The sequence below is a fragment of the Aquarana catesbeiana genome, linkage group LG03 (genome assembly GCF_042186555.1).
Source record: "Aquarana catesbeiana isolate 2022-GZ linkage group LG03, ASM4218655v1, whole genome shotgun sequence".
Lineage (NCBI taxonomy): Eukaryota > Metazoa > Chordata > Amphibia > Anura > Ranidae > Aquarana > Aquarana catesbeiana.
Window position 1 is genome coordinate 341,808,917 of NC_133326.1, and position 288,358 is coordinate 342,097,274.

At 44.1% G+C, this 288,358-nt stretch overlaps 1 protein-coding gene across 1 annotated transcript; it reads right to left on the bottom strand.

The window, feature by feature from the left end:
- Window positions 1-64,951: 64,951 nt before the first annotated feature.
- ARHGEF37 (Rho guanine nucleotide exchange factor 37) lies at window positions 64,952-243,223 on the bottom strand. Its single transcript, XM_073620564.1, has 15 exons — window positions 243,086-243,223; window positions 177,550-177,807; window positions 170,825-171,043; window positions 166,696-167,023; window positions 160,260-160,383; window positions 155,394-155,541; window positions 152,224-152,432; window positions 149,402-149,532; window positions 141,970-142,074; window positions 133,634-133,744; window positions 122,131-122,460; window positions 116,596-116,724; window positions 112,461-112,656; window positions 90,198-90,379; window positions 64,952-65,653 (listed from the first exon to the last, which is right to left on the bottom strand). Exons 1-15 carry the CDS (start codon window positions 243,133-243,135, stop codon window positions 65,426-65,428), a joined length of 2,748 nt encoding a protein of 915 aa, XP_073476665.1. The 5' UTR covers window positions 243,136-243,223; the 3' UTR covers window positions 64,952-65,425.
- Window positions 243,224-288,358: the final 45,135 nt, after the last annotated feature.

The following is a 288,358-nucleotide window of genomic DNA, read 5'->3' on the forward strand; positions in this document are numbered from 1 at the left end:
AGAGAACATGTTCTAAATTTTTCCAACAGAACCAATTCCTATCTGGAAAACCACTCATCTGTATGCTGTTCCGACGTACCAAAAACAACGCATGCTCTGAAGCAAGTACGAGACAGAAGCTATCGGCTACTGGCTATTGAACTTCCGTTTTCTAGTCCCGTCATACGTGTTGTACGTCACTGCGTTCTGGACAGTCGGAATTTGGTGTGACCGTGTGTATGCAAGACACATGGTCACACCAATGCTTGAGTGGAACTCCATAGGAAAAACCTTCAGAGTTTATTCCGACGGGAAAACCAGTCATGTGTACAGGGCATTATCAGTGGTGTACCCCAAGATTGAGTGCTGGGACCCTTACTTTTTAATATTTTTATAAATGATATAGGGTCTGTGATTAAAAGTACCATTTCAGTCTTTGCAGATGACACCAAGCTATGCAGTGGAATAACGTCCTTACAGCATGTCTCCAACTTACAAGCCAACCTCAATGCACTGTTTCATTGGGCAACTATGTGGCAAATGAGGTTTAATGTTGATAAATGTAAAATAATGAACTTGGGGGCTAAGAATATGCATGCATCATACACACTAGGGGTAGTACAACTGGGGGGATCCCACCAGATCTAGGGGTTTTGGTAGATCATAAGCTGGTAGGTTAATTGGCTTCTGTCCAAAATTGGCCCTAGTATATGAATGTGAGTTGGGGGCCTTGGATTGTGGGATCCTTGAGGGTAGGGACTAATGTGAGTGTGCAATGTATGTTTGGAGTGCTGCGTAAATTGGCGGTGTTATATGGGTACCTTAAATAAATAATATATAATAGAGGAGCATCTTAATGAGACACAATGTACAGGGATAGGGACAATTGTAGACACACACCCACACTCACTCAGGTTGAACTGGATGGACTGGTGTCTTTATTTTACTTACTAACTATGTAACTATATAAGCTTAATAGCATGCAATGCCAAGCTGCGGTTTCCAAAGCGAGCAAAGTCCTTTCTTGCAATAAGAGAAGTATGGACTCGAGAGAGAGAGAGAGATATCATTATACCCCTGCACAAAGCATTAGTAAGACCTCATCTGGAATATGCAGTTCAGTTTTGGGCACCAGTTTAAGCACTGATCGCTGTTTAAATGTTACTGGTCCCAAAATAGTGTCAAAAGTGTCTGATCTGTCTGCCGCAATGTCGCAGTCATGATAAAAATCGCAGATCGCCACCATTACTAATAAAAAAAAAAAATTAATAATAAAAATGCTATAAATCTATCCCCTATTTTGTAGACGCTATAACTTTTGCGCAAACCAGTCAATATGCGCTTATTGCGATTTTTTTTTTTTTTAACAAAAATATGTAGAAGAATACATATTGGACTAAACTGAGGAAGAAATGTATTTTTTTAGATATTTTTTGGGGATATTTATAGCAAAAAGTAAAAAAAATTGCTTTTTTTTCAAAATTGTCGCTCTTTTTTTGTTTATAGGTGATCAAATACCACCAAAAGAAAGCTCTATTTGTGGGGAAAAAAAGGACGTTAATTTTCTTTGGGTGCAATGTTGCATGACCATGCAATTGTCAGTTAAAGCGACGCAGTGCCGTATCACAAAAAATGTTCTGGTCAGGAAGGGGGTAAATCCTTCCGGAGCTGAAGTGGTTAAGGTCATCAAAGAGGACAAGGGGGCACTCTTTACGTCTAGTGGAAAAGAGATTTAATCTTCAAATATGGAAAGGTTTCTTCACAGTAAAAGCTGTGAAAATAAATAGACTCCCTCCAGAGGTGGTTCTGGCCACCTCAGTAAATTGCTTTTAAAAAGGCCTGGTATCTTCCCTAGGTATACATAATATGACTGGATACTAACATTTATAGGTAAAGTTGATCCAGGGAATATATGATTGCCACTTGGGGGATCAGGAAGGAATTTTTTCCCCTGCTGTAGCAATTGGATCATGTTTTGCTGGGGTTTTTGCGCCTTCCTCTGGATCAACTGTGGGTATAGGATTGTGTATATGGGATTGTATGTTTTTTTTTTTTTTTTGGGTTGAACTTGATGGACTTGTGTCCTTTTTTTAAACCTGACTAACTAGGTAACTATGTACAACTCATGATACATTAGTGTGATGGTCATTGGGAAGAATTACCCCCTTACAGATAAGCTATAGAGATAATTGGTGTCAGTAAGAACCAATCTAAAGGCCCGTACACACGATCTGACTTTTTGACAACAAAATGCAAATTAGCTGTTTTGGAGCAACATCCGACCGTGTGTACACTCCATCGGACAAACTCTTTTTGTTTCCATCGGACTTTTGTTGGCTGTGCGAAAGCACAAACTTTCCGGCAACAAAAGTCCGATGGAGCAAAGTCCGATCGTGTGTACACAAAACCATCGGACTTTTGTGCAAACTACAGTACGCAGCCGTGAGAATGTTTCCAGCACGATCCCATCGCGCTGGTTCTCGGCGACAGGGTATTGTACATCTCATGCTGGCTGCAATAGGAAAAACGCATTTTCCTATTGCGGCGAGCGTGAGAGGGAATTTCCCTCTGAGGGCATACCAGGCCCTTAGGTCTGGTATGGATTTTAAGGGGAACCCCCTACCCTGAAAAAACAGCGTGGGGGTCCCCCATAATCCATACCAGACCCTTATCCGAGCACGCAACCCGGCCGGTCAGGAAAGGGGGTGGGGGCGAGCGAGCGGGCCCCCCCTCCCGGACTATACTAGGCCGCATGCCCGCAACATGGGGTGGGTGTTTTGGGGGAGGGGGGCGCCCTGGGAGAAGACGCCGGAGAGAGCAGAGAAGAACCGGACACCGAGAGAAGACGCCGGAGAGAGCGGAGAAGAACCAGACACTGGGAGAAGAGGCCGGAGAGACCCCCGAAGTCGGAAGAAGACCCCCGAAGTCGGAAGAAGACCCCTGGAGCTGCCTAATAAATTACTTTAAAAACCTGTGTAGTGTGTTTTTTTTATTGACACTTTTTTCCCTAGGTGAATGGGTAGGGGTACGATGTACCCCATACTCATTCACATAGGGTGGGGGGCTTGTTAAAGGGGGCTCCCGGATTCCGATAAGCCCCCGCCCGCAGACCCCGACAACCAACGGCCAGGGTTGTCGGGAAGAGGCCCTTGTCCTCATCAACATGGGGACAAGGAGCTTTGGGGGAGGGGGGCCGCAGGGCCCCCCTCCCCCAAAGCACCCACCCCCCATGTTGAGGGCATGCGGCGTGGTACGGTTCAGGAGGGGGGGCGCTCGCTCATCCCCACCCCCTTTCCCGACCGGCCGGGCTGCGTGCTCGGATAAGGGTCTGGTATGGATTCTGGGGGGACCCCCACGCTGTTTTTTCGGCGTAGGGGTTCCCCTTAAAATCCATACCAGACCTAAGGGCCTGGTATGCCCCTGGAGGGGAACCCATGCCGGTTTTTTATTCAAAATTTGGCGTGGAGTTCCCCCTCAAGATTCATACCAAACACAGTGCCTGGCATTGGCGGGGATACAAGTCGGATCCCCGCACCAGTGTGAACCCGGCTCGCAAGGTGTCAATCTGGCCGATACAAGCAGCGAGATTGACACAACATGAGACAACAATACAGAAGTTGACCAAAGGGTGGTGGCAAAGAGCTGAAAAACCACGTGATTTGATGAAAGTTGGCTGAAAAAGTTCTGCCGTGTGTATGCAATACAAACTTATGGCCAACACCCTTTGTACAAAAATCCACAGGAAAGTTTGTACAAGTCCTATCGTGTGTATGAGGCTTAAGAGAAAGAAATTGCTCATTGCTCAAGGAACCCCTAGCAACCACTGGAGGAACCCTGATTGGGAAACCCAGCTCTAGAGCCTACACCTGTAAACACATTATTAACAACCCCCGTGTTTATATCCTGTTAGGTTCACTTTAGCAATCATAAGGCTTTTTATGTACAGTTTAAAAGAAAAAAATATGTATTATGGGTACTTGTATATTGCTGTCAATTTATGCAGAGCTTTACACATATATATTGTACATTACCATCAGTCCCTTACCCTCAAGGAGTTCACAGTCTGAGGTCCCTAACTTACTGTAGCACGGCCCCCTAGGGGACTGCTTGGATTTACCTGCTCATCTGCTTCGCCTTGACCTTGTGAACCTTCCAACCCACTTGACACGCTGGGTTCAGGCATCATTGCAATACCTTTAAGTAATAAGATTCAATGCGTTTATATTCTATTAACATTAACTGGAATACTTCAGTTACGGTCTGGTTGTGCAAAGAGGTAATTGTTCAACTGAGTTTGGGTTAGCAGCACAAGCTCAGTCGAATGACTACTCAAGAAATGTCAGTTGAGACAGAAGGCAACAACAGAATATTATATATACCTATGTACAGTAGAATACCACTTGGACATAACCTGAAAGGATAAACAAGTTAAGCAGCAATACTGACAGTACTTCTACAAAGAGAAACCCAGGCCAGCCTGTTTAACCTCTGATTCTAATGAAAGATACAGCTAAACATGGATGGTGTAACGGCCCTTTAAGTAGCAATGACAGCATGTCCCCGTTGCAGATCTGATGGTCTTCCCTGGCAGTCGGAGCTCATTAATTGTATCCAATAGGGTGAAGTAACAGAGTGGTAGTCTATCTTGTGATGACTGTAGCTAAAGAGAATTATGTATAGTGTTCAAATAAAGATGCACATTGAAGTGATCCCAAAGTAAAGCTGTCTGTGCACAGTGTCCCAATGAAACAAATGGCCCTCTCACCAACAACCAGGTCGATTCAGTGCCTTCCAGCTAGCGACTCCCGAATGGACGTTCTGGATGCAGATCCGCTTGTGGTGATCCCCCGTTACAGAGCACAAAGCGTGGTTAGCTGCACTGTAGAGACAGTGCTGATCAGAAGTCCGATAAACAGGCATCGTTGGATCCCTTCTCGGTCAGGTAGAAATGTTGTGGGCCACGTGGTAGGCCGCGATCTCACTCTCCCTGCGTGGAGAGGTCCTTCACACACGAGGCCCCGTGGAAAGAGAGCGCGAGGCGGGTCTTTGGTTTCTTTTATAGTCCTTCCCAGCAATCTCCCTGGTGGTAGCAAAGAACCCTGGGATATGTAGTCCGAATGCATAGTCATGCAGGGGAACAGCAGTCTGTTGGAACTACCAATCCCACAATCCCTTTGTTTGGGCTCACAAATATGATGTCAGTTTGATAACGCTGGGCACTAGAAGGATAATATGATATAAGATAGGGAAGGGAATAGCTGTTCGTAACAATTATAGTCCATATTGCTACTTCCTCCCCCCACTTGAAAGTCTTTGTTCCCCCGAAGACAGAGCATAACCTGTAGGATCACTTCACTGTATATAAAAAACGAATGGTTAATGATATGACAAACTAGAAGTTGCAACAGCCAATAACTCCAAAGCGGGATCTTCTAACAAAAACTTATGTACATTATCAGGCAGGCTCATATCAAGTTTATGACAGGCCAGTAACAAGTTAGTGGCCCACCCAGTAGTGTCAGGGGGTGGATCAAGGTAATCCTTTACTAAAGGTTCAATAAAGAAGGCAAGTGCTTGACTAGGGTGCTGAGCGGTAGAAATAAGTTCATTAGAATTTTCCCCAAGGGTATCATACGTTAGTCTTTTTGTGGGGCATATTCTTTGTCTCAATCTGGAGTAGATATTTTCCAGCAGTTCTGAGTCAGGTTCTGATTAACAGTTTGGTTCAAACTAGTTCATTTTCCAGTTCAAGCTCTGGTGTATGTTCCGGTTCAATCTCTGGTGCATGTTCTGGTTCAAGCTCTGTTGCATGTTCTGGTTCAAACTCCGGCTCGAGAACAGTTTCTCTCTCTGTTTCGTTGATGAAGGGACTGGAGGTCTCTGGCACATCAGTTACTTCAATAGGTTCCATCTTGACGTTCTCGTTTCCTCTCATCGGGTGGAAATCAACACTTCAACATCTGGTGGTAGAGGACGTTTCCCCTGAGTGGCAGGATTGTCTTCAAGAGGCGAAATCCATAACCAATGAAGAGCTAGTTCCTCCTCATCACTCTCTTCTTCAGGTAGCATGGGTTGGGAGGCTTTCCCGGCCCTAGGCCTCAGCGTAGGGGAATGGTAAGTCTCTAGACAAGGCGATGAAGGTACTCATACAGCCTCAGATATAGGTAACAGATGATTTCGGTGCCAGGTCTTCAGGGGACCAGTCTTTCCCTCAGGCTGAATTTGGTACACAGGGATCCCGGATAAATCGCTTACAGACACTGTAGGGTTGAGAGCGCCACCTATCAGACAGTTTATGCTTTCCAGGCATTCCTAAATTGCGTAGAAGCACTCGATCTTTGAGATCAAAGTTTTTCTTGATCCTCTGTTCTCTGGGGGTGGAGGCTTCCTTGGCTTTACAGTATCTCACAAAAGTAAGTACACCCCTCACATTTTTGTAAATATTTTATTATCTTTTAATGTGACAACACTGAAGAAATTACACTTTGCTACAATGTAGTAGTGAGTGTACAGCTTGTTTAACAGTGTAAATTTGCTGTCCCCTCAAAATAACTCAACACACAGCCATTTATGTCTAAACTGCTGGCAACAAAAGTGAGTACACCCCTAAGTGAAAATGTCCAAATTGGGCCCAATTCGCCATTTTCCCTCCCCGGTGTCATGTGACTCATTAGTATTACAAGGTCTCAGGTGTGAATAGGGAGCAGGTGTGTTAAATTTGGTGTTATCCCTCTCACTCTCTCATACTGGTCACTGAAAGTTCAACATGGCACCTCAAGGCAAAGAACTCTCTGAGGATCTGAAAAAAAGAATTGTTGTTCTACATAAAGATGGCATAGGGCTAGGCTATAAGAAGATTGTCAAGACCCTGAAACTGAGCTGCAGAATGGTGGCCATACAAGACCATACAGTGGTTTAACAGGATAGGTTCTACTAAGAACAGGCCTCGCCATGGTCAACCAAAGAAGTTGAGTGCACGTGCTCAGCGTCATATCCAGAGGTTGTCTTTGGGAAATAGACATATGAGTGCTGCCAGCATTGCTGCAGAGGTTGAAGGGGTAGGGGGTCAGCCTGTCAGTGCTCAGTACATAAGCTGCACACTGCATCAAATTGGTCTGCACGGCCGTCATCCCAGAAGGAAGCCTCTTCTAAAGATGATGCACAAGAAAGCCTGCAAACAGTTTGCTGAAGACAAGCAGACTAAGGACATGGATTACTGGAACCATGCCCTGTGGTCTGATGAGACCAAGATAAACGTATTTGTTTCAGATGGTGTCAAGCGTGTGTGGCGGCCAGCAGGTGAGGAGTACAAAGACAAGTGTGTCTTGCCTACAGTCAAGCATGGTGGTGGGAGTGTCATGGTCTGGGGCTGCATGAGTGCTGCCAGCACTGGGGAGCCACAGTTTATTGAGGGAACCATGAATGCCAACATGTACTGTGACATACTGAAGCAGAGCATGATCCCCTCCCTTCAGAGACTGGGCCACAGGGCAGTATTCCAACATGATAACGACTCCAAACACACCTGCAAGACGACCACTGCCTTGCTAAAGAAGCTGAGGGTAAAGGTGATGGACTTACCAAGCATGTCTCCAGACCTAAACCATATTGAGCATCAGTGGGGCATCCTCAAATGGAAGGTGGAGGAGCACAAGGTCTCTAACATCCACAAACTCCGGGATGTCATCATGGAGGAGTGGATGAGGACTCCAATAGCAACCTGTGAAGCTCTGGTGAACTCCATGCCCAAGAGGGTTAAGGCAGTGCTGGAAAATAATTGGTGGCCACACAAAATATTGACACTTTTGGCTCAATTGGGACATTTTCACTTAGGGTTGTACTCACTTTAGTTCCCAGCCGTTTAGACATTAATGGCTGTGTGTTGAGTTATTTTGAGGGGACAGAAAATTGACACTGTTATACAAGCTGTACACTCACTACTTTACATTGTAGCAATGGGAGTTATTTACTAAAGGAAAATCCACTTTGCACTGCAAGTGCACTTGGAAGTAAAGTCGCTGTAGATCCAAGGGGGACATGCAAGGAAAATAAGAAACAGCATTTTAGCTTGCACATGATTGGATGATAAAATCAGCTTCAACTCATTTCAGATCTACCCCTTAGATTTAGAGCAACTGCACTTCCAAGTGCGCTTTCAGTGCACTTTCAAGTGCACTTGCAGTGCAAAGTGGATTTGCCTTTTGTAAATAACCCCAAAGTCTAATTTCTTCAGTGTTGTCACATGAAAAGGTATAATAAAATATTTACAAAAATGGGAGGGATGTACTCACTTTTGTGAGATACTGTATCATAGGCCATCTTCAGGTTCTTCTGAAGCCTGTCGACATACCCCCGGTAGGAGGCCTGAGAGGTGTGATCTAACGATGTTCCAAAAGCTAGGTCAACTGGTAAATGAGCCTCTCTTCCGAACATTAATCTGTAGGGGGAGTACCCAGTAGAGTCATTGGAGCTGCTATTATAAGCATGAACTACCGCAGCTATATGGTCTCCTCAATGCTGTTTCTTCTCCGAGGGAAGGGTTCCCAACATATTCAGCAGGGTACGGTTGAAACATTCAGGTTGCGGATCCCCTTATAGGGTGGTAAGGAGTGGTTCTGGACTTTTTTATACTCAAGAGCTCACACAATCTTCTAATTAACTTGCTCTTAAAGTCCCGACCTTGGTCTGAGTGTAGTCGTTGGGGCAGTCCGTAGTGAATAAAGAACTTTTCCACCAGAGTTTTTGCTACAGTACTGGCTTGCTGATCCCTAGTGGGGAAAGCTTGAGCATAGCGGGTGAAATGATCTGTCACAACCAGGACATTACTTTGTCCACTCAAGTCAGGCTCCAGACACAAGAAATTAATGCACACCAACTCCATTGACCCTTGACTCTGGAGATGGCCCAATACACTGACTGCAGCTAACTGACTCGCCTGCCTACTCTATCTAACTCAAATGAAATGACACTGTCTCTCTCTATCTATCTCTCTCTCAGCAGGCCGGAACACACTACACAAGGCTGACTTCCAGGCAGCCTTATATAGTGTGGGGCGTGTACTAAATCCCCTGAGGCATAATTGGCCAAAGCCACCCTGCCTGTGGCCAAGTATGGCTCTCCGTTCTTACTGCGCTGTGATTGGCCAAAGCATGTGGGTCATAGTGCATGCTTGGCCAATCATCAGCCAGCAATGCACTGCGATGCTGCAGTGAATTATGGGCCATGACGCGCCACTCGAATTTGGCACGAACGGCCCATAATGTTCGCAATTCGATGAACGGTGGAACAGCCGATGAACGTAAGTTCGACTCGAAGCTCATCCCTAATGGCCAATAGAATCGGTCCCTGACTAACTTGAAGGAGCCTAAATGACCATGATCATCATGAAGGGCGGTCAATACCTTTAGCTGGTGTTTCTCAGGGAGGGAACATCCTCTGGCTCTTCAGAAGGGGCTCGCTGGTATATGACTCAATCCTCTAATTGCATTCATTCCCATTCTCTATGGACTACTTTTGCTCCCTCAATGGAACTATTCAACAGCATCTGAGGGTCTTGAATGGATAGGGACTTCGTCAGAAAATTTCCCAATGGATCTTCCAGATGGTCCCGCCTCATATCTTCTCTTGTCAGTTTAGGCAATTATTGGCTGCGCACTTGTGTCAAATCACAATAATATTTGGGCACTCCAGCAGGAGTGACTCCTACAGCTTCAGCTCCTAACGCTCTTCTGTGCTTATGCCGACTCCTTGACGTACAGCCAATACTCCTTCCAGAGTTAAGTGGACCCAACTCATCTGGCCAACATTTGTGGTATGGAGTCTTTGGGAAAGGGCATCAGCGTCCTGATTTCCCACTCCTGGTCGGTACTTCAGACTGAACCAAAACTCAGACAGAGTAGCCAACCATCAATGTCCAGTGGCATCCAGCTTGGCAATGGTTAAAAGGTAAGTCAAAGGGTTATTATCTGTCTTCACCACAAAAGTGGCCCCGTACAGATAATCACTAGGGATGAGCCGGAAACCCCCTGGTTTGGTTCGCACCAGAACCTGTGAACGGACCGAAAATTTGCACGAACGTTAGAACCCCATTGACGTCTATGGGACTCGAATGTTCAAAATCAAAAGTGCTAATTTTAAAGGCTAATTTGCATGGTATTGTCCTAAAAAGGGTTTGGGGACCCGGGTCCTGCCCCAGGGGACATGTATCAATGCAAAAAAAAGTTTTAAAAACAGACGTTTTTTCGGGAGCAGTGATTTTAATGATGCTTAAAGTAAAAAAAAAAAAAGTGAAATATTCCTTTAAATATCATACCTGGGGGGTGTCTATAGTATGCCTGTAAAGTGGCGTGTGTTTCCCGTGCTTAGAACAGTCCCTGCACAAAATGTCATTTTTAAAGGAAAAAAGTAATTTAAAACTGCTTGCGGCTTTAATGTAATGTCGGGTCCTGGCAATATGGATGAAAATCAGTGAGACAAACGGCATGGGTACCCCCAAGTCCATTACCAGGCCCTTTGGGTCTTGTATGGATATTAAGGGGAACCCCGCACCCAAATTAAAAAAGGAAAGGTGTGGGGCCCCCAGGCCCTATATACTCTGAACAGCAGTATACAGGCGGTGCAAACAAGACAGGGACTGTAGGTTTGTTGTTAAGTAGAATCTGTTTGTAATTTTGAACTGCTACATTTTTAACGTGTTTAGCTCCAGCCAAAAAATCTATTTTAACCTTTTCGGAAAACCTAGGGAAGGGTTATCACCCCTGTGACATTTGTTTTGCTGTCTGTGCTCCTCTTCAGAAGATTTCACCTCACTTTTTGTCCCAATGACAAATGCTTTATGAAAATTAGTTTTTTTTGTGAAACAAGGATTGGTGATAAAGCATCAGTGGAAAGGAGAAAAGTTTTTCCCATATTAACTCTTACAGGAGAGAATTTCCCTTCCTAGGGGTAGATTTCATCTCACTTCCTGTTGTCTCCTTCCGTTTGCAAGTAGGAGTCGTTTGTAAGTTGGATGTTTGAAAGTAGGGGCCTGCCCTATATGCTTAGCAGAAATTTGGGCCTTAGGTGTTGTTGTGGCCACAACACTATAAGCCCTCACAGGGCCCTGCTGAAATATTAGATCAAGAATTGTAATTACATGCCCCTGTCGAACAGGGGCAGAAAAATTGGGTCTTTGGTGGTGGTGGTGCTGGTGCCACAACACTGTAAGTCCTCACAGATACTTCTGGTGGGCGCAGAAACAGGCCCTGCTGTGAAATATTAGATCAAGAATTGTAATTACATGCCCCTGTTGAACAGGGGCTGAAAAATTGGGCCTTAGGCACTGGTGCTGTTGCCACAACACTGCAACCCCTCACAGATACTCTAGTTGGAGCGCAGGAACTAACCCTGCTGCAAAGAATTGCATGAAAAATGGTAATTACATGCCCCTGTTAAACAGAGGCTGAAAAATTGGGCCTTAGGCACTGGTGGCGGGACTGGCGGCGCCCAGAACCAAAAATGTTCTTACAAGCTATCATCATGATCATTGAGGAGGAAGAGGATAATTACTCAGTATAACAGGATAGTCACTCAGCATCAGCATAGGCAGTCTTTGAAGGGATCTGACATTTCAAAAAAATTTATTCGGTTACATCAGCATCAGGTGCTTGGTAGCTGGTGGTGATCCAAGACTGATTAATTTTTTGAAGGTCAGTCGATCGACCGAGTTGGTGGACAGACGCACCCTGTGATCGGTTACAAAGCCTCCAGCAGCACTGAATGTGCGTTCCGAAAGAACGCTGGATGCAGGACAGGCCAGTAGCTCAATTGCATACTGTGCAAGCTCTGGCCAGTGATCCATCCTCAAGACCCAGTACTTCAGAGGATTTTCGGTGGGAAAGTTGTCCAAGTCAGATCTTGCCCCTAGGTATTCCTGCACCATGTAAAACAGATGCACGCGATGGTTGCTGGAACCAATCATACCTTGGGGCTGCGGACTAAAAAATTGCCTGAATGCATCGGTCAGACGGCCACCTTCTCCACCGTTCCTTCTTTGACTGACTGAAGCCTCAGCAACACGTTGTCCAGAAACAGGAGTTTGTAACCTCCCAGTCTCTGGGACCGCGTTGCACAGACCTTTCTGCAAGGCCTCCCGAAGATGTTTCATCCTCTGCTCCCTCTGCGAAGGCAAGATAAGGTCCGCAACCTTACCCTTGTAACGTGGATCAAGGAGGGTTGCCAGCCAGTATTGTTCCTTCTCCTTGATACCACTAATACGAGGATCCTTCCGCAAGCTTTGCAGGATCAGGGAGGCCATGCAGCGTAGGTTTGGTGAGGCATTCGGTCCGGAGTCCTCTGGGTCACTAAGGACGACATGATTCGCAGCCACCTCCTCCCAGCTACGTACAAGTCCATGTGTTTCTTGGGACTGTAAATGATCCCTTAAAGACTGCTGCTGATGCTGAGTGCCAGGCTCCACCTCCATACTGACACAATCCTCCTCCTCCTCGTCCTCTTTCTGTGTGATCGGCGGGCACGCAGGAACACTGTCTGGATAAAGGGGGCCTTGAGAGCTAAGGAAGTCCTCCTCTTCCTGCCTCTGTTCTGCCTCAAGTGCCCTGTCCATTATTCCACGCAGCGTGTGCTCCAAGAGGTGAACAAGGGAGACAGTGTCACTGATGCATGCACTGTCACTGCTCACCATCCTCGTGGCCTCCTCGATTGGTGACAGGACAGTGCATGCATCCCTGATCATGGCCCACTGGCGTGGGGAAAAAAAAACAAGCTCCCCTGACCCTGTCCTGGTGCCATAGTCGCACAGGTACTCATTGATGGCCCTCTGCTGTGTGTGCAGCTGCTGCAGCATGGCCAATGTTGAGTTCCACCTGGTGGGCATGTCACAGATTAGGTGGTTCTTGGGCAGGTTAAATTCCTTTTGGAGGTCTGCCAGCCGAGCACTGGCATTATATGACTGGCGGAAATGCACACAGACTTTCCTGGCCTGCCTCAGGACATCCTGTAAGCCCAGGTACCTGCCCAAGAACTGCTGCACCACCAAGTTAAGGATGTGAGCCAAACAGGGCACATGGGTCAGTTGTCCCTGTCAGAGGGCGGAGAGGAGGTTGGTGCCATTGTCGCAAACCACCATTCCTGCCTTAAGTTGGTGTGGCATCAAGCACCTCCGAACCTGCCCCTGCAGAGCTGAGAGAACCTCTGCCATAGTGTGGTTCCTGTCCCCCAAGCACACCAGCTCAAGCACCACATGGCATCTTTTGGCCTGCATACTTGCGTAGCCCCTTGAACGGCTACAGAGCACCGCTGGTTCCGAGGACAAAGCACAGGAAGAGGCCATGGAGGAAGAAGAGGAGGAGGGGGTGGAGGAGAGAGGTGTGTCAGAATCATTAGTAGTGGCATTTTGGAGGTGTGGTGGCGGAACAACCTCAAACACTACTGCACCTTGTTCTGCATCCTTCCCAGCTGCCAGCAGAGTCACCCAATGTGCCGTGAAACGTAGGTAACGTCCCTGTCCATGCCTGCTGGACCATGAGTCAGCGGTAATATGCACCTTACCGCTGACCGCCCTGTCCAGCGAGGCATGGACATTGCCTTCCACATGCCGGTAGAGAGCCGGAATCGCCTTCCGTGAGAAAAAGTGGCGTTTGGGTACCTGCCACTGAGGAACCGCACATTCCACAAACTCATGGAAGGGGGCAGAGTCTACCAACTGAAAAGGCAGCAGTTGAAGTGCTAGCAATTTTGCCAAACTAGCATTCAACCGCTGGGCATGTGGATGGCTGGGAGCGAACTTCTTTCGGCGGTGCAGCAGCTGGGGCAGAGAAATTTGCCTGGTACAATCTGACGTCGGTGTACCAAAAGCAGATTGCCCACAAGTACTTGGCTGTGACACACCTAATTCTACACCTTCATTCCTCTCAGTGCAGGTCTCAGAGAGGACTGAAGGTATAGTGGGGTTGGAGATCTCAGCTGATGAGGAGCAAGGAGAGGTGCTCTTTGTTCTTTGGTGTGGGTCTTTCAGATACGCTTGCCAATGAACTGCATGACAGGTCAACATATGTCTGGTCAAGCATGTGGTTCACAAGCGGGAGATGTTTTGGCCACGTGAGATACACTTGAGACATATGTTGCAAATAGCAGCTGTGCGATCTGATGCACTCGTCTCAAAAAAGGCCCACACCAAAGAACTTTTTGAATAACGCGCAGATACTGCAGCGCCTTGCACATGTGGAGGTTTGGGGTGTGATGCAGTCAATGTGCTGCCCTTAGGCTGGCCCCTGGAGGGCATCCTGCCTCCTTGGTGATGTGCCTCCTCCTCCTCCTCCTCTCTCCTATCAGGCACCCACGTTGAGTCAGTGACCTCATCATCCCCTCCATCCTCATCACTGGAGCAAACCTGGCAGTATGCTGCAGCAGGGGGAGCATGACTGCCAGATTGCTGTCCTTCTTGGGTACCCCCTCTGTCCGTGCTCACGTTACTGCCTTCATCTAGCTCAGTATCATCATCAGAGCCTGCTAAACGCTGGGCATCCTCCTGGAGCATGTACTCAACACTGTGGTCAAACAGTTCGAGGGACTCCTCAGGAGGACATGGTGGGGCTAGGGAAGGAGTCACTGATGCCATTGAGCCGAGGGAAGAGGCCGCGTTGGCAGCTGCTTTGCCAGACAAAGTACCCTGAGCATGGATGAGAGAGAATGAGGAGGATGAGAACGGCTTGGTCATCCACTCGACCAAGTCTTCCGCATGTTGCGGCTCAACAAGGCCAGCTGCCGAAAAAAAGGCCAAGCGTGTCCCACGGCCACGTGCTGATGAGAATGCACCGTCTCCACGACCAGCACTGTTGCCTCTAAACACAGAGCCTGCTTGTCCTCTTTTATTGGCTTGTGACTGTCTGCCTCTCCTTGTTGGCCTTCCAGACATACTAATGGCCTGCAGTGAGATGTAGCTGCACTAAGCTGGGATATATATATATATATATATATATATATATATATATATATATATATATATATATATATATATATATATATATACACACTGATACTGCAGCTAGCAAAATCAACTGCCTGCCTGTAGTATGAGAACACCACCAATCCACCAATCTTCTACAGGTAGCTTTAGATGAACACTGTGCAGAGGTTGCACTACACTAACTTGTAGATTTAGCTGAACACTGTGCAGAGGACACACTACACCAACATTAAAATAATGTAGCTGCCTGCGGTAGTGATAGGATCAGGAAAACACCACCAACCTTCTACAGGTAGCTTTAGCTGAACACTGTGCAGAGGTCGCACTAGATTAACGTGTAAATAATGTAGCTGCCTGCGGTAGTGATAGGATCAGGAAAACACCACCAACCTTCTACAGGTAGCTTTAGCTGAACGCTAACTTGTAGCTTTAGCTGAACACTGTGCAGAGGTCGCACTACACTAACTTGTAGCTTTAGCTAAACACTGTGAGGAGGACGCACTATACTAACTTGTAGCTTTAGCTGAACACTGTGAGGAGGACGCACTACATTAACTTGTAGCTTTAGCTGAACACTGTGCACTACACTAACTTGTAGCTTTAGATGAACACTGTTCAGAGGACGCACTACATTAACTTGTAGCTTTAGCTGAACACTGTTCAGAGGACGCACCGCACTAACTTGTAGCTTTAGCTGAACACTGTGCAGAAGTCACACTAAACTAACTTGTAGCTTTAGCTGAACACTGTGAGGAGGATGCACTACACTAACTGTAAATAGTCTACCTGCCTGACTGTGGTACTACTAGGATCAGAAGAACACCAGCAATTTTCTTCAGGTAGCTGTAAACACTGTAACAACACAAGGCTGCCTGTCAGTAGGAAGATAACAGGAACGGACCTAGCTACACTGAATACAGTGTGTAAATATATATATATATATATATATATATATATATATATATATACACATATATATACACAACACCTGGGATGCATATATATACATAATACACTGTAAGTGCAGCTAACTCAATGACTGTCCTGTCTAATCTATCTAACTTAAATCAAATGACACTGTCTCTCTGTCTCTGTCTCTCAACGCCGGAACACACACTACACAGGGCCGCCGTGCAGGCGGCCTTATATAGTGTGGGGCATGTACTAAACCCCCTGAGCCATAATTGGCCAAAGCCACCCTGGCTTTGGCCAATTAACCACTTGCTTACAGGGCACTTAAACCCCCCTCCTATCCAGACCAATTTTCAGCTTTTAGCGCTGACGCACTTTGAATGACAATTGCGTGGTCATACAACACTGTACCCAAATGAAATTTTTATAATTTTTTCACCACAAATAGAGTTTTCTTTTGGTGGTAGTTGATCACCTCTGCAGTTTTTACTTTTTGTTAAAAAGATGTAAAAAACTGAATTTAAAAAAAAAAAAATTTTTATTTTTTTATATTTTGATATAAAAAATTTAAAAGGGGTAATTTTTCTCCTTCATTGATGTACGCTGATGAGGCGGCAGTGATGGGTACTGATAGGTGGCAGTGATGGGCATTTATGGGTGGCAGTGATGGGCACTGATGGGTGGTAGTGATGGGCAGCACTGCCAGGTGGCACTGATTGGCACTACAGGTGGGCATTGATAAGTGGCACTTGTGGGCATTTATAGGTGGCACTTGTTGGCATTGATAGGTGGCACTGTGGGCACTGTTAGGTGGCACTGTGGGCACTGTTAGGTAGCACTGTGGGCACTGTTAGGTAGCACTATTATGGTGGCACTGATGAGGCAGATGTGCCTCTTCCACTTGGGGACCGATGTCCCTCACATCTGAGCCGGTGATCGGCTTTTTTTTCTACTCACGCTGTCAGCGTGAGTAGAAAAAAAAAACGATTACCGATCTTTTGTTTACATCATGTGATCAGCTGTCATTGGCTGACAGCTGATCACATGGTAAAGGACCGGGACCGGCCCCTTACATGGATCAGTGATCAGCCGAGTCTCAGTGACTCAGTGATCACAGCGCGCTCGGCGCGCGCCCTTCAGGGCGCACGCAGGGAGCGTGCACAGGGGAGGCTGTCATATGACGGCCTCTCAGGAATTCAGTCCACGCTGTGGCCGTCATTCGGCCATAGCGCGGATGTGTAGCGGATGTGTGCTTGGCCAGTCATCAGCCAGCAATGCACTGCGATGCCGCAGTGAATTATGGGCCGTGACGCGCCACACGAATTTGGCGCGAACGGCCCATATCGTTCGCAATTCAGCGAACAGACAATGTTCGAGTCGAACATGGGTTCGACTCGAACACGAAGCTCATCCCTAATAGTCACATAGCTTATCTACCACTGCCCACTTGAAGGCCAAGAATTCCAACTTGTGTACAGGATAGTTCTTCTCAGACGGGGTGAGGCTGCAACTCACATAAGCTACCGGACGGAGTCTTCCCTCTGACTCTTGATATAGCACTCCCCCAAGGCCATCTCTGCTGGCATCCACATGCAACTCATAAGGCTTGGTGCTTCCACAAGACTCCCTTTCAGTCGTTCAAAAGCCTTTTCACACTTCACCGTTCATGGATGGATTCCTGCGGCCTCACTTCTGGGTTATCTGCAGATCCCTTTCCATGTGTTTCTGTAAGAGTTTGTTCAACAGTCTAGCAATCTGTGAGAAGCTCTTCACGAATCTCCTATAATAGGAGCAGAACCCCAGAAACAACCTCAATTCAGTGATAGTGCTCGGACGAGGCCAAGTAGTAACAGCCTTCAACTTCCGAGGGTCAGTAGCTATCCCCTCAGCTGAAACTACATGCCCAGGATATGTAACCCGTGGTCTGGTAGAACTGGCATTTTTCTAGCGACAGCTTCAGTTCCTCTGTGTGTAACCATTGTAAAACTTTCTCCAACCGAGCTTCATGTTCCTCCAACGTTCTTCCAAACATGGTGATATCATCAAGGTAAACTCGCACTTCCACCAAATTCATTTCTCTCACAGTATTCTCCATCAGTCTCTGGAAAGTGGCGGGGGCCCCAGCTAATCCTTGTGGCATTCGGTCGAATTTGAAAAATCTTAGAGGGCTGATGAAGGTTGTTTTTTTCTCAGTCATCCAGATGCATGGGTATCTGGCAGTATCCGCTCTTTAGATCCAGCACACTGAACCACTTGGCCCCGGATAGACATTGCAGGGCCTCTTCTATGCAGTGGGTTGTGTACTGGTTTGGGATAGTCCTTCGGTTCAAGGTTTGGTAGTCAATACACATTCGGAGGGACTCATTCTTCTTCCTCACTACCACATTCGGGGATGCATAAGGGCTCCTGGATTCCTTAATGACCCCAGACTTCTTCAGCTCAGCCAGCTGTTTTCTAAGGTCCTCCAGGTCACACAAAGGGATTCACCTGGCCTTTTCATGAAAAGGCTTGGCTTAAGTTAGCCGAATTTGATGTAGGGCACTCCTGGCGTAGCCCACATGAAAGTCATCTTTGGAGAACATCTTCTCCCATCGGGCTAATTGGGCTTTAATCTTCTTATTCCATCCCGATGGTAGATTTGAGCAGTGGACAGTGGTCTCTCTTCCATCTCCCTTCTGAGCAAGATCATTCCCCGTCACTGGGGTGGCAGCACTCACTTTCCCAATCACCATCTGAGGCCTCAGACTAATCGGGTGACCTGTGACGTTCCTCACACTGACAGGGATTCGCCCCCGTTCCTCAGTAAGGCTTTAGTGGGTATGATCTCTGGGACCAGTTCTATTGCAACATCCTCTTCTGTTGAATCAGCTTCCACCACCACTTAAGGACTCAGCTGGTCCCATGATAGCTTGACAGTGGCCTTCAAGCAGGCCCTCTCGCCCGGCCTCACCAGAGCTCCTGATGGTGGAGATGGGCTTTGCTGCGTGTTAGTACCAGGTTGCGGTCCTCAGGATAGCCCCACAAGGAGGTGAGCAAGCCAGGGTCCAGTAGCAGATATAGAAAGTAGGGATCATGCAGAAGCGTAGTCGAGAAACAAGCCAAAAGTCGGTAACGAATAGTTGCAGGTTGGGATTCAGCAGAAGTGTAGTCAAGCAACAAGTCAAATGTTGGTAAGGAATGGTAGCGAAGATACAGTCGGCAGCAGGAGAGACAGGAGCAAGATATTGGCTGGTGAATATATATATATATAATATATTGTATTGACAATATTCTGGCGACCAAGAAGTGCAGAGACATGGCTTAAATCAGGAGGTTCATGGGAGGAGCAAAGAGTTCATTGTTCAGGAACTGTCCAGCATTCCAGGTGGCTCAGCAAGCAGAGGGGGTTATTTACGAAAGGCAAATCCACTTTGCACTACAAGTGCAAACTACAAGTGCAAAGTGCACTTGAAATTGCACTGAAAGTGCACTTCGATGTGCAGTCGCTGTAAATCTGAGGGGTAGATCTGAAATGAGGGGAAGCTCTGCTGATTTTATCATCCAATCGTGTGCAAGCTAAAATGCTGTTTTTTATTTTTCTTGCATGTCCCCCTCGGATCTACAGCGACTGCACTTCCAAGTGCACTTTGCACTTGTAGTTTGCACTTGTAGTGCAAAGTGGATTTGCCTTTCGTGAATAACCCCCAAAGTCACCGCCAGACACAGCAGAGGTCCTAGGTTCAAGCCCAGGTCCTAACTAGGGATGGGTGAACGGTTCAGCCCGAGCATAAGTTCGGGCCGAACTTTGGTTGTTCGGATGTTCTGCAAACACTGAACGATATGCGGTGTTCGGGGCAAATTCGAAAGCCGCCGGAACACCGTTAAAGTCTATGGGACATTAACATGAAAAATCAAAAGTGTTCATTTTAAAGGCTTATATGCAAGTTATTGTCATAAAAAGTGTTTGGGGACCTGGGTCCTGCCCCAGGGGATATGTATCAATGATTTTTTTTTTTTTTAAACGGCCGTTTTTTTGGGAGCAGTAATTTTTTTAATTCTTAAAGCAAAACAATAAAAATGAAATATTCCTTTAAATATTGTGCCTGTGGGGTGTCTATAGTATGCCTGCAAAGTGGCACATTTTTCCACTGTTTAGAACAGTACCACACCAAATGACATTTCTAAAGGGAAAAATTGTCATGTAAAACTGATCACGGCTGTAATGAATTGTCGGGTCTCGGCAATATAGATAAAACTCATTGAAAAAAAGAGCATAGGATCCCCCCCCCCAATCCATTACCAGGCCCTTTGTGTCTGGTATGAATATTAAGGGAAACCCCGAACCAAAATTTAAAAAAAAATTGCGTGGGGGTCCCCCTAAAATGCATACCAGGCCTTTCAGGTCTGATATGGAAATTAAGGGGAACCCTGTGCCAAAATTTTTTAAAAAATGGCATAGGGACCCCCCTCAAAATTCATACCAGACCCTTATCTGAGCACGCAGCCTGGCAGGCCGCAGGAAAAGAGGGGGGGCAAGAGAGCGCCCCCCCTCCTGAACCATACCAGGCCACATGCCCTCAACATGGGGAGGGTGCTTTGGGGTAGCCCCCCAAAGCACCTTGTCCCCATGTTGATGGGGACAAGGACCTCATCCCCACAACCCTTGCCCGGTGGTTGTGGGGGGGTATGCGGGCGGGGGGCTTATCGGAATCTGGAAGCCCCCTTTAACAAGGGGACCCCCAGATCCCAGCCTCCCCCCTGTGTGAAATGGTAACGGGGTACAAATGTACCCCTACCATTTCACAAAAAAAGTGTCAAAATGTTAAAAACGACAAGAAACAGCTTGGGGACAAGTCCTTTATTAAACAATAAAAAAAAAAATAAAATGCCCCACGATGTCCATTCATCTTCTTCTATCTCTCTGCGATGGACCGAAAAAAAAAAAAAGCAGAGACCGATCCGCCTCAATGGGAGTGTCAGGAAATGTTCCATCCGCTGGTAATATCTGTTATTCGGCATGCAGTACTGAGGTCCACCAGCAGGTGTCTCCTGGCAGTTTGGAACTGTCAGGAGAGCTTTTCCCTGTTCATGTTATGTCATCTTTGGGCCGCAGTACTGGCGTCCACCAGCGGATGGATCCTGGCAGTATGGAGCAGGTATTCCCCTCTGCAGACAGGTGTCACCTGATGTTAATTAGCAGAGTTGCAGTATAAATACCTGGCAATTGCATCCTGTTACCCTGAGCCTGAAGCCTGAAGCCTGAAGCCTGAAGCCTGAAGCCTGAAGCCTGAAGCCTGAAGCCTGAAGCCTGAAGCCTGAAGCCTGAAGCCTGAAGCCTGATTCCTGATTCCTGTTGATCCTGTTTCCTGTCCGTTACCTGAACTCTGAACCCTGGACTCTGGACTCTGAGCCTTGCACCTGACCCGTCCATCCTGTGATCCATCCATCCTCTCTTGTGCTGTTTATCTCCCTTCCCAGCTACTGATTCCGTATTTATGACCCCGGCCTGGCTTGACTACGATTCTGGTACTCCCTCTTGCTACATATGCTGGTTGGTTTTATATCGCTGATTGTTTGGTTGTTCACTTGTATTTGTGGTGTGTTCACATATGCATTTTCCTTAAATAAACTTGCTTTCACCTATTTATGTCTGGTTCACTCTGTCGCAGTCACACAGTTCTGGTCACATCTGGTTTATGACAGAATACCAGGGCCATCCCTGACCAGAAGTGGCTGCACAGGGGAACCATTTTGATTCAGTTGGTTGCAAACATGAATGCCGATGAGGTTATTTATTTTTCTCTGCTGGCATCTGAAAGTGGTGATTATTGCCGCCAGGCTTTGAAAGGATGGTCTAGTGACCAGTTGTTTGCCACTATACGTTTGGCTCACTCGCTGGTGGATCAGGGTTATATATTGTTTGGGGAGGTGCAGCCTTTGATCAAGATCTGTACTGAGCTGGCCCTGCCCTGTATTCCAGAGGGCCGTGATGATTTCACTCCTCCTTTTGATTTGAATCAGGTTGTATCCCTAGTGTGGCTTTTTGAAGATGATCCAGCCGATTTTTGTGAGCACTATTCAGCCTGTTCCCCACAGGTGATTGCTGAGTGCATTGTGTCTGCTCAGTTTTTTGTTAGACAGGGAGAGTTAAAAGTACAGTTTGTACAACTACAACCTATACTTTCAGCATGGTCTGACATGATGCAAGCAGCTCCAGCCAAACAAACCACCTCTGCCACCAAACACCAGCCTACCCAAATGCATGTTTCCCCATCACCCATGTCAACCGCAGTTGCAGCTCAGTATACGCTGCTGCCAACCAAATACTCATATCCAGTCTCTGCTCCCTGTACCTATCCTGCATTCAACCCACCTGCCTCTTCCCTGCTGCCTGCAAACCCACAGGAACTTCCTCCAGCTACTGTTACCTCTTCTCTGCCATATCCCAATCCTCCTCTCCAGTCTGCTGCACCCCTCACCTACAGAGCTTCAGTGGCTAAGCCAAAGAAAAAACGAAAGTTTTTTCCAACCAAGACGATCCTGCCAGTAACTCAACCTGCCTCCGCACCAGCTAATCCAACCCAGTCTGACATCCCAGTGCGTGCCTTCCAGCCTGATGTCTCTGTGCCTGCCTTCCAGCCTGATGTCTCTGTGCCTGCCTTCCAGCCTGATGTCTCTGTGCCTGCCTTCCAGCCTGATGTCTCTGTGCCTGCCTTCCAGTCTGATGTACCTGCCTTCCAGCCTGACGTGCCTACCTTCCAGTCAGATGTGTCTGCCTTCCAGCCTGATGTCTCGGTGCCTGCCTCCCAGCCTGACGTCTCGGTGCCTGCCTCCCAGCCTGACGTCTCGGTGCCTGCCTCCCAGCCTGACGTCTCGGTGCCTGCCTCCCAGCCTGACGTCTCGGTGCCTGCCTCCCAGCCTGACGTCTCGGTGCCTGCCTCCCAGCCTGACGTCTCGGTGCCTGCCTCCCAGCCTGACGTCTCGGTGCCTGCCTCCCAGCCCGACGTCTCGGTGCCAGTGTTCCAGCCGGAAGTGCCAGTGCCTGCTCTCCAGCTTGATGAGCCTGCTCTCCAGCCTGATGTGCCTGCTCTCCAACCTGAAGTGCCCACGCCTGCTGCCGAGCCTGAAGTGCCCACGCCTGCTGCCGAGCCTGAAGTGCCCACGCCTGCTGCCGAGCCTGAAGTGCCCACGCCTGCTGCCGAGCCTGAAGTGCCCACACCTGCTGCCCAGCCTGATGTGCCACCGTCTGCTGCCCAGCCTGTTGTACCAATGCCTGTGCCCGCTGTCCAGTTTGAGGTCCCAGTGCCTGCTGCTCAGCCTGACATCCCAGTGTCCATGTTCCAGTCTGACGCTCCAGTGACTACTGCCCAGTCTGATGCACCCGTTGTTCAGCCTGTTGTGCCACCACCTGTTGTTCTGCCTGATGTGCCAGCGCCTGCTGCACAGTCTGAAGGTCCAGTACCTGCTGCCTGGTCTGATGTCTCGGTACCCGCTATCCAGTCTGATGAGCCTGCTGCCCAGCTCAAGGACCCGGAGCCCGCTGTCTGGCCTGATGTGCCCGCTGTCTGCCCTGAGGTGCCTGATGCCCAGCCTGAAGTGCCTGTGGCCCAGCCTGACATAGCCCCATCTGTTGTTCTGCTTGATGCCATAGACTATGGACAATTACAACCAGTTGGAGCGTCCGGAGGCCGCTCCTTTGAGGGGGGGGTACTGTCAGGAAATGTTCCATCCGCTGGTAATATCTGTTATTCGGCATGCAGTACTGAGGTCCACCAGCAGGTGTCTCCTGGCAGCTGTCAGGAGAGCTTTTCCCTGTTCATGTTATGTCATCTTTGGGCCGCAGTACTGGCGTCCACCAGCGGATGGATCCTGGCAGTATGGAGCAGGTATTCCCCTCTGCAGACAGGTGTCACCTGATGTTAATTAGCAGAGTTGCAGTATAAATACCTGGCAATTGCACACTTATGTTGCCCTGGTATTGTCCTTGAGCCCTGATCTGCATCCTGTTACCCTGATCCTGTAGTCTGAACCTGAAGCCTGATTCCTGGAACCTGTTGATCCTGTTTCCTGTCCGTTACCTGAACCCTGGACTCTGGACTCTGAGCCTTGTACCTGACCCGTCCATCCTGTGATCCATCCATCCTCTCTTGTCCTGTTTATCTCCCTTCCCAGCTACTGATTCCGTGTTTATGACCCCGGCCTGGCTTGACTACGATTCTGGTAGTCTCCCTCTTGCTACATATGCTGGTTGGTTTTATATCACTGATTGTTTGGTTGTTCACTTGTATTTGTGGTGTGTTCACATATGCATTTTCCTTAAATAAACTTACTTTCACCTATTTATGTCTGGTTCACTCTGTCGCAGTCACACAGTTCTGGTCACATCTCGTTTATGACAGGGAGGCTCCTGCCGTGTGACAGTTCTTATATAACTTAGGTCTTTCCTTTGGTACAGTAAGGGGAGAGGCAACAGATGACTTGCGCCCCCTTTTCTTCTTGGACCTCTCTTTGATCTTGAAGCTCAGTCTTCCTTCAGGACTCTCAACTAGCTCCTTCACTGAGGTCCCCTGAAGTTTCCTGCCGGTTTTGGGAAGAGTAATTTCTGCTCTCAGAACATCCGTGAGTAATTGAGGGTTGATGCTGGCCTTGGGACACTCGGCTCGAAAGTGCTCAACCTCCCCACATCTGTAACATCTCTTCTCTCGCCCTTGGGGAAACTTTGGCTCCCCTTGGCAGGTTCCTTGTTCTTGGACCTTTGCTTGGGTCTCCATCACCCGCATCAAATCGTGATACACTTGGGTTTGAGCTTGAGCTACCTGAGCCATTAATTCAGTTGGCCCAAGTTCACTCACTGGCTTGTTAGTGTCAGGAATGGCCAACCCTGCCGGTTCACACTCAGTCCCACTGTCCTCATCTGAGAAACTCATCTCCGCATGAACAGCTCGGGCCACCACTTTCTCTCTATTTCCAGTAATAGAACCCACTTCCCTGGTCCTTTGGATTTTCTTTTCCAATAGAGCCTCTTCTTCTCGTACCTCTCTTATCAATTCAGGGTAGGTAGGCAAAACTTTGGTTCTCTTTAGTAATAGCTTTAATACAATCGGGGGGTTTGGCCTAACTCCTTGCAGAACCTGGTCTAGACGAGCTTGGTCAGCATCGTTGGGATCAATACCCCTCTCGAGGATGATTTGGTTCAGCATTCTGTCTACTCGAGATTTGTACTCAGACAGGCTCCTCTCTCTCTGCTGGTGGGTGTGATTGAATTTGTACTTCAAGTCTGCAATAGTCTCCACTTTTCTAAATACAGCATACAGGGCGTCTATGTAGTCCATAACAACACAAGTTTTCTTTCCCATCTTCAGATTACGGATCACATCAGCCGCTGGACCACGGAGACTCTCACTGAGCCATTGTCGTTTCACAGTCTCTGGAACACTCCATTCTTCCATGGCCTGTAAAGCTTGTCTCATCCAGGTTTCAAACTCATCTTCCCTTGCAGGGGTTGGAAACTGCCCAAGTCTCCGATAGCTCTGGTTGGCATTTCCAGTGCCATTCTTCACCAAACTGTCAACTAGCCAGCTCATATCAGCAGACTTTCCCCCCACTTTGATTGGGATCACACTAGCAGTCACTCCTTTGGCTAGACATACCTCTTCCCTCTGGAAGCACATAGGTATCTCTTCTTGCCACTCCAGTAGTATCCAGACTTGATCCAAGTCATACTCAACTTCCGTGTCTACAATGTAAGCACGGTGTTCTGGGGCCAGAACTCTCACCCACCTCCTAATCTCTCTCTGTGTGTTCACTTCCCGAGATATCTAGAACAAGGCTTCTCTCCATTTGAGCTCTCTGATTTCTGCCCCAAGCAACCGCGGCTTCCGAGGCAGCCTCCCACGCGGATTGTGGCACTTGTCTAGGTTGGCTAGGGCCCGCTGCAGATAGCATCCCGGACAAGCCCCCAAATGTAGAACAGCCCCCTCGGGCACTGCTTGAATTTACCTGCTCATCTGCATCGCCATGACCCTGTGAACCTTCCAACCCACCTGACACTCTGGGTTCAGACATCATTGCAATACCTTTAAGTAATAAGACAACACTCAATGCGTTTATATTCTATTAACGTTTACTGGAATACTTCAGTTAAGGTCTGATTGTGCAAAGAGGTAATGGTTCAGCTGAGTTTGGGATAGCAGCACAAGCTCAGTCAAATAACTACTCAAGAAATGTCAGTTAAGACAGAAGGCAACAACAGAATATTATATACACCTATGTACAGTAGAATATCACTTGGACATACAGCAGGTGACCGCGATATTGTGTCAATTTCGCCGCTGTTATCGGCGAGGTTTGACACCTGCGAGCCCCGTCGTGGGAGCCATCGCCGAGCTAGCTCACTCATCGGGAAAGGAAAACTGTGTTTTTTTCCTTTCGCGGTGAGCAACATGTCCCGAGGCATGATGGGACTGTGACATCATAAGGGGCGGGGTCACCGGGTGACATCACCCGGTGACAACGCCCCATCCCTATTTAAGTCGTTGCGCACCTTGCACATGGCTTTACAGCGGGAGAGAGCGTCGTGTCAACATTGAAAGATGAGAAGAGGGAACAAGATGACGGAGAAGACCGGGCCACCGCTAGCAAAAGAGCAGCAAAAGAGCAGAAGATAGCGGAGGAGCCCGGCAGAAGAACCGGAGAGCGGGAGAAGAACCGGACACCAGGAGAAGAGGCCGGAGAGCAGGAGAAGAGGCCGGAGAGAGCGGAGAAGTCGGAAGAAAACCCCCGAAGTCAGAAGAAGACCCTCAGAGCTGCCTAATAAATTACTTTAAAAACCTGTGTAGTGTGTTTTTTATTGACACTTTTTCCCCCAGGTGAATGGGCAGGGGTACGATGTACCCCAAACTCATTCACATAGGGTGGGGGGCCGGGATCTGGGGGCCCCCTTATTAAAGGGGGCTCCCGGATTCCGATAAGCCCTCCGCCCGCAGATCCCGACAACCAACGGCCAGGGTTGTCAGGAAGAGGCCCTTGTCCTCATCAACATGGGGACAAGGTGCTTTGGGGTGGGGGGGCCGCAGGGTAGTCCCCATCAGTCCCCATTGCAGATCTGATGGTCTTCACCGGCAGTCGGAGCTCATTAATTGTATCCAATAGGGTGTAGTAACAGAATGGTAGTCTTGTGATGACTGTAGCTAAAGAGAATTATGTACAGTGTTCAAATGGCGCAGTGAAGTGTTCCCAAGGTAAAGCTGTCTGTGCACAGTGTCCCAATGAAACAAAGGAAAGGTTTGCAAAGATGGATATTGGCCCTCTCACCAACGACCAGGCCTATTTAGTGCCTTCCAGCTAGCGACTCCCGAATGGACGTTCTGGATACAGATCCGCTTGTGATGATCCCCAGAACACAAAGCGTGGGTAGCTACACTGTAGAGACAGTGCTGATCAGAAGTCCGATAAGCAACAGGCAGCGCTGGATCCCTTCTCAGTCAGGTAGGAATGCTGTGGGCCGCGTGATAGGCTGCGTCCTCACTCTCCCTGCGTGGAGAGGTCCTTCACACACAATGCTCCAGAGGAAGAGAGTGCGAGGCGGGTCTCTGGTTTCTTTTATAGTTCTTCCCAGCAATCTCCCTGGTAGCAAAGATTCCTGGGATATGTAGTCCAGATGCATAGTCATGTAGGGGAACAGCCATCTGTCGGAACTACCAATTCCACAGTCCCTTTGGTTGGGCTCACAAATATGATGTCAGTTTGATAATGCTGGGCGCTAGAGGGATAATATGGTATAAGATAGGACAGGGAATAGCTGTTTGTGGCAATTATAGTCTATATCACTACATCACATTCATACATATACATCCTGGGCCCAATTTGGACAGGAGCCATTTAACCTACCAGCATGTCTTTGGAGTGTGGGAGGAAACCGGAGTACCCAGAGGAAACCCACACAGGCACAGGGAGAACATGTAAACTCCAGACGGGTAGTGTCATGGTTAGGATTTTAACCAGTGACCCTAGTGCTGCTAGGCGGAAGTGCTAACCACTTAGCCACTGTGCTAAATACCAGTTACATTGAAATATGTGTATGCAAACGAACTTAGTTGTAATAGTTTGTTACACCTAGTACTGTTTCAGATAATGCAATTTTAAAGTGACTTTCTTGGCAGATTAAAATTTTCCTTCTTGCACAATCAGCCTGTTAAGGCTTAATTCTTTTTATATATTAGTCTATATGAATATAATGGGCAGATGATGTATAATTTCTTAAAGCCTAACTCCAACCAACAAGTTTTTGTCTGTGACCACATTGGATAGCTTTTCCTTGACTCTGTGACACCTGTACAAAGAAAATGGCAGGTACACTTGTCCTCAGGACTGGTAGATATGCAAATCTCCCCAATAGGGGAGGAAATGTGGAAGGATTATTTTATTAGGTTTAATTTCCTTCAAGTTCCTCATTAAAACATTTCCTTGAACCACAGGCACAGTAGAAAGCAAAAGGTAAAATCAGGTTTTGACAGCTGTAACAAGAAGAGGTGCTTCCATTTGATGATATGGACTTTACTGCTTTCTGGTGACAAATTAAGTTTTTTTGGATCTCCCCTTGCGTTCTGTCCCGGTGACAACAGTCACCAGGACAGATAATGTGAATTTCCCCACAGAGGTGATGATAGCCAACATGTTTGTTTTCAACATAGCAGGACAATTAGTTTTTTGTCCTTACCAGTCATAAGACACATACCAATGCTCTAGCATCCTAGGTTAGTATACAGTATGACAACATAGGGTAGCAAAAGTCACGCTTTGATGTTATCCATTTTTGTTTGTCAGGAGCCTTTACACAAGTCTTGGCTCCATTAACAAATAAATAATATTTAGAAGTCCCTAATTCTCTGCCATCATTCCAGTTCCCAGCCACTCTCATTGGTCAGGAGCAGCTGCACCCACAGTACCAATAATATTTCCACTACAAAGTCCACTATCGTCACTCTAAAGGTATTCAGAGACATTTGATTGTCTTTGAAACAGCACTAGTGATTTCGTCATATTAGTCTGACAAACAGTGGGGTAATTTGCTGCAAGAACTGACTTCAGAGCAGACATAAACTTACTGCTACGTACATAACCCATGGCTGGCTCACACTTTAAGAGCTAAACTGTGTATGCCTATAGGATGTAACAACAGCTTCTGATCGTATATATACACAGGTGCATCTCATAAAATTTGAATATCGTCAAAAAGTTAATTTATTTCAGTAATTCAATTCAAAAAGTGAAACTCATATATTTTATATAAATATGTTACATACAGAGTGACAGATTTCAAGCACTCATTTCTTTTCATTTCAATAACTATGGCTTATAGCTAGTGAAAAACCCAAAATTGAGTATTCTATATAAATAGTATATATTATATAAGGATTTTTAAAACAGAAATGTTGACTTACTGAAAAGTATGTCCATGTACAGGATAGAATACACTCAATGCTTGGTTGGGGCTCCTTTTGCATAAATTACTGCATCAATAAGGTGTGGCATGGAGATCAGCTGTGGCACTGACTGCTGAGGTGTTATGGAAGCCCAGGTTGCTTTGATAGCGGCCTTCAGCTCATCTGCATTGTTGGGTCTGGTGTCTCATTTACCCTTTTGACCATACCCCACAGATCCTCTATGGGGTTTAGGTTAGGCGAGTTTACTGGCCAATAAAGCACAGTGATACCATCACCATAGAGAATCATTGGGGTATTGTCAAGAGGAAGATGAGACACCAGACCCAACAATGCAGATGAGCTGAAGGCCGCTATCAAAGCAACCTGGGCTTCTATAACACTTCAGCAGTGCCACAGGCTGATCGTCTCCATGCCACGCCACCATGATGCAGTAATTCATGCAAAAGGAGCCCCTACCAAGTATTGAGTGCATACTATACTGTACATTGACATACTTTTCAGTAAGCCGTTTCTGTATTCAAAATCCTTTTTATTGGTCTTATGTAATCTTCTTATTTTCTGAGACACTGAATTTTGGGTTTTCACTAGCTGTAAGCCATAATCATCAAAATTAAAAGAAAGAAATGCTTGAAAATTATATTTTTTTTTTTTTCTTTTTTTATGCATACGTACCAGTAAAATCCATTTCTTGGAGTACATCACAGAACACAGAGCAGGTTATAATCTTATCTATCTGGGTTATGCACCACCTATAGGTGAATGATCACTGGCAGATCAATCAAACAGGAAGTCCTTCCCTATATAATCCCTCCTATACAGGAAGTACTTCAATTTTGTAGCAAACAATAAATTCCCCCAAAAAAGGGAGGGACCTCTGTGTCCTGTGATGTACTCCAATAAATGGATTGTACAGGTAAGTATGTAGAAAAAATCTAATTTTCTTTACCGTACATCACAGGACAAAGGCAGTATCCTTTGTGGTTCTGACAACTGGTTCGTCCAATAGTCCAGTGCAAGGTGCACTGGCCAAAAGTTTCAAGATATTGGTGGGCAGCATTCTCTCCTGTGGAGAGCAAGTCCACTGAACTGTAGCCACCTTCAAACCAACTGGAGAGATTGGCATCAGTGGTCATTCTATTCCAAACCTCTGAAAGGAAGAATTTCCCCTTCTCCAGATTCCAAACCATCAACCAACAATTTGAGCTCTGCAATTACTGGTGGCCCGTCCATTAGGGGCACCCGGGCGCTGCCCAATCTATCACACCACCCCCCTATATGCTTAATGGATAGATTCATGCATAGTATGAATCTATCCATGGCCGCTGCAGCCACCCCCGATTCAGGCATCTGACCCCTTTTAGGAAGCCGGGTGCCTGAATTACAGTCGCGGGTGTTTTTTTTTAAGCACCTGATTAAAGCCATAGGTTCTAATAGGCTTCAAAATAGGGTGGTTCGTGACGCAGAGCATTGCGCCATAAGTCCATCCAGGTGTGTTAGAAAAGTGACTATTCATTTGCTTTTCTAACACTGAAGTGCCTCTCCGCCAATCGGGAAGTGCGGGTCTGATACCGTCACATGATTGGCTGAAAGGACAGGCGCTCCTATTGGACGCCTAGCAGGAGGAAAATGGTGGAAGCATGGAGCACACAGGAGCTGCCGCCTGACCCGCTGCCCATCCCACAGCTCGCCGCAGTCACCCGTTGCCTGACCCGCCACCAAGATGGGGTTGCTGGGATCACAGCGGCTGCATGTGAAGGGCACAGTGGCTGCATGTGAAGGGCACAGTGGCTGCATGTGATGGGCACAGTGGCTGCATTTGATGGGCACAGTGGCTGCATTTGACGGGCACAGTGGCTGCATTTGATGGGCACAGTGGCTGCATTTGACGGGCACAGTGGCTGCATTTGACGGGCACAGTGGCTGCAATTGATGGGCACAGTGGCTGCATTTGATGGGCACAGTGGCTGCATTTGATGGGCACAGTGGCTGCAATTGATGGCTCAGTGGCTGCCATTGATGGGCACAGTGGCTGCATTTGAACGACACAGTGGCTGCATTTGATGGGCACAGTGGCTGCAATTGATGGCACAGTGGCTGCATTTGATGTGTACATTGGCTGCATTTAATGGGCACAGTGAGGCTGCAATTGATGGGGTTTTTTTCAGAATTTTTCAGTTTGTTTGCGCCCCCCCCAACAAATTTTGAGCACCAGCCGCCACTGTCTGCAATACCCCGGGAACAAAGCCCTCTGGCAATCCAATGCTTGGATCTGCATCTTCCAGGCAGACAGAATGATCCTCTACACAAGACCTAGACCTAGTAGGACTGTACGTAGGGAACGTGCTTTGACCTGGATACAACTTCCTCCTGCAGAAATGTATCGAAGGAAAATCTGGAACCGACTGCTTCCTGAGCAAAGGTTATTGAGGTATACTGAGATTGACACCCCTGCGTCTTCAGCAAGTCCATCACCGGGGCTAGGAAGCTGTGGCCAGCCCGAAGGGCAGAGTCACAAAATGAAAAAGAGCGACTTTCTACTGCAATTGCAGAAACTTTTGCTGAGCTTGGAAAAAAGCGGCACATATATACGTTATTAATGACTATCGACCCCGAAATCTACCTCATGCAGAGAGGCCATCACTGAACAGACCAAGCCTATCTGTAACAGAAGGATGCCCAGCGGCTTGAGATCTAAGATAGACCTCATGTCCCCATTTGGTTTTGGAATCGCTACCGGTTGAGTGCTTTACAATAGTGAGCCCATAACTTCTGCTCCCAGAGTCAATGCAAGGCAAAAGACTGACAATTCTGGGGCAGACCCAGAAGGTCCCAAGAGGCATATTTAACCTATCAGGTTTCTGCTGGCTGAAGACAGAATGAACCACCTCAGAGACTGCCTAAGATCCTCTGGCCCAAGATACTCTCAAAACACAGCAGCCTCAGATGCCTCCCTCACTCAGGAAAAGGGGTCTCAGGGGAAAAGCTTAGAGCACCTGCTAATTCCAGGCAGTCTCCCATCCCAGTACTAACCAGGCTTGATCCTGCTTAGGCTCCGATCAACAGGATCAGGCATGTTCAGTCCACCTGGCGAAAAACAAATGCGTCAGGAAACACTGCAATGCCAAACACCACAGTAGTTCAGATGCACCTGACACCACTGGTCCAATAGGGAGATGTGGACACCACCAGATCACTGAACCTGAGAGCAGTGCACCTGCCTCCCCCAGCTGTCTCTTCCTTCTGGAGCCATTTAACTGGTATAACAGGTAAATAATATAGCAACTTTATTAGCCAAAACCTAATACTCAGTCCCCCAAGGATGCAGGCCTAAAACAATGTTGGTCTAATGCTATGCAACCACAAAGGTGGGTAAGTACGCAGGTACCCAGGTATGCTGTTATGTAGGTACCTGGGTATGAAAACATGCAGGTATATAAGTATTCTTGCTTTCTGTTCATGCATTTATGTATGCAGTTCAAGGCAAATAAGCACATATTTATGCAGTTTAATGCAAATAAGCACATATGTATGCAATTCAAGGAAATATGAACATATGTATGCAGTTCAAGGCAAATATGCACATATGTATGCAGCCCAATGCAAATAAACACATATGTATACAGTTCAATGCAAATGAACATGTATGCATGTAGTTCAAATGAAAATATGTGTTAATGCCAGCATGCGTTTATGCAATATGCGTTTATGGAAGTATGCGTTTATGCAAATATGCATTTATGCAAGCATGGAAACATGTGTTTATGCAAGTATGCAAACATGAGTTTATAGAAACATGTGTTTATGCAAGTAAGCAAGCATGGGTTTATGCAAATATGCGTTTAAGCAAGCATGAGTTTATGCCAGCTTGCAAGTATGTGTTTATGCAAGTATGCAAGCATGCATTATGCAAGTTTGGAAGCATATATACTATACTATGCTGCACCTGCCCAACTGCACCTGGCTCCATACTAGTTTTGCAGGATTAGCCAAGCACATATGCTTCATATGCTCCAGTGTGTAATGAATCTGTATAAAATATATGAGTTTCACTTTTTGAATTGAATTACTGAAATAAAGTGTTTGTTACCCTAAAAAAAAAAAAAAAAGATCCTGTTCCCTTAACCACGTAAGGACCGGAAGGATTTGCCCCCTTAATGACCAGGCCATTTTTTGTGATACGACACTGCATTGCTTTAACTGACAATTTGTGCGGTCGTGCGACGTTGTACTCAAACAAAATGTATGTTCTTTTTTTTCCCACAAATAGAGCTTTCTTTTGGGGGTATTTGATCACCTCTGCGGTTTTAATTTTTTGCGTTGTAAACAAAAAAAACAGCGACAATTTAAAAAAAAAAAAAAAAGATTTTTTGCTTTTTTTGCTATAATAAATATCCAAAAAAAATGTAAAAAGACAATCTTCTTCCTCAGTTTAGGCCAATATGTATTCTGCTACATATTTTTCGTAAAACAAAAACGCAATAAGCTTATGATTGGCTTGCGCAAAAGTTATAGCATCTACAAACTATGGGATAGATTTATGGCATTTTTAATATTCCTTTTTTTTTTTTACTAGTAATGGCGGTGATCAGTGAATTTTAGCGGGACTGCGACATTGTGGCGGACAGATCAGCCACTTTATTGGGACCATTGACATTTATACAGCAATCCGAGATAAAAATAGCCAATGATTACTGTATAAATGTCACTGGCAGGGAAGGGGTTAACATTAGGGGGTGATCAAGGAGTTAAGTGTGTTCCCTGGGGGGTATGGGGGCTGGGCTGATTGGAGGAGGAGAGAGATCGCTGTTCCTAATCACTAGGAACAGAAAATCTGTCTCTCCTCCCCTGACAGAAAGGGGATCTGTTTGTTTACACTGACAGATTCCCGTTCTGCCTGTCCCTGGAGCGATCACGGGTGGCGAGCGGACATCGAGTCCCCCGGACCAGGTGATTGGCTCCCCCGCTCGCAAATGGGCACACGTGTGCGCCCACAAATCGATGTGTACGCGCCCGACGTACAATAATGGCGATTCACGCAGGGGAGCCAACTTGCCGCAGTACTTTATCATGGCTGCTGAGCCCTGACACCATGGTCAGTTTACGTGCCTTCGCCATCCGCAGCCCTGCTCTCTGCTCTTCTGTGTCTCGGTGTCCTCCTCATCCCTTCTTGCTGGTATCATAAGTTAGTTTTGTTACTACAATCCCCTCTGTTATAATAAATGCTGTGCCTCACTGTATGTTTTGTAAAAAATCCGCCAGTAAATACCTTATTTTATAGTGCCGCTATGCGCTCACGTGACCGGCCGTCTCTCTCCTCCTCTCCTCTTCTCCTCCTAGCTGACGTCAGCAGGGGTTTCCTGGCACCGCCCACTTTGATGTCAGACGGAGAGAAAAGAGAGATGGCCGGTCGCATGAGCACCAAGCTGCGCTACATAATAAGGTATTTATCAGCAGATTTTTTACAAAACACATGCAGTGGGGCACAGCATTTATTATGACAGAGAGTATTGTAGCAACAACACTAATTGGCTTAACAACCACTTTAACTTTTTGATGATATTCTAAGCTTATGAGATGCACCTGTATGTATGTATGTATGTATGTATGTATGTATGTATGTCATGGCCCTATTTATTCCTAATGGTAAGCATACTTTGCTGGACCACAGTGGAGGCTGCTATTCATAAGAATAAATGGGGCCGCAAAGCACATGCACACTGAGAGGAGGGCACCGTGTGGACGATTTTGCTGGAAAAGCTGTGCGGCTCTAAGCAGGGCCACAAGAGAAGATTGCTTAATTGAGAAAAAAAATTGTAGGCATTTGTCCAGGTGGGCAGGACATAGTGAGGTGAGGCAACTGAAAGGACAATTGATCATGACGCTCACGGGGTGGAGTGAAATGCATTAGGTATAGAGACTTCTGGTGACACCTTTTCTTGGATTTTGGAATGCAAACCGCGGATTGCATGACGTTTTATATGCTTGTCATGAAAGACTAACATGTGAGTTTAAATGATATCACGCAACGTATGCTCTATTTCTCATCCTATGAGTATATCTAACTATAGGGGACATGTGGAAGAGGATAAAGACACATCTATGAAAGATATATTTCACCAGTACAGTTGTCTTTACATGGATAGCTGGTGGGTGAGGGCACAGGAGGAAGGGGAGCACAGCACTTTCATCACCTTTGCCACATATTTCTGCACGGATGGCACGTTAAAGGACGAATCACAGCACTACATAAACTCTTATGCCCTGTACACATGATAGGATTTTCCAACAACAAAAAAGTGGATTTATTTGCGAAGGATATTGGCTCAAACTTGTCTTGCATACACACGGTCACACAAATGTTGTTGGAAATTCCAAACGCCAAGAACACCGTGACATACAACACGTACGATGAGCCGAGAAAAATGAAGTTCGATAGCCAGTGCGGCTCTTCTGCTTGATTCCGAGCATGCGTGGACTTTTGTGCGTCGGACTTATGTACACATGCTCAGAATTTCCGACAACAAGATTTGTTGTCGGAAAATTTGAGAACCTGCTCTCAAACATTTGTTGGTGGAAATTCCGACAACAAATGTTCTATGGAGCATACACACGGTCGGACTTTCCGACAACAAGCTCACATCCAACATTTGTTGTCGGAAAATCCCATTGTGTGTACAGGGCTTAACTGTTATGCTTTGTCATTTGTTATAGCAGATATTGTTGATTATATGGTAGATATTGTAGACTATTTTTTAATGATTCTATATAATTTACCGAGCACAGACAGCGCAGGAACTTTCTATACTAATTCTTAAAGGAGTATACACCTTTTTCTTGCAGCAGCCAAAACTTAATTTACTTGAAATTCATTTGAGCACACCACAGCACGTGAAACTCATAATATTACAAGCTTTGTTTTGGACAGACTGAGTTTGAGGAAATGGTGTAACATCTATACTGATATGTTGCTCACTAAATTTGTGATACGTGAAGAGGTTGAGAGGAGAGCTGGGGAGTGGAGAGATATATATCTGGGTGTCATCGGGGTAAAGGTGGTACTGGAAGCCATGAGAGGTTATCATCTGGCCCAGGGAAGAGGTGTAGAGATAGAATAGCAGGACAGAGCCTTGGAGTACCCCAACAGAAAGAGGAAGAGGAGAAAATGAGAGTGAGTTCTAATGTAACACTAATGCCCCGTACACACGATCAGACATTGATCGGACATTCCGACAACAAAATCCATGGATTTTTTCTGATGAATGTTGGCTCAAACTTGTCTTGCATACACACGGTCACACAAAGTTGTCGGAAAATCCGATCATTCTGAACGTGGTGACGTAAAACACGTTCATTGGGACTATAAACGGGGCAATAGCCAATAGCTTTCGTCTCTTAATTTATTCTAAGCATGCATGGCACTTTGTGCGTCGGATTTGTGTACACACGATCGGAATTTCCGACAACGAATTTTGTTGTCAGAAAATTTTATAGCAAGCTCTCAAACTTTGTGTGTCGGAAATTCCTATGGAAAATGTGTGATGGAGCCTACACACGGTCGGAATGGAGAAGCTTGGAGACAAACAGGAGCAAAGATATGGGTCTTAAGTTGTTCAAACAGATTCCAGTGAGGGTTTTTAAACACTTCCCGCCTGCCATATAGCAGAATGACGGCCGGAAAGTGGTTGCATTATCATGACTGGGCATCATATTACGTCCAGCAGAATAAGCAGCTAGCGCGTGCCCGCGGGGGGCGTGGCGTTCGGTGGTGTGGTGTGGTGTGGTGTGGTGTGTCAGTCTGACACACTGCATCTCAGATCCCTGTAAAGAGCCTATGACATACGCTTTTTACTATGTGATCGGCTGTGTACAATCACAGCTGATCACATGGAAGCCAGGAAGTGCTGTTTATCGGCTTTTCCTCTACTCGCGCTGACAAGGCACGAATAGAGGAGTGTGATCGACTGCTCTCCTGACAGGGGGGTCTGCACTGAGAATCAGTGCATTGATTATCAGTACAGACGCATCAAGCGTGCCCACTAGAGCCCACCAGGGATGCCCACTAGAGCCCACCAGTGATGCCCACTAGAGCCCATAAGGGATGCCCACTAGAGCCCAGCAGGGATGCGAATCAGTGCACATTAAAAATGCCAATCTGTGCCCTTCAGTGATTGCCTGTCAGCGCCTCCTAATAAGTGCTGCCTATCAGTGCCACCCATCAGCACCTATCAATGTCGCCTGTCAGTGCCCATCAGTGCCGCCTATAAGTGCCCACCAGTGCCGCCTATCACCACTAAAAGAAAGCTCTATTTGTAGGAAAAAAATTATAACAATTTTGTTTGAGTACAGTGTTGCATGACCGCACAATTGTCATTCAAAATGCGACAGTGCTAAAAGCTGAAAATTAACGGCCAGAAGGGGGTGAAAGTGCCCTGTATCGAAGTGGTTTACTATGGAAGTAACCGGTACATGTTTGAGAGGGGAGGGAAAGGTGCTAGTGGAGAGGGAGAGATTGAAATGTGGGTTAGAGAATGAAGGATAGAACAGAAAGGGGGCTATAGTAGTTGTGGACAGGGTTCAGGGGTAGGGTTGCCACCTTTCCGGGATTCACCCGGACAGTTCTGGTTTGGAATCATGCGTCTGGGTTTCAGACTGCCTGAAACCTGGACACATTATTCAGATTGGACTACGGCTTCCCAGCAGGGTTGCTGACTGCAGTTGTCTAAGCTGAGAGTGTCTGTTACACTCTTTCACACTGCCCAAAGCCAGCACTAACACCCCCCCCAAATACACACACAGATGGGAGAGGAGAGAGGGCTCGATCTGCACCCCTTCCTCTCACCCCTACCCCTCTGTGTCTGCCCACACTTCAATCCCCAGCGCTGTGTCTCAGAAAAGGAAAGTGTAAATTTGAAGTCCAGCAGCCTCAGATACATCTGGATGAGATGTGCTGACTGCCAAGGGGTGAGTGAGCTCCCCATCCATCCCTGTCTGTGACTGGAGTCTCCCCCCCATCTCTCTCCTGCCTCTGAGTGAGTACACTAAGGTTAATCAGGGTTCTCAAAGCACCCCTTACTTCAGAGTTCCCCTTTACACCAGAGGCCACAGTGTTCCCCTTTACATCAGAGTTCTCTCTGTACATCAGAGTTCTCATTGTTCCCTCTTAAATTAGGGTTCCCAGAGCATCCCTTATGTTAGAGTCCCCAGAGTTCTCCCTTACATCACAGTCCCCCCTTACAGTGAATGGGAACTCTGCGAGTTCAGATGTAAAAGGGGAACTCTGTAGACTCTGATGTAAAGGGGGACTTTTGTTATTAACTTCATATGATTAGAAATGTTATTTAATAGCAAAATATATGTATAGTTTATACAACAAAAAAAAATTGCTGTGCGCCGCTAAAGTGTTCGGGTTTGACTTGAAGAAAAGGTGGCAACCCTTCTCTCGGGGGACAGGTGGTGAGGTGGGCCTCAGAAAGGAGTTTGGCAACTTCTTCAGTGGTAACAGGGTCTAAGGAGGAAAGTATTGAATTTGGTGTTGGATCTTGTATGTTGGTTGAAGGAGAAAGCAGGGCACTGGAGATCTCAATACAAATTGTATTGATCTTGTTCTGGAAATGATTGGCAATCTTCTGGTAAGTTAGTGGGTGGAGGGTGAAGTAGGGAATTAGGAGTTTAGTGTTTTGATAAGAGTAGTGTAGTATGTTTGCTTATCAGCATGGAGGAAGGATTTATATTTGAAAAGAGCAGATTTGTATAGGGTAAAGTTTTGAAGGGATTTAGTTTTACGCCACACTCACTCAAGAGCGCAACTGTGTCTCTTAAGACCACTGGTGTCATCCGTTTGCCAGGGTTCTAGCAAGCGAGGCCTGGTTCTTCATGTAGAGAGAGGAGCAAGTGTGTCCAGGGAGGATGAGAGTAAGTGACAGAAGTTGGCAGGTGTGGACAGGGGTGCGATTTTGTCATAAAGGCAGTCAGTAGCAGAATAAAGAAAGGTAGGGTTGAGGTGGCAAAGGTCTCTACAGGTTGGAGGCTGGTTGGAGGCTGGTTGGAGGCATATGATGTTGTGAACAGGGAGAGTGTGAAACTGATTAGGCTGTGATCGAAAAGGGGTGTTAGAGAGGTTGCAGGAAGTGCAGAGGTGGGAGAATACAAGGTTGAGAGTGTTGCATTGGAGTGAGTGGCAGTTTGTGTCTATTGCATTAGTTTAAAAGAGGAGGTTAGGTTGAATAGTTGAAAGGTAGCTGAGGTGACAACATTGATTGAAATGTTAAAGTCACTGAGGATGTTGGTGGATACTTCAGAGGAGTCATCGAGAAAATGTGGCACTGGTCCAGGAGGCCAATAAATTACTGCAATCCTCAAAAAAATTGAGAGAAAAAGATGAATTGTTTGTGCTTCAAAAAGAGCAGAGGAACAAAGAGGGAGGTGTTGGAAGAACATAGAAGGTGCTTTGTGGGAAAAGAGAAGTCCAACTACACCTCCTTTTAATCCACTGGGTCTGAGTGAGTCAAGTGGAGGCCACCATAGCAGAGGGCATCAGGAGAGGCAGAGTCAGATCCCTGGTGTCATGTTTCAGTAACAGCAAGTAGGTTGAGGGAGTTAAAGAGGAAAAGGAACATTATGTGAGCTCAGAAGGAGCAGAATGTGATAAGTGCAGTAATATTGACAGGGAAGAAGTGAGGATGATATGTAAAAGCTGTGAGGTGGAGAAGAGGGGTAAAAAATTGAGAGTTTGAGGACAGAGAGTATTTTTGCAAAAAGGGTAATTATGATGATTATCTTTTATTTACTCATGTAAAACCTTTATCCCCCTCTCCACCAAAAAAAACAAAAAAAACAAAAAAAAAAACTGTTGCTATAATTGTTTGTGTAACTGCAGTATAAGCTGGAGTTTTGCTTTAATTTGTTAGTGTATTTAAATCTACTGGTCCACTAGTCCATCTAACACTTCCCTCCCCCCAGACTGACAATGCTGCTGCCTGCTGTGCCCCTTGTGCTCATTAATCCAGAGTGGAGGGGAAAAGCCTTAAAAAAAAAAAAAAAAATCAAATGCAGCCACCACACCTAATGACTGGTAATCTGTAATATACATGTATTACATTTTTGGTTTGGGGTTTAATACTGCTTAGATTGTAGCAGAAAAGTTTCAGGTCTTTATAAAGCAGTTAAACAATGCTTCTAGCCACAATTGAAAAGCTGTTTATTTATTAATTGTTTGCTGCAGATAAGCAGCTATTGAACAGCTTGAAAAAGGCAACTGTCAATGCGATAATTGTTCCATTACATTTAAAGCCTTGCACGCAATCATGAAAATCGTACATATACCAATTCTACCACAACTGCTTCACTGGAAGTCACAATTATAGAGTAAAGAAAGCTTTTGTGCATAAACATGACACCACACCAAAATATCCGCACTGTACTAACCAATGCTGCAGGCACCACCTGCATAACCTACTGACATATCTCATTAATAATAATAAGACAATAATCCACACAGGCAGGTTCAATAAACTTGCAGAAATGCAGCAACATTTTACAACATACCCAGTGGAAAAGCCAACCAGCTGGGCACATGCACATATCAGTAGTATGATAGGAGTAGATTCCAGCTGGAATTACAGCATCTGTTGAGAGGGGCCTGAATGCAGCCTGGCTGCCTGGTCTCCAATTGGGGGAATGTCTAGAAGAGATGAGGCCCCACACTTACCCCCCCTCATTTAACCTTTCCCTAGTGCTAATATTGTCCTTCACAGACGAGGTACCTGTCGCTACTCTATCCACTCGCCAAAGCATGCCAATCCCAGGAGCCAAGGCCTTAAAAAGGCTCTGCCTGACCCAAGATGGCTGCTTGAATCATGTGGGGCGGCAGCATCCAATAGCTTCCCCATTGATCCATGAAACCATAAAGGAACCTTGTTCTCTCTGACTTCCTCTCCAGCAACAGGTCCACTGCAGAAGAGCACCACCTGCCATGGAGAAAGTAGACTGCACCTGTCTACATGTGTATTGGTGATTCTTTTCCCTTTAACCCTTCCTGCCAACCACCTCCCAGCCTCTTAAGGGTTCTAAAAGCTGGGAGACAGAGGCAGGCATTCGGGTCATGTGACAGCTGTGATTGGCTGTCACATGATTGGAAAGCTCCAGATTGCTAGTATGCATTGGGAGCTTTCCAGGAACCCACCGGCTACCATGCTGGGAGCACGCTCTCAGCACAGTAAGTGGTTTACACAGGGCTACATACTGTATATGTGTGAAGACCCACACAACGGAAGGCTGTTTATATGTGTGCGGCCGGCATGAATAGGTTAAAGTATAACAAAGTATAACAAACAGTAAATAAAAAATAATACCTCTGCGCTGCCTGTATGTAGAACAAATCCACAGTATATGAACTAATGTGTATAATAAAGAAACTCAAACTATATATATTAGCCAAGTGTGGTTGCTGCAAACACTGTTTGTGTTCCCACCAGTAATGAAATAATAAATATGAATAAGTGTTTGCGCATACCAGAAAAATAAACTAATACTTTAAAACAAATAACCTCAAATGATCTGTGATGAAAATATATCCAATCATCAAATGAAATCAATTTACAGTGCATTAGAATAGTTCAATAAAAGTAAAGTGCACGTGTGCTAAAAAGTGCATAATAGTCCATATCAAATTATAAATAAGGTGTCTAGTTTTCTTTCTTCAGTGCAGGAAGCTTCAGTGTGACAGCATATAAACAAATGGTGTACTTCCACCCGATCGTGACACCTCAGTGCTCTCAGTATTCTCACCTCAATCAATAATCAAATACACATTTGATTACATAAAGAAATCCTTCTCCGTCCTTTTCAGTTGGTTTGGATATCCTCTGGTGTTGGTCCCTTTAACCACTTGAGCCCCGGACCATTATGCTGCCTAAGGACCAGAGGTCTTTTTCCAATTTGGCACTGCGTCGCTTTAACTGCTAATTGCGCGGTTATGCAATGCTGTACCCAAACGAAATTTGCGTCCTTTTCTTCCCACAAATAGAGCTTTCTTTTGATGGTATTTGATCACTTCTGCAGTTTTTATTTTTTGCGCTATAAACGGAAAAAGACCGAAAATTTTGAAAAAAAATGATATTTTCTACTTTTTGTTATAAAAAAAATCCAATAAACTCAATTTTAGTCATACATTTAGGCCAAAATGTATTCGGCCACATGTCTTTGGTAAAAAAAATGTCAATAAGCGTATATTTATTGGTTTGCGCAAAAGTTATAGCGTCTACAAACTAGGGTACATTTTCTGGAATTTACACAGCTTTTAGTTTATGACTGCCTATGTCATTTCTTGAGGTGCTAAAATGGCAGGGCAGTACAAAACCCCCCCAAATGACCCCATTTTGGAAAGTAGACACCCCAAGGAAATTGCTGATAGGCATGTTGAACCCATTGAATATTTATTTTTTTTGTCCCAAGTGATTGAATAATGACAAAAAAAAAAAAAAAAAAAATATTTACAAAAAGTTGTCACTAAATGATATATTGCTCACACAGGCCATGGGCCTATGTGGAATTGCACCCCAAAATATATTCAGCTACTTCTCCTGAGTACGGGGATACCACATGTGTGGGACTTTTTGGGAGCCTAGCCGCGTATGGGACCCCGAAAACCAATCACCGCCTTCAGGATTTCTAAGGGTGTAACTTTTTGATTTCACTCTTCACTGCCTATCACAGTTTCGGAGGCCATGGAATGCCCAGGTGGCACAACCCCCCCCCAAATGACCCCATTTTGGAAAGTAGACACCCCAAGCTATTTGCTGAGAGGCATATTGAGTCCATGGAATATTTTATATTTTGACACAAGTTGCGGGAAAGTGACACTTTTTTTTTTTTTTTTTTTTTTTTTTGCACAAAGTTGTCACTAAATGATATATTGCTCACACAGGCCATGGGCCTATGTGGAATTGCACCCCAAAATACATTTAGCTGCTTCTCCTGAGTATGGGGATACCACATGTGTGGGACTTTTTGGGAGCCTAGCCGCGTACGGGGCCCCGAAAACCAATCACCGCCTTCAGCGTTTTTAAGGGCGTGAATTTTTGATTTTACTCTTCACTGCCTAACACCGTTTCGGAGGCCATGGAATGCCCAGGTGGCACAAACCCCCCCCAAATGACCCCATTTTGGAAAGTAGACACCCCAAGCTATTTGCTGAGAGGCATGGTGAGTATTTTGAAGCTCTCATTTGTTTTTGAAAATGAAGAAAGACAAGAAAAAACTTTTTTTTTTTTTCTTTTTTCAAATTTCAAAACTTTGTGACAAAAAGTGAGGTCTGCAAAATACTCACTATACCTCTCAGCAAATAGCTTGGGGTGTCTACTTTCCAAAATGGGGTCATTTGGGGGGGTTTTGTGCCACCTGGGCATTCCATGGCCTCCGAAACTGTGATAGGCAGTGAAGAGTGAAATCAAAAATTCACGCCCCTTAGAAAGCCTGAAGGCGGTGCTTGGTTTTCGGGGTCCCGTACACGGCTAGGCTCCCAAAAAGTCTCACACATGTGGTATCCCCGTACTCAGGAGAAGCAGCAGAATGTATTTTGGGGTGTAATTTCACATATTCCCATGGCATGTTTGAGCAATATATCATTTAGTGACAACTTTGTGCAAAAAAAAAAAAAAAAAAAAAAAAATTTGTCTCTTTCCCGCAACTTGTGTCGCAATATAAAATATTCCATGGACTCGACATGCCTCTCAGCAAATAGCTTGGGGTGTCTACTTTCCAAAATGGGGTCATTTGGGGGGGTTTTGAACTGTCCTGGCATTTTATGCACAACATTTAGAAGCTTATGTCACACATCACCCACTCTTCTAACCACTTGAAGACAAAGCCCTTTCTGACACTTATTTTTTACATGAAAAAGTTTTTTTTTTTTTTGCAAGAAAATTACTTTGAACCCCCAAACATTATATATTTTTTTAAAGCAAATGCCCTACAGATTAAAATGGTGGGTGTTTCATTTTTTTTTTTCACACAGTATTTGCGCAGCGATTTTTCAAACGCATTTTTTGGGGAAAAAACACACTTTTTTAAATTTTAATGCACTAAAACACACTATATTGCCCAAATGTTTGATGAAATAAAAAAGATGATCTTAGACCGAGTACATGGATACCAAACATGACATGCTTTACAATTGCGCACAAACGTGCAGTGGCAACAAAATAAATACATTTTTAAAAGCCTTTAAAAGCCTTTACAGGTTACCACTTTAGATCTACAGAGGAGGTCTACTGCAAAAATTACTGCCCTCGATCTGACCTTCGCGGCGATACCTCACATGCATGGTGCAATTGCTGTTTACGTTTGACGACAGACCGCCGCTTGCGTTCGCCTTAGCGCAAGAGCAGGGGGCGACAGGGGTGCTTTTTTTTTTTTTTTTTTTTTTCTTTATTATTTTTTTGCTTTTTTATCTTATTTTTAAACTGTTCCTTTCATTTTTTTTTTTTTTAAATCATTTTTATTGTTATCTCGGGGAATGTAAATATCCCCTATGATAGCAATAGGTAGTGACAGGTACTCTTTTTTGAAAAAATTGGGGTCTATTAGACCCTAGATCTCTCCTCTGCCCTCAAAGCATCTGACCACACCAAGATCGGTGTGATAAAATGCTTCCCCAATTTCCCAATGGCGCTATTTACATCCGGCGAAATCTAAGTCATAAAATGCTCGTAGCTTCCGGTTTCTTAGGCCATAGAGATGTTTGGAGCCACTCTTGTCTCTGATCAGCTCTATGGTCAGCTGGCTGAATCACCGGCTGCATTCTCAGGTTCCCTGTTGAGACAGGAGAGCCAGAGAAAAACACGGAAGACGGTGGGGGGGGGGGGGGGCATTCCCTCCCACGGCTTGTAAAGGCAGTCTAGAGGCTAATTAGCCGCTAGGATTGCTTTTACATGAAAGCCGACCGCTGGCTGAAAAGAATGATACCAAGATGATACCTAAACCTGCAGGCATCATTCTGGTATAACCACTCAAAGTTGTGAATGGCGTACCTGAAGACAAAAAAATGGTTAACAATAAAGCACAGTAAACAATAAAGTATAAATAATTACATACCTGAAAAACAAACATGATAAAACATAATAACAATAACAATAACAATAAAACACTGCAGAATAGAATACAGTAAAAAAAGAGCAGAACAATAGAGAGAGAGAATAGAGAGAGAGAACAATAAAACGACAACTATTTTTTTTTATTTTATATATATATTTTTTTTTTTTACACTTTTTTTGTAACTAACTTTTATAACTGTAACCGGTTCCAGGTTCGGGTCTCTCAAAATGCGATGGCATCTTGGGAGACCCTGTGAAAGTGTGCCTAGTCTGTGCAATGCTGTACCCTACGCTAATACTCAACTAGTGAATGGTAGCGTTCAAAACATTCACCAATGTAAAGACCAGGATTGTCAGGACAGGAGGGACAATAATAGCGGGTGTCACGCCTATATCCGCGTTTGCTGCAGACACAACATCTTTTTGGGGGGGGGTTCGTTGGGTAGGGGTACTCGGGAGCACATAAAAATGCCTCTCATGCAGCCGACTGCATTTCGTTGGGGGATGTGAATGGGGGAAGTACGGGCGCTGCAGAAGTGGTGGGTTCCCAATTAGGATTGGCGAATGCAGCAGGAAGGGCACTATGGGCACGACGGGCCTGTGTTTGTCTTTTTGGTGGCAGCGGGACACTACTTGTGCTTGTCACCTCACCAGCTTGAACTGCACTTATGGGACTCGCCACGTCACCAAGTGTTACTGCAGTGCTGGTTTGACTACGACCGGGGTGTACTAGGCCGCTGGTGCTTGCCAGTTCAATAAAAAGCTTCCAAAAAAACTGTTAGCGATCGCAGGGATCAGGCCTGACTCTGCGAACGCTGCAGTTATGCGTTTAGTGTTTTGTAAGTGACAGTGATCGATCGATACTGCACTTGGGTGGGCTGGACTGGGCCGGGCGGAGGGGCAAAACGCAGGTGCTAGCAGGTATCTGGGTTGATCCCGCTAACACTGCGTTTTTGGGAACCCTAAACTGCTGGGGACGCTAGTATAGATCTGATCTGATCGGATCAGATATTGATCCGTTCAGATACTATACCACTAAAGGAGGCGTATGCTGCGTGCGTGGGTGTTAGCGGTACTGGCGCTAACCTGACGCTGCCTGGGGCCGGTGCTTGCTAGTTCACCAAAATGCTACCAAAAAAACTGTTAGCGATCGCAGGGATCAGGCCTGACTCTGCGAACGCTGCAGTTATGCGTTTAGTGCCTTGTAAGTGTCAGTGATCGATCGATACTGCACTTGGGTGGGCTGGGCTGGGCCGGGCGGAGGGGCACAACGCAGGTGCTAGCAGGTATCTGGGCTGATCCCGCTAACACTGCGTTTTTGGGAACCCTAAACTGCTGGGGACGCTAGTATAGATCTGATCGGATCAGATATTGATCCGATCAGATACTATACCACTAAGGGAGGTGTACGGTGCGTGCGTGGGTGTTAGCGGTACTGGCGCTAACCTGACGCTGCCTGGTGCTTGCTTGCCAGTTCACCAAAATGCTACCAAAAAAACTGTTAGCGATCGCAGGGATCAGGCCTGACTCTGCGAACGCTGCAGTTATGCGTTTAGTGTTTTGTAAGTGACAGTGATCGATCGATACTGCACTTGGGTGGGCTGGGCGGAGGGGCAAAACGCAGGTGCTAGCGGGTATCTGGGCTGATCCCGCTAACACTGTGTTTTTGGGAACCCTAAACTGCTGGGGACGCTAGTATAGATCTGATCAGATCAGATATTGATCCGATCAGATACTATACCACTAAGGGAGGCGCATGCTGCGTGCGTGGGTGTTAGCGGTACTGGCGCTAATCTGACGCTGCCTGGGGCGACGCATATCACCGCCGGGCGATCAGGGGGCTAAACCTTTATTAGGTAATAAACGGCGGGTGCCCTGACACTATAAAAAATAAACGAACTAACCTGCGTCACCCGTAACGGTTATACGGTGATCAGTGGTGAAAGGGTTAACTAGGGGGCAATCAAGGGGTTAAAACATTTATTAGGTAGTATATGGGGGTCCCTGTCACTATAAAACGCTGACGGCGAACCTAAATATTTACCTCACTAACTAGCGTCACCAGCGACACTAATACAGCGATCAGAAAAATGATCGCTTAGCAACACTGGTGACAGGGGGTGATCAAGGGGTTAAAACTTTATTAGGGGGGGTTAGGGGGGTACCCTAGACCTAAAGGGGGGTAATACTCACTGTTCCAACACTGTAACTGTCACAAACTGACACTATGCAGTAATCAGAAAAAAAAAAAAAAAAAAAAAAAAAAACCTGCTGGTGTCAGTTTGTGACAGGGGGGGGGGGTGATTGGGGGGGGGATCGGGGGGCGATCGGGGGGGGGATCGGGGTGTTTTGTGTGCCTGGCATGTTCTACTGTGTGTGTAGTGTGTTGTGCACTTACATTGATGTCTTCTCCCCTCGGCGCTGGAACGGAAAATACCGAGCCGAGGGGAGATGACATCATTTCCTTTGCTGCTGTTTAGCATACAGCAGCAAAGGAGTGTTCCCATTGGCCGGCGGCGATCGCGAGGGGGGGGCCACGAACGGATGGCCTCCCCCTCATCTCGGATCGCCGGGGAACAGAACGGGACCGCTTCGGGCACCGGGGGGGGGTCCGATCGGACCCCCCACCCGCGAGAGGCAAATCACGTACATGTACGTGATTTTGCCTGCCCGTGCCGCCTTGCCGACGTAAATCGGCGTTAGGCGGTCCTTAAGTGGTTAAGACTCCCTCACATGCCCTCATCCATATGTTAGGGTAAAAACAAAGTGACCTCCCATAGTGTAATATTGTCAATAAAAAATGTTTGAGTAAAGGAGTAACTCTTACATCAGAAAAGCAGTAAAAACACCTTTGGTATCATATACTCAGCATAAAAAGATCTCCAACACATCACTTCCAGTCTGGGATGCCCTACACGTTGCGTCATGACACGTAACTTCATCAGGGGAATTGATTTCATTTGATTGGATATATTTTCATCATGGATCATTTGAGGTTATTTGTTTTACAGTATTTGTTTATTTTTTCTGGTATGCGCAACACTTATTAATATTTATTAGGTTAAAGTATAACTGAAGGCAAAACCTTTTTTTTTTTTGGTTTTTAGTTTTGGATAGCGTGGCGAGGGATTACAATGCGTATCAGGTTTTTATTGACATCTGCATCTCTGTTAGGAAGATTCACCATATCAATTTGGCCTGTTTACTTTCGCCGACAGTGTAAGAAGATCTAAAATTTTGGATTGTCACCAGAACAGGATTAGAGGAGAAATCTTCTAATGGGGATACTAGTTCAGCGATTTAACTTTGAAGGGATTTTCTCTCACTTCCTGGTTTGGGTATGGGACAGGAAGTGAAGGGAAATCTTCCCAATGGGACACAGATGACAAAAAAAAAAAACACAACCACGTTTTTTAACCCTCCCTTACTCTATTCAAAATGCTTTTAATTCTGCTGCAAACAAAATCTCTGTATATTTACCCGTAACAACCAACCTCATTAATTCGCAGTGAAAAATGACAGCTGGAGAATATAATTTTAAAATACTTTTGGGCTATTCAGGCAGTCTTTAAGTGAGACTTTTCGATCAATGAAGTTGTGAATTGTCAGTATGCGTGAACATAACTCGCTTTGGGCATCTCCCATAATGAGTATTTTACAGTGCGCCTCTGCTGGAAAAAGAAACATGTTTGCCAATAACCCAGAACATCCAAGCAGCGCTTGTTCAGAAAAGCTCCAGCAGGAAGCACTGCTTCATAGTAATTAGCAATCTGGACTTGATTAGGAAGCAGCTTGTAGGAAATCACTGCCTGTTATTTCAACAGCTGCTTCAAAAATATTTTGACATCTAAATTTCACTAGGATCAGTGCTTGAAGCTAAATATAAGAGATGAAGCTGTTTATAAAATACTTGAATATGTTTCATATTGTACAGAGCAGTACTCTTCTGGTCCTTGAAACAAAATGTGAGGTTCAATCACTTCAACACTCGGCTGCATTCACACCTGAGCATTTCAAAGTTGCGTGGTTTTACCGCTTTTTTTAACCGCGATTTTGCCGCATTTTTATCCCGATTTTGTTCAGGTCACCAATGTAAAAGGCTGAAAAGACGCCTGTAATCTGCCCCAAAGAAGATTTTTTTTTTAAAAAATGCTCAGATGTGAACAGGTGCCATTGAAATGAATGGGATTTTGCTTGCTGGGCGTTTTTCAGGCGTTTTATGAGCAGTTTATGAGCTGAAAACGCTCAGGTGTGAATACAGCCTAACACCAACAACAAATGCGTCACTTAAAACGTTTGTGTCATTGGTTTAATAGGCCACAAGTAGCCATTCCGGAGTGATTTTGCAGAAACTCATTGAGCAATTTTGCTTAGGCAAAATTTGCTTAAAAAATCTCTTTACTCTTTTTTTATATACAGGGTTTGTGTGCATTTTGGGGTTACTAAGGGTAACTTTCGTGGTTATGTATTTGTAATTTTTTTCCTTTTGTGCATTCAACCATTATTTATTTTTGTTTTGTTTGTTTATTTTACATTTTTTAATGGTGGCATCTTTCTGTGCAATAAATGTAAAGAAATGAGGGTAATGAGTGGCCATGAATAGTTAGTAGGAGATTTCAAAACCCTCAGTAGGGCTCACCGTTCAGTGATCCAGTGCCTGTCTTCTTCCTGTTCCATTCAACCCACTTCCTGTGAGCCTAGTATGTCAAGGACAAGCCCCCTGGAGACATGGCATGAAGCCACTTTGAACGCACAGGAACTTTGCACATGCCTGTCACTAGAAGAAGAGGAGGACCCCGGACTTCACATAACTGGCCCAAAGACTCTTAAATAAAAGCTATGTATGCCGATAAAAAAAAAAATAAGGGGGCGAAGGGTTAGGGGATAGAAATGGTGGAGAGCGAGAAACCTGGAGTTGGGATTTCATTTCACCTTCTATTAAACCAACACAGTTGTCCCAACGGTTTCTAAAATTTTGGGGAAGTTAAAACTTTATTTCATTCATTAAAATTTAGGATTAAATAATAAGTCCCCACTCTGTGCTTCCCTAAACTAAAATATTAACTAAAGCCACTAATAATATAGTGCAAGCGTAAATATAAATATAATACAACCCCCAAACAGCTGCTGTATTCAAACACCCTTAAGGCTGATTTCACACTATGTGAGGCGTGGGGCACAACAGGGGGTCCAGTGTGTCCCCGTTCACCAATTTAGGTCCGAATTAGGTCTGAATTTTTGCCTTAATTTGGACTTGAAATGAGCCAAAGATGCACACGACCCTTCTGCTATGCACTCCGCAGCCGCCCTGGAGATGTGTGAACCGGCTCCATTAACCCTGGGTTCACACTAGTGCGATGCGGGAAGCATCGCGATTACAGCGTAGGAGTAGGAATTGAGGAAAATGTTAATACCAGACACTGTTTATGTGTGACTGGTAAACATCTTTGTGCTCGGCAGACACAACGCCTCTTTGTGAACTTACTAACAACCCACATTAGCGTACTCTGAGCTGCTCATTGTTGTTGTATAAGCCACAGAAATCTTTGCTTGCAGTAAGAATATAGCTTATCTAAATAAAAGTCTACAGTAGCAATGATTATTACACTGTTATACACAGTTACAGGTAAACAATGAATCTATGTTTGATACAACTCGGATAATAGGAGACAGAACAGTCTAGTTTGGTATGCAAGAACAGTTTATTGCAAGTTTTACTACAACTGGCAAGTAGTTGCTACAGCTTATGTTTCTATATACAAACCTCCCTCAGTATTAAAGTTTTTCTTTTGTTGGATATATTTCTCTAGCAAAAAAGTCAATAATACTATTTCTTATAATTTGACTGCTTAATAAAAATAAAGTATCCCACATGCATCGTACATACAGGGCAAAATTCATCTATAGAAGACAGGCCCTCTAATATGCTGACACCCCCCTTTATGTAGTACAGTATCACATGGATACTTTAAAAATGTGAATCCAAGGGCCCCCTCTCTAAAAACACCAGACTGGGGCTAATGGGTACCATTCTCTTCTGAGCCTCCAGTGAACCATGGAAGGACCAATAGGTCAATAGAGGAGCATAGTTAAACTGTTCCCAGTGGATGGAAATAAACTGTTAGCCCCTGCTCTGTAAATCAATTGTTATTGGTACCACTATCTCTGCAATAAGATCTGGGTATGGGACTGTGTGTTTTCAACTACTGATAAGGTAGGTACAGAAATGTAGGATTTCATTTAGGGTTAAGGGTTGGGTTGGTTTGGGTCAAATGTTAGGTTGGGCATAGGATCAATTCTCAATCTGAGGTTAACCAAAAGTTTTGCTGCATTAGTCATCGTAGTGCACTGTCCCCCACAGACAAACTGCTCTAAAGTCCAGCACCAGTCTTCTTCTGGGTTGAATGATGCCCAGCTTCGATGAATCCGCTTCCAGTGAACCAAAGGCATCAAGGACACATTCACTGGAATGTATCATCAGGCTGCCCTGGGCCCATAGAATGCTGCAGAGAATGTTGCACTGTTCTCTGCAGGATTAAAGCGGAGTTCCACCCATTTAAAAGTCAGCAGCTACAAAAAAGTGTAGCTGCTGACTTTTAATAATCAGACACTGACCTGTCCCATGGTCCATGACCAGTGTAGGAACTAATGTCCCCAACTTCCACTACCCACTCTTTATTTACTACTCCCCTTTCCCTTTCTTATCTATAATAATTAGATAACGCACACAGGAGTTGTTTTGGAGTAAAACCGGCCATAGCAGCCTCCTTTATTATAAAATATAAAACCAACTTTTAAATAACTTTAAATAACTCTTTTAATGAACATTTTGTACAACTATGTATAACTTTTAACTGACAGTTCTTACACCTCCCAATCTTTGGTCTTCTGATGGCACTCTTAACTTCATCTCCTCTATTTTAACAACTTCACCAAACACCATACACTGCGGTACATAATTTTTACCATACCAGGCCACCAGCCGTATTTAAAAAAAACAGCTCGGTGACAACACCCTTCCCGCAGTGTAACATCTGTCTTCCAGCCTCGCCTTCCGCTGTAAGAACAGAACACACCAGAGGGGCCCAGAATACTGAAAGCCCCCCACCATTTACCATCACCTCTTTGCATTTTTACCACCATCAGAGACCAAAGATGCCGCCGATAAATTGCTGCTATGACGACCACGATCCATTCACCTGTAATAAAGAAAAACAGAAACAGCAAACCAGAAAATACCCACAACAAACCAAAAAAGGGAGGGTGGGTGGGCAACTTCCCCTTTGTCTGTCTCCTCACACTGCTCCTGCTTAAACCCCGCCTATTCCTTTTATATCTCCCCACCCCTAAAGTTAACTTCAATCCCCTCCCTCTTACTTCCTTTCCATTTTAACCCTCCGTTGTCTCCTGTTCCACCTTGTCATGCCCAGCCCTCCATTACCATTCCATATTTCCATTACCATTCCGGGCTTCCCTTGACCAGTGTAGGAACTAATGTCCCCAACTTCCACTACCCACTCTTTATTTACTACTCCCCTTTCCCTTTCTTATCTATAATAATTAGATAACGCACACAGGAGTTGTTTTGGAGTAAAACCGGCCATAGCAGCCTCCTTTATTATAAAATATAAAACCAACTTTTAAATAACTTTAAATAACTCTTTTAATGAACATTTTGTACAACTATGTATAACTTTTAACTGACAGTTCTTACACCTCCCAATCTTTGGTCTTCTGATGGCACTCTTAACTTCATCTCCTCCATTTTAACAACTTCACCAAACACCATACACTGCGGTACATAATTTCTACCATACCAGGCCACCAGCCGTATTTAAAAAAAACAGCTCGGTGACAACACCCTTCCCGCAGTGTAACATCTGTCTTCCAGCCTCGCCTTCCGCTGTAAGAACAGAACACACCAGAGGGGCCCAGAATACTGAAAGCCCCCCACCATTTACCATCACCTCTTTGCATTTTTACCACCATCAGAGACCAAAGATGCCGCCACAGCCCGCAAGGATGACCCCTTAGCCTTAAGGGCACCTCCACACCCGCAATGCCCTCTCAATGCCATCTTGAAGCCCGAGAGCCCAAAGATCAATGCCTACTGTGGTAAGGTGCACCCCATCTCCCCTTAGATACATCCCCACATTAACCTCCAACTCCGTGTGCCTCACCACCAATCCCCCATTATTAACCACAAACTTTCCAATTGCCTTGTTTACTTTAATTCTCGCTTTGTTGATCCTAGGTACCGATCTAGTCATGCGCCATGACGTCCTTGCCACTATGTCAGACCAAACTATGATCATGCCCGGGAAGGCCACCCGAAGTGCCAAAAAATCGCACTTGACGGCCGACACCAGTTCCCTGGTAGATCGGACCCCCAGATCATTCCCTCCTGCATGTATCACTAAAACATCCGGGGGTCTATCGAGTCGAGTGTATCGTTCAAATTCCTGAACCACTCTACCCCACCCCATGCCTGGAAAGCCCAACCAGCGAATACATGCCTCCCTCCTGGAAATCCCCAGTTGCCTGCCTTCTGGTCTGACGTCCCCCCTTTTTGCACCCCAGAAAACATAGGAGTGCCCCAAGATCCAAACGAGGCGTGGTTGACCCCCATCTGCAAAGACATAACACAACAAAAGACAAATTGAAACATGTGAACTTCCCCTACCTCTGTCCTCAAATGCATGTAATCATAAAATATCTATGTATATTTTTTTTTTTATATCGCATCTGATGACAATTGAGGGCGCACATAAGACTGGAACCTCCTGGATTCCCACCTCCCAATCCTCTTGATTGCTGCCTCATCCAACCCACACCTGGCAGCTTCAGTAGCCGCCCCGATACGGAAGGAGTGTGAGGCGAATTGCCTACTATCCAACCCTGCAGCCCCAATGCATTTTCTAAACACTGCAATGAATTGAAACCTAGATAAGAAAGTTCTATCTTCATGCACAAACAACGGCCCTTCCCCGACCGGGCGAATTAGCAGAAATTCCTCAACTACTTGAACCGGGCAAATTCCCGACCCAGGTAACCTGAACAGTTGCACTTTTACCCCTTTTCCGGCTTGGTCTGTTTTTGACCTGCCCAGTTTCAGCAACACCCTATCCCGTTTTACTTCCACATCCTGCATCTTCAAACCCCCTGCTACTTGTTTTGCTGGACTCACTAACTCACCAACCCGAAACGCTCCAAAAAACGCGATAGAAAAAACCGCCTTGAACAAAATCACTTCATAACCCGACTTACATACCCCACCTAACTTATTACACAATACCTGCAATAATGAAAAAGATACCGGCCTCCTCGAATCCTTCTTCGCATGGCTCTTCCTATAACCTTTTAAGGCCTGTTTTACCCAGAAATCCTTGGTAAAATCAGTCAGGCCCTGTAACTTGAATAAAAAGGCCAACCCCGCCAATTTCCGCTCAATTGCGGACACTGAACCACCCCCTTCCATGTGTCGTGACACAAAATACACTACCAACAACCTCAAGTCCTGTTCTCCCAGCCCGGCGTCCGCCAGCCGTGTAAACGTGGCCCATTCCGACCATACTTTTCTATATGCCGCCCATGTCGACCCACTCACCGATTTCCTGATCCATCCTGCGGCGATTCCAATACCGTCTCCCAAAGCCACCCCGGACAAGGAATCCCCTCTGTTTCCGCGGCGGGCGCCAGCTCCCTGAATCTGTCCCACTGGAACCGAGACAATGAATCAGCCAAAGTATTATCTACGCCCGGGATATGCACAGCATATAGAAAAACATTAATTTGTAAGCACCTCAAAACCAGGTGACGCAACAATCGTATTACCGGCGGGGATGATGCCGATAGCCGATTGATGACCTGAACTACCCCCATATTGTCACAATTTAAACGTATTTTCAAGTTCCGCCATCTCTCCCCCCACAATTCTACTGCTAATACCACCGGGAATAATTCCAATAGCACCAGATTTTGAGTAAATCCCGACTCTACCCAAAAATCAGGCCATGCCTCCGCACTCCACTGCCCTTGGAAAAAAGCCCCATACCCCGTAGATCCCGCGGCGTCCGTCACCAAATCCATGTCACAGTTACTTACCGGTCCTTCCATCCACACCGAGCGCCCGTTGTAGCTTTCCAGGAACGTGTGCCACACCTTCAAGTCCTCCCTATGTTCCCTGGTAAGCCTGATAAAGTGAGTCGGAGACTGTATCCCCGCTGTGGCAGCTGACAACCGGCGGCAAAAAACTCTACCCATTGGAATAATGCGACACGCAAAATTCAACTTACCTAAAAAGGATTGTAATTGCCGCAGCTGCACTTTCCTCTGTCCCATCAAATCCCTGACATCCCTTTTTAACCCGTCCACCTTATCCCCTGGCAACCTGCACTCCATGTCTCTGGTATCTATTTCGATGCCCAAAAAACTCAACACTGTCGTCGGGCCCTCTGTTTTATCCGCTGCCAATGGTACCCCAAACTTACCTGCAATGTGTTCCAAGGTTGCCAACAGAATCGCACACCCCTTGGACTCACGAGGCCCCACGCAGAGAAAGTCATCCAGATACTGAATCACAGAATCCATCCCTGACACATCCCTAATCACCCATTCAAGAAATGAGCTAAACAGCTCAAACTTGGCGCAAGATATTGAGCAACCCATTGGCAGGCACTGATCGACGTAAAATTCCCCCTGCCAACAGCAACCCAACAGCCAAAAGCTGTCCGGATGTACTGGAAGCAAACGGAATGCCGCCTCAATGTCTGCTTTTGCCATGATTGCCCCCTGACCGTAATGTCTCACCCATCCCACCGCTGCATCGAACGATGTGTACGACACTGAACAATCTTCAGGATTGATACCATCATTCACAGATGCCCCTTTTGGAAACGAAAGGTGGTGAATAAGGCGAAACCTGTTTGGTTCCTTTTTAGGCACCACTCCCAACGGTGACACTACTAAATTCTGTAACGGCTTAGTTGCGAAAGGCCCACTCATTCTCCCCAACGCAACCTCCTTGGCCAGTTTTTCCGAAACCACCCCAGGATTCTGCAGTGCAGACCGCAAGTTCTTGGCCATCGGAGGTATAGCTGTCAGAGAACATGGAATTCTGAAACCCACTGAAAAACCCTCCCCCAACTCCCTCGCTGCCTCTCTGTCCGGGTACCTATTTAAAAAAGGCCGCATCCTTACCTCCTTCACTGGCGTTATCCCTCTTCTGAGCAGGTTCCCCTGTCTTCTTTCCTCTTTTGAAGCAGCGTGACAAAGCGTGGTTCCCCCCACATCCTGAGCATTCATGTTTAAAACGACAGGATCCCCCAAACTTGCAGGATCCTTTGTTAAACTGCTAACACACCCCAAATTTTTTCCCGGCCGGGAGTCCAGAGGTAGACGATCCCCCGGCCCCCCCATGAAAAGGCTGGTTTGGTGCCCTGGCGGAAGACATCAAACGCATCCATAAGCTTATATCCTTATGGTCCCACCTAAGAGCCGGCCTCACCGCCCTGCGTTGCCTAAATTGCTCATCGTATCGAAGCCACGCAGTGCCCCCATACACCCTATGTGCCTCGCCTATGGCATCCATGTAGCAAAACAACGCAGAGCAATGCTCCGGGTTCTTTTCGCCAATTACACTCGCCATAATGGCGAACGCCTGTAACCAATTACTAAAGGTCCTAGGGATCAGACGATACCTTCGCTTCTCCTCATCCTCTTTTTTGGAATTGTCCGGCTTTACCCTATCCAAGTTGAACTTCTCTAACGGTAACAAGGAAAAAATTTCCACATACTCACCTTTTACTATTTTCTCCCGCACTTCTTGTTTTAAGTGTGCTCCCAGCGGGCCTTCATAGCAGACGTACACTTCGCATTTAGCCGCATCCGCTATCCTGACCACATCCTTCCTGACCGCCACTGCAGATTCCCCCATGGCGGTGGTTTCCGCCACCCCTGCGTCTGAGTCGGCGACAGCCTCACCCCTTGTCCCCGTTGTTCCCCCAACACCCGACTGCTCCACCTGCCCTCCAACCCACGGCGCCACTATCGCTGGCGCCGTCTGGTTGGTTGCAAATCGTTGCACCAAATCCCTTAATCCTCCTAACAATTCCTGCAATGTTCCCCCTGTCCCAGCGGCGACAGGCTGAACGCCCGTCCCCCTTAAGCCAGGCGATCCCCCCGTCACGGCCCTTAGAGCTCCCCCAGGAGCCGTCGTGTCCCCCCCATCACCCCTATCTAACCAATTACCACCATCAACATTGATAACAGAATCAGTTAAAACATGTGACTCACCAGGCTGACTGGGTCTGCTTCCCATCGCCGCTGCACTGGATCCTCCGGAAGGCGCGATGTCCTGGCGCACGTCCTCATCCGAACCCGACAGCTCTCCTTCCGACCGAACTTCCGTGGCTTGGAGCATCGGCGTGAGTAACCTCCCAGGTGAAGCTTGCCTAGGGGCTGTGGATTCCCATCTTGTGGCTGTTCTCCCCCTTTCCTTGCGACCACCTGCTGCTGTGCTCTGCTGTCCCACACTGCTGTCTCCTCTGCTGGCCCCTGGACCTCTCCTTCTGTCTTCCACTGGCTCTCTTCCGATCCTGGCTGCATAGGGGCTGCCAGCAGCGTCTGGTAGCTGACCTCCAGCCGTGCCCCTGCTCCTCCCCCGTCGGATCTCCCCCCTAGCAGATGCCTGTGCTGCGGGGGGGACCGTTCTGCTGCTGTCCTGTCTTCTGGGTGGCGAAGCCCGGGCGCCATAACGGCCCGAAGCCCCGCCCCCCGCGCTCCGCCGTTGTGGAGGATTCCGCCCGGTCCCCCCAGGGGTGACGGCGGCCACCCGTTTTGCTGGTGGGGCCGACGGGTCCGTTCCCGGGCTCCTATGAGGGCGAGCTGAGCTGGATGAGGGGCCTGGTGAAAAACGCTCAGGCGGCCTAGACCGCCTGGCGCGTGGCGTCGCTTCCCCCCCCGCGCCGGACCCCCCCGCTTCGTCTAGCAGTAACGGTGTTACCTGAGCCTGTAGCCATTCCTGTCCCCTCGTGGCCGCCGCCGTCCGCAGCCTTGCTAATAGCAAATCTATGTCTGCCATGCTGCTGGAAAATGCTTCTCTCCCCTTGTATGCAACTTCCCCTTTGTCTGTCTCCTCACACTGCTCCTGCTTAAACCCCGCCTATTCCTTTTATATCTCCCCACCCCTAAAGTTAACTTCAATCCCCTCCCTCTTACTTCCTTTCCATTTTAACCCTCCGTTGTCTCCTGTTCCACCTTGTCATGCCCAGCCCTCCATTACGATTCCATATTTCCATTACCATTCCGGGCTTCCCTGCAATGTGGGCGTACGAAGCCTCACTCCTTTCCCTCTCCACGGTACCCGCATTCTAACTGTGGGCGCCTGGCTGTGGCTTCAAAGCCGGGCGTGCATTGCACATGCGCGAGCTGCGCTGCGCGATGTGATTGGCTGGGCAATCTACTGGGAACTGTCACGTGTCCCAGAAGATTGCAGGGAGGGACGGGGGAGAGGTGATCTTCCTTCAGGTGCTGCAGCTCCAGGGAAGGAAGTGGGAGCTGGGTGCCTATAAAAACAGGGTGCCCGCTCCCCCCCCCCCCCCCCCCAAAAAAAATGACATGCCAAATGTGACATGTCAGGGGGTCACCAACATTTAAAGCGGAAGTTCCATTTTTGGGTGGAATTCCACTTTAAGGACTGGCCCATCACCGAGGACAGAAGAGAACTCCACAAGTCATGTGATCAGAATGAAGATACCTACCAAAAAGTATGTATACAGGAGAAGGTAGTATTTTGACTCCACTGCAAGGCCATGAGCTTATCTCCAGCTTAATATAGGGCTTATACAACCTGGTGATCTATTTATCCCTTGCATCAATTCAGACAGTTTAATTTAAAGAGGGGTTCCACCCAAATTTTGAACAATATCTGTATGTATTCTCTTCCTTGCCTAGATGCTGACATGCCGTTTAAAAAAATTTAAATCGCTATAATTACCTTTTATTTTTCTATTCTTCTTTGCACTTCCTGGTTCTCCTCCTGTGGGAGTAGGCGTGTTTCTAGCCTCTCCCAGACTCCTGGGAGCTAGTCTCAGGCTTCCCAGGATGCCACTGAGCATGTGCGGGAACGAGCGGTGAATGCTGGGAGCACAGCATTCACCACATCCAGGAAATAAATGCTTGTGGGCTTCAAATGCCCACAATGAAGATGGAAACCGCCTGCAGTGAATAATATAAGTTATTCTTTCCGACGAAATCTGACACAGGCAGACATATTACACACAATATGTCAGTATGTAATGCTGAGAAGAAAAGTTTGTGAATGAACTAAAAAAAAAAAAAACGATAGATAGGTGGACCCCCGCTTTAATGAATAAACTCACATGTTGAGGAAACAGATGATGAAGCCTTTTGAATGTTCTGTTTAATGAAGGATACTCATAAGTAGAAAAACGTTGATGTTGTAAGCCACATGGAAAGATGTGTACAGCATGGCAGAATACCGAGGAATGATACCAGAGAGAAGGAAGGGGAGAGGATATACAAAGTACAGTGGGAGAGTTCAGTTTAGACAGGAGACACAAAGCAATAATAAACCAAATAGTGCAACACAGGTGAAATGATGATAAATCACATAGTGTAACACAGGTAGTTATCATTTGAATTATGTATTAGCAATAGATTAGACGTGAAGGATATGCTTACATGTATTTTAATGAAATTTCTTTACAGTTCTAAAAGCCATGTGCCAAGAACAAACACTGACAGCATTGAAAATCAACATACAGTGTGCCCCTGTGGTGGAGAGGTCCCCTAAATGGTTTCCCATTCTTTATAAATCAATTAAAAAAATAATAATATAAAAGCAAAATGCAGCAATGTTTAAAACACAAAAAGTATTCAATTGTTTATTACCTTATTAAGAATGTTAGAAGAATTGGTCATCTGCTTGGTGTCCTTTTACTTTAAAATGCCAATCTAGAGCTTAATGTGGGACAGCAAAACTCCTTCATCTCTTAAAGTAGTACTAAACCCTCAGCATTTTTAACACAGAGTAACACATTGGGGTTGATTTACTAAAACTGGAGAGTGAAAAATCTGGCACAGCTCTACATAGAAACCAATTAGCTTAGTGGCTAGTGGCAGTGTTTAATAGCATAAGGGGGTTAATTAACACTGACACTGGTGCCACGATTGCAGCATGAAAGGATTAAAGTGCTGCCACTAGTCACTGATGCATTCGTAACCAGTGGCAGTTAACCCCTTTATGCTGCATTTGTGGCACCAGTGTCAGTGTTAATTAACCTCTTTATGCTGCAGCATTACAGGGTTATTAAAAACTGCCACTGGCCACTAATGCAGCATAAAGGGGTAATTGACACTGATACTGGTGTCACTAATGCAGCACAAAGGGGTTAATTACTGCCACTGCTCACCAATAGGGAGGGTAGTTTGAAATAACACTATCATTGGCCATCAGTGCAGAGAGACACCGCAAAGCGTCGAGAGGGGGAGGGACATCTTTCTGCCACCTGTAAAAGCAATCCAGCAGCTAATTAGCTGCTAGAATTGCTTTACAAATAAAAGTTTTGCCTGCCCTAAAAAACATTACTGGAAAAATGCCTGTAGCTGCAGGCATCATCCCGGTATACCACTTTAAACCAGCAAAGTAAATGTACATTACCCGGTCTTAAAGTGTTTTTTAATGTAGAATTCCAGCTTAAATCTTACTAGCCTTAAAAATGCCCCTTCCCTCTTAACATCTATGTTGATTAACTTATTTATAGACCGCTCCAGCCTGATCATGTTATCTCACCTATGTGAGCCAGTGGTGTATGTAGGGGAGAGAAGGGAGCACCAAGAACAGCTGGGACATGGAAACTTATGGGTGACATCACAGCTCCAGGTTTTACCAGCCGCTGTCAAGCACAGTTTTCTCTGCAGCTGCTGCTGGCTAACACAGGCAAGATCATATGACCGGACTGGGGTAAATATATGCATCCTTTTTTTTTTTTTTTTTTTTTTTTTTTACAGTGATGTTTGTCTAATTTAACATGTTTTCTTCATGCCCTCATTTTTATTGTGGCCTTGCTAGTTAATTTCTTAAAAGATAAAATGGAAAAAAGGGTGCTGCACCCTGACCTTTGATCTCTTCCATGTTGCTTAGGTAGATCTTTACTTCTCAAAGGTTGCCTACCCCTGCTCTATAGAATGCTGTAAGAGAAAGAAGACACTCTGAAACAGGAAACCTGGGGCAGTGGTCATGGCACCAGCTTAAACTGGAACATAGCAAGGATTAAAAATAAAGAAGCTGCATACTCAGTGATTAAATCAGCTGCAGAAAGTGCCAAAAAATGGTGGCCTAATATAATTTTAGTTTACCAGCTTCCAGTTTTGTTATATTTCCCAAGAATCGTAAATGAAATAGACTACTTTCACACTGAGGCGCTTTACAGACACTACAGCGCTAAAAATAGCGCTTGCATAGTGCCTGTAAAGAGCCTCTCTTGTCTCTCCAGTGTGAAAGCCCGAGTGCTCTCACACTGGAGCGGTGCGCTTGCAGGATGGTAAAAAAAAGTCCTGCGAGCCGCATCTTTGCAGCGCTGTAGGAGCGGTATATACACTGCTCCCAAGGCGCCCCTGCCCATTGAAAACAATGGGGCAGCGCTGCCAAATAGCCAGAAACCCACCGCTTTGCGGGCGGTTTTAACCCTTTTTCGGCCGCTAGCGGGGCATAAAGCGGCTGAAACTATGGTAAAGCGGCACTAAAAATAGCGCCGCTTTACAACTGACGCCTGCCTGCCCCAGTCTGAAAGTAGCTTTAACCAGTTAGAATAAGGGCAGACCTCAAACCAGTACTATAAGAACTTTTCCATTTGCTTCATTCTTTCTGAAGTTGGAAGCCACCAAAAGAAGATATACAGTTCAAATAGCATCACAGATTAGATTTATGGATGTCACTGGTGTCACCTCCCTGCACTTAGCCCGCTGACTGGCCAATGGGAAGCAGTAACACACCTCTGTCAACTTGTTCTGTCCTCATATCACTATGTTACCTGCCACCATCCGTCTGTTTTTGGTGGATAGGATCAGATTGGATAGCGGCGGGGTCTGCTGAAATCCGTAACTCCATAGAAGAGACTGGAGGGTGAGATCAGGTCTGCCTGAAAAACTGACAGGCAGGCCTGATCGGAGAGCCCATGTGAAAGGGGCCTTACAGTTTCTTCTATTCACTGCTACCAGCTCAGTTCCATCAGCGCAGCTTCCCTGAACTTCCTTTGCAAGCACGCAATAAGTCTCCTGGTTGCAAAGAACAGTACAGCAACAGCCAATTAGTTTGAAGGCAGAAGGAGGGAAGTGGCTTGCACAGGCTTTGTGTTTGTATTGACACATCCATTCAGCTCTAGTCTTTGGCAGGACCATACATGCAGGGTTGACTCCATAGCATCTGACAAGGGAAAGGAGCCATCCTAAAAGAGCTGAAGGAACTGGCTGAAGCAGGAGGATGAAGGACTTTTGAGCATAAAGAGGCAGTAAGTATGGTAAGTATTCACCTTGGCAGATAAAATTAAAAAGTAAGGTTTTAATATCACTTTAAAAAGTGGATGTAAACCCACTCTCATTGTTTCTAAATTACTTCCATAGTGCTGATCTATAAGGATATACATGCCTCCTGCATGTATCCTTACCTGTCAAATATCTCCCCTTTAGCTGTTTGGAGCCCTGCAATACTTTGGATTCTGTGGGTGGGTCTGTTGTCTGGAGCTCGGTGGGTGGAGTCGTGATGTCAGTAGACTCCCTGCCCACCTCTACACTCCCCTTGGCCAAGCATTGATATTTCTTATGCCCCGTACACACAAGCGGAATTTCCGTCGGAAAAATCCTGGATGATTTTTCTGACGGAATTCCGCTCAAGCTTGGCTTGCATACACACGGTCACACAAAAGTTCTCTGAACTTTCGACCGTCAAGAACGCGGTGACATACAACACTACGACAAGCCGAGAAAATAAAGTTCAATGCTTCCGAGCATGCGTCGAATTGTTTCCGAGCATGCGTGATTTTTTTGCGCATCCGAATTGCATACAGACTAATGCATTTTCGGATAGGAACTTTTTCCGACCAAAAAATAGAGAACCTGCTCTCAATCGTTTGCTGGCTGGAATTCTGCCAGCAAAAGTCCGATGGAGCATACACACGGTCAGAATTTCTGACCAAAAGCTCACATCCAAATTTTGCTGGCAGAATTTCTGATCGTGTGTACGGGGCAGAACACTGAACTTCTGATGGTCCTGTGGATTATGCCCCATGATCACTAACATCCAGTCAAAACCCAGGAAAGTCACCACACGACTTCAACATGCCCAATCGTGCTGAGGTGTGGAGCAGCCAATCCTAGGAGAGCTGGAGAAGAAAGGAGGGGGGTGTTAAGTACACAGAATGCCTCTCTTATGCCGCGTACACACGGTCGGACTTTTCGTCTACAAAAGTCCGACAGCCTGTCCGACAGACTTCCGACGTACCTTCGGCGGACTTGCGGCAGACTTTCTTACGAACGGACTTGCCTACACACGACCACACAAAAGTCCGACGGATTCGTACGTGATGACGTACACCGGACTAAAATAAGGAAGTTCATAGCCAGTAGCCAATAGCTGCCCTAGCATGGGTTTTTGTCCGTCGGACTAGCACACAGACGAGCGGATTTCGGGGTCCGTCGTACTTACGACGTAAAGATTTGAAGCATGTTTCAAATCTAAAGTCCGTCGGATTTGAGGCTAAAAAAGTCCGTTGAAAGTCCGGAGAAGCCCACACACGATCGGATTACCAGCCAGCTTTAGTCCGTCAGCGTCCGTTGGACTTTTGTAGACGAAAAGTCCGACCGTGTGTACGCGGCATTACACTCATGCATGAGATAAGGAAATCACCTGTCTGTCATAGCAAGGGGCAAGAAACTATTTCTCTGTATGTCTGTTTTTATCTTACTGTAGAAAGATAAGAGGATTGCTCAGAGCTGAATTAACTCTTTGTGGCAAGACAGGGTAGAGATGAAATGACATCCTCTGCTGTAACAGATATGAGTCTTAATTAAAAAAATGTTTTTTGGGTTTACATCCACTTTAAGGTTGATCCTACATATATCATTCTGTCCTAACTCGGCACAGAAGATTGGTGAAAAGAAGGGATACAGCTATATTCCCATATTATTCACACCCCAACACCTTCTTTTAAACCTGTTCTCAGGTCAGTTCTCCTCAACCTCAGCTACTATACAGATATTGTAAATCTTTCTTTCTCTTTTGACTAATTTAAAAATGTTGGATGGTTTTTGAGAACAATGGCCTTGGAAAGACACACCACAATCAGAAACTGGGCAGCTAATTGGAATCATCTAACGAACTTGATTACTCTGAACTCAAACCTCATGCTATAAGCTACTTCGCTATAAAAACTAAATATAATCTACTTTATGGAAGTACTTCTTCCATGACTGTTAACACATTTTTATTATATTCCATCCTATAATAAACCTGATTTAAAATGAATTTACAGTGCAGAAAAATTTACAGCCAACAAACTGAATACAGTCATGATCCTCTATGGAGTCACATTTTACTTTATTAATATAAATATTATGTAAACCAACATTGCAAAATCTTTCAAACTCACATTGTACAATCCTACGACCAATCCGTTTAGGTAAATCAGCATGTTAAGGAGTTAATATGTAGTAGTTTTATGTAGCAGTATACAGTGCGGGTCAAAGTCCAGCTATTTAAATACATGGAGTCTGCAACAAATGGAGCTTGCTTAGTTGGCATGTTTAAAGTTTCTCATGTATTCTGGTAAAGATGCCAGCATTGCACTGATAAGATTTTACTTGTCGGTCAAATACATGGTACTTTCATGCTCAAACATTTGTATACAGCAGTTTGGTGAGCTTATGAATTCACAGTAAAAGGGGTCATGGTAAGCACTATTCAAGTAGCCATGGTTTGGGGAGGTGGGATGAAGTTATAGAAGTGTTCATCTTCTTTTCCAGGATTCACAGTAGTATTAGCTTATCTGCGCGTAATTACCCAGCGATGGCATGCGGCTGATGGCATTCACAGGTACTCTAACTAGGTAGCTAGAGGGTACATAGCCCCTTTGTCCACTCACTTCCACTAAGCTCCATTCCGGGCGTCCTTCTTTGTCATGTGGCTCCACAACTGTTACAGGCTCTCCAGCCATAATGCTGACCTCATAATTACTACGAGCTGTAAATGAGTATCCAGCAACAATCTGTAAGGTAAGAAATATTACACATTTTATTACATACTTTAGGCTTGGACAACTTACAAACAACAACAAAAAAATGTGTATATGTAGATTTATTTTACTTCACATTTGTGTGTGTATATGTATTGACACAGGGAAATTTAAATTAAATTTCTGATTTAGCGAACAGTTGATACTACTTTATTATATTTAGTTGTAAGAGCTATAAATATACCTATAAGACTGTTCCCCTTTCATTTCTCTCATTTAAAAAATGCAGCATGTCCAAAGCATTAGTGGAGATAGCAAATAACACGTGCTGTGCTTTATCAGTGAAGTAAACACACTCTGTTACTGCAGATATAAAAAAAGAAGCCTAAAGCCGCGTACACACGAGCGGAATGTCCGACAGAAAAAGTCCGCCGGAATCTTTTCATCATCTATTCCGATCATGTGTGGGCCTCATCGGACTTTTTTTTTTCAAAAATTCTGATGGACCTAGAAATGGAACATGTTCTAAATTTTTCCGACGGAACCAATTCCTATCTGGAAAACCTATCGTCTGTATGTTGTTCCGACGGACCAAAAAGGACGCATGCTCTGAAGCAAGTACGAGACGGAAGCTATTGGCTACTGGCTATTCAACTTCTTTTTTCTAGTCCCATCGTACGTGTTGTATGTCACCTCGTTCTGGACGGTCGGAATTTGGTGTGACCATGTGTAGGCAAGACCGCTTGAGCGGAATTCCGTTGGAGTTCCGTTGGAGAAACCTTCGGAGTTTATTCCAATGGCAAAACCGGTCGTGTGTACGCGGCAAAGGAAAGTGTAAAGCTTGTTTACTGTCTAAGATTCCAAAATGTCTTTAACAATTAGGAATGAGCTTTGGGTTCAGGTATAACCAAAACCAAGTCCGTTTGTGGTTCAACAATTTGCTGAATAAAGTAGTCATATCTGACCGTGGCGGCAGAATGTAAACAAAGCAGTCAGAGACCAGTTAATTAGGTTATTGATTAAATATGGACATGCCCATATTTGATCAATAAGAAACTGCCAGTTGTATCATCCAGTCTTCTCACTTTAATACATATTAACCTCTTCAGCGCCGGAAGGTTCACCCTCCTTCCGGACCAGGCCATTTTTTGCGATACGGCACTGCGTTACTTTAACCGACAATTGCTCGGTCATGCAACGCTGTACCCAAAATAAAAAGGATGTCCTTTTTTCTCACAAATAGAGCTTTCTTTTGGTGGCATTTGATCACCACTGCGGTTTTCATTTGTTGCGCTATAAACAAAAAAATACAGACTATTTAAAAATATATATATATATTTTTTACTTTCTGCTATAAAACACACCCAATAAAAAATGTAAAAAATCTAATTTATTCATCAATTTAGGCCAATATGTATTCTGCTATGTTTTTGGTAAAAAAATATCCCAATAAGTGTATATTGATTGGTTTGCGCAAAAGTTACAGCGTCTGCAAACTATGGGATATATTTATATATATAATATATTATATATATTATATATTTATATAATTATATATATATATTTTTTTTTTTCCTAGTAATGGCGTCGATCAGTGATTTTTAGCGGGACTGCGACATTGCGGCAGACAAATCTGACAAATAGTGACACTTTTAGTGATCAGTGCTAAAAAAATGCACGGACACTGTACTAATGACACTGGCAGGGAAGGAGTTAACATCAGGGGCGATCAAAGGGTTAAATGGGAGTGCTTGCTAACTGTGTGTGTGTGTGTGTGGGGGGGGGGATGCTTTGACTGGAGAAAGACAGAGATCTGTGTTCCTGCTTAGCAGAAACACAAGATCTCCATCTTCCCTTCTGACAGAACGGTGATCTGCCTTGTTTACATAGGCAGTCCACCATTCTGTCTGCCTCGGGAACAATTGGGGGGTCCCGGCAGACATCGAGTTTGCCGGACCTGCTGTGTTCAACCACAGTGGGAGCTGGTCGTCGTCGGCGCATGCGCGCGCCCCAGACAGGGCAATTGAAATCACGTACAGGTACATGATTTTACGCTGAAGGGCCACCCTGCTGCAGTAAATGTACATGGGGCAATCTGGAAGCAGTTGAAGTGATACTAAATATGCTTTTTCTAAAAATATAATCCATACACATCCACTAGACATGTGCTGTTCATTTTGTTCCAAATCGAAAATTCTGACAAATGTTTTCTTATTTGGATGTATCTGAATCTTCAAATTACAATAGTAACGAATTTAAACAAATCAGGAAAAAGGACAAAACTAAAATTTTGGACGAAATTTGAATTCAAATAGTTTTTGAATCTAATTCAAATAGTTTTTGAATGGGATTCAAATAGTTTTCGAATCAAATTTGAATTTCAGATGAGAAGAAAATAGAATAGAAAATAAAGGAGAAGATTAGAAAATAATATAATAGAATAGAAAATAACATAATAGAAATTAAAAGAATAGTATAGAATAGAGTAAAACAGAACAAAATAGAAAATAAAAGAACAGAATAAAATAGAATATAACCATCTTCTGAAATTTGAATTTCAAAAAGAATAAATTTGAATTCAAATAGAATAGAAAAGAATAGATTAGAATAGAAAATAAAATAAGCGTAGAATAGAAAAAAACAATAGAATAGAATAAAATAGAAATTATACAACCATCTTCCAGAATTCGAATTTCGAATACAATAAATTTGAATAGAATAGAAAATACAAGAATAGAATAGAGAAAGCAGTAGACTAGAACAATTTGAATAGAATTAATAACATTTCTAATGGAATTTGAATTGAATTCGAATCAATAAAAATTTTCCGTATTCGGTCAAATTGAATTACATTTGTCCGAATTCAGAAAATTCTAATCAATTCTAACACGAATAAACTAAACTAATTCTAAAAACGAATTAACCGAATTTAACTAAATTAATTTATGTAAATAACGAATCGAAACAAAACTAGGTTTTTCATTCTGCACATGTCTAATGCCCCGTACACACGAGCGGAAATTCCGCCAGCTAAAGTCCGATGAGAGCTTTTGGTCCTAAAATGCGACCGTGTGTATGCTCCATCGAACTTTTGCTGGCGGAATTCCAGCCAGCAAAAGATTGAGAGCAGGTTCTCAATTTTTCGGTCGGAAAAAGTTCCGATCTGAAATTCCGATCGTCTGTACCAATTCCGACGCACAAAATTCCTACGCATGCTCGGAAACAATTCGACGCATGCTGGGAAGCATTGAACTCCATTTTCTCAGCTCATCGCAGTGTTGTACGTCACCACGTTCTTGACGGTCGAAAGTTCAGCAGACTTTTGTGTGTGTATGCAAGCCAAGCTTGAGCGGAATTCCGTCGGAAAAAACCATCCAAGATTTTTCCAATGGAAATTCCGCTCGTGTGTACACGGCATAACATTACCTAATGGCCCTGTAATCTGTTTTTCCTAAAATAGTTTCTTACTGTTTTTTTCTGCCTCCTTGTAAAATCCCCATGAGCTTCCGACCCTCTCCTTTTGCCTCTCCCTTCCATAGCTCGTAATCTCAGGAGCGAGCAAGAGAGTAACTACGTCAATAAATACAGTTGGGACCATGAAGAACAAATATTTCCACCCTCTAACAGAGAGGTTTATCACAAAAAAAAATGGAATTTGGGGGAGGCTGAGGGCAATAGAAGGTACTTTTTGAAGTTAAGAATACATACTTGAATATCTTTTTTTCTTTTAAACCAGAGTTTGGTGTCATTATACCCAGACTATGAAAAACTCTCATTACATGCTATATAACTGTTATCGAAGAGTGTCCTGCTCTCTCCCAGGGGATTTTCGTTACATTGCCATATCTTTAATTCATGCACTATGTGAAGATTTTTTTCTTTCTCCGTATGAACCTATATTTGGCGTGGTGAAAGCTGCATGCCTGCTCGGTGTGAAGGTGAACCCATTCATCCGTTGGAGATCAAAGCACCATTTTCTACCCACGGTTGCCCCAGATGGGACCATTGGAACCTACCACCAGCGCCTCCCAGCAAGCACCCCTAGGATCGGTTGATCCATAAGCCTGAATGACACTCCGCCATATGGTGAGTGTGTCCAACCTGTCCAGTAAGTGTATTCACCCCTTCTATTTACGTGTGGATCCTGAGTACACGAAGACCACTCATTTGATTTTGAACATCATCCACATATGTTCCCTCCTCTTATCACGCTGTTTATGTTGATGAACTTTTACCTCACTATGGACACTGCCTCCAGTAACTGGAGTCTGTTTTTTCACTTCATCTGTCGTGGCGTTTAATTATTACCACATGGAAATATTTGTTGTTATACACCATATATATATATATATATATATATATATATATATATATATACATATACAAGGGGCGTTAGCCCACCCCTTTGCTCTCATCTCACTTAGCGCTGCATGTATTTACTTTTATTACGAATACATACTTGAATATCTTTTTTTTTTTCTTTTAAACCAGAGTTTGGTGTCATTATACCCAGACTATGAAAAACTCTCATTACATGCTATATAACTGTGTGCATACACACAAAGCCACTAAAGTATTGGTTTTGTGTAGAGTGAAATATACCTGGTTGATCCTGCCTTCAGCTGTCCCTCTCGTCTTCTCTGTGTTTCCACTGCAGCCTGAGATTGTGTAGACCAGCTTTGCCCTCTACTGAGCATGCTCCAGTTTCAGTTGCCTTCTAAGCTCTTCATTTCCTCCTTTTTTTATTATCTGTGTAGCTCACATGACTATAAAGTCACATATGTGGGCGTACGCACAGTATAAACAAAGCTAGTCAAAATCATCTTTGACTCCGCCTACACCATATTAATGTACAAAAAATACACATTTGATGTTCAATAAAGATTTATTGGGAGCTGTAAAACAGTTTTTTGATATTTATTCATTTTGAATTGCTCTTCCGAAAGTGTGTTTTTTTTTTTTTAATCATGTGACTGGCACAGCACCAATCAGGGCTGTGCAGACACACACTCACACTGAGAGCACACATCAGCAGAGTGATAGAAGCCCCTCTCAAAGATCTTTCCCTGTAGATGCCAGAGAGCATGCAAAGATCATGTGACCACACAACAGCTCTGCGGGAATGAGGTACTTAAAGGATTTTAAATAAATACAGTGCCATGATATATATGATTTATGTGAATTAATTATCCGCTTCAACCCCGGAAGATTTTACCCCCTTCCTGACCAGAGCACTTTTTGCGATTCTGCACTGCGTCCCTTTAACTGACAATTGCGCGGCCGATTGGGACACCGCTTCACCAGTCTGGGGATTTAAAAGCCTCCTAAGTTTCTCTCCTCTCTTCGCAGCGCTGGTAGGATGGGCTAGACGGATTCTGATTGGTCAGCGCCATCCATGTGACGGTGCTGACCAATTATAATGCCTCTTGTCCATACACTCTGAGAGGTACGGATAGGAGATTATGCCATGGGGACTTCAAATCCCCGGACTGGTGAAGCGGTGTCCCAGGGCCTGACAGTGGGGGATCACAGGACTCCTGTACATCGGGACCAGGGGCTGGGGAGGAGGTCCAGTGTAGGTTCACCTTACAAATTTTCTGTAAAGGTGAACTTACACTTTAAAGTAGAACTATAGGCAAAACCTTTTTTTTTTCATTTTGATAAATTAAGGGAGGGTTATAACCCCTGTCAGGTAAGCCTATAATAAGGCTTACCTGTAGCTACTGTGGATATCTCCTAAACCTGCACAGTTTAGAAGATATCACCTGTATCAGCCTAGGCGCTCTCTCTTCCCCCCCTCTTTTCCTGCGGCCTGCCAGGTTGCGTGCTCGGATAAGGGTCTGGTATGTATTTTTGGGGGGACCCCACGCCATTTTCTTTTTCAATTTTGGCGCAAGGTTCCCCTTAAAATCCATACCAGACCTGAAGGGTCTGGTATAGATTTTGAGGGGGACCCCACGCCATTTTTTTTTTTACATTTTGGCCGGGGTTCCCCTTAATATCCATACCAGACCTGAAGGGCCTGGTATGGAATTTAGGGGGACCACCCACGCTATTTTTTTTTTTTTTTGGTTCGGGGTTTCCCTGTGGGGAATTCCCATGCCGTTTTTATCAATGAACTTTTATGTGTATTGTCGGACCGGCAATTCATTAATAGCCGCGAGTAGTTTTATTTTTTTTTTAACAAAAACAGTGGTGCTTTATTGTTGTAAAAGATAAATTAGAGTTACAGAATACCATTCAACAGAGTAGAATACATTACATACGTAGATTACATATTTGAGGATAGGGAAATTAATATGCAAAACCCACAAACAATACATAAGGTTAATAGTACCATTCTCAACAAGTACCGTCCACCCTCCAAAACCCTTCCCTATTGGGATAAACAAACGTAGTGAACTGAATGTTTCTCTACGAGGCCATCCACGGAGCCCAAACTTTTTCAAATTTCCACGGACAGCCACGGTTTATATATGTCATTTTATACATGGGGATTACTGCCTCAATCTGTGCTTCCCAGGCTGAAAAAGATGGAGGGGAAGAATCTATCCATTTCATAAGTATTTCTTTTTTGGCATAGAAAAGAAGGAAGGAAATCAGTAATTTAAGATGATATGGCCTCTGCTCATCATCATGTATCCCCAACAACGCCATGGCCGGCAAAAGCGGAATAGAGGTCTGCAATCTGGAGTTGATTTCACCTACAATCTTAGTCCAAAATAGTGCAACAACTGGGCACTCCCAGAACATATGTATATATGTGCCTATATGGACTTTGCATTTAGGACACATGGGGTCTCTCTCGGGAAATATGCGATGGAGTCTCTGCGGGGTATAGTAGACCCTGTGTATAAATTTAACTTGAATCAATTTGTCCTTGGATGCTATCACTAATTTCGGGCCATACTCTAGACAGTCCTCCCATCCCTCCCTATCCAGTGACGGGATATCAGCCCGCCATCTTTCCCATAAATCATTAATCTTAGGGGAATCTCTTCCCAGCAACGCATTATATATTGAGGATAGGGGTTTAGACAAGTCTCCAGGGGATAGGAGATCTTCGATGGGGTCCGTCTGTAACAGGGGAGTCTGTGGGAATTGAGCCCTGGCCGCATGTCCCAGCTGTAGGTACCGGAACGCCATCCAGCGGGGCAGTCCAAATTTAGCCGAAAGCTCATGCAGGGAGAGCAGTTGACCCCCAGACATTACGTGTTCCAACAAGGTTACACCATATCTAGCCCACACCTGTGGGTCCGGTATCATACGGAAGTGTTTAAGTCGTGGGTTCCCCCACAGGGGATGAGCTGGAGACAATTGGCCAGGTCTCAAGTATCTGCGCCTAGCCGCCTCCCACACCCTCCAAGTTGCTCTAGTAGGCCCAGGGATCCCACAATATGCCTTGGGTCCTCTATAGGGAAAATTCCGAAGGTCCGTCAGGGAACCCAGAATATTCGCCTCGAGACAGGTTGCCACATTGGATCTAGAACCCTGGAACCACCAGTGTACCGTCACCAACATGGCTGCCCAAAAATATAACTGGAAATTTGGGAGGGCAAGTCCGCCCAAATCTGCAGGTAAACATAACGTAGTACGTGCCAACCTAGGGTTTCTCCCCGACCAAATAAAGGAACCCACTATACGGTCAATCTCCCTAAAAAACGAGGCGGGGACCCAGACCGGGCAGTTCCTAAACAGATAGTTAAATTTGGGCAGTATCATCATTTTAAGGAGACTAATGCGACCCAGAAGATTCAGAGGAAGACTCTCCCAGGCAGCACATTTCGAACGTAGGGTGTTCAGGACAGGGGTCAGGTTTTTTACAATAAAATCAGAGAGATTCCTAGTGATCACAACTCCAAGGTATTTAAATTCCCCAACCCTTTGTAGTGGGGAGGAGAGGGGTCCAGAGTTAACCTCATCATCTATAAAAAATAGGACTGATTTGGTCCAATTAATCTTAACTCCCGAGAGACCACCAAAACTGTCAAAAATACGCAGGGCAGCTTGAAGAGAGGGTCCAGCATCATTAAGGTACAATAATGCGTCGTCGGCATAGAGGGAGAGGCGCTCTTCCATCATACCCACCCGCAGGCCCAGAACGTCCGGAGCACACCTAATGGCAATTGCCAGAGGCTCCAGCGCCAGGGCGAACAGGCTGGGGGAGAGCGGGCATCCCTGCCTCGTACCACGAAACAGATCAAAGGAGTCTGAGACCCAATTGTTGGTGCGAACCCGTGCCCGGGGGGATCGGTACAGCAATCGTACTCCGTGAATAAATTTAGGACCGAATCCGAATCTACGCAAGGTTTCCCATAAAAACTTCCACTCAACAGAGTCGAAAGCCTTCTCGGCATCCAAAGAGGCAATAACCCTGGACCCCGTGTTGTCATGCGATGTTGCTAAGTTAAGGAATAGGCGCCTAATATTGATATCTGTGCCCTTGCCTGGCATAAATCCCGTCTGGTCTATACCCACTAGGTCTTCTATTACATGGGATAGTCGGGTGGCCAAGACCTTAGCAAAGATCTTGGCATCAACATTTAGCAATGAGATGGGCCTGTACGATGCACAATCAAGAGGGTCTTTTCCTGGTTTAGGAACCAGTACAATAACCGCCTCATTCATTGAGTCAGGTAGGGCTGGCATATTTGCAAATTTAGAAAGCAGTGAAGTCAACTTAGGGGCCAGTAGTTCAGAAAAATTGGAGTAAAATTCAGATGGTAACCCATCTGCACCCGGGGCCTTCCCTCCCTTGAGATGTCCCATGGCAACCTGTATCTCCTCAAGTGTGATGTCAGCCTCCAGCCCCTCCCTTGCTTCCTCAGACGCCGCGAGTAGTTTTAAATGACTTTTTTTCCTTTGAAATGTCATTTTGCTGTCAGACTGTTCTAAACACGGGAAACATGCGCCCCTTTACAGGCATACTATAGACAACCCCCAGGTACGAAATTTAAAGGAATATTACACTTTTATTGTTTCACTTTAGGCATTATTAAAATCACTGCTCCCGAAAAAACGTCTGTTTTTAAAACTTTTTTGTGCATTGATCCATGTCCCCTGGGGCAGGACCCAGGTCCCCAAACACTTTTTATGACAATAACTTGCATATAAGCCTTTAAAATTAGCACTTTTGATTATTCATGTTCGTGTCCCATAGACTTTAACGGTATTCACGTGTTTGAACACATTTTTTGCCTGTTCGCATGTTCTGGTGCGACCCGAACAGGGGGTTGTTCAGCTCATCCCTACCCAGGAGATAACTCCGGGAGACATGTCGCCGGGCAGAGCAGTGTGCTGGGATTGCTGCGGGGGCTTCAATCTAAGGTGAGTATTTCATAATGAGCTAGTATTCTATGTTTTTTGTGGGTTTACAACCACTTTAAACCAAACCCTAAAAAAAGGTTTGGGGTATACAGTGGCAAAAATAATTATTTGATCCCCTGCAAATTTTGTAAGTTTTACCACTTACAAATAAATGAAGGGTCTATAATTGTTATCATAGGTGTATTTTAAATGATAGAGACAGAATATCAACCACAAATCCAGAAAAAAACACATGGTACAAATGTTATAAATTGAGTTGCAGTTCAGTGAGTAAAATAAGTATTTGATCCCCTACCAACCAACAATAATTCTGGCTCCCACAAACTGGCTACAGTATGTGCTCATGTCAGATTAGTCCTGTCAATGTAAGAAGGTGCTCCTAACGACAACCCGTTATGTGTATAAAAGACACCTGCCCACAGAATCTCTTTATTCCATTCAAACCTCACCTTTATGGGCAAGACCAAAGAGCTGTCAAAGGATGTCAGGGATGAGATTGTAGACCTGCACAAGACTGGAATTGACTACAAGACCATCAGCAAGAAGCTTGGTGAGAAGGAGACAACTGTTGGAGCGATTATTCGCAAATGGAAAAAACACAAAAAAAACATTAATCGCCCTAGGTCTGGAGCTCCATGCAAGATTTTGCCTCATGGGGTAAGGATGATCATGAGAAAAGTGAGGGATCAGCCCAGAACTACACGGGGGGAGCTTGAATGATCTCAAGGCAGTTGGGACCACAGTCACCAAACAGTGCTCACAAGGTCCCCCTCCTCAAGACGGCACATGTACAGGTCCGTCTGAAGTTCGCCAATGAACATCTAAATCATTCAGATGATTGGGAGAAAGTGCTGTGGTCAGATGGGACCAAAATTTAGCTCTTTTGCATTAACTCAACTCATTTGGCATTAACTAACCTAATTTGAAGGAAGAAAAATGTTGTCTATGACCCTAAGAACACCATCCCTACAGTCTAACATGGAAGTAGAAACATTATGCTTTGGGGCTGTTTCTCTGCTAAAGGTACAGGCCGACTTTGCTGCACTGAGGGGCCAAGGGACGGGGCCATATATTGTAAAATCTTGGATGAAACCTTATTCCCTCAGCCAGAACACTGAAGATGGGTCTTCCAGTATGACAACGACCCAAAACATACCGCCAAGGCAACAAAAGCGTGGCTCAAGAAGAAGCACATTAAGGTTATGGAGCGGCCTAGTAAGTCTCCAGCCCTTAATCCTATAGAAAATTTACGGAGGGAGGTAAAACTTCGAGTTGTCAAGCAACAGCCAAGAAACCTTAAGGATTTAGAAAAGATCTGTAAAGAAGAGTGGACCAAAATCCCTCCTGAGATGTGTGCAAATCTGGTGGCCAACTACAAGAAACGTTTCTCCACCAAGTACTAAGTCATGTTTTGCTTGGGAATCAAATACTTATTTTACTCACTGAACTGCAATTCAATTTATAACATTTGTATCATGTGTTTTTTCTGGATTTTTGGTTGATATTCTGTCTCTATCATTTAAAATACACCTGTGATCAAACTTATAGAACCTTCATTTCTTTGTGAGTGGGCAAACTTACAAAATTTGCAGGGGATCAAATTATTATTTTCCCCACTGTATATACACTTTAACCACATGCCGACCGGGCCATAGCCGAAAGACGGCTACAGCGCGGTCGGCTTATCCTGGGAGGGCGTCCATGGACGTCCTCCCAGAATCCTGCTCTTGCGCGTCCCCTGGGGCGCGCACCCCAGAACTTCTGTGACCGCCGGGTCCAGAGGACCCGGCGCATCACGGATCGCGGTGAACGGCTGCTCAAATGACGGAGCGATCACATGTAAACAAACCGGCGTCATGTCATGACGCAGGTTCCTCCCTCCCCTCTGTGTACCGATCGGTACAGAGGGGGAGGAGCGGGGGAGGGATCGGATGGTAGCAGCGTTGTGGGCTGCATCTGTAGTGTCCACAACGCTGCTCTGTGACAAATACAGTCACATCCAGCCATCCATCCATCCATGCTCAGCCATCCCTCCATACTATAATACCCTGCAATACTCTGCAATACCCCGCAATACTCTGCACTACTCCGCAATACTCTGCAATACCCCGCAATACCCCGCAATACCCCACAATACTCCACAATACTCTGAACTACTCCGCTACACCCCGCAATACTCTGCCCTACACCGCAACACCCTGCAATACTCTGCAACACCCTGCAATACTCTGCAACACCCTGCAATACTCTGCACTACTCCGCAACACCCTGCAATACTCTGCAATACTCTGCAACACCCCGTAATACTTTGCAACACCCTGCAATACTCTGCACTACTCCGCAACACCCTGCAATACTCTGCACTACCCTGCAATACTCTGCAACACCCCGCAATACTCTGCAACACCCCGCAATACTCTGCAACACCCCACAATACTGTGCAATACCCTGCAATACTCCGCAATACCCTGCACTACTCTGCAATACCTAGTCATACCCAATCACTCTCTGCAATAACCAGCCATACCCAGCCATGCTCAGCTATACTCGGCTATACTCTGCCATACTCGGCTGTACTCGGCCTCTGTATGTGGCCAGGCTGTGGAAGTCTCACACATGTGATATCGCCGTACTCAGGAAGAGTAGGAGAATCTATTTTGGGGTGTCATTTTTGGTATGTACATGCTATGTGTTAGAAATATTGTATAAATGGACAACTGTGTTAAAAAAAAAGTCTTTTAACCACTTTCTGCCTGCCAGCCGTCATACGAGGTCCTTGACTTTGTGTGGGGATATCTGAATGATGGGTGCAGCTACAGGCATCATTCAGATATCAGCTTTTTCAGCCGGTGATTCCCTACACCATAGAAATGATCATAGCGGCTGTTCCATTGCTTGATCGTTCTTATGGGAGGCGAGAGGGGACGTCCCCCCCTTCCCGCCGCCCTCCGGTGCTTCTACCGACTCACCTCTACGATCGAAGCCAGGATCGTTTTTTTTATTTTTTTTATTTCAGGCTTCCCAGCCTAGAGGTGAGATGTGGGGTCTTATTGACCCCATATCTCACTGTAAGGAGGACCTGTCATGCCATGTTCCTATTACAAGGGATGTTTACATTCCTTGTAATAGGAATAAAAGGGATCAAAATTTTTTTTTTTTTGGAAAAAAGTGTCAAACTAAAATAAATAAAGTAAAATGAACAATAAAAAGAATAAAAAATTTTTTAAAGCGCCCCTGTCCGTGTGCTCGCATGCAGAAGCGAATGCACACATAAGTCCCGCCCACATATGAAAACGGTGTTCAAAACACACATGTGAGGTATCGGTGCGAACATTAGAGCGAGAGCAATAATTTGTAACCAGTAAAAATGTTTAAAGCGTCGCCTATGGGGTTTTCTAAGTAGCGAAGTTTGGCGGCATTCCAAGAGCGTGTGTAATTTTGAAGGGTGACATGTTAGGTATCTATTTACTCGGTGTAACTTCATCTTTCACACTATGCAAAAACATTGGGCCAACTTTACTGTTTTGTTTTTTTTTAAACCACAAAACTGGGTTTTTTTCCCAAAAAAAAGCGTTCAAAAAATTGCTGCGCGAATACCATGCAAGATAAAAAGTTGCAACAACCGCCATTGTATTCTCTAGAGTCTTTGCTAAAAAAAACATATATAATGTTTTGGGGTTCTATGTAATTTTCTAGCAAATAAATGATGATTTTTACATGTAGGAGAGAAATGTCAGAATTGGCCTGGGTGCTCCAGAACGCCTGGAGGTGCCACGCTGTGTAAAAGTCTCACACATGTGGTATCGCTGTACTCAGGAGTAATAGCAGAATGTGTTTTGGGGTGTAATTTGTTGTATGCATATGCTGTGTGTGAGAAATAACCTGCTAATATGACATTTTTGTGGGAAAAAAAAAAAGAAAAAAAAAATCTTGATTTTGCAAAGAATTGTGGGAAAAAATTACAACTTCAAAAAACTCACCATGCCTCTTACTAAATACCTTGGAATGTCTTCTTTCCAAAAAGGGGTCATTTGGGGGGCATTTGTACTTTTCTGGCATGTTAGGGTCACAAGAATATAGATAGGCCGTCAGTACTTCAGGTGTGATCAATTTTCAGATATTGGCACCATAGCTTTTGGACTCTATAACTTTCACAAAGACCAAATAATATACACCGATTTGTACTTATTTTTACCAAAGATATGTAGCAGTATAAATTGTGGCCAAAATTTACGAAGAAAAATTACTAATTTGCTAAATTTTATAACAGAAACAAAGAAAATTTCATTTTTTTACCGAATTTTCAGTCTTTTTTCTTTTATAGCGCAAAAAATTAAAAAACCCAACGGTGATTAAATACCACCAAAAGAAAGCTTTATTTGTGTGAAAAAAAGGACAAAAATTTCATATGGGTACAGTGTTGCATGACTGAGTAATTGTCATTAAAAATGTGAGAGCACTGAAAGCTGAAAATTGGTCTGGTTAGGAAGGGGGTTTAAGTGCCCAGTGGTCAAGTGGTTAATTCAGTTGAGGTAACTTCCGAATGTTTGCTGTAGATACCTGCACCTTGGGCATTACCATTGCACGGTTATTGCATTATGTACACCATACCTGTCCTATAGGCTACTTTAAATAGCTGCAAAAACGTCTTGTGTTTTGCTAGCAGTTGGTAGGCATTTCACAGCCTTTGGCTGTAGCATTGGAAGCATCTTTAAATTAAGAAAACAGGAAGAAATAACCAAGCTAGCTTTGCATGACTCAGCTTCTCTATAACTTGTATAGCAGGTACATTATGTTCTTTTCATTAAATATGTATTGTTCAAAGGCATTAGCTGGAAGACACATTCCTCATCTGAGCTTGCAAGAGAAGTTTATCTTAAAGTAAACACAGTCTAGCCAGTAAAGCTCCAGAAGATTTTACCCCTTTCATGACCAGGCCATTTTTTACTATTCGGCACTGTGCTACTTTAACTGGTAATTGCGCAGTCATGCAACACTGTACCCAAACAAAATTTATATCATTTTTTTACAAAAATAGAGCTTTCTTTTGGTGGTATTTGATCTCCACTGTTTTTTTTTTTTTTTTTTTTTTTTGCGATAAAAGAAAGACCAGAAATTTTGAAAAAAAAAGTAATAATATTTTTTACTTTCTGCTATAAATCATATCCAATAAAAAAAATTAATTTCTTCATAAATTTTGGCCAAAATTGCATTCTGCTATATGTCTTGGGAAAAAAATCCCAATAAGTGTATATTGATTGGTTTGCGTGAAAGTTATAGTGTCTACAAACTAAGAGATATTTATATATATCTATCTATCTATATAGATAGAGATATATATATATATATATATATATATATATATAGACAAATATCTATATATATATAGATATATATTTATATATATTGGATTTATTTTTTATACTACTACTGACGATGATCAACGACTTTTATAATGGGACTGAGATAGTGCGGCGGCCAATCCGACACTAACTGGTGCTGGGGGGAAACTGACTGCCACTGACCTCACCAGTGCAATGAATACATTAATCAGTGTTAATAATATGCAGGTGAGCGGGTCTAAAGTAGAGTGGAGCAACTAGCAGACAGCACACATGGTGTGCAACATGGGAACGCCATAGCGGAAGAGAAGCCTTTAAAGCTCATCAAAGGGCTAGCTTTCTCCTTGGATAGATCTGATAGTGAATCTGAGCACCATCAAATTCAATGTCATCCCCAGTGATTTGGAACCTTTTATACTTCTACACAGCGCTGTTTTATCATACTACATTGTGAGTACCCTGTACTTTATTACATCAATAAATATCCTTTCACGGTTTTACACTATGTGGATTTTCTCCTGCTTTGTTTATACAGTGACACACCTTATTCCAACATGCCTTGCTGAGATGTACCTGGAACACCTGTGAGCCTCTGAGGTATCATACAGCTGGACCTGGTGATCAATTTGCGTGCATTTGACTCTGTAATAGAGTCCTTTTGGTAAGAGTCCATCTTATTCCTGGTGGTGGATCACGTGGTGGATCTGGATTCTTGTTATGATTATATCCTTTCACACATGGTGACCCTTGGATATCAAGATTTGGACATTTCACTAATTTCTTGATCAAATTTATCATCATTGGACTTGTTATATATATATATATATATATATATATATATATATATATATATATAATTTTTTTTTTTTTTTTTTTTTTTTTTTCTACACATTTGTTGTATGTGTTTAGTGCTGCAAATATTGTTTTCCACAATAATATACACTGTCACTGTACTAATGACACTGGCTGGGAAGGGGTTAACATCTAGGGCTATCAAAGGGTTAAATTTGTGCCTAACAATGTTTACTGTGTGTGTTTTATAAAGCAATGTGCCATTTTCACACTCTGCTTTGCAAGGAGGAAAAAAACAGCACATTGCTGCTGACAGTAGAGAACCCTGTGTTGTTTAGCGACACAGGGCTCTCTCAGTGGCGGCTGGTGAAGTTTTAGGATGGGGTGCCAGACCCTGCCCTTCATTTTAACCCCTCCCACTTCTCATAAGCCCCACCCCTTATAGAATCCACCCACTCCATCCCCTGTATTCCACTTGCTTCCACCCATAGTGTCAGGAGTATACAGCTCAGCATCACAGGACAGAGTATACAGCCCCAGCATCATGGATCGGGGTATATAGCTCAGCCTTACAGATCAGGGTATACAGCTCAGCCTCGCAGATCAGGGTATATAGTTCAGCATTACAGATAAGGGTATATAGCTCCACATCATAGATCAGGGTATACAGCTCCACATTACAGATCAGGTTATATAGCTCAGCCTCACAGATCAGGGTATATAGCTCAGCCTCACAGATCAGGGTATACAGCTTAGTCTCAGTGTATATAGCTCAGCCTCAGGGTATACAGCTCAGCCTTACAGTATACAGCTCAGCCTCATGGTATATCATCTCTGCCAGAGGCGTAGGACTAACAACTTTCACCCCCATCGTGCTGCCAGCCATAAAGACATAGAGTGAGTTTGGGGTGGAGAAATTTGACTGGTATCCACAGAGTCCTGAGCTCAATCTGATAAAACACCTTTGGGATGAATTAGAGCGGAGACTGCGAGCCAGGCCTTCTCGTCCAACATCAGTGCCTGACCTCACAAATGCACTTCTGGAAGAATGGTCAAACATTCCCATAGACACACTCCTAAACCTTGTGGACAGCCTTCCCAGAAGTGTTGAAGCTGTTAAAGCTGCAAAGGGTGGGCCAACTCAATATTGAACCCTTCGGACTTATGCCCCGTACACACAGTCAGATTTTCCGATGGAAAATGTGTGATAGGACCTTATTTTCGGAAATTCCGACCGTGTGTAGGCTCCATCACACATTTTCCATCGGATTTTCCGACACACAAAGTTTGAGAGCAGGATATAAAATTTTCCGCCAACAAAATCCGTTGTCGGAAATTCTGATCGTGTGTACACAAATCCGACGGACAAAGTGCCACGCATGCTCAGAATAAATAAAGAGATGAAAGCTATTGGCCACTGCCCCGTTTATAGTCCCGACATACGTGTTTTACGTCACCGCGTTCAGAACGATCGGATTTTCCGACAACTTTGTGTGACCGTGTGTATGCAAGACAAGTTTGAGCCAACATCCGTTGGAAAAAATCCTAGGATTTTGTTGTCGGAATGTCCGAACAAAGTCCGACCGTGTGTACGGGGCATAAGACTGGGATGCCATTAACCTTTTCAGCCACAGAAGGTTTACCCCCTTTTTTTGCAATATGGCAGTGCATTATTTTAACTGACAATTGCATATTTGTGCAACGCTGTACTCAAATAAATTGATGTCCTTTTTTTACCACAAATAGAGCTTTCTTTTGGTGGTATTTGATCACCTCTGCAGTTTTAATTTTTTGCACTATAAACAAAAAAAACCTACAATTTTGAGGAAAAAACTATATTTTTTACTTTATGCTATAAAACATTCCTAATAAATAAAAAAATAAAATGTATTCATCAATTTAGGCCAATATGTATTCTGCTACATGCTCTTGGTAAAAAAAATCCCAAAAAGCGTATATTGATTGGTTTGCACAAAAGTTTTAGTGTCTACGCTATAATGGGATATATTTATGTATTTTTTTTTTATATTATTGTTTTTACTAGTAATGGCAGCGATAAGTGGTTTTTAGCGGTACTGCGACATTGTGGCGGACAAATCTGACACTTTTTGGGGACCAGTGACAACAATACAGTGATCAGTGCTAAAAACAATGCACTGTCACTGTACTAAGGACACTGGCAGGGGAGGGGTTAACATCAGGGGCGATCAAGGGGTTAAATGTGCTCCTAGGGAGTGCTTTCTAACTGTGCGGGGGGTGCTTTGACTGGGGAAGACAGATCTGTGTTCCTGCTTGGCAGAAACACAAGATCACCATCTTCCCCTCTCACAAAACGGCGGTCTGCCTTGTTTACATAGGCAGACTGCCATTCTGCCTCTCCTGAAAATGATTGCGGGGTGCCAACGAACATCAGGCCAGCTTATTGGCTCCCGCTGTGTCCAATCATAGCTGGAGTGGGTCGCCGGCAGCGCACACGCATGCCCCAGACCCAGTGCAGGAAATCAAATACAGGTACTGTATATCCAGAAGGGATTAAAGTTCATGTGCATGTAAAGGCAGGCGTTCCAATAATTTTGGTAATATAGTGTATATAACAGAGGGAAGGACTGGGTCTGCTTACAGGAAGGTCTTCCAAAAGGTTTTCAAAAGGCTGAAAAATCTCTGTATGATTATAAGCACTCCAACTGTCTTGGGGTGCTCATTATTATCCTTTGAAAACCAGAAACAGTCTGATAAACAGAAGCTGTACTCAAAACTTAAGCAGTTAGGCTAGGTTTCCACTAGTGCGTCCCCAAAGTCGCGCGATTTTGCCGCGATTTTTTACCGCGATTTTACCGCGACTTTTTACCGCGATTTGACCTCAAGTCGCATCAAAGTGGGACCAAAGTAGTGCAGGGACTACTTTGAAGTCGCTGCGACTTGAAGTCGCACAGATATGAACGGTACTCATTGGAAATCATGGGAAACAATTTGTCATGCGACTTTTCAGTCCCAAGTCGCATGAAAAGTCGCACTAGTGGGAACAGAGCCTCATAGATGGATCAAAATGGATCTAAGTGACCACACATGGATCAAAATTCGGCCAGTCCCTATTGAACCATCCTGAATGTCCAGATTATGCAGAGGACAATAGCTGCAAGTAATAGAACCTGGCTGCTAATTAAAATTACAGAGGCAAACAGTAAGTTTTATTAGCACCCAGGTTCTATTATTTCTGAAGAATGCTGCCAGAGATCTTTTTGAGTCTGTCCCTTGCTTAAGTCACATTTGGTATTTTACAGCATTCATATTTTAGACTTTGCAAGTCTGGAACTCAATGAGGAGACCTCTTCACAATAGTTAAATGAAGCCACAAAGTGATGTTCAGCCGGTAGAAATAGCCCTGAAATCATCCAGTCTGTCTACTGCATGTTGGTTTAAAATGGCTAATCTGGCATCCTCCATCCACTCTACTATGCATCCAGCTGCAGAGGAAGCAGGTCAGTGCTGGAATCTCCCTATATAAACCTCTGAAAGCATGCATGTCCGGTCATCAGTGAATAGCTGGCACAGTCAGCTTATTTTCTGACATTTGCTGTCTTTCTAATAATCAGGGATGTGAGTCATAGCCGTGACAGCTGCTGGAAAAGCTGCTCACAGGACTGCAGTAAAAGAATTGGTCCTGAGCAACACAGTCGTTCCCAGGGCACGTCACACCTTTCCCCGCATATCTGAAATACTGGCTAAATAACACATTGGTTCTCAAATACTAAGAGTAATTAGAAGACCAACCAGTAATTGCCAATGCTGCAAATGCATGGAATAAAAGGAAAGGGGAAGAGGTTTCTAGGAACCCCCATTTCCTTATGGGATTATGACAGGAGGCAGTTTCAAGGCTAACCCTTGTGTGCCTGAGGCGCACAGGGAGCCTTGTTTAGGTTTAGTAGGTGAGGTCAGGTCACATGGCCTCTAGGGGTTAGGCCATGTGAGTCTTGCCGCTGTTTATACAGGCATGCAGAGAGCCTGGATAGAATTGGCTGATTTGAGGTAAAGTCACATGGCATACTAGGGTTAGGCCATGTGAACCTTACCTCAGAATTTTCCAGAAACCCCTGAGCCTGCTTATAAAAAGGGGATTTCATGAGGGGGAGCTCATTCGCCTCAGAAGGCACAGCCGTGGTGCTCTAGAAGTTCTCTCCATTGGGCAAACGGCACTTTCTGGGGCAGAAGAATGAGCCTTCTGAGGCGGCTTATCGAGCGGGCAGGGAAGAAGGTGGAGAAGATTGGGTCCACCGCTGTCTGGACCTACTGAGAGCGGCGGGTCAAGAGGCTCCAGGTGAAGTGGACCCCACCGCCACCGTGGGAGTGTCGCGGAATGGAGAAGAAGGCTGGCACATCTCATCGCGGCAAGAGGAAGTGGAGGAAGACCCTCGGCAAGCAGATCTGGAGCACAGGGACTGAGGCAGTGTCATCTCCGGCGAAGCTAAAAGGCCAGCGAAGAGGAGGTGCGTCCCAAGCAGAAGACACTCCCCGACCCCGCTTCGCGGGTCAGCGGAGGTAAGCGCTGGGCGGTCGCAGGCGCCAAGCCACGGGAGGAGGTGGAGCCGCATCACAGCGGCCATCTTGCCAAAGACCAGAAGAGGAGTTTCCTAAGCAACCAGGGATAAACAGCAGAGCGGTCGCTGGTCCATCCAGACCCCTGCTTACTGCGGCACCCGCAGTGCAAAGGATCAGCAAGGGGGTCACAGTATTCCAGTGGTCTGTGCCCATCAGGCTGATGTACCTGTGGATCTAAGAACTGGTAAATTAACTAGCTTAGGCAGCATTGGCTAAACTAGCTCAGGATTTAGATAGTAGAAACCGAGTTAGTGAGGATACAAGGAGTAATTTAATGCAGGCAATTCTATTGCTTCAGTTTGGGCGCCACCTTCTGTTCCATCAGTTAATTGCACCCAATCGTCATTATATTAAGCTTGGAAGCAGTTTGTTCAGCATTACCAGCTAATATAAACAATGCTAGATTACAAAACATACCAGAAGCATGTCTTAAAGAAACATTGCCTTGTGAAGTATCTCCGCTGGGCTATCATCTTGCTCTCAGCATTAAAGAAAAAATTTGAAGAGGGGAGTTTATAGATGTTTGAACTCTTTTACCATCTTTTAAAGAATTTTTGTCTAAAGCCTCGTACACGGGATCGGATTTTCCGAGGGGAAATGTGTAATGACAGGCTGTTGGCGGAAAATCCGACCGTGTGTATGCTCCATCGGACAATTGTTCTCGGATTTTCTGCGGATAAATGTTGGATAGCAGGTTTTAAAATTTTCCGTGGACAAATGTGTGTTGTCGGATTTTCCCAGCGTGTCTACACAAGTCTGTCGGACAAAAGTCCAAAGTACAAACACGCATGCTCGGAAGCAAGGACGAGCCAGAAGCGGTCGGTCTTGTAAACTAGTGTTCGTAATGGAGAATGACTATGTTGGTGTCCCTTGTTAATTTTACATTGCATTTTTTAAATGTAACTGCCTACTCCCAAAATGTCATTTGAAGTAAAACACATAGCCAAGTATTATTCTACACAATTTTTTAATTGTGCATTAAAAAAAGAAAACAAATAAAATTAGACATGCTATCTGCCAATAGAACTTAACCAAAAAGTGCATTCTATGCATCCAAAAATATAGAAAATATACCAAATCAAATCATTATTCAACCAAAAAAATAATGTCAAAGCAATAACTCCAAGGCCAATAATAAATAACACGTTATCTCCTCCGATTCCGCAACATGGCTGGTTGATGAACGGCCGTTCAGAAACTAAATGAAAAGCACGAAATGAAAACCACAAAATGAAAACCGCAAAATGAAAACCGCGAAATGAAAAGCGTGTAATGAAAAGCGTGAATTAACACTCACCAAACTTCTACTAACACAAAATTAGCAGAAGGAACCCAAAGGGTGGCGCTAAAGAGCTGAAAAACAACGTAGTACGTCACTACGTTCGTAATTGTTGGCCAACAATCGTGTGACCGTGTGTATGCAAAACAAGTTTGGGCCAACTCCCTTCGGACAAACTTCCACGGTTTTGTTGGCCAACAATCCAATCGTGTGTACGAGGCTTAACAGTTATAAGTTATGTCAGACCTAACTCTTCCATTTGAATCGTTTCAAGTAATATCCAGGTTATTTGGATCTTTGGCCACTCTTTCGTTTTTTGAGCCCAGCGCAGAGCAGCCGACAGAGTATACTCTGAAAATTTAGGTTTTGATCCAGCTAGATTTAAAGTTTTTTGGAGTGGAAGGAGAGGTATGGTGTGGGCAGATTTATTCTTTGAATTAGGTTATTTACATCGATTTCTCCCCTCTCCTGATATTTTGATTATTCATTTGGGGGAATGACATAGGACAAGAAAAAACGCTAGATTTGATATTTGGCATTAAAAATGATATTATTCGCTTTAAGGCATCATTTCCACAGGTTTTGATCATTTTTTCAGAGGTGGTTCCAAGGCTGAGGTGGTTGGAATCACCTTCTCTGAGGCCTCCCGAGAAAATTAGAGGGGGGGGTAAACAGGGCTGTGGAAAAAATTATTAATTCCATTGGAGAAATTTCTTTCAGACACATAGAGAAATTTTATACAGAGATGATAGAATACACCCGACTGACATAGGGCTGGATATTTTTTATATGGATTTGCAAAGTTGTGTTATAGGGTTTTTGTGACAGGCGGGTGTAGTTCCGCCTGTCTTCTGGGGAGTTTAAAGTTTTTAATTATTTATGATACAGCTTGAGCCATGGTGGCTAAGCTGTTTTTGAGTGTGTAATTTCTTGCAATGTTACTTAACCCTTTCATGACTAAGTCTATTTCTGACATTTGGTTGACATTAAATTTTTTGCTAGAAAATTACTTAGAGCCCCCAAACATTATATATATATATATATTTAGCAGAGAATCTAGAGAATAAAATGGCGATTGTTGCAATATTTTATGTCACACGTTATTTGTGCAGCGGTGTTTTAAACGCAACTTTTTGGGAAAGGGGACACTTTCACGAATTTTAAAAAAACGAAACACTAAAATTGGCCCAATTTTTTTGTATAATGTGAAAGATGATGTTACGCCGAGTAAGTAGATACCAAACATGTCACGCTTTATAATTGCACGCACGGAATGGCGACAAACTACGGTAGGGTAAAAATCTCCATAGGCGACGCTTTAAATTTTTTTACGGTTACCAGGTTAGAGTTACAGAGGAGGTCTAGTCCTAGAATTATTGTTCTCACTCTGACAATCGCGGCGATACCTCACATGTGTGCTTTGAACACCGTTTATATGACGTGACTTCCGTATACGTTTTCTTTGCTGCGAAAGCTCGCGGGGATGGGGGCGCGTTAAAAAAATAATTTTTTTGTGATTTTTTTTTTTGAATTTTATATTATTAAATTGTGTTTAAAAAAATGGATCACTTTTATTGCTGTCACAAGGGATGTAAACATCCCTTGTGACAGTAATAGGTGGTGACAGGTACTCTTTATGGGGAGATCGGGGGTCTAAAAGACCTCCAATCCCTCCTTTGCACTTCAAAGTATTCAGAGCGCCGTTTTCAGCGATTCTGAATACTGTATTTTTTTTTTTTAAACTGGCGTCATTGGCAGCAGAGTAAACAGGTCGTGATTTTGCTTCCGTGTTTACAAACAGGAGACTGGAACAAAGCCGTTTCCGGCTTCGTGCCGGTCTGTCCTTAGCTGCCGCAAGTGGCGGATTGTGGATCGGTTCTCCCGGTGGGACGGGAGGGCCGATCAGAGCGGCGGGAGGCGGCGACATCCCCTCCCGCTCTTCCAGGATAACAATCGAGCGGCTTTCAGCTGCATCAGTTGTTATCCCTGGAAAGCCAATCGCCCGCTCTAAAAAACGGTACTGGGATGATGCCTGCAGCTGTGGGCATCATCCCGGTATAACCCCCGAAAGCCGAGGCCACACATCTGCGCACGCTCGGCGGGAAGGGGTTAATTACTCTAGATATATTAGCTTTTAAACCAACAATAAACGCCAGTGGCCAGTTATTATCCAAGCTTTGTGTCTGGTGTATTCTATTTTGGCAAGCTGCCTGCCTGTCTGTTGTCCCATGGGATGAAAATGAAAACAGTACGTGCTATATTATGCATATTCAGGTTATTATAGCACTGTAGAAGAAAATCATTAAATAACTGCATTTTTATATCTACCTTGAGTTCAGCCTTAATATTATATCATAATAGTTTAAGATCAGCTGTCAAGACCAAATTCAGTTGTCCTTGGCAGATCTACCATTCACTCCCTGGTCTCATTCACACCTGTTCAAGGCCTGTTCACTCTAATGTAATTTCTCCTGCATCTGCCACTGTGCTGCATTGCACGACAATAGAAATCACATTACTCTCTACGGTGCCCGTTCACATCCATGCAACATGAGGCATCATGATTTTTTTAAATTGCGTCGATGCTTCTTTTGGTGTAGCATGGCCCCATAGACTTCAATGGGAGTGCATGAAAAACGCAATTGTTTTTGTTGCATTTTATGGCAGGATTTGTGTTTAACAACCAGTCTCCTCCTCCTACACAAAAAAAGCATGAAGCATGAAAATGCATCATAAATGCGTGTGAAAAAAGGCACTACAGAAAATCACTGAAAAACACATAATTATGTAACAGCACTAGTGTGGACCTAGGATAAGTAATCACTTTGGATGGATAGCAAATCTAAAAATGTCACATCTATTGAAAGTCTAGGAAGGAGACCTGTGCAATACAAACAATAAAATATATCATCTAAAGCCAAAAATTGTATACTTGTCTCCATTTATATGTGCAATGGCCTACTGTTATGCCACACTTGTTGGTCAGTTCTCCAGTCAGTTGTAAATTATTATTTTTTAGACAGCAATCCTGCATCAGCCAATAACTCTTCTATGTAGGAACAATAATAGGTTCTTCTCCCGCAGCAGCATTTTTTAACTAGGACCTATAGCTCTCTATTCTGGATTACACGTTTCCATGATAAATGTGGTAATACAGTTCCTACAGTTCCACATCATTTTTTGCAGAGATTCTCATCTGACTTTTTACAAAATTGCTGTGTGGTGTGCTTTAAATTCTTACCTGAAATGTTTCAGTGGTGTCCAGGTACCCTGGAGAGGTTGGATAGGGTTGAACTTGAGATGTAAGTGAAGTTCTCCTCCCTTCAACAGTCTTGTTTGGCTCAGGGGAAACACTTGTGCGAGATGGACTCTGTGCCACCTGGTAGGGCTGAAGTTTGCTGCTCGGTACATATCCACGAGATGCTATCAGAAATAAAATTAAACAATAGACAAAATTAAAATGAGCTGTGATACAAACAGATTGCATACAGTGCCTTGAAAAAGTATTCATACCCCTTGACATTTTCCATATTTTGTCATGTTACAACCATTAACATTGGGATGTTATGTAATAGACCAACACAAAGTGGTGTATAATTGTGAAGTGGAAAGAAAATGATAAATGGCTTTCAAAATTATTTACAAATAATGACCTGAAAAGTGTGGCGTGCATTTGTTACATAGTTACATAGTAGGTGAGGTTGAAAAAAGGACACAAGTACAACCTATGTGTGTGATTATAAGTCAGTATTACCTTGTATATCCCTGTATGTTGCAGTCGTTCAGGTGCTTATCTAATAGTTGTTGTATTCAGCCCCTTTACACTGATACCCCTAACTAAAATCTAGTGGAACCAATTGCCTTCAGAAGTTGCCTAATTAGTAAATAGAGTCCACCTGTGTGTAATTTAATCTCAGTATAAATACCGCTGTTCTGTGAAGCCCTCTGAGGTTTGTTAGAGAACAAACAGCATCATGAAAGCCAATGAACACACCAGACAGGTCAGGGATATAGTTGTGGAGAAGTTTAAAGCAGGGTTAGGTTATAAAAAAACATCCCAAGCTTTGAACATCTCACGGGCAATGTTCAATTTATCATTCGAAAATGGATAGAGTATGGCACAACTGCAAACCCACCAGGACATGGCCATCCACCTAAACTGATAGGTGGGGCAAGGACAGCACTAATCAGAGAAGCAGCCAAGAGGCTCATGGTAACTCTGGAGGAGCTGCAGAGATCCACAGCTCAGGTAGGAGAATCTGTCCACAGGACAACTATTAGTCGTGCACTCCACAAATCTGGCCTTTATGGATGATTGGAAAGAAGAAAGCCATTGTTGAAAGAAAACCATAAGAAGTCCCATTTGCAATTTGCGAGAAGCCATGTGGGGGACAAAGCAAACATGTGGAAGATGGTGCACTGGTCAGATGAGACCAACATTTAACTTTTTGGCCTAAAAGCAAAACGTTATGTGTGGTGGAAAACTAACACTGCATATCACCCTTAACACACCATCCCCACTGTGAAACATGGTGGTGGCAGCATCATGTTGTGGGGATGCTTTTCTTCAGCAGGGACAGGGAAGCTGGTCAGATTGATGGGAAGATGGATGGAGCCAAATACAGAGCAATCTTAGAAGAAAATCTGTTATGCCGCGTACACATGATCGCACATTCCGACAACAAAATCCATGTTTTTTTTCCGATGGATGTTGGCTCAAACTTGTCTTGCATACACATGGTCACACAAATCTTGTCGTAAATTCTGATCGCCAAGAACGCGTTGACGTACAACACGTACGAGGAGCCAAGAAAAATGAAGTTCAATAACCAGTGTGGCTCTTCTGCTTGATTCTGAGCATGCGTGGAACTTTGTGCGTCGGAATTGTGTACACACGATCGGAATTTACAACAACAGATTTTGTTGTCGGAAAATTTGAGATCCAGATCTCAAATTTTGTTTGTCGAAAATTCCGACGGAAAATATCTGATGGAGCCTACACACGGTCAGAGTTTCCGACAACAGGCTCCCATCGAACATTTCCCATCGGAAAATCCAACCGTGTGTACGCGGCATTAGAGTCTGCAAATGACTTGAGGCTGGGGCAGAGGTTCACCTTCCAACAGGACAATGACCCTAAACATAGCCAGAGCTACAATGGAATGGTTAGATCAAAGCATATTCATGTGTTAGAATGGCCCAGTCAAAGTCCAGACCTAAATCCAATTGAGAATCTGTGGCAAGACTTGAAAATTGCTATTTCCCAGACACTCTCCATCCAATTTGACAGGGCTTGAGCTATTTTGCTAAGAAGAATGGGCACAAATGTCACTCTCTAGATGTGCAAAGCTGGTAGAGACACACCAAAAAAGACTTGAAGCGAAAAAGTGATTCTACAAAGTATTGACTCAGGGGGACTAAATACATTTGCACGCCACACTTTTCACATATTTGTAAAAAGATTTGAAAACCATTTATCAGTTTCCTTCCACTTCACAATTATGTGCCACTTTGTGTTGGTCTATCACATAAAATCCTAATAAAAAACATTTAAGTTTTTGGTTGTAAGATGACAAAATGTGGAAAATTTCAAGGGGTATGAATACTTTTTCAAGGCACTGTAGTCCCTGTCACTTTTGCTGGCCATCCTGGTTGGCATGTAATTATGAAGAATATTAGAAATTGTTTTTATTATAGTGGTGCTTAGTATGAGCAAAATTTGCTCCGGCTGTGAGTCATAAATGTGCAAATAGGGACAACCTAAAAATAATAGTAATACCGTATATACTTGAGTATAAGCTGACTTTTTTTGGCACATTTTTTTTGTGCTGAAAGTGCCCCCCTCGGCTTATACTCGAGTCACTGCCATCTCTGCATACCTGATCAGCCCGTGTCATGCTCAGACGGCAGCCGACCAGTGTAAAAAAGTCGCGCCTCCTCCTCGTCCTCTTTCGTGATAGGGGAACACTCAGTTTCCCAGCAGTGAGTCACTGTTCAGTGTTCTGCCCATCACGGACGTCCTCTCGTCCTCATCCCACGGACGAGGACGAGAGGATGTCCGTGATAGGCGGAACACTAAATACTGACTGCTGGAAACTGGGTGTTCCGCCTGGACAAGGATGAGGAGGAGACGCGGCTTTTGTACACTGGATGGCCGCCGTCTGACTGCATGACACGGGCTGATCAGGTAGACACAAGGAGGCTGCAATGGACACAGGGATGCATGTAATGGACACAGGAAGGCTGCAATGGACACAGGGATGCAGGTAATGGACACAGGAAGGCTGCAATGGACACAGGGAGGCTGCAATGGACACAGTGAAAAGCATGTAATGGACACAGGAAGGCTGCAATTAACACAGGGATGCAGGTAATGGACACAGGAAGGCTGCAATGGACACAGGGATGCAGGTAATGGACACGGGGGGCTGCAGCGGACACAGTGAAAGCATGTAATGGACACAGGAAGGCTGCAATGGACACAGGGATGCAGGTAATGGACACAGGGAGGCTGCAATGGACACAGGGAGGCTGCAATGGACACAGGGATTCAGGTAATGGACACAGGGAGGCTGCAATGGACACGGGGGGCTGCAATGGACATGGGGGGCTGCAATGGACACAGGAAAGCTGCAATGGACACAGGGAGGCTGCAATGGATACAGGGATGCAGGTAATGGACACAGGGATGTAGGTAATGGACACAGGGATGCAGGTAATGGACACAGGGAGGCTGCAATGGACACAGGGAGGCTTCAGTGGACACAGGAAGGCTGCAGTGGACACAGTGAAAGCATGTAATGGACACAGGAAGGCTGCAATGGACACGGGGGGGGGGCTGCAATGGACACGGGGGGCTGCAATGGACACAGGAAGGCTGCAATGGACACAGTGAAAGCATGTAATGGACACAGGAAGGCTGCAATGGACACGGGGGGGGGGCTGCAATGGACACGGGGGGCTGCAATGGACACAGGAAGGCTGCAATGGACACAGGGAAAGCATGCAATGGACACAGGGAGGCTGCAATGGACACAGGGAAAGCATGCAATGGACACAGGGAGGTATGCAATGGACACAGTGAGGCATGCAGCTGCAGATGGGCATTGTTGACCCTCTTTTTCCACTTACAGTAGCTGCTGCATTTCTCACCCTTGGCTTATACTCGAGTCAATATGTTTTCTCAATTTTTTGTGGTAAATTAGGTGCCTCGGCTTATATTTGGGGACGGCTTATACTCGAGTATATAGGGTACTCCTTTAGGATCTCTATGGCCATATCTTACTGTTATGCTGAATGGGGTAGAAGAAAGTAAACTTTGTTTTAACCCCTGATTCACAGCCATGCAAATGAGCAAATACACATATGAAGTCAGTTCAACTGGTTTTATACAGTATCTCACAAAAGTGAGTACACCCCTCACATTTTTGTAAATATTTTTTTATATCTTTTCATATCTTTTCATGTGACAACACTGAAGAAATGACACTTTGCTACAATGTAAAGTAGTGAGTGTACAGCTTGTATAACAGTGTGAATTTGCCGTCTCCTCAAAATAACTCAACACACAGCCATTAATGTCTAAACGTCTGGCAACCCCTAAGTACACCCTTAAATGTCCAAATTGGGCCTAATTAGCCATTTTCCCTCCCCGGTGTCATGTGAATTGTTAGTGTTACAAGGTCTTAGGCTGGGTTCACACTATCTTCGCATGCGGCTCACCTGAAACGGACCAAAACACGCACAGGGCTCCTGTGCAAATTCGCACTAGTGTCGCAGTGGAGATATGTGGACCGGCTCCATAGAGAGTCGATCAAAATCTCCTGCTATTGAGAATTGGATGCGTCCAATTCGCAATGGCATGAACACAGTCTCAGGTGTGAATGGGGAGCAGGTTGTTAAATTTGGTGTTATCGCTCTCACTCTCTCATACTGGTCACTGGAAGTTCAACATGGCCCCTCAAGGCAAAGAACTCTCTGAGGATCTGAAAAAAAGAATTGTTGCTCTACATAAAGATGGCCTAGGCCAGGGATCTCCAAACTATGGCGATCCAGCTGTTGCAGAACTACATGTCCCATGAGGCATTGTAAAACTGACATTTGCAGACATGACTAGGCATGATGGGAATTGTAGTTCCTGAACAACTGGAGGGCCATAGTTTGGAGACTCCTGGCCTAGGCTAAAAGAAGATTGCTAACACCCTGAAACTGAGCTGCAGCACGGTGGCCAAGACCATACAGCGGTTTAACAGGACAGGTTCCACTCAGAACAGGCCTCACCATGATCGATCAAAGAAGTTGAGTGCACGTGCTCAGCATCATATCCAGAGGTTGTCTTTGGGAAATAGACGTATGAGTGCTGCCAGCATTGCTGCAGAGGTTGAAGGGGTGGGAGGTCAGCCTGTCAGTGCTCAGACCATGCGCTGCATACTGCATCAAATTGGTCTGCATGGCTGTCATCCCAGAAAGGGAATCTTCTAAAGATGATGCACAAGAAAGCCCGCAAACAGTTTGCTGAAGACATGCAGACTAAGGACATGGATTACTGGAACCATGTCCTTTGGTCTGATGAGACCAAGATAAACATCTTTGGTTCAGATGGTGTCAAGCGTGTGTGGCAGCTACCAGGTGAGGAGTACAAAGACAAGTGGGTCTGGGGCTCCATGACTGCTGCCAGCACTGGGGAGCTACAGTTCATTGAGGGAACCATGAATGCCAAAATGTACTGTGACATACTGAAGCAGAGCATGATCCCCTCCCTTCGGAGACTGGGCAGCATTTCAACATAACTACCCCAAACACACCTCCGAGACGACCACTGCCTTGCTAAAGAAGCTGAGATTAAAGGTGATGGACTGGCTAAGCATGTCTCCAGACCTAAACTCTATTGAGCATCTGTGGGGCATCCTCAAATGGAAGGTGGAGGAGCACAAGGTCTCTTATGCAGCGTACACACGGTCGGACTTTTCGACTGGACTTGTCCGACGGACGCCGATGGACCAAATCCGCCGGACAATCCGATCGTGTGTGGGCTTCACCGGACCTTCAGCGGACTTTTCCAGTCGCAAATCTGACGGACTTTAGATTTGGAACATGCTTCAAATCTTTACGTCGTAACTCCGCCGGACCCAAAAATCCGCTCGTCTGTATGCTAGTCCGACGGACAAAAACCGACGCTAGGGCAGCTATTGGCTACTGGCTATCAACTTCCTTATTTTAGTCCGGTGTACGTCAACACGTACAAATCCGTCGGACTTTGGTGTGATTGTGTGTAGGCAAGTCCGTTCGTTAAAAAGTCTGTCGAAAGTCCGTCAAAAGTCAGTTGAAAGTCCGCTGGAAAGTCTGTCGGACCAGTCCGGTCGAAAAGTCCGCCCGTGTGTACGCGGCCTTACATCTACCAGCTCCATGATGGTGAACTCCATGCCCAAGAGGGTTAAGGCAGTGCTGGAAAATAATGGTGGCCACACACAATATTGACAATTTGCCTTTAGTAAATTAACCCTAGTGACTCAGAAAAGGAGAGCCACAGTATTAGCCTACATATACTGAGCAAAATTATAAACGCAACACTTTTGTGTTTGCCCCTATTTATCATGAGCTGAACTTAAAGATCTATGACTTTTTCTATGTTCACAAAAGGCCTATTTCTCTCAAATATTGTTCACAAATTTGTCTAAATCTGTGTTAGTTAGCACTTCTCCTTTGCCAAAATAATCCATCCACCTCACAGGTGTGGCATATTCAGATGCTGATTAGACTGCATGATTACTGCACAGGTGTGCCTTAGGTTGGCCACAATAAAAGGCCACTCTAAAATGTGCAGTTTTACTGTATTGGGGTGGGGGGTCCAGGGGGTCTGAAAACCAGTCACTATCTGGTGTGACCCCCATTTGCCTCACACAGTGCAGCACATCCCCTTCACATAAAGTTGATAAGGTTGTTGATTGTGGCCTGCAGAATGTTGGTCCATTCCTCTTCAACGACTGTGCGAAGTTGCTGGATATTGGCAGGAACTGTAACACGCTGTCCTATACACCGATCCAGGGTATCTCAAACATGTTCAATGGGTGACATGTCCGGTGAGTATGCTGGCCATGCAAGAACTGGGATGTTTTCAGATTCCAGGAATTGTGTACAGATCCTTTTTAACATGGGGTCGTGCATTATCATGCTGCAACATGAGGTGATGGCCATGGGTGAATGGCACAACAATGGGCCTCAGGATCCCATCACGGTATCTCTGTGCATTAAAAATGCCATCAATAAAATGCACCTGTGTTCGTTGTCCATTGCATATGCCTGCCCATACCATAACCCCACCACCACCATGGGCCACTCGATCCACAACGTTGACATTAGCAAACCGCTCAACCACACAACGCCATACCCGCTGTCTGCCATCTTCCTTGTACAGTGATAACCGGAATTCATCCGTGAAGAGAACACCTCTCCAAAGTGTCAGACTCCATCGAATGTGAGCATTTGCCCACTCAAGACGGTTGTGACAACGAACTGCAGTCAGGTTGAGACCCCGATGAGGACGACGAGCACGCAGATGAGCTTCCCTGAGAGTTTCTGACAGTTTGTGCAGAAATTCTTTGGTTATGCAAACCGATTGTTGCAGCAGCTGTCCAGGTGGCTGGTCTCAGACGATCTTGGAGGTGAAGATGCTGGATGTGGAGGTCCTGGGCTGGTGTGGATACACGTGGTCTGCGGTTGTGAGGCCTGTTGGATGTACTGCCAAATTCTCTGAAATGCCTTTGGAGACGGCTTATGATAGAGAAATGAACATTCAATTCAAGGGCAATGGCTCTGGTGGATATCCCTACAGTCAGCATGCCAATTGCATGCTCCCCCAAAACTTACGACCTCTGTGGCATTGTGCTGTGTGATAAAACTGCACATTTTAGAGTGGCCTTTTATTGTGGCCAGCCTAAGCCACACCTGTGCAATAATCATGCTGTCTAATCAGCATCTGGATATTCCACACCTGTGGGGTGGATGGATTATCTTGGCAAAGAAGAAGTGCTCACTAACACAGATTTAGATAGATTTGTGAACAATATTTGAGAGAAATAGGCCTTTTATGTACATAGAAAAAGTCGTAGATCTTTGTGTTCAGCTCATGATAAATAGGGACAAATACAAAAGTGTTGCGTTTATAATTTTGCTCAGTATATGTAGGCTAATACTGTGGCTCTCCTTTTCTGAGTCACTAGGGTTAATTTACTAAAGGCAAATTGGCTATTCACTTTGCAAGGGAAGTTGCATTTTGCATTCAAATTTTCCCTTAAGTTGTGATGAAATTTAACTTTCCCAATCACATACAAGGGAAAAAACAGCATTTGTGCTTGAACATGAATGGATGATTGGATGATGGAGGTCAGCAGAGCTTACCTTCATTCACTAAGCTCTGGGGAAAATTCCCAAGCAAAGTGTAACTTTGCTTGAGAATTGAACAGCCAATTTGCATTTAGTAAATCACCCCACTGTCTCAAACAACATGTGAAGTCAGAACCCCTTGATCTGTATACTTTATCTGAGTTAGCATTTGAAGCCACTGGATTAGAATGACAGGAAACCAGTATTTTCAGATGCAGTGGTCACCATGGCAGCCTCCACAGTTATAGCAACACAGGTGTCTTTTTGAGTTATTCTAGCAAAACACTTTTACTTTTTTACACTTTCAGTTTGCATGTATGCATGTTTGTAGTTACAGAGAAGAGAGAGGGACAGTAGAAACACATCCCCTGCATTAGTCAATATGTGGGACAAACAGCAGTTGGCAGAGGAATCCAACATGACCAGTAGGTTTTTCCTGTAAGGCTGCTGCAATTCACTTTCAATTAAATCATTTTTGCCTGTTTCATTTGAACATAGACGAATGAGTCTACAATCCAATTTCCATCTTTGGGCATTGTGGGTACCCTGCCTTAAACCCCAAAAGCAAACATCTATTATATTGCAGCTTACCAATTCTTAGAGGTGATGGCTGCGTTACTTTTCTTTTTAAGGCTTTCTTTTTTTTTTCACTTTTCATCTGGTGATCTGGCCAGTAAATCTATTGTTTTTCATCAGAACAAGCTGTCCAGCAAATGTAGGTGTTAAAGTATTGAGCAGGGGTGCTTACAATGGTCAGCCTTTATTTATTTATATAAAACCTTTAACCCAAAATGAAAAAAAACATCTGTTGTTGTAACTGCTTGTGTAACTGAAGTGGGAGCTGGAGTTTGGCTTCAATGTGTTAGCGTATCTAAATCTGCTAGTGCTCTTAACACTCCCCTTCCCCAGACTGAGAATGCAATTGTCCAAAGATGACCCTGTGCTCCTTCATTCACAGTGGGGGCACTCTAATACAAGAGGTGTGTTGCTGGGGAAAAAAAAAAAGAAATCCAATGCAGCCACCACATCTAATGATTGGTAAGCTGTAAGATATTTCATTTGTGGTTTTGGGTTTATTACTGCTTTCAAGCAGAGCTACCCCCAAATGGGGATGTTCCACTTTAAGGCCTCCTCCCTGTCTCCTGTTTGTGAAATGGAACTTTTGGGGAGGAGGGGGGAGCGGGTACCAAAATTTTTACAGGTACCTGCTTCCACTTCCACTCCAATTGCCTTAGGCGATCGGAAGCAAAAGTTCTCCTCCCCCCCTCCCTCCCGAAGTCTTCTGGAACACATAACAGGTCACAGAAGACTTCAGGACCAGTCACAGATCACAGAGCCGCTCGCGCATGCGCAGTGGGCACCTATCTGTGAAGCTGCAAGCTGTCACAGCCGGGTGCCCATAGTGAAGATGCTGACACCGCCGAGGGAGAACACTGGGAGAAAATGGCTGGGATGAGTACACCGCTGGAATGTAGGACAGGTGAGTTTGACTGTTTATTAAAAGTCCACAGGTACAGTTTTTGTAGCTGCTGACTTTTAATTTTAACTGAGGAGAAAGGAGTTCCGCTTTAAGCTTAAGTGTCCCTACCTACATTTGACATTTTTGCAGCATTTTGTTTTCTGTGTTCATTGGATTCTCCCAAGCTTAGCACATTGAATATTTTCTGCATGCTGCTGTTGAGTGGCCTTTCCTGTGAGGAACCCTTCCTAGTGTTTCACAGAAATAAGATTATCCTTCAGCCAAAGTCCTTTTTTTTCCCCAAGGTGGATTCCTCCTTCCACCTTAACCAGGGCATTTCACTTTCCTCCTTATGTCCTGTACCATAGCATTTCAGGGATAACAGGGATAACATTTCTTCCCACTGTATAGATGTGGTAGGCACTGTCAAGTTTTTCTCTGAGCCACAGCTTTATTTGGACTATCAGATTCCCTCTTTGTTCCACCATTGTAAAAAATAGGTGTAGCGCTTAAAATCATATGCAAGTAGGTGTAGCGCAAGTAAAATCATATGTATCATAGTAGGAAAATGTTCCAAACATAAGTAAAAGTGGAGCCAATCAGAGCCATCACCACCAAGGAGAAAAAAAAGCTTCTATTGGACGGAATCCACCATGGAGGGAACTTCAGAAGGAAATAGAAAACCCATCACCATCACCCAAACTAACTGACCCTTACCATCAGTGTATGGGTTATACACATAATATGTAACCAAATGATGAAAACGATCATCCCAGAATCAGGAGCGATCCTCTGCTCATGCAATCCCAAAGCATCCCTCTCCCTCTGGACCAGATGGGAAATCCTAGGAGACCCTCCTCAAAACAGGATAAAGTACCAGGTGCATTCCAATAGGCACATGGTAGCTCGAGAATCATGTGCATGTAAGGAGTATAAAAGGAACGCTCATTGGTCAAACTTCTTAACAAGGTGTATTTATTGTAGTAAAACAAACTCACATTTAATGAGAAATACGAAGGCAATATGAAGCAACCAGCGCTTCTAACCATCAAGATGGCCACCATGTCTCTGTCCAACCACGTCCAGCATCACTCGTCTGACGTCGCCCAACGTTTCGTTATCAACATGCGTCTATGAATATTTTGTGTCTGAAGCCTCAGTCCTCAGGAAGCGATTCCTGGATAGAGGATATGCTGCAGGTGTTCTAGACGCGGCTTTTGATTTTGCAATGGAAAAAAACAGGGATGATCTGTTGATTACCAAAACTAAAGTCCAAGATGATTCCTTTAAATTTTCCTTTATCACTATTTTTTCTTTGTCAGTATTATTTTCCTTTGTCAGCATTATGATATCCAAAAAATAATACAAAGAAATTGGAAAGTTTTGAAAGGTGAGAGTTTTGGGTCCTAACCTGCCTGATCTACCCTGTATAGTTTATAGAAGAGCCCCCCCACATTGGGACTACAGATTGCTCCCAATGTGGTTGATCCACCCAAGCAGGTGTCCTTCTTTCAAGACATGGGAGGTTTCTTCCCATGTAGGAGATGTCCAATTTGCAAGTTGAATAGCAATAAAAGCAGAAAAACAGATTTGTTTCAATCGACTTCCACACATGAATCTTTTCCAATAAAATCTTTCATTATGTGCACTACTAAATATGTAGTGTACATCATCAAGTGCCCTTGCGGGTAACAGTATATAGGGCGTACAATCCGCAAATTACAGGTTAGGCTAAGTGAGCATGTGGATAACATCAAAAGAGGTTTCCCGAAGCATAGCTTGTCCAAACATTATGCTCTAAAACATGATTGTAACCCAAATGGTACTATCTTTTTGGGGACTGATACATTTTCAGGACATTGGGGGGGAAGCAATATGGTCAGAGGGGTCTCTCAATTGGAGACCAAGTGGATTTACCAGGCTCGGGTCTATTTTCCCTACGGAATGAACATCGAATGGGATCTGAATGCTTTTATTAATAATAGCTAGACTTGGTACTAATATTTTTAATCATTGTTTTTTGTTTTGAAATCACATTTGAGAACTATGAAGGAAAATCCTTTTTGTTCTTTTATGCTTCAGCATAATGCCACTATTTTTTTAATTTGTTTTTACATAAGTTTTGTATGTGCAATACTTGGATTGTAGTTTGCTATTTAACCACAAGATGTCGCCGCCTCCTACAACCACTATAAGTCAGTTTATGCATTTTAATCAATGGCCACTCGCATTATTGTTTTATATTTGATTTCGTTTTTTTTTGGTTAGCCGATTATATATAAGAAATTTACAATTTGATTTTAATCATTGTTTTCTTTATTGAAAATTTCTAGTTGCTAATTATAAACTAGAGTTTTCTGAGATGTGTTGGTTCCGGTTTCGTAAGTTTCACACTTCCGGGCTATGAAACACATCCAATTTCTGCCTGCCAAGTGTTTCTGCTCTTATAAATAAACGTCCTTACGCGTCATAACCATTCCCCTGAAGACGCATGTTGATGACGAAACGTTGGGCGACGTCAGATGAGTGATGCTGGACGTGGTTGGATGGAGACACGGCGGCCATCTTGATGGTTAGAAGCCCTGGTCGCTTCATATTGCCTTTGTATTTCTCATTAAATGTGAGTTTGTTTTACTTATTCCTACAATAAATACACCTTGTTAAGAAGTTTGCACAATGAGCGTTCCTTTTATACTCCTTACATGCACATGATTCTTGAGCTACCATACGCCCATTGGAACGCACCTGGTACTTTATCCTGTTTTGAGGAGGGTCTCCTAGGATTTCCCATCTGGTCCAGAGGGAGAGGGATGCTTTGGGATTGCATGAGCAGAGGATTGCTCCTGATTCTGGTTACATATTATGTGTATAACCCATACACTGATGGTAAGGGTCAGTTAGTTTGGGTGATGGTGATGGGTTTTCTATTTCCTTCTGAAGTTCCCTCCATGGTGGATTCCGTCCAATAGAAGCTTTTTTTCTCCTTGGTGGCAATGGCTCTGATTGGCTCCACTTTTACTTATGTTTGGAACATTTTCCTACTATGAACTTTGCATATGATTTTAAGCGCTACACCCTTTTTTACATTAAGCTAATTGTTTCCAGCAATTTAGTGTTAGCTGCTTTTGTTATATTTATTTGTTTGTATATTTAGCGCAACAGATTTGTGTTTTTATTTTTGTTCCACCATTGCCAGGTGGATTAGGCAAGTCATCTCTTGAGTCTACAGTCTGAAGGATATAGTTCTGTGGCAGAGTGTTGCCCTGCCAGGGTCTAGAAAAAGGTTGTGACCCAGAATTCTCAACCAGGCGGGTTGAGGGGCTCCAGGGAGCTTGTGTTATGGAGAGGAAACTGGCTTTTCAGTTTGGTCAGTGTTTCCTAAAGTTGGTTTTGGGACCTGGAGCCTGGAAATTTCTAAGCGATCCGGGTGCGATGAAATCTCTAATCCTGGGTCCAGGTATTCAGAACAGCCAGAAAACGAATTGGTCAGGTGTTTGCTGGGCAATTAGAAATGGCCTGTCCATAATTCTGGGCTCCACCCCAGCAGCCAGTAAGTCTGGTCCAGGAGTCAGGAGTGCTTCACGTGGGTGCAATTGCAGCAAAAGGCTGCTAGCTCTGTGCACTGAGTTGGTGAGTGACTAGTCTGTGGGAGACAGACAGAGGCCTAAAGTGTAAGGCCAGAGCAGGTGTACTGCAAGTGCAAGCCAGAATGGCTGAGTGAGCCTTTGTTTTGAAGCAAGAGTGAAATGCTGAAAACCCCTGTGAAGGAAACTCATGTTTTGTGTTTGCTGAGCTTTCTTTTAAAATAAAAATGGGCAAGCAAAGCCATTAAAAAAAAAAGAAACAGTGAGTGGCGGTGTTCTTGAAAGCTCTACATTTAAAGCTAGTTCTCATAGTTCTTCCATTTCTTGTTAAAACACACTCTACCCGCTCTGTCAGTGCTTCATGGGCTTTTTAGCATCAGTTTCCCAGATTTGCAAGGCTGTCACCTGGTCTTCTGTATCTATGTTTAAGTTTTACCACGTGGATAGTTAGACCTCTTCCGATGCCAGTTTGCGGTGTAAGGTGCTTCATGCTGCTCTCTAAGTTTCAGTGGCTGCCTGCTACCCCGTTTTCTCATCTGTTTTATGTTCCTGTTAGTGTTTGTTGCTGTGCTGCTCACCCCCCAGGTTGCATCACTTTTGGACATCCCAATCATCTACTGCTGTGGCCAAAAGTTTTGAGAATGACACAAATATACATTTTCACAAAGTCTGCTGCTTTTAGATCTTTTTGTCAGATGTTATTATTGTATACTGAAGTATAATTGCAAGCATTTTGTGTCAAAGGCTTTTAATGACAACTACATTAAGTATTTGCAGTGTTGACCCTTCTTTTTCAAGACCTCTGCAATTTACCCTGGCATGCTGTCAATCAACTTCTGGGCCACATCCTGACTGATGGCAGCCCATTCCTGAATAATCAATGCTTGGAGTTTGTCAGAATTTATGGGGGTTTTGTTCTCCCACCTCTTGAGGATTGACCACAAATTATCAGTGGAATTAGTGTCTGGGAAGTTTCCTGGCCATGGACCCAAAATGTCAATGTTTTGCTCCCCAAGCCACTTAGTTATCACTTTTTCCTTATGGCAAGGTGCTCTATCATGCTGGAAAAGGCATTGTTCATCATCAAACTGGATGGTTGGGAGAAGTTTCTCTCAGGGGATGCTTTTGTATCATTCTTTATTTATGGCCGTGTTTGTGAGTGAGCCCACTCCCTTGGCTGAGAAGCAACCCCACACCTGAATGGTCTCAGAATGCTTTACTGTTAGCCTGACAAAAGACTAATGGTAGCGCTCACCTTTTCTTCTCTGGACAATGTTTTTTCCAGATGCCCCAAACAATCAGAAAGGGCCTGCTGCCATTCCTGCCATCAGAGAAAATGATTTACCCCAGTCCTCAGCAGTCCAATCCCTGTACCTATTGCAGAATATCAGTCTGTCCCTGATGTTTTCCCTGGAGAGAAGTGGCTTCTTTGTTGCCCTTCTTGACATTGGGCCATCCTTCAAAAGTCTTCGTCTCACTGTGCATGCAGATGTACTCACACCTGCCTGCTGCCATTCCTGAGCAAGCTCTGCACTGGTGGTGCCCTGATCCTGCAGCTGAATCAAATGTAGGAGACATTCCTAGCGCTTGCTGGACTTTCTTGGATGCCCTGAAGCCTTCTTCACAAGTGCAGTGGAAATGTTTTTTATGGGATTTAGTTAATTTTCATGGCAAAGGGGGACTTTGCAATTAATTGCAATTCAGCTGATCACTCTTTATAACATTCTGGATTATATGCAAATTGTCATCATAAAAACTGAGCCAGCAGACTTTGTGAAAATTAACATTTGTGTCATTCTCAAAGCTTTTGGCCACGGCTGTACATCATATTCCTGTGTACTGTAATGTACAGTTAGGAAAATAAAACTGAGGGTGGTTAGGGCTGTGTTAACAGTTGGTTTGCCAGTGTCCAAGCACCTAATGGGAGCTGCATAACCCAATCATCTAAGACTCTGGTCCTGTCCCATGGAATCTACTCTAAGAAAATAATTTTACATGTTGGTCAAAAATCCTATTAGCTTAACTGTAAAGATTCAATTCAGAGCTTTCATTGTTGCTTGTTTCTTGGGGATGTTAAAAGTGACAGTGTTGACACTGTGGGTCATGCTGACATTCCTGTCGCACTCAGCACTTACTCTGACCTTTATCAATATAACTGGCTTATAAATTAGACCCCAGTGCCAGATATGCCTGACCTTCTCTTGTGTCAGCTCTTTGTGTCATCTGGCAGGTATCTGTTAGGGGCAGGCAGCCACGGACAACGGCATAAAAATATACTTGAACTGAACTGTGTTGTACTATTAAAAATGGTTAAAAAGGTAACAACGTCTGCTTAGTTTGTTCATAATTGAAAGGTATAAATCACATGTGGTGTGAACTAAGGAAACTAACTATGCGTTTGATAAATCAATTATACAGGTCAAGATCATATACAAGAATTACTGTGAAAAATAAAGGTCAACCAAAACAGTTGAAGAGGACTAGTCTGTGAACAAAAAACGGAGTTACTTACCGGTAACATCCTTTTCCAGGAATCTTTCAGGACAGCACCATAGAGAGACACCGGCTCCTCCCCTCTTAGGAAACACCGCCTTCCAATTCGATATTTAAATCTCATCCTCCCACCGGCCCCTCAGTTCTTCAAGAGTTCCTCCGGCCAGCTGGGGAGACACAAGAATACGTCATACAAATCTTTATCTTACCTGACGCCCTCATACGATGAGTTCTCATAGACAATCAATAACCTGGGTGGGTACTAGTGCTGTCCTGAAAGATTCCTGGAAAAGGATGTTACCGGTAAGTAACTCCGTTTTTCCCCATTCATCTTTCAGGACAGCACCATAGAGAGGATAAGCGAGCACCTTACCTTAGGGAGGGACTACTGCCTGCAGCACCTTACGCCCAAAAGCTTGGTCTTTGGCTGAAAGCAGGTCCAATCTGTAATGCTTCACAAACGTGGAAAAACTGGACCACGTTGCTGCCCTACAGATCTGCTCCGGAGAAGCACCAGCCCACTCTGCTTGAGAAGTTGCCACTGCCCTGGTGGAATGTGCTTTAATACCCTCCGGGGGTTCCAACCCACCGATTACATAGGCCTGGCTAATGGCCAACCTTAACCATCTGGCTATTGATCGTTTAGAGGCTTTAAACCCTTTCCTAGCCCCTGAAAATAATACAAAAAAAGAATCAGATTTCCTAAACTGTTTTGTACTATCTAAGTACTGAAGGACGCACCTTCTAACGTCCAGTTTGTGAAAAACATGCTTCTGTTCCCTCACAGGATTTGAACAGAAGGTAGGTAAAATAATTTCTTGCCCCCTATGAAAACTAGAGGCCACTTTTGGCAAAAAGGCCGGATCCGTTTTAAAAATCAAACGGTCCGGAAAAACCTGAAAAAAAGGCGCCCTAATAGAAAGGGCTTCGAGTTCACTCACTCTCCTTGCTGTGGTGATCGCCACCAAAAACACCGTTTTGAGGGTGATCAACTTCAAGGTACAAGATTCCAATGGCTCAAAAGGATCCCCTGTAAGAGCCTGTAAAACTAAAGAAAGATCCCACACTGGGAAAGGAGAAATTTTAACTGGCCTCTGTCTGCCTAAAGCTCTAAAAAACCTAGCTACCCAAGGATCTATAGCTAGCGGCTTTTCCAGGAATACGCTTAGTGCCGACACCTGTCCTTTCAAGGTGCTAAGGGCTAATCCTTTGTCCGCTCCTGCCTGCAGAAATTCTAATACCGCTACAGAACTTCGTACATCGAAGGAGCTTTCTGTGCACCAACTATTAAAGCGTTTCCACACCTTTAGGTAAATGGCTTGCGTCTCTCTTTTCCTGCAATTTAGGAGAGTTGTCACTAGCCGATCCAAGAAACCTTTGCCCTTCAGCAATTCTTCCTCAGTAGCCACGCTGCGAGGTTCCATCGCTCCACCTGAGGGCAACAGATTGGACCCTGAGAAAGAAGATCCTCCTGGATAGGCAGAATCCAGGGAGGTTCCACTATCAGACTCTTCAAGAGAGAGAACCACGGCCTCCTTGGCCAGTGTGGTGCTATCAGAATGAGGGTTGTGTCTTCTGACCGAAATTTTCTCAAAACTGCTGGAATCATTACGGGAGGGGGGAAGGCATAACGCTTTGAGAAACGCCAGCTCTGAGCTAGTGCATCCACCCCGGCTGCTCCGTCCCATCTGTTTAGGGAAAAGAACAGACAAGCATTTGTATTCGCCTTTGAGGCGAAGAGATCCACAGAGGGGACCCCCCACTTCCGAGTAATCATCTCGAAGATGTCCTGGTTCAAGACCCAGTCGCCTTCCTTCAGCATTTTTCTGCTCAGAAAATCTGCCACTTGGTTCTGCTCCCCCTTCAGATGTATTGCAGAAAGAGAGAGAATGTTCCCTTCGGCCCACCTGAGGATGGATTCTGCCAGACCCCACAAGGCTCTGCTCCTGGTTCCCCCTTGCCTGTTGATGTAGGCCACTGCTGATGAGTTGTCCGAACGGACCCTCACATGCTGTCCCAGGAGTTCTCTCTGAAAAGCTCTGAGAGCCAACTCTATTGCTCTCAGTTCCCTCCAGTTCGAGGACTTCTTTGCGTCTTCTTTTTCCCAGGTGCCTTGCATCACCTTGGAATCTAGGTGTGCTCCCCACCCTGTGCCGCTTGCATCGGTCGTAACCGTTCTGGACACTGGAAGGACCCATTCCAGGCCCTGTGAGAGATTGGACCCTTTCCTCCACCACCAGAGGGACCTCTTGACCTGACTTGGCACAGATATAAGGGAGTCCAGAGACGCTGGACTGTGGTCCCAGACACTCAGAATAAACAGCTGTAGGGGGCGAAAGTGCAGCCCTGCCCACTGAACTGCCGGAAGCGTGGCAGTCAGTAAGCCCAATGCTGACATTGCTTTTCTTACTGAGATCTGACTGCTGCCCTGGAGCAGTAATATTGCTCTGTCCACCTTCTGGATTTTTTCTACTGGAAGGAACACTTTTTGTTTTGTCGAATCCAATACATAGCCCAGGAAGGTGACCTTTTGGGCCGGAACCAAACTGGATTTTTCCAGGTTCAAGAGCCACCCCAAGCTTTCTAAGCTGTCTCTTGCTACCTGAAGATCCTGGGACAACTGCTCCGGGGAAAGAGCAAACAGGAGTAGGTCGTCTAGGTATGCGACTACAGAGATGCCTCTGAGCCGCAAGAAAGCCAGGACCTCCACCATCACTTTGGTGAAGATGCGGGGGGAAGAGGATAGTCCAAAGGGGAGTGCTCTGAACTGTAGATGAAACGTTCCTTCCCCGGTTTTCACCGCTAGCCTGAAAAACCTCTGGTAACTTTCTGCGATTGGAATGTGCAGATAAGCGTCCTTTAAGACTATTGACGCCATGAAGCAATTTGGGGGAAGAAGCGCTTTCACCGAATAGATAGAATCCATCCGGAATTTCCTGTAGGTAATTGCGACATTCAGAGGCTTCAGATTCATGATAAGCCTGAATTTTCCCGAAGGCTTGCGGACCACAAAGATGTGGGAGTAAAAGCCTCTGCCTGTCTCCTCTACAGGAACCCTCACTATCACCTCTTGTTCCTCTAACTCCTGTAGGGAGGATAGAAGAGCTGACGATTTCTCTGTGGCACACTTTGGCAGCTCAGTGACCAGAAGTCTGTGCTGAGGAGGTTCAGAGAACTCTAGCTGGTAACCTCTTCTTATGATCCCTAACACAAACTGGTTGGAGGTGATCATCTCCCACTGTGGGAGGAAGGCCCCCAATCTTCCTCCCACCGTGATTACCCCGTCATTGGGTCTTCTTGGGCTGTTCAGGAGGGCGAAAAATCGCCCCTCCCCGCCCCTTGCCCTTCTGCCCCCAAGCTTTTTTCTGCCGCTCACCTTTTGGGGCTTCGAACTTTCTCTAAAGGCGAAACTTTCTTTTAGCCTGCTCCCCAAACTTCTTTTTAATGGGAAAGGCCTTTTTCTTATCGGCTGTCCGATCCAAAACGGTCTCCAACCCTGGACCAAACGAGAGATCCCCTGTGAGTGGGATTCCACATAGTTTAACTTTAGACGCGCTGTCTCCTTGCCACGTCTTAAGCCATAAAGCCCTTCGAGCTGAGTTAGTGAGGGCTGAAGACCTTGCGGACATGCGCACTGATTCGGCGGAAGCGTCCGCAATATACACTACACCCTTAAGTAGCATGGGGAAGGAAGCCAAAATAGTCTCTTTTGGCGTTCCTGCCTCAATGTGCGCTTTTATTTGAGTAAGCCAATATTCCATGTTGCGGGCCACTACTGTGACCGCCATGGCAGGCTTAAGGTTTCCCTGTGAGGAATCCCAGGACTTCTTCAAGAGAGAGTCCATCCTTCTGTCCATGGGGTCTGCAAGAACTCCCATGTCCTCGAAGGCCAGATCTGTTTGCCTGGAAACTTGAGAAAAAGCAGCATCCAGCCTAGGGGTCTTATTCCAGACTAGAGACTCCCCTTCTGCAAAAGGAAACCTTCGCTTCAAAGCCCTTGAAAAGAAAGGTTTTCTCTCGGGATCTTTCCATTCATTCTTTATGGCCTCAACCAATACATCATGGACTGGGAAATTCCTCCTTTTTTGTTCCCCAAGACCTTTGTACATTTGGTCATGGAGCGATAACACCTTCTTTTCTTCCTGAATTCCCAAAGTGGTGTGAATAGCTCCCAAGAGCTCCTCCACTTCGTACAGGGAAAGCTTATAGCGAGAGGTTTTTGTGGATTCCCCATCCACCTCCTCCACATCCGATTCCCTTTGAGAATCCGAAGCGGTGCTATCTGGCTCCTCCTCAATTTCCACTCTGGAGCCCTCTGGTCTCTCTCCACTAACAGAGGGAGTATCCACTGGGCTAGGTGCAACACTCTGCTGCACTGGTAAAGGACTGCTTTGGGCTTGCGGCAACTGGAAGCTAGAAAAGAGTGCTTTAAAGGACTGAAAGGTGCTAGAAAGCTCCTTGACGGATGCAGCAAGATCTGTACCCTGTTCTGCTGCCTGTTCCCTGACTAATCCATCAATGCACTCCTTGCAAAGTGCCTTGGTCCAGGATTCCCCCATACTAACTCTACAAGAGGGGCATTTTTTCTTTGAACCATGGGGCGACTTGCTTTTCTCTGTGGCTTTCTGAAAAAGAAAGAGAGCGAGAATCGCCATAAATGCCCAATCCCACCAGTGCTTTACAGAGAGCCACCAGGAGTGCCCCCCCCCCAGGACCAACCACCACCAGGGTCCCAGACACACTCCCCTTCCCCCCCGACCACCAGTGAGGGGAGAACACCCGTGAAGCTATCGGGATTAGGTAAGGGAACACCATCCCAGGGTTCCACTTACCTTAGCATGGCTGTTGCTACTGTCTCCTGGAGCAGTTCTAGAGACCTCTGTCTCCGACATGTCCGCTGAGGATGGTGGTCGAACGCTTCCCCCGACCGCTGACTCTACAGCAAACAAGAAGGTCGCACCAGCCGAGCGCTCGGTCCGTTTTCTCTCCCCGCGTCCGGAACCAGAAGACGCGGAATCGTCGGAAATGCCCGCCCTCGCCGGAACTGACGTCACCCGTCATCCGACCCGGCCATAGAGCTTCAAACGCTGGCTGCTTTGGACAAACAGGAAAGCTCAGGCACTTCCCACAGCGCCCCCCTGGGCAGAAGAAACGCGGACCTCCTCAGCTGTCCCTTTCCTCAAGAGAGGCTGAGGCGCGCCAATTCAGTTTTTAAAACACAGGTAAGTATGGCTTCCCCAGCCTTTACCTGCTGAATAAAAAAACAAAATAGTAGAGGGAAAGAGCTAGAGAGACCCGACTCCCCCTCTTCCTCAGAAAGATTGTTTGGCTTCAGCCTCCCTGACTGATCCGCCACGGCTCCCAAGCAGTGTCTCCCCACCAGAGGAAACACCTGAACTGAGGGGCCGGTGGGAGGATGAGATTTAAATATCGAATTGGAAGGCGGTGTTTCCTAAGAGGGGAGGAGCCGGTGTCTCTCTATGGTGCTGTCCTGAAAGATGAATGGGGAAAATTTGAAAGCTAGCCTCAGTCCCACTCTCAGTAGCCTTTAACAGTGAACAAAAACAGTTAAACCAATACTTATTCAGTACTCGGTACTTACATAGTCTGTGGTCAACAATCCTGAAAATTCTTCACTCCATTCTCAAGAGAATGGTATTTGCTATAAATGGTCAGATACCCCAAAGCATTTCTCACTATTTTTCTTCAGCTGTTTCTGCCAGTTCATTTTTACACACGCCAATCAAGCTCTCCTCCAAACTTTACTGAGATCCTTCTGTTAGATCTTCATGTACAGAACATCACACAGAATTTCATGTATATTGTGACTATCCTGTTTGCATATACATATCCGTCATATCACATCTGACTCTTAGCACCATGTCTGATACGCTCAAGGGACTTGGGAACGGGATGCAGAATGTGATAACACATGTGCATGGCCAATGTGTACACACATAATAAAATTACCTTTTAATTATGTGATAATGAAGTAACTAATGAAGTTTGCTGATAAAAATGACAATGTGTACCTATCGTTACCTTATATAAGGAAATGTCATTAGTTGCTCAACTGTCCATCAGTTATGTTTGATAGTCACATTCCTTTTTAAAATCATATGTTTTCTCTAAAATTGAAGCCCATATGTAAATCTGAATTCCTACCTTGTCACTTAGAATGCAAGCTGCTTGACATTTATGTATGTTGAGGTGGGGTGCTAACAGAACAAGGTTTTGTGTAAAAGATCAGTGCATAACTTTGATACAATTGCAGAATTTTTATGGAATGCTGCCCAGCTTTTCAAAAATATACAGTATTACAGCTCTACAGTGAACTGTAATTGGGAGCTCCGATGCCAAGACAACTGAGAAGCCAGTGCATGACTTACTGTGCCCCCATTTATTCCAAAGTGATGCACATTTCTTGGGCTGAACCATCAGTTTATCTGTAGAGAAGTCCCTTTTTTGCAATGATGACCCTACATCTTTGTGAATTTATAAGCTTGGTACAGTCAACAAAGTTGTTTCCACTGTCTGAGTGAAATGTTTCACTATGACTTATGTTTGTTCATAGTATAGTATATACCTCCTGTGTCGACCAGCCATCGGTTTCTGTTTCCTCTTGTATCAGCAAGCTGGATGACTGCCACCACATCACCACGACTGAGGCTTATCTCCATTTCCCTACTGCTTGCAAAACTGCTTACTACTTGGTAGAGCTTTTCAGCCTTGTAGCGTTGCAATAACTGTTGGATTTGGCGTTCCGTGGCTGGAGTGTACTCCTAATACAGGAAAGGAAGTAGAAGTAGGATACAGTAGACACTGATCATACAACTCCAAACATTTGCAAAATTGGTACATTTCAGAATGTAATAAGCAATTCTAGAAATCATGTGAAAGCATTCGGTGAGCTGCTAATACTGAAGTGACAAAGCAACAGTCAGATAAGTTACTGACTTTTGTGTAATCTCCAGCAGTATAAGCACACATGGATGCATAGTCAGTAGGAGAGCAGTAGGAAAGTGATTGGTTAAGCCTATATAAAAAAGACATACTTTTCTTCATACATACCGGATAGTAGCACTGATAAGGGGCCCAGAAGCACAGTGGGCTTAGCACAGATACTAAGAGCGACAGTAATTGTAAATTAATTAGGGGAAAAGTGGGATTACACTTATGGACTTTTAGAAAGTATAATAAAATGAAAGCCTAAATTTACCTAAAAACAAAATAAGTACATGGGGCGTTACTTACCTGCAATGTGTTCCTTGTGCTTCTGTCTTCTAGTTCTGTAATAATCTTCCTCTTCCACTGCCCCTCCTCACCCCCACCACTGTAAACATCCAGTGCAATGGCAGTGAATAGAACTGAGAAGTTGTCCCAGGCTCTCAAGAGTGCCCAACTATGCCTGGCCCTTCTGCCTAGCTACTCCTTTCTTAGCAGCTGAAGCACAACGAACATCTTTCACTGGATGTAAGTAATGTCGTTTGTGCTGATTTTTTTTTTTTTTTAAGTAAGAACTTAGGTTTTAAGTAAATATAATTAGGAAAAAGTTGCAATACATGTTTCAAATTACATTAAACATTCCTGCAGTATACAAATGGGTATTGCAGATATTTTTAACTTTAATATGCATGTGTGCCTAGAACTGGGAAAGGTGCCTTCTGTCAGCAGCACATTCAGGAGTCAGACCACTGCCCTCACGTAAAGCGCAGTTGTACAAGTTTTCAGCAGTCTAACACCCCCTTCTTCCTGTATAATGTTCCCATCAATAATTTCTATGCTTAATCAGCACAGTAATGATTGGAGTACTGTGCAGGTGACTCTCAGACTGCTGGAAGCATAGACTGCTATGCTGTGTGAGAATAGAGGTCTGGCTCTCCAAAGTGCTGAGTCACAGGGCAGTCTTTACAGTTCTAAGCAAACACATAGTAAAAATACAAAAAATAATAATAATGCCACATTATTTTTGTTATGCAGCCTGACTAAAATGTGGACCTTCTACTGGGCTTTAATGCAAAGTCTGAGCAACCCATTAGCAGGTCCAGGTATTACAGGACAGGAGATGTGCTTTTTCACTTACTAACTTTGAGAAAACCAATATTTGTATAGGCACTTTGCAAGGACTCTGGTCTTTGCTGGAGTTAAGGAATCATAAAACAAAAATGGGCGGCACAGTGGTGTAGTGGATAGCACTTTCACCTAGCAGTAAGAAGGGTCGCTGGTTCAAATCCCAACCATGACACTACCTGCCTGGAGTTTACATGTTCTCCCTGTGCCTGGGTGGGTTTCCTCCGGGTACTCCGGTTTCCTCCCACACTCCAAAAACATGCTGGTAGGTTAATTGGATCCTGTCTAAATTGTCCCTAGTATGTATGAATGTGTGTTAGGGACCTTAGATTGTAAGCTCCTTGAGTGTAGGGACTGATGTGAATGTACAATCTATATGTAAAGTTCTGCGTAAACTGATGGTGCTATATAAGTAACTGAAATAAAATAAAATAAAAACGTATAAGCCAGCATTTCATGCTGTCCACTATCTGCTACAGTTGCTACTTTATCTGACTTATTTCATTTCCACAGATTCACTCAAGTATGATTCAAGCCTTATCAGTTGTAAACTTGCCTTTCAGATGGAGACTAAATGCAGAGAGAGAGCTTCACTATGGGACCCCAACCCCATCATTTACTCATTAGAACTGCTTGAACTAAATATTTTTACTTTCCCTCAACAGCTCACAATATCCAGTGTAAGTTTCAGATTGATAGCATATATGTGTTCATTCTGAAGGTATCTTATGGCTCGTTTCCACTGAGCGGGTCGGGTCGGTACAGTTTGGAAGGCCTAGAATGGTCCAGCCTATTCAGGTGAGCATTTCCACTGCAAGTGGGACCGTCAGGGGCCATACGTGGGTTTAGAAAAAATGCCTAGCATGGCGTCAAACGTCCGCCAATCAGTGGAATGTATCGTAGCTCCGCCCTAACCGAACCGTACCATTTTCTATGGCTCCACATCTGAAGCAGGACCCAGAATGGTGCAGTTCCGATCCGCTCAGTGGAAACGAGGCAATAGAGGAATATCCTTGAAGCCTGTGAATGACCTGATGGCATTCCTGAGGCTTTAACCTACATATATGCATATGATCAAGTTATTTTTTTTACTCTGCCACTTATAATGAGGCACATGCCTCACAGCCAGCATTGATCTGGTGGTAAGGACACTAAACATATACTGGAATCCCACCTCACCAGTGACTATCCCCAGACATTACTATATACTTAAATACATATTAAAATCACATTCTGTACTTTTAAAGAGGATCTACATCCTAGAGAGAAAACAAAAAGTCAGCAGCTACAAATACTGTGGCTGCTGACTTTTAATAAAAGGATACTTATCTGTCCAGGGATCCAGCGATGTCCTCACCTGGCCCGGGTCTTTGCCGATCTTTAGGGTTCCTGACAACAGCATGTTTACTGTGGGAAGTCGGCTGCGACTCCTTGCAGATTCACAGCTGGCTTTCCACTGTGCATGTGCAGGCCGTGATAGGCATTGTGAATGGTCTCGCAGAAGGCTAAACTCCCTCTTGGATCACCTAGGCAATCAGAGTGGAAGTGGGAATCTATCAAAACTAGGAACCCTCTCCCCCAAAAAAATCTGAATATGCAAAATGTGGTAGAGGAAGGGTGAGGAGGACATAAAGCAGAACTTCCCCTTTAGGGTAAAGTTCTGCTTTAAGTCAAATCAAAATTGCCATCTAAACTATTCTTTTTACTATCTATTTGAGATACACTGTTTCATACCATTTGCTGATGTGTTTTACAGCTGCATCTGTGAACGGCAGGACAAAAGCTATACTAAGCAAAAGCTAGATGTCATTCATATCCAGCTCATCAGAACCTATACTGAGGTACGTGTGTTTAACTACATAACACTGCTGTTTGCATAAAACAGAAAGGATATCTAGCCATAATATTTTAATGTCTCATTGTATTTGATAGATAGATAGATAGATAGATAGATAGATAGATAGATAGATAGATAGATAGATAGATAGATAGATAGATAGATAGATAGATAGATAGATAGATATTCTACACATACATAAATGCTTCTAGAACTGCTAGCGTCAATAAATACTTAGGTAAGCCTATTTTCAAAGCTTATCATTACTAATACTCCATGGTTAAGTTTGATTATGATTAATGTGATTATTATTATCTCCACTCAGAGCTCTAATGTATATTCTCTTGAGAAGTAATCACTTTTACAATACGTAAGGCGTGGAGTGTGATACCACTAGAGGGAAGGTCATGGCATTGTTAGTCATATGTGCTAAACAACTAAGCTCTAAAGATGGAAGGGAAGGGATCACCGCTCCAGGTGGATATGGATACAAGACTCTCCTCGGAACTGGAATACAAGGTGCCTAGTAAGCATATAGCAAATGAAGCAAAAAGGTAGTTCTGGAGAGCTGCACTCCGGAATATAGCCTTTATTGTATAAGATCCAAAAATACAAGCCAAAGCAGAAAATGTGACAAGCGAGCTGAGTGCGGCTGTCCAGAACTTCCTTTTTGCTTCATAAGGTCTACAGATGTGGCAATAAGAAAGGCATCATATTACCAGAAGGAACTGTATGCTATGGTGATAAGTCTGAGGTAACTACATCTTACCATATTCTGATTTTTATCTAAATGTTTTTTAAAAAAGATGCTTACGTGTTCTGGTGGTGGTAATGATTCCTCCTCAAATTTTTGGATGAATTCCCCGAGCTGAGAAATCATTTGGCAGATACCATCATCTACCCATCTTTTGAAGTTTGCCTCTGCGGCCATGCTACATTGCATCTATAAATACATGAAAAAGCTTTATGTAGTGATTCACTAAAGTTTTCATGAATATTAGAATGAAAACAGTGTAACAATGTCTGTTTCCTTTTATGAATATTACAATGAACACAAGTATTGCTCTTGGTACAAAATGAGTTGTCAAATATTTTTACATAAGTAATGTTCTTAAGAGCGTGACAGATGGTAGTATGCTAAAATCTCACATCTTTCATGGATCAGCGCTAGCCATTTATCATATTAAGATGTCATTTTGAAGTTGCCTTCAGCAACTAGACAGAATAATGCAAAAAGTAAAAAAAAAAAAAAAAAAAAAAAGACGGTGGCTTGTATCTTCAGTGATAAAACGTTTGGAGCAAGACCCAATAGCTCAAGGTGCTGGAGTTACTAAGTAAGTGGCAAATTAGTGAAACGTTTGACCAAACCCCTGACTCCTGCACTCTTTTCATTTTAATTCCTGACCCTTACTGCGCATTACACACTCTTGTTGCCTGCATTCTGTGCATTACATATTATTAACCCCAGCTCTCTGACCTCTGTTATGTACCCCTAAACCCAGCTCTGACTGCAGCACTCTGTGTTTTATGCACTCCTGACCCTTGCACTATGTGTATTGCACACCCCTGACAGACTCCTGCACTATATTCACTAAATTGTACATTACATACGTTTCACCAAAGTGTTCATTGTCTCAACAGTTGCTGATGGCTAACTGGCACTGGGACTAAGAATGCACCTCAGTCTCAGAGTGGCAGCACTGGGGAGTGATGGCAGACTGGCCCGCTGCTTCCTGTCTCCCCCTTGACATGTGACATATCACCTGTAGAAGAAGGAGAAGTCACCACTTCTAAAGTTGTACAAAACTGACACATACTTACCTCCAATAATCAGACATTCGTAAGGTACCAGCAATCGGCTGGTGTGGGATAAAGTAACTCCAGCACATGTGCAGAAGTTCATTCCGCCATCAAGATACCATGCTGAGAATTAACACAGAGCTGCGTATATGAAATTCAGCATACATTCTACAGAGGACTGCAAACAGGAGATAAGTTTTATTTTCTTGCAGAAGAGACAGCTGCATGTCTCTTTTCAGAAAGATAACCTGCCTGCTCTCAGTTTTTTAAATGTTCACTTTTGTTCCGCTTCAAGGATTGGTAATCTGCAAAATAATGCAGTTTTGGTTTTCAGTTTAGAAATGCTTTCACACTGCAGCGCCATTTATTTCTATGGATCTGCTGGAGGCTGCCAATGGGCAGAGTCATCCTACAGGATTGAATGGGGCCATGGCGCATTTGCACAAAGAAAAAGAGTCAGCAAAGCTTTTCTTTCTGAATGCTGTGCAGGCTGAAAAGTGGCGGCCCATCCATAAGGGAAGCAAGGGCACCGCCCACTAATCCATGCACCCGGCCCCTAATCTACATGCAGGGTGCCAGACGCATGGATTCCTATGGGTTTTTTTTTTTTTTTTCGAAGCACATGATTAGAGCCAAAAGGTGGGCTCAGGGTACAGAGCACTGTGCCTCAGTCCACCCAGTTGTGTGATAATAGCGAATTAGTATTCGCTACTGTATTCCTGATTCGCCCCCCGGCCAATCAGGAAGCGGGTACCTGATTGGCCGAGAGGAGAAGCAACCGTATTGGCCACAGAGGAGAAGGAGATGCAGGGGAAGCCGCCGTGAAGGAGGAGACCTAGATGGGGTAAATGCGGGGCTGGTGGGCAGACGGACGAGCAAGTTACGGGGGGTATCAACTCACTGGGGGGGTGGCATTTGGTTTGTTTGCCACCCCCCCCCAAAATGGAGCACCAGCCGCCACTGAGGCTGAACTGTACAGTGAACATCACTCAATCTGGGCTCAAAGTAAGTACATAACCAGCGTGCTACACTCGCGTGGGGTGGTGGGAATGAAATAAAGACTAACTTCATCTTTAGTGAAGCACACTTATACTCAACTGCTTATAAGGACATCGGTTTGCTGGAATTGACAAATAAAGAGTTCTAAAAAGGGCTGCAAACATTTATCTTTCCTAGAGAATATGCAGCTCCAGGCTTTTATCAGTGATGACCACATATGTGAAGGCCTTGGCACTTGGGTCACATGATCTCTGCTGCAATTGAATATCAGTCTGCATAAACTCTGATCTTTCACTTCAACAGAGATCACATGACCGAGCTTCGAGATCACAATGGAGAAAGTCTGGGGTAGCATTTTCTTCAGAAAAGGTAAATGTTAAAGCGGAGCTCCAGGCTCCTTCAGAAAAACTAAAAGTCAGCAGCTACAAATACTGTAGCTGCTGACTTTTAATATTAGGACACTTACTTGTCCTCGAATCCAGCCGTGTCTTCACCCAAACCAATTTTTTAGTCGGCTCCAGTGCTGCTGCCGCCATCTCAGCTAACAGAAACCGGCTTCACAGCTAGCTCCCTACTGCGCATGTGTGAAGCATGCTGCGCTTTGTGAATGGCCCTGCGGCAGGGGGGACAAACTTCCGACTGAGTTTGCCGCGGCAAAGCCAGCCAGACGTGGGAGCGAGTACCTGTTAAAGCCAGGTACCCACTCCCCCCCCCCGAAGGGTGCCAAATGTGGCAGCGGAGGGGGGGAGAAGCAAACAAGCATGGCTCCCCCTTTTGGGTGGAGCTTCACTTTAAGCCATTTTATTACTCTGTTTATACATCTTACATATTTATTAGCATGAACCACTTTAAAAATGACACTATTGAAAGATGAATTCCAGGTATGGGTATTTTGTGCATAGCATAGTTACATGTGTCCAGTTTGGATCAATGTAGCTATGGGGTGGATTTAGTGAAGGCAAATAGACAGTGCACTTTGCAAGTGCAGTGGCACTTATTTTTCCCAGAGCTTAGTGAATGCAGTACAGTCTTGCTAATTTCCATCATTCAATCATGTGAAAGCAAACATGTATTTTTTTTTTTACCTTGCATTTTCCTTGATTTGATATTATTTACAAAGTGAAGCTTCACCACATTCACTAAGCTCTGAGACAAATGAGTGCAACAACTGCACTTCCAAAGTGCACAGTTTATTTGCCTTTAGTAAATCCACCCCTTTGTATATACCATACCTGGCAGATGCCCCTGGAAGCTGGAAATCAATGAAGTAGACACTGCTACTCCAGTGAACTCCACTTGCTTTCAGGTCCCACTCCAAGCAGTTACCCCCGCTGCCTTCTGGACACAGGAGGTCACCCACCTGGCACAAGTGACATTTAGAAAATAAAAAAATTAATGCGCTAGTGTTACAAATAATCCCCCCCCAAAAAATAGTTCCAAACACACTATGAGATATTCATCATCAATACAAATATAAATAAAAAGTGCTGCACAAACACATAAAAATAATTTACAATATAAATAGCAATTACATTTTCTGAATGAATACAAAGCATTCTCTGATTGGATGAGGTGGAGAGCATGACTTCACCACCCTACCTCTTCCCCTAGTCTTATCAGAGAATGCTTTGCATTCATTCAGAAAATGCCATGCATTCTCTAAATGGTGCCTGTGCTGAGCAGCCGGCCTCCTGTGTTCAGGATGCAGCAGGATAGTTGCTCAGCACGGGACCGGGAAACAAGTAGAGGTCACTGGAGTAGTGGTGTTTATTTCAGTGATTTCCAGCATCCAGGGGGACCGGCCAGTTATGGTATATATTTATATTGGTCCAAGCTGGACTAATGTAACTATGTATAAAATATCTATACCTGGGATTCTTCTTTTAAAGGCGACACTTTTTTTTAGTTTTGGACAGAGTAGAGATTTGAACAGCTGTTATGTTTTTATTGCTACCTATGCCCCATCAGGGAAATTCAGTCTCTCTATTTGTCTGATTTATTGTTATCCTTTAAAAGTGAAAGTAAAAGAAAATGCCCCATTTTGGGTTGTCACCAGGACAGTAATAGAGGGGAATCTTCCAATGTTGACACTAGTTCTGGTGACCTGGGGGGCCCCAATGGATTCTCTTAATTTGCATGAATTTCCTCTCACTTCCTGTTTTGGCTATGGGACAGGAAGTTAAGATAAAAAAAAATAAAAAAACACTCCCAAAAAAAACCTTAAAAAACAAAAAAATGGGCAGACTCGATGGACTACTCTCTTTTTCTGCCGTGACTTTTCTATGTTTCTATCTCCCCAATGGGACAAGATAGCAATAAAAAAATGACAGGAGTTATAGCCCTTCTTTACTCGATCCAAGATGAAAAAAAAAAAAAAAAAGTTTTGCTTATAGTTCTTTAACCGCTTACTGACCGCCGCACACAGATGTACGTCGGCAGAATGGCACAGGCAGGCAAATGGGCGTACCTGTACGTCCCTTAGAATCTGTCGCCTGTCACGTGCGCGCGCCCACCGCACGCCGCAGGAGCGTGCCCGCAGGTCCCAGGGGCTCAATGTTCGCCAGCAACCCGCGATTGCAGTGAGGAGAGGCAGAACGGGGAGATACATTTGTAAACAAGGCATTTCCCCGTTCTGCCTAGCAACATGACAGGGATCTACTGCTCCCTGTCATCGGGAGCAGTGATCGCTGTCATGTCAGTGGTAGCCCATCCCCCCTACAGTTAGAACACCTCCCTAGGACACACTTAACCCTTGATCGCCCCCTAGTGTTTAACCCCTTCCCTGCTAGTGTCATTTACACAGTAATCAGTGCATTTTTATAGCACTGATCGCTGTATAAATGGTCCCAAAATAGTGTCAAAAGTGTCCGATGTGTCCGCCATGTCACAGTCACGATAAAAATCGCAGATTGCCGCATTTACTAATAAAAAAAATAATAATAAAAATGCCATAAATCTATCCCCTATTTTGTAGACGCTATAACTTTTGTGCAAACCAATCAATATACACTTATTGCGATTTTTTTTTTTTACCAAAAATATGTATAAGAATACATATTGGCCTAAACTGAGAAAGAAATTAGTTTTTTTATATATTTTTATTTATATATTTATTATAGCAAAAATTAAAAAATATTGTTTTTTTTTTTCAAAATTGTCGCTCTTTTTTTGTTTATAGTGCAAAAAATAAAAACATCAGAGGTGATCAAATACCACCAAAAGAAAGCTCTATTTGTGGGGAAAAAAGGACGTCAATTTTTTGGGGGGTACAACTTCACACAGCTGCGCAATTGTCAGCTAAACTGACGCAGTGCCGAATCGCAAAAAATGCTTTGGTCAGGAAGGGGGTAAAATCTCCTGGGGCTGAAGTGGTTAATGCCTAACTCAATAGTTAGGAAGTTTTCAAACATATTAGGTTCTGTGAGGTGTGATATATTAAAAAAAAAAAGACACAAAATGGTAAATTAAGTTTTTTATGCTCTACATTATTACACTTTGTTTATTTATGATGATCAGTGTACACCCAGCAGTTTAGAAGATACTTTGTTACCTCTGAAGCTTGTGTTTCTGCTACATGCAGTCCATGCTCTGACAATTCTTTCTGCAACGCCATAAAGGTAGACAAGATGTTCTGAAGCCACTGCCAGGACAGGGAGATACACTGTGGTAGCTCAGACATGAGCATGGCATGGATGCCCTTATAGTTGTTAATAATATCCTCCTCTTCCCATGTCATTTTACCAGTCTCACTATACTTCTCCTCAAGGTTTTCATAGTCCAAAAGTTTGTCTGCTCTTTTCTTGATCAGATTCTTTGGTCCCTTTAAGCATTCTGAAAGGTTACACATAGGTTGAAGGACCAGTAACTGCAACCTCTTCTTCTGCAATCAGAAAATACAAATATATTTAGTTCTTTATATGTTTATACTATAGGCATACCTTTTTCTCTTGTCACTGATGCCGATAACAGCCCAGTACTAGGACTTTAAATCAAAGGTTCCTTCCCCACAAAAGGTTATTGTTGCCATTGGCTTTTTAATCACCACACCTATAAACCAGCATTCAACCACATGCCGCTGCACTGTAATTTACCTTAAACTACTACTTACCGTAATTCAACTTATTTTAATGTATAGTTAATTTAAAGCAAAAGAATAGTGTCTTTTCAATGAGTGCATGCTTTGGGTTACTGCAAAGTTTACCTTAAAAAAAAGTTTTATTGACACATTCACAATATTGCACAAAGTTTTCGATTTTTACTATATTGAAAATAGAAATGTGTATAATTTTCCAATAGAGGGAGAACTCTCCATTGGTTGCTTGGTGTAATTACTCTGGCTCCTAGAGCTGAACTCCAGGTACGAGTTGTATTGCATGCTTATACTGGTCTACCTTGGAGTAATATAAAGCCTCATACACACGATCCAATTGTTGGCCAACCGAGCATCAGATTTTTGTCTCAAGGGCGTGTGCCTGGATCTTGTCTTGCATACAAACGGTACACAATTTTTGTTTAACAAACACAAACGTAGTGACGTACTATGAGGAATTTCAGCTTTTGAGCGCTACCCTTTGGGCCCCTTCTGCTAATTTCGTGCTTGGTGAGCATTGATTCCCGAGCATGCGTGTTTGTACTTTTAACTTTTGTGTGACGGACTTGTGTACTGACCATCAGAAAATCTGACGTCAAGCCGCTGTCCACCGAACATTTACTAGCGTGTCATCCAACATTTATTGGCAGAAAGTTGGACAACAATTGTCAAAAGGAGCGTACTAATGGTCAACAGACAATCCCCTGCCAACAATTGGATCGTGTGTACGAGGCTTTAGGCTCGGTTCACACGGGGGCAACTTGTCAGGCGACCTAGCCGCCTGACAAGTCGCCTCCTGTTCTGTACAATGGAACCGTTCTAATCGGAGCGACGCAAGTCGCTCCGACTTAGAAGAAAGGTTCCTGTACTACTTTGGGGGCGACTTGCATAGACTTCTATACAGAAGTCGTCTTGCAAGTCGCCCCGGCAGTCGTGTGCAGGTCGCCTCGGTAAGGCGACCTGCAAGTCGTGCCGCGTCTAGTGTGAACCGGCACTCAGTATATGGATTTCTAACCTGGGGAAGCTGACAATTACTGTAGATCATGGCTATCACTGTAGTAGTGTCGACTACATGGATTTCATACCTGGGGAAGCTGACAATTACTGTAGATCATGGCTATCACTGTAGTAGTGCCGACTACTACAGCGATTGTCTGCTTCCACAGCTGTCCTCAGGAATGTAATATGCACATTTACATTGGTCCAAGCTGAACCCATATAAGCATGTGATACAGATCGCACTTGCAATTCATCTTTAACCACTTAAGGGCCGAGCCTCTTTCTGAGATTTGGTGTTTACAAGTTAAAAACAGGTTCTTTTGCTAGAAAATTACTTAGAACCCCAAACATTATATATTTTTTTTCTAACATCCTAGAGAATAAAATGGCGGTCGTTGCAATACTTTCTATCACACTGTATTTGCGCAGCGGTCTTACAAGCGCACTTTTTTTGGAAAAAATACACTTTTATGAGTTGAAAAATCAGACAACAGTAAAGTTAGCCCAATTTTTTTTTATATTGTGAAAGATAATGTTACGCCAAGTAAATTGATACCCAACATGTCACACTTCAAAATTGCACCCACTCGTGGAATGGCGACAAACTTTTACCCTTAAAAATCTCCATAGGCGACGTTTAAAAAATTCTACAGGTTGCGTGTTTAGACTTACAGAGGAGGTATAGGGCTAGAATTATTGTTCTCGCTCTACCGATCGCGGCGATACTTCATATGTGTGGTTTGAACACTGTTTTCATATGCGGGTGCTGTGCACGTGTGTGTTCGCTTCTGCACGCGAGCTCGGCGGGACGGGGTGCGTTTAAAACATTTTTTTCTTTTCTTATTTATTTTACCTTTTATTTTATTTTTTTACACTGTTCTTTAAAAAAAAAATGTGTCACTTTTATTCCTATTACAAGGAATGTAAACATCCCTTGTAATAGAAAAAAAGCATGACAGGACCTCTTAAATATGAGATTTGGGGTCAAAAAGACTTCAGATCTCATATTTACACTAAAATGCAATAAAATGCAAGTGTGTGCTTGTCTATATCCATCCTTTCCTTTTGATGTGGTGCAATCTATAACCTTCCACAGACTTTCCAGTCCATAGACTGCTTTGCAATTCATCAAATATGCAACACTATTTATTATGGTTTATCCAGCATTATTAATGAGCTGCCTATTCATCTACCACAAGTTACACCCATCAGCCGCTACGTGGGAGATCTAATATCATCTAATTTTACCAATAACCATTAAACAGAGACTACCCCTTCAGTTTTACTGTTCCCCCCTTTTTCTCAGGAACCTAGGTTCAACCTTCACTGATGCCCCATATTCAGGGGGATCACTTTAGGTAGCCGGCCAGGTTGGGGAGATCTGGAGTGAATGAGGAGTGTGAAGGTGGTGTATCTGTTTTTGTTTCACATAGCTGTCATTAATATTGGTGGAGGTACTTAGTATCATTTATTTGTTCATGTGTATTGACATTTTACATATTTTAAATAAAGTATTCCGTTTTGTATCTTTTCAAGACCTGTGTCTCCCTCTCTGAAGAATCCCTTTTTGGACTTCTTGTCTTTTTTTGTTACACTCTGTGCAAAATGAACTGCACAGTGGAGGTAAGTATGACGTGTGTTATTTTTAAAAAAGATTAAAAATGAGGGTTTACAACCCCTTCAATGCTCCTCTTGCCTGACCTGTCAGTTTAGGTGGACGGCCATGTCTTGGTAGGTTTGCAGTTGTGTACTCTTTCCATTTTTGGATGATGGATTGAACAGTGCTCCATGAGATGTTCAAAGCTTGGGATATTTTTTTACAACCTAACCCTGCTTTAACCTCCCTGGCGGTATGATTATTTCGGATTTTAAGTGCTGAAAGTGGTACAATTATTTTGCATGGAAATTTGGCGTTTTATATTGTAGGCCTGTAATTCTTAACAATAACACACTTAAATCTGTCCAAACAAGAGTCTAGTAGATATCCCGGGTATGATAAAGTTTGAAACACAAAAACATAAATTATAATATAATAAATAAAAATAAATAATTAAAAAAATAATAATAATAAAATAAATTTCCCCACGATTCACTATCGCTCAATTCTGCAAGTGTTCTAATTTACTATCGCTGTTTTCTAGCTGGTCTAAAGCCACTTTTGACGTAAAGGGACACTTTTTGGTTGCTATGGACAATCTCCAGTTTCCAGGCAGAAAGAACAGTATATATAACATAAAACTGCATGCAGGGCATAGGACAAAGCACTGGGGACAAAAGGGATGTGAAATAATTTCATACAGTACTGTAATCTGTAAGATTACAGTACTGTATGTGTTATGATTTTTACAATTTTTTTTAATTTGCCGCCAGGCTCCTCCCCCGTGCGTCGCGACGCTCGCAGGGAATGGAGCCTGCCACGGAGAGGCTTCGGAGGAGGACGGAGCTCGCAGACACAGCGGGGGACATCGCAGGATCCTGAGGACAAGGTAAGTAAAGCCACACCAGGATCCTGCGATGTAATCCCGAGTGTGGCTCGGGGTTACCGCTAATGGTCCTGAATTTTAACCCCGAGCCACACTCGGGAAAGCCGCCAGGGAGGCTACGCTTCTCCACAACTTTATCCCTGACCTGTCTGGTGTGTTCCTTGGCCTTCATGATGCTATTTTTTCACTAAGGTTCTCTAAACCCCCCCCTTTTTTTTCCCCCTTTTTTCCTCCCTATTTTCCTTTCCTCCCTGTCCGTCCCCCTCGTTCCTTTTTCTCCTCTTCCTTTGCCTTTCCTCTCCATTTTCTGGCTTCATTATTAATTGGTTCTTTATCCCTCCCCCCCTCCCCTATTGTTGCCCTGTATGTTCCTTTCTTCTATACCACTACCTGGGATCTACCGCAATTCTATGGGAATGGCACACCCCCTCACTATGTCATCATCATTGTGACATTGACAATCTGTTTAATTCAATCTCTATTTATTAGAGTCTGTCTGTTATCCCCTGTGTCCGCCGCGGGGGAATTTGTATTGGGTCCTGCATACCCACGGAAACCGCCTGAGCGGGTGAGCTTGTCCTTATCTGTACTCTATTTGTATTATGTGCTTTGTTATCCTTGTAAATGGTTTTGCTGCAATAGTTTAATGTGTATATTTGTATATGTTAAAGCTACTCTATATTATGTTTTAGATGTGTGTCTCTTGAAGAAGCGGTGTTAACCGCGAAACTGGTCGAGATTTAAAGCTTTACATACACTCCTTACCTACCATTTTGCGGAATCCACTTGCTTAGTCAGTGTGGTATATCCCTCTTGTTTTTATGACTGTATGTAGTGATTTTGTTTGTCATTGTATTTTTTACTATTAAAAATTGATTTCTTATAATGTTTTAAACTCATCTTTATATCTATCACTGTACTTTTTTACCGAGTACCGGAATAGTCCCACCCCTCTTCTCTACTTTGGGGGGTTTAAACGGGAATTGACAGTAGCAGCAACTGCCATTACGTCTCCACCCCCTCATTTCCCCTTGATCACAGTATTCTGGGATGATGGTACGTATACCCAGTACACTTTACATTGTAACTAAGGCCTTATTAGATTTGTTGTATTTATACTGAGATTAAATTACACACAGGTGGACTCTATTTACTAATTAGGTGACTTCTGAAGGCAATTGGTTACGCTAGATTTTAGATTTTAAAGGGGGCTGAATACAAATGCACGCCACACTTTTCAAATATTTATCAGTAAAAAATTTTGAAAAACATTTATCATTTTACTTCAATTTCACAATTATGTGCCACTTTGTGTTGGTCTATCACATAAAATCCCAATAAAATACATTAACATTTTTGGTTGTAACATGACAAAATGTGGAAAATTTCAACGGGTATGAATACTTTTTTCAAGGCACTGTATATTGAAAGAAATAACATTAAATAACTAAGCATATAAATAAATATATATTAAATAAAATGTATTGATATTGTTAAGGCCCCTTTCACACTGGGGCGGTAGGGGGCGTCGGCGGTAAAACAGCGCTATTTTTAGCGCTGTTTTACCGCGGTATTCGGCCGCTAGCGGTGCGGTTTTAACCCCCCGCTGGCGGCCGAAAAAGGGTTAAAACCACTCGTATAGCGCGGCTATAGCCGCGGTATTGCCGCGGTATAGCCGCGCTGTCCCATTGATTTCAATGGGCAGGAGCGCTTTAGGAGCGGTGAATACACCGCTCCTTCACCGCTCCAAAGATGCAGCTGACAGGAGATTTTTTCTTCTCCTGCCAGCGCACTGCTTCAGTGTGAAAGCCCTCGGGCTTTCACACTGAACAAACAGCGGAGGCTGTTTTGGGGCGGTTTGCATGCGGTATTTTTAGCACAATAACGCCTGCAAACCGCCCCAGTGTGAAAGGGGCCTTACACCAAGCTGATTTCTTTTGATTATTCATCTAAAAATACTGAAAAACTCTGCATTCCTAATAACCACTTCAATAGTGGCCACCTTTCACTCCCTTCTTTCTTTCTTTTGGTAGTATTGAAACAGCACTGGGTTTCTTATTTTTTGCAGAGCAAAAAGGTATTACAGGTACCTATGCAGCACTTTACATACATATTATAAATTTGCATTGGTCACTTCCATCAAGGTGCTTACAATCTCTAAGGTCCCTAACTCACATTCATGTAGATATTTAAATATATATATATATATATATATATATATATATATATATATATATATATATATATGAGTTAGGGACCTTGGAGATTGTAAGCACCTTGATGGAAATGACCAATGCAAATTTTTATATTATATATATATATATATTAGGGCCAATTTAGACAGGAGACAATTAACCTGCCAGCATGTCTTTGGAGTGTGGGGAAGAAACCAGAGTACCCGGAGGAAACCCACGCAGGCACAGGGAGGACATACAAACACAAGGCAGGTAGTACCATGGTTGGTATTCAAACCAAGGACCCTAGTGTTGCTAAGCAGAAGTGCTAACCACTTGACCACTGTGCTGCCCATGTCTGCCATTTTTTTGTCTGCCATTTTTCACACTGTGCCAGAAACAGCTATTACGATGTTCTCTTGTATGCCTTATGATGTCTTTTTTCATGCCACTGTTTATATGTGCTTAGTACTAGGAGGCACGCACATGATTATTGGCAAACATATACTACTGTGTTTTTTACAATGTATAGCCATTCCACCAAACAAACATTCAGAGTTTTCAAATCTTATGTGTATGTCCCATTCTCCCACCAAGGGTTAACCATTTGTATTCTGTAAGGAAAAGATAATTTATGTTGCATTCATAATTTATAATGCTACTAATTTTATCCCCTCTGTAACCTGCAGGTAGCGTTTGCAGTGTGCAAAAAAAGAGTACATTTTTACACAGATGCTGACAGCTTATACTCAAGATTTACAGATTGGATACAAGCTACATGGTGGAAAATTAGTTAAAGAGACCCTGTCACCACACCCTACCCTGACAACTAAATTTCTGCAGACAATTTGTATTACATGTATTTACAAAAGTGTGTAGGTGGGGCCCAGATTCACTGTCCACAGTGGAAGGAAACTCACACGGAGACTGTTGATGCAGTAAAGTGTATTAACCTGATAATGCTGAGAAAGTACAACAAACTCTGAAGACGCAACCTCACCAGCCCAGCATCTGTGTACATTGTAGACACCTTACAGCACTCGACAGAGGAGGCGGCTGGAAGGCAGATCAGTAATGGGGCCCCTGAATGACAGAGACTATTATGGGAGACACGGTTACAGTCCATACTCTGTCACTGCGCCTCAGGAACCTGTCTCTGCGCTAATCAAGCTGTCCCTAACCAGCAGGGACTCTTTCCCTGACCTACCCATTATGCAGAATGCACGCAAACTCGAGGAGAACAGTGCTATTTATTAGCACTACCCACACCAAAAATGGCCACAGAGGTCAGTCAGGGCATCTGCTCCACTGATGACACCAATAGAGGCCTCAGAGGAACCTGAGTTACCCCTTGTCCTCCACCCTTTCTGCACAATGCAGTGGCAACTGAATAGGGTAGGGGCTGGGCTGCAAGTGGCTCAAAAGTCTGAAGGTATGACAATCTGCAGTTTTGATTTTCAGTCAGGATAACGCTGCTGATATCTCTACTTTGGTAGCTCAAATAACTGCAATAGATATCACTTCAGTAAGTACATTCAAAACAGGTTGCCTACATAGGATATTGGTGATAAGGTCTCTTTAAAGTAAAAATCCTCAGACTACAGACAGATTATATTTTGTTTTTCAGATTGCTCCTGCCAGATGTACAAAATGTACCAACTACTGTAGGTCTTACACATTCAATCTATTCAAAATGTGTTTAGGAGGACCCCCAAACTGCACAATTGTTGAAAAACGTTGTTTCTCTTGCAATTTGTGAATGTGGCTTGCATTAGATATTAGACTTTACACATACACACTGCCTTAATATTTTTTTGCATTGTTAAAACTTGTTTTCCTAAAAAGCTGTAATTTAGTGCTAGCAGGTGAGGAGATGCTTTGATCCATCTACTTGAAGAGAAGCGTATATATGTAGAGCAGGGGTATGCAACCCTCGACATTGGTGCCGCCAACAGCAATCAAAGCCTTTTTTGCTGGCACTCCCTCCCATCAGCAGAGCAGCGCAGAGAAGTGTCGGTGAGACACTAATGCATTCCAATCTCACAATTCCCCACACCGCACCTGCACTGAGAAGGGGGGCACTGTGCCCCACACATTGTAAAAGATGGGAAACATTGTTTGGTTCTCTAACTTTGCTGTAGCTGCAATCGTCAGCTTTTGGGATGGGGAAGAGATTCCCTGTTTCCAGGAGGAGGAGGACTGTCACTGGCCACTGCTAAAGCCAATCACAGTCCTGCTAGCCCCGCCCACCATCTGGAGGAAGATTACTCACTTGGTTGCCATTACCAATCTCAGAAAGAAGGGATTTTACTGTGATTGAGAAAACCACAATCAGGTGACAGTTTGTGAAATTACTCTTGAGCTTCTGGGAATTTTGTTGAAATTATTTCTGAACCTCTGCGTCACTTACTACTGAACCCCTTTGCACTCTGTGTCCCTTTAAGCCACAGCCAGTATTCAGCACAATGGAAATCACACCCAACTTTTGCTGTGGTGCTTCGCGCCACACTTCCTCAGCTGCAGTGACCTAACTTATGATCCTGCACACAGGCCCACTGCTTTAAGAAAATGCCCCTGATCTGAGCTCATCATTGCACATCCATTCCAGATGCTTGTATGTGACATCATACACATCACATACATCACATACAAGCACGTGGGCTGGATGCGAGAGGTGGATCAGTAGGATGAGTGTGCCAGGACAGGTAGATGTGTTTCATCTCTGCTTCTTTTACCACTCTGCATATCACACATATCATAGATGAGAAGAGGGTACAGCAGTGGAGCAGATGAGCAGGAGGGTACAGCAGTGGGGAAAATAAGCAGGAGGGGTTCAGAGGTGAGACATATGTGAAAAAGTGTATTGGTGGGACAGATGAGCAGGGGGTTACAATGGTTGGGCAGAAGAGAAGGGGGTACAGAGGTGGGGCAGATGTACAGGGGGGGTACAGTGGCAGGGAAGAGGAGAAAGGAGGTACATTGGTGGGATAGATGAGTAAGGGGTTACAGCGGTGGGGCAGAGGAGCAGGGGGGGGTACAGAAGTGGGGCAGATGTGCAGAGGAGAAAGGAGGTACATTGGTGGAACACACGAGCAGGGGGTTACAGTGGTGGGGCAGAAGAACAGGGGAAACAGAGGTGGAACAGATGTGCAGGAGGTACAGTGGTGGGGCAGATGAGAAAGGGGGTTACAGTGGTGGGGCAGGTGAGCAGATAAGTTTAGTGTTAGGACAGAAGAGAAGATGATTGAGTGGTGAGACAGAAGAGCATGGGGGTACGGCGGTGGAGCAGATGTGCAGGGAGGTACAGTGGTGGGGCAGAGGAGAAAGAGGGAACATTGGTGGGGCAGATGAGCAGAGGGTTACATCTGTGGGACAGAAAAGCAGGGGGGCTGCAGTGGTGGGACAGATGTACAGGGTGTTACAGTGGTGGGACAGATGAGCAGGGGGGCACAGTGGTGGGGCAGATGTGCAGGGGGGCACAGTGGTGGGGCAGATGTGCAGGGGGGCACAGTGGTGGGGCAGATGTGCAGGGGGGCACAGTGGTGGGGCAGATGTGCAGGGGGGCACAGTGGTGGGGCAGATGAGAAAGGCTTTACAGTGGTGGGGCAGATGAGAAAGGCATTACAGTGGTGGAGCAGATGAGCAGGGGGTTACAGTGGTGGGCCAGATAAGAAAGGGGGCACACTGGTGGGGCAGATGAGCAGGGGGTTACAGTGGTGGGACAGAAGAGCAGGGTGGTACATTGGTGGGGAAGATGTACAGGGGGTTACAGCGGTGGGACAGAAGAGCAGGGGGCACAGTGGTGGGGTAGATATGCAGGGGGGCACAGTGGTGGGGCAGAAGTGCAGGGGGGCACAGTGGTGGGGCAGAAGAGCATGGGGGTACGGCGGTGGAGCAGATGTGCAGGGAGGTACAGTGGTGGGGCAGAGGAGAAAGAGGGAACATTGGTGGGGCAGATGAGCAGGGGGTTACATCGGTGGGACAGAAAAGCAGGGGTGTACAGTGGTGGGACAGATGTACAGGGGGTTACAGTGGTGGGACAGATGAGCAGGGGGGCACAGTGGTGGGGCAGATGTGCAGGGGGGCACAGTGGTGGGGCAGATGAGAAAGGTGTTACAGTGATGGGGCAGATGAGAAAGGCGTTACAGTGGTGGGGCAGATGAGCAGGGTGTTACAGTGGTGGGCCAGATAAGAAAGGGGGCACATTGGTGGGGCAGATGAGCAGGGGGTTACAGTGGTGGGCCAGATAAGAAAGGGGGCACACTGGTGGGGCAGATGAGCAGGGGGTTACAGTGGTGGGACAGAAGAGCAGGGTGGTACATTGGTGGGGAAGATGTACAGGGGGTTACAGTGGTGGGACAGAAGAGCAGGGGGGCACAGTGGTGGGGTAGATGTGCAGGGAGGCACAGTGGTGGTGCAGAAGTGAAGGGGGGCATAGTGGTGGGGCAGAAGAGCATGGGGGTACGGCGGTGGTGCAGATGTGCAGGGAGGTACAGTGGTGGGGCAGAGGAGAAAGAGGGAACATTGGTGGGGCAGATGAGCAGGGGGTTACATCGGTGGGACAGAAAAGCAGGGGAGTACAGTGGTGGGACAGATGTACAGGGGGTTACAGTGGTGGGACAGATGAGCAGGGGGGCACAGTGGTGGGGCAGATGTGCAGGGGGGGCACAGTGGTGGGGCAGATGTGCAGGGGGGCACAGTGGTGGGGCAGATGTGCAGGGGGGCACAGTGGTGGGGCAGATGAGAAAGGCGTTACAGTGGTGGGGCAGATGAGCAGGGGGTTACAGTGGTGGGCCAGATAAGAAAGGGGCACACTGGTGGGGCAGATGAGCAGGGGGTTACAGTGGTGGGACAGAAGAGCAGGGTGGTACATTGGTGGGGAAGATGTACAGGGGGTTACAGTGGAGGGACAGAAGAGAAGGGGGGCACAGTGGTGGGGCAGATGTGCAGGGGGTTACAGTGGTGGGACATATGAGCAGGTAAATTGGGGCTGATCTGAGGTGTGAAGGTGCATGAATTGGGGCTGATCTGAGGCGTGAGAGTGCAGGGTGGTAATTGTTCACTACTACCCAAGTAGTTTAAAGCATTTACATTATAAAAAAAATCCTTTTTGTGATTGAGAGTGTGCAGTTGACATTTTTTGTTATAAAATCGGCACTCTCCATAAAAATGTTGAAAACATTTTTCGGCACACTGTGCTCAAAAGGTTGCCTACCCCTAATGTAGAGGATCCAGAAGGCTAAATTTCACAATGTGAGCTTTAAAAATCTGGGACATTATAAATATAGCAAACATCATAGTACTTACAAAGACCGGATATGTCCTGTTGCAGAGTTCCTGTGAGAAGGCCTGGAAAGGATGCATTGATCCTTTCAAGTGCTCCAACGGATATGTCTGAGGCTGAATGTTAAGAAATGTCTGCAAAATACAAAAAGACAGGTTGCTTAATAAATGTGACATATTAAAACAAAAAGTGTGTAGTAATCACTGCAGGTAACGCTTTTCGGTACTAAAATACAAGATTAAAGTGTATGAGTGATTACATGAGTAATTTTAAGTTGCGCAACCCACCTAATTAATAATCTATAATAATCAATCAGTCGGTAATCAATGGAGGTATTATAGGAGACTTACATCAGATAGGAGGGGTTGTTAACCGTGAATTGATACAAAGACTTGGGGAGAGTATGCAAGACATGGGTTCAGGAGAAACTTCCCATAAGCTTGTCAAACCCAGTCCACCCCTTTAAACTAGGAGATACAGTGTGGGTAAAAGAGTGGAACTTAACCCCACTAGGGCCAAGATGGAGAGGTCCTTACCTACCCCAACAACCGTTAAGGTGGCCGAGGTGACACCCTGGATACACCACTCTAAGGTAAAACAAGCTGCTGACCTCACAGACTCCTGGCACAGTACAGTAGATCCCCAAGACCCTTTGAGACTGGGATTGGCCAGAGAAAATCAGAAGGAAGAACTCCAGGCCTGTTTTCAGCACATCACTGGAAGCTGCTGAATCTACACACGGCAGAAGATAGGCAGACTGCAGCCCTGCAGCCAGCACACCCCTGGACGCTGCTAGCTCAACGCACGGCAGAAGATAAAGGACATCTACTAAGCTCTGCTCCAACCACAGCCTGGACGCTGGTTGGTCTACGCATAACGCATGAGCTGAAGCTTGAGGATATTCACCGGTGTAATGTTTACTAAAAATTTTATAAAGAGACTGTTGATAGCCATATAGCCGATACTGACTGGGCTAAAAAGGGGGGAGGGCAACTCATGTGACCCTTGTATAAAGACCACCTGAGTAGGATCCATAACTACCAAGATGTTACTGTGGCACTCTCATTATCAATGTAAGGGCACAGAAGCTGGTACCTGCATACATAATGGGACTACCTATTCAATGTGCTCCGTTGAAAATCAGATAACCTTGTTATGACCCCACTTATGCACCCTATAAAACTTGGCTAACTGTTCGGAGATTTAGCTCCACCGGTAAGCTGGTAAACCATACCCTGATCACCAACTCAAGTATTGCAGAGACAAGGTTTAATTATTTTCTGATTCTCCCTATAGTGTATGTAGTGCTGGTATTTCTACTCTTTTTGTATTCCTATTGTTGGAAAAAAAACAGGTGAACAAATATCTGCGCTAACTAAAAAGAACAATAAGAGCAGCCAACATAGTTTGTTGATTTCATCAAACACAAACACAAATATAAAAAATCAAAATGCAGCGCTTAAGTAAAACAAAATTTGCGAATAAACGTGATAGTCCATAAAAGTTGGCCTTGCTTGTGCAGTGAGTTCTTATAGACTCTGACTATCCGTGCAGAATCAGGGGGCTACACAGATCATCAGAGCAGATTTTATCCTGCTGGTGATCGCACAATTCATCCATCTTCTTATGTGAGTCCTTATGTCCTTTTGATATGTGACGACCTGACCTTTTTTCCATAATCTGCCTGTCAATGATGGAGTGTGCCATTCGGATCTACTGTTGAACCTTTGCATCATATGATTACATCGCTTGTTTTCATATCTTTCTGGTAAGCAGATTGATAGCACGTGGGTGTGGTGTGCCTCTCTTTTGCACACTGAAGTTTGGTGGAGGCTTCACGTCATCTCTATTCCTTATTGAGTTCCTCATTTTCCTCTATTCCTCATTGATTGGACTATCACGTTTATTCGCAAATTTTATTCCTATTGTTACCATGGGCCAAGGGTCACTATCCCAGTGTTTTAGAAATTAATGAGAGACCCGACTGGAGCTGACAATGGGGAATAGTCTCGGTAGAAGAATGTTTTGTGCCTGCTAGTGAGGCCACCATAAAGAAAAAAGGAAAAACTGTATGTTATTTAGTGATGCTTAATCTCGCTCACATCAATCACTATGATTATGATCAAAGAGGGGAAAGAAGTCGCAACAAGGGTCAGTTTATGTGACCATAGTTATGTGCGTAGTAAGACTGATTTAGAATTTCAGCTAAGAATCATATTCCTTACATTTCATGTTGAAATTACTTGTGACAGGCTGCGGTGAGACACAGAACTCACTTACTTCCCCCTCCCATCTCAGACACCTGTTATGCTCGCTTTCCTGTGCAAAAGCTTGCTTGCTGGTTAGTGAGATAGAAAAGGAAACTGCAAGGGGCAAACTGCAGAAAAACTGAAGTTTTGCATAAGGTTTAAAATATATGTTTTGCAGAACTTATCTTGCATCTAAAAAGTAGGTTGACTGTTAAAAGGTTTGTATAACGGAAATATTCGTTTGTGACGCAATATACTGAAATTATATGTACACTGTGTAAGCTGTAATTGACACACTTGGCATCCAGACGAGAGTCGGGTCAGGTGTCCACTTTGGCCAAAGTGGAATTGTGACGGGAGGGCCCGTGGAACTCAGAATACATCTTATGTCTAAGTCACCCTGTGCCATCCTGGCACAGGGTGAGTGAGAAAATATATCTTGGACTACTTAAAATGGGACAGTAATATTTGTCCACAATATCTCCCAGGATGTATGTAGAGACTATTATTGGTTTGGTTGATTCTGAACGCAACCTGTTAATTGAATGAGCTGATCACATTGTCCTCTATACAATGTAGGAGACGGGACGACTCCTATTGGAGCTCATGTTAATTAGGTTAATTAGGTTTTGTTTGTATTGTTAATTGTAATTAGCTCCAGCTATTGTGTTGATATAACTGTGTGAAACTCGGTGCCCACAAGTCTGGGTGAAAGGTCATGTCACCTAGGCTGTATAAAGGATTAGATAATTAGCTCATGTTAATTAGGTTACGTTTGTATTGTTAGAGTAATCTTCTCCTGTGTATATAAGACTGTATTCTGGTTCTGAATAAAGTGAGTTCTTGGTAGCAACAAGCAAGTGTCGCCTTATTTTGTGCTCAGAGAGGTTGGGATATCTGTATACAGACTGGGAGGAAGTGGTATATGACGGAAGCATTCAAGTGGAGTGAGGGACGTTGCGTGACATTGGTGGCAAGCAGCGGGAAAGCTTCCTGAAGTCTGGGACATCCAAACCTCCAACTGGATCCAAGATCAGCATAGCAGACTTCAGTCACTCCAGCGGAGATATGGACCTGGCATCAGAGTTCCCGGGGCTGCTGCGGATCATCCTTTCAACATACACCAGGACTGTGTCTGAGGATGAATACCTGGAGCATAGGCAGCAAATTCGGGTGGAGCTCTGGATTGCAGCCCTCCGTCTCACTGGTATAAAACAGGGCAAGTGCTTTCCAACCCAAGAGCAACGGGCCAGTGACCAACGGGCATTGCGGATGGCATTCCTGGGAGAGCAGCCCCAGGAGCAATGGGTGACTGAGTTGGACAGGTTGGTCCAGCAGGAGATAGAGCTGGACAATCGTTATCGGGCTCTGCAATGGCACGCAGAGGAGGGATATTTAGCGGAGACAACAGAATGCTCTCCGGAGGGATATGACTTTGGCGGCCCTGGATTGCTGTGGGAGAGCCTTACAGATCTTTTTATGTTTGGCGATGAAGGGGAACCTGACCTTGAGGACCTGAGAGACTATAGAGAGTCTATGCTCGGTCTTGCAGGGGCTCAGAGCTCAAACCTGATCTGGACCATTTGCTAAGGAAGGAACAGCATCTGGAAAGGGCATACAGGAAACTGCTAGAACAAGTTCAGCAGCATGCCAGAGAATCGGCAGTGGAAAATCCGGAGATTGCCGTCCCCAAACCTGAAGTGCTGACAACAGGGCAGAGCTCTGCTAACCTCTGCCCAGAAATGATAGCATCTTCTGGGTTCCATGGACAGGAGATGGTGAACCTCTATCCCCAGACATCAGTTGCAGAGACATGGGATTTGATAGACTTTTCTGCTGAGGATGAACAACCTGATGAGCCTCCAGCAGAAGAGCTGCTATCAGGGCCAAAGTTCACTGTGTTCTGCCCAGCACCAACAGTGGCTTCGGCCTTCCTGAGAGAAGAGGTAGTCGGCCTTTCTCCCACAACACTGACAGGGACATGTGATTTTCTGCCAGCAGCATCTATGGAGTTAAAACAAACTTCTCCAGCTGAAGATCTGGTAACTGAACAGAGGGTCCAAGACCTCTGTCCCACACTTTTACCAATTCCAGAGACTGGGGATTTAATAGATATTTCTGTAGAGGAGGAACCACCTGGCAAACCCCCAGCAGAAGTACTGGCAACCGGACAGAGGGTCCAAGACCTCTGCCCCACACCTGCAGCAACTGTGGAGGCTCAGGGTGAGAAGATGGCAATCACTTCCCAGCAGCAGATACAGGGGGAGAAGGGAGAGGAGGTGTGTGTTGTCCCTCCCCAACAGTTGGCCAGGGTGGAGGAAGCTGGCTTTCCTCCCCAGCAAAGATCCGTGTACCTGGGAGACAGTACCATCGACATGTCGTCCCAGCAGCCAGATGAGGGAATGGAAAAGGAAGCAGCCGGCTCACCTCCCCAATGGCAGCTACACAGTTTGGGAGTGGAGGAAGCCAGCCTCCTGCCCCAACGGTTAGCCGGAGCGGAGGATGCGGAATCCCCAGCAGAAGTGCTGGCAACAGGGCAGAGTGCTACCAACCTCTGCCCAGCACCGGCAACAACTACAGAGTTCCAGGGAGGCGGGGCAGTCGGCCTCCCTCTCCAACAGGTAGCCGGAGCAGATGGTGTGGGGTTTCCAGCAGAAAGGCTGGCAACAGGGCCGAGGACTGCTGGACTCTGCCCTCAACTAACAGAGGATGGATTTCCTGTGAAGGTGGATGGGACTTCAGTCTCCACCTGTATACCCCAGGGATGCTGGGCAGTGGGCCCCGATCCCCAACAGCATGACAGAGTGAGCCCAGACACCCTGTCTTCTCTCCAGCGGCAGAAAGGATTCCAGGGAGAAGAGCCAGTCCAGGCCTCTCCCCAGCGACAGATATCTTCTCTGAGAGAGGCAGAGGTTGGCTGGGTGAGTAATACTCTGTTTGGAACAATTTGTTTGGGGTACTGTGTGGGTACAGGCAGTAGAGGACTGGAACTACTTACTAACTTCGGAGTCAACCTGTCTGGGGTCTCCTCCTGTGTTAGTCTCCTGCCGAAAGGGGAGAGATGTGACGGGAGGGCCCGTGGAACTCAGAATACATCTTATGTCTAAGTCACCCTGTGCCATCCTGGCACAGGGTGAGTGAGAAAATATATCTTGAACTACTTAAAATGGGACAGTAATATTTGTCCACAATATCTCCCAGGATGTATGTAGAGACTATTATTGGTTTGGTTGATTCTGAACGCAACCTGTTAATTGAATGAGCTGATCACATTGTCCTCTATACAATGTAGGAGACGGGACGACTCCTATTGGAGCTCATGTTAATTAGGTTAATTAGGTTTTGTTTGTATTGTTAATTGTAATTAGCTCCAGCTATTGTGTTGATATAACTGTGTGAAACTCGGTGCCCACAAGTCTGGGCGAAAGGTCATGTCTCAGTCACCTAGGCTGTATAAAGGATTAGATAATCAGCTCATGTTAATTAGGTTACGTTTGTATTGTTAGAGTAATCTTCTCCTGTGTATATAAGACTGTATTCTGGTTCTGAATAAAGTGAGTTCTTGGTAGCAACAAGCAAGTGTCGCCTTGTTTTGTGCTCAGAGAGGTTGGGATATCTGTATACAGACTGGGAGGAAGTGGTATATGACGGAAGCACTCAAGCGGAGTGAGGGACGTTGCGTGACAGGAATAAACTCCCTTAACCACTTGGCATCCGCGCTAAGGCCGAATGACGGCCACAGCGCGGACCTGAATTCCCCGGAGGCCATCACATGACGGCCTCCCCTGTGCATGCGCTCTGCGCACGCCCTGCAGGGCGCACGCCGAGCGCGCTGTGATCACCGAGTCACTGAGACTCGGGTGATCACCGATCTAAGGAAGGGGCCGGTCCCAGCCCCTTACCATGTGATCAGCTGTCAGCCAATGACAGCTGATCACATGATGTAAACAAAAGATCGGTAATCGTTTTTTTACTCACGCTGACAGCGTGAGTAGAAAAAAAAGCCGATCACCGGCTCAGATGTGAGGGACATCGGTCCCGAAGTGGAAGAGGCACATCTGCCTCATCAGTGCCACCTAATAGTGCCACCTAACACTGCCCACAGTGCCACCTAACAGTGCCCACAGTGCCACCTAACAGTGCCACCTAACAGTGCCCACAGTGCCACCTATCAGTGCCCACAAGTGCCACCTATCAATGCCCACAAGTGCCACCTATCAATGCCCACAAGTGCCACCTATCAATGCCCACCAGTAGTGCCAATCAGTGCCACTTAGCAGTGCTGCCTATCAGTGTAACTGATCAGTGCCCATCACTGCCGCCTATCAGTACCCATCACTGCCGCCTCATCAGCGTACATCAATGAAGGAGAAAAATTACCTGTTTTAAATTTTTTATAATAAAATATAAAAAATAATTTTTTTTTTTTAATTCAGTTTTTTACATTTTTTTAACAAAAAGTAAAAACTGCAGAGGTGATCAAATACCACCAAAAAAAAGCTCTATTTGTGGGGAAAAAAATTATAAAAATTTCATATGGGTACAGTGTTGTATGACCGCGCAATTGTCATTCAAAGTGCGTCAGCGCTGAAAGCTGAAAATTGGTCTGGATAGGAGGGGGGTTTAAGTGCCCTGTAAGCAAGTGGTTAAACAAGTCCTGTGTCCAGCAAAGTCATTTACCAATATTCTACCTGCTACTTCACTTCCACTGTGGAGTCACTAATCAGTCAGTGATAGGAACTACAGATACCTGGGTGCCTTGATGTGGCCTGTAGCTTACGCATGTATTTGCAAATGTGTGCACACTAAACCCCTGTTTTTAATGCATACTGTTAGACATGTTGATTCGGTTGTCCGCAGGTTGGTAAGTAAGCTTGGAATTTTTCCTTGGATTTATCCTTGGCCTTGTTTATATCTATTTTCCCTCCAATGCTGCTTACTGTTATGGCCAGTAATAGGTGGGGGTAGTGGACCACTTTTTTGCATACCTACAGACAGTCTGATGTAGGTAATGGAGCAATAAGTGTGGACGCTACAGTTTTGCATGTACTATATAACAAAATCTGGTAAAGAAAACTATGTGTAGGTTGCAGGGGCCAGGGGGTTTGTCTAGCCTTAGGTTCCACTTACTGCTGATTATGACATGTAAATCTAAGACACATCAATTAAAGGCTGATATCCTGCACTTTGGCTTACCAAGTGGTTAACAAAAAGACCAGTGGTGTAATTACAGGCATAGCAGCCCGTGCCCATGCAAATGCTATGGGGCCTGGGGTGGGAAGGGGCCCCTTTGCTGTTAAGGCAAATTAAACTGTGAAGGACTAGAACTGCTGAAGTCACAAACACAGGAAAAGCCATCAGGATAATGCACTAGTCACAGATCCTCTTGTCTGCAGTAGGGAGTATTTGTTAAGGTGTCTTAATGTAATCAAAAATGTAATCAAAAATCCCAACATGTATCCCTAGCTAAAACCAGATAAGACAGTTTAAAGAGTTTGTATTGGGGATATAGAGAAATTATGTGCAAAGCGATCTAAAACCTGATAAGACAGTTTTAAGAGTTTGTATTTGGGATATAGAGAAATTATGTGCAAGACAAATATAAAATGGTCTTCATGGTTATTACTATGACTATTATTATTGCTACTACAAGTCTTGTTATAGGCATACCTTGTGTTAAGATCGGCATGCATATTGTCATAGTTGACATTGCCAAGTGCCATACAGAGAGGTCAGTCTCATCAAAACTTTGCTATGGGACCCATGATCCGCCCCTGACACAGTTCATTTATCAAATCCACCTATGAGCAATACCAAAATCCATAATGATCCTGCCTCTAGTAGCTTAGATTAGTTTCAGGGTTCATTCATTCCAGGGTACATGGGCTGACATGAGTTTTAGGCACACACAACTTTATATCTTTAAAATATCTTTTTTTCTAATAGACTGCAAAACTGTGCATTGCTTTATTCAGGATGTCATTTTTTTTCTTTAAAAAGCCGCAAAAAACATGACAATGCACTTGTTGTGAACCAACCTTAATGATTTCAATTCTGTTGAAATTCTGAAGTTCTACCAATGAAACACCACTTTATATGCCTTTGCTTACCTCCACATTCCCTACATATATGATTAAGTTTTCTTCCAGCTGGGAAACAAAATTTGCCATTCTGTGAAACTTTTCAGCCAAGCTGTCAAATTCTTTGTCTTCTTTCTGCAAGCAAAATAGCACATTTAATGGAATCCTTACAAAAATTATTATTATTATTATTATTATCATTATTATTATTAATAATAATAATCATCATTAATATGAATTAATATACATTGTCTAGGCATTTATACAGTGCCTGATTTGTCTGGAACATATATTATAAATATATATACATAAATCCAAAGCAGCTGATTATACTCAAGAAACAATTCTTCATAACTATAACTTTCTGGCATGGAAACACCATTGAGTCAGTAGAACCTGATACGTACATGTTGAGCTGAATTGTTCACTAAATCCTTCCCAAACAAAAGATTGCAGTTATCATTACATTTTTTATTTGTTTTGAAAACTCTTTTAATTGGCTTTCAAGTTCAGATACAAAACAGAGCCTATCGGGCATACCCAGGCTCGGGCCACATACATCACAATAAAACAAACAGTATAAAAAAATAAAACCTTAAAAGTAGTCCCGCTTTTGGCACTAGAACAAAACTACACGCTCCAGTAACGTCTGAGATTGTTAGTATATTGTAGGTATCAGCTATATGGGGTAGTATTAAGCAATCATTGAATTTCTATGATGATTGCTAAGATGAAGTAGGCAAAGTATGGTGCAGCCTTAAAGTGAGTATATATAATTACAGTATCTCACAAAAGTGAGTACACCCCTCACATTTTTGTAAATCTTTTGTTCTATCTTTTCATATGACAACACTGAAGAAATGACACTTTGCTACAGTGTAAAGTAGTGAGTGTACAGCTTGTATAACAGTGTAAATTTGCTGTCCCCTCAAAATAACTCAACACACAGCCATTAATGTCTAAACCGCTGGCAACAAAAGTGAGTACACCCCTAAGTAAAAATGTCCAAATTGGGCCCAATTAGCCATTTTCCCTGCCCGGTCTCATGTGACTCGTTAGTGTTACAAGGTCTCAGGTGTGAATGGGGAGCAGGTGTGTTAACCACTTCAGCCCCGGAAGATTTGGCTGCTGAATGACCAGGCCATTTTTTGCGATTCGGCACTGTGCCGTTTTAACTGACGATTGCGCGGCCGTGCGACACTGCACCAAAACAAAATTGACGTCCTTTTTTTTCTCACAAATAGAGCTTTCTTTTGGTGGTATTTGATCATCTCTGCGGTTTTTATTTTTTGCGTTATAAACAAAAAAGAGCGACAATTTTGAAAAAAAACACAATATTTTGTCATTTTTTGCTATAATAAATATCCCCATTTTTTTAAAAAAAAAAGCAAATTTTTTCTCAGTTTAGGCCGATATGTATTCTTCTACATATTTATGGTAAAAAAAAATCGCAATAAGCGTATATTGATTGGTTTGCGCAAAAGTTATAACGTCTACAAAATAGGGGATAGATTTATAGCATTTTTATTAATTTTTTTTTTTTTAATAGTAATGGTGGCAATCTGCGATTTTTATCAGGACTGCGACATTATGGCGGATACATCGGACTCTTTTGACACATTTTTGGGACCATTGGCATTTATACAGCGACCAGTGCTATAAAAATGCACTGATTACTGTAAAAATGTCACTGGCAGGGAAGGGGTTAACACTAGGGGGCGATCAAGGGGTTAACTGTGTTCCCTCTGTGTTTCTAACTGTAGGGGGAGGGGACTGAGTAGAAGAAATGACAGATCGTGGTTCCTAACTATTAGAAACTCACGATCTGTCACTCCCCACAGAACAGAACAGGGATTTGTGTGTTTACACACACGCGTCCCTGTTCTGCCTCTCGTGCCCCCGATCACTGTAGCTGTTATCCCGTTTAAAGGAGCCGACGTATAGCTACGGCGGGTCGCAGGATCATGCCGACCCGCCACAGTATAATGACGGCGGCTGGTCGGCAAGCGGTTAAATTTGGTGTTATCGCTCTCACTCTCATACTGGTCACTGGAAGTTCAACATGGCCCCTCATGGCAAAGAACTCTCTGAGGATCTGAAAAAAATAATTGTTGCTCTACATAAAGATGGCCTAGGCTATAAGAAGATTGCCAAGACCCTGAAACTGAGCTGCAGCATGGTGGCCAAGACCATACAGTGGTTTAACATGACAGGTTCCACTCAAAACAGGCCTCGCCATGGTCAACAAAAGAAGTTGAGTGCATGTGCTCAGCGTCATATCCAGAGGTTGTCTTTGGGAAATACACATATGAGTGCTGCCAGCATTGCTGCGGGGGTTGAAAGGGTGGGGGGGTCAGCCTATCGGTGCTCAGACCATACGCCACACACTGCATCAAATTGGTCTTCATGGCTGTCGTCCCAGAAAGAAGCCTCTTCTAAAGATGATACACAAGTAAGCCAGCAAACAGTTTGCTGAAGACAAGCAGACTAAGGACATGGATTACTGGAACCATGTCCTGTGGTCTGATGAGACCAAGATAAACTTATTTGGTTCAGATGGTGTCAAGCGTGTGTGGCGGCAACCAGGTGAGAAGTACAAAGACAAGTGTGTCTTGCCTACAGTCAAGCATGGTGGTGGGAGTGTCATGGTCTGGGGCTGCATGAGTGCTGGGGAGCTACAGTTCATTGAGGGAACCATTAATGACAACATGTACTGTGACATACTGAAGCAGAACATGATCCCCTCCCTTCAGAGACTGGACCGCAGGGCAGTATTCCAACATGATAACGACCGCAAACACACCTCCAAGACGATCACTGCCTTGCTAAAGAAGCTGTGGATAAAGGTGTCTCCTTACCTAAACCCTATTGAGTATCTGTGGGGCATCCTCAAATGGAAGATGGAGGAGCGCAAGGTCTCTAACATCCACCTGCTCCGTGACGTTGTCATGGAGGAGTGGAAGAGGACTCCAGTGGCAACCTGTGAAGCTCTGGTGAACTCCAATGCCCAAGAGGGTTAAGGCAGTGCTGGAAAATAATGGTGGCCACACAAAAAATTGGACATTGTCCCTTTTGTTGCCAGCAGTTTAGACATTAATGGCTGTGTGTTGAGTTATTTTGAGGGGACAGCAAATTGACACTGTTATACAAGCTGTACACTCACTACTTTACATTGTAGCAAAGTGTCATTTCTTCAGTGTTATCACATGAAAAGATATCATTAAATATTTAGATAGATAGATAGATAGATAGATAGATAGATAGATAGATAGATAGATAGATAGATAGATAGATACATAGATAGATCTATGTATCTATCTATCTATCTATATATAGATAGATATATATATCTATATATATATATAGATATATATATCAGTGGCGGCTGGTGGTATTTTTTGGGGGGGGGTCATCCGGGTCGGTCGGCCAGTGTCAACCGGCAGCCGCAACTCTCACCGCAGGCTTCCCTCCAGGTGACTGGCTTCTATATCTCTTTCCCTGCGTCTCCTCTCCTCGCATCTCCTCCCGGCGCCCAGTGTAGCTTCTCCTTTCAGCCAATTGAGAAACGTGTTTCAAGACCCGCTTCCTGATTGGCCGGGAGGAGAATCCGTGTGAAAATAACAAATATTAATTCGTTATTATCACACAACTGGGTGGGCTCAGAGCGCAGTTCTCCGCGCCCTGAGCACACCCTATTATGAAGCCTAATCACGTGCTTCAAAGAAAAACACTCCCCCCCCACTGGAAGCCATGGTCCGGCGTCCCTGTATGTAGATTAGGGGAGGGGGCTGGAAGCATGGATGGGGGGGCGGCGTCCGTGCGCCCACTATGGATGGGCCGCCACTGATATATAGACACTTTGGGGGTTGTTTAGCTCACTGGTAGTGCAAAGCAGTGAGTTTTCTCCATGCCAGATCTTTTCAGGGCTTTTTCTGACTACTTCTATTTAAAACAAAGCACAAAAGTTCACAACTGAATGTCTTCCACACAGGGGGGGTGTCACCATCAATTTGACAAACATAGAATTCAGCCTCCCGGCTCTTTATCAGCCCTGCGGCCCAGGCCTTGTGCCTCAGTCCTCCTGACCGTCAAACACACTTCCCAGTGCTCATGCACAAAATGCTGTACCTTTCTCATCTTGACTTCTTGTCCTGCAGCTCCCAGCTAATACATTCTCACAGGCTCAGGCCTTTGTTTGTCCTGACTTGCACAGTATGTTGCGACCTGCACCCCCTCTCTCTCTGCTTCCTTCCCACACTGACCCCCTGGGGGTAGGGCCATGACCTCTAACTCTTTCTCTAACATGAAGTCAGCACACACCTGTGCCATTAGTGTGCTTGTTTTCTGGAAATCCTGGCTCAGACCTCCATATTAAACAGTGGCACAGGCTCGCCCTGTCAAAATATATGTTTTTGACAGTACAAATTAAAATCTCCCTGAATAAGCTTACTGCTCCTAAGGCTAAGCATGTGTCTTCACCATTCCTTCCATGTTGGTGTACCCTCAGTTATAAAGAAATAGCAATAGTAGAGGGCAGATAAACAGAATGGTTTCAGTTATGCCGCGTACACACGACCGGACTTTGCGGCATACTTGGTTCGATGGACCGGAGTCCGTCGGACAATTTGATCGTGTGTGGGCTCCAACGGACTTTTTTTCCCCAAAAGTTCGACGGACCTAGAAATTAAACATGTTTCAAATCTGTCCGACGGACTCGAGTCCAGTCGAAAAGTCCACTCGTCTGTATGCTAGTCCGACGGACAAATACCGACGCTAGGGCAGCTATTGGCTACTGGCTATGAACTTCCTTGTTTTAGTCTGGTCATATGTCATCACGTACGAATCCGTCGGACTTTGGTTGATCGTGTGTAGGCAAGTCCGTTCATTCGAAAAGTCCAACGTAAAGTCTGTCGAAAAGTCCGCAGGATAAAGTCTACCGTAAAGTCTGCTCGTGTGTACGCGGCATTACAGAAGCTGAGCATGCATGGGTTTTGATGTGTGTATTACAGGAGATTGACAGATGCAATATTTGCTCCCTTTCTCTAGTTCCAGAAATTTCTAGGTTAAGAAACCAGGACACACATTAAAGGCTTATAAACTGATATATGTGAGTTTTAATAATGTATTTTTTAAACAATGTAAAATCTTTTGCACTGCTTGCTATGCAATCAAGGCAAAGCAAAGCAAACCTTTATAAATTCATCACCAGATGGATCAGAAAAGTAGTACTCTGTGTCATAATGCATTTCATCAGACCAACTTGGTAGAGTGAACATGTGTAGATTGAACACTATGGGGTTAATTTACTAAAGGCAAATACGCTGTTCACTTTGCAAGGGAAGTTGTCCCAGAGCTTAGTGAAGGTTGTGAAATTCCACCTTGCAAAGAATACCTAATGATGTGCACCAAAGCAGGACCAATTTGTTCTTCAACACATTATGTAACACATACCTTAGAACAAAGACCTCCAGCGGCGCGCTGTCACTACAGACAGGGCTTCCATCTTCACCTGGCCTTCCCTCCGGGTTCGAATGCTTCGGCCTTCTGACTGGAGGAGCCGCGATGACGTTGCGGCTGCGGCACGGAGCTCTGAAGAGACAACACAGGTGTGCTGTCCCTTTAGAGCGCATGCGCCAATGTCACTGGCTGCATGCAGTGTGAATATCTCCTAAACCGTGCAGGCTTAGGCGATATTCACTGTACCTATTGGTAAGTGTTATTATAGGCTTACCTGTAGGTACAAGTTACAAATAAGACTTTACTGCCACTTTAAGTGTTTCCTGTGAAGACTGGATGTTCAGGGAAGCAGGGAAATTTTTATTTTATTGTGTTCAATGTGGTAGCCTCCCTGACGGTATTTCCGAGTTTGGCTCGAGGTTAAATTTCAGCACCATTAGCAGTAACCCCGAGCCACACTCGGGATTACATCTAAGGAACTTGGTGCAGGTTACTTACCTTGTCCCCAGGATCCTGCGATGTCCCCTCCGCTGTGTCTGTGGGCTCCGTCCTCTCTGTGCCAGGCTCTGTTCCCTGCGAGCATCGCAACGCATGGGGGCGGAGCCTGGCGGCAAATTCAAAAAATGTAAAAATCATAACACATACAGTACTGTAATCTTACAGATTACAGTACTGTATGAAATCATTTCACTTCCCTTTTGTCCCCAGTGCTTTGGTCCATGCCCTGCATGCATTTTATATTATATATACTGTTCTTTCTGCCTGGAAACTTGAGATTGTCCAAAGCAACCAAAAAGTGTCCCTTTACGTCAAAAGTGGCTTTAGACCAGCTAGAAAACAGCGATAGTAAATTAGAACACTTGCAGAATTGAGCGATAGTGAATCGTGGGGAAATTTATTTTATAATTATTATATTATTATTTTTTTAATTATTTATATTTATTTATTATATTATAATTTATGATTTTGTGTTTCAAGCTTCATCATACCCAGGATATCTACTAGACTCTTGGTGGACAGATCTAAGTGTGTTATTGCTAAGAATTACAGACCTACAATAATAAAAACGCCAAATTTCTATGCAAAATAATTGTACCGCTTTGAGACGCAAAAATCTGAAATAATCATACCGCCAGGGAGGTTAAACTACAAAACACTGAGGTTTTAATACTACTGAAGGCCTGGTTCACACTTATGCAGGTTGCAGTTTGCATATTCCAGGTGCATTTTGCATTTTTCAATACACATTTTTGATCCATTGAAGTCTATGGAACCAAAAACCAGAAAAAAGTCCCTGGCCCTTTCCATAAAATACACAGATGTGAACGTGACCCATAGGAAACCATGTTAAATGGACTGTAGTGTGTTTCTGCAAAACTGAAAACGCCTGGTGTGAACCAGGCCTTAAAGCGGAGCGCCGCCGAAAAAATTTTTTTTAAAAGTCAGCAGCTACAAATACTGCAGCTGCTGACTTTTAAAACATGGACACTTACCTGTCCAGGGCGCCCGCGATGTTTGGCACCCGAGGCCGAAGCGTCTCTCCGTCCTCGGGTGCTGCCGCCTCCATCTTCGGTAAGGGAATCAGGAAGTGAAGCCGTGCGGCTTCACTTCCCGGTTCCCTACTGCGCATGTGCGAGTCGCGCAGCGCAATACGGATGGTCCCTGCTGCCTCTGGGACCCGTGTGTTTCCCAGCAGGCAGCGGGGAGGGAGCAGGAAGTGGCGTAAATAACCGCAGATTCTGCGGCTATCTATGCCGGAAGTGGGTACAGATACCTGTAATATACAGGTATCTGTACCCCCCTCCCCCCTGAAAGGTGCCAACTGTGTCACCGGAGGGGGGGAGGAATCTAATGAGTGGAAGTTCCATTTTTGGGTGGAACTCCACTTTAATGCATATTTTAATGACATATAACTATATTTTCTGCCTATAAATATAAGCACTGATGCTAAACACCCTGAAATTAATTTTTATGGTTACATTACAGCACAGCCAAATTGACATACCTTGGGAGACATGCCTGCCTGTTGTCTTAAAAACGTGCTTAACCTGTTCGTTTTCTTACTGATAGTGTGGGTATTCAGCTTAGACAGTTTTTCCCTCAATGACCTCTGGTCTGATTGCAGATACTTGGACGCTGTGCACAAACAATAAAAATAATTTTTAATGTATTTTTTTATTTAATGCACGTTAAAACGTGTAATAAGCCTAGGCAATTTAAACTGAATACATGATGAACTTAATGCATATGCAGAGGTAACCTGCTGTGAAAAAAAAACATGGCAAAAGGATCACTAGATCCAGAGGTATAAGCAGCTGAATTTACATTTTTATTTTAAATTCTGACTTTTCCTAGATTATTCCTGCTTGGCTTCACCCCTTCCCATCTCCTGAGCTTCCCTGTTGGCCCTAAAATATGATCGATAGCATCACTGACCAATAAGGGGCTTGGGGAGTAGCTGAAGGCAAGGTTCAGATCAGCTTTTATAAAATAGGAATGTTCATAGAGAGCCTCAACAGCCTACATTTCTAGAATAATTAATCATCTAGACATTTTTGCTTTCATTGAAGCTTGAAACCTGGCTTATGTGCTTTTACATTAAATCACCAGTCTGAATTGTCCAAATTTATGATAGGTTTACTTTTAGGCTGCATTCATACCTGAGCGTTGCATTTTATTACAGTGTTTTCATGTGTTTTTAGTGCTCAGGCGTTTTCGTATTAGCCAATAGGGAACCCACACAAAAAAGCGAGCAGGAATGTGAGTTCCTGATACTCAAAGTGTAAATGGTGTCTCAACCAGAAGAGTTCAAAAACATTCGACCAAAAGATAAAATAGGTTAGTACTACAGGCTAAACACACTTGACCAGAAAAAATAAATAAAATTAAAAAGTGTTACTAAACCGAGGATCCTGCATTCATTATATGTGTACAAATTGTATGAAAATTTATGTTCTCGCCACTGATAGCGTAATGAAACAGCTTCTGCAGAAAATGGACTGCTGTATAGGATTGATACAATGTTACAGGGGCCGAACTCCGTTGTTTGCCTTAGGTGATCTGTTCATCTGTGAAGGGTTGCAGTTCGGTAAACTTGTCAAACAATGAAATTCCATCTGTGCAATATTGTATCAATTCTGTGTAGCAGTTCACCCTCTGAAGTAGCCGATTCATTACACTGTCAGTGGTGGGAATATTTATACACTTTGTACACAGTGAAGAAGCCTGCCTCATATTCTTTCCTCTTCTGGTAGAATGTTTTTAGCCTATACCGTAATTATAGGCTATTTTCTCTATCGATGGAATGTTTTTTAACTCTCCTGGTTGAAAATTCTAACATTTTTTCTATTATGCTTGAATGTTAGCAAATCTTACATTCGTCCTGCAAAGGACAACAAATAAAAACTGGCATGTCACACAGATTACAAACATTATGTATATTATTTGTGACTTTTGTACAAACGATGGGACATTTTTAGTTACCCTGTCAAATGGTGTCAGCACCATATAACGCCTCCTTACGTCTGTCAAATGCCCTCCAAAAAGCAATGCACCATGAATTGCTCTTTAGAGGTCCCTCTCTGGGACCTTCCAACATGTTTGAGATTTGGGTGCCTTATTGGGGTTGCCTTTTATTTACAACCTCTACATGGACCTTTGCCCATTAAGGAGAAGGATCCTGTGACTGCAAGGAATTTTGGGGCTTCCTCCGATGCCCCCCCTCCATCTCCCTACTTTTTAGTAGTATTTATAATTACACACATGGATATATAATTTTCATCCATTACCAAGTTACCAAGTTACCATCCCTTGAATTGTTCTCTGGCCTTTGGAACCTCTGGAGATATCCTGGTGTCTGCACATATCTATACTGCAATCTACATATAAATCTGTTCATTGCATTGTTTAAAAGAACCCCCTGATGAAGACTGAGTTGAAACGCGTATGGAGGCCCACTTTTCTGGGTTCCGGTGCTTCTTCCCTGAATGGAGATTCTTCTACTTTGTTCATTATCTCACCTGCACCTGTTGTTTGTATGAATTCCTATCTGGATATTGTTTTTTAATTTTATATGCAATAAACATTTGTATGTTTTATTATAATCTTTGTTTGTACTGGTGCCTCTACTAAAGTCCTGTCTGTAGTTCTAGTTTTGTATTCCATTTTGGGATGTGGCACCATTATGATTAGGCAGTCTGGGCATTCTAATAGACTTTAGTGCTGCATTCACACATGAGCGTTTTCAGCTTGTAAAATGCTTAAAAAACGCATGAAAAACGCCCAACCAGCAAAATTCCATTCATTTCAATGGCACCTGTTCACATATGAGCATTTAGTCAGCTGAAGCAAAACGCCTGAAAAACGCGTTAAGCTCAAAAAAGAACATGAGCTTCTTTGGGGCAGATTACAGGCGTTTTTCTGTTTTTTAAATTGGTGACCTGTACAAAATCATGGTAAAAACACCCGACCTTGAAACGCTCAGGTGTGAATGCAGCCTCAAATGTGTATGCAGTTTTATGCACGGAAAAAACACTGACGTGACATCAACATTGGTGTGAACAGGGCACATAACTGATGCGCATGAAAACTGATGTAAACTGATATGAAACTGATGTCTCTGAAAGTGAATTCTGCACATTTTTTTGCATCGGTTTTCATGCACATACAGTGTGAACAAGCCCTAAATCTTATTTTTAATGCCATTCCAATGGAACAATGGAATAATGATGTATATTCATAATAAAGCACCTGAAGTAGCTTCAAATATAAAAATATAAAGCAAAGTTGCCCTATCAAAATGGTTTAATCAATTCACACTTATCTCACCGATTTCTTTACGCCTCTTATTTTCATTGATGCTGACATTTGCCTCATTCATGGTATCTAGAGCTCTCTGAAGCATCTCTTGTGAATGTCGTTCTTGCGGTACATTTTTCAGGATGCTGCGCAATAACAAGGGGTACCTGGTGATACGCTGTACGGGCAGTATCAGGTAGAAGGAAAGGTCTTTAAATTGTTTAGTGCTCTCCATGTTTCTGTCAAAGATAAGAGATACTCGTAAAATTATTCATTTACAATTATATAACCACAAGCAATAAGGGTTCAAACTTGTACAAAACAATCAGACTGACACTTACTTAGGTAAGGATTGATCTAGAAAGTCCCTATTCATTTTGACATTATGTTTTTATTGTTTAAACTTTTGTTATACACTAAAACAGCATTTCTCAACCTTTTCAACAGAGAGGAATCCTTGAAATAACTTTACATTCTCAGGGAACCCCTTCTAAAAATGACTATATCTACAACTCATGATATATTAGTATGATGGTCAGTGGGAAGGATGCTCCTTACATTTGTGGTCATTGAGAAAAATTACCCTCTTACAAATAGCTAAAAAAGTTCAATGGTATCAGTCATTGGTGGTGTGTCCATAGAGGGCGCTGGAGCGCCGCCCCCTCTCTCCTGAACCCTTCAATCTCCACTAGATAGATTTATGCATTGCATGAATCTATCTATTGTCGCCGCTGCCGTCCCCTATTCAGGTGTCCAGCCCCAGCGGCAAAGGGTGTTTTGGAAGTGCCTGATTAGAGCCGTCGGCTCTAATAGGCGTCCTGATTAGAGCCATGGGCTATAATAGGCTTCCAAATTTGTAAACAGCGGGCGCACTGCCCGCTGTGTTTCGCTTGATGGGCACAGTGGCTGCACTTGATTTCACAGTGGCAGCGTTTAATAGGCACAGTGGTGGCAATTTATGGGTACAGTGGCTTCGTTTAATAGCACAGTGGCTTCGTTTGATGGCACAGTGGCTGCGTTTGATGGGCACAGTGGCTGCGTTTGATGGGCACAGTGGCTGCGTTTGATGGGCACAGTGGCTGCGTTTGATGGGCACAGTGAGGCTGCAATTGATGTTTTTTTTTCAGTTTGTTTGCACCCCCTAAATATTTTGAGCACCAGCCACCACTGATATCAGTGGGAACTTATCTGAGAGGCAGAAATTGCTCATTGCACAAGGAACCCCTAGAAACCTCTGGAAGAACCCAAGGGTGGCACGGAACCCTGGTTGAGAAACCCTGCACTAGAATGACTAGATCTTCCTGATCATTCTCTTTAGCCATACTTTTATGATGTTTTCAACAGAACTAGTCCTAAAAGGATACTGATAAAGTCACCATACGTCACTCTGTAGTCAGCCATTAAATATCCAAGCAGAAAGTGAATATTTGGAATGGCATATCATGGATGTACTAGAGGAAGTTTAACTAAATACTCCATCAACCAGAGCAATGTGGTAGGGTACAAATGGGTTTGAGTCATGGGCAACCTAAAGATGGATGAAACGGACCACCACTGGTTTATTTTCATATAGCAGTTTAGAACAGTGCTTGCCAAACACTATAAATAAAGGTGTTCAGAGAGTGATGTCTGCATCGAGATACCAAGTGGCCTAGGATGGAGTATAATCAACAGTTGCAAAGTTTACTGTTTACAGGATGCTGCCTACCGAGTGGCCGGCCGGCGGGACAGCATAGGCATCTGTGAGAGATCATACACATGTGTGATTGTGTCTCTTGGCATCTGTCAGCTATCACCCATCTACCAGTTTCCGGGATCTAGAGTTCCCTTCCTTAGTTTGCAGACTTGAGTCTAACAAAAGCTTGTTCTGACCCGTTGACCACAGAGAAGCAAGCATTGTGCAAACAGTCTGGGGGGGATTTACTAAAACTAAAGCATGCAAAACCTGGTGCAGCTCTGCATGGAAACCAATCGGCTTCCAGGGTTTATTGTTAAAGTTTAACTGAACAAGCTGAAGTTAGAAGCTGATTGGCTACCATGCACAGCTGCAAATTCTGCTCCAGTTTTAGACTCGGTTCACACTGCACACCACATGTGAATCGCACAAGAACCGCACGGCGGTCCTGTGCAATTCACATGCAATTCAGTGCGTTTTGTGCCCATTTATTTTGAATGGACTCAAATTGCACTGCATCACACCAAAGTGCATGCACCTTTTTTGGAACCAAACCAGATCGCATAGTCATTTTGTACCATGCGATCAGGTGTGATCTGGTGCAGACAAGCGCACTGCACTTGCGACCTGCGTTTTTGACATCATTAACTTTATATTGACAACCACAGCAGATTGCAAAGGGAAGTGGAATTGCAATGCAGTAAGGTAAACACGCACAGATCACTGCATTTCCCACACTGCATAAGTTTGAACCTAGCCTTACCAAATCTCGCCCTTTGAAACACTAATTTGTGGAATTGCAATTATCCAGGCACTATATATACAGATACTGGATCTATACAATACTATCACAGCAATCACTATCACTATGAGCAGTCAGCAGGTTGTCAGAAGCTTTGACACAATGGGTGGATTTACTAAAACTGGAGCATGCAAAGTCTGGTACAACGCTGCATTAAAATCAATTATCTTCCAGGTTGTATTGTCAAAGCTTAATTGAACAAGCTGACTTTAGAAGCTGATTGGCTAACATGCAAAGCTGAATCATAATCAGAGTTTTTGTAAATCGCCCCCCAGTGTATCTTTTTGTATCTATTTGCATTTGCATCCAATTACTTGTCACAAATCATTCCTAATCTGATTGGCCTTTTAGCTTGTTTCAGTATACTTACAACTGTTGGTTACACTTTATCCTAGTCCTTTTAGCACCTCAACCCAAACATCACTCTGTGGACACTCTTTGGGCTTTTTCACACTAGCATTACCCTCTGGAAAGTGATCTATGGTGGATCACTTTTCATAAGGCGTTCCACAGGCAGTGAGGAGGCGTTACATAAAAAAACCTTTGTTATATGGAGTAGACCTATAATCAATTTTAGGCATAGATGGCCTGGGAGGCAGAGGAGCCACAAAGAATAAAGAAGCTTTGAATAATTTATTTAGAAAGCAACAGTGCACTTTAACATCTTTCAGCTCTACTGTTGCTATGTGTTTTGCAGCATACAGAGCAAGTAGTGGCACTCACTGTAATATTTCCAGTACTTCCTGGATCTTTTCATTTATAGATGGTGTTTCTTGGTAACTCTGAAGTAGTGATGTAGATCTTGTATATCCATTACAATAAACAGCGTATGCATTTTCCATATCTCTGCTGTATTCCTGAAAAAGGCTTCCTGAAAAGAAAAAAGAAAGCGGTTTTAGAGCCTGATAGGTTGATCTCCCTCCACCCCAAAATGGCAAAATGTGGGGAATGCAACTAGGAGGGTCACCAACCTCAGGATAGCAGGAAAGACTCAACAGAGCAATTCATGCCTCTTCTGTTCCACCACAAACAATGGGGTCTGCTGTGAGTGGAGGCGTTTTTAAAAGAATTCACAAATATTTGTGTCATCTAGGATCCCCTCTAAACATACATATAACCACCACCTTTTGTGATCAAGTGCTAGGGCCAACCCTTCCCACACATCATAATTGGCCAATAAGACGTCCATTATAGCTTGGAATCAATAGTCTGGAGTGAGAGTAGGTAGGTCCAAGTTCTTAACTTCAGAAGCAGGCTAACTTTTAAACAACAGATTAGCCTAGGTGTGGGGGTTCCCAAACAGCTTTACAGGGTACAAGGTCCAAAGTACCTCCAGATGCCTGATTTCAAATTTCCTTGTTTGTTAAGCACTTAAAATCACAAACACACTTTAACAGGTAGTGCAATTTCAATAGCTATGCAAAGGGCACTGGTACCCAAAATAAACATATTGCACTTATTAACTATGGTTGTAAATATTAGCCTATATACCTGCATTGACAGATACTAATGCTGCGTACACACGACCGGACTTTGCGGCATACTTGGTTCGGTGGACCGGAGTCCGTCGGACAATTCGATCATGTGTGGGCTCCAGCGGACTTTGTCAGTCGAAAAGTCAGCCGGGCAAAGTATGCCGTAAAGTCCGGTCGTGTGTACGCGGCATTTCAAATCTTTTCGATGGACTCGAGTCCGGTTGAAAAGTCTGCTCATCTGCATGCTAGTCCAAAGGACAAAAACTGACGCTAGGGCAGCTATTGGCTACTGGCTATGAACTTCCTTGTTTTAGTCCGGTCGTAAGTCATCACGTACGAATCCGTCGGACTTTGGTTGATCGTGTGTAGGCAAGTCCATTCATTCGAAAAGTCCGTCGTAAAGTCCGCCGGGCAAAGTATGCCATAAAGTCCGGTCGTGTGTAGGCGGCATAAGAAGGAGATGGCAGGGACATAAGGAAATCTTACCAACCACATGAGTGATAAAGATGAAAGAACAGCTCACCTCCTAATAACATGGGTGATAGGGTAAGAGGACATCTCACCAAGTAAAGACAAGGATGACAAATGTAGGAGGACATCCTGCGAACTAATGACATGGGTAATAGAGATAGAAAGACATCTCGCCATCCAATGACATGGTCATTGGAGGTGGCTGAGGTAGGAGGACATCTCATCAACCAATGACATAGGTGACTGAGGTAGGAGGACATCTCTTCAACCAATGACATAGGTGATTGAGGTAGGAGGACATCTCATCAACCAATGACATGGATCAAGTTTCTTGTGTATGGGGCAACAGGGTGCCCATGCTGACCCATGTCCACAGCCAAAAGTGCCTACAATGGGCATGTGGACAATAAGGATTGGAGGACTGAGCAATGCAAGAAGGTGGCCTGGTTTGATGAATCATGTTTTTTGTTACATCATGTGGAGTGCATGAGTGTTGCTTAGCTGGGCACCAAAATGCAGTATGGGAAGAAGGCAGGCCAGTGGATGCAGTTTGATACTTTGGGTAATGTTCTGCTGGGAAACCTTGGGTCCTGCTATGGGGATGTTACTTGACACGTACAACATCTAAACATTGTTGCTGACCAAGTATACCCCTTCATCGAAATGGCATGATGGCAGTGGCCTCTTTCAGCAGGATAATGCACCTGCCACACTGCAAAAATGGTTCAAGAATGGTTTGAGGAACACAACGAGTTTGAGATGTTTACTCGTTAAAAGTTATAGCTGATCAGTGTATAATGTGTGTGTGTATATATATATATATATATATATATATATATATATATATATACACACATACACACAGTACAGTATGCATAGTATATCCACTTCACTTCCGGAAGATTTACCCCTTTACCCCCCTTCCCGACCAGGCCATTTTTTGCAATATGGCACTGCATTATTTTAACTGACAATTGCATGGTTGTGTGGCACTGTATCCAAACAAAATTGATGTCTTTTAAATTGCCACAAATATAGCTTTCTTTTGGTGGTATTTGATCACTTCTGTGGATTTTATTTTTTTCGCTATTAAAACAAAAATACGACCGACAATTTTGAGAAACTTTCTGCTCTAAAACACATCCAATAAAAAACGTAAAAAAAACCTAATTTCTTCATCAATTTAGGCCAATATGTATTCTGCTACTTATTTCTGGTTAAAAAAAAATTCCAATAAGTTTAAATTGATTGGTTTGCGCAAAAGTTATAGCGTCTACAAACTATGGGATATATTTATAGAATATTTATTTATTTTAATAGTAATGGCGGCAATCAGTGACTTGTAATGGGACTGTGATATTGCGGCGGACAAATCGGACACCTAACTGACACTTTTTTTGGAAACAGTGACATTATTACAGTAATTAGTGCTAAAAATATGCACTGTCACTGTAGTAATGACACTATTATTATTATTATACAGGATTTATATAGCGCCGACAGTTTACGCAGCGCTTTACAACATTAGGGCAGACAGTACAAGTACAATACAATTCAATAGAGGAGGAATCAGAGGGCCCTGCTCGTAAGAGCTTACAATCTAGGAGGGAGGGTCAAGTTATACAAAAGGGTAATAGCTGTGGGGGATGAGCTAATGGAGAAAATAGTGCAGTTGTTAGATGGAGGCAGGATAGGCTTCTCTGAAGAGGAAAGTTTCCAGTGATCGCCTAAAGGTGGATAAATTTGGAGACAGTCTGACAGATTGGGGTAGGGAATTCCAGAGGATGGGCGAGGCTCGGGAGAAGTCCTGGAGGCGGATATAGGAGGAGGTGATGAGGGAGCTAGAGAGTAGGAGGTCTTGGGAGGAACGGAGAGGGCGATTAGGTTGGTATTTTGAGACTAGGTTAGTGATGTAGCTGGGGGCAGAGTTGTGGATGGCTTTGTAACTTATTGTTAATATTTTGAATTTAATTTGTTGGGTGAGTGGCAGCCAATGGAGGGATTGGCAGAGAGGGGTAGCAGACACTGAGCGGTTTGTAAGGTGGATGAGTCTGGCAGCAGCATTTATGATGGACTGAAGGGGGGATAGTCTATTTAAACGTAAGCCAATGAGGAGGGAGTTGCAGTAGTCAAGGCAAGAGATAACCAGGGAGTGAATCAGGAGCTTTGTGATTTGATTGGTTAGAAAGAGACGTAGCAAGCTTTGGAAAGTGATTGGATGTGGGGCTGAAAGGAGAGTTCAGAATCCAGGATAACACCTAGCACACTGACATGTGGGGAGGGGTGGATGGTTGTGCCATTGCTCTTGACAAACAACTCAGGGGAAGAGGCACGTGGGGGAGGAAATATTATAAGCTCGGTTTTGGACAAGTTGAGTTTGAGGAAGTGGTGTGACATCCATACAGATATGTCGGTTAGTAAGTTAGTGATGCGTGAGGAGACTGATGGGGTGAGTTGAGGGGTGGAGAGATAGATTTGTGTGTCATCAGCACAGAAATGATATTGAAAGCCGTGAGAGGCTATCAGCTGACCCAGGGAAGAGGTGTAGATTGAAAATAAAAGAGGTCCAAGAACAGAACCTTGGGGGACCCCAACAGAGAAGGGAAGAGGAGTGGAGGAAGTAGAATTGTAAGTGACACTGAAGGTACGTTGGGATAGGTAGGATGAGAGCCACTGAAGAGCACAGTCACGGAGACCGAGGGAGTAAAGTTTTTTGAGGAGGAGGGGGTGGTCAACCGTGTCGAAGCCAGCTGAAAGATCCAGAAATAGGAGTACAGAATAGTGTCCGTTGGTTTTTGCAGTTAGTAGGTCATTTGTGAGTTTTAAAAGAACAGTTTCTGTGGAGTGTTGAGGGTGAAATCCAGATTGAAGGGGATCAAGAAGGTTGTTTTTAATGAGGTGGTCACTCAGTTGGTTGTAAACCAGGCGCTCAAGTAGTTTAGAGGAAAAGGGGAGCAATGAGATAGGGCGTAGGTTGTTAAGATTGATAGGGTCCAAGGATGGCTTTTTAAGTATGGGAGTGACCAGTGCATGTTTTAGAGCATTGGGGAAGATGCCAGAGGTGAGGGAGAGATTGAAGATGTGGGAAGGGGTTAACAACAGGGACTATCAAAGGGTTAAATGTGTGCCTAGCTGGGATTCAGTGTAGTGGGGGAGGTGCTTTTTCTAGTGGAAGGCATGGATCAGTGTTTCTGCTTTACAGGGACACAGGATCCATGCCTTCTGTACTGGCTGAAGTTCTTTACATAGGCAGATTGCCATTCTGCCTGTGTAACGAACGATCAGCAGGTGCCGGCGGACATCAGGTCCCACTGATCAGCTCCCGCTGTGTAAAATCACAGCAGGAGTGAGCCGCCAGCGGCGCACACTTGGGCCCGATACCCAGAAGTGCAGGATCAATTATATATACAGTTCATGATCCTGCACAGAGCGGCCACCCTGTAGCAGTAAAGGTGCTATAGGGTGGTTGGCAAGCGCTTAAACATATGTGTATATACTATACACATATGCATGCAGACACATATTCTTAATGCAGTGGAAACCATTGTGAGTTGTGAACTTACACAGTAGCTGAAAAATTGTATTTTAGGGTTTTTTTTTTTTGGGGGGGGGGGGTTTCTCAATATTTTACAACCCTACTTACCTATCCGATAGAGCTGGTTTTGGTAATCATTTCTTGTATCTTTTAATTCAATGAGAAATGACTCGTGGACTGAAAGAATTTCTTCAGCATTGCAAAGGAGACTTCTGACATCAATTTGTGAGATCTAAAAAAATCATATATTTCACAGATGGATTTTTTGTCTGCTCTAAATATGAAAAACAATCAATACCTGTAGCCCACAAATAAAAATAACTACAACGAACAGTATTATGCAAAAGTTTTAGGCATGATCCTCTGATCCTCTACAGCGCTCTGTGTGCTTGATGAAAAATTGAAGGAAATTTTTTACTTGAGCACAATTGCACTATTTACCAGACTGCATTACTAGCTTACTTGTTGCCGGGAGAAATACTTCTGCATAGTTGAGTCACCTAGCCTTGTTTCCACGCCCTATGCACGAAAACATAGGAACTGGTGTTCAAAAAAAATGGCAGCAGGTGCTCTGGACCGATGAGTCAAAATTTGAAATATTTTACTGTAGCAGGAGGCAGTTTGATCATGAAGGGCTAGATAGTGATACAATAATAAGTGTCTGCAGGCCACTTTGAAGCATTAGGCTCGGTTTCCACTAGTGCGACTTTTCATGGGACTTGGGACTGAAAAGTCACATGACAAGTCGTACCCCATGATTTCGAATGAGTACTGTTCATATCTGCGACTTCAAGTCACAGCAACTTCAAATTAGTCCCTGCACTACCTTGGTCCCACTTGGATGCGACTTGAGGTCCATAGACCTCAAGAATACACAGGCATTGCTTCAAGTCGCGGCAAAAAATTGTGGCACAATCGGGCAACTTTGGGGTTGCAATAGTGGAAACCGAGCCTTAGGAGGTTCCTTGCAAGTTTGGGGCTGCATTTCTGCAAATGGAGTTGGAGATTTGATCAGGATCAATGGTGTCCTCAATGCTGAGAAATACAGGCAGATAATTATCCATCATGAAATGCCATTAGGGAGGCGTGTGATTGGCCCCAAATTAATTCTGCAGCAGGACAATGACTCCAAACACACAGCCAATGTCATTAAGAACTACCTTCGTAAAGAAGAACAAGGAGTCCTGGAAGTGATAGTTTGGCCCCCACAGAGCCCTGATGTCAACATCACCAAGTCTGTCTGGAATTACATGAAGGGATAGAAAGATTTGAGGCAACCCACATCCCCAGAAGATCCGTGGTTAGTTCTCCAAGATGTTTGGAACAACCTACATGCCAAGTTCCTTCAAAAATTGTGTGCAAGCGTACCTAGAAGAATTAAAGAATTTACGCTGTTTTGAAGGCAAATGGTGCTTTCTAGAGTTGGATTGCTGGTTCGGCATGAGCATTAGTTCTGGCCAAACATTGGCTCTTTGCCCAGTTCAGGGAACACCTGAATTTGCAGGGTGTTTGGCGGGTTTTCAGCCTGCTGAACGCCTTGCAATTGCACTGCACGCTGCACAGTGCATTTTGCACCCTGAAGGGGCAAAGCTTTGCCCCATCAGGGCGCAGTATAAGCTGGTTGTTAAGGAGCGGGGCCAGGAAGCTGGCCATGGCATCCTAAGCAACCGATGAGTCAACAGCTGTCAATGGCGTGGGGTCCCTTAGCCTGGTATGGTTTTAAAGGGGAAATCCATACCAGACCCTTATCAGAGTATGCAGCCTGACAAGTCAGGAAAGGGAGGGGATGAGCGAGCCCCCCACCCCAAAGCACCTTGTCTCCCATGTTGATGGGGACAAGGGCCTCATACCCACAACCCTGGCCGGAGGTTGTGGGGGTCTGCAGGAAAGGGGGGGCCTACAGATCCCAGCCCCCCCATGTGAATGAGTATGGGGTACCCCCTTCTGACTTCACTGACCCAGCACCCAGCATACACTGGTCCATGAATTTAGAAGGGAGCAGTGCCACCAGGTGATGTAGCCAGGTGGCCCCGCCCATACCTATAAAAGAACAGTCAAGCGGCTTAGCCTGCTGTAGGCAGCCAGGCTTCATATACGGTGGAAGATTTTTTATTTTTCTCGGGTGCGGCGGGCGGCGTGATTGATGATGGATTTACATTGGGGGACACTGTTTTTTTATTTTTTAATAAAGGAGTTGTCAAAAACTGTCTCTGTGTTTTTATTACTTTTTGACACTTTTTTGGTGAATGGGTAGGGGTACTATGTACCCCATACTCATTCACATGGGGGGGGAGGGATCTGGGGGCACCATTGTTAAAGGGAGCTTCCAGATTCTGATAAGCCCCCTGCCCACAGACCCCCCACAAACACCAGCCACGGTTGTGGGGGGTGAGGCCCTTGTCCTCATCAACATGGGAACAAGGTGCTTTGGGGCAGGGGGGTCAGAGCCCCCCTGCCCCAAAGTACCCACCCCCCGTGTTGAGGGCATGTGGCCTGGTATGGTTCAGGAGGGGAGGTGTCGCTTGCCCCCCCTTTCCTGACCTGCCTGGCCGCTTGCTCGGATAAGGGCCTGCTTTGGATTTTTAGGGGACCCCCGCACCGTTTTATTCTTTCTTTTTTCAATAGCCAGGTGCTGGCAATTGCAACCGCGAGTCATTTTAAATGTGATTTGACTCATTTCCAGCATGTTCTATGCATACAAAAGGTCTGACACTTTACAGGCAGACTAAGGGGACCTCCCCAAGCACTATGGAATTTTTCATATTTATTGTTGCACTTTAGCCTAGGTTCACATTGGTCTGATTTGGCATGCATTTGACATGTCAAATCACATGACAAATTGGCGGCTATTGCCGGAAATAGCACCGTCCGAATAGGTACGACGCTGACTTTGTAGCGCTGCACCAATTCCCAAAAGTAGTTCCTGCACTACTTTTGGCGACTTTGGGGGCGATTTCAATAGACATCTGTGCATGAACTCGCACAGATGTCTGTCAAATCGCCCCCAAAGTCGGATTACATTGCTGGGTTAGAAATCGCTAGGGCAGTACCAGGACCCCCATTTATGGCCAATTACTTGCATATAAGCCTACAAAATGGGCACTTCTAATTTTTCCTGTTTGGCTCCCATAGAGTTCAATGGGGTTTGCCGTTCGGGTTAGAACTTCCCCTATTCAGGAGTTCTGCTGCGAACCGAACAGGGGGGTGTTTGGCCCATCTTTAGTGGTTAAACCAAATATTGATTTGATTTTGATTTATCTTCTGTTCATTAACTTTTCATTTTGTTATTTGATAAAAATAAACTATTAACACTTCTATGTCTGAAAGGATTCTTGATTTACAGCATGTTTTCACACCTGCCTAAAACTTTTGCACAGTACTGTATAATCCCCCAATTAATCAAAAGGTTGTTTGTGATCAAATATATCAATAAAAATCCTTCCATTTATAAGATTTTATAATGAATGCATTAACTGCATTCATGTGTGTTTTTTTATTTAATCTGCCAGGAGTTAAAAGCCTATTGAAAAACACATAATTCATTAATAAATATGTAAAGTAAAAATATGTTTTGACAAAATGTGTAAAAAAAAAACTTTTGTTTGTATAGCTGCACTGGCCCTTTAAAATGTGTATAAGAAATATTGCATCAAATTCCAAATCTGTCATATAAATATGCCTTATTAACAACATGTGCTAGTGATTTCCATCAAATAACATATTATACAAATTGTAAAAGTCCCAATAGTATGAATTAAAGTGGCTGTATACCCTTTTTTTTTTTTTTACTTTTACCTACAGGTAAGCCTATAATAAGTACATAAAGTGATGCGCTTGTATTATCTATTAAAAAATGTGCTACCTCTTGTGCCTATTTGATACTTCTAAAAATAAATGAAACATTGTGTAAAACTTTTGTTAAATAGTAACTTGTGTTTAAATAAACCATAGCAACTCCATTACATAGACACATATACAAAAGGATATGTTCAGGAGAAAATGTGTTCCGAGCCTTTTTCTATTAAACACTCCCAAAAAACTTTCAGCCAGTGATTAATAATGAGAATTTCCAATATATAAAGCATGTAGTTTTCTGATCAAAGTCAAAACATAATTAATAATCAACCAAATTATATTAGAACAATACCTCCTCCTCTGGTATTTATTTTAATTAACTGTGGGGTGTCACTAATTGATTGCAGCTGTATTACCTTATTTATTTATTTTTTCACCATTGGATTTTTTTCACTATTGTACTTTTTACTATTTCCACAAACATCTTTTTTAGTCCACTTCAGCGCTTTAGGAATTTTATAACTGAAGCCTATAATAAGGCCTCTTTCACATGGACGATCCGTATGTCCGTTTTTCATCCTTCCGTTTTTGGATGAAAAACGGACATACATTCATCCCTATGGAGCGTCGGATGTCAGCGGTGACATGTCCGCTGACATCCGACCCCGCTCCGATCCGAAAAGTGTAACGGAGGAAAAACCTACTTTTCCATCCGTTATCGGATCGGGTGACGACGGACACTACGGTCCGTCGTCATCCGATCCCCCCATAGGGGAGAGCGGCGCTCTGACAGGTCCGTCGCTGCACAGTGTGCAGCGATGCACCTGTCATCTTCCTGCTCAGCGGGGATCGGCGGAGCGATCCCCGCTGAGCCAGCGGATGTTCACGGGGCGGATCATCACTGATCCGCCCCGTGAGAAAGAGGCCTAAGGCTTACTTGCAGGTAAAATGAATATCTCCTAAACCTGTTATGAGATATTTACTTTACATGCAGCCGCTGACGTCAGTGGCGCATGCGCTGTGAAGGCCCGGCTGAAGGTCCGGCAAGCGACCTTGCCGGGAAGAAGACTAATCGCAGCTTCAGCTACTCACAGCGCCGGAGCCACAATACCAGGAAGAAACACCAAGGGAACATGTCAGCTCCCTCGGTGTGGACCGGGATCAGATGTCGAAGCCTCGTTCTAAGGTGAGTATTTCATAATGAGCTAGTATATAGTATAGTATATAATCCACTGTGCTGGACAAAAGGTGACTTCCAAAACAATCGTGATTTGTGATTCACCACCACCACCATCCAATCTATACGCTTACCAAAAAGCAATAATAAACAAGCCTGTGTAATGCCTTTCTTTAATCCTCCAAGCACATAAGTAGATATGTTTCCACCAGATCCCATACTATTCTCTTATACTCCTCTAGTTAGTATGGTTCTCAAAAAAACCCCAAAAACGGCCATCTTTGCGCAAAATTCCACACTTTGTTTGTTAAAAGATCATATAAAAGTGTACACTGATGACGCATATTTCGTGCAAAACGCACTGAGGCTAGTTTTGTGACGCTGACGTCATTTCCTGCCGAATGAATCACACTGAGATTGAGGCTTGAACCGCACGCCAGCTCCCTGTACACAATACGATCATTACAGGCCATTACTGGAATGCTGGATAGACTAAGTGCCGGTCTGAGGCACACCTATATGTGAGTGTAAACTTTTATTTGATCTTTTAACAATTAAAGTGTGGAATTTTGCGCAATGATGGCCGTTTTGGTTTTGGAAGTCACCCTATGTCCAGCACGGTGTATAAATTTTTTGGGACTTTTTATTAATTTTATACTAATGGGACTTTTATAAATTGTGAAATATGTTATTTGATGGAAATCACTAGCACATGTTAAAGTGGATGTAAACCCAATGTCATCCTTTCTAAACTACTGCCATAGGGGTTATCTATAGGATATACATGCCTCCTACATGTATCTTTACCTGTCAAATGTCTCCCCTCTGTCTGTTATGAGACCCGAAAAACTGCATATTCTGTGGGTGGGTCTGTTGTCTGGAGCTCAATGGGTGGAGTCGTGATGTCAGTAGAGTCCCCGCCCACCTCTTCACTCCCCTTGTCAATATGCATTTTCTCTGTGTATTTCTTACACTGAACTTCTGCTATGATCTCTAACATCCAGTGAAAAGACAGGAAAGTAACCACATGACTTCAGCATGCCAAATCATGCTGAGGTGTGGAACAGCCAATCTTTGCAGAGCTGCTGAAGAAAGGAGTGGGGGAGGGAATTAAAAAATACTGCCTGTCTTAGGCTGGTGCACAAGATATGTAAATCACCTGTCACTCACAGCAAGGGGGAGGATTTGACAAGGTTTTTCTCTGTTTGTCAAGTTTTATCTCACTGAACAATAAAAGAGGATTGCTCAGAGCTGGATTAACTCTTTGTGGCAAGACTGGGCTCAAATGATAGGAAATCTTATCCTCTACTCTATGATATCGGAAAAAATAATAATTTTGGGTTTACATCCACTTTAAGACATATTTATATGACAGATTTGGAATTTGATGCACTATTTGTTATACACATTTTAAAAGACCAGCACAGTTACACAAACAAAAGTTTTTTTACACATTTTTCACTGACAATAGCGGTGATTATTAGCTGCAGCATTATAATGTATTGGTATTTGTTTTGCGCCGGTGGCACATATCAAATTCAAAAGGCTGTGCAAATAATCTTTTTTTTTTACCTTCTCCAGCCTGGGCTGAATTTGTAAAATTAGAAGCTGTAGTGAGCGAACATATTCTGTCTCTGTGCTAATAAGTTCATTTACTTCAGGTGCCTCGGTCTTAAAATTCATGATACCATCATACACAGGCTCTTCTATCTGAGGAATATTCTCATAAATGGCATCACTTTTAACTGCTTGTGTGTCCACACTAGAGGGGCTGCCATTGGTAGGTGACATATCATGTGTATTATAACCAATCTGGGAAAAGGGTTCCCGGTCATCAGATCCATAGCGTGGCAGTGGAACATTTCCTTTTGTGGCACTGCTGTCCATGTAGTCACAATAACTGCAAAGGAATTACACTATATTTACTGGAATATAAAAAATGTACAAAATGCAGACACAAAACAATTCTATCTAGGTCAGATTGTCACATGCAAGGTACTTTCCTTTAAAATGCAACTTCCTTGAGTATTGCCATGCTGGTCATGTTTCTACAAATTCCAATCACAACAAAAATGACACAAAAAATACCATTCATTGCTGGAGGTAAAGTCAATTCAGTTTCACTTTTGTCTTACCGCAGATGACGCCAGAACCAGTTCTTAAACGATACCATCTACTGTATATTACCCATTCCACTTGAATGATAATATGTTCAGATGGATATGGGTCACGCACCAATTTAAAGGGATTTCCCCCCATGTAGCTAAAAGCAACCCATACCACCCCACTGCTGCCTCGCTTGGTTACAGACCTGGATAAATGGAATCAGGCTTATCTATTAAGAAACTATGTGGGTTATTTCCGAAAGGAAAATCCACTTTGCACTACAAGTGCAAACTACAAGTGCAAAGTGCACTTGAAATTGCACTGAAAGTGCACTTGGAAGTGCAGTCGCTGTAAATCTGAGGGGTAGATCTGAAATGAGTGAAGGCTCTGCTGATTTTATCATCCAGTCATGTGCAAGCTAAAATGCTGTTTTTTATTTTCTTTGCATGCCCCCCTCAGATCTACAGCGACTGCACTTCCAAGTGCACTTTCAGTGCAATTTCAAGTGCACTTTGCAATTGTAGTTTGCACTTACAGTGCGAAGTGGATTTGCCTTTAGTAAATAACCCCCTATGTGAGCTTATTTTACAAGGCAGTGCAAAAACGAATGCGTAATGAGAACCAACCCATAACATCCATCTAGTACACATGTGTCAAACACAAGGCCTGCGGGCCGAATTTGGCCCTCCAGGTCATTTCACGTGGCCCTTGCATCTCTCCTGTAGTTGCGGCACCCCTCACGTCTCTACCTCCCCTTGTCTCAGCAGTGGGCGGCAGAAAGGAGGACAGAACTCCTCCTACAGATCCTGCATCTTGCAGTTGCAACATCCCTTTAATGGCTCCTCCCTGGTCTCACCATTAAGCAGACTCCAGCCCTCCTCTGGTCCTCCTCCAGAACCTGTACTTTCTGCTTGCCAGCTCCTCCCACAGCTCCTTCCCAGCAGCAGCACATGGTAAAAGGGGTGCACTGTAGTGTAAGGAAGCGTGGGGGACTCTTAACTCCTGATGGTGGGTAGGGATCGAATTTGACACTCCTGATCTAGTATGTACAGAAACTGGAGTAATTTTTAGTATTGAAAAATCCCATTGCATCTACTAATTCATACCTCCCAAATTTGACATGGGAATGAGGGACACCTATTAGAAAAAGTATGTAGGCATGGGCCATACCCCCTGCCATGCCCCCTTAAAGGAGAATTATACAAAAAAATAGTTAACCACTTGCCTACAGGGGACATTTACTTTCAATCTTTTTTATTGAAAAGTTTTAATGTCAAGAGGTAACATACGGTATTAAACATTATAATAGCCAGAGCCCTGGTGCATATTATCAGAAACAATAAAAACTTTCTTTTGGTGGTATTTAATCGCCAAAAAATAAAAAACTTTCATAATTTGTTAAAAAATTTAGCAAATAGGCAATTTTTCTCCTTTACTGATGTGGCTGCACTGATGGGCACTGATAGGCTGCACTGATGGACAATGATGGGGCAGCACTAATGGGCACTGATGAGGCAGCACTGGTGGGCACTGATCAGGCGGCACTGATGAGGTGGCAGGCTGCACTGATGGGCACTGATTGACGCCACTGATAGGCTGCACTGATGAGGAGGCACTGATGAGGCTGCACTGATAGGTGGCACTAATTGAAGGCACTGATAAGGATGCACTGATGAGCTCTGATGAGACAGCACTGATGAGGCGGCCCTAACAGGCTGCACTGATGAGGCGGCATTGATAGGTGGCACTGATGGGCACTGATGAGGCTGCACTGATAGGTGGTACTGATGGGCACTGGTAGGTGACACTGATGAGGAGGCACTGATGGGCACTGATTGGCAGCACTGGTGGCACTGATGGGCACTGTTGGGGCTCCACTACTAATCAGGACACTGATAATCAGTGCTCTGATTATGAGTGTACATGTCCCTTTTACACAAGCCAGTTATTGGCTCTCTTCTCTCCTGTCAGCGTGAGGAAAGAAATGCGGATAACCGGCTTCAGTTTACATCGTGGTCAGCTGTGATTGGACACAGCTGATCACGTGGTAAAGACCTGCTGATTGGCTATTTACCTCAACTTGTGATCAGCTGTGTCCGGAGAACACTGTGATCACAGAGCGCGCCAACCCGTGCCATGATCCCAGAACTGGCCAGTCGGCAACTGGTTAAACCCACAAGTGCTTTTTTTTACCACTACTATTCCTTTATACTGCTTATGAAATTTACAAATGCAGCAATTTAGAAGTGGGATGAAAGGTTTAGCACTTTTTGAAAAATAAAAAGTGCATTTTGTATACAACTATGTAGATCAGACCAAAATGAGGGACAGAAGAACTTTGTTCCAAATCAGGGACAGTTGGGAGCTGATAATTTAGTGTTGATGTGCAATATTCACCCCTTTCCAATTTTCTAAAAAATAAGTCATCAGCATTTAATGGGGCATCAATCTCAATGGCAGCCATAAAGTCCAGGCTTCAAATTTTAGCCCCTTCCCAGCCAGTGCTATTAGTACAGTGTCAGTGTACAGCATTGTCACTGATCAGTTATTAGTGTCACTAGCGATGTCAGTGTCAGTTAGAGACCCTTCTAGACAGTGTCTGTAGGTGCCAGATTGCTGGCCACCTTATCAAGGTCACGCTATAAGTCGTTGATCAATGCCATTACAGTATAGCATCTATAGCTGGGTTAGACGCTATAACTTTCACACAAACCAATTAAGGTAAACTTACTGGGATTGTTTTGTTTTTTTTTTTTACCAAAGACATGTAGCAGAATACATTTTGGCCTAAATTTATGAAGAAATTAGATTTTTTTTTGTTTATATTTTATAATAAAAAGTAGAAAATATTTTTTTCTTTTTCAAAGTTTTCGGTCATTTTTCATTATATAATAATAATAAAAAAATAATAATTTTTCATTATATAATAAAAATACAAACCCAGTGGTGATCAAATACCACCAAAAGCAAGCTCTATTTATATGAAATTAATTATATAAATTTAATTTGCATGTAGTGTTGCATGTCTGCACAATTGCCAGTTAAAGTAGCGCAGTGCTGAATAACAAAAACCACTCTAGCCACAAAGGGGGTGAAACTTTCCGTAGGTCAGGTGGATAAGCATTTAGTGACACAATAGAGTATAAAGAAACAGCCAGTGCAAAAATGATCTAAATCATCAATACCCCTACTAGTACAGATTCAATGACCATACTGCATATAGGTGAACTATGTTCGGTTTGACCTTCTAGAAAGAAAAATATAACTTTAAAAACCCCAATTGATTTGAATGAAAGAAAAAAAAACAGAAAGACTGTAAAACATGGTTCAGCTTCCTACCATAGAGCTGCAAGCCCTTCCTGACATCTTATAGTAATTGTATAAATAATTGCATCAACACATTACTTTCTCAGATCTAGATACTGATGAAAGGTGGTGGGAAAGATAAAACACCCGTTGTCCTCCCACAATCACATCCATCATGAGAGGAACAGGTAAGCGGTAACCAAAAGAAGCTAATGATTCACTGTTGGTTGTTAAAAAGTTATTGCCAAATCTTCTTTCACTAGTCTAGATTTTGACCTGTTTTACTTACTTGCTGGATGAATGACTGTGGGTCAGCTGATCTTCAGTGTCACTCACACTTTCCGTGTCACTAAATTCTGAGTCGTCATAATATTGTTCTTCATTGTCAATTGTGTCATATATGCGCTCTTCATCTTCAGCAGTTTCGACCTCTGAAGAGCTACCCTGATCATAGGATGAAATACGTCTCCGGTCACTTAATGGGTAGTTGTCAGCAGCAGCGAAAGACCTGGGTACATAGCAAATCATAAACTTTGATGAGACAAACACAAAGAATGGAGACCACACCATACGGACTCAATATCTGCAACCAGTGAAAAAAAAAAAAACCTCGTACAGGTAAAAATGAAAGCAATAATAAATATTAGTAATAACTCAAGGTACTCGGTTTCAGTAAGCAACAAGTAAACATGTTAGAAATTCTCAGTAATTATTTCCTTTTCTCCATAAAAAGGAAGCAATTGTTTCACCACATACTGTATTCATTGTAGCTCAGTCTCCCTTGGCTAGAAATGTGTCAATGTATGTCCACATATTTATGCACCTTAACAAAAATAGTTAACCACTCATCCACATTCACATCCCCTTTATACTGAGCCACCTGTCTTTGAAACCTTTAAATCACTATATATATATATATATATCTATAGTCATACATCCTGGCTTTTATTGCTGTAACAAAGAGGCATTAGACAGATTACATGGGATATAATATAGTGTACTTCTATCTTCAGCTATGGATGGGCCCCCTTGCTGGGGGGAGGTGGGGGGTGATTGGGTGGCTTTCTGACCCCACTATTCCCCTATACAGGTTGGGGGGCGGGGTTTTGCCTCCTATGCATCGGCATCATGTTTGAATGACCTGCTCAGTGCATCAACTTGCCTGAGCATTGAGCAGATTCCCTCTTTCCATCCAATTGGGGCTCATGGTGTTGGTGGGGACCCGCCCTTTGCCGGAGGGATATAAGCTGCTCAGGCTGGCCGGCTGACCATTTCACATGGACCATTCACACAAGTAGGATTCCAGGCATGCCTATGGCCACAGAACCACACACAAGGTAATTGAGGTTGACTCATATTCACTACAACATTTCTTTGGTTTTATTTTAGTTCTACACTACACAGTCCACCATTACTTGGTGGTTTTGTTTTTGGTTTCATCTTTTGTAGGTACACGTATACACACTTTCTCTGGTTGTAGTTTTTTAACCTATACACTTCATACCACCACAACAATCACCACCATTCATCATTTCACTCACTTCACAGGTATAGGCTTATCTCATTAATTAATACATTTATTTCACATGGGGGGTTATTTACGAAAGGCAAATCCACTTTACACTGAAAGTGCACTTGGAAGTGCAGTCCCTCTAAATCTAAGGGGTAGATCTGAAATGAGTGGAGGCTCTGCTGATTTTATCATCCAATCATGTGCAAGTTAAAATGCTGTTTTTTATTTTCCTTGCATGTCCCCCTCGGATCTACAGTGACTTTACTTTCAAGTGCACTTGCAGTGCAAAGTGGATTTGCCTTTAGTAAATAACCCCCTTGGTTTCATCTTCATACACTTGCAGAGCAGTGTGGACTGTTAATCATACACTAGATTCACATGGTCATGACATGGTTGCCTGGTCCTCACCTGGTTGCTGTCTCTGGCTTGGATGGGACTCCTCACCTTAGCCCCGGAGGAGATGATCATCCTTGTCCCCTGTCTTCCCTTGGATCTAAGGTTGGGCACAACCATTGGGCCGTATTGTAAGTTACACACCTTTATTTTGAGAGATTGTTCTCCGTTTAAAGGATATCCTATATTTATAGATATTATTGATTTAATTTCAGAGCATTTTACTCCTGATGATTGGCATGAGCCATGAATTGTGCGTCGAGGTACATCGAACTGATGCCTAGACAAGTTTGGCTCACCATGAGCAATGTTCGTTCAATTTTGATTATGTTCATTGAATTTTTATGAATGGATGAGTGTTTTTATGTAACTGTAATGCTTTTTATATCTTACCTTACTCTGTATAACTATATATTCATACAAGTGTATCATAGTATATTGTGTCCTGTATTTACAGATTGACACTCTCTAACGTGATTTGTTATTAATACATTTTATAAATGATTTGAATAAAGTATCCATTCAGTGACCTGCCTCACACAAAGACCCATTTCTTTCTTCTTTCTGTTGTTTAATACATATCAGGGATGGAGGCTTGCCACTGCTACAATCAGGTTGTGTTAGGTCACATCATTATATATTTATGCACATTACTATGTATGAGCAAAGTTTTAATTTACCACAAAATGTGGGTAAAAATCTGACACTGACAAACTTGCTAATTTCTTCAAAAACACCGCACTCATCCCTACACATTACTTGAATACAGTCTGAAACCTGTGATTTCACAAGGATCAGATGACAATCTAGCTGTCTTGAGGCACCTTAAATATCGGCTAAATATTTTGGACCACCACAAAAAAACTCAATAAGACAGATTTTTTTTTTGCGAATAAACTATTGTTCCCCAAAAGAGAGTTGCCTATTCAAATAAAGAGGCATACTTATAGGATATAATTATATGTGTATGCATGCATGTCAGAGGGTGGATGAGCCAGATCATTTTGTAATATTCAACTACTGTTCTATTTATGTCAAACTTTATACAGCTGGAAGATTGCAGGTCATTCATAACTGTCTTTGTAAGAAATCTAGTTCTGAAATGTGGAGGCTGCTGTTGACCTCTTATGGAAATGCTAGACTGTCATGTGGATCTTCTTGCTTCAATACTTTGAGAAAATGACCCAGAATATGCAAATAAGGACTTCAGACCTTTCTTTGACTTTTCTCTTTTGTTGGTTTGTCCCAGGTTAAATTTTAGGAGTATGGAAGCTAAGAGTCAGCATACATTAAAGCCTCATACACACGATTGGATTGTTGGCCAACAAAACCATGCACTTTTGTCCGAAGGGCGTTGGCCCAAACTTGTCATGCATACACATGGTACACAATTGCTGCCCAAATATCACGAACGTAGTGACATACTACGTGGTTTTTCAGCTCTTTAGCGCCACCCTTTGGTCTTCTTTTGCTAATTTCGTGTTAGTAGAAGTTTGGTGAGTGTTGATTCGTGCTTTTCTTTTCGCGCTTTTCATTTAGCCCTTTTCAGTTCGCGATTTTCATTTTGTGCTTTTCATTTAGTTTCTGAACGGCCATTCGTCAACCAGCCATGATGCGGAATCGGAGGTGATCACATGTTATTTATTATTGGCCTTGGAGTTATTGCTTTGACATTATTTTTTGGTTGAATAATAATTTGATTTGGTATATTTTCTATATTTTTGGATGCATAGAATGCATTTTTTGGTTAAGTTCTATTGGCAGATAGCATGTCTAATTTTATTTGTTTTCTTTTTTTAATGCACAATAAAAAAATTGTGGAGAATAATACTTGGTTATGTGTTTTACTTCTAATGACAATTTGGGAGTAGGCAGTTACATTTTAAAAAATACAATGTAAAATTAACAAGGGACACCAACATAGTTGTATCTTTGATCTTAAAAACTACGGGATAATGGTATTGTGGTAACTTGCCCAAAATTAAAAAAGAAAAAACAAGCATAATAATATTATTCTTGATACAGTATCACTAGAAAAAAAGCCTTTGAAAATTTGTTTGCAATAACTCCATCAGTATCACCAGCAAAGCAGCTTCATTATTATGCCATTAAAGAAGAAGAGAATGTGCGCTGCATTTCAAGATTTCATAATTTGCCACGTCACAAATGTCAATTCTCCATTGCGATTGCTAGTTTACAAGACTGACCGCTTCTGGCTCAGCCTTGCTTCCGAGCATGCGCGTTTGTACTTTGGACTTTTGTCCGACAGACTTGTGTACACATGCTCGGAAAATCCGACAACAGACATTTGAAAACCTGCTAGCCAACATTTGTTGGCGGAAAGTCCAACAACAATTGTCTGATGGAGCATACCGACAACAGCCTGTCATCGAACATTTCCCGTTGGAAAGTCTGATCGTGTGTATGGAGCTTTAGAGTCAGCATGCATTTAGGCGAGGACACTAGCATCCCCCATTTCTCTTATATGACAGCTTAATTATAAGAAATAAAATCGGTGTTGTGAACCCCTGCGCTGTGTGTATGGGATTGTGTTATGAAACTGTGTATCGGTTCAAATGAAAATGAATGCCAATATAGGTATGTGGGTTGCTGCAACCCTGAATTGTGTTCCAACAATGTAATCAAATAATTATTTAAAATGGGATTGTGCAGCCTAAAACAAATACCTGAAAATCAATGCATTACATAAATAAATAAACAACATGAGTGCAAGTATCAATTCTTCATAAAAGTCCAATATAAAGTGCGAGTGCTCATAATGACTACAGTGAGATCATGAATAAGTTGAAATGAAGTTCATGCTTCAAATGTGATCTATAACAACCACCTTCTTCTGCTCAAATGGTATCTGTTTCATAAACGAATAGTAGTGAACTTCCACCGTTCCTGTGCTCACAGAACTCTCAACTCATATAGAGTAAAACAAGCCTTTGAATAATATTCAATAAACTGGTATGCCGCTCTCCACTTCCAATAGGTACAATTCCCAGGGTTACGCTGGTAATAGTCCCTTTAAGACTGGGTTCACACCTATGCGAATTGGATGCGGGCTTACTCGTATCTAGTTTGCATAGCAGGAGAATGTGACCGGTGCTCTATGGAGCCAGTTCACATATCTCCAGGGTGGCTGCAGAGCACACTGCACAGAAACGTGTGCATCTTTGGCTCCCTTTCAGGGCCGAATTCAGGCAGAGATTTGGCCCTGATTTGTCCCTGAAACGGAGAACAGGGATGCACAGCATTCCTGTGCGATCCGCGTCTGGTTTAAGGCCCATACACATTATACAAAAATCAGAAGGGAAAATTTGTACAACGAGCTGTCTGCCGATTTTCGGATCGTTAGTACAGTGCTTTCAACAGCCGATTTTACTTCTTCGCCAAACAAAACCTGGATGTGCAGAGTATAACATTTTTGTCGGATGTGAACTCAACGTCCGATTTTTGTTGCATTAGTATGCTTTTCGTACGAAAAAAATTGTAAGAGCAAGACTACGTATGCTCAGAAATGAAAGAATATATATAAATCTATTCAACACATTACTGTACGTCACTTCTGACGTTGTATTCTATCATACGAAAATTTTTGTATTGTTAGTAACCTCTTCACTTTTGACATGAGACTAGCATGCCACAAAAATTGGACGTTTGGTCGTCCGAAAATCTAAGCGTGTGTATGGGGCTTTAGGTGTGAATCGAGCCTAATGGCTCATACACACGATCCGAATATCGTACAACAGATTCTATGACTTTTTTCGCCTTAATAGTCGCAAGTAGGAATTGAATAGGTTACTAAAGCCTCAAATTCTCATAGAACAGAAAAAAAAAAACGGAAGTGATGTCATGTATTTTCAGACAACTGTACTGACTAAACGCAAATCGTACGATCTGGTATCGTATGAGGAAAATTTTCGTGCTTGTCTGATCGAATAATATCGGATGAATTGTCGTGATCGGCTCTTGACAGCTCTGTACTAATGATCCGATTATCATATCGAAAGCGGTATTTTTCGTCTGATTTTCGGATCGCGTGTACAGGCATTAGACACCTGTGATCCCTTCAAATCCGTGCATCCGATCTGGCTTCAATACATTTGTGGCTGTCCACCTGTTGCTCCCCAGGTGCAGACCCCTTATACAATTAGAAGGTAACTTTTAATGGTATAGACATTTGTAAACATTATACACAGGAACATACAAGGGCCGTAGAGCATGCAGAGCTTGCTTAAACATTCACCCAGGACCTGCCGCTGCCCCGTACAGGCACACATTAAGTTATGTATACAGCCACATCTTCTAATTTGTCTTAATGTGGCTGTATGCAGTTATGCACTGAGTTTTCATTAAAACAGCTATGCTGCACAGTTGTATAGTGCAAACGTCCATGCACGTGGTTTGGGCGTAACTTGTTTTTGGGGCGTGGCTGAACTGGGGCTTTACAGCAAGCAGAGCCTGCATAATCACTCTTCCATGAACAGCTCCATTTCAGATCAGTGATCTTTCATTGAGTTGAATTAGAAAATGCAGCTACATGCAGTTATATGCCTGGGTTTTGGGCTGCTCTGAACTCCCACTATCTGGGGTTGGAGCATGCGCCCATGTTTTACCCAACCCCCAGCACATAACTGCGCATAGCCACATCTTTTAATTCATCTCAATGGACAGCTGTAGGTGGCAGCTGCAGGTCCTGTGAATGATTACACAGGCTCTGCATGCTGTATGGCCATGAGCATGAAGCTTACACCATTCCTGGTGCACGACTGCATACAGTCACATCCTCTAATTCAGGGGTCTCAAACTGACGGCCCTCCAGTTGTTGCAGAACTCCAAGTCCTATCATGCCTCTGCCTGTGGGAGTCATGTAACTGTGAGCTTTGTAATGCCTCATTGGACTTGTAGTTTTGCAACAGCTGGAGGGCCACCAGTTTGAGACCCCTGCTCTAATTCATCTGAATGGGTGACTGTTTGCGGCAGCTATGGATCCTGGGAGTGTGACTGGGCAGGCTCAGCATGCTGTATGGCCTATGTACGGCCATGTGTATGAAGCCTTAAAGTGATGGAGAATATGGTCAAAGTCACACTCAACTTACCTTTGAGATGGGTTGTTTATTGATGTTAGAAGATTTTCTAGACGTCTACCAAAATCTTCAGATCTGCTATTATTTTTCACATTAGATGAAGGCAATGAATCATTGGATTGACGATTCAGTTTCTCAGCATTCTGGTATAATCTGTGATCTATATCATGATGGTGCTGACCAGAAGACTTATTCTTATGGTAAGATCTGCCAGCAGTTATTTCAGACTGCTTATCGCTTGCAGCATATCTTTCACTATATCTGTCCGACCTGGAGTGCACACAATGGAAGAAATAGAGCAAGATAAGAGGGATTATGTATATTATGGAAAAATGGCAGCATAATCTAGATCACATATTTAAAGCGTAAGACCACAAAAACAGAAAAAATAGAAGGTCCTTGACTGACTTGAAGCTTACTGTGCAGTGCACAACCAATAGGAGCACATAACATGAAATTCCCCTGCACTTTGCCCTGTTTGCCATAAAGAGGGGTTTTAGTTGCATGCATTTACAAATATATGAGGAGCTGCATGTTGACATTAACTCATGCAGTTTCATTCCTCCTGCTGCAATCTCCATAAAGTACAATAACAAGAATCCAACAAAACAAATGAGACCTGCCCTGTAATCACCACAGCGGTGTTCAGGCCTAAATTGATACTAAACTCTATATTAGGAAAAACACATGGGGTTGATTTACTTAAGGCAACTAGAATGTGCACTTTGCAAAGTACAGTTAACCTTTGCAAGTGCAGTTGCTCCAGAGCTTAGTAAATGAGGTAAAGTTTCACTTTACAAAGAGTACCCAATCACATGCAAGGAAAAAAACAGCATTTTCCTTGCACATGACTGGATGATGGAAGTCAGCAGAGCTTCACCTAATTTACTAAGCTCTGGATGTCTTTTGTAAATCAACCCCATAGCGCTGTAGATATCAGCATGTATCTTGATTACAGGTCTTTTTTTATCTTTTCACCATGTGGTTGTTTCAAAATCCTCCTTTGAACCCTTCTCTTAGGTTCCTGTCTTCTGGCAGCTCCAATCCCCTCACAGGGAAATAGAGTCACCTTTATGTGCATGCACCCGCCCAGCTCTGTGGATGAGTCTCCTTATGTCCACAGAAGCTCAAAGCCCCAGCAGTACACCACTTCTCTGCTCCTTCCTCCAGCTTCTGAATGACAGCAGCTTGAGCCTGAGCTGTTCCTGCACTACCTGGAAATTTGGGGGAAGCGGCTCTGAGGACCTAACTCTGCTGGTGGTAAACAGGGGAAGTAAGAAAACATTTGGTAACATATTAAGAAAAAAATATATAGAGGGTATAGAGCAATGGTCTCCAAACTGTGGCCTGGGGGCTGGATGTGTCCATTGCTTGCTTTTTTTCTGGCCCTTGGGGAATTATTTCCCCCCACTGTCAACAATGGGGCATAGTTTCTGCCACTGCTACTGATAATGGGGCACTATTTCCCCCACTGACACCAATGATGGGGGGCAATAATCCTCCCATTGAAACTAATGATGGGGCACGATTTCTCCCACTGACATCAATGATGGAGTACTATTCCTCCCACTGACAGCAATGATGGGGCATTAATCTTCCCATTGACACCAATGATAGGGCACTATTCATCCCACTGACACCAATGATGGGGAACTATTCCTCCCACTGACACCAATGAAGGGGCACTATTCCTCCCACTGACACCAATGAAGGGGCACTATTCATCCCACTGACACCAATGATGGGGAACTATTCCTCCCACTGACACCAATGAAGGGGCACTATTCCTCCCACTGACACCAATGAAGGGGCACTATTCATCCCACTGACACCAATGATGGGGAACTATTCCTCCCACTGACACCAATGAAGGGGCACTATTCCTCCCACTGACACCAATAATAGGGCACTATTCATCCCACTGACACCAATGATGGGGAACTATTCCTCCCACTGACACCAATGAAGGGGCACTATTCCTCCCACTGACACCAATGAAGGGGCACTATTCATCCCACTGACACCAATGATGGGGAACTATTCCTCCCACTGACACCAATGAAGGGGCACTATTCCTCCCACTGACACCAATGATAGGGCACTATTCATCCCACTGACACCAATGATGGGGAACTATTCCTCCCACTGACACCAATGAAGGGGCACTATTCCTCCCACTGACACCAATGAAGGGGCACTATTCCTCCCACTGACACCAATGAAGGGGCACTATTCCTCCCACTGACACCAGGGATGGGGCACTATTCCTCCCCCTAATACCAAAGAGGGGACAATGTTTACTCCCACTGACATGAGGACATTTTCTACACCCACTGGCCACAGTCCGACCCCTCCCCCCAAAAAAGTTTGAAGGACAATAAACTGGCCCTTTTTTTGATACCCCCACGATATAGAGGTTTGCCAACAGACATCCACTTCTAAAAATTATAAAAAAGCTCACAGGTGAGTCAACCACTTGACTGAAGTTTTACTTTTACTAAATGTAAGCGATATACAACACTAGCTTTGTCCAACTGTCATGGCTATTGGCTAATAGCCAGCCAAATGTTGATATTATACAGTATATTCTGCATAGTGTACTATAAACAAATGCATAAAAGTGGAATAATTGTTAGTGGGTGAGTCAACCCACAGTCTTAACAATATAGTACACAGCAATAGGTTAGTAATGTATCCACAACTGTGGTGTCAACAGAGAATCTAAAGGACCCCATTATGGGTTTTCCAAAGCAGATGCTGCTTTCTTTCAGACACTCTCCCTCTTTAAATTAAATTGCATATATCCTTCTGTATGGAATTTGTATTCAGAAAAGGAGAGGGAGGAGAGATAAGTCCCTCCTTTGACTTTATCCCCACTGTCAGAATACACTGATCAGTGTTGCATTCTATAGCCTGCAGCACTGATTGAACAGAGAAAAAGCAACAGGGTGGTTGTAAGAAGTTGATCCGTAAAATTAAATTCTCTACAACCAAAGTGCCCATACATGGATCAAAATTTGGCCAGTCCCCACTGAACCAGCCAAATTTCGATCCGTCGTATGGCCGGCTTTAGGGTCTACTTTAGAGTGGAACCTTACCCATACCAACTTGATAAAAAAATAATGTTCTTTAGCAAGGAACACATTCACCAGCCACTTTATTAGGAACACCTGTTCATCTGCTTGGTAACACAAATCGGCCAATCACGTGGCAGCAGCTCAATGCATTTAGGCATCTAGACGTGGTGAAGATGACTTGCTGAAGTTCAAACCGAGCATCAGAATGGAGAAGAAAGGGGAATTAAGTGACTTTGAACATGGCATGGTTGTTTGTGCCAGACAGGCTGGTCTGAGTATTTCAAAAACTGCTGATCTACTGGGTTTTTCACACACAACCATCTTTAGGGTTTACAGAGATCGGTCTGAAAAAGAGAAAATATCCAGTGAGTGGCAGTTGTGTGGACGAAAATGCCTTGTAGATATCAGAGGTCCAAGGAGATTTAGTATGACAGCAGCAGAAGACCACATCGGGTGCCATCAAACTGAGGCTACAATTCGCACAGGCTCCACAAAATTGGACAATAGAAGATTGGAAAAACGTTGCCTGGTCTGAGTCTCAATTTCAGCTGCAACATTCAGATGGTAGGGTCAGAATTTGGCATTAACAACATGAAAGTATGGATTCATCGTGCCTTGTATTAATGGTTTAGGCTGGTGGTGTAATGGTGTGGGGGATATTTTCTTTATACCCTCACATGCCCATGCGCACTCACTTATGTTGGCAAAACAACTGGCCCTTTTAAAAGGAGGTTTCAAAAACACAGAAGCGACATTAGACTCGCCCTGTCTCAAACAGAGGAGGATATACAGATCGATCATAACAAACCAGTGGCTGTGCATTTCTTGAAACACAAACATCAGATACACGAACTAAGAGGTATGGTCATAGAACATGTCCAACTGCCCATCAGAGGTGGTGACCATGACCGTCAACTACAACGTGAAGCCTATTGGATTCACACACTGGGCACGGTGCATCCTGGAGGATATGATGGCCTCCCGGGAATTCAGGTCCGCGCTGTGGCCGTCATTCGGCCATAGCGGGGATGTGAAGTGGTTAAGATTCATTTTGAATGTAGCCCAACAGGTTCTCCGCATTGTCATTATAGCCTTCCTCTCTACCCCCCATTCTGTCTCCATTTTCCCATTCTCCTTCCCCTTCTCAACCCCCCCCCCTTGTCACAACCCCCCCCCCCCTCCCCCTTATTCTTTTTAATATCTCTATGTTTTTGTTTATTTCTATATTTATTTTATTTTTATTTCTATTATCTTTTTCATTTCTATTTTTATTTATATATTTTTATTTTTATTTCATTATTTCTTTATTTCTATTTCTCTATTTCTTATTTGCTCTTTATTAGTATTATTACTAATTATCATTTCCCCACTATTTCTTTATCAGTTTTGTCTGTTATTCTAGCTTCATTTTTCATGACTCTTCGGTCCCATTTCCTTCTCCTTTTCTTCTCACTTCTCACTGTTACCTTTCCCCTCTTACTCACACTCTCTCGCCTCTATCTCGTTTTCACTTCTTCTTTTCCTAGTGTGCAGCTGCTTGCTTCTCTTACATTCACATTTCCCACTTCACCTCTTACCCACCTCCCTTGATTTGACATATCCTGGCTCAGGGGCGGGGTTTCCATGACATCAGCGGCCCCAGCACAGCAGCGTCCCTCGTTGCTCAGCTACCACCGGCACAACGCGCGTGCGCGGTCGGCGGTGGCTGTTGTAAGCCCATCACCCTCATAAGCTGGCTATACTACAGGACTTCAGCGTCTCTGGTTGCCCTGGTTACCGCCACTGCATGACGCAAGCGCGGCTTACGATCACTGCTGTGATCTACCCCACAGCCTCCGATCCCTGCACTGGTGCCGATCCATTGCAGGATCGTGCGCTACATCCTGATGTTCCCTGACATTTGGTTTGTCCCCACAATGATTGGGGTCCCATGCCACAACACTGTTACATTTTCAGAATGTCCTTTTTCTAAACCTTCCTTTTGTTATGTGTTTTTTTGTGATTTCTGCTCATGTATTTTAAACATTTGAAGTGTTTTGGCGGGATTTGTGACGTCACACCAGTATGGGGGTGGGAGGAGCTTTGGTTTTTTTCTTTTCTCTTTTTTTCTGATTGGTTGATGTTTTTTTTAAATACTTTCCACTGTTACCCCACATTTATCACATGCCTGACGAAGGGGTCCTGTATTCAGCCGCTAGCGGTGCGGTTTTAACCCCCGCTGGCGGCCGAAAAAGGGTTAAAACCGCTCGTACAGCGCGGCTATAGCCGCGGTATTGCCGCGTTATAGCCGCGCTGTCCCATTGATTTCAATGGGCAGGAGCGGTTTAGGAACGGTGAACACACCGCTCCTTCACCGCTCCAAAGATGCGGCTCGCAGGACTTTTTTTACCGTCCTGCCAGCGCACCGCTTCAGTGTGAAAGCCCTCGGGCTTTCACACTGAACAAACAGCGGAGGCTGTTTAGGGGCGGTTTGCAGGCGGTATTTTTAGCGCAATAACGCCTGCAAACCGCCCCAGTGTGAAAGGGGCCTTAAGGGATATTTACATTCCTTGTAATAGGAATAAAAGTGACACCATTTTTTTTTAAAAACAGTGTAAAAATAAATAAAATATTGTAAAATAAACAATAATAAAAATTTTTAAAACATTTTTAAACCCCCCCCCCCGTCCCGTTGAGCTCGCGCGCAGAAGCGAACGCATACGCGAGTAGCGCCCGCATATGAAAACGGTGGTCAAACCACACATGTGAGGTATCGCCGCGACCGGTAGAGCGAGAGCAATAATTCTAGCTCTAGACCTCCTCTGTAGCGCAAAACATGCAACCTGTAGAATTTTTAAAACGTCACCTATGGAGATTTTTAAGGGTAAAAGTTTGATGCCATTCCACGAGTGGGTGCAATTTTGAAGCGAGACATGTTGGGTATGAATTTACTTGGCGTAACATTATATTTCACAATATAGAAAAAAATTGGGCTAACTTTACTGTTGTCTTATTTTTTTATTCAAAAAAGTGATTTTTTTCCAAAAAAAGTGCGCTTATAAGACTGCTGCGCAAATACGGTGCAAAAAAAAGTATGACCGCCATTTTATTCTCTAGGGTGTTAGAAAAAAAACAATATATAATGTTTGGGGATTCTAAGTAATTTTCTAGCAAAAAAACCTGTTTTAAACATGTAAACACCTAAAATCCAAAACGAGGCTAGTCCTTAAGTGGTTAAACGCCACGGCCTACCTGAGTATTGTTGCTGACCATGTCCATCCCTTTATGACTACAGTGTACCCATCTTCTGATGGCTCCTTCCAGCAGGATAATGCACCATATCACAAAGCTCAAATCCTCTCAAACTGGTTTCTTGAACATGACAATGAGTTCACTGTACTCCAATGACCTCCACAGTCACCAGATCTCAATCCAATAGAGCACCTTTGGGATGTGGTGAAATGGGAAATTTGCATCATGGATGTGCAGCCGTCAAATCTGCAGCAACTGTGTGATGTTATCATGTCAATATGGACCAAAATCTCTGAGGAATGTTTCCAAAACCTTGTTGAATCTATGATGCGAAGATTTAAGAAAGTTCTGAAGGCAAAATGGGGTCCAACCTGGTACTAGCAAGGTGGAGTTAATAAAGTGGCCGATAGGTGTACATTCCACATTAACCACTTCAGCTCTGGAAAATTTTACCCCCCTTCCTGATCAGAGCACTCTTTACAATTTGGCACTGCGTCGTTTTAACTGACAATTGCGCAGTCACGCAATGCTGTACCCAAACTAAATTTGAGCTTTCTTTTGGTGGTATTTGATCACCTCTGCGGTTTTTATTTTTTGCGCTATAAACAAAAAAAGAGCGACAATTTAAAAAAAAAAAATTTTTTTTACTTTTTGTTATAATAAATATCCTCCATTTAAAAAAAAAAAAACACATTTCTTCATCAGTTTAGGCCAATATATATTCTTCTACATATTTTTAGTTAAAAAAATGCAATAAGCGTATATTGATTGGTTTGCGCAAAAGTTATAGCGTCTACAAACTATGGGAAAGATTTATGATATTTTTATGGCATTTTTTTATTTATTAATTTTTATTTTTTTCTACTAGTAATGGCGGTGATCTGCGATTTTTAGCGGTACTGCGACATTGCGGCGGACAGATCGGACACTTGTGACACATTTTTGGGAACATTGACATTTATACAGCTATCAGTGCTATAAAAATGCACTGATTACTGTGTAAATGTCACTGGTAGGGAAGGGGTTAACACTAGGGGGCAATCAAGGGGTTAAATGCATGTTCCTAGATGTGTTCTAACTGTATGGGGATGTGACTACACACTAATCCCCGTGCCGGCGTTCATGCCCACGATCGCGCATGGCCGGCCACCTGGCGGCTCTTAAAGGGTACAACATACCCATACTGGGTTTCGCCCAGGAGAGCCATTCTGCCGACGTACAGTATATCGGCGTGAGCCGGTCGGCAAGCGGTTAATGATTTTGTGACTAAGGCCCCTTTCACGCGGGGTGGATCCGTTCAGCGGACTCCGCCAGCTCAGCGGGAGATCGCGCCGTTGATCTCCGCTAAACCAACAGATGACAGGTCCATCTCTGCTCACTGAGCTAATTTCTGTGGGGAGATTGGACAAACACAGCATGTCCGTTTTCATCAGATCCCATCTGATCTGCAAGGCGGATGACGAACGTATCGCCATACGTCTGTGTTGAGCGGATCTGGTCGGATCGGATGGCAGGCGGGTGTCAGCGGACACATCTCCGCTGACATTCGCCTGCCCACAGGAGTCAATGGGCGGCCTGCTGGGCTCCGCCTAAAAAAACAGACTGCGGATCCGAGCGGGCTTAATGGGTGAAAGGGGCCTAAAGTTCCACTTTAAGTTATTATCAGCAAAGGAGATAAGGATAGCCTGGAAAATATGTAAAAAGTAGCAGGAAGCTTCACTCGCTGGCTGGACATACATCATGACATTTTTTTACGAAATAGTTCCTATTTACTCAAATAAAAAAGGTAGTATTTTAAAACATTTTTTATGTTTTGAACATAATAAAGTATATAAACTGTTCCTTTTAAAGTACACTTGCCATAAAATACAGTATATGGGGAGGCTGCCATTTTCCTCTGAAATGACTAGTTGCTTGGCTGTCATGCTAATGAAATACTTTCTGAGTCACTGACTTTCCCATTATAATGACATAATAATGAGGACAAACACGTAGATCTCTAATAATCCTAATTAATAATAATAAAAAAAAAAAAATCCTAGCATTGGAATGCAATTATCTTTATGTAAGGCTGAATGGAATGCCTGCAGACGTGATTATCAGTGTAATAGATACGGTGGCTTCATTAGCTGCAGTAGATGAATATGACTGTGCTTTGGGACTGCTATTTTTATTACGGGTAGAGCTCATGAAATAGCTGGTGCAGCCTGCCGCTCAGTCTCCACCCATGATAAGGCCTTATGATTTTGAGTCATCTGCTCTACACAACAGGACATTGTTACACAATGGCCAGAAACAACAAACAATACACTGACATCCAGCAAACAGCCTACGGGTCTGTTAGGAGGAATAATGGAATACGCTTTCCTAGCAATTCAATGAAATGCCATTCTCTGCACAGCAGTGGAAAATAATGCTGCTTTTAAGATGATCAAATTCTCCATAATTATAGTAACTACTGACTGAGAACAATTTTCCTGCGGCATGACATGTACTCGGCATCCTTGATTCCAGGGACAGGATTTGATCCTTTGTCCCTATTTGTTCTTTGCATTTTTTATCTTTGGACATGTCCCTGATTTTAAAAAAATGCTCTAATATACTAGAAATATCTTCTTTTACATTCCTGACTGCTTCCAGCATCTGTGTCTGTAGCCATAAACATGTCTGCTTTGCCAGTTGTTTCTGTTGGCTCACTGGAGAGGGTGGCGCACACATATACCTCGACACTAACTTAACCCCCAACTTCAGGAAATGTAAAAGTCTTTATGACTAAAGCCTACCAAGGCTAAAACGCGTTAACATTTTTGTATCAAAGTAAGTTTTCCTGTGGAGCATGTAATAAAGAAGATTTTATTGAGCATAGCATAGAGTTGCAGATCCCTTTTTTAGATTAATGTTCATTCAAATAAAAGTCCTCCCTTGCTTTGGGGCTGCATCCACACTGCAAGAGTCAACTACTCCTTTCCATCTCCCCTACGCTCTATCAGTGGACTGAGATGTACAATTTGTTTCGGTTCGGACAAATTTTGGGTTATTTGGAGATTTGGATATATTCCGAATTTCTGAATAACAGTAGTAACGCATTTTGTTAAAATTCATTACGTTTTGTTTTGTTTATTCGTTTTCTAACAAATTTTCAAAACGATTCGAATTTGAATCTGAAGCTAAATTCTGTGTGAAGAATAGCTGGCTGTTAAGCAGAAGGCAAGGAAGCTGGCCACCTCGTCCCTAACAACCGACGACTCACCAGCTGTCACCGGGTTTCCCCACTGACAGCTGAATGTAAACAAAAGAATGCCGGCAATTAAAACTAAAGTATACAGACAGTGGTGGGTCCCCCCCCCCCCCCCCCCCCCTTCGTTTCTGCTATGGCTTTTAAGGGGAAACCTACTCCAAAAAAAAAAAAACAGGGTGGGGTTCCCCCCAAAATCCATACTAGACCCTTATCTGAGCATGCAGACCGGCAAGTCAGGAAAGGGGGGCTCACTCTGGCTCGCCAACCCCCCCCTCCGAACCATACCAGGCCAACATGTTGATGAGGTGAGGGCAAGGGCCTATTCCCCACTACCCTGGTCAGTGGTTGTGGGGGTCTGCAGGTGAGGGGCTTATCAGAATTCCAAAGGCCCCTTTTAAGAAAGGGGCCCCCAGATTCCGCCCCCCCCCCCCATGTAAATGAGTATGGGGTACTCATGAACAGGTTAATTTAGGCTGAATAGTTCCTGTTCTGTAACACATTGGTACCCATTACTGGTAATTCAGTAATGATGAGCTCTTTTTAAGGAAACCTCAGCGATCTGTTAGATCCCTGATGTCTCCTCTGTGTGTTGCAGATATTTGTAACAGACAGAGAGCCCCTGATCTGCAATTGAGCCGGCTCTAAGCACCAGCAGGTTTAAAGTAACACTAAACTTTGGTTTAAAACTAAGAAAATTCTGTTCAAGTATCAGCTCAAAAAAAAGATTGCTCTCAGCCCCCTCCAAATGTCTAAATTCCCTTTTTTTAATGCTGTGACCCGACTTTATGTTAGAGGGTTCTTCTCTATGGTCCCACTGTATTTCGGAGTGTAGCCACACTTTCTTGATCTGTCCCCAAGATGGCTTGGGCAGTGATGGTGAACCTTGGCACCCCAGATGTTTTGGAACTACATTTCCCATGATGCCCATGTACTCTGCAGTGTAGTGGAGCATCATGGGAAATGTCGTTCCAAAACATCTGGGGTGCCAAGGTTCACCATCACTGGACTAGGGACTATGACCTTCTGTCATAAATGCTTCTCTCTGCCTGTCATCATTAATGTACACTGAGCCATGCAGCTCAACATATGCTTACACTATTATGCCCTCTACACACGATAGGATTTTCCGATGGAAAATGTGTGATAGGACCTTGTTGTCGGAAATTCCGACTGTGTGTAGGCTCCATCACACATTTTCCAAAGGAATTTCTGACACACAAAGTTTGAGAGCTTGCTATAAAATTTTCCGACAACAAAATCAGTTGTCGGAAATTCCGATCGTGTGTACACAAATCCGACACACAAAGTGCCACGCATGCTCAGAATAAATTAAGAAAGGAAAGCTATAGGCTACTGCCCCGTTTATAGTCCCGTTGTACGTGTTTTACGCCACCACGTTCAGAACGATCGGATTTTCCGACAACTTTGTGTGACCGTGTGTATGCAAGACAAGTTCGAGCCAACATCCGTCGGAAAAAAAATCTATGGATTTTGTTGTTGGAATGTCCGATCAATGTCCGATCGTGTGTACGGGGCATTGCTCTGAGCGGTGATAGTGTGACTCCTGCACACATGCATGGGAGTGACATCATTGCGGCCCAGCCAATCAATCAGTCCAAGAATCCAAACCCAGAAGGAAAACTGGGAAGGTAAGTCTGCCATAATATTCTAATATGCTGTGCATCCAAACCCAGAAGGAAAACTGGGAAGGTAAGTCTGCCATAATATTCTAATATGCTGTGCATACTATCACACTATGGCCAACACCTCCTGAGGCCTCTTAAAAAAAATAAAAGTAGAATTTATTTAAGTTTTTATTTATGCTTTAAGTAGTGGATGTGTCAGGATTATATCTGAAGGATATAGGATTATTATCTAGAAGTGTATTGTATAGTGTCACTTTAAGCTTTGGACCTTGACCTTTTCAGGGCCAGGCAGATCGATGAATGCATATTCATCATTCTCCTAAGGCTCTGAATCCTGGTAACAGGGGCAAGGTCCTTGCTCACCTTCGCTTCTTAGGAGCCCAGAGTCCAGGATCTTTGCTGCTGTCGTCAGTGTACTAACATGGGGAGCAGCACCAGTCTCTGATTTATGAAGCCAGTTTAGCTGCTTTGAATTAAACACAGGTACTGTATACTCTAAAGCCAAGTAAACTTTTAGTTAAAATCCGCTAAAAACAAAGCACATCAAAACAAAATGTGTTCATAATCTTCAAGTGACGGAGATTTACTAAAACGGAAGCACTCAGAATCTGGTGCAGCTGTGCATGGTAGCCAATCAGCTTCTAACTTCAACTTGTTCTTAAAGTGTTTATTACCCAAAAAAATAAAAAATCCTGTTCCCTTAATGCATGTTATGCAGCACAGTGCTTGTGCTGTGTCAATTGGCCCCCCGTATCATATAAAATACCTGGCTGATCCTGCCCGGTTCTGCCCTCTACTTTGTAAACTCACAACAGTATATCATGGCTGCTGAGCCCTGACACCGTGGTCAGTTTGCGTGCCTCCGTCATCTGCAGCTCTCCCCGTCCTCTCCCCGCTCCCCTCCCTGCCTATAAGCTTGTGACAGTGCCACTCCGGCTGCTATAAAACTATCGTATGATCATACAATCCCCTCTGTTAAATAAGGACATGTGCCCCACAGTATGTGTTTTCTAAAAAAGATGGCGATTTCTACCTGATTTCAGAGCCTTTTTCCGGCGCTCAAGTGACTCCTCGGCTCTCTCCTCCTCTCCTCCCAGCTGACGTCAGTGGGAGTTCTCGGCCCCGCCCGCTGGAACTGTCAGCCCAGGAGAGGAGAGAGGAGAGGAGTCACGTGAGTGCCAGGAGACGCTCTGAAATCAGGTAGAAATTGGCATCTTTTTTATAAAACACATGCAGTGGGGCACATGTCCTTATTTAGCAGAAGGGATTGATATGATGGTATGATAGTACGGTAGTGGCTTAACAACCACTTTAACCTCCCTGGCGGTCTGATAATGTCAGTATTTTTGAATGTCAAAGCGGTACATTGTTCTGCATGGAACAGTAAACGGAGCTTATATAGCGAAATACAGTATTCTCAAATCCATCAGACTGTTGAAGTTGAATTATAAAAGCAGCAGTGTTCTGTCAGATCAGCAAACCTGAGGAGATCAGCATCAATTCCACATCAAGAGTGTCACGTATTTCTAAATATTGTAGTTTAGTATATAATATATAAGCTCAGTTTAATGTTACAAATAAGTGTGAAATGCAAACCTCCGGTGGGTGTAATAAGATATCCGCTTGCCGCTTTCTCACTGTATCTGTACTGTGGACGAGCGCGAGGAGTAGCAAGATAGCGGCGACGGAACGTCACTTCTGTTACAAGATATGACGGGTCGCCTAATCTGACGGAACACCGGCATCGGCCGGAGGACACAGCTGGAGGACATCACTACAGTGTAATTCCGATTGTAGCTTGGGGTTACCGCTTTTGGTACTGAAAATTGACCCCGAGCCACACTCGGTATTACCACCAGGAAGGTTAAGCTTTGACAGAAAAAAAAAAAAACAACTGGAAGCTGATTGATTTCTATGCACAGCTGCACCAGATTTTGCACTTACCAGTTTTAGACCCACTATTCCCTTGAATATTTTCAACCTTATTCGTGAGCAAATCATTATACTCAGTTTTACCTCATACTTCCATGCTACACACAAAACAGCATGAAGATAAATTCTCATCAGTCCTCAATCTTGCTGCGGATTCAGCATTTACCCGTTTCCCCACTATGCAGGGTACTACACAGCAGCAAGTCTTTCTTGGAAGCGGATCTCCCCACCGGACTTGCCACCTCTTCACCAGCATTAGACACATACTCATTCTTTTGCACATTTTTATCAGCAACAGTCTTTCCATTCCACTTGGCAGGTTTTGCATTTTGCATGCGTTGCTTCAGGAACCATTCCTCTGCGGCACGTTTACGGGCGCATATACCTATGCGACCACAGGGTGAAACAGATGCCCTCCTAGGCTTTACATACACTCAGGCATCCCAGCCCTCCTTGTGGGAATGGTGAGCCACCTCTTGACTGCAGTTCCACCACCCAGATGACACTTCCTCTCTTGTTGCCATGGGAGACCATACAGGAGAACTTTTCCAGCATTCTCCAACTGGCTGTAACGGTTACTCTTGAGCCAACCAGCCACGACTCTTGACAATTGACCTTGAACTTGTTGCTATGTGCAACAACACTCATCTTTGCAGGCACGGACGTACAGTTTTCCAGAAACAAAAATCTTTGGCGTACTGTCTCCTTAAGACTACAAGACAACGCACATCTCTTTGCTCACACAGAAATAGCAATACAAATTGTGTCTGGCACTCACTGTTTTTGAAAAGGGCAAACCACCGCGCTACATATAAAAATTAGTACATACAGAACATAATGAAAAAATAAAAATGAAAAAACCCAAAGTGACAAATCAGTGAGTAACTATATATAAAAGCAGCCGCTAAAAGTGAGATACACACATTACAAATTATACGATAAAGAGCAGCGCTGTGATAACAAAGGTTTGTATGATATAAACCAAATCAGATAAAATGAATATTAGACCCAAAATTAGGATTAGTTCCAAAGTTCATATTAAAGTTCATAGTAACCAAGGAGGTAAAAGGTCCTATCCAGAATCAATTTCAGATAGTAGATATATTGAGAAACGTAGATAGGTGGGAATACAAATAAATAAATCAATGTGTCCTTCACAGGTGGGAATACAAATAAATAAATCAATGTGTCCTTCACCGCACCACTGTGGTATTGATAGGAATGCGCGCTTACCAACCGGCAAGCTTAGAGAAGCTTGCGACCTTAACCCGGTCGGGGCCTTTCAGGAGGGGACCACCAAAAGGAAAAAACACCACCTTCGCTTGGAATAAGCACGCTGTTCCCCAATTATCCAGTAGTCACTGTATTGTAGAGATGTGACCCCTGGCTAGGGATAAATCTCGAGGGAGGTACACCAAGGAGAGAAGAAGAGCAACATAGTGTAATCCTGCTTTCACCTTTTATTAAAAAACTTTTAAAACGCACTTACACTTAGATGGATAAACAAAAGCACATATAGCCGGCCGGCTAGAAGCGAACGCCCGTCCTGCAGACGGTAGATGCAGCACGTCAGCACGCCCGACGTACGTTTCGTCACACTATGACGTCGTCTGGGGGTTTTTTAATAAAAGGTGAAAGCAGGATTACGCTATGTTGCTCTTCTTCTCTCCTTGGTGTACCTCCCTCGAGATTTATCCCTAGCCAGGGGTCACATCTCTACAATACAGTGACTACTGGATAATTGGGGAACAGCGTTGCTTATTCCAATGGAAACACCCACAAAATGACCCCATTTTGGAAAGCTAACACCCCAACGTATAATCTATGAGGCATAATGAGTCTTTTGAATGGTTTATTTTTTTCCAGAAGTTTTTGGAAAATGTGGAAAAAAATGAAAACGCATTTTTTTTTACACAAAGTTGTCCGTTTATAAGATATTTCCAACACATAGCATTTAGATAGCAAAAATGACACCCCAAAATACATTCTGCTACTCCTCCTGAGTATTACGATACCACATTTGTGGGACTTTTTCACTGCCTGGCCACATACAGAGGCCCAACATGCATGAAGCACCATCAGGTGTTCTAGGAGCATAAATTACACATCACATTTCTCAACCACCTATTGCACTTTTGAAGGCCCTGGAGCACCAGGACAATGGAAACACCCACAAAATGACCCCATTTTGGAAAGCTAACACCCCAACGTATAATCTATGAGGCATAATGAGTCTTTTGAATGGTTTATTTTTTTCCAGAATTTTTTGGAAAATGTGGAAAAAAATGAAAACGCATTTTTTTTTTACACAAAGTTGTCCGTTTATAAGATATTTCCAACACATAGCATTTGGATAGCAAAAATGACACCCCAAAATACATTCTGCTACTCCTCCTGAGTATTATGATACCACATTTGTGGGACTTTTTCACTGCCTGGCCACATACAGAGGCCCAACATGCATGAAGCACCATCAGGTGTTCTAGGAGCATAAATTACACATCACATTTCTCAACCACCTATTGCACTTTTGAAGGCCCTGGAGCACCAGGACAATGGAAACACCCACAAAATGACCCCATTTTGGAAAGCTAACACCCCAACGTATAATCTATGAGGCATAATGAGTCTTTTGAATGGTTTATTTTTTTCCAGAAGTTTTTGGAAAATGTGGAAAAAAATGAAAACGCATTTTTTTTTTACACAAAGTTGTCCGTTTATAAGATATTTCCAACACATAGCATTTGGATAGCAAAAATGACACCCCAAAATACATTCTGCTACTCCTCCTGAGTATGGCGATACCACATGTGTGAGACTTCTACACAGCCTGGCCACATACAGAGATCCAACATGCAAGGAACACCGTCAGGTGTTCCAGGGACACATAGCATGCACATACCAAGAATTACACCCCAAAATATATTATGCTGAGCAAAGCGTAAACAAAAAAGATTACCTGTGGTTGTAGTAGCGCAGTCGTACACAGGAGGATAGCACTGGTCCAGGCAGCAGGCAGGGACTTGGTCAGCAGCGGCGAACACAATTGTCCAGGCAGCAGGCAGGGTTACTGTCCATATAAAGTCCAGGGTCAGTGCAGGCAGAGATATTGTCCGCAGTGCCAAAAATATTGGTCCTGGTAGTAGGCAGGTCCATGTGGTGTGGTCAGTGCAACAGGCAGAGGCATGACGGCAGTAAGTCCTACAGGCAGAAGTAGGGCCTCGTTCAGGACAGAATGGGGACAGGGGTAGAGGCTTCTCCCACCCAAATCTCTTTGAAGCCTCCGAGTCTCCAGACCCTAATCTAGGATTGAGAAAACAAAATAAATTGTTTTCTTCATCCAGAAAAACAATTCTGGAGCCCCTCACATATGTGAGACCCCTGTGTTGAATCCCACTAGTCCAGTTGCAGGGTACAAGATCAGTCCAAGAGGCAGGCAAATATCATGGTCAAACAGTCCAAGGTCAGTTCCAGATCAGGCAGAGGTATGTACAGAATCGTTAGGCAGAAGCGTGGTCAAATAACAAGCCAGGGTCAGTTACAGAGGAGGCAGTGAGGGTAAATTGCAGGAACGGAGGCTTACGTTTACCATACTTCACTAATAATTTACTGAAGTATGGTAACGACGAAAACATTCACCTACGCAGAGGCCTGGTTCAGAAGGACATTGTGCACAATAATAAGATGTGTCTCTTCTGAATCCAGCTCTGGTACACACCTTACATTTTTTTTGCCGTCGTTGGCCTGTTGGTTTGGGAGGGATCTTATCTGGAAAGTGGCGTTCGGAGAGTCGACTTAGAACATCAGATCGGATATTTTCTGGGGGGCCGTTCGGGAATGTAAGGGCAGTGAAAACTTCCTCCTGATAGTCAAGGAAGCGTTTGGGGTTTTGGGTGGAGTTACGATATATAACATAAGAATTGTAGATGGCCAAATGAAAAAAATAAATTGCGACTTTCTTATACCAATGGTATGTCCGTCTTGTGGCAATGTACGGTTCTAGCATCTGGTCATTCAAGTCGACTCCCCCCATAAACAAATTATAGTCAAAGATGCATTTAGGTTTCTGTATGGGGCCATTTCTTCTGGGGATTTCCATGAAGGTATCATCGTGGATTGAAGACAACATGTACACATCTCTTTTGTCTCTCCACTTCACTGCCAAAATCTCGTTGTTTCGTAGACTCGCCGTTTCTCCTTTTCTCAATTTTTTATTGACCAGACTTTGAGGAAAGCCCTTCCGGTTCTTTTTGATGGTACCACATGCAGGCGTCTTCATCCGATGCAGGTTGTGGAACAGGGGCAGAGATGTGTAGAAGTTATCTACGTACAGGTGGTAGCCTTTCTCCAGTAGGGGGTATGTGAGATCCCAAACAATTTTCTCGCTTGATCCCAAGTAGTCTGGGCAATTAGGGGGTTGCAGCTGGGTGTCCTTCCCTTCGTACACTTTGAAGGCATACAAGTAACCTGTGACTCGGTCACATAATTTGTATACCTTCACCCCATAGCGTGCCCTTTTACTGGGAATATATTGCTTTATTTTAAGCCTGCCACTAAACTTAAGAAGGGACTCATCCACACATATGTTTTTGTCTGGGGTAAACAGCAGGGGGAATAGTGCAGAAAAATAATTTAAAAGTGGCCGAATTTTGAAAAGTCTATCATAGTTTGGGTCATTTCGGGGAGGGCACTGGGTATTGTCGTTGAAATGAAGAAACCTCATTATCATGAGGTATCTGTTTCTGGGCATTACCTTGGAGTATATTGGCATGTGTTGGAGGGGGTGGGTTGACCAATAGGACAGCAAAGTGTTTTTTTTCGTGAGTCCCATGTTAAATGTGAGCCCTAAAAAACCCTTCAATTCCTCCACCGTTAGGTCTCTCCATTCGTAGGGACGGGCATAGTAGGACGTTGGATTATTCGCAATGAATTGCTGTGCATAAAAGGTTGCACTGGGCCACAATACTTGACAGCATGTCCTCGGTAAAAATTAAATTAAAAAAATCTATTGGGGAAAAATTCTCCGAGTTCACCTGGACTCCTGGCTGGGCAGTAAAAGGGGGAATGTTGGCTTCTCCTGAATTAGGAGGAAGCCACAAGGGGTTCTGCAGGGCATAGGGAAGGCTGGCATGGGTCCTTGGCCTTTCTTGCCGAGGCACTGCGATGCTGGTGGATGGCACTGCGGTGCTGGTGGACGGGACTGCCGTGCTGGTGGACGGGACTGCCGTGCTGGTGGACGGGACTGCCGTGCTGGTGGACGGGACTGCCGTGCTGGTGGACGGGACTGCGGTGCTGGTAGATGCCACTGCCTCCCCACCAGAACGTCTTCGTTTGGTGGGCCGAATCTCTTCCTCCTCTGAGTCACTCAGTGTTTAACTACTGAGGACTGGCTCATAATTTATGTCCGACTCGGAATCGGAAAGGGAATCTGAAAAAGAGAGCTCCCCGTTGCTCTCGTCGGCCTGGGACAGTATTTGGTACGCCTCCTCGGCGGAAAAGCTTCTTTTGGCCATGGTTGCTAAGCCTCCACTGATGGGCACTGATGAGGCGGCACTGATGAGCACAGATGGGCACTGAGGTGGCACAGAGGGGCACTGATGAGGTGGAACAGATGTGCACTGATGAGGTGGAACAGATGTGCACTGATGAGGTGGAACAGATGTGCACTAATGAGGCGGAACAGATGTGCAGATGTGCACTGATGAGGTGGCACAGGTGGGCACTGATGAGGCGGCACAGGTGGGCACTGATGAGGCGGCACAGGTGGGCACTGATGAGGCGGCACAGGTGGGCACTGATGAGGTGGAACAGATGTGCACTGAGATTGCACAGATGTGCACTTATGAGGTGGCACAGCTGGGCACTGATGGGACGGCACAGATGGGGCGGCACAGATGGGGCGGCACAGATGGGGCGGCACAGATGGAGCGGCACAGATGGGGCGGCACAGATGGGGCGGCACAGATGGAGCAGCACAGATGGGCACTGATGAGGCGGCACAGATGTGCACTGAGGCAGCACAGATGTGCACTGAGGCAGCACAGATGTGCACTGATTGGCACAGGTGGGCACTGATGAGGTGGCACAGGTGGGCACTGATGAGGTGGCACAGGTGGTCACTGATTGTGCAGATTTGCAGCTGGATCACTGATGCACTGATCACCGCTGGGCAGACAGGTGGGCACCGATTGGCACAGGTGGGCACCGATTGGCACAGGTGGGCACCGATTTGGCACTGTACTGATGCTGCACTATTGATGGGGCACTGTATTGATGGGGCACTGTGTTGATGGGGCACTGTGTTGATGGGCACTGTATTGATGGGCACTGTGGGCACAGTAAAATGCAAACAAACACTCACTGAAGGCTGACAGATCTCTCTCTCCTCACACGCTGTCTCTGTGTGAGGAGAGAGAGCCGGCAATGAGAGATGATCTCAATTGTTTACATTTTAGATCATCTTTCATTGGAGGCAGCGATCGCGCTGTAAACGGCCGCTGTGATTGGGGGAGCGAGGAAAGGGGAGGCCGTCATATGACGTCCTCCCGGGAATTGACATCCGCGCTGAAGCCGTCATTCGGCTACGGCCGGATGTCAGGAGGTTAAGCTGCAAAAAAAGCTCAAAAAAGCAGCTGTAAAAACGTCCGTGTGCATGAGGACTAAAGGGAAATTAATGTACCTTCACTTTGGAGATGTAGGCCTCATGCACACGAGACACTGTTAAACGCGCATTTAGAGGCAGTTGGACACTTTTTTCAACTGCCCCTGAACTCATTCAATGTTATCTTATGTGTCCATGTACACAGTCTCGTTTTTTGACGTTTTTAGGCAGCTGCGGTTAACCTCTTTTTCCAGAAGCAAAAAAAATGGGTTCAGACGCAAACGTTTTCCACGTTTAGACTCCAGACGCGGCTAAACGCCGGTACCGCATTTAGCCGCGTTTGCGTTTATAAGTGTTTTTAAAGAAACCCTATTTTATGGACTATAAAACATACAATATATCCAAATTTGGGGTTCCTAGCACTAAGTGGCCCCGAGATATGGGGCCCCAAAGTCGGGTCACAAAATGTCATTCTCTGCTGCAGAAAAGTGCTTGACATTTTGCGACCCGAATTTGGGGCCCCATATCTCGGGGCCACTTGGTGCTAGGAACCCCAAATTTGGTATGCTAACACAGTGGAACTAGCACATATCCATATTTGGGGGTCCTAGCACCAAGTGGCCCCGAGATACGGGGCCCCAAAATCGGGTCGCAAAATGTCAAGCATTTTTCTGCAGCAGAGAATGACATTTTGTGACCCGACTTTGGGGCCCCATATCTCGGGACCACTTGGTGCTAGGACCCCCAAATTTGGATATGGTGTAGTGCTAGATCCACTGTATTAGCACACTACATTTGGGGTTTCTAGCACCAAGTGGCCCAAAGATACGGGGCCCCAAAGTTGGGTCAGAAAATGTCATTCTCTGCTGCAGAACTGCTTGACATTTTGCGACCCAAATTTGGGGCCCCATATCTTTGGGCCACTTGGTGCTAGGACCCCCAAATTTGGATATGGTGTAGTGCTAGTTCCACTCTGTTAGCACACCAAATGTGGGGTTCCTAGCACCAAGTGGCCCAGAGATACGGGGTCGCAAAAAGTCATTCTCTGCTCTGCAGACGCTTCTAGAAGCAAACGCAGTAAAACGCGGCTAAACGCAGCATGCAAACGCGGCAAAATGGGTGTTTCTAAATGCTGGTTTCAGCTTTTAAAAACATGTGTTCAGCAGAGTTTGCACCGGCGTCTCGTGTGCATGAAGCCTTACTTTGATTTCCTATTGTGTCTCTGTCTAATGGTTGTATAATAGCACTGGACTGATGAGTAGAAATTTTATTTTGTGAAAAATCCCTGCCGAGGTTAAGCTTGTGGTGCAAGTAAGGACTCGGTCCTGGGCCTAGGCTGCTTCCTCTCTGATCAAATATTTAAACCACTCAAAGGATGGACAACTCCTGTGTGTGGTTAGTAGCACCTAGTACAGACTTCCATCCCACTTGAAATTCACTTAAAACCTTCCTTTTGTTGAAAGCATCAGGTACAGCCAACTTGTTTTAGCAAGCATTGATTTTGTGATATAAGGGGCCTGAATTGGGGCTGGGTAGAAGCTAGTGTTTATTTAGCTGTTAGGACAGGCTAGCTTCAATAAAGTCTGTTTAGGCTCCCTATATTATTTCTTCCTGAGAATATAAAAAAAAAAATTCTGAAGCCTTGAAGAAGGGGGTGTCCTTTCCCCTGAAACCTATGTTTCCTGTACCTGAAGCTCCCAACAAATGAATGTTGTGTCTCCAGGGCAGGATGTGGAAGGAAAACTACCCAGTGTGAATGATTTTAATAATTTTCTACTCTAAACTAAAAAAAGGTTTTCGCTTTAGGTATGCTTTAACATTTAAGCGGCTGTAGGTCATCAGTCTGTAAATGCCACAATGTTGTGTCATTGCTGAATTCTGCAAGCAAGGTTTCCAGACTAATAATGTCCATCAAAGTGGCTGTTTTAAAAATGGTGATATGGTTGTAAGCAGGTATATCAAGAGGATCCTGAGTGTTAAAGGTTTTTTTCTACTGTGTTCATCATGATCTGAGGATAATAAAGTCAACTATTTTTATGTGCCAAAGTTAATTGTTAAAATGGGGGTGATTTCCTAAAACTGGGGAGTGCAAAATTGGTGCAGCTGTGTATGGTATTGGTATCAATTAAAGTGGATGTAAACCCGATTCATGAAATGTGACCTGGGCACATATATCTATAGTGTTTTCTTATCTCTCTCCAAAGCACTAAGTCCTGTGTCTTTATGCTTCTCCATTCTTCTGTTATCGGCATGATAACTTCTGACAAGTTCTCCTAAATGGGCGATAAAAGCAGCTGAAAATTTGTGTTGAGATAGGTTGCTATAAATAGATTAGCAGAGAGCTTGTCTTGTCACAGCACAGCTGGTGGTTTCTGAGAAGAAAGGGAATTCTGCTGGACAGGTTTTCCAGGTCTTCTCAGGAAGCATAGGTGTGCGCAGCTTATTGCATTAGGGTGTGCACCCCAAAGCTCAAACACATATGCATGTGTGTGTATATATACGGAAGGTGTCAGGAGAGCAGTGAATGTTGTCATAAGGGCAGATACTGGTGGTGTCAGTAGGGCAGTTACAATACTATTTTAATCATTTTTTTGCAATTTTTTAGGAGAAAAAAACCCAGATTTTTTAATGTATTTATTTGGTAAAATATCAGGGGTCTAAACATTGGAAATATGCACCACACTGTGCGCACGCCTATGTCAGGAAGGTTACTGAGCTTTGCATGTCATAGCATATAAATATGGGCTCATTATTCCACTTGTGGGGTCTCCTGGAGAAAGACTGCCAAGATGTAGCCGTTACGTTGTCAGTCTGAACCACCCTTTGGGGGAGCCCAGTCAGGGTTCCCAATGGGGTCTGAAACCTACGGACTTTTACATACTTGCGTTACCTTAAGCTCGACCCGATTATAGATTATTGCCACCTCTTGTGGATTTACTGCCTAATATCCCAATCTCCACCTTGAGAAGTATTCTTTATTGATTTAACCACCTGGTATGACTACCTCATGGGGCACTACTTTGAGGCAATAGAGAGCTTTGTACAGCAAAGTATGTGGAAGAAGTCTTTGTGAACTGTTCTTTTGTTATCTCAACTACCTCAGTTAAAGATCTTTACTGTGCATCTAAATTGCCTGATCTGAAGTCTCTAAAGGGGTGCATGTAAGTAAGGCGTATCAAAAATGGGGCTTACAACAAGGGGACTGGAAAGGTTAGAGAAAATACAGCACAGGATTCTAATTATCAAAATGCAGTCAAGAGGAGGCTATATTGCCGTTGCAAATGACTACATGTATTTGTGTCAGAGCAGCCAACCAGCCAGGAGACAAGTGACATGGCAGAGGTGACCTATACTGGTCAGGGGGTGTTATGCTTGGCCACTTCACTAGCAAATAGTTCCCCACATACTGGGACTGAACTCACAGCACACATTACCTAGGAACCTAGCCTAGAATCATGAAGAGAGATGTACAGGGGGCTCCAGGAGGAAAACAAGCATTGAGTTATGGAGAGATGTGTTTCCTGTATCCAAAAATAACATGCGGAACAATGTCACTGAGTGAGGTGATGGGACTGCAGAGTCTGTGGGGACTGATGCACGCACCGCAGTGCCAGCTCAGAAATGCTGCATACCTAGGGAGAGGTGTTTTCTAATAAAAGTTGTGTCGGAAGTGCTTAGTGTCAACAATGTAAGATGCATGGACACGGATTGCAAAGTGTTAACTGTGCTAGTGTACTGCTCGCTTCTAAGTCCGGAGTACTGCCCTAATGCTGATTTCACATAACCACAGCTTCTGCCTATAGTTTAGGCATTCACAAATGCTGCTCCACAGTGTCCCTGCTAGGGCGCCTTAAGTTCCGCCTACAGGGGTTTTTAATTTCTGGAGCCGTGGATCGGTTCTAACTTGGTGCCATATTCTTTTTTTCTGTAGCCAGTGATGCGTTTTTAATCTTTTACCACTGATCTTTATTGGAAGGGTATGCCAGCTGGCTTACTCACAGCAAAATGTCTGGTTCTTGCAAACCTGTAGTAAGGGGTATCAAGAAGTCTGCTAGCCCACAAACTTTGGTTAATGGATTGATAAGCTGGTGGTAGTCTGGGCTTGGGGCTGCCAGTGCTTTCTCTGCCTCTGTACTGCAGTTATTTTTGTTTACTTTATAGATCCTCCATTCTAAAATTAAGACCGCTGGGAACTAAAAAATCCATAAAACTTTCGCACCTCCAGCGTAAGTCTCCACTCCTATGAGAAGAATACTCTCTATGCCATGAGATTGAAAAGAGGACATATGAGGACATGTCTCCCTTTTGATCCTTCTGAAAGAGCCTAGACACATTTGATGGATGAGGAATTGAAAAATTCTGGCAACCACAAAAAAGCTCCCCCATTCTATTCTTAACAGCCTATTCACACACCACATATTGTCTGGAACAGGTAAAACAAGAGATCATATATACTATGTTCTTAGTATTGCAGATAAAGAACTGCCTAGTAATGAATGTTTCACCGGTAATTAAAGAGCTGACATAACTGGTCTTTATGTGAACAGCACAATACCTGTAAGGAGTCTTTCACGCTACCCAAGTCTGTCCAGTCTTACCAGACTCTTCTCTAATGCAGATGGAAGATAACATACAATGCAAAGTTGGAAAATCTGCAACCCTGCTTGGAAATAGGATGTAATTGTTTATCCAAAGCATCTTCTGACAAACCTAGCCACCTGGCTATATTCCTTAGGTGTCCTTTTATGAAACTGAGATCAGCGGCGATCCCGAGTCTCACCACTGATCTCAGCTCATTACCAGTTTATGAAACTGAGATAATCAGTGGAGAACATGTTCTCCGCTGATTATCTCAGCACAGTGAGAATTTGTAACTGACTTCACAGAAATGGCCAGTTTATGAAGGTGCGATCTCCGCACCTCACTGGCGATCTGTGATAGAATTCTCACTTTCTGATTCACCATTTCAGAAGTGGAGAATCAGAGTGAGAAGCCTGAAACTGGCTGATATTCTGGAGAAAACAAGAAGTCTTTTGACTTCTTTCTTTCACCAAACAGTCAGAGCACACCTTCCCCACCATTACACACCCTAAAACCAGCAGGATAGGAATTTATAGTGTATATATATAGATATATATATATCTATATATATACAGCTATATATACATATATATATATATATATATATATATATATATATATATATATATATATATATCTATATATAGCTATATATAGATATATATATATATATATATATATATATATATATCTTTATATAGCTATAGCTATATATAGATATATATATCTAGATATATATATATATTTTTTTTAGATGTTCACGTCTCACGTCTCTGGCTGGGTTCACACTTGTGCGATGCGTGAACCAGCGTGATTCCTGTGCAGGTTTTCACATCGCACCTACATTGACATCTGCGCACCACTGCGGGTGTCAATGTAAAGTTAATGACACCCCCAGATCATTTCACAGATCGCAGTGCGAACTATGTAATGGTGCAGGAATCGGATCGCATGGGTGTTCACACCCATGCGATCCGATTCCAGTGCGGACCAAATAAATTGTCCTGTACCATTTTGGTGCAAATGCAATATGATTTAGGGCCAGTTCCCACTGCTGCGGTGTCCAAGATCGGATGTGATTCGCACCGCACTGCAGTGCAATATCACATCCGATCTCCGTGCGATGCGATTTCAGCCATACAGATAGTATTGCTAAATTTACATTGCCCTCGGACCAAACTCTTACAGGACCTTTTTTTTGGTCCACAGCAGAATCGGATCGCATGGGTGTTCACACCCATGCGATTCGATTACTGTCCGAGTTTGCAGATCGCACTGCGATATGTGAACTGATTTGGGGGTGTTGTTAACTTTTAGGCCCAGTTCACACTTGTGCGATGCCGGACATCGCACAGACATCGCATGTTATTCGCAGCACACTGCCATTCACATTACATGCGATGTCTGTGCGGTGCGATATCAGCTGTACAGATAGTATGGCTGATATCGCACCGCATTCGGTGCAAACACGCACAGGACCCTTTTTTCTGTTCGGACCAGAATCGGATCGCATGTGTGTTCACACATATGCGATCCGACTCATGTCCGAACTGTCAGTTCGCAGTGCGATATGCAAGCTGATCTGGGGGTGTCGTTAACAATGTATTGACACTCCCCAGCGATTCGCATATGGCAGTGTGAACAGACGAGTCGGTGCGATGCGGGAACCCGCAGTGGATTCGCAGTGTTCTCGCATCGCACCAGTTTATCAATTTTTATGTTTATCTATAATGAAATATATTTTATTTTAATTTATTAATAAATATTTATACTTGTATACTTTATTAAAATTATTTTTTTAATGATTATAAATGTGTTTTGCATTTATATGAATGGTGTATAGCTGCATTACATATGTGCATTACATTCATTTACTATACACCATTCACATTTAAATAGGGACATGTATGATCTTTAAATATTGATAAAAACAATGTTTTTTTTATAATTAGGTTAATGTATATTGTGTAGGGGGAATTTAACTTTATTATTTTATTAATATGTTGGGGAATAATGTGTGCTGATTTGTGTTAAACTTTTGTATTTTATGGTTCCTCATACTGTAATCCCGCTATATCACGCAAGATTACAGTGAGAGGAGCCATTCTCAGGAGTTCCCGGCGTTTGTAGATCGCTCCTCAACTCAACATGAGAAGCGATCTACACACTTTCATAAACAGGCACTCAGAGGACAGCGATCTCCTCTGAGAATGCCTGAGAACTGAAAAGCGGTATTTTACCGCACTTTCATAAAAGGACACCTTAGAGAAAATAATCATGAACATTGGTGCAGAACTAACTTCTCCTACTTGGCCATAATCTTTGAGGAGCTCTGATCTCCTCTCGCCCTTTGCCAAACTCCTACCTCTTTAAGCAAGTTTCCATGATGGTAGACTCTTTTTCAAAAGAATCATCAGTGAAGTAGTTGTGCCTGGCACAGGTAAAATCAACCACAGGGATGGCCTTAAAGAGTAAATCCACTCTGCGTGATCTATGTACATTACAGGGATTTTACCAAATGTTGTTGTGGATTCCTAGCATTTTGTTGAAGGGATGCCTGAAATCTGACTGGTATCCTAGTGCAGACTTCTGGGAAGATGAGAGAGAGAGAGAGAATTCCCACGGAAGTTGAGTTACTCTTTAACTGTATGATATGAATGACAATATTTCGACAACCCACACAATAACAAGGACTTCATCAATGTATCTACCGTACCACACAAAGTCGGAGCAGAAGGGCTGAAAAGTAGTAAGCAGGATTTCCACTGTCATCAACAACAAAAAAATTGTACAATGTGAGATTATACGCTGTAAGATTTTAATTATTGCTTCAAAATAACCAATTGTTCGGGGTCAATTGCTTGGAATGTATCAAAAACAAGGTATCTACATGATAGCCAGGCAACTAAAATTTTGCAGAAATAACTGCAGCCTGCATACCTCATGAATGCCAAGAAACTGTTACTTTGCCCATTCTAACCTCCATACCACACCATTCTTTTTGCCCATTCTGAACTTCTCATACAACACCATTCTTGCAATAGAGCAAAACTCTGTATATGCTCCAGTTTGGTTAGCGCCAGAGCTTAAAGTGGTTGTACACCCCCAATGCGGAAGTTGTACCTAATAGGTAAGCCAATAATAAGGCTTACCTATAGGTACTGTAAATATCTCCTAAACGTGCGCCAATGATGTCATCTGCACATGCGCTGTGAAGAAACTGCTCCTGTGCGCAGGCATGACGTCACGCCACTCCAGCCAGTCAAAGAGTCCGTGGCCCGGAAGGAAGAGGGGCGAAGATGGATGCTGCCACCAGCGGGACAGCGCGGGCTTTGATTGCAGGTAAGTGGCACATAATGGGCTAGTATGCAATGCATACTAGTCCATTATGCTTTTACTTTGCAGGGGAAAAAAGAGGAAGTAAAACCCATCCGGGTTTACTACCTTTTTAAGCAAGGACAGAAGAGTAATCCTCCTCCTCACTTGACAGTGTTTAAGCCTGATTATTGGCCAGACACTGCATCATAGGGTTTTGACAGGGATGCACAATACCATTGCTTGACACACTTTGGCCCACATGCAAACTAATAGACAGGTCCAGTGAGTTTTAGTCCCATATCCATTGCTCCAAATGTAAAGCGGAGTTCCCACTGTTTAAACATTTTTTTTTTTTTTTTTTAGGATGCATATTTTTTTTCTAAGGTTTATTTAGCGCACTCACATTTGTGAGATTAATCGGCGCTTGATTTCCAATTTCATATAGAAATATATCTTATATTCCTGTTTTACTAGAAGTTTCCATAATGCTTGTGGGCATGTGAAGCCCACAAGCACTATCTTCCGGGCTCTGGTGCAGCTGAGCAACCAGCGTGCACCGCCCGTTCTCGCTCATGCGCCGTATGCACGGCGCAGCGCGTACACTTCTGACGTTGCCATCACAACGGGCGATGGCGTCAGAAGTGCCCGCCCCTGTTGTGATGGCAGCGAAGCCCCCGGCACTGCCCAGTGACTCCTGGGAAATGATGACAGACATCTCTCTGGAGCACTAGCGAGCACGGGCGCCGAGGGTAATGACGTCAGGCGCCTTGGAGTGGAAGAGGCAGATTACGAAGGACCCCCTAGCAACAGACCTGAAAAGGTGAGTAAAAAAAAAAAAAATTTTTCCAAATGTTGTTATTTGTATTTAATTCTGCTGAATATTGTAATTTTTTTTTTTTTTTTATGACTGGAACTCCGCTTTAAAGTATAACTTTTTTTTTTTTTAGTTTTGGATAGAAAGGAGGGGGATTAGAACACCTGTCAGTTTATATTGTTGTCTGTGCCCCCGTTAAGGAGATTTGTCCTGTTTGCCAATATCATTAAAAGTGAAAGTAAAAGAAAATCACAAATTTTGGGTTGTCCCCAGAAATGTAATAGAGGGGAAATCTTCCAATGGGGATACTACAATAGTTGTCGCTACTGAGGTAGAAAAAAATGTAATGTACCTTTGTGGCTATCAATTCTACAAACAAACATCTAGGACATCTGAGGCAATCTTGGACTTTCGTGGTACGGTATAGACTTACAATGTTCAAACAATTTGTTAAAAATATACAAATGTATTGAGAAGAGACTAATGTCAATCACCCATGGTGGCTGATATACCTATTTCTCTCCAGTTTACCTCAGAGGAATCTATTTGTCTAGGGTGGTCTCCTGTTATGGTTTACCCTATGTATGTAAACCATACATAGGGTTTTATTGAATTCTTTTCAATAAATTTGTATTTTTTTATTTTTTTTATTTTTTTAATTGTTTGAGCATTGTAAGTCTATACCGTACCATGAAAGGCCAAGGTTGCCTCTAATTTCCTAGCTGTTTTTTTGTACAATGGGGATACTAGTTCTGATGACCCAGGAGTACCCAAGGAATTCTCTGTATTTGCAGGGATTTCCTCTCCCTTCCTGTTTGGCTATGAGACAGGGAGTGAAGGGAACTCTCCCCAATGGGACATAGATGGCATAAAAAAATCTGACAGGGGTTATAACCCTCCCTTACCCTATCCAAAATGAAAAAAAAAAAGTTTTGCTTATAGTTCTACTTTAACTCCCACAACGCCCCCTTCAGCTGGCACACCCACACCATTACTCCCTCTACCTAAAGATCATTGGGATGGGTATCGGAACAGCGCCCCCTTGCCCTTACCCATATAGTCACAGTCAGCTCAGGATAGATGTATATAAATTAATAGTATAGAATAGTTTGTGGTCAGCAAAAGACCAGTTTGAGGACAATACTATTGACAAATCTGAGAATAGGTATTGGTATCTAGATTACATTTAAAACAAAGCTTGAGTATTCTGCAGGTCCTTTCAGGTGTTGGTCAGTTCACATGCTCACCCTAGTGGGCCGTACACACGATAGGATTTTCTGACAACAAATGTTGGATGTGAGCTTGTTGTCAGAAAGTCCGACCGAGTGTATGCTCCATAGAACATTTTGTTATCGGAATTTCCGCCGTCAAATGTTTGAGAGCAGGTTCTCAAATTCCGAGCGTGTGTACACAATTCCGACGCACAAAAGTCCACACATGCTCGGAATCAAGCAGAAGAGCCGCACTGGCTATTGAACTTCATTTTTCTCGGCTAGTTGTACGTGTTGTACGTCACCGCATTCCTGACATTCGGAATTTCTGACAACATTTGTGTGACCGTGTGTATGCAAGACAAGTTTGAGCCAACATCCTTAGGAAAAAAATCCACGGTTTTGTTGTCGGAAAATCCTATCGTGTGTACATACCCTGTTTCCCTGAAAATAAGACCTAGCGTGATTGTTGGTGATGGCTGCAATATAAGCCCTACCCCCCAAATAAGCCCTACCCTGTTTCCCCGAAAATAAGCCCTACAAGGACTTTAACTAGGGCTTATTTGGGGGGGTAGGGCTTATATTGCAGCCATCACCGACAATCACGCTAGGTCTTATTTTCAGGGAAACAGGGTAGCTTTAACGATGCAACTGCATTCATAATAGGCAACTTGTACCTTGTGTTTTACAGAATACACAACAATGGTTCTTTTGTGGTTATGTCATGTTTAACAGAGCATCATGTGAGACTGTCATAAAGGGATGTGGGACAAACTGCTGCATGTATCTAGCACAGGTCCCAAAGATGCCTGGAAGGCTCCCACCATTGCGCTCGCTGGGGCTGGGCCTGGAAGGCAGTTTGAGACAGAAATTCAAGTTTATAAATTTACAATAGTCTTTTTGGAGACCGCAGCTCATGCTATCCCCATTAATGTTACATTGTATTACATACATTTCTCAACACTTGAAGTATAGCTTGTTACATCAAATAACAGACATTTTATATGTCCGTCATTTGATGTAACAAGCTATGATATTCTGTAGTTTAATTGTAACCAAAGCTTGAAAGTGAAAAAAGTTTTTCTATCGTAATTACAATCTTTTTTTTTTCTAGTTTTCTTCATATCAAACCCCTTGATTAAGTGGAACTTTAGTCAGGAATAAAGTCCTGATCGATCACTTCAGGTTGGCCCCTTTTGCAGGTATGGCTACAGTATATAAAACATTAAAAATAATGTGCCTATGCAGTTTAAAATCCAGTAAGGCTCTGTCTCACCCTGCTCTGCACATGTTCAGTTGCTCTCTATTCTCGGCACTGTGCCTAAAATCAGAGCCACTAGAGGCCAATCAGCTAACAGCTTAAGACCCCTTTCACACCGAGGGCGTTTTGCAGGCGCTATAGCGTTAAAAATAGCGCCTGCAATCCGCCCTCAAACAGCTGCAGCATTGTCTCCAGTGTGAAAGCCCGAGGACTTTCACACCGGAGCGCTGCGCTGGCAGGACGGGAAAAAAAGTCCTGCCAGCAGCTTCTTTGGAGCGGTGAAGGAGCGGTGTGTTTACCGCTCCTCCACCGCTGCACCCCATTGAAATCAATGGGGCAGCGCTGGAATACCGCCGGCATTGCGGGCGGTTTTAACCCTTTCTCAGTCGCTAGCGGGGGGTAAAAGCGCCCCGCTAGCGGCCGAAATACGTTTTACCGCCGACGCTATAGGCGGCCCGGTGTGAAAGGGCTGTTAAAGTGGTTCTAAAGCCTTAAAGTGGATGTAAACCCAATTCATGAAATGTGATCTAGGCACATATATCTGTAGGGTTTACTTATCTCTCTCCAAACTCTTATGCCCTGTACACACGGTCGGATTTTCCGATGGAAAATGTGTCATAGGACCTTGTTGTCGGAAATTCTGACCATGTGTAGGCTCCATCACACATTTTCCATCGGATTTTGCGACACACAAAGTTTGAGAGCAGGCTATAAAATTTTCCGACAACAAAATCCGTTGTCGGAAATTCCGATCGTGTGTACACAAATCCGACGCACAAAGTGCCACGCATGCTCAGAATAAATAAAGAGATGAAAGCTATTGGCTACTGCCCCGTTTATAGTCCCGACGTACGTGTTTTACGTCACCGCGTTCACAATGATCGGATTTTCCGTCAACTTTGTGTGACCGTGTGTATGCAAGACAAGTTTGAGCCAACATCTGTCGGAAAAAATCCTAGGATTTTGTTGTCGGAATGTCCGATCAATGTCCGACTGTGTGTACGGGGCATAAGTCTTGTGCCTTTCTGCTGCTTTGTTCCTCTGGTATCAGCAGAGTCACTTCTGACAAGACACGAGATAACAGAAGCTAAAAATTTGTGCTGGGGAGGGAGATTAGCAGAGAGCTGGTCTATTCAGTGTACAGCTCTGCATGTTCCTTCATTCCTCTGCCTATGTGGAGGGGGTTGTGTGCCTTTCCTCCTATCAGCTCTCACACAGTATAAGCCAGACTCCACACCCAGTTTTGAATGAGGAAACAAGATTTCAAACAGATGGAAATGGAAAGACAGCAGATATACATAAAACTTATGTAGGGAGATTTGTTTCCTCTGTGTATCATCGGAGGCTGTTCACTTCACTGGGTATAGGAGAGGGTTTAGATCCACTTTAAGGTTTTTCTCCTTAATGCATTCTATGTGTTAAAGTGAAAAACCTTTTGTGATGCAGGTCCCTCTCAGTCCCCCCTTTTTCTTACCTGAGCCCAATCCGATCCAGCGATGTGCACGAGCGCAGCGGCTCCAGTTGCTGTCGCTTTCCTCATTGGACAGATTGATAGCAGCAAGAGCCACTGGCTCAATCAAAAGTTGTGACACGGGAGCGAGGGCTGGGGCCGATACTCATTGTCTGTGTCAATGAACGCAGCAGCGGTACTCGGGAGCGAGCATACACGGGTGCCCCCAGGGAAAACTGCTTTCCGTGGGGGGACTCGCCACAGAAGAGGGGCCTGGAGCACCGGCGAAGAGCCCCAGAAGAAGACTGGATTTGCTCTGTGCAAAAGCATTACACAGAGCAGGTAAGTATAGGCATGTTTGTTATTTTAATTGAAAAAAAAGGGTTTAATACCACTTTAAGATTTACTTTTGCTGAAGGTGGAAAAAAGCAACAGGAATGACAAGATTGTGTGGAGGGAACACAGCTTAGGGAGGGAGAAAAGAAAAGCAGGAGAGGTGACAGTACAAACTGTGCTGTTAGGGGGACACAAAAGAGTTAAACTTACAAGGATGTCTTATCTTATCTCCCTGATAGTCTCTCCTTTCTGCCTCATTGGCAGCCTGTGAACTTCAGCACTGTAAAGCTTCTGTGAGTCTCTTACTTCTTGCTAAAGGCCAGCACACAGGATCAGAAAATTGTAGGAAAAATACAATTTTTGAAGTGATCGTACTATAATATGATCGTTGGTACACAGCTTTTGAGAGCCGATCACGACAATTCATGTAAAATTATCCAATGGGACAAGCACAGGAATGTTTCTCATAGGATACCAGATCGTATAATTTTCATTTAATCAATACAGTTGTTGTTCAAAAATACAATACATCACTACCAAATTTTTATTCTGTTGTACGAAAAATTTCATAACTTTAGTTACCTCTTCATTTTCGATATGTGACTAGCATGCAAAAAAAAGCAGATGATCAATCGTCCGATATTCTCATTGTGTGTACCAGGCTTTTGTTGAACAGGCAGCTGTACACACTGACTGAATATCGGCCAATTCCTGCTGAATCGTCTAATATACGGATCGTGTGCACCCAGCTTAAGGCATATAATTAGGGATGGAAAATGCACATGTTTTAATTATAGAAAGTGACATATAAGGGTTGATTTACTAAAGGCAAATCCACTTTCCACTGCAAGTGCACTTAAAAGGGTGGTCGCTTTAGATCTGAGGGGGTTTTCTGAAATGAGGGGAAGCTCTGCTGTGTCTCAGCCAATCAGGGAGAATCTCGGATGGCTGAGACACTTGTGGACATCTCTGGACAGAGAGGGACCTCAGGTAAGTATTAGGGGGGCTGCTGCACACAGAAGGCTTTTTTATCTTAATGCATTCTATGCATTAAGATAAAAAAACCTTCTGCATTTAGAACCCCTTTAAGCCTCGTACACACGATAAGAATATCGGACAAATGATCGTCTGTTTTTGAATAGGTTACTAAAGTTATGAAAATTCTCGTACGACAGAATACAACTTTGGAAGTGATGTAATGTATTGTAATGCATTCTTTCATTTCCAAGCGCTTGTGGTCTTGGCCACATGATTTTTTTTTTGTACAAATACCATACTAATTACACGAAAATCGTTTGTTCTGTTTATCAGATTATCGAATGATCTTTCCAAAAGCGGTATTTTTTGTCCGATTTTTCTCATCATTTGTACTAGGCATTAGACTAGAAAGAAAATGCTGTCATTAGCATTAAGCAAATTGAATGACTCTTCTGTGTGTTGCTGTTCATTCATTGGCCATTGTGTGCTTCTTGGCAGGGGTGTCTGGATCAACCACTTGTGTTGCATCTCAATGGGATTTAAAGCTTTAAATAAAAGTTATCACCTAGTCATAGGCATGCCATACATGGGTTGAATTGCAAAAGAATTTTTCGTTGGAATTACCTACCATTAGTGGGTTGCAGCAACAGCCGATTTTCGTGTGGCCATCGAATTGGAGTAATTGGGCATGTTGGAAATTTTTTGAAAAACTAACGATTTTCTAATCAATGATGGGAAAATCGTGCAAGAAATGTAATCGAAAAAGAAATGCACATGTGCAAGAAAAGAAAATTCCTGGAAAGAAAAGATTCCCAGCCACGAAAATTATTTTCTGTAGCAATATGAGGTGAAATTGAAGGCTTGATTGGTGGAATTTCGAAATCAATGGTGGCACCATCGGATCACAAAACGCACAAAATTTCTGATTTTCAAAAGAAAATTCTTTCGCAATTCGACCATGTATGGCCAGCCATAGTGAAAAATCTTCATTTTTTTAAGAGGAAAGACTGAGAGCAGACCCTCCTACCAATCACCTGTTATTCTGGGGAAGAGAGACTAGAGTAGTAGCTGTCAGCTTCTGTTGCTATGACAGCATTCTGGAGGCAAACCAGCATCTACACTAGTCTCTCTTCCCCAGAACAACTAGCAGATAGTGGTTGGGTTTGGCCTACGTCTTTCCCCCGGTGTACGGCAGAAGATTAGAGCAGAAGAGGTACTGTACGTGAGTTGTGCTGTGCTCTGATGTCTACAGTTTATCTGACATGCCCCCATTCCCCTACTTTCTTAGCGATGGCGCTTGTCTTGGGCAAGCACATTGAGCTGGAGAAAATGATGCCGCATTACATATTTGTCTCCTTGATATTCTGTGGTCAGAAATCAGTGGGAGGCACACAGTCAACTAGGAGGTCGCGGCTTCTACAGTATGTCGCATAGAAGGATGGTTCAAAATGCTGTTTGCACATTGTACCCTGGGAAGCCAGAGTAAAAAACTAAAGGAAGTGAGACTTCTAACCTCTTTTTTTAAATTTTACTTCTGGAAGCCAAGGCACACATGTAATATATTGTCCTCTTTCTTAAAAGAATGTTCCTTCATAGCTCCCCAAGGTGCTCCCTGCATCTCCCTGTCTTCAGGTGTCTCCTTTGCATAATGTAAACAACTGTGATCAATTAGCGCAATCAGCTGATTAAAATAAATATATGTTCCAACACAAATAAGTGATTCAACCAAACCTATTAAGTAAACCTAATAACTGTTAGTGTGGGAGTTGAGCTACACTAGCTTTTTATTAGGTCTCCCTTGCATACTCCCTTGCATAGCCAACTGCAAAGGAGACACTGGTGTGTGCAGGCTCTCATCCAGGGCTGTGTGTGCTCACTAAAGAACACAGCACCTGGCAAGTTACGTCCCTGTTGTCTCCTCCTAGCTCCTCATTGACAGCTGCAGATGCCAAGCAATCCCTTACACTCATCTTACCTCTCAACCAAAATGTTTGTGGAGGGCAAAGACAGCAGGGAAGGGACAGTGGGGTTATAATTGTACTGGAGTGTTTTTACCTTAATGCTCTGGCTAAGGTAACAGATACTGAGGCTTCAGTACTATTTTAAGAAGGCTCCACGCCTATGCAATGTAGGTACACACAATTCTATAGTACAGTTTTTTTTAAATGGCCCCTCAGTGTACCTTATCAGTGCACCCCGGCCCACCAAAATGCAAAAAAAGGAGCCATCTGTATTTTGAGCTGTGGTCCATCAAAAAAATAGTGCATGTATTAGGTGTATTTTGGTGCTTTGGCAGCCCATTTGAAATGAATGTTGTGCCTAATGCAGAGAAATGTGCAAACCATAGCTTCCAACTGTCCCTGATTTTGAGGGACTGTCCCTGATTTGAAATATAGTTCCTCTGTCCCTCTTTCCTCCTCATTTTGGTCTGATCTATATTTGCATATAAAATGCACTATTTATCTTTCAAAAAGTGTTTCACAGTGCTAAACATTTCATCCAAATGCTAAATTGCTGCACTGTAAATTACAAAAGCCAGTGTAAAGAAATAGTAGTGGTAAAAAAAAAAAAAAAAAAAAAAAAAAAAAAAGCACCTATGGGTTTAACCACTTTAAGACCTGGCTTTTTCTGGCACTCTTTGTTTACAAGTTTAAATCAGTATTTTTTGCTAGAAAATTACTTATAACTCCCAAAAATTATACTTTTTTTTTTTCAGACCCTAGTAAATGGCGATTGTTGCAATTTTTTATGTCACACGGTATTTGCACAGCGCTTTTGCAAACACAATTTTTTGGGGACGATACACTTTAATGAATAAAAAAAACCCCCAAAAAAACCACAATATATACACCATTTTTTTTTTATAAAATGTGATAGATGATGTTACGCAGAGTAATGAAAGTGGGGCTCACACTATAAGAAAATCAGGCGAACGAATGTCCGATTTTCCTTGTTGTTTCACAGCAAATCGGAACCGATGAATGAAAATTCGTATGAAAATTCTCGTACGACAAAGCCTTTTTTTGTTGTTTGTTGTTTCTGATCATGCGCAGTCTTTCTTTTTCTGATTTTTCTTGTACGAAAACGATACACATTAACCACTTCACGACCACGCTATAGCCGAATGACAGCTACAGCGTGGCTCGATAACTCTGGGAGGGCATACTATGACGTCCTCCCAGAATCGCACTCCCGCGTGCCCCCTGGGGCGTGCACACGGGAGTATCCGTGACTGCCAGGTCCTAAGGACCTTGCGTGTCACAGATCACGGTGAATGGCCGCTGACAGCGGCCGTTTACCATGTGATCGTTCCGTTAAATGACGGAGCGATCATTTGTAAACAAACCGGCGTCATGATGTCCGGTTCCTCTATCCCCTCTCTGTACCAATTGGTACAGTGTGAGCGGAGAGGGGAGAGATCGGGTGCAGCAGCACTGTGGGCTGGATCTGTAGTGCCCACAGCGCTACTCTGTGATAATTCAGGGACTCATCCATCCATGCTCAGCCATCCCATTTATAATCAGCTATACTCAGCCATCCATCCATGCTCAGCAATACTCATCTATCCATCCATACTCAGCCATACCCAGCCATCCATCCATACTCAGCAATACTCATCCAGCCATCCATCCATACTCAGCAATAATCATCCATCCATCAATGCTCAGCCATCCATCCATACTCAGCAATACTCATCCATCCATCCATGCTCAGCCATCCATCCTCAGCAATACTCATCCATCCATCCATGCTTAGCCATCCCATCCATACCCAGCAATACTTGGCCATACCCAGCAATACTCATCCATCCATGCTCAGCCATCCCATCCACCCCCATCCATACTTAGCCATACTCAGCCATACCCAGCCGTACTAAGCCATACCCAGCCGTACCTAGCCATACCCAGCCGTACCTAGCCATACCCAGCTGTACCCAGCCGTCCTCAGCTGTCCTCAGCCATACCCAGCCATACTCAGTCATCCCATCCATACTCAGCCATCCCCATCCACGGCTCGTCCATTCCCATTCATGCTCATCCATGCCACATCAGTTCTCATCCATGCCACATCCATGCCACTACAGTGCCTCACAAAAGTGTTATGCCCCGTACACACGGTCGGATTTTCCGACGGAAAATGTGTGATAGGACCTTGTTGTCGGAAATTCCGACCGTGTGTAGGCTCCATCACACACTTTCCATCGGATTTTCCGACACACAAAGTTTGAGAGCTTGCTATAAAATTTTCCGACAACAAAATCCGTTCTCGGAAATTCCGATCGTGTGTACACAAATCCGACGCACAAAGTGCCACGCATGGTCAGAATAAATAAAGAGATGAAAGCTATTGGTTACTGCCCCGTTTAGAGTCCCGACGTACGTGTTTTACGTCAACGCGTTCAGAACGATCGGATTTTCCGACAACTTTGTGTGACCATGTGTATGCAAGACAAGTTTGAGCCAACATCCGTCGGAAAAAATCCATGGATTTTGTTGTCGGAATGTCCGATCAATGTCCGATTGTGTGTACGGGGCATAATAGGTAGTCAAATTTTATTTGAAATTTATGACCCTAGAACACCTGACAGGGCTCCCTGCATGTTGGGTCTCTCTATGTGGCCAGGCTGTGGAAAAGTCTCATACATGTGGTATCGTTTTTTGGTAATCTATTTTGGTTTGTACATGCTTTGTGTTCGAAATTTTGTATAAATGGACAACTTTGTGTAAAAAAAAAATGCGTTTTCATTTTCTTTCCACATTTTCCAATAACTTGTAGAAAAAAATGACATGTTCAAAAGACTCATTATGCCTCACAGCTTATACGTTGGGGTGTTTTCATTCCAAAATAGGGTCATTTTTGGGGCGTTTCCATTGTCCTGGTGCTCCAGGGCCTTCAAAAGTGAAAAAGGTAGTCAAGAAAGTACATGTGTAATATATGCTCCTAGAACATGTGATGGTACTCCCTGCATGTTGGGCCTCTCTGTGGCCACGCTGCGTAAAAGTCTCACACATGTGGTATCGCCATACTCAGGAGGAGTAGTAGAATGTATTTTGGGTGTAATGTGTGCTATGCATATGCTGTGTGTGAGAAATAACCTGCTAATATAACAATTTTGTGAAAAAAGAATTGTGGGAAAAAATTCAAAAAACTCACCATGCCTCTTACTAAATACCTTGGAATGTCTACTTTCCAAAAAGGGGTAATTTGGGGGGTATTTGTACTTTCCTGGCTTGTTAGAGCCAGTTCACACTGGGACGACTTGTCAGACGACCTAGACAAGTCGCGTCCCATTCTGTACAATTGAACCGTTCTAATAGGAGTGACGTAAGTCACTCCGACTTAGAAAAAGGTTCCTGTACTACTTTGGGGGCGACTTGAGGCGACTTGCATTGACTTTTATATAGAAGTCGTGTGCAGGTCGCCTGAGGCACTGCAAGTCGTGCTGCCTCAGTGTGAACCAGCTCTGAGGGTCTCAAGAAATGAGATGGGCCGTCAGTACTTCAGGTGTGATCAATTTTCAGATATTGGCACCATAGCTTGTGGACTCTATAACTTTCACAAAGACCAAATAATATACACCAATTTGGGTTATTTTTACCAAAGATATGTAGCAGTATAAATTTTGGCCAAAATTTACGAAGAAAAATTACTAATTTGCTAAATTTTATAACAAACGAAGAAAAATGCATTTTTTTTAAACCAAATTTTTGGTCTTTTTTTCTTTTATAGCACAAAAAATTAAAAAAAACCCAGCGGTGATTAAATACAACCAAAAGAAAGCTCTATTTGTGTGGAAAAAAAGGACAAAAATGTCATATAGGTACAGGTATAGGTGTTGCATGACTGAGTAATTGTCATTCAAAATGTGAGAGCACCGAAAGCTGAAAATTGGTCTGGTTAGGAAGTAGCCCAGTGGGTAAGTGGTTAAAAAAAATTGCTAATTCTGTTCTCGTATGAGAAACATTTTGGAGTTTGACCCTTTGGGAATTTTCAAGTTAAAATTGGGAATCAGCTGTCAAAAGAAAAACGTATGAAAATTCTGTTCGTCCGATTTTCTTATAATATGTACGAAACCTTAAGTAGATACTTAACATGTCACGCTTTAAAATTGTGCACGCTTGTGGAATGGTGACAAACTATGGTACTTTAAAATCTCCATAGATGACACTTTATATACGCCTTTATAACGCTCTAACGTTCGCGGTGATACCTCACATGGGTGGTGCGAACACCGTTTACATATGCATGTGCGACTTATGGGTTCTGCGCGCGAGCACGGAGGTATGGGGCTTTTTTTTTTTTTTCTTATTTATTTAACTTTTTATTTTAACACTGTCCCTTTAATTTTTTTTAATCACTTTTATTTCTATTCCAAGGAATGTTAAAATACCTCTTGTAATAGAAATAAGGATGTAGGGTCCTCGTTATAGAGGTAAAAAAGACCCCAAATCTCTCCTTTACCGTTAAAAGCAAAAGATCAAAAAAAAAAAGTTTACTTCCAGCTTGGACCGGAAGTGACGCCATGAAGTCACTCTTGTCCTGCAGGAATAGTAAGCCCCGAGAAACACCAGCGAAAGGCGGAAGGGGGGTACGTCCCCTCCCACCGCTTCTGAAAGCGCTCCAGCGACTCATGAGCCGCTCTGAATGCTTTCATGAGAAAGCCAGCCAGCGACTGTAAAAAGCGATACCGGGGTTATGGCTGATATCTTCAGCCCTAATCCTGGTAAACCACTTCAAAGCCGCAACGTATATATACGTATTGCAGTCTTGAAGTGGTTTAACTAATTTTTGTTTTTTGTTTAATTCTGCTTTAAGGGGAGTGTGTCCCTCGTTCCCATCTCAAAAAGTTATGTCAAATTATATGGGAGTTATGACAAAGTACTGCACATTAACACGTGAACCGTAGCAAACTTTTGGTGTTTTATGTGCTTTTAAAATACACACAAACACATGGATGAGCTGCTGTGCACTGAATGTCACTGACAGATGACAACATGCAAAATGCTGGTAAGCAGCACATACAGTATACACTGTGTCCTAAAACTGGCCCTGCCCCTTAACTGTGCCATGGATCATTTTACACCCTTGCTAAACAAGTCTGGTGCTCCTTGTTGAGTCAACAAATACCTCTGCTTTTATTTATTTTATTGCTTACAACATATACATTCCATTGTTAATCTCCATATCGACACAACCGTCTTTCTCCCAAGAGAACCTATCCCAGCTTTCACGTGACTGTCCCTCATTCTGATCAGCAGGGGTTCCATGAACAGATCCTCTGCAGAATCAGACTTAACAGGTAAGGATGTCACTTCTGTATCATCTGCGTCCGGTCAGTTTCTTTTCCAGCCATGAGGTCTCTCATAGGCGTGCGCACAGGGCGTGCTGGGTGTGCCTGGGCACACCCTAATCACCCCGTGTGGTGCAGGTTCCCCCTGCTGCCCTTGCCCCTACCCTCCCCCACTCTCCATGTTTGAGAATGGAGAGTGGGGGAGGGGGCCGGTAAATATGTCATTTACCAATCACTGTGTTTATTATGCTTGTTTGTGAATGAACAGGAAGCCACTCAGCAAAGATCACTTCCCATTATATCACTGTCCAGTGCAACTGAGGCTACAAAGCATATGACTGGGGAATCTCTGTCCTCAGTTCCTTTCTCTATCTCAAAAGCGAGACATCAGGGGTCTGTTTAGACTTGTGATATTTCACCAAAGCCCCCCAAAAGTGCTCCTAAAAATATTGTAGAAAATAAAATTGTAAAATTGTAAAAAATATTTAAAAAAAAATTAATAATACAAATAAAAAAAACTACTTATACCAATCTCTGCCCTACTGACACCATCCTCTGCCCTACTGACAAAGTCCACTGCCCCATTGTGTGTGTGTATATATATATATATATATATATATATATATATATATATATATACATACACATATATATAATACCGATGAGGTCTCCAAAGATTGGTGGATGTAAACAGATGTGTGTCTGATAACAACCTTTTACCATTAATCTGCCACTTTTATGTCCAAAAAATGGAAAGGCTTCATCGGCACAAGTGGGGTGGCTTGTTAAGGGCGAACGGGTGACGCCCCCCCCCTGTCACAGGCAGTGAGACATTTCCCGATCCATGGCTGCACAAAACCATATAATATGAGGTCAAACCTTAAAGCGGAGTTCCGCTGAAAGAAAAAAAATAAAAGTCAGCAGCTATAAATACTGCAGCTGCTGACTTTTAAAATAAGGACACTTACCTGTCCAGGGCGCCCGCGATGTCCTCATCCGAAGCCCACCCATCCCTTGGCTCCCGGGTGGAGGTGCCGTCATCTTCGGTAAGGGAATCAGGAAGTGAAGCCTTGTTGCTTCACAGCCTGGTTCCCTACTGCGCATGCGCGAGTCGCACTGCGCGTCCTGACTGGTCCTTGCTGTCTTCTAGGACCTGTGTGTCTCCCAGAAGACAGCGGGGGGGATGGAGGAGGAGCCGGAGATGGTGTAGCTCACCACAGATTCTGTGGCGATCTATCGCCAGAAGTGGGAGCAAATATCTGTATTAGAAGGGTATCTGCTCCCCCCTGAAAGGTGCCAAATGTGACACCGAAGGGTGGGAGGAATTGGATAAGCGGAAGTTCCATTTTTGGAACTCTGCTTTTAAGAGTTTCAATTTGTATGCAATCAGGCAGGCCATTGCACTACATGGTTTTGGTAAATCTGAAGACACAAATCTGCAGAAAATCTAATAATGTGTATGGGGTCTTAAGGCGCGGTCAGAAAATCTGAAGATAAATTTCGTCCGATGAATGATCTGCCGATTTTCTGATTGTTAGTATGCTGCTTTTGACAGCCGATTACGAATTTTCGGCAGACAAAAACTGGATGTGCAGGCTTGAAAATTTTTGTCTGTGACAAAAATGACAACGTCCGATTTTTCTTTTCATTAGTGCGGTTTTCTGCCAAAAAAAAAAATCTGAAGAGCAAGGCTACGCATGCTCAGAAATGAAAGAACACATGCAAAACAATTCAACACATTACTTCTATCGTTGAATTCTGTCGTCACAAAATTTTCTGATGGTGAGTACCCTCTTCACTTTCGATTTGAGACTGGCATCCAACAAAAAAACTGATGAGAATTTGTCCAATAATCTGATAGTGTGTACAAGGCTTTAGTCTCCAATCTACGCAGAAGAAAGCAGGCAAGGAACATCCATGTGCAGCACAGCAACAATGCACCTGTTCTTCCTACGTCACGTGGAAGGCTGCTATGCTCAGCTATACCCTTCCCATTATGAACACTTCCTGAATTACATTCCGAGCACACAGCTGTCATTCTTTCCTGTATAGTACTAGAATGGGGATGAATCTGCATATTATTACAAATATCCTCCATGTATCCGATTGTCATCCTAGTCTTGTGCTATTCTGGCCCAGCCTACAGCCTGGTGGTCTAGACATTCCTACCTTTTAAATAGTTGGTGTTCCAGTGTTTTTCCTCTAGTTGTCAGGGAAGGTTAATCATAAACCCGATCGAAGGCCAGTCTTCCCAGCAATGTGCTGTGTGTTCAGCTATCAGCCAGCTCTGATCATACTGGGACTGTAGAGTGAAGAGGGAGGGACTGTACACAGCATGTACTCTGCAATCACAGCCTCACTGAGTTCTTTCTATTCCACACATCTCTAGAGAATGCATTACGCGTCTAGCACAACGCTGCAAAGACCAATTAGTAACATTTCTTCTAGTTTCATAAAATATTGTTGCATTACTACCATTTTTTTTAATCTATTTATTAGCTTTGTGCTTTAATTTAGAAGCGGCAGTTAAAGCAGGGCTTTTTACAGAAGCCATGCTACACACGATCAGATTTTTCGGACGACTGTTCGTCCGTTTTTTGTTGCATGCTAGTCTCATGTCGAAAGTGAAGAGGTTACTCGCCATACGAAAATTCTCGTATGACAGAATTCAACCTCAGAAGTGACGTAATTGTGTTGAATAGTTTTTTGTATGTGATCTTTCGTTTCTGAGCTTGCGTAGTCTTGCTCTTACGGTTTTTTTTTTTTCGAATGAAAACCGAACTAATTAAATGAAAATCAGACGTTGAGTTCACATACGACAAATAATTTTTATAGTCTGAACAGCCAGCTTTTGTCGGACAAAAATATCGGAATCAGCTGTCGAAAGCACCGTACTAACGATCCGAAAATCGGCAGATCATTCATCGCATAGAATTTTATTCATTCATATCGTGTACAAGCCTTTAGACATACAAGCTCTGCAAGCTCTTGGAGGGGATGATAAGGGACTATATACAAGATTTTAGTAATGAGAATGGTATCATTAGCAGTAATCAGCATGGATTCATGAAGAATCGTTCTTGCCAAACCAATCTATTAACCTTCTATGAGGAGGTGAGTTGCCATCTAGATAAAGGAAGGCCCGTAGACGTGGTGTATCTGGATTTTGCAAAAGCATTTGACACAGTTCCCCATAAACGTTTACTGTACAAAATAAGGTCCGTTGGCATGGACCATAGGGTGAGTACATGGATTGAAAACTGGCTACAAGGGCGAGTTTAGAGGGTGGTGATAAATGGGGAGTACTCAGAATGGTCAGGGGTGGGTAGTGGGGTCCCCCAGGGTTCTGTTCTGGGACCAATCCTTTTTAATTTGTTCATAAACGACCTGGAGCATGGGGTAAACAGTTCAATCTCTGTATTTGCAGACGATACTAAGCTAAGTAGGGCAATAACTTCTCCGCAGGATGTGGAAACCTTGCAAAAAGACCTGAACAAATTAATGGGGTGGGCGACTACATGGCAAATGAGGTTCAATGTGGAAAAATGTAAAATAATGCATTTGGGTGGCAAAAATATGAATGCAATCTATACACTGGGGGGGAACCTTTGGAGGAATCTAGGATGGAAAAGGACCTGGGGGTCCTAGTAGATGATAGGCTCAGCAATGGCATGTGATGCCAAGCTGCTGCTAACAAAGCAAACAGAATATTGGCATGCATTAAAAAGGGTATTAACTCCAGAGATAAACCGATAATTCTCCCACTCTACAAGACTCTGGTCTGGCCGCACCTAGAGTATGCTGTCCAGTTCTGGGCACCAGTCCTCAGGAAGGATGTACAGGAAATGGAGCGAGTATAAAGAAGGGCAACAAAGCCAATAAACGGACTGGAGGACATTAGTGATGAGGAAAGGTTACAAGCACTGAACTTATTCTCTCTGGAGAAGAGACACTTGAGAGGGGATATGATTTCAATGTACAAATACCATACTGGTGACCCCACAATAGGGATAAAACTTTTTCGTGAAAGGGAATTCAAAAAGACTTGCGGCCATTCACTAAAATTAGAAGAAAAGCGTTTTAACCTTAAACTGCATAGAGGGTTCTTTACTGTAAGAGCAGTAAGGATTTGGAATTCCCTTCCACAGGCGGTGGTCTCAGCGGGGAGCATTGATGGTTTCAAAAAACTATTAGATAAGCACCTGAACGACCACAACATACAGGGATATACAATGTAATATTGACATAAAAGCGCACACACATAGGTTGGACTTGATGGACCTGTGTCTTTTTTCAACCTCACCTACTATGTAACTATGTAACCATCCAGCAGCCATACAAACTACAATCCATGTAAAATCTCATCTAAATTTACCAAAAAGATGTAATATGAAGACGAACCTATACAATCTCTATACAAACCTCCTTGTTGGTAGATCGAAAGGATCTAAAGTACAATCAGATTGTATTATGTGTGGTTAGCATAACCTTTCCTACTAAGGTACGTTTGTAAATGTCCTGGTATTCAAGGGGTTAAAATAAGCTCACTGCTGCTGTTGTAGTCTTAAAGTGATTGTAAACGATCAGCTTGTAAAACAACCCATGCAGTTTAAAATAGAAATGAAAGGCAAAACCATTTGTGTAAAGATATAACAAACATTATAAATTCCTTTTTTCCCCTTTTTTACAAGTGATCAAATTTCATCTGTTCTCAGCTGCATAAGAGCTGGGGGAGAGGGGGGGGGGGACAGCAGTACACTAATCTTCCCAGGGAATTGCTGTGCGGGGGTGAAGGGGGTGTCAGGACAAGTCTGATCATTGGAGGAAAGCAGGCTGAGTTCCCAGCACAGCTATAGAACTGACCACGTTGTGCTCTCATGAGTAGTGTGGTCAGTTTTTTATAAGAGCAGAGGGACTAGCAGGAACACCAGTGATTTCACACAAAAGAAGCAATACAAAGAGAACAGCATACTTTACGAAATAATCAACATGTTATATATACCTGATCTGTACAATGGTATTGCACAGAGCGGCCCTGAACCTCCTCTTGTGGAGTTCCCCACCAGCTCTCTGGGCTCCTCCTCTTCTCCATGCGCACATGTGAGCTCGCTCCCAAGCTGGGCTGTGTGCGGCATACATTGTTCCCCAATCAGATGGATTTGACAATCGAATCACAGGATTTGACTGACAGCAGTAGGAGCCAATGGCTCCCACTGCTGCCTCTCTGTCCTGTGAATGCAGGGAGAGAGGAGAAAAGGAGAGAAGCTGTAGGCAGGTTCCTACAAAGGGGTTAAAGCGGAACTTAACTCTCTCAATCAACACTGATCATATTTAATCCTTATGCTGCTAGCATTAGTAAATAGATCAGCGGTGGCCCATTCATTAGGGGAGCCCAGGCTCCGCCCCCTCTCTCCACTCCACCCCCCCATATGCTAATGGCTAGATTCATGCAGTGGGCGCATGAATTACAGTAGCGTTTTTTTTTTTTTAAGCACCTGATTAGAGCCAGAGGCTCTAATAAGCATCAAAATCGGGTGGGCTCGGGATGCAGAGGATGCGCTGCAATACCTCCCAGGTGGGTTACAACAGCGACTGAAAATTCGCTGTTGAAACACTGATCCTCAATCCGGCCAATCAGAAGCGGGTGTGAGACCCATTTTTTGATTGGCCGAAAAGAGAAAACTCCCGATTGGCCGCCAAGGAGAAGGGAGGAAATGGAAGTCGACGTGATGACTCGGAGAACGAGAAGCCGCAGGAGAATGGGAGGTCGCCGAGCAGGGGAAGCCACCGGTGATGGGGTAAGTGCTACTGACTGACCCAGGGGAGGGAGGGGGTGGTTATATACTGTTTGCCGCCAACACCCCCCCCCCCCCAAAAAAAAATTCCACCGGCCGCAACTGAAAGTTAGGGAAGCATGTTATATTTGCTTGTTTTAAACCTCGTTTTTACATTTCTTAAGTCACTTCTTGCTTTTCATGCCTAGGCAAATGATATCGCACATCCCAGGAGCCTTCAGGAGTGGAGGAGGGGTTTGATTGCTTTGCGTGGTCTGAACTCTCTTAAAGGGGTGCATGCGCAGTGTATCAAAAGAACAGGGTTTGCAACACAAGAGGACTGAGTAATGCCGCGTACACACGAGTGGACTTTACGGCAGACTTTGCCCGGCGGACGGGATTTGGTCGGACAATTCGATTGTATGTGGGCTCTAGCGGACTTTGTTTTCTCAAAAGTTGGACGGACTTAGATTTGAAACATGTTTTAAATTAATCTGTCGAAATCGAGTCCGGTCGAAAATTCCGCCGTCTGTATACTAGTTCGACGGACATAAAGCCAAGCTAGGGCAGCTATTGGCTACTGGCTATGAACTTCCTTGTTTTAGTCATCACGTACGAATTCGACGGACTTTGGTGGATTGTGTGTAGGCAAGTCCGTTCATTCAGAAAGTCCGTCCTAAAGTACGTCAAAGTCCGCCGGGCAAAGTCTGCCATAAAGTCCGCTCGTGTGTACGCGGCATTAGAGGAAGATACAACACCTGGGTCCAACACACAGTGTACTATTCAGAGAAAGCTAATGTGTCGTTGCTAAAGACTACAGTGTCTGTGTCATTTGCAAGGCAGCCAATCATCTGGAAGATGGGTGACTAGCAGGGGTGACGGTTCCTCTGGTAGTGGAGGGGTTTAAAGAGGAAGTGAACTTCCTCTGCTTACATTTACCTATTGATAAGCCTATAATAAGGGTTACCTATAGGTAGTGAAAATATCTCCTAAACGTGTACTGTTTAGGAGATATTTACATTACATGCAGCTAGTGACATCACTGGCGCATGTGCTCTGAAGGAACATGCACGGGTGCCGTTCCGTCCAAGCCCCGTGCTGTAAACAGTGGCTCCCGCGTGCATGTGTGGGAGTGACGTCACCGCGGCTCCAGCCAATCGCAGCGCTGCATACTAGCTCAATGTGTCTTTGTCTTATAGAGTATACAACCTCTTAAGTGCTTGGCACCTCCACTAGTGGACAGTTCCCCATTCTTTGGTACCTGATCTGTGGCATAGAGTGCCTAGGGACCCAGCCTGGAGTTACGGAAGAGAATGTAGAGGGGCCCTGGGAGAGGAGAGCAAGCAGAGTTTGAAGGGAGAGAAAGCGTTTTCTGTATCCCATAGCAACCATGGCATTAGTCACTGGGAGAAAGGTGGCGCTAATGCTGGATTGGTGGAGACAGGTACAGACTGTGCAGTACCAGCCCCCAAATGCTGCACACCTGGGAAGCGGTGACCTTAAATAGGAGGAGCGTCTGGAGTGTACAAATGTCATCAGCGTAATGCAGTCAGCCACGGATTACAGACAATTCACTTTTAAGTTAAGGAGACCTGCTTTAATGTTGACTGTCACATGACCACAGCTCTCAGCCTGAAGCTCAGACATTAGTGAGTGCAGTTTTACTTGTCCCCACTAGGGTGCTTAAGCCCCTCAGTTAAAGCGGAGTTCCACCCAAAAGTGGAACTTCTGCTCATCTGTCTCCTCCCCCCCTCCGGTGCCACATTTGGCACCTTTCAGGGTGGGAGCTGGTACCTGTTTTTGACAGGTACCCTGTCCCCACTCCCACCAGACCTTGCCACGGCGAGGTACGTCAGAGGTCCGGCTCCCTCCTCCTTCACCTGCTGCCAGGCCAGTAACAGAGCACAGCGCGCTTCGCGCATGCGCAGCAGGGACCTGGCCGTGAAGCCAAAATGCTTCACTGCTGGGTTCCCTTACCAGCAATGATGGCGGCAGCACCCAACAGCTGATGGAAACATCAGCTGCGTTGCTGACATCGCTGGACTCCAGGACAGGTATATGTCATAATATCAAAAGTCAGCAGCTACAGTATGTGTAGCTGTTGGCTTTTCATTTTTGAAGGGGAGGAAGAAACTCCGCTTTAAATACAGATGACCACAGCGCTGGTTCGAGTAAGGACTCATTTAAATATTTGGGAGGGGTGGAGTTTGATACAAATACTGCCACGTTTTTGCCTAAGTGCAGGGAGTGCAAAATCTTTTGCCTTTACAACCACTTTATAGTGACATTAACCTCTGCAATACCGGGCACTTTGACCCACTTCCTGCCCAGAACAATTTTCAGCTTTCAGCACTGATTGTCAATATAGCTTGATTTAGTTTAAATTTGAATGTCAGAAGGTATTCTACTATGTACTTTATCGGTTTATAAATTTTCATTTATTAGGTTATATAGTAGTAATGTAAGGATAAAAATATTGCATTAAGATCCTATGAATTTGAATGTTTTTTAAAATTTTTTTCTATTTAATTGTATATCATTATGAACTTTTATGTTAATGACAAAAGGTTTTGATGTCAATGCTGCCATTTAAGTAATCGTGAGTATATGCATCTATCCCTTAATTTATTGTAATTTAATTTTGGAACCATGAGATGTGGCACTGAACAATATTTAAAGTGTAATGTTAAAGGAGTTGACACTCGGCTGGTCACAATGATGGTCTGACCAGTGAAGGTCTGCTGCTGACAACCATGGGTTAAGCTTATTAAGCAGTTGGTTATAAATACTGGTACGAGTTGTAAAGCCCCACACCCTCAGAAGAAGTCGTGATGACGAAACACGTTGTTGAAAGAAAGAACTTGATGCTCATATGAACTTTGGCTATTTACTAGTTTGGCATTGGTTGCTATGAATAACAATAGTTTTATATAGTTTTTTTATAATTGGTTTCTAAGAGTAAAGCAGATTTTTTTCATCAATTTCCTACAAGTAACAGCACAATTAGGCCCCATTCACACCTGAGCGCAGCGTTTTCAGGCAGAAAGTCGTGCGATTTTTGCCACGTTTTTTACGGCGATTTTGCCACGATTTTGTGCAGGTCAAAAGGTTACCAATGTAAAAAGCAGAAAAATGCCCAAATCTGCCTAAAAAAAAAAGTTCCAGAACTTGTTTGAGCTTCAGGCGTTTTGGAGCTTCTGGCTTCAGGTGTTTTGGAGTGGAGATGTGAACCATCTCCATAGAGAATAACTGATTTTTTCCCCTCCAGCGTTTTGTAGCTTGAGGCTTCAAGCTACAAAACGCTCAGATTTGAATGGGGCCTTATTGTCTTTGTGGGAAACAGCCCTTTTAGCATTTTTTGTCCCATCCCCATTTTGTGTTACACACCCAATTTTGCATCCAAACACACTCTAATTTCCTTCTCCCCCTAGGGAACTGACAATTGCGCGGTCGTGCGACGTTGTACCCAAACAAAATTGATGCCCTTTTTTCCCACTAATAACGCTTTCTTTTGGTGGTATTTGATAACCTCTGCGGTTTTTAATTTTTGTGCTATAAACAAAAAAGAGCGACAACTTTGAAAAAAAAGCAATATTTTTTACTTTTTGCTATAATAAATATCCCCCAAAAATATATAAAAAATATATTTTTTCCTCAGTTTAGGCCGATATGTATTCTTCTTCATATTTTTGGTAAAAAAATTAAAAAAATATAAAAAATCGCAATAAGCATATATTGATTGGTTTGCGCAAAAGTTATAGCATCTACAAAATAGTGGATAGTTTTATGGCATTTTTATTATTTTTTTTTTTTAGTAATGGCAGGGATCTGCGATTTTTATTATGACTGCGACATTATGGCGGACACATCGGACCCTTTTGACACTTTTTGTAACCATTGTCATTTATACAGCGATCAGTGCTATAAAAATGCACTGATTACTGTGTAAATGACACTGGCATGGAAGGGGTTAAACACTAGGGGGCAATCAAGGGGTTAAGTGTGTCCTAGGGAGTGATTCTAACTGTGGGGTGATGGGCTACCTAGGACATGACAGTGATAACTTCCCCTGATCACAGGGAGCAGTGGATCTCTGTCATGTCACAAGGCAGAACGGGGAAATGCCTTGTTTACATAGCCATCTCCCTGTTCTACCTCTCCACACCGCAATCGCGGGCCGCCGGCGAACATAGAGTTCCCGGGACCCGCGGGCATGCGTGCCCTTCTGCCGACGTATATTATTATGGATTATATGTTTCTTTAACCAGTTGCCGACCGCCGCACGACGATGTACGTCGACAGAGCGGCACGGGCAGGCAAAAGGGCTTACAGGTACGTCCTTGCCTGCCCGCGGGTGGGGGGTCCAATCGGACCCCCCCCGGTGCCAGCGGCGGTCAGATCGAGGTCAGGGTCGATCAAAGGTGAGGGGGAGGCCACTCATTCGTGGCTCCCCCCTCGCGATCGCTCCTGGCCAATGACAAGCTTCCTCGGCTTCTGTGAATGTAAACAGAAGCGGAGGAAGTGATGTCATCTCTCCTCGAGCCGGTCTTTTCGTCCCGGCGCAGAGGAGAGAAGACATCCAAGTAAGTGCACCAACACTACACTAACAGTAGAACACGCAGGCACACTTGTCACCCCCCTGTCACCCCCCAGTCACCCCCTGATCACCCCCCTGTACCCCCTGTCACTCTGACACCAATAGCAGGTTTTTTTTTTTTCTGATTTATTGCATTGGTGTCAGTTTGTGTCAGTTACAAGTGTTAGGGCAGTTAGGTTAGCCCCCTTTAGGTCTAGGGTACCCCCCTTTAGGTCCAGGGTACCCCCCTAACCCCCCTAATAAAGTTTTAACCCCGTGATCACCCCCCGTCGCCAGTGTCACTAAGCGATCGTTTTTCTGATCGCTGTATTAGTGACACAGGTGACGCTAGTTAGGGAGGTAAGTATATAGGTTTGCTGTCAGTGTTTTATAGCGACAGGGACCCCCATATACTACCTACTAAAGGTTTTAACCCCTTGATTGCCCCCTAGTTAACCCTTTCACCAGTGATCACCATATAATTGTTACGGGTGACGCTGGTTAGTTGGTTTGTTTTTTGTAGTTTATTACAGTTTTAGGGCACCCGCCGTTTATTACCTTATAAAGGTTTAACCCCCTAATTGCCCGGTGGTGATAGAAGTTAAGTTTTTAGGATCAGATAAGGTCTGCGTCGCCCCAGGCAGCGTCAGGTTAGCGCCAGTACCGCTAAAACCCACGCACGCAGCATACACCTCCCTTAGTGCTATAGTATCTGAACGGATCGATATCTGATCCGATCAGATCTATACTCCCCAGCAGTTTAGGGTCCCCCCAAAAAAACGCAGTGTTAGCGGGATCAGCCCAGATACCTGCTAGCACCTGCGGTTTGCCCCTCGGCCCAGCCCAGCCCAGTCCACCCAAGTGCAGTATCGATCGATAACTGTCACAAAACACTAAGCACACATAACTGCAGCGTTCGCAGAGTCAGGCCTGATCCCTGCGATCGCTAACAGTTTTTTGGTAGCGCTTTGAATCAGTCGCTGACAGTCAGGAGCTTTTTTGCCTGTGAGTCTCACTAGTGTAGCCCTAAATTTAGAGCCCAAAATGGCAAATCGAAGGTACACTAGTGAAGAGGCCTACACGTTTCTGAGCATGACAGATAGTGAAGAGGAAGTCACTCATCTGTCAAGTTCAAGCTCAGAATACGAACCTGTAGAGGACAGCGGCTCCATGACAGATAGCTCTGACGACGGAGTTGTGGTCCCTGCTAGGGTCAGGCGTACCAGACCCCGAACTTCTACTTCTGTCCTTGAAGTGCAAGAACCGCAGGTCCCTCGTATGGAGCAGAGAAGTACTAGCGCCGCTATTCCTTCTGGTGAACTGGCAAGCACCAGCGGCCTAGTACACCCTGGTCGTACATCCAGCACTGCAGTATCACGCGGTGACGTGGCGAGTCCCATAAGTGCAGTTCAAGCTGGTGAGGTGGCAAGCACTAGTAGTGTCCCGCTGCCAACAAGAAGACGAACACAGGCCCGTCGTGCCCATAGTGCCCTTCCTGCTGCATTCGCCAATCCGAATTGGGTACCCACCACTTCTGCAGCACCCGTACTTCCCCCTTTCACTGGCCAACCCGGAATTCAGGTGGAAACAGTTGACTTTATGCCACTGGATTTTTATTCACTGTTTTTCACCGAAGATCTCTACAGATCTATTGTGGACCAAAGCAATTTATACGCTGGTCAACACATCGCCGCTAATCCCCAGTCCTCCCTTGCCAGAGATTGGAGACCAATTACGGATTTAAGATCTTTCTGGGCCTTTCCCTCAACATGGGCATAACCAAAAAGAGTGAGTTGCGGTCATATTTGTCCACTGACCCAATTCACCATATGCCCGTGTTCTCTGCTTCCATGGCCAGGGCACGATACGAGCAGATTTTGCGGTTCATGCACTTCAACGACAATGAACTCTGTCGTCCTCGTGGAGACCCTGCATACGATCGGCTCTACAAAATTCGGCCCCTCGTAAACCACTTCAACCAACGTTTTGCAGACTTGTTTACCCCCCATCAAGTTGTCTACGTTGATGAGTCTCTGATTAAGTTTTCTGGCCGCTTGTCCTTCAAACAGTACCTTCCCAGCAAGCGTGCCAGATACGGGGTCAAGATGTATAAGCTCTGTGACAGGGCCACAGGCTATACATGTAGTTTTATGGTTTACGAGGGCAAAGATAGTCACGTGGAGCCGACAAACTGCCCTGACTACATAGGAAGTGCTGGCAAGATAGTGTGGGACTTGGTATCACCCTTATTCGGAAAGGGGTACCACTTGTACGTGGACAATTATTATACGAGCGTGCCACTTTTTAGTCACCTTTTTGATCATCAAATTGGAGCATGTGGCACCGTGCGACCTAATCGCCGGGGCTTTCCCCAGCGGCTTGTAGAGTCCCGTCTTAGGCTGGGGGAGAGAGCCTGCTTGAAGTATAATAATTTGCTCGCTATGAAGTGGAGGGATAAGAAGAATGTTTTCGTTCTCACCTCCCTTCATGCAGACACGACGACCCAAATTACTACGGCGACTGGTGTTGTGGAGAAACCCCTCTGTGTCCACGAATACAACCTTAATATGGGAGGGGTGGACCTCAACGACCAGTTATTGGCGCCGTACCTAATTGCCCATAAGGCCAGACACTGGTACAAAAAAGTGTCTGTTTATTTATTTCAATTGGCTTTGCTGAACGCTCATGTGCTATACGGAGCTTCAGGACGGACTGGATCCTTCCTTAAATTCCAGGAAGAGATCGTCAGAGCCCTTCTGTTTCCAGACGGTGCTCCACCTCACCTTCCCAATCCAAATGCAGTAGGCCGGCTGCATGAGAGGCATTTTCCTTATGTCCTCCACAGTACCCCTACCCAACGAGCCCCCCAAAGAAAATGTCGTGTGTGCAGAAAGCGCGGATTTAGGCGTGACACCCGGTATTATTGTCCCTCCTGTCCTGGCAATCGTGGTCTTTGCATTGGTGAATGTTTTGAACGCTACCATACACTAGTGGAGTATTAGCGTAGGGTACAGCATTGCACAGACTAGGACACACTTTCACAGGGTCTCCCAAGATGCCATCGCATTTTGAGAGACCCAAACCTGGAACCGTTACAGTTTTAAAAGTTACAGTTATAAAAAAAAAAAGTAAAAAAAAAAAAAATACACAAAAAAAATATAAAATAAAAAAACCAAAAATAGTTGTCGTTTTATTGTTCTCTCTCTCTCTATTTTCTCTCTATTGTTCTGCTCTTTTTTACTGTATTCTATTCTGCAATGTTTTATTGTTATGTTTTATCATGTTTGCTTTTCAGGTATGTAATTTTTTTATAGTTTACTGTGTTTTAAACATTTTTTTGTTTTCAGGTACGCCATTCAGCTGCAGCGCGGATTTATTTATCTTGACAACAACAGCGTTTGCTCCCACGATACATAAAGCCGTGACTCCAGCGCTGTCGGAGGTGATTTCACCACCACAGTTACATACTTCAGCATATATGCCGAAGCGTGGGGGCAAAAGTGGGTGGAGGAGCGATTTGCTCCTGCCTTTTGCGGGAGGATGCCCCCATGCTTTGGCATATATATATTTTAGGTAGGCACAGGTTGCGTTAAATGTTTTATTTTTTACTATGTTTTTTTTTTGTATTTGCTTTGCAGGTATGGTAAGTATTACTGTTATACTGTAATGTTACTTTGTTTTTTGTTAACCATCATTTGCTTAGCAGGTACGCCATTCAGTTGCAGCGCGGATTTATTTATCTTGACAGCAACAGCGTTTGCTCCCACGATACATAAAGCCGTGACTCCGGCGCTGTCGGAGGTGATTTCACCACCACAGTTACATACTTCAGCATATATGCCGAAGCGTGGGGGCAGAAGTGGGTGGAGGAGCGATTTGCTCCTGCCTTTTGCGGGAGGATGCCCCCATGCTTCGGCATATATATATTTTAGGTAGGCACAGGTTGCGTTAAATGTTTTATTTTTTACTATGTTTTTTTTTTGTATTTGCTTTGCAGGTATGGTAAGTATTACTGTTATACTGTAATGTTACTTTGTTTTTTGTTAACCATCATTTGCTTAGCAGGATGCCCCCATGCTTCGGCATATATAGATGGTGCATGTATGCCCATCATTAGAAGTGGGTGGATGAAGGGAGGTATTCTAATGGTGGGCATACCCACCGATCAATATCTTTTTTCCGTTCAGCCCACAGGCTGCATGAAAAAAAAGTTTACAATATATGCCCAACAAGGACCAGCAACGTACTGGTATGTTGCTGGACTTTGAGTGGTTATACCAGAATGATGCCTGCAGGTTTAGGTATCATCTTGGTATCATTCTTTTCAGCCAGCGGTCGGCTTTCATGTAAAAGCAATCCTAGCGGCTAATTAGCCTCTAGACTGCTTTTACAAGCAGTGGGAGGAAATGCCCCCCCCCCACCGTCTTCCATGTTTTTCTCTGGCTCTCCTGTCCCAACAGGGAACCTGAGAATGCAGCCGGTGATTCGGCCAGCTGACCATAGAGCTGATCAGAGACCAGAATGGCTCCAAACATCTCTATGGCCTAAGAATCCGGAAGCTACGAGCATTTCATGACTTAGATTTCGCCGGATGTAAACAGCGCCATTGGGAAATTGGGAAAGCATTTTATCACACCGATCTTGGTGTGGTCAGATGCTTTGAGAGCAGAGGAGAGATCTAGGGTCTAATAGACCCCAATTTTTTCAAAAAAGAGTACCTGTCACTACCTATTGCTATCACAGGGGATATTTACATTCCCTGAGATAACAATAAAAATGATTAAAAAAAAATAAAAATGAAAGGAACAGTTTAAAAATAAGATAAAAAATCAAAAAATTAATAAAAAAAAAAAAAAAAAAAAAAAAAAAGCACCCCTGTCCCCCACTGCTCTCGCGCAAAGGCGAACGCAAGCGTCAGTCTGGCGTCAAATGTAAACAGCAATTGCACCATGCATGTGAGGTATCACCGCGAAGGTCAGATCGAGGGCAGTAATTTTAGCAGTAGACCTCCTCTGTAAATCTAAAGTGGTAACCTGTAAAGGCTTTTAAAGGCTTTTATAAATGTATTTAGTTTGTCGCCACTGCACGTTTGTGCGCAATTTTAAAGCATGTCATGTTTGGTATCCATGTACTCGGCCTAAGATCATCTTTTTTATTTCATCAAACATTTGGGCAATATAGTGGGTTTTAGTGCATTAAAATTTTAAAAAGTGTGTTTTTTCCCCAAAAAATGCGTTTGAAAAATCGCTACGCAAATACTGTGTGAAAAAAAAATGAAACACCCACCATTTTAATCTGTAGGGCATTTGCTTTAAAAAAATATATAATGTTTGGGGGTTCAAAGTAATTTTCTTGCAAAAAAAAATAATTTTTTCATGTAAACAAAAAGTGTCAGAAAGGGCTTTGTCTTCAAGTGGTTAGAAGAGTGGGTGATGTGTGACATAAGCTTCTAAATGTTGCGCATAAAATGCCAGGACAGTTCAAAACCCCCCCAAATGACCCCATTTTGGAAGGTAGACACCCCAAGCTATTTGCTGAGAGGCATGTCGAGTCCATGGAATATTTTATATTGTGACACAAGTTGCGGGAAAAAGACACATTTTTTTTTTTTTTTTTTTGCACAAAGTTTTTACTAAATGATATATTGCTCAAACATGCCATGGGAATATGTGAAATTACACCACAAAATACATTCTGTTGCCTCTCCTGAGTACGGGGATACCACATGTGTGAGACTTTTTGGGAGCCTAGCCGCGTACGGGACCCCGAAAACCAAGCACCGCCTTCAGGCTTTCTAAGGGCGTAAATTTTTGATTTCACTCTTCACTGCCTATCACAGTTTCGGAGGCCATGGAATGCCCAGATGGCACAAACCCCCCCCAAATGACCCCATTTTGGAAAATAGACACCCAAAGCTATTTGCTGAGAGGTATAGTGAGTATTTTGCAGACCTCACTTTTTGTCACAAACTTTTGAAATTTGAAAAAAGAAAAAAAAAAATACGTTTTTCTTGTCTTTCTTCATTTTAAAAAACAAATGAGAGCTGCAAAATACTCACCATGCCTCTCAGCAAATAGCTTGGGGTGTCTACTTTCCAAAATGGGGTCATTTTGGGGCGGTTTTGTGCCATCTGGGCATTCCATGGCCTCCGAAACTGTGATAGGTAGTAAGGAGTGAAATCAAAAATTAACGCTCTTAGAAATCCTGAAGGCGGTGATTGGATTTCGGGGCCCCGTATGAAGCTAGGCTCCCAAAAAGTGCCACTCATGTGGTATCCCCGTATTCAGGAGAAGCAGCAGAATGTATTTTGGGGTGTAATTCCACATATGCCCATGGCATGTTTGAGCAATATATCATTTAGTGACAACTTTGTGCAAAAAAAAAAAAAAAAAATTGTCACTTTCCCGCAACTTGTGTCCAAATATAAAATATTCCATGGACTCAACATGCCTCTCAGCAAATAGCTTGGGGTGTCTACTTTCCAAAATGGGGTCATTTGGGGGGGTTTTGTGCCATCTTGGCATTTTATGGCCTTCAAAACTGTGATAGGTAGTGAGGAGTGAAATCAAAAATGTATGCCCTTAGAAATCCTGAAGGCGGTGCTTGGTTTTCGGGGCCCCGTACGCGGCTAGGCTCCCAAAAAGTCCCACACATGTGGTATCCCCGTACTCAGGAGAAGCAGCAGAATGTATTTTGGGGTGTATTTCCACATATGCCCATGGCCTGTGTGAGCAATATATCATTTAGTGACAACTTTGTGCAAAAAAAAAAAAAATTTGTCACATTCCCGCAACTTGTGTCAAAAAATAAAATATTCCATGGACTCAACATGCCTCTCAGCAAATAGCTTGGGGTGTCTACTTTCCAAAATGGGGTCATTTGGGGGGGTTTTGTGCCATCTTGGCATTTTATGGCCTTCAAAACTGTGATAGGTAGTGAGGAGTGAAATCAAAAATGTATGCCCTTTGAAATCCTGAAGGCGGTGCTTGGTTTTCGGGGCCCCGTACGCGGCTAGGCTCCCAAAAAGTCCCACACATTTGGTATCCCCGTACTCAGGAGAAGCAGCTGAATGTATTTTGGGGTGCAATTCCACATATGCCCATGGCCCGTGTGAGCAATATATCATTTAGTGACAACTTTTTGTAATTTTTTTTTTTTTTTTGTCATTATTCAATCACTTGGGACAAAAAAAATAAATATTCAATGGGCTCAACATGCCTCTCAGCAATTTCCTTGGGGTGTCTACTTTCCAAAATGGGGTCATTTGGGGGGGGTTTGTACTGCCCTGCCATTTTAGCACCTCATGAAATGAGATAGGCAGTCATAAACTAAAAGCTGTGTAAATTCCAGAAAATGTACCCTAGTTTGTAGGCGCTATAACTTTTGCGCAAACCAATAAATATACGCTTATTGACATTTTTTTTACCAAAGACATGTGGCCTAAATTTTCGGTCTTTTTCTGTTTATAGCGCAAAAAATAAAAGCGGCAGAGGTGATCAAATACCATCAAAATAAAGCTCTATTTGTGGGAAGAAAAGGACGCAAATTTCGTTTGGGTACAGCATTGCATGACCGCACAATTAGCAGTTAAAGCGACGCAGTGCCAAATTGTAAAAAGTGCTCTGGTCAGGAAGGGGGTAAATCCTTCCGGGGCTGAAGTGGTTAAATGCAACTCTATGGTGCATTTCTGTTGTACTTCTTCCTGTGTGGTGTTTCCTGTTGGGTCATTCAGTAAACATGGCTTCTGTACAGTAATGGCTTGTGCTGTCTCTTTACATATATCACATCAAACATGGTGTCAGAAGATTTCTGGATCCATGCTCTTTCTACACATTTGATGCAGAGAGCCTGCTAGCCTTGATGTGAGTGTTCTTGGAACTGATTGTGCCTCCTAACAATTGCAGTCCTGACCTGGATGCTGAGTATTTGCAGCAAGGAAAACAGCATTATGACAGCTAACAGCATTCCACTGCCTGAGGCAATGAGGGTGAGTGGAGATGTCAGTAGTAACTGGGACAATTTCAGGGCTGAGTTTCAGGGCTGAGTTTGAGGACTACTCCCTAGCCACAGGGTTAAATGAGAAGCCTGCAGCAGTGCAAGCAGCCAAACTGAGGAGGGTGATGGGCAGTGAATGCCTCCATGTTTACAAGCATAATCTGAACCTCACAAAGGGCAAAAAATGGTCTAGGTTGTTTCCTTTTTTAGAAAAGGCAGCAAATTGCATATGTGTCCAGAGCTCTTTCATCAGCTGAGCAAAATTATGCTCAAATTGAGAAGGAATGTTTAAGCATTGTATTTTGCTTGCCAGCGTTTTCATCATTATCTTTATGAAGGGGATTCAATTACAGCTGAAACTAGTCACAAACCTCTGATAGCCATATTCAAAAAGCCCCTTTTGTGTGCTCCCATGCGTTTGCAGAGCATGATGCTTACATTGCAGCATTACAACCTCAATGTTGTCTACAAGCCAGGCTGTGAAATGTATATCAGCGATACCCTGAGCAGAGCTACATCAGATAATGTGGCACCTGGAGGTGAGCATAAGCATTGTACAATTTGTCTGCTGCAACAAGAACAAAATTTCTTTGCCGATATCAATCAAGCGGACTATCTTTATGTCACAGATCAGTGACTACATCAACTCATACAGTACACCAACAGTGATGCAACTTTACAAGCTTTGAAGTCTATTGTTTTGAGTGGGTGGCCAGATGAGAAAGAGGCAGTACCTGGAATTGTAAGGGAATACTGGTCCTTTAGAGATGAGATCAGCATACAAAATGGTATCTTGTGCAAAGGTCCAAGGGTCATCGTGCTGAAGTCACTGATAGCAGAGATGATACTACGCATAAACTCCAGCCATATTGGTGGTGAAGCATGCTACAGACAAGCTCATGATACTCTTTACAGGCTCAACATGCATGGTGAAATCAAAGACTGTCAGTTATTGTCCCACCTGCAATGAATATGCCCATTTACAACAAAGAGAAACCATGAAGTCACATGAGATACCTACACGTCTGTGGCAGATTATCAGTATGGACTTATTCAACTACGCAGGCAAGGAATACCTGCTATTAGTCGATCATTATTCAGACTTCTGAGAAATAGACCTTCTTCCCGATTTATTCACTGAAGCTACAATTAAGAGGTGCAAGGCTCAGTTTGCACGTCATGGCCAACCAGATACAGTGATCTCCGACAATGATCCTCAGTTTGCAAGCCTACAATTCAGAAAATTTGCCACTGAATGGGAGTTTGAGCATGTTACTTCCTCACCACGTCAGCCACAGGCTAATGGCAAAGCTGAATTAGCTGTAAAGATTGTTAAAAATGTATGCAAGAAAGCACAAAGTGATGGTAAAGACTCATGGAAGGTAATCTTACATTGGAGAAACACTCCGACTGAAGGCATGGATAGTAGTCCGGCACAAAGACTGATGTCAAGGAGATTAAAGACCACCTTACCAGTAGCAAATAGGCTGCTTGAACCCTCTGTCCTACAAGGTGTTACAGAAAAGTTAAGGATTGAGAGACAAGTGTCAAAGGCATGATATGACACATCAGCCAGAGATTTGCACAGAATTGAATATTGGGGAAGGAATCCATATGAAACCCTTACCTGGAGATCGAACAGGCTGTTGTAGAATAGGTACTTGTCTGCAAAAGGTTGCACCACGCTGCTATCTTGTGGACATTGAAGGAACTCTCTATCGCCGCAATCGAGTGGATTTGAGAATGGCAGAGCAGCCTGAATCTCAGTATCCCGTGGATAGATCAGACTCACCCAGTATCACAAGGACATACTCACCCATTGACAGAGAAGCATGTACAGAGGCAATGGCTCATACCAACAGCAATGACAGTTCTGGGCAAGCAAGTATACCCGACAGCTGTCAAGCCCAGAGCATGCCAGTACATGATGAGAGGAGCCCAGTAACTTCAGAGAGGGCTAAAGGAATCCTTGCACAAGGGTCAGTCTTCACCCGCAGTGGTAGATGTTCAAAACCACCTATGAGACTTAACCTATAGAATGTGTTATTGCTGTGTCTCTTTTGAATTTCACAATGTTCATTTATTAACACTAAAAGGGCGAGATGTTATGGATGATATGTTTCTTTAAATGCAACTCTATGGTTCATCTCTGTTGTACTTCTTCCTGTGTGGCGTTTCCTGTTCCTGCTGGGGTCATTCAGTAAACATGGCTTCTGTACAGCAATGGCTTGTGCTGTCTCTTTACATACACCCTGTTCCAAATTATTATGCAAATTCTATTTCAATGTCACAAAGATTAAATATTTTGTTTTTCAGTTTAACTCATGGATGTCATTGTGTCTCAGGGCACTTTTGAGAACTGAAAACAATCTTGGACACCTATGATAATTAGATTGCCAGGTGAGCCCAATTAAAGGAAATACTACTAAAGGAGGGTGTTCCACATTATTAAGCAGAGCACCATTTTCAAGCAATATGGGGAAGAAAAAGGATCTCTCTGCTGCCGAAAAGAGTGAAATAGTTCAATGCCTTGGACGAGGTATGAAAACGTTAGATATTTCACAAAAACTTAAGTTGTTCATCACACTATTAAGAGATTTGTGGCTGATTCAGAGCACAGACGGGTTTTGTGCAGATAAAGACACATTGAGGAAGATTTCTGCCAGATCCATGCATCGAATCAAGAGAGCAGCTGCTAAAACACCATTACATAGCAGCAGATATTTAAAGCTGCTGGTGCCTCTGGAGTCCCACGGACATCAAGGTGTAGAGTCCTCCAGAGTCTTGCAACTGTGCATAAACCTTCCATTCGGCCACCACTAACCAATGCTCACAAGCAGAAATGGCTGCATTGGGCAGAAAAATACATGAAGACTAATTTTGAAACAGTCCTGTTCACTGATGAGTGCCATGCAACCCTGGATGGTCCAGATGGATGGAGTAGTGGATGGTTGGTGGATGGCCACCCTGTTCCAACAAGGCTGCAACGTCAGCAAGGCGGTGGTGGAGTCATGTTTTGTGCCAGAATCATGGGAAGAGAGCTGGTCGGCCCCTTTAGGGTACCCGAAGATGTTAAGATGACCTCTGCAAAGTATGTGGAGTTCCTGACTGACCACTTCCTTCCCTGGTACAGAAGGAAGAACTATGATTTCCGTAATAAAATTATCTTCATGCATGACAATGCACCATCTCATGCTGCAAAGAATACCTCTGCATCAATGGCTGCTATGGGGATAAAAGGAGAGAAAGTCATGGTGTGGCATCCATCCTCCCCTGACCTCAATCCTATTGAGAACCTTTGGAGCATCCTCAAGCAAAATATCTGAGGGTGGGAGGCAGTTTACATCCAAACAGCAGCTCTGGGAGGCTATTCTGACATCTTGCAAACAAATTCAAGCTGAAACTGTCCAAAAACTCACAAGTTCAATGGATGCAAGACTTGTGAAGCCGCTATCAAATAAGGGGTCCTATGTTAAAACGTAACGCGACCTATTTAAAATGTTTAAAAAGTTAAAATGTTGTTTAAAGTTTGATTGAAATGGCTTTTGATTTCAGTAAATATGCTGCAAACACAACAAATGACAATTTTAAGTTCTTTACAACCTATAAAGTGTTTTGAAACTTACTGTGCATAATAATTTGGAACAGTGCATTGTAAGTTTTTTATTTTGAAAAATAAAAACTGTTATTAGGAGGTTTGTTCAAATAAAATTTGAATTGTACTCTTAATAGTTGATAACATGAGAATTATGCTGACTGTTGTTTACATAAATTATTTAAGTAAATGAGAAAAATATCATTGGCATAATAATTTGGAACAGGGTGTATATCACATCAAACATATATATGTGTGCGCCAGTTGGCAAGCGGTTATATAGTCTGTTAATGGATTCCTGTGAACCGTTGAAGTCAGAGAATCATCCAGCCATCTTCCAGAATGCATTAAGGTAAAAAAAAACTTCTGACTTTAGAAGCACCTTAAATACATTTTAACAAAATGGAAAGAATATGGCACCACTACAAATCTGACAAGACAAGGCAATCCAGCAAAACGCACAGACCGGGCTAGAAGGGTATTAATCAGGGATGCAACAAAAACACCAAAGATAACACCAAAGGAGCAGAAAAGATCCATAGCGGAGATGAGGGTATAACTGCCTATAGGACCAGATTAAGCAGTACACTCTACAGAGCAGGGCTTTATAGAACAGTGGCCAGGAAGAAGCCACTGTGTAAAAAAAATAAAAATAAGGGTACACATTTGGAGCTCACCAAACAGCATGTGGCAGACTCCCCACCATCCCCATAGTGAAGCATGGTGGTTGCAACATCATGCTATGGGGATGCTTTTCATCTACAGGGGCAGGAAAACAGGTCGGTATTAAAAGAAAGATTGATAGCACTAAATACAGAAAACCTGTTTCAGTCTGCCAGAGACTTGAAACTGAAATGGAGGTTTAACTTCCAGCAGAGCAATGGCCCATCACCATGCAGAACTATGTTCTATGTTCCTAAATGTGCACGGGAAATTTATGTATATTTTAGTAACTGAAAGTACTTACATCTTGTTAAACAAAAGACATAAGCAATGCATAATGTTGCTATCATACATATTGGGGTTGATTTCCTAAAACTAGAGAATGCAAAATCTAGTGCAGCTACGCATGGCAGCCAATCAGCTTCCAACTTCAGCTTGTTCAATTAAGTTTTGACAATGAATACTGGAAACTGATTGGTTTCTATCCGGAGCTGCACCAGATTTAGCATTCTCCAGTTTTAGGAGATCAAACCCTTTGTGTATGTATATGACTGGTAATCGTTCTCTTTAGAAAAACCAAGCAGACTCAGTATAACTGTGTACCAGAGCAATTTCAAGAACACACACGCACACAAACACATGCAGAAACACAATACTCCCTCCCTCTTTCTAATTCTTACAGGTCCTTATGACATACAGAATCAGAATACTAAATTAATCCCTAGGGGAAATTGTTGCCACACAGCCACACTTAACAAAGACAACACAAGATCACAACAATGAACAGAACAAGACACAACAAAATATCCAATAACAGCCATTAGCACTAATAAAACAAATTAACCACTTCAGTCCTGGAAGATTTGGCTGCTCAATAACAAGGCCATTTTTTGCGATTCAGCACTGAGTCGCTTTAACTGACAATTGCGCGGTCATGCGACGTTGTAGCCAAACAAAATTGACATCCTTTTTTAACCACAAATAGAGCTTTCTTTTGGTGGTATTTGATCATCTCTGCGGTTTTTATTTTTTGCGCTATAAACAAAAAGAGTCACAATTTTGAAAAAAAAACACAATATTTTGTACTTTTTGCTATAATAAATATCCCCAGTATTTTTTAAAAAAAGCAAATTTTTTCCTCAGTTTAGGCTGATACGTATTCTTCTTCATATTTTTGGTAATAAAAATTGCAATAAGCGTATATTGATTGGTTTGCGCAAAAGTCATAGCATCTACAAAATAGGGGATAGAGTTAAGGCATTTTTTTTTTTTTTTTTTTACTAGTAATGGCGGCGATCTGCGATTTTTATTGGGACTGCGACATTATGGCGGACACATCGGACACTTTTGACACATTTTCCAAACCATTGACAATTATACATCGATCAGTGCTATAAAAATGCACTGATTACTGTGTAAATGTCACTGGCAGGGAAGGGGCGATCAAGGAGTTAACTGTGTTCCCTGACTGTATGTTCTAACTGTGGGGGGAGGGGACTGACTATAGGAGATGTCAGGTCATGGTTTCTAGCTATTAGGAATTCACGGTCTGCCTCTCCTCTCCTCACAGAACAGGGATGTGTGTGTGTTTACACACACACATCCCTGTTCTGCCTCTCGTGCCCGCGATCACGCGCGACCGCAGGCCACAAGCAATGCAGCGGGTGCGTGCACGCGCTTGCTATCCCGCTTAAAGGAGCCGATGTACAGCTGCGACGGTTCGTGCCGACCTGCCGCCGTTTAATGACGGCGGCTGGTCAGCAAGTGGTTAAAACGACACTCTAATAAACCATTCATACAATTAAAATACAACATAGAATAAATAACACAGATTACAAATAACAGCGCCTCTACACAGTGAAACCACTGCTTTATAATTACACCTGCTTCTAAAAAAAATTATATTCACAGGATAAACAATATATACAGTATGTCTTGAATGACAATAACTATAAAACACAACTGTTTCTTGATACTTACAGCCCACTTGTTAGAGGTCTCTGAATGCTTATCCTTCTGTTAGCAGCCATGGCCAAGTAGAATCTGAATTATGTTTGTAAAGTATTCTTGAGCCAGTTTGGGTAATAGCATTAGCAATGTTGTCCTCATTCTATGAGGCAGGCACAACCAGATATGCTGCATTTTCTAGGTACCTGAGTTGGGAGTTAGTTGACCTGTTTTTAAGCATACTTCCTCCTTGGCATGTTTAAAATTTAGACATGCTTTTGAACACAGTGGAACAAACATCAGAAGTTACTCTTCATAAAAAAAGATTAAAAACATAAATACAATGATCAGAAATATGCAAATCCCCATAAGTACTGAGTAGATCCTGTACTTGATTCATTTTAGGATTTTCATTTTTCGCCTAATATAAAAGTGCTTTGGGTTCAGGTCACATCCACATACATTAAACCCAAATACAAAAAATGTATATATTGCAGCTTAGTAATCCTTAAATGTGATGGCTGCATTAGGTTTCTTTTTTAGACTTTTTTCCTTTATTTTCAACTGGTGATCCAGCCAATGACATACGTTCTGTCTTAAATGGAAGAGCAACAGACACCTTTGGACAGCAGCATTGTCAATCTGTGGAGAGTTGTGGAAAGTGGAAAAATAGCGCTGGACCCTCATGCCCCGTGCACACGATTGGGCATTCCGACAACAAAAGCCATGGATTTTTTCCGACGGATGTTGGCTCAAACTTGTTTTGCATACACACGGTCGCACAAAGTTGTCGGAATTTCCGATCGCCAAGAACACGGTGACATACACCACGTACGACGAGACTAGAAAAGGGCAGGTCCTAACCAAGCGCGGCACCCTTTGGGCTCCTTTTGCTAATCTCGTGTTAGTAAAAGTTTGGTGAGAGACGATTCGTGCTTTTTCAGACTCGTGGCTTTCAGATCGTTTTCTGCTGTTCAGTTTGTGCTTGTGGGTTTGTATCTGGTCTTCAGTGCGTGCAGTGAGTTCGCATTGATTTATCATTGTGTTCTTGTTCGTTCGTTACTGATTTTCAGGTCGCTCTTCACAGGCCTTGCTGTTCTTCAGTGCGTTCTGTTATTTCGTTCTGAGCAGCCGACCGTTTTCTAGCCATGTTGCGTATACGTACGGCTTGGTGTTGGGGTCCTTACCTTGACACAAGTCCAGTCCATGAACAGGGTGGGGAGGAGTTTATGGACCAAGAATTGGTTGCTCCAGCGTGACCAGTTCTGTCATATGCCTTTGCTCTGTGAGATCAGTGAGAATAATCCTGATGATTTCAGGAACTTTCTCCGGATGACGGACCCCGTATTTCACCGTTTGTTGGCTTTGCTGACCCCTTATATTAGCAGGCAGGATACCTGCATGAGGCAAGCCATCACTCCGGAGCAGAGGCTAGTCGCCACCCTGCGGTACTTGGCGACGGGGAGAAGCCTGCAGGACTTGAAGTTCTCGACAGGCATCTCCCCCCAGGCTCTGGGGATCATTATCCTAGAGACCTGTTCTGCCATCATCCAGGTCCTGCAGAAGGAGTATATTAAGGTAAGATTTATCCTTTAATATCACATTTTATTGTATTTAATGTTTAATAATATATTGTATTTCTTTCCTCATTCCCTATTTACCATGATTGGAATATGCTGTGAATGTCCCCTTTGTCCTCATGCATGCTGGATTTTTATGTACTTATTGTTTTTGTCCTTCATGCATATTTGCCTTCACTTACCTCCCCAGCATGCTCTCCTGGCCCTATATTCACCTCATGTAGTCACTTAATGTATTTTATCAGCTCCATAGTAGTGCTTTACCCCAAACACCCCCTAAAATGTTTTTAAATGTGATTTGTGCTTTAAATTCAGGCAGAGTGCCAGAGGTTTTTTTTGGGGGGGGGTCCCCAAACCATTTGGAACCCTCCCTCCCCCCAACTGCTAAGTCAGCTGATACCAATTCTCTATCTATCCTCAATCATCTATCCGCTAACTTTGCCAAAGCCATACACACTATACCCACCTCTTTTGTGGTCAGATGTATGGATGAATTCCCCAAAGCATGTAGTGCAAGGGCCTGCCTGAATACTTTCAAATAGTACTGTTTAAATTTTTTGAATCCTATTCTTATCTTGATAGGTAACAGCAGAATGTCCAAATGTGCTCAAATGTGTACAGTGTGTATTTATATCTTTGTATTATGACACTTCTTACCTGTCCAGTAGGCTGTCAATAGTGTAACTGGCCAAAGGGGCTGGCCAAAGTAACACACATTATTTAGGCATTCATCTCTCAATGAAGTGGAGAGGGTTACCTGTCCAAGAGCTCCCCCCCCCTAAAATGTTAGAAATGGCCCATGAGGGGGGGGGGAGGGGGAATCTGATAGGTGTACCTTATACTTTGGTCTTTAAAAACTCCCTCAAATAAATGTTATCTTGATGTTGGCCAAAATGTTTGTGTCTAATCTGCTTTCCCTGTTTATGTGCAAAATGACTAAGTTTTTTTTTTTTTGTTGTTTGACTCCACAGTTTCTTTCCACACCACAGGAATGGCAGACTTGTGGCCTCCCACTTTGCCCAGCGGTGGGACTTTCCTAACTGCGGAGGGGCAATTGATGGGAAACACATCCACATCGTCCCACCACCCAACTCGGGGTCATACTATTTCAACTATAAGGGGTTCAATAGTTTTGTGAAGTTGGCAGTGGTGTCGGCTACTTATGAGTTCCTGTATGTGGACGTGGGGAAGAATGGTCGGATGTCCGATGGTGTAGTCATCGCCCAGACGGAGTTCTTCAGGCATCTCCAGAATGGCAGCTTGGACTTGCCACCTCCAGAAGACAATGTCGAAGAACTCCCATTCGTCTTCGTTGCGGATGAAGCGTTTGCACTGGGGGACCATCTTATGTGGGCATTCCCGATGAGGACCCTCACCCCGGACCAGAGGGTTTTTAATTACCGGCTGGCCAGAGCCAGAAGAGTGGTGGAGAACACGTTTGGAATCATGGCCAGCCCGTTCCGCCTATTTCTTACACCCATACACATGGCGAAGTACAAACTGAATCATATCATCCTGGTGTGCTGTGTTCTACACAACTTTTTACGGCAACATTCTGCCAACTATGCTGGCTCAGTTGGGCCTGAGGCCGGAATTCTAAATAAAAAAACTCTGACAGCGCTTGAAAGTGGCCGTCCTGGCTTGCCCCCCCTGAGTGCCCGTGATGTCCGTCTAAGATACCTTGAATACTTTGCGGGTAGGGGGGCCATCAATATGCCAGACAATGTCTGAAACCTTTTTCAAATAATAAAAAAAAATAACTACTAAAATCTTTGGTGACATTTACTGCTTGTGTTTCTTTTGGCTGACCCTGACAGAAATGTGGTGAGTCCTGAAAATGGCGTGATTGTGTAACATTACAAAGCACTGTTGGGTGTTATTTACTAAAGGCAAAGGCACTTTGCACTACAAGTGCACTTGAAACTGCAAAGTGGATTTTACCTTAGGAAATAACCCCCATTGTCACTGAAAACACCAATTAGAGCACAACAAAATTTTGGAGCGTTGAAACAATAATCCACACATTCTTGATTAACAATCTTTTTAATCCCAGCACAATCACATGTGCATTTGTAAAAGGTTTTTAAAACAAACCAACATGTTTGTTGTATAACAATTTTTGGGGTCACATTAGAAAAAGTAGAAATGTCCATTTAAAGCAGGGTTCCACCCAAATTTTGAACAATATCTGTATGTATTCTCTTCCTTGCCTAGATGCTGACATGCCGTTTAAAAAAATTTAAATCGCCGTAATTACCTTTTATTTTTCTATTCTTCTTTGCACTTCCTGGTTCTCCTCCCGTGGAAGTAGGCGTGTTTCTAGCCTCTCCCAGACTCCCGGGAGCTAGTCTCAGGCTTCCCAGGATGCCACTGAGCATGTGCGGGAATGAGCAGTGAATGCTGGGAGCACAGCATTCACCACATCCAGGAAATAAATGCTTGTGGGCTTCAAATGCCCACAATGAAGATGGAAACCGCCTGCAGTGAATAATATAAGTTATTCTTTCCGACGACATCTGACACAGGCGGACATATTACACACAATATGTGAGTATGTAATGCTGAGAAGAAAAGTTTGTGAATGAACTAAAAAAAAAAAAAAAGATAGATAGGTGGACCCCCGCTTTAAGATAAAACAGGCATGTTTAAAACCAACAAGAATGACACAAATCTTGAACTTACAAAGTTCACATTTGGTAGAACTTGAAGGCAATATCAGACATGAGTATTTACAAACTGTGTTTGATATTGCGTTCAGATGGGGTGAAGTTACCCCAGGAAAAGCCAAATTTTGAAGATGCACACAAATTGCTGAATGTCAACATGTGCTAACTGCCATCACGGGGGATCAAGGGACGTGTTTTGTGGGTGCAATGGTATAAATTTTTAGCTCATAAAAAAACAAAGGGATTTGGATTTGTTTTAAACTCTCCCTAAAACATCAATGATGTTCTTCATTTTTTTTCGAACATCATTGATGTTTTTCTGGATGTTTTCCAAGTCCCTATTACACCCCATGATCTCCCCGATCAGGATCTGTGCACTTTCAGAGGTGAAATGCCCTGGATCCACAACATCATGATCACCTAAAAAGATAGAAACAAAAACACACTATGTATTATAAATATGCCGGCATCCATCTCTTACCTGAGCCTGTGGTCGCAGACACTCACCTGTTGTGGTGACTATTTCCACCACATCTCCTTCCTCCTCCTATTCCTGTTGTCTTTGTGGGATCTCCCCTTCTTCCAGAGGTGGGGGTTCTGTGGTCTCCTCGGATGAGGGGTGTCCTCCGAGTCTTTTATCCCCTATGTAAAAACAAATAGGTATACTTAGCACACAGATATTTGATGGCAGAACTATAAATATGAAACATTGCTTGGAAGTGGGGTACAATTGTCTATTTTGGCAAAGTTCCAAGATGTTGAAATTTTATTGTCCTTTGTCAAGCTTGAATACTTACCTGTTTAGTACAAGCTTCACAGATGGAGTCACCCCTATAGTATACACTGGCGTAATTTATCTGGAGTTGGCGGGGCATGACCGGATGTTGAGGTGAGGGAGAGCGGTGTAGCCGGACTCAGTCCCCGCTCCCATGCTGGATGCAGTAGCATAGCGCGGAGAAGGAGACACTGATCGCCCAGAACACCTGGACTTAGACGCGGTCACCAATGCCGAGGAAAGAGGAGAGAGGAGGAGAGCCGGTTTCAGCGTCTGAAAGGTGCACATACTCAAAGCTCTCCCGAGTAAATCACCAGCTGCGCATATCTCAGTGAGAGAGAGGGGCGCGTTTACCCGGAATTGAGCAATAGTTGGAGGTATCAGCCGAGAGTACAGTGCAGCCATAAGAAGCATTTAGCCCCAGGGTTAGAGGGGTGAGTAAACCGCACACCAGAAGTACACTGAGCTCTAATCTGAAGCCCCCCCAGGGACAGGACAATAACAGCACCTACCCTAGTGAGAGAGGGAGGCGCGCAGTCCTGGGATAGTGAGGCTGTAAGGAACTTTTTGTCCGGTTATACAGGCTGGAGGGATAGTGCCAATATGACCAGAAAGAAGGGGTTGGAGGAGGCATCAGCACAGGAAGGAACAGGTGTCCCTGCACAGTGAGGCTCTAAGGAGAAAGGAAGTCAAGCGGCCGCCAAATTAGAGCGTTTTGCTCATACACCAAACCAGACACCTAAAAAGAGCGGCCATACGGGGGATGCAGCATCAAGCTGGCCACCCTGGGAGGAGAAGTCTAGCCCCCACTGCAGGGGCCGTGGCAGCTCCGCCGTCGGATTCGGTGGTGAATGGGGTCTTGGAGGGGGGATCTGGCCCGGGTACGGAGTCGGTGATGGGAGATGGAGCTTTGGCACCAGTAGCTGAGAAGGAGCCATCGTTAAAAGACATTCTCCTAGCAGTCAACAACTGTAAGTTATCAATTACTGATCTATCTGAACAAATTAAAGGTATTAGAGATGAATTACTTGCTGTTAAAAATGAAATACAAGTGGTTTGCACCCGGACAACAGCCCTTGAAGATAGGATCAGTCAGTTGGAGGATGATGTGTTTCCATTAAGACAAGAAGTTTCAGTTATGAAAGATCAATTAAACGCATGCATGCAGAAAATGGACAGTATGGAAAATAGATTGCGTAGAGAGAATTTAAGGGTATTGGGCCTTCCTGAGGGCTGTGAAGGAAATAACCCTATACAATTTATAGAAAAATGACTGGCTAAAGGAGAAATTTGGGAAAGACTCTTTTTCAGAATTTTTCTCTATTGAGCGCGCACATAGAGTTGCCTCCAGGACCCTGTCCCCAGGGGGTTATCCAGGACCCCTTATTTTTAAGCTGCTTTGCTTTAGGGATAAAGTCACCATTCTTCGGAACGCAAGAGAGATGAAGAATATGCAGCATAATGGCGCAAGGATCTCAATATATCCTGACTTTTCCCCTGAGCTACAGAGACAAAGAGCTAAATTTGCAGAGTGTAAGCGTAAGCTTCAACAGTTAAGAATTAACTATGTGTTATTATATCCCGCATGCTTACGCATATTAGCCTTGGGGGAAGTTACATTTTTTAATACACCCACAGAAGTTTCAACCTGGTTAGAGAAGAATGAAGGAAGATTGCATCGGGGTGAAGAAATGTGATAAGATCAGCAGTCCACAGAGGACATTTTTCATTCTAGGGTTCGGGACGTTTTAGATGTCTCCTCTTTTTTTTTCTCTCTCTCTTTCCTCTCAGTTTATTCTTAGTTTTAATGACGCACTATGCACATACATACAAATGAAAAGGGGGGTGGGGGGGGGGGAATATGTATTTTTTTTTTTTTATTTATATTCCCCTCTTATTGGGTCCAGGTTGCATGGTTTCTTTTTCACCTTAGGTAGTAGGGCCGGTCACAATAGAAGCTATGGGGTTAGGCCCAAAATTGGGTAAAGAGGTAAAGAATAGGTGGTTGGGAGGGGTGGGTTGGAGGGTGTGGGGGGGGGGGGGTTGGAGTGAATGGTTTGAGATAAGGCTGCGAGTGGTAGGGGGAAGGATAATTTACAATTTTCACAAAAATAGGTGGTTTAGATGTTCTGAGAGGTATAAGGGTACAGGGACTACAGAATGATCAATATTAGAGGTGGCTGTAATAGACCCCCGAATTAAAAAAAACAGATTATAAAATGCTCTTGGAATGTTCGGGGGGTAAAAGATAACGCTAAGACATTTTTTATTTTCTCTGTGGCAGATAAGGGGAAAGTTAAAATACTCTGTCTGCAGGAGACACACTTGGAGAAAGATACAATTAAGATAATGGATCATAAGAAATTCCAGACACAGTATCACTCCACCTACTCCTCTTATTCAAGAGGTGTGAGTATTTTGATAAATTCAGGTTTGGTTTTCTCCTGCAGCCAGAGTAAGGTGGATATATATAGACGGTCTATTTTTCTCTACTGTCTATCGAAAACAGTAAATATGTAATAGCTAATGTCTACATCCCTCCCCCATTTGGGTTGGAGATATTGGATGAGTTAACTAGATTTATGGCGGGTTTTCCAGGGATCCCAGTTATAGTGGTCGGTGATTTTAATATGGCTATGAATACTGGTATAGATGGGTTCCCACCAAAAAACATCGGCAGTGGAGCTCCCAGGAGTCCTCTTTCACAATATTGCGAGGAGGTGGGGTTGGTGGATATCTGGAGGAGGAGGCATCCTAAGGTGAGACAATATTCATGTCACTCCAGGACGCATGCCACCCTGTCCAGAATCGACCTTGTGCTGGGTAATGAGAAAGCATTGAATGTAGTAGAGGATACAGGTACCATTATGGAAGGGTTGGCGGAATTTATAAATTTAAATTTAAGAACTGCTGCCATTAGGGATAGTTTGGGACTCCCTGACGGCCTTTCTCCGGGGAGTCTTAATACAAAAAATCTCCCATGCCAAAAAACAATCACAAGCTGAAGAATCAAAGGCAAAGGAAAGGGTAAGACGGGTGGAAGTACAGTACATGGAGACACCAACTCCAATTAGATATGAGGCATGGGTGGAGAGGCAAAATGAGTATGGTAGAATGATTCTGGAAAAGATGGAAAGGAAAAAACTATTTCAGAGACGGAGCTTTTTTGGTGAAGGGGAGCGTGTTGGGAGGACTTTGGCCTTGATTATTAAGGCTAATGGTTCCTCAAGTACTGTACCGGCAATTGAAGGGAAGGAAGGAATAATCAAAAAAGCCACCCGGAAGAATTTAGAGAGTATTTTAAAAATCTATATAGTACGGCGCAAACAAATGTGGAGGGGGAAATGTGGGATTTTTTTGGGAAACTGAAAATAACTCCCCTAACAAAAGAAGATCGGGAAATGCTAGATGCCCCATTAACACTTAAAGAGTTGCAAAGGGTAGTGGCAGATATGGCGAACCAGAAAGCTCCAGGCCCTGATGGTCTACCTATAGAAATATTTAAAAAATATGGGGAGGTTTTACTTCCTATGCTTCTGTAAGTGTTTAATGGAACTATGAAGGATAGAAAACTACCCACATCTATGGCAGAAGCCATTATATTAATCTTGCTGAAGGAGGGGAAAAATCCGTTAGATGTGACTTCATATAGGCCTATATAATTATGTTCGGATGTGAAGATTCTGGCAAAGGCTTTGGCAACAAGGCTAAAGAAAATAATTTCCAAATTAATACATATAGACCAAACCGGGTTCATCCCGGACAGATCCACAAGTACGAACATAAGACGAGTATATTTAAATATGCAAATACCCATAGAAAACAGCGGTAAGAGAGCCCTCCTCTCATTAGATGCAGCCAAAGCATTTGATTGCCTGGAATGGCACTATATGTGGAAGGTACTAGCGGAATTTCAATTTGGCCCCAGCTTTGTCCACTGGCTGAGCCTATTATATGATAACCCAAGAGCCAAGGTTAGAGTCAATGGTGAGTGCTCGGAGTGGTTTCAGTTAAGAAGGGGCACAAGGCAGGGGTGCCCTCTGTTGCCCCTGCTTTTCGCCCTAGCAATGGAGCCTTTGGCTATTGCGCTGAGGACCACTCAGGGGGTACAGGGCTTTAGAAGGAGGGGAGAGGAGAAAATCGCGATGTACGCGGATGATATTTTATTCTGGGGGACACACAGGACTCATTGAGGACAGCCATGGGTTTAGTCGAGGACTTCGGCCATTTTTCTGGGCTAACAATCAATTGGGAAAAATCAGTAATTTTGCCAATAGACCCCCTCACAGAGCCACTCCCTTATCAAATACCCCAAATTAAAGTAATAAGTCAAATGAAATATCTGGGTATTACCATCTCAAGAGATCCAGAGCAATATATCACCGGAAACCTAGTCCCACTCATGAAAAAACTAAAGCAGAAATGTCAGGTTTGGGGTCGGTTGCCTCTCTTGGTCGCTGCCGCTGCAATTTGATCAAGATGGTTTGGTTGCCACAAATTCTATACATATTACATAACTCTCCAGTGTGGATTCCTAAGCATTGGTTTAATAAAATGGACAGTGTGTTCAGAGTTAATTTGGAAAAGCGGGGTGGCAAGGATCAGCTTGCAGGCGCTGCGACGGCCGGGAGAAAAGGGCGGGATGGGAGTACCGGACCCTTGTTGCTATTTCCTGGCATCTCAAATGCAGCATGTGGGAGGTAGTAATAGGCCAGGGAATAAGGTAGCAGGGAGTAATGTACTACTGAATGACACTAATCATGATACAGTAGTAGAAGCGTTGGAGGCGGACTCCTTTGGTACTAAGTGTCCCACCACTCGGATGATGGTTAAGGGCTGGGCAAGTGTAAAAAAAATAATGGGTTATGTGGGCTTTTCGGAGCTCTCACCAATATGGGATAATAACAATCTTAACGAACTTAAAATAATGGGGATTATTGAGGAGTGGGACCGTCAGGGCATTCATTGCTTGCCACAGCTATATAAGGCGGGGAGATTAAAATCATTCCAGGAGCTAGTGGAAGAATATGCGATTTCCAATCATTCATTTTATAGGTATCTGCAAATAAGGCATGCCTTAGAAGCACAATTTAGTGGAAAGGAACCAATGTGGAGCGATATGACCTCTCTGAGGAAGTTAGTTAATGCTAACTCTACAAAAGGTCTAATCTCTGATATATATAGAAGTTTGAACGTATCAGGTCAAGAGAGTATGGTGGAAGATAAAAATAGGATTAAATGGGAGGGAGATGCTGGGCCATTGTCAGATAGCCAATGGGAGTATGTTTTGGCTTCTGGGCCCAGGGTCTCCCTCTCTCCTTCACAGACAGTTGCCCATCTATATTTGACATACAGGACATACTTTACACCATTGAAGTTGTTCAGGATGGGTAAGAGGCCTGATGCGAAGTGCCAAAGATGTGGAGGAGGAAGAGGAGATTTGGTACACATGTTCTGCATGTTCTGGCGATGCTCCAAGCTGTATAGGTATTGGAAGGGCATAGTGGATAAAATTAACTCTGTGTTTGGGACATCGCTGGGCATGGAAATCAAGACATGCTTATTGGGCCTGATGGAGGAACAAGGGATCCTAAGGGACACACAGACCGCAATAGTCAGGTGCCTGTTTTAGGGCAAAAAACGTATTGCTCGGAACTGGCAGAGAAAAGATCCCCCGACAGTAGCAGAGTGGATGAAAGAAGTAAGGGAGGCGATTAGTAGAGAGAAATATATATATAAGAAAAGGAGTAACTATAAAAATTTTGAAAAAATATGGAAGTTATGGGTGAATTGGGAGGAGCATAGAATGGATGTTGTGTAGGTTGAAAGTGGAAGTGGGAGGGTTGGTGGGGGGGGGGGTAAGGGGGGGATTAGTTAAAAGGTAAAGGGAAAAATTCCGTTATATCTCTTTGATGGTATATTATGGTTTACAGATGTTTTGAATTGATGTATAAATGAGATAAATACAATGTCTGGATAGATGATGGCTTCTTATCCTCTTCTCTCTTGTTTTTAATGAAATTTTTCAATAAAAAGATACAAATATAAAAAATATACACTGGAGCACCTGTGTGGGCCCCTAATAAAAAGGGTGTTCTTGTGTCCCACACTAGTGCTCCAGAGTCCAGATGTGAAAACTGCTGCTGAGTGTCCTCTCCTTACACAGAATCTAGTTTGCATTTCATTCTAGTTACAAACCTATCTACACAACCAAATAATTTTCAGACAAGTAGGCCATAAAAAATGTTTTAAAATGCATATGGCCAAAACAATGGTGTGTTCTAGGCCGAACGAACAATGTTTCATACGAACGAATAATGTGCCCATGAACATGAAAGTTGCCATTTTAAACTGGACAACAGTTAAGAAAAGCACATGGAGCAGCACGAACGTAATAAACATAAAGAATAGGAACACAGGACAACTACTTACTTTTTTTTGCAGCACTCTCCTGATCCTTCTGTACTGCTCATGCTCCCTTAATTTGAGGTCCGACCATCGCTTCCTGAGCTGATCTTTTGATCGTCGTACCCCGAAATTCTGGTGCAGACTCTTGACCACTTTCGCCATGATCTTGGCCTTTCTGACATTGGAGTTGGGGAAAGGTCCATACTTCCCGTCAGTTGGCCTTCTTCAGGATGTCAACCATCTCCAACATCTCCCCAAAGGACATATTCGATGCCTTAAATCGTCTCCTCCGGGATCGGGACGTTTCAGGCTCCGGGCTTTCCTCCTCCTCCTTGTTGGTGTAATTATCTGACACCTGCTGTGTCTGCGCCATGTGCTCTTCCCCCACGGCGCCGAACGAGAAGGGGCGGGGAATAGACTAGAAGAATGTCAGGGGCGGGCGGAGGTTCACGCATGCGCAGTAACACGCGTGCGTAGTACGTACGATCTGTGAGCGGAGGAAGGAGTATCGGAGGCGCTGATCGTGATAACGAAGGTAAGATCGAAACTTGGGCCTATACTGCTTCTAAATTGAGGCCTATATTGTAACAAGATTAGTAGAGTTTAGCCTGACAATAGGGTTTGTCTTGTGTTGTGTCTTGCAGAGAAAATGGATGACTTCAATGACCACAACTTCCTCTCCCTGTTCATAGACAAATACAGGGAGCTGCCCTGTCTGTGGCAGGTGAAACATCAGCATTCTAATCATAAACAAAAGAGGCAGACAGCGCTGGAGAAACTGCTGGAGTTGGTGAAGCCGGTGGTCCCCACAGCAACCATCCCTTATTTAAAAGACAAAATTGGTGGCCTGAGGAACACATATCTTAGGGAGCGCAAGAAGGTCACGGATTCCCAGAGATCAGGAGCTGCAGCAGATGACGTTTATGTCCCCAGGCTGTGGTACTATGAGAGACTGCGATTTCTGTCAGACCAGACTGGAGTCAGGGAATCCCTTTCCACTCTTCCTTCCACTCTTCCTTCCACCCCAGCTGAGGCTTCCGATGTCCAACCTGGGACTTCCAGCTAGGAAGAAGTGGAGGAGCCCAGCTTGAGCCAGGTATAGCATTCTTCTACAGATTTCTGGTCAATAAATAAATGATGTTTCCTAGATGTTATTATTGATCACTAATTGCTAATTTAATAAAGTGTTTTACATATCAATAGACAGTAGTGGGCAAAAATAATTGAGACAAGAATGAAAAATGCTGGGCTCAGAATGATAATCTGTTATATTTGTTAACATTCAATTCGCAACAGTCATGAGATGAAAATTGTGTGTGATTGATGAATAAAAAACTAAAACTATGTCCCTTTTTCATACACAGGAAGACATCAGCCAGGACGAGGCTGTGGAATGTAGCAGCCAGGAGGAGGCTGTGGAATGTGGCAGCCAGGAGGAGGCGGGGGTTAGTGGCAGCCAGGAGGAGGCAGGGCTAAGTGGCAGCCAGGAGAAGCCTGGGCCCAGTAGGAGCCTGACAGAATCGCAGGTCCCTCCCCTCCGCCTTCCAAACAAAAGACCCAGGAAGGGGAGTCACATGCAGGATTCAGCGCTCAGTCTCATTCAGGAGGCTTCTGCATCCCTCAGAGCCACCCCCACTCCTGAAGAGGCCTTTGCCTGCATGGCTGCCACCAAACTGCAGGGCATGCAGGAGGGCCAACGCCTCCTGTGTGAGGACCTTCTTTATAAAGTCTTAACTAAGAGGGGGAGGGGCAAAATCACACCCAATACCCACCTGAGTGAGTTGGACCATTCTCCCCCTCCTCCTCCTCCTGCCACAACTCCACCACCAGAGCCACAGCGTGGAAGGAAGCGTGGAAGGAAGACCAGAGAGTGATGACCTGGGTTCAGTCTGGTCTGACAAAAGATGAAGGCTCTTGTATGACCACAGCCTGGGGACACAGATGTCATCTGCTGCTGTTCAGGATCTCTGGGACTTCTGGACCAGACTGCACTCCCTTATATATGGACTCCTCAGGCCATCAATTTTGCAGTAAAATAATTGATGTCTGCCCTGGGGGTCAAAGGCTTCACCAATTTCTGCTGTTTCTCCAGCGTTGCCTCCCTCTTTGTTTGGTTCTGAGCCCTTAATAAAGGAATTTTTGTTTCAATTATACTTGCCTATGTGTGTTTTCCTTCAAAAAGGACAGATTGTTTGTGAGGAGGCAGGTACATTGCAAAAATACAATGTGAAATTAACAAGAGACACCAACACCAAACAAATCTCCTTGAGATTAAATAATACAAGATAATAATGGTGTTGTGGTAACTTGACACACAAAACACACACAAAAATATTCTGGAGTAAAACAAAAAAAAATAAAAAAAACACATCCTTGAAAAAAATAAAAAAAACAAAAAAAAATTTTGTCAGATGTGACAAATCCAAATATATTGAGGGAATCACAATAAATAATAAAGAAATAAGTTTGTAAGAACTCTGTGTGAATATGAGCAACAAAACAACTTCATAAGAAGTTTATAAAGAAGAAGAGGGTGCGCTGCATTAAACAATTTTTAACATTGCAGCCTGACGAAAATGCTCTATCCATTCCGAACGCTAATTTTACCAGACCGAGCTGTTCCGTCTCGGAATTTCTTCTGAGCATGCGTGGCACTTTGTGCGTCGGAATTGTCCACACACGGTCGGAATTGACGCTATCGGATTTTGTTGTCGGAAAATTTTATAGCCTGCTCTCAAACTTTGTGTGTCGGAAAATCCGATGGAAAAAGTCCAATGGAGCCCACACACGGTCGGATTTTCCGACAACACGCTCCGATCGCACATTTTCCGTCGGAAAATCAGACCGTGTGTACAGGGCATTAGGGTTATCTCGCTGGTACTGCTATCTTAACCACTTCAGCCCCGAAAGAATTTACCCTCAAAGTGGTTGTAAGCACTAAAAAAAGAAAAACCTGCAAGACAAAGGCATAATGAGCTAGTATGCATAGCATACTAGCTCATTATGAATTACTTACCTGAGCTCCAAGCCCCCACAGCGGTCCTCGTTCACCGCTTCGGCGGCCGACATCGCTCCCGGGGGTTACTTCCGTGTATAGCGGCTCCGGCGCTGTGATTGGCCGGAGCCGCGATGACGTCACTCCCGCCGGAGCCGCCGGTAACGGCACAGTCTAACTGCGAAATTGTCAGTTTGCTTAAGTGCGCATGTGCCGATGAAGTCAGCACATGCAAATACAGGGGTATCTCCTAAACCGTGCAGGTTTAGGAGATATCCAGTGTAGCTACAGGTAAGCCTAATTATAGGCTTGCCTGTAGTAAAAAGTGGTTGTAAAGGGTTTACAACCACTTTAATGACCAGAGCATTTTTTGCTATACGGCACTAAGTCGCTTTAACTGACAATTTTGCGGTCATGTGATGTTGCACCCAAACAAAATTGTCGTCCTTATTTTCCCACAAATAGAGATTTCTTTTGGTGGTATTTGATCACCTCTGCGTTTTTTATTTTTTGTGCTATAAACAAAAAAGCCAGATATTTTTGTACTTTTTGCCATAATAAATATCCCCAAAAAATATATTAAAAAAACACATTTCTTCCTCAGTTTAGGCCAATATGTATTCTTCTACATATTTTTAATTAAAAAAAAAAATCGCAATAGGGCATATATTGATTGGTTTGTGCAAAAGTTATAGCGTCTACAAAATAGGAGATAGATTTATGGCATTTTTATTATTATTTTTTTTTTTTATTGTGCAGGGGGGGTGGGCTCACTAGAACATGACAGATCACGGTTCCCGATCACTGGGAGCCGTAGATCCCTGTCATGTCACTAGGGCAGAAAAGGGAAATGCCCTGTTTACATAGGCAGCTCCCCGTTCTGCCTCTCCGGGTCACATTCGTGGGCCACTGGCGGACATCGAGTCCGCGGGACCCGCAGGCACCCTCCCTTCGGAGCGTGCCCATTGGTGACGTGCGCACGCTAGCCTGCGGTGACGGAGGGACGTACAGGTATGCCCATTTGCACAGCCACGTCATTCTGCCGACGTACATCGTCGTGCAGCGGTCAGCAAGCAGTTAAAGTTTTAATGCTGATGTAAATGATCTGGTTAATGTGGAGGCAGCTTCTACACCCCAGAGGATCTCTACATTCTCCTTAGCTTGTAGTATAATGTAACAAACATAGAAACTGAGGCCACACCACTACTAAGAGGTCCTGATACAACTATATTCCAATAAGAGTCAGGGGGACAATCTGAAATTATTGGATAGATCAGTTTAAATGCAGTCGCAAATTTAGATAGATTTGACTAATAAATCAAAGCTGAACCTTTTTTTTTTTTTTTTTTTTTTTTTTTTAGCGTTTGCAGCAACCCACTTAATAATCAGACCAATTTTCAGCTTTCAGTGCTCTCACATTTTGAATGACAATTACTCAGTCATGCAACACTGTACCTATATGAAATTTTTGTCCTTTTTTTTTACACAAATAGAGCTTTCTTTTGGTGGTATTTAATCACCACTGGGTTCTTTATTTTTTGCGCTATAAAAGAAAAAAGACCAAAAATTCTGTAAAAAAAATGCATTTTTCTTGTTTCTGTTATAAAATTTTGCAAATTAGTAATTTTTCTTCATATATTTTGGCCAAAATTTATACCGCTACATATCGTTGGTAAAAAACCCAAATTGGTGTATATTTGGTCTTTGTGAAAGTTATAGAGTCCAAAAGCTATGGTGCCAATATTTGAAAACATTGAAACACCTGAAGTACTGACGGCCTATCTAATTTCTTGAGACCCTAACATGCCAGAAAAGTACAAATACCCCCCAATGACTCCTTTTTGGAAAGAAGACACATTGATTCCACCTAAATTGGACCAAACCTTTGAGTTGAATTTCCCACCTCTACTAAGTAGAGTAAAAGTCTTATGCCGCGTACACACGGTCGGACTTTTCGTCTACAAAAGTCCAACGGACGCCGACGGACTAAAGCTGGCTGGTAATCCGATCGTGTGTGGGCTTCTCCGGACTTTCAGCAGACTTTTTCAGCCTCAAATCCGACGGACTTTAGATTTGAAACATGCTTCAAATCTTTACGTCGTAACTACGACGGACCCCGAAATCCGCTCGTCTGTGTGCTAGTCCGACGGACAAAAACCCATGCTAGGGCAGCTATTGGCTACTGGCTATGAACTTCCTTATTTTAGTCCGGTGTACGTCATCACGTACGAATCCGTCTGACTTTTGTGTGGTCGTGTGTAGGCAAGTCCGTTCGTTAGAAAGTCTGCTGCAAGTCCGCCGAAAGTCCGCCGGAAGTCTGTCGGACAGGCTGTCGGACTTTTGTAGACGAAAAGTCCGACCGTGTGTACGCGGCATTACTCTCTAAATGGCATCAGGGACTTTTCTCTTGGTTCGGTAGATGTAACATAATAAAAATGTCAGTATTGCCTAAATTTTCCTATCTTTTTTTAAACTCTACACATTCATATACCCCCAGAATTCTTTAAACAGACTAATAAGATGATAACTGAATTCATTTGGGCCCATAAAAGGCCCAGAATTCAACGCCGTTTAATGATAATACCTAAACAATATGGGGGGGTAGCGGTACCCGATATGCAGAAATATTATCAGGCGGCTCATATGGCGCGACTAGTAGACTGGTGTAGGCATGCAAGCTTTAAAATATGGCCAAAAATCGAGCAATCACAGTGTGAAGTCCCATTGCGTCGTGCGGTTTGGTGCTTTGGAGACCTGAGTTCAGCTCTCAAAAAGCACCCAACCTTGGGCCCTACCCTGCGTATTTGCTCCCAAATATGTTGCACCACTTTATTATCATCTGTCAACTCCCCCCTGTACCCTATTGTAGGGAATCCTCGTTTCCCTCCGGGACTACAGGAGGGACCCTTCAGGAAACTTTCAGACTCAGTGTTTTCAGGCCTCGCACAAGAATCCAAGAAACTAATTTTAAAATAATGACAAGATGGTACCGTACACCCTCATTACTTAATAAATTCTTTCCGGAGATCCCGGACAAATGTTGGAGGTGTCAGGAGGAAAGAGGGACTCTACTCATGTTCTTTGGTCCTGCCCAAAACTGGAGTTCTTCTGGAGAGAGATACGGCGGATAGCACAGAAATTTACTGAGTATAACCTCCCAGAAGATCCAGCCCTATTTTTGTTACATGTCTCAAACATACCGGGGGAAACATATAGTAAATTAATTTTGCGCCATCTTATTAACGCTGCTAGATCATGTATCGTACGGCAGTGGAGAGATACGTACCCTCCCACCAGGGGCAGACTGACCATTGAGCCACTCGGGCACTGCCCGAGGGCCCTGGGCCACTAGGGGGCCCCATCAGGGTTGCCAGCCTCAGTAAAACCAGGGACAGTATGTATAAATCTTTGTTTTTTTTACATCTGTCTGTGTATACTGTGTGTACATGTATGTGTATACTGTGTGATTGTATACTGTGTGGTCCCATAATCTCTGATTGCCTCGGGGCCCCATAATCTCCTATTGCCCGGGGGCCCCATGAGTTATCAGTCCGCCCCTGCCTGTCACAATTCTTACATGGGTCACACGAATTGAAGAGGTTAATAGGATGGAGGATTTGTTATTATCGGCTCAAAATCAAAAGGAGACCTATTTAGAAACTTGGGGCCAATGGAATACATTTAAATTCTTGGAGGAAGGGAGTTCCCTCTTTGCTCCTGAGAGTATTTGAAAAAGAGAGGAGTGTGGGGCCTTGGGGGTGACCTCACTTCCGTGGATGATGGTATAGTAAACTCACCTTTTCCTCGGTACGTCTCCCCTCCAGCTTTGACTCCCTCTCCCCTATCAGTGTTGTTTGTTTTTGTTTTGTTTTTTCTTCTCTCTTTCTATCTTTTTTCTCCTTTTTTTTTTTTTTTTTTTTTTAGGAATTCTCTCCCTCATGGGGCTTCTTACTTTCTCCTTTTGCCTCTTCAGATATGTAGAGGTTTTTCTTCTTAGTAAAGTATGTTGTCAGGGCATACAAGAGAAGCAGGTCTAACGGAAGAGAGAATGGGGACTATCACAAATAACTAGTTATTGTTTTTTCTGTAGATGTATTTAAGATAGGAGTAATGCTGTTAATTGGAGTTTGAATGGATTCGTTGGAACTCATATGATTGATGGAGTAATGGAATTGTTTATTTCTCTATATGTATGACAACTAAACTAAAATGAAAAAATGTAAACAAAACAAAAAAGACATTCCAAGGTATTTAGAAAGATGCATGATGAGTTTTTTTGAAGTTGTCATTTTTTCCCACAATTCTTTGCAAAATCAAGATTTTTTTTATTTTTATTTTTTTCACAAAATTGTCATATTAGCAGGTTATTTCTCACACACAGCATATGAATACCACAAACTACACCCCAAAACACATTCTGCTATTACTCCCGAGTATGGCGATACCACATGTGAGACTTTTACACAGCGTGGCCACATACAGAGGCCCAACATGCACGGAGCACCTTCAGGTGTTCTGGAGCACCCAGGCCAATTCTGACATTTCTCTCCTACATGTAAAAATCATCATTTATTTGCAAGAAAATTACATAGATCCCCAAAACATTATATATGTTTTTTTAGCACAGACCCTAGAGAATACAATGGTGGTCGTTGCAACTTTTTATCTCGCACGGTATTTGCGCAGCAATTTTTCTAACGCTTTTTTTTTGGAAAAAAAACAGTTTTTTGCTTTAAAAAAAATAAAACAGTAAAGTTAGCCCAATGTTTTTGCATAATGTGAAAGATGATGTTATGCTGAGTAAATAGATACCTAACATGTCACCCTTCAAAATTGCACACGCTCATGGAATGGCGCCAAACTTCCCTACTTAAAAATTCCCATAGGCGACGCTTTAAAATTTTTTACTGGTTACATGTTTTGAGTTACCGAGGAGGTCTAGGGCCAAAATTATTGCTCTTACTCTACCGATCGCAGCGATACCTCACATGTGTGGTTTAAACACTATTTTCATATGCGGGCGGACTTATGTATGTGTTTGCTTCTGCATGCGAGCACACGGGGACACGGGGAAAAAACATTTTTTTATTGTTCATTTTACTTTATGTTAGTTTGACGCTTTTTTCCAAAAAATACATTTTTTGATCACTTTCATTCCTATTACAAGGAATGTAAACATCCCTTGAAATAGGAAAATGGCATGACAGGTCCCCTTTACAGTGAGATATGGGTTCAACAAGACTCCACATCTCACATCTAGGCTGGGAAGCCTGAAATAAAAAAAAAAAAAAAACTATCTTGGCTTCGATTGTAGTCCCCTCTCGCCTCCCGTAAGAACAATCAAGCAGTGGAACAGCCGCTATGATTGTTCTTATGGTGTAGGGAATCGCTGGCGGAAAAAGCTGATATCTGAATGATGCCTGTAGCTGCAGAAGTGGTTAAAATGCATTTTTTTTTTTAACACAAAGTTGTCCATTTATACAATATTTCTAACACATAGCATGTACATACCAAAAATGACACCCCAAAATAGATTCTCCTTCTCCTCCTGCGTACGGCGATACCACATGTGTGAGACTTCCACAGCCTGGCCACATACAGAGGCAGAGCATGGCTGAGCATGGCCGAGTATGGCTGAGCTAGGCTGAGTATGGCTGAGCATGGCTGGGTATTGCTGGGTATTGCAGAGTATGGCTGGGTATTACAGATTATTGCAGAATATTGCGGGGTATTGCAGAGTATTGTGGGGTATTGCAGGGCAGTGCAGGGTATTGCTGAGCATGGAAGGATGGCTGAGCATGGATGGATGGATCCATGGATGGATCCATGGATGTGTCAGCAATTGTCACAGAGCAGCGCTGTGGGCACTACACATCCAGCCCACAGCGCTGCTGCCATCCGATCCCTCCCCCCTGTACTGATCGCTACAGATAGGGGAGGGAGCATGACGCCGGTTTGTTTACATGTGATCGATCCATCATTTGGCAGAGCGATCACATGGTAAACAGCCACGATCAGCGGCCGTTTACCGTGATCCATGATGCGCTGGGTCCTCTGGAACCTGCAGTCACGGATGTTCTCGGGTGCGTGCCCCAGGGGGCGCGAGAGCAGGATTCTGGGAGGATGCCATTGTACGCCCTCCCAGAGTTATCCAACCACCCTGCAGTTAGCTATGGGCCGGTTGGTAACTGGTTAATGTGGTGGTTTACTCCAGATTTTATAAGAAGCAAGCACATTAATGGCACAGGTGTGTGCTGACTTCATATGAGAGCCAGAGTTAGAGCTCAGAACCCCACCCTCCCGAGGGGGTCAGTGTGTGAATGGAGCTGTGAGAGGTGCTCCTGTGCACCATACTGTCCAGGACAGAACAGACTAAGGCCTGAGGCTCCATTCACACTAGCGCGTTTTTTGATGCATTTTGCATTTTGCAGAAATGCATGGGAATTTTTTAACATGGGTTCCTATGGAACATGTTCACATCAATGCCTTGTTGTATCTCTGCATTTTTGGAAAGGGTCAGGGACTTTTTTTCATGCAAAATGCAGCGTTTTGCATGTAATAGAATTCAATGGACAAGCATCAAAAACGCAAGTGCACCGTTTTTGCAGCGTTTTTGCAGCGTTTTTGATGCGTTTTTGCCGTTTTTTTTTTTTTAGACTGTAAAAAAAAACTGTAAAAAAAAAAAACGCAAAAACGCCGCAAAAACGCCGCAAAAACGCTGCTCAAAAACGTGGCAAGCATGAAAAAAAAAAACTCCAAAAACGCTCAAAAGCAACATGCATAGGTGTGAATCGAGCCTGAGAGAGTCTATGAGGGACAAAGGAGCAGGCAGCTGTCAGAAAAGATGCAGAGCCGAGGTACAGCATCTGTGCACAAACACTGGAACGTGTTTGATGGTCAGGAGGACCAAAAGGTACTGATCAGAGCAGTAAAGCTGCCTAGAGAGCCAGGAGGCTGAATGATATGTTTTGATTTGTATTGATGGTGAGAACCCCCTGCATGGAAAGACATACCTGTGTGAACTTTTAAATATTCTTTTCAATAAAAGTGGGTGGGAAAGCCCTGAAAACCATTACCACAGAACTATAAAACACCAAAGGGCCAATATATATATATATATATACACACACACACACACACATTTAATACAGGATGCATCCGTGGCATTGAGTTTCCAAAGCACTTTGAACTTTCTAACGAGAAAAAAAATTGGTATTCCTCCAAAAAAAGAAATACTGTAATGTTTTTTTACTGAAAAGAGAGAAAAGAACACAAAATTACTCTTTACCCTCCATTTAGGAAAACATCTGAACGGACATCAATCATAAAAGTGTATGTTACCTTAAATATCTTTTTCTGGTGTGTTTGTTCACATATGCATATTTTTTTAAATCATAGTGTTATTCATTTTCATTCATTTGTATCATATCCACATACTTTTTCCACCTGAAGCACCTGGTTGATCCTGCCAGTAACCTTTCTTCCGTGTGTAGTGGTACCCCCGTAGGAGCTGTTGGTAGTTACGGTCCACCTCTCACCCTACACAGCCAGGCACACAAATCATTATCTGCAGATTTTCTATGGTTAGATGGAAAAAGTGCAACAGATTTCTCCATTTTCGCTAGACTGTGTGGATGGAGGAATCTCCCACTTTTTCCATCTAACCATGGAAAATCTGCAGACAATCTATAGGTGTATGGCCAGCTTTAAAACTACAGTGCCTTGCAAAAGTATTCACCCCCCTTGGCATTTTTCGTGTTTTGTTGTCTCACAACCTGGAATTAACATGGATTGTTTGAGGATTTGCATCGTTTAATTTACAGAACATGCCCACAACTTTGAAGATGGTTTTTTTTTTTCTTTATTGTGAAACAAACAACATATAGGACAAAATAACAGAAAAAGTCGATGTGCATAACTATTCACCCCCCTAAAGTCAATACTTTGTAAAACCACCTTTTGCGGTTATCACAGCTCCAAGTCGCTTTGGATAGGTCTCTACCACATCTTACCACTGGGATTTTTGCCCATTCCTCCTTGCAAAACTGCTCCAGCTCCTTCAAGTTGGATGGTTTGCCCTTGTGAACAGCAATCTTTAAGTCTGACCACAGATTTTCTATTGGATTGAGGTCTGGGCTTTGACTAGGCCATTCCAACACATTTACATGTTTCCCCTTAAATCACTTAAGTATTACTTTAGCAGTGTGTTTGGGGTCATTGTCCTGCTGGAAGGTGAACCTCTGTCCTAGCCTCAAATCACACACAGAGTGGTACAGGTTTTGCTCAAGAATATCCCTATATTTAGCACCATCCATCTTTCCCTCAACTCTGACCAGTTTCCCAGTCCCGACTGCTGAAAAACATCCCCACAGCATGATGCTGCCACCGCCATGTTTCACTGTGGGGATGGTGTTCTTTGGGTGATGTGATGTGTTGGGTTTTCGCCAGACATAGCGTTTTCTTTGATGGCCAAAAAGTTCAATTTTAGTCTCATCAGACCAGAGCACCTTCCTCCATACATTTTGGGAGTCTCCCACATGCCTTTTCACAAACTCAAAATGTGCCATTTTGTTTTTTGCTGAAAGTAATGGCTTTCTTCTGGCCACTCTGCCATAAAGCCCAACTCTATGGAGCGTGCGGCTTATTGTCGTCCTATGTACAGATACTCCAGTCTCTACTGTGGAACACTGCAGCTCCTCCAGGGTTACCTTAGGTCTCCGTGCTGCCTCTCTGATTAATGCCCTCCTTACCCGGTCCGTGAGTTTTGGTGTGCGGCCGTCTCTTGGCAGGTTTGCTGTGTTCTTTCCATTTGGTTATGACAGATTTGATGGTGCTCCTAGGGATCATCAAAGATTTTGATTTTTTTTCATAACCTAACCCTGGCTTGTACTTTTCAACAACATTGTCCCTTACTTGTTTGGAGAGTTCCTTGGTCTTCATGGCAGTGTTTGGTTAGTGGTGCCTCTTGCTTAAGTGTTGCCGCCTCTGGGGCCTTTCAAGAAGGTGTACATATGTAATGACAGATCATGTGACACTTAGATTGCACACAGGTGGACATCATTTCACTAATTATGTGACTTCTGAAGGTAATTGGTTGCACCAGAGCTTTTTAACGGTTTCATAACAAAGGGGGTGAATACATACGCACATGCCAATTATCAGTTTATTTCTGAAAAATAGTTTTATGTATATATTTTTTCTAATTTTACTTCATCAACGTAGACTATTGTGTTCTGATATGTCACATATAATTCAGATTAAAAAAAAACATAGAACTAAAGGCTGTAATGTAACAAAATAGGTAAAAAGCCAAGGGGGGTGAATACTTTTGCAAGGCACTGTATATACACCTCCAGTATATACAATTTCCTCTTTCTCCAGCACAAACTTGCTTGCAGACTATCACTCCCAGGATCAGCTTGCACTGAACTGCAGGCCTGACAGTGGCTTAGCCAGGCCCAAAGCAAAAATGCCCTTTGCAGGGAGAGACCACGGGCCTCTATGGTGTAACAGAAAAGGTAGTCCTAGTGCTAGCTGTCCCATGTGGATACTGATCCCAGTACCGCCTCTTCAGGCCTCCTGACTGCAGCTGCCTTTTTCCACTGCCACCACAGTCCCCTCCACTGGCTCTGCACCCATCCCAGACTGCTTGCACCCAGTCCTCTCAGGCGTGCCTCCCAGTCCTACTGACCGCATGTCACTTACGAGCCCTGTTGGCTGCAACTTGTTGTTCCTCCTGGCTGGAGACTTGCCTGGCAGTGTCCTTCTGCTGTCCCCTACTTGCTCCCATGCCTCCTGTCCAGGACACCTCTTTGTGTATTGAGAGCGTTCTATCGTTACCCGAGCCCAAACAAACTCCTCCCCAGCTGGGCTGACCCTGAGTATTTGAGGAGGCCTGCCCCCTGCCAATCAAAGTTGGGGATTAGTCAGGGTCCTCAGAATACTCCAGACAGCTCCACCTCACCTCTCCTCCTCTTTCCAGAAGGTTCCAGCACATTCTGGAAATAAATGTGAGGTCTTAGTGATGCTGCCTGTGAGTCATCCAGCCAAGCCTGAAAAAAAACTCTCTCACACCTAGCACACTAGAGGGTGCTACACGTGTTCTAAACTGACTACACAAATCACAGAAGCTGTGCTGTGTTAGTGTGGTCAGTTGTCATTCTTTTGGCAGGCTATTCAGAAGTACAGATCACTGTGCAGATACACAGCATACCTGTATTGGGTAAATTGTTCAGCCACCATGCCCCCCCTCCCAAATCGCAGCCTGCCTCTTGAATGCCCCTGCTCAAGCACAGTCTGCATCTTGCCTCAGACTTAACAGACTTTGGAATACAGGCACACTGTGTGTCTGCACAGTGTCCTGTAACCCCAGACTCCACTATCAGGAAGAAGAGATGCATGGTTACATGACAGAACTTTTTAACCTTGTAAACAAAAAAGGTAGAAGATAATTTCTAAAACTAAGCAAAAGCAGTTATGGTTCCTGAATAGTTATTACCGTATTAGAAAATGTCAGTAAACAAATTTAACAGTGAGCATTTTTTTATAATGTACAGCTTTATGCTAAATCCCAACTGGAACTGTAATGGGTACCAAGAGAACACAGACACATTCTGCACACTATATCAGAACAACACATTTAATATGTGATTAAAGTAGACCTTTACGCTCTACAGTATATCAACTTCCCCCCTCTCTACCCCTCCTCCCCTTGTCTGCACAAATCGGGCAGTGTTTTTTTTTTTTTAATTTACCTTTTTTTTTTGGAAAAAACAGCACAGCCCTGACCCTTAATGCACGTCCTAGACGAATGACATGCACTGTACTTGCTAGGCTTGATGGGACGTAACATATCTCAGGAGGCCTTTAGTCATTCATTCAAAAGTAGGGGGGGGGCCTAGTGGCACATCATCTCGAGGCCCTGCCGGTCAAACCCGGAAGGGCCGGCAGGAGTCTTAATGGGGTCAAAAGTAAGATGGCAGAGCGGAACCCAGTGGATGTTGGACCTGTGTTGACAGAAGGATGACAGCAGGCTAATGCTGGATCCAGTGGCTGGTGAGTATCTGACCTGTGCCTAAAACACCACCAGTTAAGCGGGGGGCAGAGAAAAAGAAAATGGGAGGGTATGCTGAAGGTCCTCTTTAAGTACACATTTTTGTTTTCTGGTTATAGGTGACTGTTTGCCCGCATTCTTTTGCGTGAATGGAATGTTCACCCCAGTTATGGCATATGGTACTCTGTTGGATGTATAGTTTTCAGGGCTGGACTCAGCCCTTCCTTCTCTGAGCTGGCCGCTCAGCTGTCGGCTAATTGCCAGCTCCCATCTCTCTCCACAGATCCTGATGATCCTGCTTGTCAGTCCTGCCTACTTAAGCCGTCCAGTCCAGAGGAGCTCTACCTTCGCCTTGGTCAACATCACAAGAAACATCTCCTGCATTCCTGTTTGAAGACTGGCTTTGCTGACATTTCTTCTGGCTCCAGATCCTGCTTGCTGTTCCACAACATTGATCCCTGACTTCTGGCTTGGCTGACTATCTGTTCCAGTTAATGAACGTTGGCTATGTGTTGACTAGGTTTGTTCTTTTTACTTTTATTATTAAACAAGTGTGATTTAACTGTACTTCTGTCTCGGTCTGATTTCATGGTTTCTGACAGTAGTAAAAGGAGAACTTTAGTAAAAAAAAAATTCCTGAGTTAAGTTTGGTTAAATGCAAGGCTTTTTTTCTCAGAGAATAGGTGCAGGATTCCCCCCTTTCGGAGTTACCCCTTGTTTCTGCCCCTACCTACCTCCGAGCACCGTTCCTCGGTTTCCTTTTTTAGAGAATATAGAACCAAGTAAAATTTGTGGTACTAAGTAATTTGTATAGAATTTGTTAATGATAACAAGAAAAGCAGTAAAATAGATCCCCTGCAGCAAACAGTAGACCTCCCCAGCAACAATGGACCACCTGCAAAAAATACCCTCCCCAGCAACAATAGACTCCTGGCAGCAACAACAGATCTCCCCACAGACAGCATCCACCGTCCAGCAGCCAGCTACAATAGACTGCTCCCTCAACAATAAATCCCCCCCCAGCAACATAAGACTAACCCCAGCAACAATAGATCATCCGCCAGAGACAATAAACCTCCCCAGCAACAATAGACCTCCTCCCTGCAAAAATGAATTCCTTCCAGAGACAATATCCCCCCCCCCAGCAGCAACAATAGACCACCACAGCAACAATTAACCCCCCACAAAAATATATCCCCTCAAGCAACAACAGATCCCCCAGCAGCCAGCATCAATAGACACTGTAGCACAACCCAGCACCCCTTGCTATTACATACATTCAGTGCTGGTGGTGCTGGAACTGCTTTTCCCTTGTGCCCGCTGAAAATAAAGCCCTGGTTATATGAAATTATGACCACCAGGCAATTTTTTGTTTTAAATGTGATCATTTAAATCTTTGTACTGAAGTGTAAAATTCCAAGACCTCTAGTTACTTGTATACTGCTTACTTTATGTTATTGGGTGTGTCACTTCTTCACTCAGATCACAAACATAGAAGTATGTTCCTAAACAAACAAAGATTCTTGTACAGTGTTGTCAACCGTCAGTATTTTTACTGTCAGCCAGTAAGAAACGGGCACTTTTCTCCTGCCCGTAAATACCCCAGTGACAGAAAAAGTTTGCTGTGACTCAGAAGGGGATGTGTTGGTGAGGTGTCATCATCATTAGTGCTACTGCACACTGCTGTCAATGTCACCGTGAGAGTCAATTTCATGCCTGTGTGCTCCTATCCATTCTAATTTCTTTCCCTCCCAAGTCCTGTCCTGAGCTACTTACTATATTGAAAATAAAATAGGAAATATGTTTTTTGCCCTAATATCCACCCTAAATCTGTGCCAATTGCATATTGTACGTGTAGCCTAAATACTGAAATTTGCACTTAAAACTGTAATTTTGTAACTTTTGGAAATGCCAGTAAAAACTTGGTGGTGCCAGGAAATTTTGGGTGGTGTTTCAGTGAATTTCAATCTGGTAGGTTGGCAACACTGTTCTTTTATCAGACACTATCTGGTGCAGGTTTTTTAACTTACAGTAAGCCCAAACCAGAAATAATTACATAATGCATTGCCTTATAATATAGGGATTTACAAGTGGTATAGGGTGAGGAACCGGATGCAAGCTCTTTTGCTTTCACATAGGTGGATGAATATTTTGGTCAACCCCCCCCCCCCCCCAACCTTCCACATAAGCCACTGTATACTTGTTAAATTCTTCTAATCAATCAATATATGCTACTGATCTACCTGTATGTGCCACAGTGCTGTTGGTATATGCCACTGTAATCTGCCCTCTGAGTTACACAGAGAGGTAGCTATTAGCATGCATTTTTATAAGTATACAAATGAATAACTGGTCTTCTGCACATAAGTATTGGTTGTCTAATGTTCATCTGAAATAATGGGAAATATGATCAGGTTTGTGTTGTGTCTTGTACCAATCCTAAATGATTATTTTGCATCTTGCTGGTTCACATTTATGTTAGTGCACTGTATGATAATGTAAAGATAAGGGTCAGTACACCTTTAGATCTGTATTTATAAAAACTTTGCATAGCAATTCTCCCACTGAAAGTGCATGTACGAAACAAATGTTACCAGGCTATTTCCTGTGCAAGCTGAATGTTTTTCATTGATTTAAAACGGAATATACCACATTTGGTCACTAGATGGCATAAAGTATAATAGGAATTTTCTATGATACTAAGCACCACCTATTAGTCAAATACAACATAGTGCTACCCCCGCAGGAGCCGCTGGTTATCTCCCACCCTGCACAGCCAGGCACATACATTTCTTATTCACTCCTGAGACAAGAAGCGGTCTTTGCAGCTTTGTTTTGTTTTCTTATTTAGGGGAATTGAACTTGGATGAGGAAGAGTTATGGTATGCCCACTTGATCAGTAGAAACTTTTCAGGGACATAACTATATACATCCAGTATATACACCCTTCTCTTCTACCTCCAGCACAGACTTGCTTGTAGAACTACAACTTCCAGGACCAGCTAGCACTGTAGTTTTTATCCAACCCTGACTCAGCCAGATCCTTGTAAAATGCCCTTTGCAGGCAGGGACCACGGGCCCCTTTGTGTGTAGCAAAAATAGAGAGGTCTTTGGTGCTAGCTGTCCTTCTCTGTGGCTACTGATCACCGCACCGCCTCTTCAGGCGCTGCCAGCCCGCCTGGCTACAGCTGCTCATTTCCAGTAGTGTATTTAGATTTTGTGCTGCCCTAGGCCTGACTAAACTCTTGCACCCCCTAATTTAAATATGACCCCCACCTTCCTGTCAAGGCCACACCCCTTGCTGTTTACATTTTTGTGTGAGGACACTAGTTCCGAGGGCCTGGGGGGGTGGGCGGGCAATGGATTCCCTTAATTTGCATAGATTTCCTCTCACTTCCTGTAAGACTTTGGGGCAGGAAGTGAAGGGAAATCTCTACAATGGGACAGGGATAGTAAAAAATAAACTGACAGGGGCTATAACAATCCCTTACTCTTTCCAAAATGAAAAAAAAAGTGCTGCCTATAGTTCTACTTTAAGCACAAATTTCTGATAATTTTATGGAGAGGACTAAGAAGACATGTACATAGCCAAAAATTGCAAATGTAGGCACAGGACATACATGACAGGGTGTAAGTAACTTAAGCAGAGAAAAAATGGTTAAATAAAGGAGGGGTGTTTTAGAAAGTATTAGTCTTACTTGATTGGAGGATAAGATGAGTGGGGGAGGGGTGGTAAGTAAAGTCCAGGAGGTGAGACTCAGAGGTCAGCAGTTGAAGGAAGAAGCAGGTTGGAAAGTTCAGGGCTGCAAGCGACAACGAGACATGAGTGAGTTAGAGCAGTTATTAGGGCAGCTTAGGGCTGTAGCAGAGATCCATAGCACTGACTGGCTACAGAGTCAGATTGTGGCATCTCTGCAGGGGGTGACGCAGGGCCCCCCTACATCGGGGCCTGCTTCCACACGGGCTATGAGGTCCAGGCCTCCGGAGCGCCTTAGCCCTGATAATACCCCCAGGACTCAACGTCGGCTTGGGAGTCCCAGTTGGGCCCCTTCAGGCCCCCCCTGCTAAGCAGACCCCCTCGTCGGCTGGCAGGGGGCCTGGGAGGAATCTCCGTCCACGGCAAAGTCCTAGAAGGGGTGGCTCTCACCTGGTTCCTGGGCCGGTCCCCTCCATCGTGATTCAGGCTCAAGTTCATGCAGCCGCCGCCTCTGGTGATGCTCCAGTCGGGGGGGGGGGGTGGCTCGACGCGGGAGAACTGTATCCTCGGGCACCGAGCATTCCGCGGTTGCGGTAGGCGGCTCTCCCAGGGGGGGTGCCATCTTGCCTCGTGGTAGAGGCTCTACAGCCTGCAGCACACGTCAGTTGAGAGGCCCCGCCTCCAGGTCACAGTCAGGGCCTGGAAGAGTTGGCCAGAGAGATGCCTGCATGCTGGCCGTGTCGGCGGCGCAGCTGGATGATGTCATCGAGGAGGGACGCAGCATGGATGGACGGAGCGAGGGTTTGGTGGCGATAGTGCCACAGAAGGACAAGGACACGGAAAAGGTATGTTTGGCAGATGTGGCCAAGTGCAAAGTATACGTGTGCTTCGAGGGACCCCTAGGGGCTCATTTGAAGCAAGACGTGCGTTAAAAAATATGGAAAGACGAGTTTGTGGAGATATTTTCTCTGCTCCCATTGGAGAAATTCAATCTAGATCAGGTAAAGCCGGATGAGAGCAAGAAGGAAGAAAAGAGGAGGCACAGACTTATTCTGCGCACGTTTGCAAACTGGTTGCAGGCGTTTGCGATATTTGCAAGCGTGATTTGGGAAAAAGCCCCTGAGAATTGCTCGGCTTTGCTCTGCTACCTAGAGGCTATTAGTGAGGCACATAGGGTGTATGGAGGTTTAGCATGGCTTCGGTATGACGAACAATTTTGTCAGCGGAAGGCCATTCATCCCTCTGTTAGGTGGGACCACAAGGATATTAGCCTGTGGATGAAGTTGATGACTTCTTCCAGGGCTATGAGTCAGTTTTTTCCAGGGGGGGGGGGGGCGGCGGCGTTTCCTCCGCAGGATCGTCGGCCCTTAGAAAGAAAGGGGTGTGTTGGCAGTTTAATGAGGGGACGTGCCGGTTCGGCAACTCGTGTCGCTACAAACACGAATGCTCCGGGTGTAGTGGTGCACACCCCCTCATGCACTGTTTCAAACAAGGAAAAGGTAAGTCAGGGGATGTCGCTGGAAAAAGGGATAAAGCCGGTGAGATTGGAAAGGATGTTGCCTTTTCTAAGTAGGTATCCTGATCGATCAGAAGCAGGTTTGTTAGAAGTGGGTTTTAGGGAGGGTTTTAAAATTCCGAGCACAATGAGGGAGGTTCCTCCTGTATCAGAAAATTTGAGGTCAGCACTCCTTCATCATGAGGTGGTGTCGGCCAAATTGTTCAAGGAAGTGGCTTTAGGCCGGATGGCTGGCTCATTCCCTGCCCCACCATTGCCAGGTCTAATAGTTTCCCCGTTGGGAGTGGTTCCGAAGAAGGAGTCGGGGCAGTTTCGGATGATTCGTCATCTGTCTTACCCCAAGGGAGGTTCGGTGAATGATGGTATTGACCCGCAAGTTTGTGCGGTTACCTATACATCATTCGATGAGGCTATCTCATGGGTTAGAAAACATGGGAGAGGGGTCCTGATGGCGAAAACCGATGTGGAATCGGCGTTTCGGCTACTACCGGTGCATCCCCAAAGTTGTCACTTGTTAGGGTTTTGTTGGCAGGGGTCTTATTTTATAGATTGTTGCCTTCCAATGGGTTGTTCCATATCCTGTGCCCTGTTTGAGGCCTTTAGTTCGTTTTTCAAGTGGGCAGTTAGGGAAGTTGCTGGGGTTAACTCGGTGATCCGTTACATGGACGACTTCCTATGCATCGGCCCTCCAGAGTCCCACTGTTGTGGGGTTTTGCTAGGGACGGTTCAACACCTGGCTGAGAGGTTCGGGATTCCATTGGTGGCCGACAAAACAGAAGGACCGACCTCGGAGTTGGTTTTTCTGGGAATCACTATTGATTCTGTGGCCATGGAATGTAGGTTACCGGAGGACAAATTGGTGGCACTGCGGAGGGAGGTGAGTATGGCGAGTGGCAGGAATAAGATACGATTGCAGGAGCTGCAATCGTTGGTAGGTAAATTAAATTTTGCCTGCAGGATTATTCCCATGGGTCGCATTTTTTGCCGACGGTTGTCGGCAGCAACATCTGGGGTGCGGGTGCCCAATCACTTTGTGCGACTGAACAAGGAATTGCGGGATGATTTGAATATTTGGGATGCTTTTCTAGAATCTTTCAATGGTCATTTCTTGTGGCAGGTGGGGCCGGTTAGCAATGCTCATTTGATCTTGTTCACGGACACGGCTGGGTCCGTTGGATATGGTGCTTACTGTCAAGGGCGATGGAATGCGGAGCCATGGCCTGCGACTTGGTGGGAGGCTGGGTTCCTGAAGAATTTAGTGTTGTTGGAGCTGTTTCCTATTGTTTTGGTGGTTGAAATTTGGGGAGAAGTATTGAGGAACAAAAAAGTGCGTTTTTAATTGCAACAACATGGGGGTGGTGTCGGCTATTAATAATATCACAGCTTCTTCTCCCCCCGTGATACGGTTGTTGCGTCACTTGGTGCTTAATTGTTTAAGGCTTAATGCTTTTATATACGCAGTTCATATTCCTGGGGTGGATAACAAGTTAGCGGATGCTTTATCTCATTTCCAGTGGGAGGAATTTCGTATGCTGGCACCGGAGGCGGATTTTGCAGGGGAGCCTTGTCTGCCAGGTTTATGGAACATTGCACTGGAGTCGCCGCTGGATTGATCAGGCAGTCTCGCAGCGCTGGATCTTGGAAGGTGTATTCAAAATTGTGGCAGGAATGGTTCGCGCTGCTGGAGGAGGTAGGCGGGTCGGAGGATTCTGAGGATATAGAAGCATGGGTTTTGAAGTTTATATGTAATAATTATTCAAATGGTGTTTCGGGGGCGGCTATAGGAAAAAAGATGGCGGCCTTGGCCTTTTTGTTTCAGTTGGCGGGTTACAGAGACTTTACAAAATCTTTTGTGGACCGGTGGGCGTTGCGGGGATACCGCAAAGGCAGTTCCAATAGGGATTCGAGACGCCCGGTGTCTTTTTCAAGTGCTGGGAATAATTCTGGAAAAGCTGGAAGATGTCTGTGCATCGGCATATGAGCGGGTACTTTTCCGGGTGGCTTTCGTGCTGGCCTTCTTTGGTAGGTGGGAATCTACTAGATATCGGTTGTATGTTCGACCACATTTGTTATAATTCGTTTATCATATTGAATGTTACATGTTTTATGTTTGTTTGTGGTCTCTGGCTGATATGTCTTTGTTGTGTCTTTTCAGATCCTCCAGGATGTCTCATCTGGACAATGGGACACTCATATGTTTTTTGGGGGGCAAAAAGGGCGGAAATTAGACCAGAAGGGAGACAGTTGAGGCTGGCTAGAGAGGAAGGCAGGATCAGGTGGATTGGAATGCCACGTATGATGTGGCATAAGGTGGTCCCTGAGGTACATCGCTTCGCACGGCTGGACCAGCCTCCAGATATTTTGGTCCTCCACGTGGGGGGCAATGATTTAGCCATTAGACCCATGAGACAGGTCATAAAAGACATTAAGTGGGATTTTCTTAGATTGAGGACCTCCTTCCCTGACATGATTGTAGTCTGGTCGGACATTGTAGCACGCTTGGCGGGGAGCACGGTCTATTGCAAAAATTAATAAGACTCATATAAAGGTCAATAAGAAGGTGGGCAGGTTTGTCGCCCGTAATGGTGGGGTGGTGGTGAGACACCTGGAATTGGAGGTGGACACCTGGAGGTAATTACGAGGGGATGGAGTACATCTCAACCCAGTCGGGATTGACCTCTGGGCTTTAGGTTTGGAAGATGGCATTCGTAGAGCATTAATAGTAAAAGTAAACACAAAAAATGCAAAAAAAAGAAAAAGCAGCTACATACAGTGTGACAGCAACAATAAATCCATAGTAGAAAAAATGTAGCGCATCAAATCAAATGTGAACGAAGCACAAACAGTACTCCTAAATTGTGCCTCAATCAGCGAAATATAAGGGACTCATAAACCAAATAACATGTGATATGTGTATAGAGTCCATAAGGTAAAATGAATAAAGGGTTATAGCGTCCCACTGGATAAAGATGGATGAAATAGAAAGAAGCTGATGTTCCAACGTGGGCAGAAGATTAAATCAGCAGGGAGGGCACATCAACCAGAAGAAAATCATGGTAAAGGTGGTGTGTAGAAAACTCTTACCAGATCTTGTAGATTCCCTTGTCAGCGACAGGGAATCACATGAGCAGGGTGCCAATCAGCGCATTGGAAAGGATGTCCCGACACTCGAACACTCCAGGCTGGACTCTGCGTGGATCTCCGGGGGCCACTGGGTAGGTCCTCACAGTGGATAACCAAGACACGGATCAGAGGAGCCAAGACATCTCACGTAAAACTGGAGTAAGAACTGGATTCTGGGGCATGGCTACGGCATGCAGGAGTGAAGACGCGCTCTCCTTGAGCTCCGTGCGGCCCGCTCTAAACAAAGCCTGATCAGCAGCACTAAAGGGGGCTTTAACACCCGCAACGATGCCCCCGAAACGCAAACCATCTCCACAACCACAGCGGACCCCTCGAGGCCGGTTGGAATCGCTGGAAAACTACTTTTATGGGACCTGCAGAGGAACGGCAAGTACAGCTAAGATGGCGCCCGGAGGCCACGCTTCCAGAGCTGCCTCCCCTATCAGCTCCCCATGCATACCGCTACCTTCCCTGCCTCCCCCCTCCTCTCCCTCCGGATCAGACAGATCAGAAAGGCTCCCTGAAGGAGGAGATGCCTGGGGGGATAGAGACATTCGCTCTCATATACTCTCCCTACCCACTAAAGACGACTTGGAGAAGTTTGTGCACAGGGTGGAGAAAGCCATGAGGCAGGACATAGAGGACTTACAAGCTGACACAGCACATCTAGGGGGGAGAGTGGAAACGCTGGAGACACAGTGGGAAGAGACTGCTCCCACATTACAAGCCCTTACAGACCGCTGTAAATCGCAGGATCGCAGGATTGAAGCCCTGCTTGACCAAATGGATGATGCTGAGAACAGGAGCAGAAGGGTTAATATACGCATCAGAGGCCTACCTGAGGCCACAGGCCAGAGAGATATTGTTCCTACCCTGCAGGGGGTCTTTAAACAAATATTAGGCCGCCAGGCGCCAGATCATATTGAGATAGACCGGGCACATAGAGCCCTGAGACCTCCATCTGAAGACCCTGACAAGCCCAGAGACATTATCTGCAAACTGCATAAATATTCTCTTAAGGAACAGATCATGACTCAAGTCCGCGGACTCAGACATGTGGATTTTGATGGAGCCAAACTATCTTTTTTTCCAGACCTCTCCAGGCGCACGCTGATGCAGCGTCGCGCTCTCAAACCACTGCTGGCGGCCTTACAGGATGCTCAACTGCCCTATAGGTGGGGATTCCCCTTCAGCCTATCTGTAACTAAAGACGGTAAACAATCTACACTGCGCAACAAGGCTGATTTACCCCATTTTCTGGAGTCTCTTGGATTGCCGCAAGTGGACATTCCAGATTGGAGGACCTCGCCGGAGATACCCCTCCCAAACCGCCCTGAACAATGGCAAGCGAATCGCCGCAGACGCCGTCGGGGATCCAGGAGAGGCCCCCCTGCTCAAGCATCCCACCCTCCATCCCCTCAAGGAGAAACCTAAGAAGCAGAACTTCCTAACATGGGTATCCTAAATGTCCCCTGGACGTTATTTTCCCCCTTTTTTTTCTTTGTCATTTTTTTTTACATCCCCCCCGGCTGCTGATTCATCATTTGCACTTAGCATTGAGGTGCAATTTTTGTGCCCAACACAATGAGCGGGTATCACCACGGTCTCACCCCCCCGTGCTGTTTCACTTACCTCCAAAAGGTCAACTCCTAGGAGTTTTGTTCCCGTTTTGGGAATTGGCGCTGCTCGCTGACCCCCACTGCTCCTTCCTACTGGGGGAGGGGTGGGGGTCACCGACCGGTGGCAAGGTTGCACTTTTCCCTACTTTTAGGGTTTTTGGTTTTTCTATGTTTTTTTTTATGACTGTTATTTCTTATATGTTTTATGTTCTTTACACCTGCAATAACCATGGTTTATCTCTTAGGCACATATTGGCGCTTAATGTGTCCCTCAAGCTACATCCTGACGATAAGATTACGCGTTGGATCAATCCCCCTCTTGCTGACAGATTGGTGGCCCTTCCCCATACTCTTCTACTATGGCTGATCTAAAAATCGGGTCCTACAATGTGCGAGGCCTGGGATCACCCTCCAAAAGGGGTAAGTTGTGGCTTGAGATGAAACGTTCAGGGGCACATGTGTTTTTTTTACAGGAAACTCACTTCAATGCTGACTCGGTCCCCCGGCTCCCCACACACCTATATCAGTCCTGGTTTCTTAGCAACTCCCCAAGACCCAAATCTGGGGGTGTTGCCATTGCGATACACAAAAATTGCCCCTTTATCCTAACGGATCAACTAACAGACCCCCATGGCAGATATGTGTTCGTCAAGGGCTCCATTTATTCCCGTAGGTTCACATTTGCAGTTGTGTATGCCCCAAATAATAAACAACTTACCTTTATAGACTCTATCTTAGATACCCTGTCCTCCTTTAAAGAAGGCCAACTTATAATGGGAGGGGATTTCAATGTCAGTCCTGACCCACAGATAGACACTTCTTCCAGTCGCTCGGCCCACTCCTTTGCCTTTTTGAAACACTTCAGGAAATCACTACAAGCACACCATCTAGTGGACTGCTGGAGGCTATTACACCCAGTAGATAGAGATTATAGCTACTTCTCAGCTACACACAATGTCTACACTCGTATAGACCTACTACTAATGGACCAATACTCCCTGGACTCCCTGTCCGGTGCTTCAATTGGCTCCATCACACTGTCGGACCACGCTCCGGTCTTCATCTCCCTGCGGCCCTTGTCTGCAGAAGCTCGGACATGGAGCTGGCGCCTAAATGAATGCATTTTGGATGATGCGGTAGCACACTAACAGGTGCTAGATGCCATCTCTCTATACTTTGTTGAGAATACAACAGGCGAAGTGGGCATGGGCTCGGTATGGGAAGGACATAAAGCGGTTATCCGAGGGGAGCTAATATCTCAGGGATCGAGATTAAAGAGGGCTAGAGAAGGGGAATTGCAGGACCTATTAGGGAAGATTCAAAAAACAGAACTGATACACAAACGACACATAACCCCTACAGTAACCTCAGAATTGCAGGCCCTCAGGCAAGATTTATCCAGACTGCTGGATGCTAGGATCAGGACACGAATGAGACATGTAGCACACAAATTCTATGAATTTGGTAATAAGTGTGGGCGACTATTGGCGAGAGCTCTTAGGCCCCAACGGGTTTCAGGCCATGTACACAAACTGACTTCGGCAACAGGTGCACCGGTTGTGCACACCTCAAAAATAGCCCAGGCCTTCAAAGAATACTATGCTCAGCTATATCACCTCCCGAGCACAACATCTGGTCTAACGGATACCCAACGGACTGACCGTATCGCACAATACCTTACAGAAGCCCAATGCCCGCAGCTGGCGGCTTCCATTAGTAAACAGCTGGATATACCTATCTCCCTTTTGGAAATTAAGACTGTGATTAAAGATCTTCCCAATGGGAAAAGCCCGGGTCCTGACGGCTATACTAACGCATACTATAAGAAGTACTCAGAAGTACTCTCGGAACCCATGTGTGCTTATTTTACGGCCTTGGCTTCCGGTACAGTGATGCCTAAGGAAGCTCTGATGGCGCATATCACAGTCCTTCCAAAAGAAGGGAAAGATCATTCCATGCCAGGGAGCTATAGGCCGATATCCCTTTTAAACACCGACGTCAAAATCCTAGCAAAAATTCTGGCCAATAGACTCAAACCGATCCTTCCGTCACTTATACACCCTGACCAGACGGGATTCATAATGGGTAGGGAAGCCAGGGACAAATCCAATAGAGCACTCCAACTGATACACTGGGCAGAGTCTTGGACCACAGCACATCCTCGTCTCTTGCTCTCTACCAATGCCAAGAAGGCATTCGATAGGGTTGATTGGACTTACATGAGGGTAGTGCTGACTAGGCTTGGCCTGGGCCCCAGCATGCTCTCATGGATATCCTCCCTGTACAGTTCCCCAACAGCTAGAGTAAAGGTAAATGGTTTACTGTCGGATGCCTTTCCAATACATAATGGGACACGCCAGAAGTGTCCTTTATCCCCTTTGATTTTTGCTCTGACACGGGAACCCCTGCTAAACAAAATACGCCTTAATGGGGATATCAGGGGCTTCACCGTGGGGCCAACTGAACATAAGCTTTCCGCTTACGCGGATGACGTCTTATTTTACGTCTCGGAGCCCCTCATATCACTACCCAACATCATGGCAGAACTGAAGGAATTTCTGAGATTCTGTCCCTAAATATACACATGGCTTTACGTACACAGCTGCAGACTACCTTCTCGTTTACGTGGTGCCAGACCTCCCTGAAATACTTGGGGATATACCTGCCTACACAGTCTTCCCAGCTCTATACATGTAATTACTCACTACTGCTCACTAACATCAGAACAGACCTAAAGTCTTGTAATAGAGCTGCATTCTCATGGATGGGCCGAGTCAGCATTTTGAAGATGAATGTGCTACCCCGCATTTTATTTTTCCTGCAGATGGTGCCCATCGCCCTGCCTAGGACTTTCTTCTCAACCCTCAACAGCCTGTTTATACAATATTTTTTAAAAAAAACCCCACCTAATTCAGCTATGTAAGGTCCTGTCTATGTGGATATATGTGGGTTTTTTTTTTTTTTTTTTTTTTTTTTTTCTCAGTACTGCTCAATCTGATGCACAGTTAATACTAGACCACATAAGACTTGATATCCCATCAGTAGCTTACTCCATGTAATGTTTGGTGCAATACTTTTTTCTTTGGATTCAAATGGACACTGCATGCGTTTTTGGCCTGCAGGCACGCTCTGCAGTTTTATTCATCAATGTTGCAGCATGGTTTTTAATTTTGGTTTAGTGTAGTGAGACGGACTGTGTTATTTAGATACATTGTTTATCTTACATATATTTGGAATTTTTTGTATATGTAAATACCCCCACCCCCCCTACCCTTAATAAAGCCTTTTTGCATTTTTGTACCATAAGCCGTAGTTGACCATTCCCCTTTTTTGCTTTCTGGGGACTCCCTTGTCTCCTCTTTCTGTTGTTGATATAGTGCCATTGCTTTTAGGGCAGGTATCCCGTCACATATTGACGAATCGGCTGGTACTCTATTTGCTGTTTGCTACTTTGGTGAGTGTGGATTCAAGGACCTTTTACCCCCCATTTTTTGTTTATACAATATATATGGAGTGGGAAGTGCCCCAGACTAGCCCTTCGCACGATACAACGCCCTAAAGCAAGAGGGGGAATGGGGGTCCCAATAGTACGCAGGTATTATGAGGCTATAGCCTTACAGCGTATCTTGGATTGGCATCACAATGTTTCCCTTAAACTGTGGGTCCCGCTCGATAAATTCTTAGCTGGCTGAAATCTATCACATGCACCATGGGTTCCCAGGGAGAACAGAGGTCTCTCAACGCTGGTCTCTCCTATGGCTTCACACACCTTAAATGTGTGGGATGCCTTGAATAGGAAAGGGAAGCTCGCTCCGGCGACTTCCCCCCTGGCACCCCTAGGTGGCTTCCCCTGGTTCACTCCAGGGGAACACCCATCTTTTTTCCGCACGTGGACAGCCGATGGAGAGATCAGATGCGGTAGATTTGTTCAAGATCAAGGTTTGCTACCACTGGCTAAATTAAGGGAACTATTCGGCCCATTCCAAATGGATGAATGGCGATATAGACAGCTTAAACACTTTATTGATAGCTTACCACAGGGGGTCCGTTCTCCCACGGTGGCATCGCCCTTTGAACGTTTATGTATGTCATCCTCTATCACCCCCCATGCGACTGCAATCTTCACAGGAAGAGGGAAAACTGGGATTTATTAGGGAGTGGGAGAAAGATCTTAACCACACCTTTACAGAACCTCAGCTGGAACATCTTTTTCGCCTTACCCATTCGAGCACAGTTGACACCAAAATGCAAGAGAACAGCTATAAGGTTTTGACCAGGTGGTACAGGGTTCCCTCTAAACTCACTAAGATCTACCCGTCTCTTTCCACCGCATGCTGGAGGGAATGCGGGCTTCGGGGTTCATTCCTCCACATTTGGTGGGAATGCCCCAAATTACGACCATTCTGGTTAGACATACATGCTCAAATTAAACTCATTTTGGATGTGGAGCTCCCAGACTCACCACTGGAATCCTTACTGCACTTCCCTACCATTCCTCTCGGCCAGTATCGAAAGTCAATTTTGCCACACTTACTTAATGCAGCTCGAAGGCTGATCCCTATACATTGGAAAAAGCCTCAAATACCCACACGTACCGAATGGATAGGGTTGGTTGATAATATTATGGCTGCAGAGGAATGGATGGCGAAGTGTAAAGACAAATACGAATAGTTTTACTCAATATGGGCCATATGGATGCACTATACCGGTCAGGGGAAGGTGCCAGCCATAGGATCTTCTCAGATACAAAGCCCCAATTGATTCTTGCATCTGAGGTTGTTTTTGACAGATATTGAAGTAACTACCAACAGGTGACTGATGCACAGATGTGCTCTAATAAGCCCAGAGCAGTTCAATATGGTTGAATATGATAGGAGGTGTAACATTTCCTTTTCTTTTTCTTTCTTCCTTTGTTTCTCCCTTTTTTTTTATACTTTCCTTATTATCAAAAGAACAATTATAGTATGTTATGGTTTACATCAAGATTTATGACCTGGCGTTCGGCCTGGTCTCAGGTACTATGGGTTCCAGTTAAACCCATACAGTTGACTGATGTTTATAGTCTTGTTCTGGGATCCTCCATCTGGGTGCAATAGGGGCGATTCATGGTTGTGTGAACTTATAAGTGTTGATTAGATGACAATAAATATCCCCTTACCATCCCTCTTTTAATTTAGCGGTTTAATGTCACCCTGGCGTTTCCGGGAGGGTGACTCCAGTAGTTACGTTGGGGTCCGCATGCGCCGTTCAGTTCTGGAGCGGCCTTCTGTGAGTCACGCCATCCCTTCATGACCCCGCTAGGTCTCTGTTGTGGATCGGGTGACTCTAATGTTTATTTTCGGGTTTGCACGCGCAGTGTAACCATGTAGATGGTTCCCTGCATGCTGCGTGATTCCCTTTTTGGCCGTGCGGAGCCACCGTAGTCGATCTGGTGACGCGGGAAAAGCGCCAGACGTGGTTTCAGGCCTGGTGTCATTGGTACGTGTTCCCTTTTTGACCCTATGGAGCTTCCTTGTTTGATCAGGTGACGCAGGATGGACGTCGGGCGCGCTTTCGAGCCTGACGTCATTTGCCTTTGTTTGACACGTGGATGGGCGGCCGTTCGGACGGGACGGGACTTTCGGTCTCAATTCCGATTGGCCGTCCGATCCGCCTGTCTTTCAATACTTAAGCCCTGATTGGCTCTGTGCACCTCTGCAGATACAAGCCATTCTTTAGTGTCAGCAGTGGGGAAACCCAGTGCGATGTTTCAAGTGCTCAATCCACCTAAAATGTGCGGTTGTGGCTTGTTAGTCAACTCCACAGTCTGTGATGATTGGTTCAGTTATATTTCTGTCAGCTAGTACGGGATCATCTGACCACATACACCCAATGAAAACTAGATGATTACTTCCTGGTTATGTTAAGTAAGGGACGATCAGGTGACCCAATTTATCCAGTGAGATAGTCCTATTGTAATTGGTCTGTATTAAGTATTTTATTTATAAATGTAAGGCAACTTGGAGTGGATGTTTTATGCCCCAGTAGAAATCCTTTTGGTCGAAATGCGTCGGGCTTATCCAGCATCCTCCATGTTGCCTACTTTGTTTTTATATTGTGATCACATTTTTATTGTAATTGGGTTGTTTTTTTATTTCTAAAAAAGCCTAATTTTTATCTACACTATGTGGAGGCTTATTTTTCTCTTTCCACATACCATCTGAATGAGAATCCAGTTCTTACTCCAGTTTTACGTGAGATGTCTTGGCTCCTCTGATCCGTGTCTTGGTTATCCACTGTGAGGACCTACCCGGTGGCCCCCGGAGATCCACGCAGAGTCCAGCCTGGAGGGTTCAAGTGCCGGGACATCCTTTCCAATGCCCTGATTGGCACCCTGCTCATGTGATTCCCTGTCGCTGACAAGGGAATCTACAAGATCTGGTAAGAGTTTTTTACACACCACCTTTACCATGATTTTCTTCTGGTTGATGTGCCCTCCCTGCTGATTTAATCTTCTGCCCACGTTGGAACATCAGCTTCTTTCTATTTCATCCATCTTTATCCAGTGGGACGCTATAACCCTTTATTCATTTTACCTTATGGACTCTATACACATATCAGATGTTATTTGGTTTATGAGTCACTTATATTTCGCTGATTGAGGCACAATTTAGGAGTACTGTTTGTGCTTCGTTCACACTTGATTTACATGCGCTACATTTTTTCTACTATGGATTCGTAGAGCATTGCTGGTGTGGTGGCGGGCACAAGTTTAAGGTGTTATACTGGTGCCACTGTGGCGGTTGGGTCCTTGGCGATAAGGTTAAAATACATGAGGTATTGAGAGAATGGGGACCCATTCTCAGGTATGGAGTCTTCCCGGTTGGTCTGGTTTAAGTTTAGACTACCGGGTAATAAGTTGTTGGGGGTCTGTGGTAAGTTAGTGGTCCTCGAGGCAATTTTGGCGGCTGGGGACAGATGCTAACTAAGAAGTGTTACAAACCAAAAGTTGAAGATGGGGTCGTCAGGGACCTGCAACCAAGGAATGGAATTGGAGCAGGAATAATGTTTGAATAATAAGTTATTTATTTGGTTTTTGTTAATAAAAGGCCGAGCAGGCCATTTACATCCAGCAGGTGTCAGTGTCATCATTTTAAATATGGTAAGTCTGTGTACATGTGTGGTTAGGGGTAGTGAGTTATCTAACTGCCCTAGTCAAGATATAACCATGCCAATGATGCAGCAGAAAACATATAGCACAGTGAGGAAGGTTTGTGGTCCAGGATGATAGGACAGTCAAAATTAGAAGTGGCGCCCCCCCTCCCCGGAAGCAGTGTGGCCACTTTATGGGGGCGCTAGACTAATTTGCCTCTCAGCCCAGTCCACCCCATAAGACTGGCCCTGCACTAACAGAGCAAGTCGGCAGGGACTCTTTCCGTGCTGCCCTCCTGCAAAGTATTGCCCTAGGCCTGGGCCTTGTTGGCCTAGGCCAGGATACAGCGTTGCTCATTTCACTAGCCCTCCTGGATACTTCTTTACAGTCCTCCCAGACTGACTCCCAGATTGCTTGTACACAGTCCCTTCAGGCATGCCTCTCAGTCCTCTGACTGTAACACTCACCAGCCCTCCTGGCTGTCTTCCTCCCTGGAGATCGTATAAAGGGAGAGGCCAAATAGACACTGGTCTTCACTGGGGAAGGAATTCTGCCAACATCCCGGAAAATACTCAAAGAACAATGATACCCCAAATGGAACTTTGGGGGCAAACTAAAGGAATAGTAAAGCAGTATAACCAAGGTATAGTAAAAAATTACAAAAATGTTATTGTTTGACAATCTTAAAACATGACCATGTGGTCAATTGGTAACCGCATGAATAAAAACATGTGATGACACACAATGTTGTAAACAACTAGCACCCACTAACTAAAAAGTGCAGGAGCACCAGGCTGGCCAGCGTGAAGTATGAGGCCAGATCCTTAGAGGTGTTCACAGGACAGCCCAATGCATTTCAGAGTTATGTTTTTTCCCTTCATCAGGGTCAGAGAAGGGTGCAAAAGTCTACAATATAATAGTACAGTGGTGAGATTAAGTCATTATAACAAGCAAGTGAATCACATTGAGGCAGACATGTCATATATACTCACATAGGGTCATCATAACAAGAAAAGAGATATGTATGCAGTAGCATATGCCAACAAGATGTGTTAGTACGCCCACCAAGCTGGCCCAGAAAAGAGGGGGAGACTGAGAGACATAGACGTGGCCAAGCTGCAAATACCCACACATGCAGGGACTGTCCAAATGTTTTGCCCAACCATGTCATTATCTATCCTGTATCTGTTTATATCTATCTGTAGATAGATATAAATGTAAAACTGCTGTGACATCATAGGGAAACAGAGGCTGCCGACACAGCAATGTTGGCCGCATCAACCGACGCATGAGGGCAGGGTCAGGGGCGCACCCGTCACCATGGAGGTGCAGGTGCGTCGAGGAAACACCCTGGAGATTTGCCCGGCAGTGTGCTGCTGCTGTCCACTCCTTGCTCCCGTGCCTCCTGGTCAGAAACCCCTTGTGTGTCATGAAGAAAGGTCCTTTCCACACCCGAGCCCACGCCTGAGTTTACCCCCCTAGACTGGGGAGCTACTCTCAAAGGCCTCCGACAGACTAACACTCTATCTCCATCTTCCACCCGAACTCACACTGCCCCTGCTGGGCTGACCCTGAGTATTTGAGGGGACCTGCCCCCTGCCAACCATTCTGCTGGGGATTGGTCGGTGCCCTCAGAACACTCCAGCTAGCTCCTCCTAGACCCCTCCCAACTGCTTCTGGAATCTTTTCCCAGTTTCCAGATAGCAGGGGGAGTCACCAGAGAAACTGCTGATGAGTCATCCAGCCTACCTGAGTCACTCACCTGACCCAGAAAAACACACAGGCTTGGCTGTCAGCCAACCCTGAAAATATACCCACACTAATGCTGGGTTCACACTGGTCCGACAAACGCTCCGACATTGGGAGCTCATGTCGCATGACGTGTGAAATTTAATGTTTCCCTATGGGAGCCGTCCTAACTGGTCCGACACAAGTCGTTCCGACTTTAGAAATACTCCCTGTACTACTTTGGTCCGACTTTGATCCTACTTCAGCCTATTGACTATCATTGAAGTCGGATCAAAGTCGGATTGCCGTCTTGCATGATCCGACTTCGGCACGCGACTTGTGCTCAGATGTTCTTGAGGGGGAACTCCGCGCCAAATTTTAAATAAAAAACCGGCATGGGTTCCCCCTCCAAGAGCATACCAGGCCCTTGGGTCTGGTATGGACCTTGAGGGGAACCCCCTACGCCGATAAAAACGGCGTGGGGGTCCCCCCAATCCATACCAGACCCTTATCCGAGCACGCAGCCCGGCCGGACAGGAATGGGGGTGGGGACGAGCGAGCGCCCCCCCCCTCCTGAACCGTACCAGGCCGCATGCCCTCAACATGGGGGGTTGGTGCCTTGGGGGAGGGGGCGCGCTGCGGCCCCCCACCCCAAAGCACCTTGTCCCCATGTTGATGAGGACAAGGGCCTCTTCCCGACAACCCTGGCCGTTGGTTGTCGGGGTCTACGGGCGGAGGGCTTATCGGAATCCAGGAGCCCCCTTTAATAAGGGGGCCCCCAGATCCCGGCCCCCCACCCTATGTGAATGAGTATGGGGTACATGGTACCCCTACCCATTCACCTAGGGAAGTGTCAATAAAAAAACCACAGTACACAGGTTTCAAAATTAATTTATTGGGCAGCTCCGGTATCTTCTTCCGACTTCTCCCGGTGTTCCGCCTCTTCTCCCGGGCCCCGCCGCTATCTTCTTCCAGCTCTATTGCCAGCGAGGGGCCCGGTCTGCTGCCGCTGTC

Excerpts from the sequence above, each read along its gene's own strand:
- ARHGEF37 (XM_073620564.1), bottom strand. The coding sequence starts at position 243,135 with ATGGCTGCTAACAGAAGGATAAGCATTCAGAGACCTCTAACAAGTGGG. Across the intron at positions 171,044-177,549 it reads ATAAACAACCCATCTCAAAG|GTCTTTCGCTGCTGCTGACA; the intron begins GTAAGTTGAGTG and ends CTATGTACCCAG. Across the intron at positions 122,461-133,633 it reads ACAGGACATATCCGGTCTTT|AAGAAGAGGTTGCAGTTACT; the intron begins GTAAGTACTATG and ends TTCTGATTGCAG.